The sequence below is a fragment of the Lepus europaeus genome, chromosome 11 (genome assembly GCF_033115175.1).
Source record: "Lepus europaeus isolate LE1 chromosome 11, mLepTim1.pri, whole genome shotgun sequence".
NCBI classification, from domain to species: Eukaryota; Metazoa; Chordata; class Mammalia; order Lagomorpha; family Leporidae; genus Lepus; species Lepus europaeus.
The window spans coordinates 110,896,497-111,182,620 of NC_084837.1; the positions used below are offsets into that span (position 1 = coordinate 110,896,497).

Here is a 286,124-nt window from a genome sequence, read left to right on the forward strand (position 1 = left end):
AGGGGCTCTGCTTGCACACCTCCCCCGGCACTGCACCCCTCCACCACCCCAGGGATCGTCTGTGATCTCTGGAAGTGCACCTGCGACTCTCAGAAAAGGGGCAGAGAACTCATCTGTGTGCAGGATGAAGGTCTGAAAAGAAACCTGGAGCTGGGGACCGTATGGGTGGGACAGCACCTGCTGCACTGGTCTGGCCCAGGGCGGGCGTGGGCCCCTGTGAAGTCAAGAGCAACACCAGACCCAGTGTGCCCGGCACGGCACGAGGGTGTCCTGCAGAGGCATGGATGGGGCATGGAGCCCAGCAGAGCCGGCCTGGGAGGGAGAGGGAGGAGGGAGAGGAGGAGTGCCCGCATACCCGCAGAGGGTGCTGCCCACGTCCCACATCTGAGGGCTGGGGTTCAAGTCCCAGCTCTGCTCTGAGTCCAGCTTTGGAAAACTTGCGTGCGACACCGCAGGCCTGACCTCTTTCTAATACGTGCAGACTTTTCTGACGAGGTCTGTGGCGGTATTCATAAATGTAACTTTTAAAGGTTTTATTTAGTTATTTGAAAGGCAGAACAACACAGAGAGATCGTCTATCTGCTGATTCACTCCCAGATGGCTGCAATGGCCAGGGCTGGGCCGGGTGGAAGCCAGGAGCCAAGAACTCCATCCTGGTCTCCCACATGGGTGGCAAGAGCCCAGATACTTGGGCCATCGTCTGATGCCTTTTCAGGTGCAGGGAGCTGGGTAGGAAGCAGAGCAGTTAGGATTCAAACCAGCACTCAAAAGAACCAGTGTCACAAGCAGTAGCTTAACCCGCTACACCCCGACGCCAGTCCCCACATATTTTTTTTTATTTGACAGATAGAGTTAGACAGTGAGAGAGAGAGACAGCGAGAAAGGTCTTCCTTCCATTGGTTCACCCCCCCAAATGGCTGCTATGCCTGGAGCTGTGCCGATCTGAAGCCAGGAGCCAGGTGCTCCTCCTGGTCTCCCATGTAGGCGCAGGGCCCAAACCCTTGGGCCATCCTCCACTGCCTTCCCAGGCCACAGCAGAGAGCTGGACTGGAAGAGGAGCAACCGGGACTAGAACCCGGCGCCCATATGGGATGCTGGCACCGCAGGCAGAGGATTAGCCAAGTGAGCCACAGCGCCGGCCCCTGCATGTGACTTTTAAGACATGATGTATGATAAACTGTATCAACATTTGAAAGATCTAAGTGCACAGGGGACCCATGTTTTCCAAATGGCCAATGCGTGAGGGTACAGAATCAGGCATGGGTCAAAGATGCATGCAAAACACATGAGAGACCAGTGAACGTTAACATAAGAGAACAAAACTTCGCTGATACTGTTTCCGACTCCACATCACAACTGACCTTTAAGAATTGCCACAGTGAGGCCAGCTTGTGGTGTAGCAGGCAAAGGCACCGCCAGTGACACCCAGTGATATATGGGTGCTGGTTTGAGTCCTGGCTGCTCCACTTCCCATCCAGCTCTCTGCTGTGGCCTGGGAAAGCAGAAGAAGATGGCCCAAGTCCTTGGGCCCCTGCACCCACGTGGGAGACCTGGAAGAAGCTCTTGGCTCCTGGCTTTGGATCAGCACAGCTCTGGCCGTTGCGGTCAACTGGGGAGTGAACCAGCGAATGGAAGATCCCTCTCTCTCTGTCTCTACCTCTCTCTGTGTAACTCTGACTTTCAAATAAATAAATAAATCTTTAAAAAAAAAAAAAAAAAAACCTCGCTCCCTGCCGGCTTGTCCCTCGAGGCCCACGCGCTGTCGGCATGGGAGGGGCGACAGCACTCTTTGACAAGGAGCACCAGAAACAAGTTTTCGGCGAACCTGTCTGCCTAACGAGCAAGCACACCTTTTAAAGGGCAGGCAGAAGGGGCATAGCTAATTCAGGGCAACACTGATTCTATAGGACAGAGTTGATACTGGAGCCGCTAGGCTTCTCCAATCAGCTTGAGGTCACCTAGGCTGTGGTCGATTTCCAGGTGGGCCTGGGCCACACCCAGGAGCAGTTTACGGGATTGGCAGAAGGTGGGGGTTGGGGGGAATGTGCCCGGGGCTCCCCTCCCCGCCAGCAGCATGGTGTGCATGGGTGGGGCAGGCAGACTCCCCACCACATACAGGATCACCCACATCTCCCTTCCCATGTGGCCCATGTGGCCTGTGGCCGAGCTGGCTTCCTTGTTTTCTGGAAAACACAACTAGGCCGCTGAGGACCCACAGGTGGGGGCGCAGTTGGCTCTCGCGAGTCAGCAGATAAGTGCAAGGTGTCTGGGACACCTGTAGCTCTGGATACTTGATACTTATCAGCGTCCCGTGCAGGTGACACAGGAAGCACTTGGCAAGGGGCCGGGGCCGCTCCAGAGGGAAGGTGGGGGTAATTGCAATGAACTCGGCTCCTGCCATTTTTTTTCCTTCTTTCCTAATCACCAGGAAATTAGCTGCTGGCTGGGGAGGAGGGCCTGAGGCCAATGCCCCGGGGAGTCCAGGCTCCATTAAGCTTTGGCAAATTGGATTTCTGGCCGAGAGGCCATGGGGCTGGGCTTGGCACTGAGGCATGAGCTGCCAGACGGTATTAGGCTAAGCAAGGGCCGGCCAGATGGGCCCGGCAGCTAATTCAATCTGGCTTCCCAGAAGCCAGGCTTGGAGGGCCGGGGCTGTGGGCCCAGGGAGCTGGAGCTCTGGCTGGGCGGGCCGGGCCCCGTGCAGCCCGTCCCAGGGTGTCGTGGCCTCTGCTGGCCCCGTGCTCATAGCCCAGTGGCGGACGACCAGAAAGTGCCAGGGCCAAGGCCCAGCCTGGGCATCTGGGGTCTGGGGCTGTGCCTCCCGCCGGACTTGCTCCTGGAGTGAATCTGAGTCAGCCCATCAGCACGAACGCTTGCCTCTCCCACGGCTGTCAGAGTCAATTAGAAAGAATAGAAACAGGGAACGCAGGGTGGGGAGATGGAGAGAAGCAGAAAAAGAGAGGATGAGGCGAGAGTCGGGGGGGGGGGTCAGAGGATGCTCAGAGAACAGTGCCAGAGGCCGGCCCCTGGAGCAAGGCAGAGAGAAAGAAAGGGAAACAGGAGAGGCAGGCCAGACAGACCCCCCCTTGGCAGGTGGGGGCAGGTCCGGAAGAGCTGCAGGTGAGGTTTCGGGCTGGAAGGTGGGTGGCATTCAGCCCCACCTGTGGGGTGCCCAGGTCACCTGTGTGGCCCAAGGCAGCTGGAGGCGAGCCCGAGCCCGAGGCAGTGAGCCGCCCTGCCCTGGCAGGCTGGAATTTCCTGACCTCTTCCTTGGAGGTTGGCAGGGGCGGGGCGTTCCTTAAGACGCTTTTCTGAAAAAATCAAGAGGAGTTCTTCACTTGAGCTTAAAAACCCGGTTCCCGGTAGTTAAAAAAGCCACCCCCTCACTGCTGTGTTTCCTCATTTAAAAAACTGTTATTTTCCTTTTATGTGAAACCCGAGAGAGAGAGAGAGAGAGAGAGAGAGAGAGAGAGAGAGAGAGAGAATCTTCCATCTGCTGGTTCACTCCCCAAATGCCTGCAGCAGCGGGGGCTGGGCCAGGCCAGAGCCAGGCGCCTAGAGCTCCACCCGGGTCTCCCACGTGGGTGCAGGGGTCAGCTTGAAGGTCACCTGGGCTGTGGCCCAAGCCCCTCACCATCCCTGCTGCCCCAGGAACTGGAATCAGAAGCAGAGCAGAAACTCGGTGTCCCAAGCAGCATTGTAACCCCTGCACCCAACACCCACCAGCTGTGTCCGCATTTTCAGGAGCAGGGAGTGTGGGTTTATTTCTCTGTCTCTCCTGGCAGCTTTCTCTATCCCAGGGCACAGAGTTCCAGGTCTAGGGCAGTGCCAGCAGCCCAGGCCACTCTCTACAGGGCCCCAAGCCAGCCCCTTCCTGGGCCTCAGACCACACCCCCAGGTGTGATGGACAAGCCAGGGCAAGAGGCACCTGGTCCCTGGAGTCCTGATGGGCCAGAGCTGCTCCCGACTGGCATCACTCCTCCATCATTTCCTACTGGTCTTTCCTCCTAGAGGTCGCTCACCGTAGGAGTCCCTGGGTCCTGCCCTGCCCTCCCTAAGACCAAGCCCACAAGGCCTGGAGGTGCCGAATTCCTATCAGGGGCCTGGGGCAGGCTCTGCATCCCTCCAACACCCCTCCCCTACCTGGACTGTTTCCAGCCCCACACTGTCCTCCTGCTGTGGCTCCAGGTGTCTCTTACCTGCACCCGGTCAGGCAGGCACATCTTGGCTGCCCTGTAACCCCAGGGGGCGGGGAGCAGGGATGTGGAGGGAGTTCCTGAGCCCCACCTTCCCTGCTGGACATGTCGGACAGGAGAGGGCAGAAGGCCTGGCGGCGTGCTCAGCCCAGACGTGCACATGCTGTCCCCTGGGGAGCTGTAAAAGCCACAACGCCCAGTCCCATCCCAGAGGCACGGCAGCCCTTAATCCCGGGTATAGCCCTGCGGCTGGGACTTTTGAAAGCTCCCAGGAGATCTTAATGTGCATCTGAAGTTAAGAACCAGCGCTGTCTTGGGGCCGGCAGGAGCTCCTGGCTTCAGATAGGTGCAGTTCCCGCTGTTGTGGCCCTCTGGGGGAGTGAACCAGCGGATGGAAGACCACTCTGTCGCTACCCCTCTCTGAAACTCTTTCAAATAAATAAAATTAATCTTTAGGAAAAAAAAAAAAAAAAGAGCCAGGGCTCTCAAGCCATGCCTGCCAGAGCCAGGCAGGGTCCATCTGATACCTCCCGTGACGGGGGCTCAGAGATGGCCCAGCCCCAGGCTGGGGTGACCTGGCTGAACGAGGCAGAGCGGTGCTGGCCAGAGTTCCTGCCTCACCTGCCTGGGCTCCGGTTCTGGGCGCACTGCTCTGCCTCTTACCTCTGTCTGTGCCCACTCTGGCCGCCAGGAGCCCGAGGTTGGGGTCTGCACGCACCTGTTACTCCTTCCTGCCACTCACTCCCCTCAGCTGTCATCCTGAGAGAGTGTTCCCATCTGCAAGGCAAAGAAGATCAGAAGAGAAGTCTATGTGGGTGAGGCCGGTGCTGTGGTGTAGTGGGTAAAGCCGCCACCTACGGTGCCCATATGGGCACCAGTTTGAGTCCTGGCTGGATCGGAAGTGGAGCAATCAGGACAGGAATCGGTGCCCATAGGGATGCTGGTGTTGCAGGTGGTGGCTTTACCTGCTGTGCCACAATGCCGGCCCTGGGATTTAATTATTTATTTGTAAGGCAGAGTTACAGAGAGAAGGAGACACACACACACACAGAGAGAGAGAGAGAGAGAGAGATCTTCCATCTGCTGGTTCACTCCGCAGTGGGCCAGGCTGAAGCCAGGAGCTCAGTCTGGGTCTACCACATGGTAGGGACCCAAGTCACCTGGGCCATCACCTGCTCCTTGCAAGGTGGCCATTAGCAGGCAGCTGCATCTGAATGGAGGGCCAGGGACTCACAGGGGATGAGGGTGACCGGAGCAGGACGACCACTGCACCAGATGCGCTCCCCTTCTGGCCCTTGGGAACCACCTTGTGCTCTTATGTGGGTGATCCTGTGCCTGGCTGGGAGACGCCTGCCCAGCCCATGCAGGAGGTTAGCCTGACTGCTGGCAGGTGGCAGGAGCCCCAGCCACATTCTCCCCCCGCCTTCTATTGAAGATTCTTGTAATTACCAATCAGGTAAACAGCTCCCCGGTGTGGCCCAGGCCCATTAAGACCACCTGGAAAGCTACCGTAGCCTATTGGAGAAGCATAGAGGTGCCAATATCGGCTCCTACTACGCCTCTTCTGCCTGCCCTGTAAAAGCTTATGCTTGATCGTTAATAAACGGACAGGTTCACCAGAACTTGTCTCCGGTGCTTCTTGCCGAAGAACGCCGTCGCCCCGCCATCCCATAATGGGCAGGCCTCGCAGGACGAGCCCACACTCTTGCCATGCCCCAAACCCTCAAGCCACACCCCCAACACCCACCCACCAGAGACTCAGCCCTGGAGCCCCCTCCCATCCCAGCACTGCCAGCTGCCGGGCAGGTGCTCCGTGAGTGCCAGGCACGGGGGAGTGGAGTGAGGGGCCTGAGACAGAAAGGCACCGGCTCCCTCCCCGCCGCCTGGAGTTGGGACCTACGCCGGTGGGAAGTGGCTGTGATTCAGACCGTCACAGAAGCAGCAAGTGTGTGCACACCTGCCTGGGGCTCTTTCCACGCGAGGGGTGAACCCACAGCACGTGGGGGTGTGAGGCTGGAGGGGGCGCCTGGTGGGGAGCAGAGGGGGTGTGGCTGAGAAGCACAGTGGTGAGTACCAGGGGTCTGGGGCTGCAGCCCCCAGCTGCCCCCGGCACTGCTGGTCTCCACCTGAGCCAGCTTTTGAAGCCAGTACCGGCCGAGCGTTCAGCAGTGCCGGCAGAGTGGACCGTCCTGGACGCTCCCTCGGGGCTCGTCCGTGCACCCCCCTCTCATTCCTGGAAGTGTTTGCAGGAGTGACCCCTTCATCAGTTTGTTTCGTGTCTTGCTGGATTCTGGGCTCTCCTTGGTTGGGTTTTCGGCGGGTCTGCAGACTGCGCATGCATCACCCTCGGCGCCCCCAGCACAGGCCTGGCCAGGGCAGGAGAGCGGGAAGGGGCAAACCCCTGACTTGCCCTCACTGCAGGCTTTCTGTGAACGAACCACGAGGGCTTGGTAAAATGTGCTGGGGTAGGCATTGGCTTAGTGGTAAAGCCACAGATGGGGACACCTGAGACACATCAGAGCACCTGGACTTGATCCCTGGCTCCCTGGCCACTGCCTGTGGGGAGTGAACCAGTAGCGAGGAGCTCTCGCTGGCTCTCAGATAAATTCATCTGGGGCTGGTGGTGTGGCGCAGTGGGCTAACCTGCCACCTGCAACACCAGCATCCCATATGAGTGCAATGCCTGCCCCGCTGCTCCACTTCTGATCCAGCTCCCTGCTAATGTGCCTGGGAAAGCAGTGGAAGATGGCCCAAGTGCTTGGGTCCCTGACACACACAGGGGAGACCCGGATGGAGTTCCAGGCTCCTGGTTCCAGCCTGGCTCAGCCCCAGCCTTTGCAGCCATCTGGGGAGTGAACCAGCAGATAGAAGATTCTCTCTCTCTCTCTCTCTCTCTCTCTCTCTCTCTCTCCCTCTCTCTCTCTCAGACTTTCAGGTAAATATATACATCTTTAAAAAAAGAAAAATTTTAAATAAATACAATTGCAATATAATACATGTAAGATATGCCATATAACCATTTTGAAGTGTCTAATTCTGTGACAATAGGTACATAAGCAGAGCTGTGTGAGCAGCACCCATCCAGGTCCAGACCCTTCCTATCACCCCAAAGACACCGTCCCCCTGGGCAGTCACCCTCATGGCCCATGCTCCTCCCCGGCCACTTCTGTCTCTGAGGCTTTGTCTGTGAGTCAAGATGTTGTGATCCTTGTGTTCCACTTCAAATACAACCACGTGAGGGCCCTCAGTCGACATTTTTACTTTCATTTGTTTAAGCACCTCATCCTCCATAACTCAGAAATCCCCTTTGTGTTGTAGGGGAGCCCCCAGCCTGGAAGTTAGGAGACCTGGGTGCTGGCTCCTTCTGTGCCAGGCTCATGAGCCCAGGAGCTTCCTGTTCTGAGACGTGGGAGGGGGGACTCAGCCCACAGCCTCCGCACCCCTCACCCTCCCACGAGGCTGCCAAAGTCCACTGGCCTGGCTAAGTGATGGGGGGTGGGTGCTGGGTGCGAGATGCCAGAGGGAAGGTGGGATTGGAGGGGGCACTGGTGACAACATTCAGACCTGACCCACCTCGCCCACCCTTAGGGCCTGGGCTGGCCCTGTCCACATTCCTGGCTCATCTAAAACCCTACCCCAACTCCGCAGATGGGCAGTGTCCAGCCTGGAGAGGCTGCCTCCCAGCCAGGGCAGGCCTGGGGGATGGGGGCGGGGCGGGGTGACTGCCAAGGGGGGCGCAAGGCTGTCATCAGGGGCTCCCTGGCTCACAGGGAGGGAGCCAACACCACGTTCAGTGCTGTACATGTGGACAGGTTCTTGTGGTCACCCCAGTCCTCCTCTGCAGATGGAGGGTCCCCTGCCTGGGGCTCCCAGCTTCCTGGAGGGGGCACAGTAGCAGGAAGGGAGAAGGTAGAGATGCAGGGTTGGGGCCACTTAGAGAGGCTGGACTGTCTGCTTTGGGAATGATGGAGGATCCTGGCTGGGGGGGGGGGGGCCTCTGGGAAAGTGGGGGCTTCCAGGGGCCAGGAGCAGGAGGGCGGGGCCTGGGAACACTGCACAGTGTGGAGACAGCAAGAGAAGCGAGGATGGGAGATGCGGGCCACGGCTGCAAGGACGAGACCTGTGTGGAGAAACACTCAGAGAGGAGGGCAAACCTCTCCTCCACATCTCCATAAACCGCCGATGGTTTATGCTACGATCAGTGCCTCGGCAGCCGGGCTGAGTCTTTTTTTAAAATGACGTGTTGGCTCGGCTCTACCTGAATTACTCAGACGCGATGTCTTGAGCAGGTTTCTGCGGCGTCCTGTGAGCTGAATACTGGGCTTCCTGGTTTGTGGGCTGCCGCACCCGCTCTGTAAACCTTGTCTGCGGCGGGAGGCACCCCAAGTCCCCTCCTTGGCCCGCAGCTCTGGCTCCCCCAGCCCCGGGCTCTCCTGGGTAGGTGGCCCCATTCAGAGGGTGCCAGAGGCTCTTTCTCCCGCCCCCCCCCCCCTCCTGCATCCTCTCCCAGCCTCCCTGGCACCTGCTGGAAGGTGGGCACCTCGGGCCATGCTGACATCCCAAGACTCCAGCCAGAGCAAGGGCTAGCAGGCCCAGCGGGGGCAAGGTACCCAGTACATAAAGGCCCTCCCTAGAGAAGTTTCCAACAACACTGTGATGACCCTGGGAGCCTGTGTGAGGGAGGGGCGGGTCCATGGACTGGTCAGGCTTCTCCTTCCATGGCCTCTGTCACATCTGTGAGATGGGGCAGTGATGCCCCTCAGGGGGCTGCTGGGAGGTCAGGGAGAATGGGTGGCAAGTGCTGAGCACAAACCCCCAGCACTGGCAGGCGCCCTCCACAGGACCTCGCAGCCCAGTGCAGAACACGGATGCCCACAAGGTCCCACCCTTGACCTTCTCTTTAAAGGCAGAGCTACAGAGGAGAGAGAAATCTTCCATCTGTTGTTTCACTCCCCGAATGGCAACAATGGCTGAGCCAGGCCAAAGCCAGGAGCCAGGAGCTCCATCCAGGTCTCCCACGTGGGTGCAGAGGCCCAAACATGTGGGCCCTCTTCCACTGCTTTCCCTGGCGCATTAGCAGAGAGCTGGATTCAAAGAGGAGTAGCCAGGACACGAGGCGGCGCCCAAATGGGATGCTGGTACAGCAGGTGGCGGCTTCGCCTGGTATGCCACAACGCTGGCCCCAGCATTTGAGGTTTTGGTGTGTTTTTAAGATTTATTTATTTAAAAGGCAAAATAACACAGGAAGAGAGAGATCCAACCATTGGTTCACTCCCCTAATGGCCACTGCAGCCCGGGAGGGGCCAGGTTGAAGCCAGGAACTCCATCTGGGTCTCCCACTTGGGTGGCAGTGGCCCCAGCATTTGGGCCATCTTCCACTGCTTTCCCAGGCGTGTTAGCAGAGCGCTGGCCAGGTGTGCCTCAGGTCTGTGGCCTCAGGGGTTTAGGGTGCAGGGAGACACCCTGTGCTCCATCAGCCTTCCACCCAGGTTGCTGCTAGACACCAAGGTCGCCCTGAAAACGCCAAGTTGTGTCAGGGGCTGGGGTGCTTCCACCTCTTGCCTCCAACCCTGTACCCTACCACATCCTCCTGATCATGGGTGACATCCAGAGCTGTTCCTGGCTGGTGGTGGGGGTGGGGCGTGGCAGGGAGAGGAGAGAAAATGACTTAATATCTCAGAACGTGTTCCCGGCACACTTGGGAACTTCAAAGCTTCCCGGAGCTGTCCACAGCACTGAGACACAGAGAAAGAGCCAGGGTCAGAGTGGGGGGCCTGGGGCGCCTGCCGGAAGGTGCACTTCTCACGGGCCCCCTGTCTAATTACTTGTGTGCCTTAGAGCCAATTAGCTGAGAGCAGTAATGGGATTTCACCGCGGGGCTGCCTGGCCATATGGCACAGAGCCTCCCTGGGTGCAGGGGCGATGGCTTTGGGAAGCTCAGGGGGTGACAGATGGGTTTGGTGACATTCAGGAAATTATGCAGACCTGCCCAGTGCTGCGCCTGGGGCCCTGATTCTCGGTGGGCGCGGAGAGGGCAGGGGCGGGGGAGGCTGTGCACAGATAAATCTGCCAGCTGCCAGCCACCCTGGAGCTCACGAACCCTTTAAATACAACAGGGAACAGATATGGGGAGCACGGACTCTCTGTCCCTGCTTGGGCAAATCCCATCCCATTTCTGAGCTCCTGTCTGTAGAATGGGATACAATGGCCTCTCCTTCCTGGGCGGCGATCGGAGATTGGATCGAGTGATCCACAGCGGCCGGTGCAGCATCAGCGCTGAGAGCTGGCTGGCCGCTGTCTCACGGCCGTGGGAGAGATGAAAGCCACGCAGAAATGGAGACCCCAGCAAAGGGCAGGAGGAGACAGGAAGGGCCCTGCAGGAGGCCACACTGACACAGGAGCCTGGGAAGTGAGGGGTCCCAGGGAGGACGGTGCAGGGAGGCCCGCAGGAGGCACTCAGCTGTGTGCGGGAGCGGAGCCTCAAGGAGTGGGTCTTGGGGGTCCCGTGGATGTGGGATCAGTAGGCAGGGAGTCGGTTTAGGTGAACTGGAAATCTCAGACCCCTGCCCATCAGGCCACCTCCTTAAATGTCGATTTCAAAGGGCCCACCTTCCCAGGATGCACCTAGCACATCCAGGCACCAGGTCCCAGTGCTACACCTTGTGTTCCGTTGTTCCTTTCTCTCAAGGTTCCAGGCGGTTCTTCGGCCCACTCCTGCTGGTGATGGCCGCGAGAGAACATGGGCAGAGTGAGGAGGAAGCCTAAAAGGCCCATCCAGGTGGGAGGAGGGAGGAGGGGAGCAGGTGGGAGAGCCAAGGTCCACGCTGAGTCGATAGCGTCCACAGCTCGGGCTGGAGGGAGGTCCAGGGTGAGCCCCGAGCAGCTGTTAAGGATACTGGGGTGAGGGGCAGCGCTGTGGCGCAGGTGGTTAAGCCGTTGCCCGTGTATCAGCATCCCATATGGTTGTTGTTTCGAGTCCCCACTGCTCCACTTCCAATCCGGCTCCCTGCTGATATGCCTGGGAAAGCAGTGGAAGATGGCCCAAGTGCTTGGGCCCCTGCACTCACATGGGAGACCCTGACGGAGTTCCTGGCTCCTGCTTTCAGCTTGGGCTAGCCCCAGCCATTGACGTCATTCAGGGCGTGAACCAGCAGGTGGAAGGGAGTTGGGGGCTGGAGGGACTGCTACAGAGTTGGGTATGGGGGAGAGGTTTGAGGAGGCAGGGGGCCCCCTGGGTAATTCCCACAGGGTCTGCGGGTCCAGTTCCCAGGCAGGTTTATAGGGTTGCTAGGTTGAAGTCCCCATGCTGTTGAGTGGACATCTGCTCCCTGGCCGGAGAGCCCTAGGCTGGACGCTGTGTGCAGCTGGGCCCAAGACAGGGGCTCTCCCAAAGCTCAAGGAGCCTCGTCTGCCGCACCCCAGGGCAGGTGTCCCTGTCGGGGGCCACCCTGGGACTCTGCGCCTGCGTGGCCGGCCGTACCCCCAGCCTGCCGGGAGCTCGGTGCTCAGGATGGCTCCCCGGGGCTCAGCCCTCACACGTTCTGATTAAATTTTAAAAAGCCCTGCCCTTTGAAACCTCCATTTCCTCCTCATTTCCATTTGGAAAAAATAAATAAAAGCTATTTATAGATAAATTGAATCTTCTTTATTGGGCTCAATGATGAAAAGTGGAATTGAGTTTTCGATTTTCTTGCTGCCTGGCTATCGGGAGCTATGGAGAGACTTCCCTGGGCCACTGTCACTGGCCTATCACGGCCTGGCCTGGGGCAGGGAGGGGTGGGGGGTTTGTTTAGGGTTTTGCTGGCGTGACTGGAAGAAGCCAGAGGAAGGACAGTGTCTATAATTCAGGGGTTCATCGTTGAAAGAGAGTCTAGGAAATTGTCGTTGACTGGCTCTTCCAACCTCACCCGCTCACTTTCTCCTTACGTTCTGTCTTCCTCATGCAATGGTCATCAGTCTCTCAAGCCATCCCTGGACCTCCCCTTGTGTGTCGCATACCGCACCGCCAGGCTTTGGGGACTCAGCTGTGAGGTCAGGATCCCACACAGGTGGGAGGTCAGGATCCCACACAGATGAGCTCGCTCGTTAGGGTAACCTGAGTATGATCTCATCCCTTTGTCCCCTGGGCCTGAGCCCAGCCACCACGATGGCTGTTAACATGGGTGGGTACAGAAGTGTTCTCAGAAGAGTAAAACCCAAGGCTTGTGTTCAGGAATCCAAGAAAAAGAAGTTTCTTCTTTGGGATGCTGTAGAAAGTAGATGTGAGAGCCAGCACCGCCACAGTTCTGTTGTGACCATGAGGCAAGCTGGACCAAAAAGGAAGCAGCTAGACGGTGGACAGCACAGCCTGAGGATGGATGCAAAGGGACAGAGCTTGAGGTCTGATCAAACTGACACCTGGCCAATTGCCAGACTTGGCAGTTTGGCCAACACTCGCACCGACCTACAGCCGGAAGGGTTCAGCCCTTGTTCTGTGCGTGCCGTTTGCCTGACCAAGCTAAGGTAGCCCCCACAACCACTTTCAACATAGAGCTTGGCAGCCTCATTTTGCAGTCCCCAAACACTGCAGCCAGTGGTTAAGCGGCTTCCCGAGGTCCCCCCACCCCACCCCCCCACCCCCACCCCCCCCTGTGAGCAAGCGAGGGGCCTGGAGGCTCGGATGCATCTGTCTCTGAGATGTTTTCGGGAAACAAGGTAACCTGCTCCGTCAGATGGGGGGCGGGGAATGTCCTCAGAGTCTCCCCCTTAAGGGTCCCCCTGCGACTGTGTTCTCCATTTCCGTTTCTGGAACCAGGAAAGGGGGTCTGGTTTTAGCTCTGTGGCCCCTGGAAGACGGGGCCACGGGATGCCACCCCCTAAACCCTTGCAGATAGCTTGGGGCAGGCTTTGGGGAGCCATGGGATTGCAGATTTCAAGAGGCTGGGGGCCTGGTGGCATGGGGGCTGGGGCTAGAAAAATCGCATCGCGACCCTCATGGGACAGCGCCGCACCTTGGCCTGGGCGGGCTTTGCTGCTGGGAGGAGCTCTCTCCTTTCTGTGTACAACACAGGCTGGCGTTTGTGTGGATGAACTCCGATCTGACATCCTGACGGAAGGACTCAACCCCTGCTCTCCAGGGGAAAGTGATGGCAGGTGGGAGGGGGCAGCCTGCGGGACCTGACCTGCAGGTGACCCCAGCAAGCTGCCCCGCCCCTTCCCTGGCTCCGCCTCGGTTATAACCATCGGTCGTGCAGTGGTTGGTGGGTTGCTCTCTCTGTCGTTCGTGCTGGCTGGTTTTGCAGGAGCTGCAGTCAAAGCTAAATCTTGATTTGTGGGACAGGGAGGAGCGTGCCCGGGCTGTGAGCTAAAACACCCATGTGGCCTGGAGCAGGAAGGGCGCCCTTCTCCTGGCACCGGTCCGTGAGTCGCTCAGCAACACGCTGTCCCTTTGCACAGAGCGGTGCCCTGGCACTCCCGCTTCATCCGACCCTCCCTGTGGCCCTGGGAGGGGACAGGCACATTGTTCTGAGACTGTCACAGCCCAGAGAGGTCAAGTCGGCTGCCCTGCTTGCTCTGGGGGCCAGTGGGCCAGTCCTGGCTTGCAGCCTCCAACAGCCAAGAACCCGGTCTTCCACCCCCGTGCAAATCCAGAAAGAAACACAAAGAATTCTCTGAGCTTCGAATTTAACAGCTCGAACCAGCTGTCCCTTCCGCTCCCAGCAGAGCTGAAGGCGCTGTCCCCGGGGAGGTGCCTCTGTCCCCCGGAGTCACTCAGCCATCAGCGACTCCACCTCCCTGGGAGCCTGTGAGCCAGCCAGGGCAGGTGGCAGTGAGTCCCATCCGGGCAGCCTGTGGGCGTTCTGCTCCTTCCTCCCTTTGAAGCCGGTTGAACAGCACTGTGGGATGCTTAGCGGCAAACCCCGGCTGTGAGCGTTCAAACCTTGCCTCTGCCCAAGCCAGCGCAGCGACCTGGGAAACCTGGCTTCCTGAGCAGGAAATCCCCCCGCCCCTCCCCCCAGAGTGATCAGGAAATGAACAAAGGGACCCAAGCTCGGAGCTCTGTGCCAATAGGAGAGACGCTGTTTAAGTAACTGATAAGAATACCAAAGTGAGACCTGGGGGCGTGCTGTGTGCACAGTAGGCACCCAGTGGGTGAGGCTCCTTCTGTGTTCTCAGTGATCCCATCAATCGCAGTGAACACTCACTGGTCACCGCAGGCAATGAGCGGGACACCTGCCACCCCGCCTCACCGGATTCCCACGGCCACTCAAGAGCTAGGGGCGGGTGTGGTCCCCGTCCTGCAGGTGCAGGGGCTGCTGTCTGAGGGCAGAGGCTGGCCGATGGCAGCCCAGGGGCGCAGCCCTGCGGTCGCCGTCTCCCACGTGGGGGTCGTGCACAGCTGCTGTGTGCAGGCGGCCTGCCCGTGGCCTCTGGAGCCTGCAGTGTTTAGTCTTTGCCAGCCCCCCCTGCTCCGGAGGGCTAGCGGAGTTCCCCGAGGTTACCAAAATGAGGGAGTGGTGGAGCCGGGAGCCCAGGGCCGCTCAGCATAACTCCAAAGCCACCTGCTCCGGCTGGAAGGGGCGGAGCTTCGTGTCTGTGGCCGTCACACGATGGATTGTAAATTGTAAAGCATGGTTTTTTATTTAAAAAATATTTATTTATTTATTTGAAAATCAGAATTACACAGAGGGAGAAAGAGAAGCAGAGAGGGAAAGAGGTCTTCCATCCACTGGTTCACTCCCCAAATGGCTACAACTGCCAGAGCTGGGCTGATCCGAAGCCAGGAGCCAGGAGCTTCTTCCAAATCTCCCACATGAATGCAGGGGCCCAAGGAGTTGGGCCATCTTCTACTGCTGGCACTGTAGATGGCAGCTTTACCTGCTACGACACAGCACTGGCCCCAAGCATGTTTTTTTAAAATATATTATACCGGGGCTGGTGCTGTGGTGTAGCAAGTTAAGCTGTTGCCTGTGGCACCAGCATCCCATGTGGGTACCGGTTCAAGTCCTGACTGCTCCACTTCTGATCCAGCTCTTTGCTATGGCCTGGGAAAGCAGTGGAAGATGGCCCAAGCCCTTGGGTCCCTGCACCCATATGGGAGACCTGGAAGAAGTTCCTGGCTCCTGGCTTCAGCTCAGCTCTGGCTGTTGTGGCCATTTGGGGAGTGAACCAATGGATGGAAGACCTCTCTCTCTCTGCCTCTTTGTAACTCTGCCTTTCAAATAAATAAATGAATCTTTTAAAAATACATTATACCATGTATTTTTTATTGTGGTAAAATGTATATAACATCACATTTCCCTTTTAACCACTTTTTAAATTTTTAAACCAAATTCTTAAAAGTGTTCCAAAATCATTCACATTTTATAATTGTCAAATTACACACTTACATGGAAGATACAAGGAAACTTACTAAAACAAAAAATCTCAAATTATTCCAATTCCTACAACAATAAGACATTTGCAAATTAATGCTGTTGCTTGAATATGCCTTACTCTTAACTCTCAAATTCATTTAACTGCTTCACATATAATTTAATACTTAAAAAAAAAGACTATAACTGAATTATTCAATACTTATAGAGCATTGCTTCTCTGGGTAGACATGTTTCCTATGTCTAGTTAACTAATTTCCTATGTTCAATTAACACTAAAAAGAAAAAACTTGATAGTTTTTTAATCACCATTTATGATTGATTCATGAATTAATAATAATTTGGTTAGCAATGTAGATACATAATGACCAAAAAAAGAATAAACTGGTAATTAATGACATATTCCACTTAATTGGATTACATGCTTTCAAATGTGGGATTGAGCAAAAAAAAAAAAAAAATAGGTACACAGTTACCAAGCCTTTGAGGTTTCCTTTTTAGGAGCAGCTCCATGATTGGGGGCTGGTTAGTACAACACAGAGAACAAAAAGGTGCCAAGGTCATGGTCATAGCTCATCTCATGGTCATAGCCAAGGAGATTATTAACGCTTGTGGCACTTGCTTTTCTTTAGCACAAAAACCAAAGCCATTAACTTGACCTGAGGTATGTACACAAAGTACTTTGCATAAGTGAGATATCTGAAGATACTGGAAACCCAGGGTCTGTGGTTTGTAGTTTGACTTCGTGGAACAAGGAGGTAACAACATTCAGCAAGGGAGGGTTTCACTGACACTAGAGCTTTTAGAAGTTCAAAGTGCGTTCCTCTCCCTTCCGATCAGCACAGGCTGCTCAGCGCCCTGAGAGCATTTGCGGTGAGAAAAATGGCAGCCGCAGCTTCCATAGCTCACTTTGGAGGGAATAATGAGAAAGTCAGTTGGAAGTTGAGACTTTGTCTTTGGTTTCAAACAAGTGGTCCGACTTTTTCTTCTTAGAGAAAAAGGTTAAATCGTGTATCATTGATATATCTAAGCCATCACATTTTGCAGCTTTCAGGTAAAGTGTAGCACACTGTGGACACAAAGTCTGTTAAGAAGAGATCAGTGGAAATCATCTCATCTTTTTTTTGTTTGTTTGTTTTTTTCCTTTCTTTTTTTTGACAGGCAGAGTGGACAGTGAGAGAGAGAGACAGAGAAAGGTCTTCCTTTGCTGTTGGTTCACCCTCCAATGGCCGCCGCGGCTGGCGTGCTGCAACCTGCGCACCGCGCTGATCTGATGGCAGGAGCCAGGTGCTTCTCCTGGTCTCCCATGCGGGTGCAGGGCCCAAGCACTTGGGCCATCCTCCACTGCCTTCCCGGGTCACAGCAGAGAGCTGGCCTGGAAGAGGGGCAACCGGGACAGAATCGGCGCCCCGACCGGGACTAGAACCTGGTGTGCCGGTGCCGCAAGGCGGAGGATTAGCCTAGTGAGCCACGGCGCCGGCCCTAATCTTTTTTTTTTTAAGATTTATTTATTTACTTGAAAAGCAGGGTTACAGAGAGAGAAGGAGAGGCAGAGAGAAAGAGAGAGAGAGAGAGAGAGAGAGAGGTCTTCCATTCAATGGTTAACTCCCCAGTTGGCTGCAATGGCTGGAGAGAGAGAGAGAGAGAGGTCTTCCATCCAATGGTCCACTCCCCAGTTGGCTGCAATGGTTGGAGCTGCGCTGATCTGAAGCCAGCAGCCAGGAGCTTCTCCAGGTCTCCCACATGCGTGCAGGGGCCTAAGGACTTGGGCCATCTTCTACTGCTTTCCCAGGCCATAGCAGAGAGCTGGATCGAAAGTGGAACAGCCGGGACTTGGACTGGCGCCCATATGGGATGCCAGCACTGCAGGCGGCTTTACCCGCTACGCCACAGCGTCAGCCCCCGAGGTCATCTGATCTTACGTCGTGACATCATCCATTCAAGTCCTTGCCGGAATCCCTTGCACTGCAGCCTGGGTATGCCGCTGGCAACCATTGATAGGAGTCAGCTTCAAAAACAGAGATTTCTGCTACAGTCATGCATTATTTAACATCTTGTTTATTAGCACAAGATCCTTAGGTCCTCGTGTGCTAGCAGTTTGTAGAGTTCTTCTCCAGTTACAGAAATCCTCTCTCTGTACTGTCCACAACAACTACTACAAACTCTGTTAGCACAGCATCGGCTGAGCCCAGGATCTGCATTAGCAAGCAAGCTGGAGCAGCAGCGGAGGAGCCAGAACTTGGAGCAGGCCCTCCGCCATGGGATGCAGGCGTCCCAAGCGGCATCAGGACAGCTGCCCACAAGGTACCCCCCTCACTTCAGGTCTTCAGCATGAGCAAAGCCAGTCCCCGGGGGGTCAGCCAGGGCGGCAGGCGGCTCTTGGGTGACCTGGATGGGCTCTGTACCTGGGAATTGACTCCACCATGCACTTGTGAACTCTGCCAGGAGCCAGGCACAGGTTCCACCCTGGGCATCCCACAGAGCACCACTGCCACCGTGTGCCATGGCCTGGGGCTTAGGTCCCCCTCCCCCTGGATGCATGTCTTGGAGAATCCTAGAGCCCCAGGTCAAGCCAGCTCAGAGCCCCCACACTTCTGGGTCCCTGAGCCTTTGCCTGTCAGAGTCTCCCCACCCCCCTGCTCCTCGTCCAGCCTGGAACGGCTGGGTCTCCCCTGAGTTGAGCCAAGCCCAGCCCCACGGTGAGTCACAAGTCAGGATCAGCTGGGGGCTGGCCCTGCCGGGCCCGGAATGATACATCCAACCCCTTCTCCTCCCTGGGAGAAGCTGCCGGGCCACTCAGGTGGGGCTGGAGTGGTGCTGGGCCAAGCAGAGGACTCAGACTGTCCCCTGTCCCAGGAAGGACATTAGTGACTCAATGACCATTCCGGTCCCCTGGTGTGCATGGGGTAACTAAGGGCTTGGAGCCTATGGGGACATAGGGTTGGGGCATCCAACCAGCAGGTGCATTGAGGCAGGCAGAAGAGGTTCGGCTTCCTAATGTGTATTCAGAATTTTGCAGTTGGAAAACTTAGGGGGAAAGCCATTTTATTTCCGGCATACTTATAAACATGCTCTACTTTCTACTCACAGCTGTATTTGAGGTTTGAATTCCTTTCCCGGGGAGAAGCGCTGAAACATCTTCCGTCTTAGCCCTCCAAAGGCGGAAGTGCAGCCCGGAGGTCCGGTCCCAGCCAAAACGCTGCTGGAGGCAGACTGCATGGCTTAAACAGCAGAAATTCATTTTCTCCTTGTTCTGAAAATCCAAGCTCGAGACGCCAGTGGCGGGGCTGGCACTGTGGCGCAGTGGGTAGAGCTGCCCCTTGCAGCATCCACACCCCACAATGGAGTGCTTGTTTTAAGCTCTTAGCTGGTCTGCTTCCAACCCAACTCCCTGCTGAGTCTCACCCTGGGAGGCAGCAGATGATGGCCCGAGAACTTGGGTCCCTGCCACCCATGTGAGAGACTGGACTGAGTCCTGGCCCTGTGGCTTCAGCCTGGTCCAACCCTGGCTGTTGTGGGCATTTGGGGATGAACCAGTGAATGGAAAATCTTGCTCTCGCTCTCTCTACCTCTTGCTCTCTCTGTGTGTCTTTGTCTTTCTGTCTGCCTTTTAAATAAATAAGTAAATCTTTTTAAAAAGATTCCCGCTGGGTCAGGGTCTGGTGGGGGCCCTCTCTTCGGGTTACAGTCTGCCACCTCCTCCTGCATGTCACGTGGGCTTTCCTCAGCTCTCCTGTCAGGTTAGGACCCCGCCCTTTACTTAAAAGATTGATTGATTTATTTGAAAGGCAGAGTTACAGAGAGGCAAAGAGAGAGATTGATCTTTCACCCACTAGTTCACTCCCCATATGGTAGCAATGACCAGAGAGCTGTGCCATTCTGAAGCCAGGAGCTTCTTCCAGGTCTCCCACATGGGTGCAGGGGCCCAAGGACTTGGGCCATCTTGCACTGCTTTCCCAGGCCATAGCAGAGAGCTTGATCGGAAGTGGAGCAGCTGGGACTCAAACCGGTGTCCATATGGGATGCCGGCACTGCAGGCAGCGGCTTTTCCCGCTATGCCACAGCACCAGCCCCGCCCCCACCCTTCTGACCTCACTTAACCTTCGTTACCTCCTAAAAGCCCTGACTCCAAGTGCAAGCACATTAGCGGTTAGGGCTCCGAACACGTAAGGGATTTGGGGATTTGCAGTTCAGACTACAGTGTTGGGATGGGGCGGGGCCGGGAAGGGACCATTCAGAGGAGGCGGGAATGCCCAGCTTCAGCCTAGGAAGAGGTGTTCCCATATTGCGGGAGCCAGGGGAGCTGCAGGGGAGTGGTGAGAGCTGGGCTGGGGTCAGGAGGGGGCTCCATCCCCAGGCCAAAGTTGAGACATATCCTGTGGTGTGGAGGGGGCCGTGAGGCAACAGGGGGGGTGATCTGATGACGAGGGCTGTGGGGGTGCATCTGGCATGGGTGATGGGTGCAGGTAAGGACTGGGCACGGCTGGAGGCCGGGACATGTGAGTCAGGAAAGGGGTGCTGTGGCCAGAGTTCCCACACAGGCTGTTCCAAGGGGCCGTGTCCACACTGAGTTCCGTGAGGATCACCACATGGGCAGGGGACGATCTGTAAAACCGGAAACACTCCCTTACCTCGCCGCACTGCTGCCCAGCTGAGCTCGTAGCCAGACCCCTACAAGTGGGAGGGTAGGCCCGCGCCTCCCCAGGGGCTGTGACCCAGACCACGCCCTCCTCCAACTGCAGCCCAAGGGGCTGCCTCTGCCCCACCCAGGGATTAGATCAGCAGCTCCACGCACACACTCCCAGCTCCGGACTCACTGGGAGAATTCACCGAAAATCGCACATCCCCCAGCTGATGGGTAGGGCTGCCCCGAGCGTTCTCTTTACAGACGAAACAGATCCAACAAGGGAAGACGATCGGGCGGAGTCGCAGGGTCACTCCTTGACTTTCCACAAGGGGCCCTGAGCCCTGAGGACATGGAAGCAAGGCGTGGGGGTATGTGTGCGCGTGTGAGCGCACGTGTGCAAGTATGTGTAGCTTAGGTGTGTCTGATGCGTGTGTGTGTGTGTACATGTTCCAGAGGGGGATTACAGACAGAAGATCTCAATGATCTTCTTGAACAGGTAGAAGAAAAAAATCTAGGGCTGGGCTATAGGAGACAGAGTAGGGCTGGCACTGTGGTGCACAGGATAAACCGCGGCTGGTAATGCCAGTATCCCGTGTGAGTGCTGGTTCGAGGCCCAGCTCCCTGCTCATGTGCAGGGAAAAGCAGCAGAGGATGGCCCAGGTTCTTGGGCTGCCGCCACGTGTGTGGGTGACCCAGATGGAGTTTCCAGCTCCTGGCTTCAACCCTGGCCCAGACCCCGGCCATTGCAGCCACTTGGGGGAGTGAACCAGTGGATGGAAAATCTGTGTCTCCTTCTCTCTCTCTAACTCTGCCTTTATTTAAAACACACACACACACACACACAGAAATAGCGTATGGCCTAACAGAGTTCATTAGTTCAGCTGAAAAGAAAAATAGAACTTTGGCAGTGGAAGGAAACTTGAAGACAGTCTCATCTAGCACCTTGACCATTCTTTGTGAGAAAAACCATCGGTCCCTTATGTTGGTGGCAAATGTCACATGACCCAGTGCAACAGAACGAGGGAGAAAAACCAGTTTAACCCTGCTGTGCCTCGAGTGGCATTCTCTCTCAGCCAGGAGTCTGTGACCCCACCCCCAGCTCCCCAGAGTCGAGGGAACACATAATGGGATTTCGATGGCACAGCGCGCCTGTTGCTGAGCCCATGTCCTCTTAGGAAAGAGGAGGAAGGCAAGGCTTGGCCCATTGAGGCCCCGCCTGACACGAGTCACCAGAGAAGATTATTATCATTTAAAGCCAGAGGACCCTACAGTTTGTTCAGGAGTGCCACGTATGGGATCTTCCATTTCGGTTCAGCTGTATTCTTGGAAGCAGAGGTGTAAGATCCGAATGAAGCAGCAGGTGCCCCCGGGTTGATCTAAGAACACCTCAGCTGCATGGAGTCTCTCACCACACAGCGTGCCGTGCCAGGGAGTCTGCGGTCCACACGGCCCCCCAGCCCCGCCCCACCACTTTGGGCAACTTCCTTGGCATGCTTGGGCCTCGGTTTCCCCGTCTTGAAAATGGGATGACAATATCAGTGTCACCTCGGACTGGTTTTGAAGGCTGAATTATAAAGGTGAAGATGTCTGAACAGCGGTAAGTGTCATTTCAGACTCCGGATGGCCACCCCACAGTGGCCAGCGGTGCCACTGGAGAGCTTTCCAGTTCTTGAATTTTCCATCAGCTTGTGTGAGACAGGTACCCACAGAGATGAGCCACAGAAGCAGGTGCCGGCCGGAAACCTGGTTAAGATTGCGTTGTTTGGGTTCTTACGGCTTTTGTCTTCTGAAAACTCCCTAAGTTCCACTAATCTGAAAATTAACCGATATCAACCTAGCCGGACAGGACCCAAGGACCCCACAAGCCATTGACATAGACATAAAAACAGGAGAGGGACCCGGGAACACGCAACACTGCACAGCGTGAAGCAGACAAGCAGACCCCATGAAACCTGCAGCTGCCAGTGCCAACACCATGGCTGAGTCGCACCAGCATCTGTGAAATGGAAGAAGCCAGATGAAGTTCAAGAACAGGCGGGCGGAGGCCTTACCTGCTGCGCCACAGGGCGAGCCCCAAGACTCCTCTTGATACTGTTCACATCCGATTTAAGTTCCAACAACACAGACGATCCAGCCATAAGAGATACATTTTACTAAAAAGGAATACTTTTTTTTTCTGCAAAAGAAAAAACAATGGAAAACTTTGATTCCGATCTTGACCTGTTAAGATTTTATATATTTGCAGCCCCATGTTCCTCTGGCTCATTACGCATATTTGAGGCCACAGGGTCATTGGAGCTTTTCATTTCTCTCCTTATCTATCTTATTCTGGTCAGTCCAAATTTCTGACTTCGATCTTAGATCATGACTGACAGCTGTAGCCATTGCTTGGACATCCATGAATCAATGAAAACGAGTGAGAAAAGTTTGAGCCTTTTTTTTTTTTTTTTGCAAAGGCTGGGTGTTCAGGAAGCTTTTAAGTGAAGAGCATTCAGAAGCAAAGGGGTCAATGGAGTTAGTTTGGAGTTGGATGGAGTAATGGCGTGATCTTGGGAATAAAAGAAATCTCGAGTCATGGGACAGATTTATTTGAAATTCAATAAACTGCTACACGTAAATTCAAAGAGGTGAAGGACCCTAGCTCTCAGGACGAAATTCCAGAAATAAATCCAGTAGAGAGGAGGATGGGAGGCCCTGAGGCGGAGAGAGCCATTGCCACTCCGCTTCCCACATCTGATTCTTGAGGCTTGGGGCTGAGCGCCAGGTCATGTCTTCTAACAGCAGAAGCTGAAACAGACGCTGGAGCACCCCCATTGCAAGGGCAGCTTCAGAGAGCCTGGTGCTCAGGGAAAGAAAATGCTGTGTGTGTAAGGGGCGGGGGGACGTGGGGAGGAAGGTGACCCCAGGGTGGGCGACTGTGCTCCCCCCTGGCAGGTGCAGCTGAGAGTGGTACGGTGCAGTGACCTGTCCCGGCCTCATGAACCACATGGTCACCCTGTCCAAGGGAGGACATTAGCCCGAGGATGCCCGTGCCCTTTGTTAATGGGTGTGGTCTGATTCGCAGCTGTGTTCCCGGTCGGAGGGAGCCGCTGCCCAGCTGAGCGGTTGCAGGCAGCTGGGCAGCTGGGCTCCCGTGTGACTCTGCTGCCACCTGCAGGTTGTCTTGGGGAAGTGCCTCTTCCTCTCCACCAAAGGAACGTGGCCAAAAGTTCTCTGGCTATGTAGGGTGGGCTGAACCAGATAGTGAAGCCCAGGTTATGTAATCATTGTGTCCAGGGGAAATCAACACTGACAAGATCCTGGGGCCGGCGCTGTGGCATAGTGGGTTAAGCCACCGCGTGCAACACCAGTCCTATATGGGCACCGGTTCGAGTCCTGGCTGTTCCAGTTCCAGACCAGCTCCCTGACAATGCACCGGGGAACACAGTGGAAGATGGCCCGAGTCCCTGGGCCCCTGCAGCCACGTGGGAGACCTAGATGAAGCTCCTGGCTCCTGACTTCGGCCTGCCCCTGCCACTGTTGTGACCATTTGGGGACTGAACCATTGGATGGAAGATCTCTCTCTTTGTGTCTCTTCCTCTCTATATATAACTCTGCCTCTCAAATAAACACATACATCTTAAGAAAAAGAAGACAAACTCCTCTCCACTGCCCTGTCCTGCCTGATTTCATAGTGGGGAACTGAGGTCTAATTCAGATACTTCCATGGGTGGGACTGGAGTCTCCCCGGTGCTATGGCTGCCGTCTCCTCCTCCGCCCAGTCTCTGCGTTCACAAATTCATCAGGAAACCAGAGAGCTTAAACCTGCCCAGTGGCATTTCACAGGAGTATCTGCAGCCCCACGAACCGTGGGCGCTCAGTGCATCTATCCAGTGGAGGGTTGGAGGACCCTGACTCGCTCACGGTCCCTCAGCTGGAGTCCACACCGAGGGGCTTTGGACTTCAAAGCTGGTGCTGTTTCAGGGTATCTGGCTTGAGTGGAACTGACAAACAGGAAGAGTATGGAGCCATGTAATGCATTAAGCCGTCTTGCATTAAACACACGTCTGTCTTTCCTTCCCGCCGGAATTAACCCTGCACAACACTGGGGATGGCGCCGGGGAAAAGGCACGGAGCCTGACGGTGAGTGAGGTTTGTCTGGGGCCTGATTCGAATGCTTCTGTGGACAGGGCTGTGATGCCTGGAGCCGGAGTCTTCCGGTGCCGTGGCCCTGTTCTTGTAAACTCTGTCAGGATGCGGGGCCTCGCGGGGCCTGGGTCACCGAGGCAAGATCCCGCTGTGCTGGGCACTTTCTAAATGTTTCTGATAAATGAGCAGGGCCCCCGGTGCCCCCCAGGTCTTTCCAGTTTTTCTGTCTTCATCCTGCTGCCTGCATCCCAGCCACTGAACTGTTTATGGATTCAAGCCAAGATAGTCATTTGCACCTTAGTGAGAATCGGCTTGGATTCCCTTTTTGTTCTTGGGCCTTTTGGTGGAGCTTGGTTAGGAGAGCGAGGGGGGTGCCCGTGCAGGCAGTGCTGTTTCTGTCTCTCTGGCACACAGAGGAGGCTGTGGACCCCCATGGAGACCCCCAAGCATGCCCCCTAGTGTTCCTTTCGCTGTCTGTACTAGTTGCCAAGGCCTAGAGGGCTGGCTGGGCCAGGCTGAAAGGCCTGGAGTGACAGAAACTAGCTTGGCTTATCCCGCGACGGCTGGAGCTGTGCCCATCCAAAGCCAGAAGCCAGTAGCTTCTTCCTGGTCTCCCATGAGAGTGCAGGGACCCAAGCACTTGGGCCATTTTCTACTGCTTTCCCAGGTCATAGCAGAGAGCTGGATCAGAAGTGGAACAACTGGGGCTTGAACCAGCACACATACGGGATGCCGGCACTGCAGGCAGTGGCTTTACCCTCTACACCGCAGTGCTGGCCCCTTGGTTTGGGTTTTAGGACAAGTTTGTGTAAGCGTGGGGCAGCCGGTTCACCTCTGTACCGTCAGTGAGCTCACCTGGGAGAGGCCGGTCAGCACTAGATTAGTGGTTTTCTTTAGTCTTGGATTTTTTTCTCATATTTAATTATCCCTACATTGCATTTAATTATCCCAGCTTTATTAAAGCTTAATTGACTAATAAAATTAGTACCCCAGGATGTACTGATATCCATACAAACTGCATCATGATTAAATCAAGCTGGTCCGCGTGGATCATCTCACATCCTGCTCATTTTTTTGTTTTTGCATACTGCTCATGTTTGATGCTCTCATGCATCTCTGCTCTCCCAACAATTTTAAAGTGTATAGCACGTTATTATTTTATAAGCTTTATGTTGTCTATTTGAAAGGCAGAATGACACAAAGACAGAGAAGGATAGAAGTTGTCCGTCTGCCGGCTCCCCCTTCGTTTGCTTAGCTTTCTTTTTACCTATTTGCCATTTTTAAAAAATATGCTCCAATTGATTTTCGCAGCACCTGGCATCGGTTCCCCGATAATCAGATAATCTGTCAGGCCACCTCCTGCTGGAGTCCTCCCTCCCTCCCCTCCCCTCCCCTCCCCTCCCCTTCTCTCCCCTCCCTCCTCTCCCCTCCTCTCCCCTCCCCTCTGTACTCTGCTCCAAGCTGGACTGGCCACCTGTGCATGGCAGCATCGTGGGGTTTCTCTGCACCAGCACATGAGTGTCCTGCCCACTTTGCCTGGCAGCCCCTGCGACTCAGAGAGGCCTCAGCGTGAAGCCTGCCTTGATGGCCCTGCTGGCACAGAGAGATGAGAGCAGTGTGTTATGTCGGCCCCCCGGCCTGTGTGGCTAGGTGAGTTAGCCCCTACTGACCAGTCCACCCAGGCCTGGCAATTTGAGTTTCCAGATCCCCAGCCAAGAGGTGGACAGTCAACCAGACAGCACCAACCGGGAACATTCCAGTGGGCTTTTCCCATGGGAATGAATGGAGGGGACCTCCATCACTTTTGGGGTGCATTGGCAGGGACCCAGTTATGCCCACAGCTTGACAAGGTGTGCACCAGCAGGAGCTAGGAGTAGGGTCTGGGGCTTTTTTTTTTCAAGATTTATTATTTATTTGAAAGGCAGAGTTACAAAGAAAGAGAGAAGGAGAGAGATATTTCATCCATAGTTTCACTCCCCAAACGGCTGCAACAGCTGGGGCCTGGCCCAAGTTGAAGGCAGGAACTAGGAACTCCATCCAGGTCTCCCATGTAGGTGCAGGGTCCCAAAGACTTGGGCCATCTTCTGTGCCTTCCCAGGTACATTAGCAGGGAGCTGGATGGGAAGTGGAGCAGCTGGGAACCGAACCGGCGCCCATGTGGAACGGTGGCGCTGCAGGCAGGGGCTTAACCCTCTCTACCACAACGCCAGCTCCCATTTGCTGCTTTTTCCAGTGCATTAACAGGGAGCTGGGTTGAAAGAGGAACAGTCGGGACTTGAACCTGCACTCACATGGAATACCAGTGTCACAGGCAGAGGCTTCGCTCACTGCACCACGACGCCGCATCCCGGGGCTGGGTGTTGAATTCAGGTATGCCAATATGACGTGCAGCCTTCATTGCTAGGCTGTGTGCCCACCCCTGCAAACCACTCCTGACCCACCTTCTGGAACTCCCAGCTGGGGCATCTGGTGGGGCCCATGTGGGAAAGGCAGCACGCATGTCCCCGACCAATTGTCGAGCACCTTCCTGCAGTTAAAGCCGACCAGCGTGAGAAGCACTTTCCCAACGGGCAGGGCTAGCTGGCCCGGCTCAGGCTGCCAACTCTGACGGGAGCCTTCGGGCCTGGCCTCCAGCCCACGCTGGTCCCCCTGCCAAGCGGGCCCCCGGCTGGAGACAGGCGCATCTGAAGATTTGCTGAAAACGGTCAGTTTCCTGCACCAAGTACAGCCTGGCTGTTCAATCCAAACAGAACCCGGGAGGAAGCTGCTGCCCCCGCCTTGACTGCTGTGTGGGGCTTTAGTGTGCTGGAAATAGAGCAGACACTGTGCAGACCGACCCTGTAGACAGAGCAAGTACACGTGCCAGGCGCCAGCCAAGGCGGGATGTGTGCACACATGTGCACACACAAGCACACGTGTACACACACACGCACACGGAACAGAAACGCCATAGAAACAAGCTATTTTAATTTTAGCTGCTGTGTAAGTTTTGTGTCTTGTCAAAAATAAGATGAAATTTTCTTTGATGATCTAGTCTTGTTTTTATTTTGAGTTACTTATGAGAAAGAGGGAATGGACAAGCTTTTTTTTTTTTTTAAGATTGGTTAATTTGAAAGGCAGAGTGACAGAGAGAGAGAGAGATCTATCCTCTGGTTCACTCCCCAATAGCCTGGGCTGGGCCAGGTGGAAGCCGAGAAGGCTGGCACTCCAGCTGAGTCTCCCGCGTGGGTTGCAGGGACCCAAGCACTCGGGCCATCTGCTGCTGCTTTCTCAGGCCATTAGCAAGGAGCTGGATGAGAAGGAGAACAGCCGGGACTTGAACCAGCGCTCTGATGTGCAATGCCGGTGTCATAAGTGGTGGCTTCACTTGCTGTGCCACAATGACAGCCTATGGACAAACATTTTTGCAGCGTCTTGTGTATGTGGGTTAAGCTACCACTTGAGACACCCACATCCCATAAGGAGGCGCTGGTTAGAGTCCTGGCTGCCAAGAATTCCATCTGGGTCTCCCACATGGGTGCAGGGGCCCAAGCACTTGGGCCATCCTCCGCTGCTTTCCCACGAACATTAGCATGGAGCTGGATAAGAAGTGGAGCAGTCGGGACTTGAACCAGGTTGGTACCCATATGAGACACTGGCATCGCAGGCAAAGTCTTAACCTGCTATGCCATAATGCTAGCCCCAAAAACCCGATTTTTTATAAGAACAAATATTACCCTGTGATAAAAATGACATTAAGATTCCTGCATACAGAAGGACCATTCCATAAGTTATCTCAGGACAACTGACTGTCCAACTTCATGCCAAAAATGAATTCCAGTTCTTGCAAAGGTTTAGCTGTCCACAAATAAAGCTGAGCATACTAGCAAACTAATAAAGAAAAAAATGAATATGTGTCTATGATCTTCTGGATAATGAAGGACTTTCTACACATGAGTCTGAGTACAGAAACACCAGAGGGAAATTGTTACATTCACGGAAAATTTGTTTTTTCTCAATTTATCTTCTTTCAATTTGTTTTCCTGATGTTTGCAGCCCATGGAAATTTTGATTTCTGTATCATGAGCTGTATCAGTGTGGATAAATTTTCACTATAGAAAAGTACTTACGGGGCCGGTGCTGTGACACAGTGGGTTAACACCCTGACCTGAAGTGCCGGCATCCCATATGGACGCTGGTTCAAGACCTGGCTGCTCCACTTCCAACCCAGCTCTCTACTATAGCCTGGGAAAGCAGTAGAAGATGGCCCAAGGCCTTGGGCTCCTGCACCCATGTGGGAGACTCAGAGGAAGCTCCTGGTTCCTGGCTTCAGATTGGCACAGCTCTGGCCGTTTCAGCCAACTGGGGAGGTGAACCATCGGATGGAAAACCTCTCTCTCTCTCTCTCTCTCTCTCTGCCTCTCCTCTCTCTATGTAGCTCTGACTTGCAAATAAATAAATAAATCTTTAAAAGAAAAGTACTTACCAATAGAATAGGAAAAAGACTAGCACAGAAAGAGAAAGAAAGGCTAAGGAATTGAACTGGCAATTCAGGGAAGCAAGGCAAATGGTCAATCAACATGGAAAACAATGTTCCCTTTCACCAGTAATAAAAAGAAAAGAGGCCAGGCCGGTGTTATGAGGGTGTGGCACGTGACTGAAGTAGCCACAGTGCCGCGTCTCTATAGAGGGCACATTGGCAGCAGGTGCCATCCGGGCAGGTGACTAAGCACCGCCGGTTCTCTGTCACGTGTGCAGGTCGAAATGAAGTCCATCTGGAGTTAGAGCAGAGGCTGCCAGAGGCTGGGGTTAAAGGGAGATTGGGTCACAGGCACCCAGACAGTCGGCTGGAAGTCATAGGTCCTGGTGTCCCACGGCACCGTGGGGCGACTCTGCGTTCACAGGAACGAGTTGGGACGAGTTGTACGCTGGATAAGGACCTGCCAGAGAGGCGCCTGTAGGTTCGAGTTACGTGGATGACCTGCTTGGATTAGTTTATAATGTGCTGAGATATAGGTATATACCAGCATCCCGTAAACATGTACAAATGCTGCATATTAAACACAGAAAGAATATATTCGAACAAATGCCCCAAAATCCACCAGTCACTTCTAGTGATTCACTCTAAGGAACTAAGGTGACAGCACTATCAGGTAAGATGAACCCAGGGCGTATTTGTCACAATGTAGCTGACACTTTAAAGATGGAAGGCAATGAAAGGCGCCAGTGAGGGATGAGTTGGGTGCAGGAAGAGGTCCTGTGCTGTGGGCACTCCAAGCTTGACGCTAGGGAGCCTTGCTGCCTGGTAGCCCTGAGAGCACCCCCACATTTCCTCCATCCCTCAGACTTGTAATACGGTCTGAACTGTAGACCTTGGCTGGAAAGTGAGCCAAACCAAACCATATATCTGATAGAAATAAGTATTTAATGTTAACACTAAATGCAAAGTTTTATTTTCTGAAAGATGTAGGCCAGTGAGCTGGAAGCAATACCTAACAATAGAGCGGTTCTATAAAAATAGCTACTGCATGGTTTGAGAACATCTTATTCTCCGGAGAGGATTAACTATCCCTTCCCCCCAAAAAATAAAAATCCCCTACACATATCCCAATCTCCTCTGCTTACCTAGGGCTTTCCTTGGAAGTATCAAAATAAAAGTTATCCTACGTAACATTGAGTGCTTAAAAATCTGTGTGGGGGTGGTGGCAGGCATTTGGCTTAGTGTTAAGAGCCCCCATTCCAGGGCTTGAGTCTGGGTGCCCACTCCCACTTCTGGCTTCCTGCTAACGCAGACCCTGGGAGGCAGCAGGTGACGGCCTCAGTAATTGGATCCAGGTGCAAGGTCGCCAGCAGCAGTGAGGTCCCCAGGGCGTCAAGTGCTCAGGCGCAAGTTCCTGGGCTTCCATGCCTTTCCCAGGCTTTCCATGCCTTTTCCTGGCTGCGTTGCAAGTGCGGAGCAAGCAAGGGGCCTGTGACGTTTACCCTTGAGTCACCGAGGCCGGGCCTGTGGCAGTCCCTGCTGTGTGTCCAATGGGACGCTTGGGAGCCCTTGTCTCCAAAGTGGCTGTAAGGAGCTGTTTTCTTCTCTGGGAACTTTAGTTCAAGCCTGGGCAGCTCGGCAGAGGTGGTAGGGTCCTCACGTGACCCAGTGCTGCCCTGCCCACGCTACGCCCCTCCCCAGTGCCCCTTTCAGAAGGACAGGGGAGGGAGGGTCTTTCAAAAAGTTCATGGAAAATAGAGTCCAAAGGTAAGCTTATTTCGGTGCAAAAACACTCGGGAAATTCATGCATCTGAGGGGTTTTCAAAAAAGTTCACGCAAAGCGCCTGTGATGGCAAGCTGAGTGTTCTGCAGCACGGAAGATCCAGAGCTGCCACCTGCCTCTCCCCAGCTCTGGAAGAGCGTCCTCATTAAGGCCAGTTTCGGAAGGAGCTGCGTGTTCTCTCATTTGTCCTGGCGCAGGCTGCGGCCAGCTTATCTGCTCCTGCAGTATCATCTCCATTTCGTCCGTCCATTTCTCAGAGAAGTGATGCGTGTGTGTGTGTGTGCACGTGTGTGTGCTTGGTCGGTTTCTGGAAGGAGAATCATCTTGGGCAACGGAGTGGGACCTGCTTCACGTTTGTTCCTGGTCAGTGACCAGGCACCCCGTGGACTGTGTCCACTCCAGGGCTGGTGGCGGTGTGGCGGGCTCCCTAAGGGACATTTTGGGATGATGCCAGAGGCATTTCGTGGGAGAGGAGGAAGCAGGCCTTCTGCCCCGTGCGAGGCTGCACCAGAGGCAGCAGGACAAAGGACAGGACAGAGGGGTTGAGAGAGCCTTCAAGTCCCAGACGGGAGAACAGGCACAGACGGGGCCTGCATCCTGCGGTTGGATTCGGCTCATCAGGACAGCAAAAGGCCGAGGTTCCTGGAAGGACAAGCAGGTCCCCTCTCTGTCAGAGCCCCAGAGGAAGGCACGACTCACGCGGAGTGGAAAGGGGCCTGCATCCTGCGGTTGGATTCGGCTCATCAGGACAGCAAAAGGCCGAGGTTCCTGGAAGGACAAGCAGGTCCCCTCTCTGTCAGAGCCCCAGAGGAAGGCACGACTCACGCGGAGTGGAAAGGGGCCTGCTCTGGAACTCAGGAGACGGGAAGCTAATTTCTGCCTCCCGCGTGACCCTGTGTAGATCACCTCCTTTTCTCTGTCTAGACAAGCAGAGTTGGACCAGAGCAAGACAGACCAAGAAGGGGCTGGTGCTGTGGTTCAGTGGGTTAAGCTGCTGCCTGAGAGGCTGTCGTCCTGTATGAGCACTGGCTTCAGTCCCAGCTGCTCCACTTCTGATCCAGCTCCCTGCTCATGCGCCTGGGGAGGAAGTGGAAGACGGCCCAAGTGCCTGGGCCCCTGCACCCACATGGGAGACCAGGATGGAGTTCCAGGCTTCTGGCTTCGACCTGGCCCAGTGCTGTTGTGGGCATTTGGAGAGTGAACCCACAGATGGAAGATCTCTCTGTCTCTCTATCTCAGTCTCTCCCTCTATCTGTAACTCTGCTTTCAAATAATTTTTTTTAAAGCAATGCCAAGTAGTTTCATCTCATGTGCTCTGATCAAGCAGCCACCAGCAGGGCTGTGTTAGTAAGGATTCTGAGGTGCACGCGACTTAACGGGAAAGTGCCTCAATCAATTAGCAATGTCTGGCACAGGCATGGTTTGGGGACTGGTGGCAAGTGTTTGCCATCTCTCGACAACATGATTTTTTTCTTTTCTTTTTTTTTTTTTGATGTACAATTTTTTAGAAAGCTTTTATTTAATAAATATAAATTTCATAGGTACAGCTTTTGGAATACAGTGCTTCCTCCCCCCATACCCACCCTCCCACCACCCCACTCCATCCCACCTCCTGCTCCCTCTCCCATCCCATTCTTCATTAAGATTCATTTTAATTACTTTTATATACAGAAGACCAACTCTATATTAAGTAAAGATTTCAACAGTTTGCACCCACACAGACACACAAAGCTTAAAGTATTGTTTGAAGACAAGTTTTACTGTTAATTCTCACAGTACAACACATTAAGGACAGAGATCTTACATGGGGAGCAAGTACACAGTGACTCCCGTTGTTGATTTAACAATTGACACTCTTATTTATGTGGACAACATGATTTCTATTGTTACCTTCAGCTTTTTTTTTTCAATTATTTATTTGAAGGTCAGAGTTACACAGAGAGAGAAGGAGAGGCAGAGAGAGAGAGAGAGAGAGAGAGAGAGAGAGAGAGGTCTTCTATCTGCTGGTTTACTCCCCAATTGATTGAAACTGTGGAGCTGCGCCGATCTGAAGCCAGGAACCAGGAGCTTCCTCTGGGTCTCCCATGCTGCTGCAGGGGCCCAAGGACTTGGGCCATCTTCTACTGCTTTCCCAGGCCACAACAGAGAGCTGGATCGGAAGAGAGCAGTGAGGACATGAACCGACGTCCATGCAGCGCCCGGCCCCTGTCTTCAGTTTTGAAGTACACTTTGTGATGCTGTGATATACACACCTGAACGAAGCCGTGTTAAATCAGCTTCCTGTAACAAAATTGAATCAAAATAAGTCAGTCATCACATTTATTATGGATCAGTTTTATTAAAAAATTTGTAAGTGTTGGGTGACTACTTTGCAACCAAATTATCACTTGGGATAATTAGCAAATTAGCATTCTGTTGGATTGTTTTAAAATACAGCTTTCCCTCAGGGGAAAACTTGTCAGGAATCTGGCTGAAATGAGCAGATGGAGGCTTCCCGGTGTGGGGTTTTGTCGGCAAGAATTCCTGGAAGGTTCTTTATCACAGGACTTCGTGGACATGACACAAGGAAGGTGCTCAGAGGATGTTCCCAGTTTTTCTTGCAAATTGACGCACAGCATAGGGACTGGCATCGTGGCACAGTGGGTAAGGCCACTACCTGCCATGCTGGCATCCCATATGAGTGCTGGTTCCTGTCCCGGCTGCTCCACTTCCAAACCAGCTCCCTGCTAATGACCTGGGAAAGCAGCGAAGGATAGCCCAAGTGCTTGGGCCCCTGCACCCACGTGGGAGACCCAGATGGAGCTCCTGGCTCCTGGCTTTGGCCTGGTCCAGCCCTGGCCATTACAGCCAACAGGGGAGTAAACCGGTGAACAGACGATCTCTCTGTGTGTCTCTCTGTCTCTCTGCAACTTTGACTTTCAAACGAATACTTGAAATCAATCTTAAAAAAAAAAAAAAAAAGCAAAGCAAAGCAAAGCAATGTAGCTTCCTGCAGAGAGTTTTGAGATGCAGTGTTGTGCTTCGCCCGGTGCCCGGTGCGGAGAACGGGCTTGTGCTCCGCCCGGTGCAGAGAACGGGCTGCTCTGGTCCCTGGCTCTGGACGCAGTCTCCCCACTGTGCGTGCAGGGGCATCTTAATACATTGTGGGTTTATTCTAAAAACGATTTTCATGGAACTCAGCACTCAAAAGTCAGGACTTGACCAACATTTGGCACCCGTTCGGTGGCCGACTCTCACCGACTCTCACACCTGAGTTCACTCGAGTTCCTTCTTTTCTTCTCTTTCTGATTCTAGGAAAGTACGCATGACATCAAGTTCACAGGTTTTTATTTTTTATTTATTTACTTGAGAGGTAGAGTTACAGACAGTGAGAGGGAGAGACAGAGAGACACATCTTCCGACCCTTGGTTCACTCCCCAGGTGGCCGCAACAGCCAGAGCTGAGCTGATCTGAAGCCAGGAGCCAGGAGCTTCTTCCCGGTCTCCCATGTGGGTGCAGGGGCCCAAGCACTTGGGCCATCTTCTACTGCTTTCCCAGGTCATTAGCAGAGAGCTGGGTTGGAAGAGGAGCAGCTGGGACTAGAACCAGCGCTCATGTGGAATGCCAGCACCCATGCGGGATGCCAGCACCACAGGCAGAAAGAAGATTAACCTACTGCAGCACAGTGCCGGCCCCAAGTTCATGGCTTTTTAAGTGTGCGCTTCAGTTGTCAGTGTGTTCACACTGGTGTGCAACCAACATAAAGAACTCCTTTTCCTCCTGCAAAATCCAGATTCCATCCCCATGAAAACAGTCACTCCCCCTGGCCTGCTACCCCAGTCCCTGGCAGCCAGCTCGCTACTCTCCGTCTACGAACCTGGCCGCTGTAAGCATCTTGTATTGGATTCACACAGTATTTGGCGTCTTCTGACGGGCTTACTTCACTCAGCACAATGTCTTAGCATGGGTGAGAATTTCCTTCCTTTTAAAGGCTGAATAATTGCATATATCATATATATGCATATATCACATTTTTATGCATTCACCTGTTGATAGATACAGGTTTTTTTTTTTTAAATAAAAATTTTTGTTTATTTGAAGGAAGGAAAGGAAGAGGGAGGAGGAATAGGAGAAGAAGATGGGGGAGGGGAGAGATCTTCCATCAATGCTGGTTCACTCCCCCAATGGCTGCAACAGCCAGAGCTGGGCCAGGACAAAACCAGGAGCCAGGAATTCCGTCTCAGCAGGGGGGCAGGTATCTGGGCCGTCCCCCCGCCCGCCCAGGCACATTATCAGCCTTCCGGAGACACAAACAGAGCGAGCTGCCCCTTCACTGCAGAGGAGGAAGACAGCTAAAGACCTCAGCATCTCTCATGTCAGTCCTCCGTGCTCATAAGCACCTGATGGAGCAGCACCCCCCGCTGAAAGCCCCTTCCACGGCCGTCTCTGTGGTGCCCGGCTGTCTGCTGGTGCCTGGTTGTCTGCAGGTTCAAGGTTTCCAGCTCTGCTTCAGGACCGGCGGCAACACCCGCAGTCGCAGGTCAAGGGCAGCTGGGCCTGGCCCGGTGGGCACCAGTGTGAGAATTGGCCTGGCTTTCTGGTGCGTCGATCCACTGCCTGCGATCAAGGAAGCCCGACGGAGGAAAGGGTGGGTGGACAGGGTTCTGACTGAGTGCTCCTGGTCTGAGCATAAGCCCCCCTCCCCAGTCTCAGCAATCCAGGTCTCCCTTTGTAACATAGGCTCAAGCCACACCCCGTCTTCCTGCTGGGTGTCACTCTCTGCTCCTCTGGCACAGACAGCCTGGAGCTGAGGCGGTCTCTCAGGGCCTGCAGCCTGCGGCTTGTGTCCTCTCCGAGAGCCGGCTGGAGGACCAGGGCCCTGCCCTGTCTTTGCTTGATCCTGGACCCTCACCTGGCTGTTTGCTTTCCTTCTCTCAACAGTCACTTCTCACTCTTGCCCAGGTTGGATCACGCACTCCGGCCCCTGAAGCATGCTCCTCCTGATACAAAGAGCTCCAGCTATTTGCCAGCGCTGTGGCGCAGTGGGGTAAAGCCCCAGCCTGCAGCACCGGAATCCCGTATGGCCGCTGGTTCGAGTCCCGGCTGCTCCACTTCTGGTCCAGCTCCCTGTTAATTCACCTGGGAAAGCAGTGGAGGATGGTCCAAGTCTTTGGGCCCCTGCACCTAAGTGAGAGACCCGGAAGAAGCTCCTGGCTCCTGGCTTCGGATCAGAGTGAACCAGTGGATGGAAGGCCTCTATCTCTACCTCTCTCTGTAACTCTTTCAAATAAGTAAAATATTTTTTAAAAGATCACCCCCATAATGAGTCCATTTCAGCACGGGGGATCAGCATGGGGGATGGCTCCATGGCAAAGAGAGGTTGAGACTGCCTGAGCCTCTGAGTTCAAGAGTCCCACTAGGCTGGGGGCTTCGGCTGAAGCAGAAGCGTGGGCATGCGCACACGTGCACATACACACATACGTGCACACATGCACACATACGTGTTCACACACACGTGCTGCTCTGCTGAGGAGGCAATGAGGGGACTTGGCCGCCAAGTATTTTTCTGCCTCGTTAGGCTTCGTGTCAGCTGGGTGATAATCATCGTGGCTGATAGTGGTTGAGAATTTTCCTGAGCCAGGCAGGCAGTGTGCTAAACGTTTGCACCTGGACGACCCCACTTAATGATTTCTGTCTTTCAAATTGAGAAACTGAAGCTTCAAACTGTTGAATATTTCACAGCTAGCAGGTGGCTGAGTCAGGATTTTTTTTTTTTTTTTGGTAAAGATTTATTTGTTTTGTTGAAAGGCAGAGTTACAGAGAGAGGAGAGAAAGGAGAAAGATCTTCCATCTAGGGGTTCATTCCTCAAATGGCCTCAATGGCAGAGGCTGGGCCAGGTCAAAACTGGGAGCCTGGAACTCCATCTTGGGTTCCCATGTGGGTGCAGGGGCCCAAGCACTTGGGCCATCTTCTGCTGCTTTCCCAGGCACATTAGCAAGGAGCTGGATGGGAAGTGCAGCTGCTGGGACCCAAATGGGCACTCATATGGGATGCCGGCACTGCAGGTGATGGCTTAACCTGCTATGCCACAGCGCTGGCCTTACATGTCGTGTTTTGATTGTAGACAGATCTGGTCCCTGAGTACCGACCGGGCAGATGTGCTCAGATCTCTGAATCCCATTCAACACTGCTTGTTCCAGCTTCCAACACTTTCTCCTCTCATCTCTTCCAGCCTGGGGCTGCTACCAGCTCTGGGTTCCTGAGCCGTTCTTTGTGGTTCCCTGGCAACCGCATCTTTATAAATTGTTATTTTGTTCATATACTTCCTCCTAGAATTATCCTGATTTAGGATTGTCATCTGTTTTCTCTGGGGAAGTGTTTTCTTTCTTTCTTTCTTTCTTTCTTTTCTTTTTTTTTTTTTTTTTTTGACAGGCAGAGTGGACAGTGAGAGAGAGAGACAGAGAGAAAGGTCTTCCTTTGCTGTTGGTTCACCCTCCAATGGCTGCCGCGGCCGGCACACTGCGGCCAGCGCACCGCGCTGATCCGATGGCAAGAGCCAGGTGCTTCTCCTGGTCTCCCATGGGGTGCAGGGCCCAAGCACTTGGGCCATCCTCCACTGCCTTCCCAGGCCACAGCAGAGAGCTGGCCTGGAAGAGGGGCAACCGGGACAGAATCCGGCGCCCCGACAGGGACTAGAACCTGGTGTGCCAGCGCCGCTAGGAGGAGGATTAGCCTAGTGAGCCGCGGCGCCGGCCTGGGGAAGTGTGTTCTGATACAACCTCCTAGCGCCACAGCCTGCCCAGCTCTGAGAATACTACGTGGATCGAATCAATGACCAGATATCTTGGTGGAGTAAGACGATGTTTTGCAGGAGGTTCAGAAGAGGAGACGGTGAAACACCAACGGCACAGCATGAACCTGCGCTGCTTCCTCAAGTGCTCACTAGCCCCTGCAGAGCAGGAGTCCTGGTCCAGAGGCACCGTGAACTTGTGCAAGGCCTTCATGCAAATCAGAAAAGGGGTACAGGCTCTGGAAGGAGGCAGCCCCTAGCGCACGTGGCTTGGAGCGTGGCGTGTGGCCTGGCCTTCAGCTTCCTCACACTGGAGCGATACCCAGCTATGCGGCCGGTCTGCCCTGGGAGCTGAGCCGGTCAGCAGGTCGCCCGGTGCTAGACAGGGGCCGGGCTCAGTGCGCTGCGAGGATGCCTACCACACCTTACAGGGTGTGCAAATGCGATCTTTTGTGCACAGAGTGGACTTTTTCACACCTTTCTTCCTTAGCTTCCTGAATGGGAGAGGAGAGTCCTTGCTGGCAGAGTTTGAATAGGTAGTGTTGGAATCCCACGGGGCCACAGCCATCTGGAGACAGATGCTTTCTCTCAGTCCTCCTGGATGTAACTGTGCTACTCCTGGGAACTCGGAGAGGCCTCCAACTGCTGGGTGTGTGGGTGAGAGTGGCCCGGGATTGGATGTGGGTACCACCCACCAACAGGGTGCAGGTCTCTCTCTCTGCAGTGGCTTGGGAGCAGGAAAGGAAGCGCTGAAGGCCACAGGGTGGGGACGGGACTGCCCGTCAGTGCCTTGTGATTCAGCCCTTCCTGTAGCAGAGTGATTTTGTTTAACGCGAATTCCCAGAATGCCTGACACACCCACAGGCCAGCAGGCTGCAACCCATCCTAGAGCACGCTGGGAATAAAGTGAACATTTGTGCAGATGGCACCTACCCTCGGCACTGCCCCTGTGCCCTTCTCCACAGAGGGTGGTCGGGAGAGCTTGGGGCGGTGGGAGACGCCCCAGAGACCTGCCCCAGACTGACCCCACACTTCTCAGGCCCCAGAGGAGACGTTGCCTCCTGCTCCTCTTCCTTCTCCTTCTACTCTTTCTCCTCCTTCTCCCCCCCTTTTTTTAAAATATTTTTTCTTTTTAAAGTTTTATTTATCTATTTGAGAAGCCGACGGAGAAAGGGAGAGACAGCGACAAAGGTCTTCCATCTACTGCTCCCTCCCCAAATGGCTACAACAGCCAGAGCTGGGCCAATCGGTAGCCAGGAGCCAGGGACCTCCTCCAGGTCTCCGAAGCAGGTGCGGGGGCCCCTGCACCTGGGCTATCCTCCACTGCTGTCCCAGGCCACCATCAGGGAGCTGGATCAGAAGTGCAGCAGCCAGGACCTGAAGCGGTGCCCACATGAGACACTGGCGCCTCCGGTGGAGGCTCAACCCACTACGCCACAGCACGGGCCCCTCCTCCACTTCTCATCCAGCTTCCTGCTAACGGGAATCCTAGGAGGCAGCTGATGGCTCAAGTCCTCGGGTTCCTGCCTCCCACATAGGAGACTTGGATGGAGTTGTGGGTTCCTGGCTTCGTCCTGGTCCAGCCCTGGCCATTGCAGCCATTTGGGGAGTGACCAGTAGATGGAAGACCTCTCTCCAACTCTTTCTCTCCCTGTCTCTCTGCCTTTCAAATAGAAAATAAATAAATAAATAGAGTTTTAAATGTATTTATTGAAGGCTGTGACTGTGATAAGTGCTAGCACTGTAGCAGCGAACAAAAGGGACATCGCCCTCACAGAGCTGAAGAAGACGCTGTAAACAAATAATCACACTTGTAAATAATTACATGTGTGATGATGGCGGGAACACTAGGGGCTCATAAAGCAGGCCTTCCCTAGCCCTGGAGGCAGTGATGGTGGCAAGATCCAGGACGGCTTCCCTGAGGAGGTGACCTTTAAGCTGAGACTTGAGGAATGAGTACCAGAGGGGGAACCTGGGCAGCACAAGCCCAGTGGAGAAGGGTGGCTGGGAGGGAGACACCCAGGGATGCCTAGGAGGTAATCTGGCACTCACCGAATGCGGGAAATGACAAGAGGGCCCACATAGGACACCAGGTGGAGTTCCTGGCTCCTGGCTTCGGCCTTGCCCAGCCCCGACCATTGCAGCCATTTGGGGAGTGGACCAATGAGTGGAAGATCTCACTGTCTGTCTCCCATCCCCTAGTCCTGCAATTCTGACTTTCAAATAAATAAATCATTTTTTTAAAAAAAGAAAATAGCCAAGTTTACCCTATTACAAAAAATCATATACACCTAGGAGTACACTGCAGTATTATTTTGAAGATCTGTGCCGGTTATTATGCCATTGTTGCTAGGTTTCAAACCCACCCCGTGCATAATAACCGGCATGCCCCCTCCCCAACTCTCCCTGCCAAACACCAGTCACCTCTGCACCAATTGGAAAAAGTTCAGCTCTTTCCTCTCCTGTCCTTGGTGATGGCATAAAACCTGTTCTCTTGACTTTGATTAATGTTTTGGGTCAGTATTTTAGATTTACTTGTGTGTTTGAAAATCAGAGTTACAGGGGCCGGCACTGTGGTGCAGCGGGTTAACACCCTGGTCTGAGGTGCCAGCATCCCATACAGATGCTGGTTCGAGACCCAGCTGTTCCACTTCCGATCTAGCTCTCTGCTGTGGCCTGGGAGACCAGTACAGGATGGCCCAAGTCCTTGGGCCCCTGCACCCACATGGGAGATTGGGAAGAAGCTCCTGGCTTCTGGCTTCAGATTGGCATAGCTCCGGCCGTTGCGGCCATCTGGGGAGTGAACCATCGGATGGAAGACCTCTCTCTCTCTCTCTCTCTGCCTCTCCTCTCTCTGTGTAACTCTTTCAAATAAATAAATAAATTTTTTAAAAATCAGAGTTATATATATAGAGAGAGGGAGAGACAAAGACAAAGAGGTCTTCCATCTGCTAGTTCACTCCCCAGATGGCTTCAACGGCAAGGGCTGGGACAGGTCTTCCATGTGGGTAGCAGGAGATCAGGCACTTGGGCATCTTCCTCTGATTTCCCAGGCTATTAGCAGGAGGCTGGATTGGAAGTGGAGCAGTTAGGACACAAACTGGTGCCCATATGGGATGCAGGCATCACAGGTGGTGGCTTTACCTGCTACACCATGAGGTTGACCCCTTTAGCTAGTGTTTGGCTTTGTTTTCCTTTGACAGAAACTTCCCCAAATTAGAGATCATTTAAAGTCTGACTGGCAGCTGTGAATCTGGCAAATATCAGTAACAGGGGGTTAGCTGCTCTTTGCTTTTTAAAAATTACTTGCCTTGGGGCTGTTGCATGGCTCAGTGTGTTAAGCCTCTCCTTGTGATGTCGGCATCCCACATGGGCACCGGTTCTAGTCCCAGCCGCTCCACTTCCGATCCAGCTCTCTGCTATGGCCTGGGAAAGCAGTGGAGGATGGCCCAAGTGCTTGGGCCCCTGAACCCGTGTGGGAGACCTGGATGAAGATCCTGGCTTCTAACTTTGGCCTGGCACAGCTCCAGTGGTTGTGGCCATTTGGGGACTGAACTAGTAGATGGAAGATCTCGATATCTCTCCCTCTCTGTAACTCTGCCTTTCAAATAAAAACAATTAATTAATTTAATTAAAAGTCACTTGCCTCTTCAAGGAAGGTCATAAAGAGACATGCTGGAAGACAAGATCCTATAAAGAAATAAAGGAAAAAAAGAAAACTATTCTGAGGAGGAAGGGAGTGCATGGATTAGAGCACAGGCCAGACTGATATAACAGAGACCTTAAAATACAGTGGTGAGGGGCCGGCGCTGTGGCGCAGCAGGTTAAAGCCCTGGCCTGCAGTGCCGGCATCCCACATGGGCACAGGTTTGAGTCCTGGCTGCTCCTCTTCTGATCCAGCTCTCTGCTGTGGCCTGGGAAAGCAGTAGAAGATGACCCAAGTCCTTGGGTCCCTGCATCCACGTGGGAGACCTGGAGGAAGCTCCTGGCTTCAGATCAGCTCAGCTCTGGCTAGTGTGGTTATTTGGGGAGTGAACCCCCAGATGGAAGACCTCTCTCTCTCTCTCTCTGGGTCTACCTCTGTCTGTAACTCTGTCTTTCAAATAAATAACATAAATCTTAAAAAAAAATACAGTGGTGAAACTTGAAAGAAGTTTATTTTTCTCTGACTTAACAGTCAGGAAACAAGAGGGTACTTCAAAATGTTTGTGAAAAATGGAATTAAAAGATAAGTGTATTTTGATGTAAAATAATTTTAAAATCTTTCCATAGTTTTTCAAAATATGCATTTTCATGAACTTTTTTGAAAAACACATTTGTACAGATCGCAAATAAATGTACCTTTGAATTCTATTTTCCAATGAACTTTTAAAAATTATTCAATGGGGAAGAGAGAAAAGAGAGAGAGAGAGAGAGAGAATCTTTCATCTGCTGGTTCATTCCTCAAATGACCATAATAACCAGGTCGGGGCCAGGCCGAAGCCAGCAACCAGGAATTCATCCGGGTCGCCCAGGTGGGTGGCAGGAGCCCGAGTACTCCGGCCATCATTTGACGCTTTCCAACCAAAAAGCTGGGTTGGAAGTGGGGCAGCCAGGACTGGAACTGGCACTCCGATATGGGATGCCAGTGTCACAACTTGTGGTGCCACAAGGCCAGCCACTCCCCAGAGTTCTTGAATTACCTTCACGCACGCAAAGGGTGGCTCTTCATCAGTGTGTGGCCTCCGTCAAGTCCAGGTTGGCGGCTCCGGTCTCTGCTGTCCACCAGGGGAAGCAGCGAGTAGGTGTTGGGAAGGACATGGTAAAGGGCACCTGGCATCCTTTCAAAACCAAGACTTGGGAGTGGGGCTGTTGGGCCACCTTTGCAAGGCAAACTGGAAAAGGTGGTCTCTGGTTAGACGTCCACACGTCCTGTGAAAACTCTTGCTGAAAAGAGAGGCAAGGGATGAAGTTGGGAGAACAGAGAAAACACAGACATCCAGAACTCAGGGTCAAGGATTTAACAGCTAACATTTACCATCCTCTCTCACAGGGTGTGTTTGTGCATGCACCGTGCAAGTTGGCAGGGCCAGAGAGTGAATGTCCCTAGAAGAGGCCCGCGGCCCGCAAAGAGCGGGGAGTGGGTGAACACACTCATCAGCATTCTCCCCTGTGGTTGGGTAACTTGGAGGCCCCTTCCAGAATGTTCCCAGAGTCCTTTAAAGGGACAGAGCTGCCCCTGCCTGCGTGGTGATCTGTTTTCTTTCCCTGCCTCAGTTCCTCACTCCTCCATGAGTGCTTCCAGGATCACTTCCAAAAAGAATTGCTGGCAGTGGGGTCCTTGTCTTAGAGTTTCCTTCTAGGAAAACTCGAGCTGAGACCAGAGATGGGCTTCCTGGAAGTCCAGAGGGAAGCCTACTTAGCACAAAGGCTATATTTAGAAAGCAGAAAAGAGGAGTGGGCAGTTTGGCACTGTGGTTGAGGCACTGCTTGGACACTCACATCCTAAACTGTACAGAGGGCCTGCTTCAAGACCTAGTTCCTTGGAGCCGGCGCCGTGTCTCACTTGGCTAATCCTCCGCCTGCGGCACATGCATCCCATATGGGTGCCGGGTTCTAGTCCCGGCTGCTCCTCTTCCAGTCCAGCTCTCTGCTGTGGCCCGGAAAGGCAGTGGAGGATGGCCCAGGTGCTTGGGCGCCTGCACCCACGTGGGAGACCAGGAGGAGGCACCTGGCTCCCGGCTTCGGATTGGTGCAGCGTGGGCCGTGGCAGCCATTTGGAGGGTGAACCAATGGAAGGAAGACCTTTCTCTCTGTCTCTCTCTCTCTCACTAACTCTATCTGTCGAGAGAGAGAGAGAGAGAGAGAGAGACCTAGGTCCTTGCTTCTGATCCAGCTTCCTGCCAAGGTACACTCCAGGAGGCAGCAGTTGATAGCTCTGGGTCCCTGGGGCCCTGCCACTCGTATGGGAGAAGTGGATTGAGTTCTGGGCTCCTGACTTTAGCCTGGCCTGGCTCCAGTTGTTCAGGTCATGAGGGGCATAAGTTGGTGGATGAAGGATCTCTGTCTGTCTGTCTCTGTCTTTAAATACAGTGAAAAAAAGAACTCGGAAAGCAAATGAACTCCTCGGCTGGGACTAAGTACGTACCCCTCTCCTGCCCTTTCCTACTTCAGCCCCCTAAAGCACAGCCTACAGCCCTATTTTTGCACTGCCTCGTCTTCTGTGCTATTCAGGTCTGTTCTGTCTTCAGGGCTACAAGCTCTGCGACCTTTTATAAACTACCTTGCATGCAGCTGAAACTACACAAGTATTTAAATGATGAAAATAGAGCCCTGCCCCACATACTTCTTGGTGTACTAAGAAACCAGGACTCAGGTAAAGGGTGTGAGTAGCTACGTGCGCCATGGAGAATGACCAGGTGAGCCGGGGACAGCAGGCTGTCCCGTGACCACTCCTCTGGTTTTCCGTCACAAACACAATCTCCTTCCAGGCTTCACGTTCCAGCCGGAGAAGCACGTTTGTAAATGGCAAAAATATCCCTGTCCTGGGGCTGGCATCACAGCACAGTGGGTTAAGCTGCCACGGGCATCCCATATCGGAATGCTCGTACAAGTCCCAGTGGCTCTGTTTCTGATCCAGCGCCCTGCAAATGCACCTAAGAGAGCAGCAGAAGATAGTGCAAGTGCTTGGGCCCCTGCCACTCAAGTAGGAGACCCAGATGGAGTTCTAGGCTTCTGGCTTGGATCTGGCCCACCCCTGATCATTTCAACCATCTAGGGGAGAGAACCAATGGATGGTTCTCTCTCTCTCTCTCTCTCTCTTACTCTGTTTTCAAATAAAATTAAAAATCTTAAAAGAAAGGTCCCTGTCTTGAGTAGTCTTCCCCTTGGCCCATCAGCTAGGAGGGGCCACTTGTTACCACTTAATTTTTCGTATGTGAAAAGAGCTGAATGTAACCAGGGAGTTGAGTATAGATGCAAAGCACATTGGTTTTTGCAATCCTATAGTGCATTGATTGAGGATAGCAAGCCCCAAACACAGAATCAAGTCCATGTTTCCGTAAATTCCTTCTGGAAATAGAACCACCCTGAAGCCTTGGCATGCAGGCAAGGGGAGGACTTGAGCCACACTTTTAGGAGCTCTTGGGGCTGGCACTGTGGTGCAGCAGGTTAAGCCACAGTCTGCAATGCTGGCATCCCACATGGGCACCAGTTCGAGTCCCAGCTGCTCCATTTTGAATCTGGATCCAGCTCTCTGCTATGGCCTGGGAAAGCAACAGAAGACAGCCCAAGTCCTTAGGCCCCTGCACCCATGTAGGAGACCTGGAAGAATTCCTGGTTCCTGGCTTCTGCCTGGCCCAGCCCTGGCCATTGTGGCCATTCTGGGAGTGAATGGATGGATGGAAGACCTCTCTCTCTGTCTCTCCCTCTCTCTCTCTGTAGCTCTGCCTTTCAAATAAATAAAATTTTAAAAAGCCACATGTATACTGGCCCTTTAAAATGTCTTTGCAAAATTCTTCTAACATTTGCCTCCCTCCACCTTAAATATCTATAGATCAATCTAAAATTATGTATTTATGTAAATGATGTATGTTCATGAATATATCAGAACACTTAAGTGTGCAGATAGAAAACCAAGATCTCCTGAAAAGTCCCTGCCGAGATGACCACTGCTAGCATTTCGGTAATGCCCTCCGGACACACAGCTCCTTCAGTGACTGTCTGATTCCACTGTACGCCGGGCCAAACTGTAGGGAACATTCGATGCTAGGACTCCGGCTCTTCTCTTCTCTTTGGCTGCTTTAAAAAGAGCTGAACTATTTTAACCAAATCTCTGGTTTTTGTTTCACACATAAGTCTCTCTATAAGACAAGGACTCCAGGGGTGGGCGTTGTGGTGCAGCGGGGTAAGCCGCTGCTTGAGACACCCCTATCCCCTACCTGGGTGCAGTTCCAGTTCCAGATCTTCTGCTTCCGACCTGGCTTCCCGCGACAGGGGAACACTGGAGGCAGCCTGGTGGTGGGTCAAGTTCTTGGGTCCTCGTGGGAGACCCAGACTGAGTTCCAGGCTCCTGACGTTGGCCTGGCCCAGCCCTGGCTGTTGCAGGCATTTAGGGAGTTGTGGTGGAATGAGAAGGCCATGCCAAGGTGGCGGCTGGCAAGTGAGCCTCAGTTACTCAGGAATGGCTTTGAAACCCACCTGGCAACGGAGCCTGCCTGGCAACAGGCTGTGATTGGATGACTTTGGAAACTGCCTGGCAACAGGCTGTGATTGATTGGGGCATAGACCACCCCTTGACCGGATTGGCTGCCTTGGCTATATAAGCTGTTGTACCAACTGAAATAAATGAGTCTGCGGGCTGCTCGCCTCAAGCCCGGTTTCACCCGCCTCAAGCCCGGTTTCACCCGACTCCCGGGGTCTGTGTGGTGACTCCCCATGCTCCTCCTCTTAGAAACGAATCCACTGCAACATTGTTGAGAAGTTAACTGCAACAGGGAGTGAACCAGTGGGTTGAAGAAATCTCTTTTTTTAAAAAAAAGATTTATTTTTATTTGAAAAACAGAATTACAGAGAAAGGGAGAGACAGAGATCTTCCATCCGCTGGTTCACTCCCTAAATGGCAGCAATAGCCAGAGCTGCGCCAATCCAAAGCCAGGAGCCAGGAGCTTCTTCCAGGTCTCCCACATGGGTGCAGGGGCCCAAGGACTTGGGCCATCTTCTACTGCTGTCCTAGGCCACAGCAGAGAGCTGGATCAGAAGAGGAGCAGCCGGGACTAGAACCAGTGCCCATATGGGATGCCCGTGCCTCAGGCCAGGGCTTTAACCCACTGTGCCACAGCACTGGCCCCAGAAATCTCTTTCTTTCTCCCCATTACTCTGCCTTTCAAATAAATAAACCAATAGATCTTTAAAAAATGACAAGGACTCAAAGAAACAAACAATAGTTATGACAGTATTACTGTTATACCTTAAAAATTGAACAGTAGTTCCATATATCATCGCATGTTTAATGGACAGATTTCCCCAATTGCCTCATAACTATTTGGAATTGTCTGCATGTTTGGTAAATAAACCTTCATGTCCATGCTTAACTAGCGTTGAGGGCTAAATGCTTAGATTTGAAGTTACTGTGTCAAAGGTAATTGATGAGTGAGACCGTCTAGAACAGACCCACATCATTAGCCTTGGACCTTCCAAAAAACATTCTGCTTGTTGTGAGTGTGGAACACAGCGGGAGGAAATGCTCTTATCTGAGGCCTTCCTTTGCTGGTAACAGAGGGGAGAGAATGCTCTCACAGGTTTATTATAGTTGCCCCGAGCTGATCTCCCTCCTGCCCCTGCATCGGCATCATGGTATTGATCAGCCTCTCTGGAGTCGCTCTCGCCCGCTCAGCAGCCCAGCTGGCCTTCCGGAAGGAGCCATGACCTCTACTCAGCAATCAAACAGCTCTTTGTGGACGCTGGCATTGTGGTGCGATGGTTAAGTCAGTGCTTCCAGCCCTGGCATCCCATCTCAGAGCACAGGTTCTTGTCCCGGCTGCTCCACTTCTGATCCAGCTTCCTGCTGAAGCACCTGCGAGAGCAGCAGAGGATGGGCACAAGTGCTTGAGCCCCCGCCCCCGTATTGACAACCAGGATGGAGTTGCTGGATCCTGGCTCTGGCCTGGCCTAGACCTGGATGTTGTGGACCTTTGGGGAGTGAACCAACAGATGGAAGATCTCTCTCTCTCTCTCTCTCTCTCCCTCTCTCTCGGTTGTGCTATGTTTCAAATAAATAAATAAATAAATACACTTAAAAAAAAAAAGATAACCTGTGGAACCACCTAACTTCCTTAGAGGGACATAGGTATTCCAATCCAGCGAGGTTCCCAGCCACCTGCTGAATCAGTGCTGGCTTATTTGTTACTATCTAGTTATCTATAATAGTTACATTCACATTTATAATTCATAGAGAAGCAACAGTGCGGTGGAAATAGTTGAACAGACCTGCGTTCAAATTCTTATAAGTTGCTTGCTGCATAATCTTGAGCAAATTACTCCCTATTAGGAATTCCAGTTATTTGAGGAACTAATGATAGTTTCCTAAGGTTGCTACAAAGATGAAGTAATTGGTTACAAGGTACACGTGTTGTATGAGTGAATATTTGCTAACTAGAATCTTGTGATTTTTTCGAGTTAGAAGAAATTTTAGAATACACCCCCTGTGTTACACAAATGAGAAAATTAAGTGAAGAGAAAATGAAATGTGAAATTTGGGTTTTTGTCACTTATTTAACAAACATTTACTAAGCACTGAGTATATATGTGTCAGGCACTGAAAATATAATAACCAGTGACATATAATTACTGCTCTTTGGGAGTAAGAAGGGATAGATCTAAAAAAAAAAAAAGATTTATTTATTTATTTAAGAGGCAGAGTTACAGACAGAGAGAGGGAGAAGCAGAGAGAAAGGTCTTCCTTCCACCGGTTTACTCCCCAAGAGGCTGCAACAGCTGGAGCTGAGACAATCCGAAGCCAGGAACCAGGAGCCTCTTCTTGGTCTCCCATGAGGGTGCAGGGGTGCAAGCACTCGGGCCATCTTCTGCAGCTCTCCTAGGTAAGCAGAGAGCTGGATGGGAAGAGGAGCAGCTGGGACTCAAGCCAGTGCCCACAAGGGATGCCAGTTCCTCAGCAGAGGCTTAACCTACTACACCACAGTGTCGGCCGTGGTAGACATGTTTTTAAAAGTACTATACTGAGCTATATTTGATATTATAGAACTGTCTAGTGTTGTGCTATCCAATATGGTAGCCACCAACCACACATGGCTACTTAAATTTGAATTAATGAATAAAATTAAAATTCGGTTCCTAAGTTACAGTCATCACTTTGTGAGTGCTCAGTTACCACGTGGTGCTACCGTACCACTACTACTGAGGCAGGTTAGGACTTGTCCATCATTGTAGAGCTTCTACTGGACAGTGTTTCTTGAAACTTCCTCCCTAGAGTAGCATTTCTTTGCACAGTTACCTCGAATTCAGGCCACTTCAAGGGGTTTACACTTTGGTCCGAAAGCCCTTATAACCCAGGCAAGAGAGAAATGATAAAAGTAGCTAATTAAAACTAAAATCAAAGCCGGCGGCCGGCGCCGTGGCTTAACAGGCTAATCCTCCGCCTTGCGGCGCCGGCACCCCGAGTTCTAGTACCGGTCGGGGCACCGGATTCTATCCCGGTTGCCCCTCTTCCAGGCCAGCTCTCTGCTATGGCCCGGGAGTGCAGAGGAGGATGGCCCAAGTGCTTGGGCCCTGCACCCACATGGGAGACCAGGAGAGCACCTGGCTCCTGGCTTCGGATCAGCGAGATGCGCTGACCTCAGCGGCCATTGGAGGGTGAACCAGCGGCAAAAAGGTAGACCTTTCTCTCTGTCTCTCTCTCACTATCCACTCTGCCTGTCAAAAAAAAAAAAAAAAAAAAAAATCAAAGCCGGCGCTGCGGCTCACTAGGCTAATCCTCTGCCTGCGGCGCTGGCATCCCGGGTTCTAGTCCTGGTTAGGGCGCTCAATTCTGTCCCGGTTGCTCCTCTTCCAGTCCAGCTCTCTGCTGTGGCCCAGGAAGGCGGTGGAGGATGGCTCCTGCATGGTAGAGCAGGAGGAAGCACCTGGCTCCTGGCTTTGGATCGGCGCAGTGCACTGGCCGTAGTGGCCATTTGGGAGGTGAACCAATGGAAGGAAGACCTTTCTCTGTCTCTATCACTGTCTAACTCTGCCTGCCTGTCAAAAAAAAAAAAAAAAAAGTAGGAGTTTCAGTATAAACCAGAGTCCAGACCTGTACAAAGTGTGGCTTGGAAAGCCTTCTGGTTGCATGGGCTGCAGTAGAAGGATGCGTTTCAACAGAGGTGGGCTCAGCTCCCTACACCTCCTGGGGAGCCCTGCGGTGGGCTGGGCCTATGTGGCCACAGGCTGACGTGAGCTCACTGAGATTTCACTTCTCCCTTCTCCCTCTGAGAATGCCGTGGGGTTTTCAATTCCAATATATTCACTTGACGCTCGCCTGTTCAGCACTTTTTAATCCCACGGACTGGGCTGTGTGCCACAGACGCAAGGGGGATGGAGACAGGAAGTTTACAACCTAGCAGAGGAGAGGAACCCAAAACCAGGCAGAATGAACGCTGCAACAGGAAGGCACTGGGAAATTCGGGCAAAGGATTGACTAGGGGACCAGGGCAGCTGCACAAAGGAGGCGGCATTTGAGCACAGAGCAGTGTGGGATGCGCTATCAGTGGGAACTCCTCCGTGTTCTCCCAGAGAAGAGGATGTGGCTTCCCCCATTCCTCCCTCTGCTCTGAACCTGCTGTCTTCCCGGAGACTTCCAGACCCCTCTTCTCACGGCCCTTCATACATCTCTAGTTGAGATTCCGTGGGCAGAGGTCTCAGCCAAAAGGCAGCTCCCTGGTCCTCTGGGCTTGGTGCTTTTCTGTCTTGCTGATCTCCCAGTTTGCCTCACTGAAATCAAGTTTATTCAGCACGAAGTCTTTGAACAGCGCTCCTCTGTAACGCATTTTTCTGTGTCTTCCCCAGCTTCCTCCCCTGCCCTCCTCTGTGGAGGGGGAGCTCTTTCCATAGGCGACTCTTTATCCATCTCTCCCTCCTCTTCTAGGACCCAGGGCCATGCAGTAAAGCCTCTCTCTCTCTCTCTCTCTCTTTTTCAAAAAAAAAAATTTTTTTTTAAAAATTTATTTGAAAGGCAGAGTTACAGAGAGGCAGAGACAGAGAGGGAGGTCTTCCACCCACTGGCTCACTCCCCAGATGGCTGCAATGGCCAGAGCTGCTTTCCCAGGCCATAGCAGAGAGCTGGATCGGAAATAGAGCAGCCTGGACTTGAACTGGTGCCCATATGGGATTCCGGTACTACAGGCAGTGGCTTTACCTGCTATTCCACAGCACCTGCCCCAAGTGGAGCCTCTCTTTTATCTTCAGTATTAATTGTCTGTAAATGGCTCTCTCCTTTTTTTTTTTTTTTAAAGATTTATCTATTTATTTGAAAGAGTGACAGAGAGATGGAGAGAGAGAGAGGTCTTCTATTTGCTGGTTCACTCCCCAGATGGCTGCAACAGCCAGGGCTGGGCCAGGCCGAAGCTGGGAGCCAGGAGCCAGGAGCTTCTTCTAGGTTTCTCATGTGGGTGCAGAGGCCCAAGCATTTGGGCCATCCTCCGCTGCCTTCCCAGACATGTTAGCAGGGAGATGGATTGGAAGCGAAGCAGCTGGGACTTGAAGTGGCACCCATATGGGATGCCAGCACTACAAGCCCTGGTTCAATCCACTATGCCACAGCTCTGGCCCCAGTGGCTCTCTCCTTAAGGGCGGATCTGGGATATATAGGGCCTGGGTATGTAAACCTCTTACAAGATCACAGATTCCAAACTGGAAACAAAAATGAATATTTATTGAGAAGAGGCCTGTGTAAGTGCAAAGCTTACTTCACAGTATGTTTATCTCTTTCTCTCCTACAACAAAACCCAACCCACCCCAACAGTTTCCCTGTTTTGCTGTTGCAAAAATACTTGCATCTCTCTCTCTCATCACTCTGTGACTTTTCAAAGAAGTAGCCTACATATTCAGTGGGACGACTCCCACGTCACTGCTGTCACCTGTACCCCCCATTCTACTGCAGTAGTTTTCTCTAAAACAACATTGACCACCTAATCCCTGGAGTTCACGGCCTTTTATTTTGCTTCTGAAATTGCTTGTCCTTTCCATAAACAACTGGACGCATGGGTCATCCTCTAAATTCTTCAAATGATTCCTTCCCACTCATTGGAGGGTCTCCCTCGGGTTGCTTCCATGACTCAGGCTGTCCTCCCTCCCCTGTGACTCAATGATCACACCTCTACTGTAGCTTTCACTGCCACCCCCCGTGACTGACTCACAACCGTATGTCCCTTGCCACCTGAAGTGCTATCGACGTGCCAAATCTGACATCTTTTCCCCATTGCTTCAAAGCCATCGCTCCCTCCTAGCCACTCTAGAAATGTCACAGTGTTACTTTCAATAAAACAAAACTTTCTTTCATTTCACCCCCTCATCATCTCTCTGACTTAGCAATTCTACCTTAGAAATGCCCCCAGAATCAGTGTGGCCCTTTCTATTCCCACCACCACATTCCCAACATCAGTTTTTCTCACTATTGATTTGGATTGACCCAAAGGATCTTCGTGTTTGGAGCTGGAGAGCCTGAGTTGGGTGAAACTTGCTCTATTGAATTAATGGCAGGCCAGAATCTGTTTTTTTTCTGGCTACTCCACCCTTTTAGACCACTGTATTTCATTTTGTACACTAATGCCAGAATGATTTTCTTAAAAGTGATGATTTTCTGATTATATTAAGTGTTAAATTGATCATATAGATAGGATTAAGTGTTAAAGGAATCATATAAATAAGACCAAGTGTCTAGTAATAACAATACATAGAATAAAAAGGAGAGAATGTTTTAACATGGGAAGCAGCCCACACAGCAGACTCACAGAGTGACAATCACTATAAATAGCACTTTGACCTCAGAATCAGCCCTTAAGGCATTCTTGTCTGGCTGAAAAGCTCATGAGAGCGTGGAAAGCCAAGACACTGTTGAAAAAAAAAAAATGTCCTACATGAAGGATCTCGGTGAGTGAGAACCCAGTGGAAAGAAGGGACCATCAAAGAAGGATGTACTCTTCTCTGAAGGGAGGAGAGAACCTCCACTTTGCTTATGGCCCTGTCTAAATACTGATGGAGATTGTGGACCCAAAAGCCTTCCATAGCCTTGGCAGCTCATGTCAAGAGCCTTGGATGATCACTCTTGTCATATATTAGAGTGCTAATTGTTGGGGCCAGCGCTGTGGCACAGTGCTGGCAGTGCTGGCATCCCATATGGGTGCTGGTTCTAGTCCTGGCTGCTCCTCTTCCAATCCAGCTCTCTGCTATGGCTTGGAGAAGCAGTAGAAGATGGCCCAAGTGCTTGGGCCCCTGCACCCACGTGGGAGACCCAGAAGAAGCTCCTGGTTCCTGACTTTAGATTGGCTCAGCTTTGGCCATTGTGGTCATTTGGGGAATGTGCCAGCAGATGGAAGTCCTCTCTCTCTCTCTCTCTCCCTCGCTCTTTCTCTCTACCTTTCTCTGAATTCTTTCAAATAAAAAAAAGTGCTAAATGTTAAATTAACAATAGGAGTCACTGTGCGCTTACTTCCCATGTGGGACCGCTGTCCTCAATGAGTATGAACTATGAGAACTAACTGTAAAACTTGTTCTCAAAGTTTTTATATTTTGTGTGTATGTGTGCAAACTGTTGAAAACTTACTTAGTATAGAGTTGGTCTTCTGTGTATAAAGTTAATTGAAAATGAATCTTGGTGGAGAATGGGACTGGGAATGAGAGGCGGAGGAGGAGGTGGGGTGATAGTGGTGGTGGGAGGGTAGGTATGGTGGGAAGAATCTCTATATTACTAAAGTTGTACTCGTTAAATAAAAGGTTTCTTTAAAAAACGAGTGATGACTTTCACAGGATGAAGCTGTTGTTCCTGGCATTGTATTTCAGGGTTCTGAAATCCGGTCACAAAGATCTTAGCTTGCTCCATCGGCCCCGTGCTATCCTTAGAACCATCTGGGCTCTTGGACACCCTCGTGAACACGGCCACATTTCATGGAAGCAATTTCTGGAATTCACTCTTTCTCCCCTGCGCTGTAATAGTTCAGTGGTTTGGCTCTCTTATCACATATGATCTGATGTTGTCTTTGCGTGTCTGGCGTAGGCACGTTGGTGATTCCCCAGCCTCGGCTCCCTCCCAGATGACTGAAAATCCGATAACTGATTGCATCTATTGGCTTGTGATTGGCTTAGGGGTGGGCATGTGACACATTTCTGGCTAGTGACACACAGAGGAAGTCTGCTGGGAGGACTCTTGGGAGGCTTCCCATGTCTTGGAAGGACACGTCCCTTCTGTCTCTGGATATTGTTATGTCTGAGTACGACCGGCAAAAACAGACAGACATTTTGCTCTCGGCTGACAAGCGAGGGAAAGCATCTGGGCCCCTCATGACAATAGTAAGTCTTAAATCAACCAGTCCTGGAGCCTGCCCGGCCCCACGCTTCCTGTTAGGTGAGGTCACACACTTCCTTCTTGCCCAAGCTACTTAATTCAGTCTTCTGTTACTTGAAGACCAAAGTACCAGGAAACGCTCCCATCTGCTGCTTCATTCCCCAAATGCCTACAACAGCTGGGACTGGACCAGGATGAAGCCAGGAGCCTGAAACTCAGTCCAGGTCTCCCATGTGGGTGACCGGGATCCAACTGCTTGAACCATCAGTGCTGTATCCCAGGGTCTGCATAGTAACAGGAAGCTGGTTCCTGGCATCTGGAGCAGAGGCAGCAGTAACCCAGCGACGCCAACGTGCGAGGTGAATGTCCCAACAGGTGCCTTAACCGCTTGGCCAAATGCCAGCCCCGGCATTTTTGGACACTGAATGTTAAGCTTTTTGAATTCAGGAACTACGTCTATTTATCTTTCTAGCTCTCTCAGGGGTTGGCACACAACACGTGTGAGATTAGTGTTTGTATTATTTCTGAGATTTAACTTGTAAAAGCAATTGCAAAGAGTTAGAAAGCTCTTTCGGATCTCACAGCAACTTGGTGATAACAAAAAAGTTTAGATAAATAACTTTTTAAAGCATTTTATTTCTCAAAGTCATATCAAGTTCTAAAGGAGTCACTTCCCTCTGTCTCAAATCCTTGTCTGTGGCTGCTGTGTCTGTTAGGGTCCCAGGAGCCGGGGGGGACTGGAGGAAAAATGAAGTGGCAGCAGTGCCAATATGGAAGCCAGTTCTTTCTCACTCAGAACCCAGGACTTGAATCTCCTTTTCCCTGTCCCAGTGACCAGCAGTGCTTCCAGCCAGAGCCGTCCGTACACAATGTTACATGCAGAGGCGTTCTCCTGGGAAGATGGGTCACAGGTTTTATCAGCTTCTCAAAGGGACCTGCGACCCTCCGATGGCTAGGAAGCGCTACAACAGGTTATAATGCCTCCGACATAAAAGGTAAAATAGTCCTCGGTCAGTGGACTTCATTGCTTGTAGACCATAGACACGAGGCGTGCCGGGCCTCTGGTTCAAACAATTATGAATTTCAAGATGGTGACAGCAGCACGTTAACCAGGCAGGGAGCCCCGTGTGACTACACAGGCAGCGTGCCCCGAAGCTGCAGTGCCTCTGGTATGTGTTACCCTAACAGCCTGCCCTGCTGCATTTCGGGGCTACCTTGCGTGTGCCAGGGGTTGGGTTAAACGCTGAGGATTCCAGATTAAGGGTGCGCTTCCCAAACGACCTAACGGGTCCCGGGGAGACAACTCTTAACAAGAAGACAGAAGTTATCAAGATAACGACAGGTGCCCAGCAGAAGAGCCGGCACAGGACGTGACGCAGGGGGACTGAGAGGCCACTTCACAGGTCAGGTGGTCAGGGGGGCGCTCCCTGACATCCAAGACCTGTCATGAAAACAGGGGCCTCCATGGGAGGCAGAGAGGGCAAAGGCGGGAAGAGGGAGAGCCGGCGCTCAGCTGGGGCAGGGGCCAAGCCGTCCTGGCCGCACGGACGCCCGGGTCCGGGCAGAGGAGAAGCGGCGGCCGGACAGGGCCGTGGGCCGTGGGGGCGCAGCCCGGCCCGCGCCAGGTGAGCCGGCGGCCGCCGAGGGCCATGCCGAGGAGCCGCCCCCAGAGGCCGGCGCGCGTCCGCGGCGGCGCCGACGTGGCCGGCGGGAGCGGCCGCGCACGTGTCTGGCCCAGGCCTGGGCGCGGGGGCGCGCACGTGGGGTCTCCGGCCTCTCCCCGAGTTCGGGGCCCGGGAGCCGCCTGGCCCCCAGCCTCCCGTCCGCCGGCGCGAGCAGCCGAGCCGATGGGACGGGCGGGGGTGGGGGCTGGGTCGCGGCGGGCGCGCGGGGGCGCGCACCGGCCACGTGCACGCGCGGGGCGGGGAGGGGCGCGAGGGCGGGGTGGGGGGCGCCGTTTTCCAGGCGGTAGCGGGGGCGGCGTCGCCGCTGCCCTTTTAAGCCGCGGGGCCGCCGCCTCCCGCCGGTGGAGCCGGTTACAAAGGCAGCGGCCGCCCGCCCAGGCCGCGGCGGCCCCCTCGCCATTTTCCTGCCGCGCTCCGCCGCGGGGAGAGGCGGAGCCGCGAGAGCACGGCCCGGGCCGGCCCCGCGGGGCGGTCGCGGCCGTGACGGCGGCTCGGGGCCCGGCTCCCCTTCCGCACCCCTCCCGCCGGAGATGAGGGGAAGATGTCCGTGTCAGGGCTGAAGGCCGAGCTGAAGTTCCTGGCGTCCATCTTCGACAAGAACCACGAGCGGTTCCGCATCGTCAGCTGGAAGCTGGACGAGCTGCACTGCCAGTTCCTGGCGCCGCCGCTGCTCACGCTGCACTGCAACATCACGGTGAGGCGGCCGCGCGGCGCCGGGCGCCCCCACGCCGCGCACAAAGGCCGCCGGCTCCCGGGCCCGCGGGGCGCGGCCGAGCGCGCGGCGCTGCTCTGCGGCGCTTGGCCCCGCGCGGCCGCCGTCGCCGGTCGCCATGGCGGCTGCCGTTGGCGGCGGCTCGGCCCCGGCCGCTGGTTGGAGCCCGGACGGGGAAAACGGGAAAGAAGAAGAAAAAAAAAAAAAGGCCGTGAAGTTTGTCCCCGGAGCCTTGCGGGGTCGGGTCTCCGGCTGCCCGGCCTGTGTTTTGAGTTTGTGTGTAGAGAAGGCGGCCGCGGAGGGGCGACAGCGGAGGGCGGCGGCAGGTGGTGGGCCCGGCGGGCCTGGCCGCCAGCCCTGCCCGGGAGGACCGCGGATTGGGTAAACCTGCTCCCCGGGGGGCGTCGGCCGAGCCGGGAGCGCCCGGGCTGGACTCCCCGGGGCGGTGTCGGGTCCCCGGCATGGGCTGGGCGCTCGGAGGCCTCGGCGGGCGGCTTCCAGGGTGGGCTGGTGGGGCTGGCAGTGGCCAGGCGGCGGCTCTAGGGGAGACAGAAGCAGACAGGTACAGCTGGGCGCCTCGGGCTCCCAGCACCGGGCAGGGCAGCCCCCAGCTTGTGGGGAGAAGAGCTCTATACCACGAAGGGGGCAGCCGCTGTGTGTATGGGGGGGGGGGTGTCCGGGAAGGCCCCAGGGGCCGCTCAGGTGCACCTGGGCGAGGAGCGCTCCGGCTGGCCCTGGTGGCTCTGGGCGCGTCCCGGAACTGCCCCCTCCCTGCCCCCCCCCCCCCCCCAAGTAAAAGGACTCCAAAGCTCGGGCAAGTGTGGACAGTGTGTGCCCCCGGTGTAGGCCGTGCAAGGCTAAGTTTTCCGAACAGGGGAAGCCGGAAGTCGTCGTGCGGGTGAAGTGGGTGCTAACCCGGAGAGACTGCTCTGGCCAGGACGGCCGCGGAGCGACTCAGGTCAGCTGGACAAGCAGTGGCTGGCACTAGGAGGGCTGTGCGAGTGTGGGGTGGGGCGGTGCCGCGGTGCCAGGGGTACAGGGACGGGGCGGGGTGCCACAGCAGAGTCCTCCCACCTCGGCCGAGAACCGGGTGGGAGGCTGATGGTCCTGGAAGTCCGCCACAGGCCAAGGCACTGAGCGATGACCCGGATTCGGCAGCGGCAAGGAGTGAATTAGACACTCAGTGGAAGATGCTCTGGGGGGGGGGGGGGGCCGGGGTGGTGGTCCGGCCAGCTGGGAGCTGTCAGCATGGAGGTGCCGGTGAGTTGGGAGGGGGTTGTCATGGTGCGTGCCCAGTGTGTGCTGACCCTTCATCATGGGAGAGCGTCAGGCCCAGGAAACGGTGAAGAGAAGCTCCGAGGGGCCGGCTCCAACAAGGATGCATTTCTGGCCAATCTTAATGTCGTCTGTACCCCACTTCGGATTCTTCTGGAGCAGATTCCAGACATACCACTTCCTGTTCAAGTAATTTCAGTATTTATTTCTAAAAAAAAAAAAAAAAGACTCTTTGAAGATGAGTGACTATTTTGATAAAATCTATGTGGTTTGTTCATGTTAATACTATTTGCTTAGAATGGAAAGAGCAAGGAAAAAATGCGGTTGGATTTTAAATGCCAGGATCTGTCTGTGGGGTTTGTGATTTGTTGTTTTCTAAAAAAATTATTATTCTTAGAAAAAAGAATTTGATGTGTTTAACTTTTGCTCTTCAGGCGGCCTAGATGTTGATTAAGCTCATCTACATGTCAGGCCTTGTCTTCTCCATGCTTACCAAGAAGTGTTCCTGTGCAGTTTTCGTAATGTTTTAGCAGATACTATCACACCAGTAGCTATCTTTTTCCCAGAAGACTTATTTGTTCATTTTTTTGTTTATTTGAAAGGCAAAGTGTCAGAGAGGGACAGAGGAGGAGGGAGGGGGGAGAGAGAGGAGCTGGTGGGGAAGAGAGCTTCCATCCATTGGTTTGCTCCTCAAATGGCTACAACGGCTGAGTGTGGGCCAGACCAAAGCCAGGAGCCAGGTGCTTCATCCAGGCCCTTGCCAGGCACATTAGCAGGAAAGTGGGTTGGAAGCCGAGCAGTGCAGACTGCACTGGCGCCCTGATGTGGGACGTGGGCATCCCAGGTGGCAGCTTAGTCCACAGTGCCTGCCCTAGTGGTTTCTTTCTGCATACACGTACCTGTGTGGGCCTTTTTCTTTCAGGCTTCTGTATGATCTGGTTTTCCCGTTTGAAACATGCCCGTGACACCCACCCCTTACCGTGCCTGGGTCTGTCTGGCCAGGTCTGATCGTCCCTCAGGGCTCTTCTGGGTCCTACTCAGTTCATGCTGATACTTCCCCTCCCTCCCTTTAGGCCTTATGGTTTCTGCTGTGATGATGTTTTTTTATGCTTTTTATGGTAGCAAGGGAGAATATTCATAATTATTATGCTTTATGCTTTTCATTTTCCCACTCAGTAAATATTCGTTTGACTATACAGTCACCATCTTGCTATATTGTTTGAATAAAAGACTACCATGGATATCACATAAATATTTAAAAGGTAACTGAGGGCTTGATAGGAAAACTGGAACTTTACTTCATATGAAAGGCAAAGTCAGGAGTCAAAGCAAAATATAGTAGATATGTATTCCCTAAGCCAAGAGAATTGAGCAGATTTTTCCTGTTCATAAATTTGTTTTGATCTTAAATATGAAAGGAAAGAGTGCTGTTTTCCAACCTCAAGGAGTCTTTTTTTTATTATTATTTTCCGTGAACTCATGCTGTAAGAGATCATGCAAACTTAAGTATTGTTTTTCCGTTTTCAGACACGAACGGACCTCTTTGCAGTCCTCGCTAGCAGGCAGTTGTTGTGATCACACCTAAAATCGGAGGAGCTTGTTCTAATAACTGTGCAACCTGTGGGAGCTAGAATATGGCCTTTTTTAAAGACCTTCTGAAATATTTGACATAATTTGGCAACTCCATTACTTTTTTTATGGATGGAATAGGAAAAAAAAGTTTTCCCAGGAAGTGAATTAGCTGGTAAACAGATGACACTTTGTTCTTTCCATTATTTGTATGGCATATATCGTTACTCTTTTTGCATAAGAGACTGTGAAACATACTACTTTTGGTGGAACTTTTTTTTATTTGACAGGCAGAGTTAGACAATGAGAGAGAGAAAGGTCTTCCTTCCGTTGGTTCACCCCCTAAATGGCCACTACGGCTGGCGCTGCGCCTATCCGAAGCCAGGAGCCAGGTGCTTCTCCTGGTCTCCCATGCGGGTGCAGGGCCCAAGCACTTGGGCCATCACATCCTCCACTGCCCTCCCGGGCCACAGCAGAGAGCTGGACTGGAAGAGGAGCAGCCAGGACTAGAACCCTGCGCCCATATGGGATGCCGGCGCCGCAGGGGGAGATTAACCTATTGCGCCACGGTGCCAGCCCCTGGTGGAATTTTTTGTTATTGTTGAGCTAATTAAATTTCTATTCATCAATGCCAAGAAACCCCTTCTCCCAACGGCAGGCTACTAAATTAGAAAATGTTAGAGCTCTGAGTCTAGAAGGGAGAGAGGCTCAGTCTTTATTTAGTAGTTAGGAATGTTAAGCAGATAATTATTTGTTACTGTGTTTCTCTATAAATAATACATTTGCCCTGCAAGAGAGCGTATATAGGAAAGGTTTTAGGTAGTGATGCTGCTCTCTGCACAGATACAAAGGCGATGGTGTCATTTGTGACTTAGTAACACCTCGTTTTAAAAATGCTTTTATCACAGCCTTTCGTGTGAATTAAGGCAGTGCCGTCAGCATCTTCAATTTTGTTTTTCTTCTTCATACTGATAAAAAGTAGTCCAGCCAGAGTTACACAGGAGAAGTAATGACCACATCTTGACTAAGGCGCCTGAGGCCTTTTCTTTGATTTGCTCTCCTGGGACTGAGTCCTTGCCAATCTGAACTTGTGAAGATGCTCTTGGAAATGTCAGAACTGTCAAGTTAAGCTTCTGAGTGGCATTTTCAGCCTGGGGGAGTCATTGTTCTCATTTATCGGACTGGCTTATATTATCGGGTTAAATTCCTGGGGGCTCTCTCTTCTTCCCCATCCTTATTTTATGTACTTCCTTGAAAAACAGGTGTATGAAGAGGAGACTTAGGTTTCTTATGGATGGCATGTGTCCCTTAGTAACTTGATTTTATTCCCTCCTTGGTTAATCTGCTTAGATTTGGAAAAAGGCAATATTAGGCAAAGGCCAGCTGGCTAAGGGGTGGGGCGTTGAATTGAAATAGCACATGTGAAGCATTACTGGAGACCCGGAGTGATAAAACAGGGTCCCTTTTCCAGGACTGTGTTCTGAGAACTCTCTAAAAGGTGATTCTGAAAGACGGTGCCCACTCAGAACGAAGGAAGCCATCAGTGGGTTTCCCCAGCTCGAGTGGTTAAATCTTCACCATGGTTTTGTCTGCTTCATGTCGCTTAGAGGGATGTTCTGATAGATAGTTGTAGTTGCTACCTGTATTTGAATATTTAAGCTTTTTTTTTTTTTTTTTTTTTTTTAGATTACAGGGGGTATGCATGCATTTCTCTTTTACCAAATATTAGTGTTTTCACTCTGCTTGTGTGGGCTCTGGCTTAACTGTTTAGTTGCTTACTTGTAAAGTGATGAATAGGGAAAAAAGTAAATATACCTATAAATTTTTTTTGTATCTTGTCAGGACACTTAGAATTTTATCAAAGTAGTATATAGTAATTCTGTCAGTTTATTTCATTCCCTACGCCAATATATACATAATAATATATATATATATGTACGTATACATATATACATGTGTATGTATATATACATAATATATATGTATATATTGGAGTATACATATATAAATACATTTTATAATAGCCCTATGAGAAAGTAATGTGTACCGTAACTGGTTTCTAGAAGAATTACAATGGCTGTGTGTGAACCTTCAACACGAAGTAGATGTATCAGTTTTCAAAAAGCATACATTTGGAAAGTAGCAAAAGCTGAGCCAGAATGCAGGCAGTTTCGTTGGCTCGTGCTTGAGATAGAACCACACCTTGATCTCTTGGTAGATTTATGTGAAAAATAGATACAAAAAGTAATTTTTTTTTTTTTAAATTTTTGACAGGCAGAGTGGACAGTGAGAGAGAGAGACAGAGAGAAAGGTCTTCCTTTGCCGTTGGTTCACCCTCCAATGGCTGCTGCGGCTGGTGCACTGCACTGATCCGAAGCCAGGAGCCAGGTGCTTCCTCCTGGTCTCCCATGCAGGTGCAGGGCCCAAGCACTTGGGCCATCCTCCACTGCCTTTCCGGGCCATAGCAGAGAGCTGGCCTGGAAGAGGGGCAACCGGGACAGAATCCAGTGCCCCGACCGGGACTAGAACCCAGTGTGCCGGTGCCGCAAGGCAGAGGATTAGCCTAGTGAGCCACGGCACCGGCCCCAAAAAGTAATTTTCGAACAGACAGACTTGTTAACCAATGACAGACAGTTAGCCTGTTAACCTTGAGATGTGTTGCCCCAGATGAGGACAGTTTTATGATAGTAATGGTAGTGATGATGAACTTGATTGACATTTTTCAGCGCATGGTAACCTTTATGGTAGTAGCACAGACAGCTTCACCCTACAAGGGTTAAAAGCACTATGCAGCTAATGTGGAATGGAGAATAACTAGATACTAGGTAATTATCCTTTATTTGCCTTTAAAGTTTTTGTAGCTGCAGTGAAAAAGACCTGTGTCAGAAGCACGTAGGGACCCTATGTAAGGAAGACTGCCTGAATTTATAATGAGATTTTGGAACACCGTCCATTGCTGCAAAACTGGTATCACAGGTCATTTTAAAGGGGAAGAGTAAGAAAAGCAGCTTTTCAAGATAGATGCAAAACTTAGTTTAACCTTGTAGAAATTACAAAGCTTGAAATATGAGAGACTGAAAATATTAGTACACAGGTTTAAATATTGGCCATCATCTTAGGTGCCTTTCAGTATTACTAAATAAACTTTGAACATGATGTAGTTTATGCCGAAGGTTACGTTTCCAGGGAATGGGTGGTGGTGGTAGGTCAACAAGATGTTTTTTTTTTTTCCCTTTTCAAAGATTTATTATTTATTTGAAAGCCAGAATGACAGGGGACTGGGAGAGCAGGAGGAGAATCATTATCCACTCATTCACTCCACAAATGCTCTCAATAGCTGGTCCTGGGCCAGGCCGGAAACAGGAGCTAGGAATTCCATCTGGGTTCCTCACGTGAGTTTCAGGAATCCTGGTACTTGGGACACCATCTGCTTCATCCAGGGTGCATTTAGTAGCAAGCTGGACTGGCCATCCAGCTCTCTGCTGTGGCCTGGGAAAGCAGTAAAAGATGGCCCAAGTCCTTGGGCCCTGCACCCGTGTGGGAGACCCAGAAGAAGCTCCTGGCTTCGGATCAGTGCAGCCCTGGCCATTGCAGCCATCTAGGGAGCGAATCCGCAAATGGGAGACTTCTCTCTGTCTCTGCCTCTCTGTAACTCTGCCTTTCAAATAAATAAATAAATCTTTTCTAAAAAAAGGATACTTAGAAATCAGATAAGTAAAACTGCCAAAAAACCATCTATACTTTAGTCATACAGAAACATTACTATCGGATTTTTGGTGTGTATTTTTCTGGTCATTTGGTCATCTTTTTTTCTCCTATGCTTATATATACTCCCCCTCCCTTTAAAAAAAAAGTTATGTAATCTGCTTTGTCATTCAGTATTGTAGATCTGGTCATAATGTATTCCTCTGAAGTGTTTCCTGTAATGTGGCTATATCTTTTCTCAGTCACATCTCCTGGTACTGGATATCTAGGTGGTTTTTCTTCTTCTTCTTCTTCTTCTTCTTCTTCTTCTTCTTCTTCTTCTTCTTCTTCTTCTTCTTTTTTTGCCAGGCAGAGTTAGAGAGAGAGAGAGACAGAGTTATAGACAGTGAGAGACAGAGACAAAGGTCTTCCTGCCATTGGTTCACCCCCCAAAGCCAATCAGGAGCCAGGTGCCCCCTCCTGGTCTCCCGTGCGGGTGCAGGGCCCAAGGACTTGGGCCATCCTCCACTGCCCTCCTGGGGCACAACAGGGAGCTGGACTGGAAGAGGAGCAACTGGGACAGAATCCGGCGCCCCGACCGGGACTAGAACCCAGAGTGCTGGTGCCGCAGGTGGAGGATTAGCCTAGTGAGCTGCGGCGCTGGCCTTTTTCTTCTATTTTAAATAATGCTTTGAACATCATTAGATCTAAATCCTTGTGCATATAGGTAATATCCTTTGAAATTAATTTTCCTAGAAATTTTTAAACAAATTGTTTTGTACTGTATAGAAACATTTTGGGTACCAGTTTTTTGTTTTTTTTTTTAATTTATCAGATGGGTAAAAATGTTACCAAGTGTGCAGTGAAATGGGTAATCTCAGCCTTTGAAGAAAACACAGTTGCCCATAACCTTGTAGGAAGCAGTTTGGTGCTGTTTTCGCTGTTTTGGCAGCATGAATGCTGGCCAGAATTGTCCATGTGGCAACAGGTCTCCCAGGGAGTGCTCTAGGCTCAGGGGAGACGCACCTTTTCCTGGCTTAGCCTGCCTGACACTGATCTCTGGGAGGGGGTTGATCTGGTAAGAATCCTTCGGTCAGATTTTGTGTCATGGGAGAGAGGTAGCTAAAGTAGCCCCAGTGGAACCATCTGGGTTAATAGAGAATAGTGTGGCCGGCACCGCGGCTCAATAGGCTAATCCTCTGCCTGCAGTGCCAGCACACCGGGTTCTAGTCCCAGTCGGGGTGCTGGATTCTGTCCTGGTTGCTCCTCTTCCAGTCCAGCTCTCTGCTGTGGCCCGGGAAGGCAGTGGAGGATGGCCCAAGTGCTTGGGCCCTGCACCCGCATGGGAGACCAGGAGAGCACCTGGCTTTGGATCAACGCGGCGCGCCGGCCATAGGGGCCATTGGAGGGTGAACCAACGGCAAAGGAAGACCTTTCTCTCTGTCTCTCTCTCACTATCCATTCTGCCTGTCAAAAAAGAAAAAAAAAAAAAAAAGTGGAGGAAGGTTTCGTCTAAGGAAATAATTGAAGGGAGAAGGGTGGGAAGAGAGGTTTTAGTATTAGGATTCTTTCACACTCTTGTTTCTATAGGTTCTATCTATTGATATGTATCATTGTGAATTAAAGCAACTATTTAGAACATTGATTGACCTCATTGTGTTATAAGTGCTTTATGGAAAAAAATCATTTTTTTAAAGGTTTATTTGAAAGGCAAAGTAACAGAGAAGAGAGGGTAGATAGATTTTCCGTCTGCTAGATCACTCTTCAAATGTCAGCAACAATCTGGGCTGGGTCAGGCCAAAGTCAGGAATCGGGAACAGTCCATGTCTCCTACATGGTTAACAGGGACCTAAGGACTTGAGCCGTCATCTGCTGCCTCCCAGGGTGCACGTTAGCTAGAGTCGGAAGCTGAGCTGGGACTTAAACCTGTGTGTATCCCAAGTGTGATGTGTCAACCACTGTGCTTAACACCTGCCCTAGAAAATCATATTTCCTTTTTTTTTTTTTTTTTTTTTTTTTTGAAGATTTTTTTCCTTGAAAGGTAGCACGATAGAGGAAGAGATGGAGAGAAAGAAAGAGCTCTACCATCTGCTGGTTTACTCCTTTTTTTTTTTTTTTTTAAGATTTATTTTATTTGTTTGAAAGAGTTACAGAGAGAAGTAGAGACAGAGAGAGGTCATCCATCTGCTGGTTCACTCCCCAGATGGCCACAACAGCTGGAGCTGTGCTGATCCGAAGCTAGGAGCCAGGAACTTCCTGGTCTCCCACACAGGTACAGGGGCCCAAGCACTTGGGCCATCTTCTACTGCTTTCCCAGGCCATAGCAGAGAGCTGGATCGAAAGAGCAGCCAGGACTAGAACTGGTGCCTATATGGGATGCTGGCACTTCAGGCCAGGTCTTTAACCCACTGTGCCATAGTGCCAGCCCCTGGTTTACTCCTTCAGTGGCCACAATGACAGGGGTCTGGACAGGTGAAGATGGGAGCGAGGAATTCTATCCAGGTCTCTCTGTAGGTAGCAGGAGTGCAAGTGCTTGAAACATCTGCTGCTGCTTTCCCAGGCACTTTAGCAGGTTACCTGATCAGAAATGGAGCAGCTGAGATTCAAGTCGGCACTCTGATGTGGGATGCTAGTGTCAAAGGCCGTGGCTGAACCTGCTGTGCCGCAATGCTGGCTTCAAAACTCATATTTTCTAATGGAAGAAGTTTCAGACTAGTAGTGCGATCTTATATTTTTTATAAATTTCTGTGTTTGTGTTATCATTTGTATCTGTGTTCAATTTGTTGCATGATAGACTATTTTGGTTGAATAATGTGAACAGATTCCAGCCTAATACAGATGTGTGGCTGCTCCTCTTCTGATCCAGCTCTCTGCTGGACCCTGTACCCACATGGGAGACCCAGAAGAAGCTCCTGGCTCCTAGCTTCAGATCGGCTCAGCTCTGGCCATTGTAGACATTTGGGGAGTCAATCAGTGGATGGAAGACCTCTCTCCCTCCCTCCCTGTCTGTAACTCTACCTCTCAAATATATAAATCTTAAAAAAAAAAAACCAAAAAAACCCAAAAAACAACACTCACACATGAGAAGATAGTATGTTTAATTGGCTTAAACACTTGCTTCAGTGGTTCTCATATAGGGCCCTTAGACCCCTAGGCTGAAACTATTTCTATAAGAATACTGATTTAAGTTGTCTTTTTCAGTGTATGGACGTTTGCACCAGTGATGCAAATACCACAGTGAGTAAAACTGCTGGTATCTCAGCACAAAGAAAAGGCACCGATACCCATCTACAAGTAGTCATGGTGTTGTTTTTTTTTCTTTACCACCAGGCACAAGAGGCATTTAAAAGGAAATAGAAGGAAAAAAATATCAGTTTCGCTTACAAGTGTCCATGATGAAGCAGTAAAAATAGTTTTGTTAAACCTTGATCCTTGACTGTAGTATTTTTTTAATACTGCCAAGTGACAAAGCAGAAGCATTAGTGTGACTGAGTCACAAGGTGAGCTCGTCACTTTACTGGAACACCATTTTCACTTCAAAGGGTGGCTGGCAATGGTTATTCCAACTTGGGTTTCTGGCAGATTTTTTTTCTCAAAAATAAATAAAGTATCATTTCAAGGAAAACAAGACAGTATCCACTCCCAATTAAAATGCAAGGTTGGGGGCAAAACATCAGAATTTTAGAATCATGTCCACCACCATGAGCTTAACAGTGTTCCAAGAGGCTTCTGATGAGCATGAAATTGTGTTCGTGAATGTGCTTTGATGCTACACAATGAAGTGTACTGACAGATAGAAGATCTCAAGGAACCAGTATTGTCCACTGCATAGAAGAGTAAAAGATCCATTCAAAGTTTGACAGAATATTAAGAAATAGTATTCACTACCTACAGAGAGACCTGGATAGAATTCCTCGCTCCCATCTTCACCTGTCCAGGCCCCCGCTATTGTGGCCATTGAAGGAGTAAACCAGGGGCTGGCACTTTGGCACAGTGGGTTAAATTATCTAACATGGCTAGATACCTCATACCTCATATCTGACATGGCTAGATATCTAACATACCTCAAATATGCTTTTTAAAAATCTCATACATGTGGGACTGGCATTCTGGCACAGTTAGGTCTGCAGTGCTAGCACTCCATGTGAACACTGGTTCATGTCCTGGCTGCTGCTCTTCCTATCCAGCTCTCTGCTGTGGCCTGGGGAAGCAGTGGAAGATGCCCCAAGTTCTTGGGGCCCTGAACCCGCGTGGGAGACCCGGAAGAAGCTCCTGACTGCTGGCTTTGAATTGGTGCAGCTCCAGTTGTTGTGGCCACCTGGGGATTGAACCAGCAGATGCTAGAACTCTGTCCCTGTCTCTACCTCCCTCTGTAACTCTGTCGTTTAAATAAATAAATTTTGTTTTTAAATACAAAGCTAAAACAGTAAAAATGGTCTAAATGGTGTGTTCACCAGCTGTGTGGAAGAATTGAAAGAAAATGCAACACCGAATACGTACTTTTAAGGACAGAATTATTTTTTAAAAAATATATGTATTTAAAAGGCAGAGTGATTTTGGGAGAGGGGACAGAGAGACACATTTAGATATTCCTTCTGTTGGTTCATTCTCCAAATAGTAGCAACAGCCAGATCTGGGCCAGGCTGAAGCCAGGAGCTGGGAACTCCGTCTGGGTCTCCCACGTGGGTGACTTGGGCCCAGGTAATTTTGCTATCATTTGCTGCCTTCCCAGGCACATTAGCAGGGAGCTGTATTAGAAGTGGAGCGGCGGGACTCAAATCAGCACTCGGGTATGGATGCCAGTGTGGTGAGCAGTGGCTTAATCTGCTGCATTACAATGCTGGCCCCAGATGAGATTACTTCTGAAGAGGTGCCTTTTAGCCTGTCAAGAGATTGGGACACAGTAAGAAAGGAAAGAGAATATAAACATAAACCATTACTGAACAGGAATATATATTTTTTAAAGATTATTTATTTGAAAGGGTTACACAGAGAAGCAGAGGCAGAGAAAGAGGTCTTCCATCTGCTGTTTCACTCCCCAGTTGGCCGCAGCAGTACCAATCCGGAACCAGGAGCTTCTTCCGGGTCTCCCATGTAGGTGCAGGGGCCCTAGGGCTTGGGCCATCTTCTACTGCTTTCCCAGGTCAGGACAGAGAGCTGAATTGGAAGTGGAGCGATGAGGACTCAAACCGGCGGCCACATGGGATGCTGGCACTGCAGGCGGCGGTTTTACCCACTACGCCACAGCACCCGGCCCTTTGAACAGGAATATTAATACCATTCATAATGTCTGTCTTCAAAACAATTTTTTCCCTTAAAAGGAAATCTGGTAAAACGCTTTGAAAATACTGAGTTTCTATGGCTTCAGCTATATAATATAATTGAAATTATAGTTCTCAAAGCAGTGTCTCTCTAAAACTGTCTGCAAAGTTGTTTTCTTTGACTTGAACCTAGTTGTTCAGCAGCTAAAATCTAGTAAGGGCTTTCCTCCAATTTCTTTCTTTCTTTCTTTCTTTTTTTTTTTTAATATTTTATTCATTTGAAAGAGTTAGAGAGGTAGAGACAGAGTTTTTCCATCTGCTGGTTCACTCTCCAAATGTCTGGCTGAGGTGATCGGGAGCCAGGAGCTTCCTCCAGGTCTCCCATGTGGGTGCATTCGTGGGGAGCTGGATCGGAAGTGGAACAGCCAGGACTCAAATTGGCTCCCATATGGGATGCTGGCACTGCAGGCTGGACTTTTTTAACTCACTGTTAAAAAAGAGGCCACAGCGCTGGCCTCTCCTCTTATTTCTAATAGAAATAAATGAGTTTATTTTAGTTTTAAAAAAAATGTTTTTGAAAGAGTTACAGAGACAGATCTTTCATTTGCTGGTTCACTTCCATCTGCTGGTTCATTTCCCATATGGCCACAATGGCCAGTACTGGGCCAGGCAAAGCCAGGAGCTTCGGGTCTCCCATGTGGGTGGCAGGGCCCCAAACACTTGAGCCATTTTGCATGCACTGCTTTTCCCAGGCCATTAGCAGGGAGCTGGATCAGAACTGGAGCAGCCAGGACGTGGACCGGTGACCATATGGGATGTGCATATTACAGATGGCAGTTTTACTAACTATGATGCCACAATGCTTGTTCCTGAGTTGTGTGCGGGTGTGTTTTTTTTTGTTTTGTTTTGTTTTTTTGTTTTTTTGTTTTTTAAGCATGTTTATTTGGAAGTCAAAGCTATAGAGAGAGGGAGGGAAAGAAAGAAAGATCTTTTGTCTGCTGGTTCACTTCCCAGGTGGCCACAATGGCCAGGGCTGTGTCAGGCTTCATTAATGGGGAGCTAGACTGGAAGTGGAGCAGCTGGGAAATGAACTGGTGCCCATGTGGGATGCTGCAGATGGCAGATTGACCCACAACCTTGGCTCCAATAGTGAGTGTTTAACAGTACAAATGGACAGAGCACATAGTACTCAGTTCTTCACATAATCATGTTAAAAAATACGTATAGTAGTAGCATTAAAAAACCCAAAAATGTATTTGAAAGGCAGAGAGACACAGACATCTTCCATTGCTGGTTGACTCTGAATGCCTGCAACAGCCAGGTCTGGCTCTCCCATGGTGGTGGCAGGGACCCAAGTTCTTGGACATCATCTGCTGTCTTCCACACTGCTTATTATGAAGAAACTGGGATCATAAGCAGAGCTAGGTCTGGAATTCAAGCACTTTGATGTGGGGTGGAGGTGTCCCTAACTGCCACACCAGATGCCCACCCCTTGGTGACAGCATTTCTTGGTAGCATAAAATGTTGGAGTGTTAAGATCTTTGAATTAGCCGTAATTATATTGCTCTATAACATATAAACTTAGTTGCTTAAAACAACAAGCATTATCTCAGTTTCTGTGGGTCAGGAAACAGTGCTTACCTTGGGATTTAAGTGCCTGCCGCAGCTTCCAAGAACACTGACTTCTGGGAGCTGAAGGGCGGCAGAGGCTGAAGGAGGCGGAGACAGCTGAACGCAGCTGTTCTTCCCGCCTTCCACACTGCTGTGTTTAAAAACCAGACTTAGCCTCACTGAAGGAGTCTGTTCCTTGAGAGATGACTGCTCACCCATCCTGAAAACTACGAAGGGATGGAAAATTATCAGGGAAGAAAGCAAAAATGGGAAAATTTTAAGGCCGATTTTTCTAGTGCATTGGGAGAAATCTCAAAGTAACTTCTGTAACTATACTACTCAGCAGGAGTATAGTGAGCATGTTTTGGAAAATAATTTTTAACATTTTTAAGCATTTAAAAACACGTAGTCCTTCATTTTAATTCAGTTAGAGCTCCTCCAGATACAGTTGAGAAATGTAGCTTTATTAAAGGCAAAACTAGGCCGGCGCCCCAGCTTAATAGGCTAATCTTCTGCCTGCGGCGCTGGCACACCGGGTTCTAGTCCCAGTCGGGGCACCAGATTCTGTCCCGGTTGCCCCTCTTCCAGGCCAGCTCTCTGCTGTGGCCCGGGAGGGCAGTGGAGGATGGCCCAAGTGCTTGGGCCCTGCACCTGCATGGGAGACCAGGAGGAAGCACCTGGCTCCTGCCTTCGGATCAACGCAGTGCACCAGCCACAGCGGCCATTGGGGGGTGAACCAACGGCAAAGGAAGACCTTTCTCTCTGTCTCTCTCTCTCACTGTCCACTCTGCCTATCAAAAAAATAAAGGCAAAACTAGCACAGTATAAGTTCAGGATTTTAAAAGTAATTGTTTATGCTTTTTGAGAGATGTGTTATGCTTCTGGATTTTAAAGCCCTTTGAAAATGTGAAGGCTGGAGAATCCAGGCTGTAATTGTTCCTTCTTTGTGAAGGAGGGAAGCCCATCTTCTTGGTGCTTGACAATAATTTATTTCTGCTTTTGATAAAATAACTGTGCAATGTATTCTCCTCTGCTTGTTTTAAATCATACTGCTTATTGGGCAAAGAAATTCTGTTTGTTTTTATACTTAGCAATTACAGGAGGACTTCAAAGAGTTCATGGAAAATGCATATTAGGGAAAAAAATGCATGGGTTTCAAATTTTTTTGCACGAAAATAAATGTCTTTTAATTCCATTTTCCGTGAACTTTTGACGTGGGAGTCATACATACTGGAGGGTATCTAACATGGAATATTAAGTAATAAAACTTAGCAACTTCATGGTTTTAAAAATATCCATGAAAAGAAACTTTTCTCTCTTTACATGGATTTTAGTATATTGCTTTTCTTCCCTCTGATTCATTTTACTTAAATCCATATTCATTTTGCCTTTTAATGGTATGGTTTAATTTGGTATCTGGGTTACTCATTGTGAAAGTGTTTAACATAGGGGTGTCTCTTACAGGAATCTTACCCCTCTTCTTCACCAATATGGTTTGTGGACTCCGATGACCCAAATCTGACCTCAGTTCTGGAGCGTCTTGAAGAGTCTAAGAACAACAATTCGGTGAGAAAATAAACCAACCTACTTTATTGTTTTTTCATGAACATTAGACTCATATAGAACTTAAGGGTTAAGAGATATTGTATAAATGCAGATTATAATGATTATTTGATAATCTTAGAGGGGTTAAAGAGCTGGGATTTTGTTTTTAGTCTTAAGTTCTATTTACTTCCCGATTCTCTCTCTTTTATATGTATATACACACACACACACATATACATATACATATATATATATTTCCCATAGATGTTGTCTTTTTCTTTTTTTAGATTTATTTATTTATTTGAAAGGGAGGGAGGGAGGGGTCTTCCATCTGCTGGTTCACTCCTCAGATGGCTACAACAGTTGGAGCTGAGCCAGTCTGAAGCCAGAAGCTTCATCTAGATCTCCCATGTGGGGGCAGGGGCCCAAGCACTTAGGCAGCTTCTGCTGCTTTCCCAGGCCACAGCAGAGAGCTGGATTGGAAGAGGAGCAGCCGGGATAGAACCGGCGCCCATATGGTTTGCCGGCATCGCAGGCAGCTGTCTTACCTGCCACATCACTGCGTGTTGTCTTAGATTAGGAATTTGGGTTCTCTTTCCCTAAATCCTAACACCAGGCAAGTTTGGTTTTTTTTCTTTTTTTTTTTTTTTGCTATAAGCCACTAACCAAAGTGGGAATTGAATTAGAAACAGACAGACAAAGGTGTGTGTTAGGAGATGATGATAGAATGGCACCAGTGCTAATGTTAGGGAGTTGCTTTTTATGTCAGGGGTCTGTAAGACTGCAGTCAAAGCCAAAGATACTCAGATAGAAAGTTCTATTTTTTTAATATATAGTAGTCTTCCCCTTATCTTCAGGGTTATATGGATGATACCAAACCCCACATATACTGTGGGGATGTCTCACACACATGAGGTAAAGTTTAATTTACAAATTAAGCATAGTAAGAGATTAGCAACAGCTTCTAATAGAATATAACAGTCAATATACTGAAGTAAAGGTTATTTAACACTTAGGGATTATTTCCATAATTTTACATTTAGTGTTTTCAGACTTTCATTGACCGTGAGTAACTGAAGCAGTAAAAACAAAACTGTGGGGTTGGTGTTGCGGCATAGTAGGTAAACTGCACCCTGCAACGCCAGCTTCTGGGATGCCAGTTCGAGTCCCGGCTGCTCTACTTTCAATCTAGCTCCCTACTAATGTGCCTTGGACAACAGTGAAAGATAGCTCAAGTGCTTGGATCCCTTTACCCATGTGGAAGACCTGGAGGAAGCTCCTGGTTCCTGGCTTGGGCCTGGACCAGCCTCAACAATGTGGGGAGTGAATCAGTGGATTGAAGAGTTTTCTCTTTTTCTCCCTTCCTCTCTCTGTAACTCTGCCTTTAAAATAAAAAATAAACTAAATCTCAAAATAAAAAAGGGGGGTGGGGGAGGGCTGGTGCCATGGTGCAATAGGTTAATCCTCTGCCTGCAGCGCTGGCATCCCATATGGGCGCCGGTTCGAGTCCTAGCTGCTCCTCTTCCAGTCCAGCTCTCTGCTGTGGCCCGGGAGTGCAGTGGAGGATGGCCCAGGTGCTTGGGCCCCTGCACCCGCATGGGAGACCAGGAGGAAGCACCTGGCTCCTGGCTTTGGATGGGCGCAGCTCCGGCTTTTGTGGCCATTTGGGGAGTGAACCAACGGAAGGAAACCTTTCTCTGTCTCTCTCTCTCACTGTTTGTAATTCTGCCTGTCAAATAAATAAAAATCTAAAAAAAAAAAGGCAAAACTACAAGTAAAGGGGGGACTACTGTTCAAAGAAATGCAGCGTTCCATTTTTTAAGAAATTTAGGGGCCGGTGCTGTGGTGTAGTAGATAAAGCCACTGCCTGCAGTGCCGGCATCCCATATGGGCGCCGGTTCGAGACCAGGCTGCTCCACTTCCCATTCAGCTCTCTGCTATGGCCTGGGAAAGCAGTAGAAGATGGCCCAAGTCTTTGAGCTCCGGTATCCATGTGGGAGACCCAGAAGAAGCTCCTGGCTTTGGATTGGCGCAGTTCCGACCGTTACAGCCAACTGGGGAGGGAACCAGTGGATAGAAGATCTCTCTCTCTCTCTCTCTACCTCTCCTTTTCCCTCTGTGTAACTCTAACTTTCAGGTAAATAAATAAATCTTAAAAAAAATTTAAAACTCAGCCGGCACCGCGGCTCACTAGGCTAATCCTCTCCGCCTGCGGTGCTGGCACACCAGGTTCTAGTTCCGGTCGGGGCGCCGGATTCTGTCCCAGTTGCCCCTCTTCCAGGCCAGCTCTCTGCTATGGCCCGGGAGGGCAGTGGAGGATGGCCCAAGTGCTTGGGCCCTGCACCCCATGGGAGACCAGGAGAAGCACCTGGCTCCGGGCTTCGGATCAGCGCGGTGTGCCGGCCGCAGCGGCCATTGGAGGGTGAACCAACGGCAAAGGAAGACCTTTCTCTCTGTCTCTCTCTCTCACTGTCCACTCTGCCTGTCAAAAAAAATTTTTTTTAAACTCTTCTTTGAATTTGAAACTCTTTAAGTGTCCATTGTGAGAAAACTAGTAAAATATAGGATAGCAAAAAGAGGTAAATGAAGGTCTCTCATACTTTTTCAAATGAATAAATGAATCTTTAAAAAAAAAAAAAAAGAGTTACAAGAGAGAGAAGGAGAGAGAGAGGTCTTCCATCCACTGGTTTACTTCCCAGTTGGCTGCAACCGCCAGAGCTGGGCTGATCCAAAGCCAGAAGCTTCTTCCAGGTCTACCATGTAGGTGCAGGGGCCCAAGGACTTGGGCCATCTTCTACTGCTTTCCCAGGCCACAGCAGAGAGCTGGGTTGGAAGTGGAGCAACAGGGACTTGAACCGGCACCTGTATGGGATGCCGGTGCTGCAGGTGGTGGCTTTACCAGCTATGCCACAGTGCCAGTCCCTCCCATACTTTCTTTTTTTCTTTTTCTTCTTCTTCTTCTTTTTTTTTTTTTTTGACGGGCAGAGTTAGAGACAGAAAGGTCTTCGTTTTTCCGTTGGTTCACCCCCCAAATGGCTGCCACGGCCGGAGCTATGCTGATCCGAAGCCAGGAGCCAGATGCCTCCTCCTGGTCTCCCATGCAGGTGCAGGGCCCAAGCACTTGGGCCATCCTCCACTGCTTTCCCAGGCCACAGCAGAGAGCTGGACTGGAAGAGGGGCAACCGGGACAGAATCCGGCGCCCCGACTGGGGCTAGAACCCGGGATGCTGGCGCTGCAGGTGGAGGATTAGCCAAGTGAGCCACGGCGCCAGCCCTATACTTTCTTTATTGATATAACTAGTAGTGACATGATGGCTATTTTCTACCAGTGTGTTTGTTTTTTCCCCTTTGATAGTGAAATAGTTGAGTCATATATTCTAAGTAATCTTACAATCTTATAAACATTATCTCGTTATATTTTCTCATGACTTTGTAAAGGCCTTATGGAAAAAGTCAGTTGCGGGTAACATGATTGTTTACCTAAAAAATATCTAAAGGAACCAACAAAAAAAAATTTTGTTAAGATGGCTGGTTGGGGCCAGTGCTGTGGCACAGCAGGTTAATGCCCTGGCCTGAAGTGCCGGCATCCCATAAGGGCTCCAGTTCTAGTCCTGGCTGCTCCACTTCCCATCCAGCTCTCTGCTATGGCCTGGAAAAGCAGTAGAAAGATGGCCCAAGTCCTTGGGCCCCTGCAACCTGCGTGGGAGACCCGGAAGAAGCTCCTGGCTCCTGGCTCCGGATTGGCACAGTTGTGGTCATCTGGGGAGTGAAGCAGCGGATGGAAGACCTATCTCTCTGTCTCTACCTTTCTCTGTAACTCTTTCATATAAATAAAATAAATCTTAAAAAAAAAAAAAAAGATGGCTGGTTAAAATTTCTATTCTATGAAAATCAATAGCTTTCCCAGATTTCAGCTAAAAAAAAAATAGAAATTACAGTAATAAAATATTTTATTGATAAAACTTTAATAGCAATAAATTTTGGTGTGCAGGATTTATATCAAGGAAATTGCAGAATTTTGTGAGTGGAGAGAAATATGTGGATGCTCTATGCCTGTTTGGCAGACTCCACATTAGGTCAATTATTTGCATATTTTCATATTAACTTTTTTTTTTAAAGATTTATTTATTTATTTGTAAGAGTTTCACAGAGAGAGGAGAGGCAGAGAGAGAGAGAGAGAGAGAGAGAGGAGAGAGGTCTTCCATCTGATGGTTCACTCCTCAGTTGGCTGTAACGGCCGGAGTTGAGCTGATCCGAAGCTGGGAGCGAGGAGCATCTTCCAGGTCTCCCATGTGGATGCAGGGACCCAAGGACTTGGGCCATCTTCTGCTGCTTTCCCAGGCCATAGCAGAGAGCTGGATCGGAAGTGGAGCAGCCTGGACTAGAACCGTTGCCCATATGAGATGCCAGTGTTTCAGGCCAGGGCGTTAACCCACTGCGCCACAATGCTAGCCCCTTCATATTAACTTATACACCTAATGCAGTTTTAGTAGAAATCAACAGATTGATTTTTGGAAGTTGACAAAATGACTCTTGTTTAGAAGAGTGAGTGATAGGGATGGTTGTTTGGCTCTTTGGTTGAGCTATGGCTTGGCTTGGACTGCCTGCATCCTATCACATATTGGAGCATCTGGATTTGAACCCTAGCTCTGCTTCTGTTTCTGGCTCCCTGCTAATGTGTACCCTAGGAGGCAGAAGATGATGGCTGAAGCCAGCAGCTTCTTCTGGGTCTCCCACGCGGGTGCAGGGCCCAAGGACTTGGGCCATCTTCTGTTGCTTTCCCAGGCCACAGTGGAGAACTAGATTGGAAGTGGAGTAGCTGGGATTTGAACTGATGCCCATATGGGACTGCAGCTTTATCTGCTGCGCCTCAGTGCCAGCCCCCCAGAAATGATCTTAAAGTTAAATCTGTGTTTGCCTGATTTTGTAACAAACAAAAAAAAGTAAATATATTTACATGAAAAAAAAATCCCCTCACTTTCTATTCTTTCTTACAGTCTTTTTCAGCTTATTTTTAAAGATTTATTTATTTGGAAAATGGTGAGACAGAGGTCTTCCATCCACTGGTTCACTCCCCAAATGGTCACAGGTCTAGGCCAGGTCTAGGCCAGACTGAAGCCAGGATTCATCCTGGTTTCCCACATGAGTGACAGAGACCCCAGTATGTGGTGCAGCTTCCAGTGCCTTCCTAAGTGCGTTAGCAGGGAGCTGTATCAGAAGCAGAGCAGCTGGGTCTCCAGTCAGTGCTCCAGTGTGGGACGCTGGCATCACAAGCTGAGGTTCACTCCCGACGTGGCGCCCTGCCGTTTCCCTTCAGCTCAGTTTCTGGAGAGAATAAGCGCCTTTCATCACTTAATTCATTCTAACCCGTATTCTGTCTTCATTGCTGGGCTACAATTTACTTCTTAGTTGCCAAATGCAGTGACTCCTTTTTAGTCCCCACATTGGCTCATGGTAGTATTTTGGTATTTATGACTGTTTCCTTGTTAATATTCTTCCGTTCAGCAAATGTTTATTACTTAATGTCGACCCATAATGAATTGGTTGAATAAAAATAGTATAGCTTTACGGTAGAACATTCCATTGTAGTTTGAAAGAATATAGCCAATCCTCTGTAAGAGCATAAAGTTCAACTATAGACTTAGTGAAAAAGGGAGGCGTGGAATATTGTGTGGAATCTGGCCTTTTTATACAGTGTCGTGAAAAATGTCTGTATATATGTTGGTTTATACATTTCTCCTGAGTGGATATAAGAAGCTATTAATAGAACATAGAAAAATATTTTTTCTAGAAACGGATTGGCTCCTATGCCTGACTGTGATTAGTGGTGGGTATGAAAGGCAAGTAAGGCAGGTTTTTGTCCTCTGGGAACTGATAATCTGATGGGAACTTCCATCAGAGCACTGTCTAATTTCTTACTACCCTACCGCAGTCTCCAGAGCTTTTGTTGCTTGATCTAGCTCTTCTCTTCTTGCTCTGTACTTTCCTGCTCTCTTACTTAAGTTATGACCTCTATTCCAGTGATTTCTGGAGTCTGTATTTCACTAGAAGTTATCTCCAGAGTTCCAAACTCAGATATCTGTCCATAGGACATACATGTTCAGGGAATCTCACATGTATGTGCCATGGGTGATCAGAATTGCATCTAAATTACATTCATTTGCCTCCTAGCACTCTACCACTCTACCATGTTGTCCCTCAGAATCTTCTTTGTGATTCTGAGTGGGACAAAATGAAATCATGAAACTAGTCACCCATGTCTGAACCGGAGAACTCCCTAGAATTCTTTTCTAGGTGTAATCCTCCCCCTAAAAACCTGTCTAGTAAGATTCTAATTCCTGTGTGTCTTCTGAATGGTTCTCGGACCTTTCCCTGTGTTCTTACTTTCTCTCCCGTCCGTCACACGTTCTGTGGGGGACGTAGGATCGTAGCTTTGGAGGACGTTTCTCCCTGGTCTTGCCGCCAGGTGTGAGTCCAGCGCACTGCTGCCTGTCCTGCGGCACTCCGCTGCTCCTCCTTGTGCTGAACTCGCAGTGTCCAGTCCGCACTACTTGACCTTCATTCTGTACCCAGCGCGAAGGAGGGCTTACTGGGCAGGTAACAGACCCACAGTGGGACTTCGCCTCCCTTTAAGCATGAGGATTTTTGTTTGATGCCAATCGTTTAGTTTTCCTCACTTCTGCTTGTTCCTTTGTCCACACCGTGGACAGAATTGTTCTGTGCTCTGTTTATCCCATTCTAATCCTCTGTTTTATTTGTCTTTGGTAAAACTGCTGCATTTTCTTCATCTCTTTTCTTGGTCAGAGACCCAAGAACCTGTTCCTGACCAAGTGGAGTAGCTGCCTTATTCACTCCCATTTGATCCTGATAAGTATTTGTCAGTGTTCTTAAACCATGACTGCTAAAATTAGACATTGAAAACAATGGTAAACTACAAAACACATGTTTGTGCACACAGTTCACCTTGCCTACTTGCTTAAATATGTTGAGAATGGAATCTGGAGTTTGAAAATGGACATTTGAAGATAACTTTTTTGCATAGGTAGCTTAAAAGCCTGCTCTGAGCCAAGTGTTTTCATGGAAGCTTTCATTTAATAGTCACCATTCTGAGGAAGTTTCAATTTCTTTGTTTTACACATAGGGAGACTCAAACTTGGAGAGTTCGACACCATGTCTAAGCTCATGTAGCTCACATTTGCCTCTGTACTCTAAGACAGATACGACTATGGCATATACAGTTTTATAATCTCTGTACAACGGCACTGCCCATGTTTATGGCCTTGTTAATGCAGGAGTGTTCTCTTATCTGAGGTTGTAAGTTTCTAGAAAACGCGAAATTGAACAATGTCTAGAACTCTTTTCCTTTGCCTTTTTATTAATGTCATTCTACTGGGTGTCAATTTTAGGGCTTTTTACTTCGGCCATGGTAACTTTATTATTATTTTTTTTGTAGAACTTTCTTACACTAGCAGCCCCTAAGATATTTTAAAGACTGTTATTTTGTCCATAGGCTGCAGTGGAGCAGTTTGAACTTTTTCATTTCCTTCTGGATTGATTACAGTAGTTGTAGCATTGTTCATGTCTTCTAAGGGCTCTTTAACTTAATGCTTATTTACTGAAATGTGTTTTGTAGCTTCGTCAGCAATTGAAGTGGTTGATATGTGAACTCTGCAGATTATATAACCTTCCTAAGCACCTGGATGTTGAGATGCTAGATCAACCACTACCCACGGGTCAGGTAAAGTAAAAATTCTCCAGTGTTCAAGAGCTAACATGAATTGTCTGAAACAAAAGTAAAACTCGGATGGTATTTCCTTATTATTATTATACAGCTGATTTAGAAATTAGTTTCTGTGTTCCTATTGAATTGCTTTGTTTCTTTTGTTTTAGTACTGAAACCTTTTCATTTTTTGGAGCTGATGGCATTTACTATGACAGGCAAACTATTGCCCCAGTCTGCACCTCTGTTTTTGTTGTGAATATTCCTGGTTTCCACGAATGTTCCTTGCTTCTCTGAATACCTCTGCATTGCAGGGGAAGGTGACTGGATAAGCAGTCTTCTCTAGTCCATCTGTGTTTCTCAAGGCCTAACCCAAACGTTACCTCCTCCGAGCAGCAGAAGTTCCCGTTAGCTCACCACCTCCCCTAATGGCTCTCGAGCTCAGGATTTACCTACTTAGGCATTGGTTATTGACTTTTTACCATAGTAAATGAGGATTTCTTTTATGCTACCCACTGACCCACCCACATCTGCTTCCTGAATCCTTCTATCTAGTTACATGTCACATGGATAATCACTGTTGATCATTATGAATAGTTTAGTGTAGAGCCAATTTTACTCTTAGGAAATTGCCTTTCTTGTGCAACTTTTTGTTTTCCAGTAGCCCCGTAGGATAGGAACTGTTTTAGAAGTGGTGCTCTATCCCTCTCTGAGCTCTCTCTCTTTTCTAGACCCTGTGACTCATGGGCACTGGTCTTGACGCTTTATTCTCTGGACTGGCTGTGCACACACACCTTGAAGTTTTTCTTGCTTGCTCTCTGAGTAGATACATTGTTTCTAGAATCTCATGTCATCTTTCTTGGCTTACCTTTTCTTATTTTACCTGAGTACATTATCAAGTAAAACCCTAAGAAACCACTAAAGAGTGGTACATTTTCTGAGCTTGTGATAAAAATGCTGGTCCGGAATGTGGGTTCTGGAACCAGAATGCCTTGGCTTTGAATCTCGTTTTCGTGACTTGTTGGCCATGTGTGCTCTTGGACCAGTTATAATCACTTAGCATCATTTTGCAAATGAGAAATGGAGGAAATAATAGTAGTACCTACTAGTTTTGGGAGCTGTGAAGATATAAAAGAGTTGGTTCATGCAGCTCATTTTAGAATAGCGCCTGGCACATAATAAAGCTAACTTCTGTTGTATTCTACTCTCACACTTGATTGATAATTTGGTTTACTATGTGATTCTAGGTTGCAGATAGTTCTGCCTTGGAATTCAAGGGCTGTGTTGTGTTCTGGTCAGTGTGCTGTGGAAACCCAATGCCACTCTGTATCTTACTCATTTCTGCGTGACTTTCTCTCTGAAACGCTGGAGTTTCTTCTCCTTGGTGTTCTGAAATATCACAATGACTAATTTTGTTGTGGGTCTTTTTTCATTCATGGTGCTGGGTGCTCAGTATGAGTAGGACTTTTTAAATTTGGAATCTGAAATCTTATGGGTTTTGTTTTAAAAATTTCCTCCCTTCTGTTTTACTCATTTTGAAATGCCTACTGCTTGGATTTCAGACCTCTTGGCTTGAGCCTTTATCTTTTGAGCTATTTCTATATTCTCTTCTTTTAATTTGAAATTCTAAAATATTTTTGTGATCTTTCAACTTCTGAAATTTTATTTGAAAAGTCGTGAGTTTGTTTTATTTATTACTGCTTACCCAGTTACCCTAAAAGTTACCAGGAAACAGCAGATTTCTCCTGTTTCAGTATTGTATGCTCTGACTAGACTTGTCTGGACAGTTCTGCTGGTATCCTTTGGGGACTGTGCAGTCACCGGTGTTATCTGGACATGAGAAAGCACTGGAATGTCACTCCCATGTCCTTCTGCCTAATGGCATCTCCTCCTCGGGGCCTCTTCGCGTGGCTCTCTCTTCAGGACAGTCAGGACTCCAGTTTTGGTTTCCAAGAGATGAAAATGGGAGCTGCCAGGCTTTTTGAGACTTAGACCTGGAGGAAGCAGTGTGTCATTTCTATGACCTCTGTCAGTGAAAGCGGCCAAGATTTCCTGTGGGATGGGATCATGCAAGGGCACAAAAACCAAGTGGTGTGGCTTGTTGGGGGCCATCCAAAAGCGAGCCGTTAGTTCTAGAAACTCTATCAGTTCTTATTTATAACATTGTGTTTTTGTTTTATAGATATAGCCTGTTCATGAGGCCTTTAGTGTTATTTTGGTGCTTTTTAGTCTTTTGACATCTCAATATTGTATATTGTATTTAATAAATTTTTTTAGGTTATCTTGGTCTTTTTTTAAAATTTTTTTTGAGTTTTTTTTTTTTTTTTCCACAACAACAAAAATACTAAAAGGAATAAACTAGTAAGTTGTTCCTTAACAGTCTAGACAAGGGCTGATCCTGTCATTGTCTCTCATAGTGTCCATTTCACTTAGCAACAACAACAATTTTTTTTTAAATTTTTAAAGACTCCCCCTCCCCCCGCAGTTCTGTATGTGGCATAGTGGGTTAAACCGCTGCTTGCTAGGTTGGCATCCCAATCGGAATGCGCATTTGAGTCCTCGCTGCTTTTAAGTACTATGCTAAATGCTCACCTCTTGAATTTGTTTCAACAAACGTAGGGGTGTACATTTTGAATGTGTTTGGCTTTATTGCACAAGTTTTAAAATTTAGTATATTTTCTGGAAAGCTTTTTTTTTTTTTAAGTAATTTTATTCCATCTGTTATTCTGCATACCCATACTTTTCAGACTTTTAACTATGGAATGTAATTTAAAATATGTAAAACATGGCCTTGGCTCAATAGGCTAATCCTTCGCCTGGGGCGCCAGCACACCGGGTTCTAGTCCCAGTCGGGGCGCTGGATTCTGTCCCGGTTGCCCCTCTTCCAGGCCAGCTCTCTGCTGTGGCCAGGGAGTGCAGAGGAGGATGGCCCAGGTTCTTGGGCCCTGCACCCCATGGGAGACCAGGAGAAGCACCTGGCTCCTGGCTTCGGATCAGCGTGGTGCGCGGCGGCCATTGGAGGGTGAACCAACAGCAAAGGAAGACCTTTCTCTCTGTCTCTCTCTCTCTCACTGTCTACTCTGCCTGTCAAAAAAAAAAAAAAATATGTAAAACATAAGCTTAGGGAACCGTAATTAAACCTGGGGATCACCACTGAGCTGCCGCCCAGGTGGAGGGCTAGAACATTCTAGCACTGTGGAGACTGTCTGTGGTCTCCTTCAGTCCGGTCCACTCGTGCATGCAAGTCCTTTCCTCTCCCCCGCTTCATCAATCATGTGTGTCCTTAAGCAATGTCATTTGTTGTTGGCCTGTTTAGGGTTTCATATTAAGAGCGTTCTTTCATATCTTTATTTTGGTTAATATTGTGTGTGTGTGTGAAACTGGTTGATATTGTATGTATCTAGTTTTTTTTGTTTTTTGTTTTTTGTTTTTTGTTTTTTTTTTTTTTTTTACAGGTAGATTTATAGACAGTGAGAGAGAGAGACAGAGAGAAAGGTCTTCCTTCTGTTGGTTTATTCCCCAAATAGTTGCCATGGCCGGCGCTGCGCCAGGAGCCAGGTTCTTCTTCCTGGTCTCCCATGTGGGTGCAGGGGCCCAAGCACTTGGGCCATCCTCTACCGCTTTCCCAGGCCACAGCAGAGAGCTGGACTGGAAGAGGAGCAACCGGGACTAGAACCCAGTGCCCATATGGGATGCTGGCGCTGCAGGCGGAGGATTAACCAAGTGAGCCACGGCACTGGCCTCTAGTTTTTTAATTGCATTTATTCCATTATTTGAATATGCTGTAACATTTGACTCTTAGTGGTATTTGGTTGTGACTAGTTTTTGTCTATAAGGAAGAGAGCTGCTATGATCTCTTGTTATTTCATAGTCCCTTTCTACGCATTTCTCTGGGGCACGTACTTGGGAGATGAGTTACTGGACTATGAGCCCAGTTTCTTCTTAGCCCAAGAGTTGTCTGGGGAAAATATCCTTCCTTTCTTTTTTTTTTTTTCTTTTTTTGACAGGCAGAGTGGATAGTGAGAGAGAGAGAGACAGAGAGAAAGGTCTTCCTTTGCCGTTAGTTCACCCCCCAAAGGCCTCCACGGCCGGCGCGCTGCGCTGATCCGAAGCTAGGAGCCAGGTGCTTCTCCTGGTCTCCCATGGGGTGCTGGGCCCAAGGACTTGGGCCATCCTCCACTGCACTCCCTGGCCACAGCAGAGAGCTGGCCTGGAAGAGGGGCGACCGGGACAGAATCCAGCGCCCCGACCGGGACTAGAACCTGGTGTGCCGGCGCCACTAGGTGGAGGGTTAGCCTATTGAGCCACGGCGCCGGCCTGAAAATATCCTTTCTAAAACATTTTATGCTGACTTTAGAACTTTATCGTTAGAGGATATGGCCTGTGGCCTCTCTGTTGTGTTATCAGCAACTGCTTAGACCGAACCATTGATGTGATTGTTGTCTTTGCTCACTGCTGTTTCTTCCGTGTGCCACACACCCCTCTTAAGAATACCCGTCAATGGTATCTTGTGTTGTTTTCTAGGAAGGATTTGTTGGATTTGGAGAGTGTTCTTTGAATACTTGGCTGTCTGTCTTTATCATTCATTAAATAATCTATATTGGCGTAGAGCAAGCACTGGTGAACACACACACACACACACACACGGCACCTGTCTTGATGGAGCTAGATGGAGAAAAAGTTTATAACAGAGTCTCCTCCCCGTTGTTTACACTTTATCTTCTGGTATCTGTTGTTCAAGATTGTTTGATTCTTGTATTTTATTTTTTCATTCTGGAAGTTGTATGCTTTCCTCTTTAACTGTGAGTATGGGTTTTACTTTCCAGTATTCTTTTGGGGCATTCAGATCCCTTTAATGCTCTGAAGTCTGGTGTGCACCTTTGGCCTGGTGGTCAGTGGTGTGTTCTGTGGGAGTACCTGGGTTTGAGTCCTGGCTGTGTACTTTTGGCTCCATTTTCATGCTAATGTGCACCCTGGGAGGCAGTGTGTGATTGTTCATGGAGTCTAGTCTCTGCCACCCATCCTGGGGACTTGGCTTGAGTTCTGGGCTCCTGGTGTTGTGGGCTTTTGGGGAGTGAACTAGCAGATGCAAGATAGCTGGGGTGTCTTACTCTTTCTGCCTCTTAAAATAATTAAAATCTTTAGCTTGGCAACATTTGCTTCTGTTACCCGTTTGATTTCTTTTCCTGAATGCTCTGGGTAAATATACCTATGTGTCTGTCTTCTGTGTCCTTTAACTGTTTTTTTTTTTTTTAATGTTTTTTAAAGATTTATTTATTTATTTGAAAGGCAGAGTTACAGAGAGGCAGAGGCAGAGAGAGCGAGCTTCCATCAGCTGGTTCACTCCCCAAATGGCCGCAGTGAAGCCAGGAGCTTCTTCTGGGTCTCCCACACAGGTACAAAGGCCCAAGCATTTGGGCCGTCTTTACTGCTTTCCCAGGCCATAGCAGAGAGCTGGATCACAAGTGGAGCAGCCAGGACTTGAACTGGCACCCATGTGGGATGCCAGCACGGCAGGTGGCAGCTTTACCCACTGGCACTTAACTGTTCTTACTTCCATCTCTTTCATTCAAAATTCCCCATCTCCTTTCTGTCCACATTCTAAGGTAATGGCACATTTGGTCCTCTGAATTATAGACACTTGTCAAGTCCATTGTGCTCTCCAGCCCTTCGACTTGACTGTTCCCTGCCTCCCTCTCCCTCGAATCTTATTTTTAATTTCCTGGAACGGTCTTGTACTTTGCATAGTAATCTTTTTCTGTAGTATTTTCTCAGTTACTGCTAAAGATCCTGTTGAATTATTTTATTCTCTTTGTTTCCTTTGGTAATAATGCTTCCCATCACTTGTTCTGCTTATTTGACTTGAGGACTTTCTTTTAGGTTATTAGTTTTCTTCAACTGTCTGGTGATAACTTGGTTTTCTACTCACTTACGGATGAGGATGAACCACTGATGAGTGTCACCTGTTGATGTGATTGTCCTCAAATTGTCACTCTTTTTTTTTTTTTTGACAGGCAGAGTGGATAGTGAGAGAGAGACAGAAAGGTCTTTGCCGTTGGTTCACCCTCCAATGGCCGCCGCAGCCGGCGCACCACGCTGATCTGAAGGCAGGAGCCAAGTGCTTCTCCTGGTCTCCCATGGGGTGCAGGGCCCAAGGACTTGGGCCATCCTCCACTGCACTCCCTGGCCACAGCAGAGAGCTGGCCTGGAAGAGGGGCAACCGGGACAGAATCTGGCGCCCTGACCGGGACTAGAACCCAGTGTGCTGGCGCCGCAAGGTGGAGGATTAGCCTATTGAGCCACGACGCCAGCCAAATGGTCACACTTAACCACTGTGGCCTCTACTCCAAGTTTCCCCACCTTTGTTCTTCCTGTGGCTTAAGGATGAGGAGGTGCTGGCAAATGGGCTTTCAGACTTCTGAGTGAGAGGGAAGTGGTGGGAGATCTGCTACGTTACTGAGTTACATTAAAACCATCTGTCTTGTCTTTGTGATTCTGGCACCCGTTGTAAGAGGTCATCAGGAGAGGCTTGTTATATAGCGTTGTGATTCTGACCAACTGCAGTGGACAAGCATAACAAAGCATTTGTGATTCCTTTGGGAAAAAAAATCTCACTTCTTTTTTTTCTTTTAAACATGCATTTATTTATTTGAAAGGCAGAGTTACAGAGAGAGAGAGAGAGAGATAGAGAGGTCTTTCATCCGCTGGTTCACTCCCCAGGTGACCACAACGGCTGGAGCTGTGTCAATCTGAAGCCAGGAGCTTCCTCCGGGTCTCCCATGTGGGTGCAGGGGCCCAAGGACTTGGGCCATCTTCTGCTTTCCCAGGCCATAGCAGAGAGCTGGATCGGAAGTGGAGCAGCTGGGACCCGAACTGGCGCCCAAATAGGATGCCGGCATTGCAGGTGGCGGCTTTACCTGTGCTGCCCCACTAAGTTTCTCAGGGATCGCCTCTGTTATCTGGGTTGGGGGTGGCTTTGTTGAGGCCAGCGGTCTGACTGCACGGCTTTACTGTGTCCGCTAGCCTGTCCCCGTGGTTTTAATTTGCTGATGGTGTTTGTTTTTCTGGTGCCGCAATGAACTTACTCATCTTTAAAATTCTTTGGTCATTTCTGTTTGGTTTTGGAAGGAAGACCAGGCCACATCTTGAAATGAGCTTTGTCTTAGGATTTCACAACTCTGATTGGCTTTTATCCTTTGGTGGTGAGGGGTGGGCTCAGCTTTCTTGTTTGTAAAATGAATGACAGGGGCTAGGTTGATGGTCACAGGCATGGCTGCATGTCAGAATCACCTCAGATAGCTTTTTGAAAATAGATTCTCTGGGGTATGCTTTGAAATTAGCATTTCAAAAGTGCCTGTTAGTCACGGATGCTCTGAAACGCATGTCTGGGACTTTCAGGCTAGGTATGTTCTTTAGATACCAAAAATAGTTTGGTTTGGAATATGCAGTTTAGGGACATGAAGATGGGGTGAATCACGACATTTTGGGAGCTGCTGCTTCCTTCCTTTTCTCACTTTCCAGGAGACAAATAATAGATGTCTCAAGAAACACAGATTTAAAACCAATACGTCTATTCCACAAGGAGTTCTCCAGCTCGCTAGTCCAGCAGAGCTGCCTCTGAGATATGCAGCCTTTATTTCCTTAGAGTTACGCTGCATCAGATTATCTGAGAACAGAGGCTGAGACCTTTCTTGCTCTGATTTGAGCTCTGGACTGGGTCCTAACAAGACTCCCTTGTGATTAAAGATGCCTGTGTGTGCCGTGTCCGTGAGCACTTGGCCACAGTTGGACATCCCATCAGATTCACTTGTGAGTGGGTGCTAAATTGTGTCCTGTAGAGACATATTCTGTGTTAATGTTTTTAGAAAGGAAACTGGTTGTCTTGTGAAGTGGTGATCGTTTGATAACTTTTTCAGTTTTGTGATGTGTCTTCTTTAGTAACATACCAGACCTTTTTGAATGCAAGGCAGTTGAATTTATATGACGATTCAGGCTTTTTGAAGTTAAAAAGGTAGATACTTTAAGGAGTAATAGTTTGGGATATTTGTTTTAAATGAAATAAGCCATTGACCTTAAACACACAGCCATTTTATTATACATTACCCTTATTTTAAATCAGGTTATAAAATTTTCAGTTTTGCCTTTTATTTGACTGACTTTGTTTATTCCTAAGACATCTTAAATTGAGTATGTCATGTACACATGTATGTGTAGATCATGGACACATATGCATATCATACATATATAACAGACACAAATATTACATATGTAAATGCATAATCACATGTAAATATGCTTGCATTATTATAGACTGAATTTATAAAGATTTTTTTTAACTGGACTTGAAAAATTGATGTTTCAGTTTTTTTTTTTTTTTTTTTTTGACAGGCAGAGTAGACAGTGAGAGAGAGAGACAGAGAGAAAGGTCTTCCTTTTGCCGTTGGTTCACCCTCCAATGGCTGCCACGGTAGCGCGCTGCGGCCGGCGCACCGCGCTGATCTGAAGGTAGGAGCCAGGTACTTATCCTGGTCTCCCATGGGGTGCAGGGCCCAAGAACTTGGGCCATCCTCCACTGCCCTCCCTGGCCACAGCAGAGAGCTGGCCTGGAAGAGGGGCAACCGGGACAGGATCGGTGCCCCGACCGGGACTAGAACCCGGTGTGCCGGCGCCGCAAGGTGGAGGATTAGTCTAGTGAGCCGCGGCGCCGGCCGAAAGGTCTTCCTTTTTGCCGTTGGTTCACCCTCCAATGGCCGCTGCGGCCGGCTCGTTGCGCTGATCCGAAGCCAGGAACCAGGTGCTTCTCCTGGTCTCCCATGCGGGTGCAGGGCCCAAGGACTTGGGCCATCCTCCACTGCACTCCCGGGCCATAGCAGAGAGCTGGCCTGGAAGAGGGGCAACCGGGATAGAATCCGGTGCCCCAACCGGGACTAGAACCCAGTGTGCCAGCGCCGCAAGGCGGAGGATTAGCCTGTTAAGCCAGGGCGCCGGCCTAATGTTTCAGTTTTAATAAGCTCACTGTTAGTGGACGTATAGCGGCCAGGTATTGTCCTCAAATCCGCTTCACTAGTCTTCTCATGTACTCAGTGTGTGCCTATTGTTTCTGTGTAGACCAGGAAAATCCTTTTTGTATTTCAGAATGGGACAACAGAGGAAGTCACTTCAGAAGAGGAGGAAGAGGAAGAGATGGCCGAAGTAGGTATTTTATGTAAGAATAAGATTTTATAAATACCTTCATTTTTTAACATTTTAGTAACTCTCTAACCTCTCATAAAATAGCATTAATGAAAAACACCTTGTGTTTGGAGTGGAATATAACTGCTGAACTGTGACGTCAGTGCTGTGCCTTTGAGCGAATTACTTTATCTGAATTCCATGAATTTGATTTTCTGGAAAATTAGAGTAGAACTAACATTTAGGACTGAAATTATGTTTACATTTAATAGTAATCAGATTTTAATCTGTACTTTGTAGTTGCTCCTCCCCACAATAACCAAGTTTAAAAAGTTCTGTGCTTGAATTAAAGAATTTGAGAACATTTCAGTTACTACGTTACTCCTCACTAGAAGCAATCAAATGGTCTTTTATTGAAAAATTATCTAAGAACTTTGTTTAAGGTCATTTTTTTGTACTGTTTAAAAGGATAGCTGAGACAGGTAATTCAATCAGAACAGAGATTTATTTTCTCATGGATTTGGAAGCTGGAAAGTCTAAGATAAGGTATCAACCTTTGGCGTCTGGTGAGGGCCTTTTGCGGCCTGGTGTGGCAGGAGGCAGGAGGGCAAGTGTGGGGGAACAAGCTTGATACATCTATGGGGAGCTTTCCTCATAAAGGGTTTAACCCCACCGGTGAGGACGAGCCCTGCTGAACCTCATCACCTTTTAGAGACCCCCACCTGCTGGTAATACTACGGTAACCGAACCTGATTTGGAGGGGATGCATTGGAATCCTAGCAAATTTGATGCAGCAAATTCCAGTGAACGAGGCATGTTAGTCATTGATAGACTTTTAGAGGTTTTCAGGCCCAGATGCCTTGCTAACTTCTAACTTTGAAGATCTCTGTCTTTAACTACCAGACAGAAGTTTATGTGAATTCCATGGCTTTGATTTCTTTTTGAGATTTTTTTTTTTTTCCTGTTTTAAAATTAGTTTGGGGCCAGCATTATAGTGTAGTGGGTTAAGCTGCCACCTGTGATGCCAGCATCCCATATGAATACCAGCAGTACTGACTGCTCCACTTCCAATCCAGCTCCCTGTTGTTGGACACCTGAAGGCAGTGGAGGATGGCCCATGTCCTTGGGCCCCTGCTACCCACCTGGGGACGGGGATGGAGTTGCAGGCTCCTGTCTTTGGCCTGGCCTAGCCCTAGCTGTTGGGGCCATGTGAAGAGTGAACCATTGGTTGTAAGGTCTCTTTCTCCCTCTCCTATCTCTCCCTCTTTTTTTTTTTTTTTTTGACAGGCAGAGTGGATAGTGAGAGAGAGAGAGAGAAAGGTCTTCCTTTTTTTGCCGTTGGTTCACCCTCCAATGCCCGCTGCAGCCGGCGCATCTCGCTGATCCGAAGCCAGGTGCTTCTCCTGGTCTCCCATGCGGGTGCAGGGCCCAAGGACTTGGGCCATCCTCCACTGCCTTCCCGGGCCACGGCGCCAGCCATGTCTCTCCCTCTTGATCTGTACCTCTGTCCTTCAAATAAGTAAATCTTCAAAAAAAAAAAAAAAGTAAAATGAAGTTAGTTCAGGCTTTGACCTTATGCTCTTGATTTAGATATTTTTTTAAAATCTAAAATAAACTTTCAGAATGCCTTAGAACTAATGAAGGGGGCCGGCGCCATGGCTCAACAGGCTAATCCTCCACCTTGCGGTGCCGGCACACCGGGTTCTAGTCCCGGTCGGGGCGCCGGATACTGTCCCGGTTGCCCCTCTTCCAGGCCAGCTCTCTGCTGTGGCCAGGGAGTGCAGTGGAGGATGGCCCAAGTCCTTGGACCCTGCACCCCATGGGAGACCAGGACAAGCACCTGGCTCCTGGCTTTGGATCAGCGCGGTGCGCTGGCCGCAGTGCACCGGCCGCGGCGGCCATTGGAGGGTGAACCAACGGCAAAGGAAGACCTTTCTCTCTGTCTCTCTCTCTCACTGTCCACTCTGCCTGTCAAAAAAAAAAAGAACTAACAAAGGAATTGTAGGCTTGTGTTATTTATTTATTTTTTTTGTGAGTGGGAATAAAACGATTCTTAAAATTCTAGAAAAAGAAGTTAGAATGACTTTTTTGGGGGCAGATCACTTGTTTTAATATTTTTGTGTAGTTTATCTTAGGTAGAGTACACTGCATAAAAATATGAAATCCTTGGCCGGCGCCGTGGCTCAACAGGCTAATCCTCCGCCTTGCGGCGCCGGCACACCAGGTTCTAGTCCCAGTCGGGGCACCGATCCTGTCCCGGTTGCCCCTCTTCCAGGCCAGCTCTCTGCTGTGGCCAGGGAGTGCAGTGGAGGATGGCCCAAGTGCTTGGGCCCTGCACCCCATGGGAGACCAGGACAAGCACCTGGCTCCTGCCATCGGAACAGTGCGGTGCACCGGCCGCAGCGCGCTACCGCGGCGGCCATTGGAGGGTGAACCAACGGCAAAAGGAAGACCTTTCTCTCTGTCTCTCTCTCACTGTCTACTCTGCCTGTCAAAAAAAAAAAAAAAAGAAAGAAATCCTTTGCATGGGTCTAGTATACAGTGAGGTAGACATTCACTCAGAGGTGATGAACTTTGCTTTTTCCTTCACGAGATGACAAATAAAGGATGCTGACTTTTAAGGAAATCTAAAGTGACCGAGGGCTGGACTTCGGAGTTGTCAGATTTTAGGAGACCTGAGAAGAAGATGTTCTGAGCCACTACCCTAATGTGGGAAAAGCCCCGGGAAGCCGCGGGTGGCCTGTGTTTGGGTGCATTGGGTGCTGCCGTTTTGGGAGAGAAGGGGCGATGTGTCAGGAGCCGTGGAAAGCAAGATAGGCCACGAGAAAGATGGCTTACGTGGTGAGTGTACGCAGAACAGGTTTCTGTTGGATGTACTGCTGACAGGAAGGCTTTAAACAAGGAAAAATGTGCTGAGAACAGGGGTTTGGAAAGATGATGGTGAGTTCTTTTTAGGGTGTGCTGATTAGTATTGAGATGAGGTTTTGTGGATGGGAATGTGATCGAGTAAGGGTGTACAAGGACAAGACACAGACTAAGGGAATTTGAGAATTCTGAAGGAAACAAGTGTGGGTGGGCACCAGGAGAAGAGAGCCCATGTGTGATACGTGAGTCTGAGAGTGGAACGTCCTCGTGGTGGAAGAGATGCATTCCAAGCAAGAGGCTGATTGAGTCTGGATAGAAGGTGGTCAGTAATCTGGTCTGGTCTAGAAATCCCAGAATTAGTCAGCTTGGCGAAAATGGAGAGAATAAGTATAAACTACTCCTTTAGCGATTTTGGCAATTGAAATAGAAGTAGGATATTGGGAAAACTGAGGATTAAAAAATTCTGCAGAGACTGTATGTAGGAGAAAGCAGATGACGTGGGCAAGGAGGGAACATACTGATGTGGAAATTAAGATGTTGATCTAAGGATATTATTCAGATTCTTTTTAGAACTTTTCTGATTATAAAATTCAGTAGGTGCTTCCTACAGAAAACTTGGAAAATAGGAGAAGGCAATACATGTCTCTAGAAATAGCAACATTTACATTCCAGTATAAGTCCTTGTCTTTGTTTTCTGGTGCTTGTTTTGGCATAATTTACATTTTACTCTGTATTTTGTTTTTCATTTTAATGCAGAAGTAATAATTATGCTACATTGGCATTTTAATGCCCTCTTAAGTATTACATGAATGAGTTTAAAGTCTTGCTATTTTGCATATGTAGATTTTATATTTGTTTTTTGTGCTAGCTATAAGTGAAAGTGGCATTGTTGTACCTAAATTTGTGTATGCATTTTAGGCTACTTTTTTTTTTTTTTTAAAGATTTTATTTATTTATTTGAAAGGTAGAGTTACAGACAGTGAGAGGGAGAGACAGAGAGAAAAGTCTTCCTTTCATTGGTTCACTCCCCAAATGGCCGCAACAGCTGGAGTTGAGCTGATCTGAAGCCAGGAGCCTGGAGCTTCTTCCAGGTCTCCCATGCGGGTGCAGGGCCCAAGCACCTGGGCCATCCTCCACTGCTCTCCTGGGCCACAGCAGAGAGCTGGACTGGAAGAGGAGCAACCAGGACTACAACCAGTGCCCATATGCGATGCTGGTGCCGCGGCGGAGGATTAATTTATTGTCCCAGGGTGCCGGCCCCTAGGCTACTTTCTTACAATAGAATTCTAGAAGATCCAGTTCCTGGAATAGCATGTGAGTAGTTAAGGTTCTTTTTACTTTCTGCAGAATTGTTTCAAAAGTTTCTCTAATGAGGACATTTAAAAGATGGAGATTTGGTAATAGTGGTGACATGGTAAAGCTATAGAATATGCTTTACTGAGAGTCTAGTTTTTAAACAGAATACAAGGTATAAAAAGAGGGAACTTTGTGAACTGAATGGGGGACTGTCTCCCTGCCCCACTGAGTATATATTCTCTGCCTTTCCTCACCCCTGCTTAGCTGAGGATAATTTAATTATTCTGCTGAAGGAAAATAGTTTGAACAGGCTAATATTTTCTTCTCTTTGTAGGATATAGAAGACTTAGATCACTATGAGATGAAGGAAGAAGAGCCTATTAATGGCAGAAAGTCAGAGGATGAAGGAATTGAAAAGGAAAACTTGGCCATATTAGAGAAGATTAGGAAGAGTCAAAGGCAAGACCATTTAAATGTGAGTGTGAGTGCCCAGGACCTGGACTCTGTCTCCTGTGAAGTCCTTAGGATTTGGCCAGCATTGCACTCTAATGTTCCAGTCTAACCACTTCCCAAGGGTCTCATCTGCAAACACCATAGCTAGATTAAGTTGCTGTCATCTCAGTGCCATGAACGTAAGACACTGGGGATCATGAGTTTGCAGGGACAAATCATAAACAACAGCCTACAGCCAGGAAACTAAGCCACACCTATATCTTGATTATTTTTTTAAAAGGTGGCACTTTCTGTGTGCTACCGATTTGAACACTTTGACACTAAATGCTACATACTTCGTACTTCATATGCTTTCTCAATCCTCATAGCCAATGTGTAGAATTATATTCATATTTTAAAGATGTGAAAACCAGGGTTTAAACCAGTTTAAAGTCACATTGTAGGAAGTAGTGTCCTAATAAACTTGATCTTCTTTTTCCATTCAAAGTGTGGTGCAACCTTTAAATCTTTTGATTTTACATGATATTTAAAAGGTAAGGTATTGGCACTTTTTTCATCTTTGGAGAAGTTCCAACACTGGAAAGGGTGAAGCTTGTTGCATGCAGAAAAACGTAATTTCTCAGTTTCTTAATATGTAAGCAGGACCTTCACATCTTCACTGTAACTTTTTTTTTTTTTTTTTTTGACAGGCAGAGTGGACAGTGAGAGAGAGAGACAGAGAGAAAGGTCTTCCTTTGCCGTTGGTTCACCCTCCAATGGCCGCCGCGGCCGGTGCGCCACGGCCGGTGAACCACACTGATCCGAAGCCAGGAGCCAGGTGCTTGTCCTGGTCTCCCATGGGGTGCAGGGCCCAAGCACTTGGGCCATCCTCCACTGCCCTCCTGGGCCACAGCAGAGAGCTGGCCTGGAAGAGGGGCAACCAGGACAGAATCTGGCACCCCGACCGGGACTAGAACCCGCTGTGCTGTCGCCACAGGTGGAGGATTAGCCTGTTGAGCCACGGCGCAGGCCACTGTAACATTTTTGCTTATAGTCTGATTAACGAAACTCTTAGTAATAATGTGTCATGGTGAGGGTCTTAAAGTATTTTCAAACACTGATGAAATTTAGATTCAGAATTCCACACCATTGGAGGGTCTGTGCTGCTCTGGACATGTTAACTAGACTTTTTTTTCTCATGATAAACATCAAATGAGCCAGACTTGAAATTTCATAATCCTTCATTTAATCCAACTTCAGTGGTATGAACATTTTTATAATCTCGTTGTAAACTTTTTTAAAAATTTAAGTTACACAAGTTTCATGTATTTCACATATATATATATATAGAACATTTAGGAACATAGTGATACTTCCCACCCACCCTTTTTCTTCTTCCCTCTCCTATTCCCACTCTTAGTTTTCATTGTAAACTTTTATAACAGAAATAGACCATGCCAGTTAAACAGTAAGTTTTGTGTTTCAGGGTGCGGTGTCTGGGTCAGTGCAAGCTTCAGACAGACTCATGAAAGAGCTCAGGGACATTTACAGATCACAGAGTTACAAGACAGGTAAGACCCTCTGCTTCTCTGCTGTTGCCGTTGTTCTTTTCTTCTACTTCTTCTTCTTCTTTTTTTTTTTTTTCTTAAGACTGACTTATTTACTTGAGAGGCAGAGTTAGAGAGAGAGAGAGAGGGAGAGACAGAAAGGTCTTCCGTATGCTGGCTCACTCCCCAAATGGCCACAACAGCCAGAGCTGGGCCTATCTGAGACCAGGAGCTTCTTCCGAGTCTCCCATGTGGATGCAAGGGCCCAAGTACTTGGGCCATCCTCCATTGCTTTCCCAGGCCATAGCAGGGAGCTAGATTGTTAGTAGAGCAGCCAGGACTCAAACTGGCGCCCATATGGGATGCTGGCACTGTAGCCGGATGCTTGACCCACAGTGCCACAGCGTGGGTCCCTGCTGTTGTTGTTTTCTATTTTCAGATAATTGGCATTTCTTAGAATTTAACTGGTGAGAAATGGAAATATTCATTAACTTTATGTAAGGGACATAAAACTCCAATTTATTCAAGTTCCAGAAAGATGTAGGAGGTAAAAGATGAGTTTACTTATTTTTTTTTAATTAAAACAATTGTGTTTATAGATACATAATTTTTTAAAAAGATTTATTTATCTATTTGAAAGTCTGAGTTGCACAGAAAGAGAGGGAGAGATGGAAAGATCTTCCATCTGCTGGTTCACTCCCCAGATGGCCACGACTGAGCCAGGCCAAAGCCAAGAGCTTCATCTCGGTCTCCCATGCGGGTACTAGGGTTGAAACACCTGGACCATGTTCTGCTGCCTTTCCCAGGCCGTTAGCAGGGATCTGGATTGGAAGTGGAACAACTGGAACACGAACTGGCACCAGTATGGGATGCTGGCATCCCAGGAGGTGGCTTTACCTGCTGTGCCACAATGCCATCCCTGATATATCATAATTTTGTCTTCTTTCTGTTAGAATTCTTAGGCGATTTTTTTAAAAAAAGACTTTTTTAAAGGCAGAATGACAGTGAGACAGAATGAGAGATCTTCCATCTGCTGGTTCACTTTCCAAATGGCTATGACAGCTGGGACTGGGGCCTGGCTGAAGTCAGGGACTAGGAACTCCATCCTGATCTCTTACATGGGTGGCAGGGGCCCCGATACTTTTTTGGTGCCTTCTTAGGCACATTGGTAGGAAGCTGGATTGGAGATGGAGTAGCTAGGGCTTGAGCCAACACTCTGATAAGAGGATGCCGGCATCATGAATGGCAGCTGAAGCCTGCTGCGCTACAATACCAGCCCCTCTTAAGTGATTTTTGATCTTTTGTCAAAAAGCGTAAGTTTTATATCTTTGTAGAGTAAATAAGATTAATATATTTTGGGGCCGGTGCCATGGCACACTGGGTTAATCCTCCGCCTGCGGTGCCAGCATCCCGTATGGGCGCCGGTTCTAGTCACGGCTGCTCCTCTTCCAGTCAAGCTCTCTGCTGTAGCCCGGGAGGGCAGTGGAGGATAGCCCAAGTGCTTTGGCCCCTGCACCCGCATGGGAGGCCAGGAAGAAGCATCTGGCTCCTGGCTTTAGATTGGCGTAGCTCCGGCCGTAGTAGCCATTTAGGGGGTGATCCAACAGAAGGAAGACCTTTCTCTCTGTCTCTCTCTCACTGTAACTCTACCTGTCAAATAAATAAAATCTTTAAAAAAAATAAAAAAAGATGAATATATTTTATTACATAAACAAAGGACTATTGCCAAGTTAAACTTTAGATTTTTTTTTTTTTTTTTTTTGACAGGCAGAGTGGACAGTGAGAGAGAGACAGAGAGAAAGGTCTTCCTTTTGCTGTTGGTTCACCCTCCAATGGCCGCCGCGGTAGCGCGCTGCGGCCAGCGCACCGCGCTGATCCGATGGCAGGAGCCAGGTGCTTCTCCTGGTCTCCCATGGGGTGCAGGGCCCAAGCACTTGGGCCATCCTCCTCTGCACTCCCTGGCCACAGCAGAGAGCTGGCCTGGAAGAGGGGCAACCGGGACAGGATCGGTGCCCCGACCGGGACTAGAACCCGGTGTGCCGGCGCCGCAAGGCGGAGGATTAGCCTAGTGAGCTGCGGCGCCGGCAGCCAAGTGAAACTTTAGACTATTTTCTTCCCCTTCCAACCTCCTTTTTTGGAAACATTATCCTAAACTTTTATTGTTGTAATAGTTACAGTAATTCCATTTCATAGGTTTATAGGTATTCTTTCTTCCAAGTAAGACCTTTGGATATTGTGGAATCTCTACCTAGAAGTAAATTCTGTGATATTAGTAAGAGATTCTAACAGTATTAAGGCAAAGAATTGTTTGAAAGGCAGAGTTACAGTAGGAAAGAGGGAGAAACAGACAAAGAGGACTTCTATCTGCTGATTCACTCCCCAAATGGTCACAATGGCCAGGACTGGGCCAGGCCAAAGCCAGGAGCCTGTAACTCCATCTGGGTCTCCCATGTGAATGGCAGGGTCAAGTACTTAGGGCATCTTCTGTTGGTGCATTAACAGGGAGCTGGCATGGAAGTAGAGCAGCTGGGACTTGAACTGGCACTCATGGATTGCTGGCCTCTCAGGTAGTGGCTTAACCTGCTACTCCACAACACTGTCCCAAAGAACCAACTTTTAATTTGGAAAGACAGTGGTGGGGCTGGCATTGTGGTGCAGTGGGTTAAGTTGCTGCTTATGGTGCCTGTATCCCATGTCGAAATGCCAGTTGGAGTCCCAGCTACGTTGATACAGCTTCTAGCTAATGAATCCTTGGGTCCCTGTCAACCCACGTGGGAGACTTGGATGGAGTTCCTGGTTCCTGGCTTCCGGGCCCAGCACTAGCTGTTGCAAGCATTTGGGGGGTGTACCAGTGGATGGAAGATCTCACACACACACACACACACACACACTCTCTCTCTCTCTGCCTCCCTCCCTCCCTCCCTCCCTCCCTCCCTCCCTTCCCTCCTTCTCTTTCTGTCGCTCTGCCTTTTAAAAAGATATAGTTAGCATAATGATCCATTCTAGAATTCTCAGAATGATCAAATCAAAATCAATTAGAATGTGCTTTTAAAAAAAAATCCCTTGCTTTATAGATAAGATAAAGCAAACTTCTGTTTTAAATTATGAGAGGTTTGTGTCCTAATAGTTTTTCTTGTGAGAAGTCTAAAGTTTATTTGTAGAAACCTGTTTAAAGCACAGTTAAATATTTGAATGCCAGTTTTATCTTTAAATGTTAAGTAACCACTTCTTTGTTTCTGTTTTTGTGATAACAAGTTACTCAGATATTGGGTGGAATTGGTTAAATTACAATATAGCTATAAAATAAATTACTACAATTATTGTAAAAGTTGATAATAGTTTTATGTATACTAACTTGGGGGAAAAATACCCCCAGAAAGTTGAAGAAAGATAGGGCTGGTGTAGTGGGGTACTGGGTTGAGCCACTGCTTGTGACGCTGGCATCCCATACCGGAGTGCACGTTTGACTTCTAGCCGCTCTGCTTCCAGTTGAGCTTCCTGCTGATCTGCGTAGAAGTGCTTGGGTCGCTGCTCCCAATGGGGGAGATCCAGATGGAATTCCTGGCCCAGTCCTCGCTTTGGACCCATTTGGGGAGCAACTCAGCAGTTATAAAATTTCTTAGCCCCTGCTTTTGCCTTTCAAATAAATAAACAAAAGATGATAAAAATATATGTGGAATTCCCTTTTTATAGAGATGAATATATGTGCCAAGAAGAAATAGCTTAAGTATGTATGATTTTACATAATACATTTTTTTCTCTCAATGTTAAGCAGTTTCTCAGTTTATTAATGAATCAATGGCCTAATTATCTGTTAAATTCTCAGCTGCAGTCGATAAAATACTTACAATATAGTGTATTTGTTCCATGGCTTAATAGCAAGATTTCTAGCTTTCGTTGGCTGTTTAATGTATACATTTATACCAGAATAATAGTTATGTGATTGAAAGAAGAATAACGAACGTGCCCCCTCTCTCTGCAGGGATTTATTCAGTGGAACTGATAAATGACAGTTTATATGACTGGCACGTTAAACTGCAGAAGTAAGTGTCTTGTTTTATGCTAATCCACTCTGCTGTGGTGGTTGTCACAGTGGAGTTTGGTCCCTTCTTATTTGATGGCTTTGTACTATGGCATTTACTTAGAACTTCAGAACTTGTTTCCATGGAACTTGTTCTTAAATTATTAAAATCAACTGTTTCTGAGGCTTAATACACGAAGTGTGAAATACAGAGAGGACCAGCTGTGGGAAAAAGTATTGGTGAGACAATGGAAACTTAGAAACAAGGGTGACTATAATGACTTGATGAGACTGACAGTGATACCATTAATTTTGAAATAAAGGATTTGAGTGGGACCTGTAAATACAGAAGAACAATTGTAGGCAAATTTAGATTTTGTTAGTGATTTGACTTTTTGTGGTCTCTGCTTGAACTTCTTGGCTAATATAATTTTTTAGGACATGCTAAAATTTGAGTTATTGAGAAAATTATGTACATGTGACTGTTTTCCTTTAGAATGGCTTTGAATCCCTTTATTAGAATGGATCCAGATTACTGTGAACTCTTTTTGGGTATTTATTCCCAAAGTGCTGGAGGCCTTCATGACCTATTTTCCTGGAGCTATAGAAAAACTTGAGCCTTTTTCTGGAACTACCCTAGGGGCTCTGTGTTAGTTATTGGACAGGTTCGTTCTTGAGTTTAGTAACATTCTTTTAACTTTTTCTTTGAACTGTTTTTTGTTGTAATTCTTAGGGTTGACCCTGATAGTCCTTTGCACAGTGATCTTCAGATCTTAAAAGAAAAAGAAGGCATAGAATATATTTTGCTTAACTTCTCTTTTAAGGTAAGAAAATAGTAACGGGACTGCAGATGCCTCTGATGTAAGTACATTTGTTACAGGTGCTTTAGAGAACAATGTGGCAGTGTTTGGTAAAGAGGAGTTACTTAGACTTTATGGACATAGGCGTATACTCTGCACAAGGTGAATACTTGGGCACACCAGGGGACAGATGCAGAGTATTGAGAGTAGCATGGTTTATAATAGCTTAACACAAAATAATCCAAATGTCCGTTCCAATAAAATGTACAGTTGTGTTCATAAAATGTAATATTCATATAGCTGTGTGCAACAAGATGAATGCATCTTTTTTTTTGACAGAGTTAGACAGTGAGAGAGAGACAGAAAGGTCTTCCCTCTGTTGGTTCACCCCCCAAATGGCCACTATGGCCAGAGCTGCACTGATCCGGAGCCAGCCGCTTCCTCCTGGTCTCCCATGTGGGTGCAGGGCCCAAGGACCTAGGCCATCCTCCACTGCACTCCCAGGCCACAACAGAGAGCTGGCCTGGAAGAGGGGCAACCGGGACAGAACCGGCACCCCAACCGGGACTAGAACCCGGGGTGCCGGCGCCGCAGGTGGAGGATTAGCCTAGTGAGCTGCGGTGCCGGCCATGATGAATGCATCTTAAACAGTGTTGAGAACAGAAATTGTTTTGTAAGATGCCATTTATATAGAGGTCTGAAATAGGCAAAACTAATATTGTTATGGCCGGCGCCACGGCTCAATAGGCTAATCCTCCACCCTTGTGGCGCTGGTACACCGGGTTCTAGTCCTGGTCAGAGCACTGGATTCTGTCCTGGTTGCCCCTCTTCCAGGCCAGCTCTCTGCTGTGGCCCAGGAGTGCAGTGGAGGATGGCCCAAGTCCTTGGGCCCTGCACCCACATGGGAGACCAGGAGAAGCACCTGGCTCCTGCCTTGGGATCAGCGCGGTGCGCTGGCCGCAGCGCGCCGACCGCAGTGGCCATTGGAGGGTGAACCAATGGCAAAGGAAGACCTTTCTCTCTGTCTCTCTCTCTCACTGTCCACTCTGCCTGTCAAAAAAACACAAACAAACAAACAAATATTGTTAGAGTGTATATTCTCAGTGGAGGCAGCATCACCCACAGTGGGGTGAAAGTTGGTTCTTGGACTGAAAAAATCTTAGATATTATAATGATCTGCAGCCCTCTAAGGGGTTCCAGAGGCAGGTGTTGGGCAGTTAAAATTCTGCTTATGGGGCCGGCACTGTGGTGTAATGGATAAAGCTGCCACCTGCCGCGCTGACATCCCATATGGGCACTGGTTCAAGTTCCGGCTGCTCCACTTCCGATCCAGCTCTCTGTTATGGCCTGGGAAAGCAGTGGAAGATGCCTCAAGTCCTTGGGCCCCTGCACTTGCATGGGAGACCCGGAGGAAGCTTCTGGCTCCTGGCTTTGGATCAGCACAGCTCCTGCCTTTGCGGCCAATTGGAGAGTTAACCAGTGGATGGAAGACATCTCTCTCTCTCTGCCTCTTTTTCTCTGTGTAACTTTGACTTTCAAATAAATAAATAAATCTTAAAAAAAAAAAAAAATGCTGCTTTAGGACACTTGTATCCCATATCAGAGTGCCTGGTCTGAAACCTGGCTGTTCCATTTTCCTACAAATGTGCACCCAGGGAAGACACCAGATTATGGTCAAGTATTTGGGTTCCTCCCACCCACATGGAAGACCAGGGTTGAGTTCTAGGCTTTTGGCTTCATCCTGGACCAGCCCTGGATACTGTGGGCATTTGGGGAGTTGAGCCAGTAAATGAAGATCTCTCTCTGTCTCTCTGCATTTCAAATAAGAAAATTATAATAAATCTTAAAAAATAGACTGCAGAACATAGTGTATCTGCGGTGTGAAGATTGCATGGGGAGATAGAAGGTGGTGGAATTAAGAAATTTCCTTTCTACCTCTGCTTTTTTGTAAATCTGCCTTTCAAATGCATAAATTTAAAAGAAAAAAAGAAAAGAATTTCTACAGAGGCTTTTTGGGCAGGGGCAGAAATGAGAAGAAAGCTGAGAAACCTGGATTTATGAATTCATCTTAGGCAATAGAAGACATTATTGCCATAGGGTAGGAAAAAAGAGTCCATCTGGGTGGGCGTTGGAAACTGAAAGAGATCCCTGGGGGTCTTTCTGGCTACTGGCTGTAGTCTGATTCTTGTCCAGAATTGGTTACCTGCTTTGCAGTAACTTCTACCTCTTAATTTTATGTACTTTTCTGGTTTTTATATTTAATAAAGTTTCTTCTAAAATGTTAAAAAATAAAGATTAAAAATCAGTGGAGGCTGGTGCTGTGGTATAATGGGTAAAGCTGCTGCCTGCAGAGCCAGCATCCCATATGGGCACCCGTTAGAGGCCTATGCTTCTGATCCAGCTCTCTGCTGTGGCCTGGGAAAGCAGAAGAGGCCCAAGTCCTTGGGCCCCTGCACCACCGTGGGAGACCTGGAAGAAGCTCCTGACTCCTGGCGTTGGATTAGTTCAGCTCTGGCTGTTGTGGCCATCTGGGAAGTGGACCAGGGAATAGAAGACCACACCTTTCTCCCTCTCCCTCTGCCTGTGCCTGTGCCTCTGACTCTCTGTAACTCTGCCTTTCAAATAAATTTTTAAAAAAATCAATGTAATCTGGATAAAATTTTGATTTTGATTTAATACAGAATCTGTATAAAATATAATGGTTTAAAATCTTTAAAATATTGAATGTTTTGTTAAAAAAAAAACTAGAAAATGTTCCTAAGGGGTTAGATTTTAATTATATGGAGCTTCTTTTGACATGTTCCTTTACATTGAGAAGAAAAATGTATGCAATCATTATCTTGCAGATTTTCTTTTTCCATTTGAACTAAGTAGACTTTGTTGCTTTGAACTAAGTAGACTTTGTTGCGTTCACTGCTGTGGAGGGCTTGAGGATATGAAGACATCTGAAGTCTGATTTCAGGGTGGTGGATGGCACAGTGGTTAAGGTGCCACTTGGGACACCTGCATTGCATTTGAGTGCCTGATTCAAGCCCGGCTCTGCTGCTGACCCGGCTGCCTTCCTGCCTACGCCCTTGGAAGGCAGCAGATGATGGCTCAAGTACTTGGGTCCCTGCCACTCATGTCGAAGACCTGGACAGAGTTCTGGACTCCTGGCTTGGCCTGGCTGAATCTTGGCTATTGCCTGGATTAGTGTTTCTGGACCATGGCTCCCAACAGTAGAAGGAAAGACCTTTTCTAGGGTTGGAGTATTTCTTAAGAGGCCTGGAGGAAATAGGATTGTCCTGAGCTAACTGACCCTGACCTTAAGCTGAATAGCCAAGATGTCAGCATTGGGATTCACAAATTATGGAGGACAGCAGGTGTGGCTCAGGTTCTACAGGATGGAGCAAGAACAGTGTATGTGGCCGCAGTGTCCACAGTGACAACTGGAAGGTCGTGAAGAACAACGGAACTGAGGTGTAGTGCAGGCTGGGAAGGGGCAAAAGGAACGGGCGTGGCAGCTTGGTAAATCTGCTGTGCTGTGCTGTGCTGTGCTCTGAAGTTGTTTTTGGACTATTCAGGCCCCATCTGAGTTACTGAGTGGAATTTTGAGGTGGTGCTTTAAGATAGGTTAATTTAGACAAATTGTTTTTTGCAGTGCTGGGGAACATCTGGCCTGTGGGCCGTAAAAGGCCCACAGATCATTTGGTCTGGCCCTGCCAAGGCAACCAAGTCCAGGCTTGAAATTCAGTGAGTCTCCAGCAGGCTAATTGTTAAGTTGATGATTTTGCATGGTCCCATGAATGATGTTATAAAGCATGCAAATCCCCTATCCTGGTTTAGAGAATAGTAACCAGGATTAGGAAGATATTCCATTCTGTGTCCTAAGGTTCAACTGAATTTGGAGAAGAGAACGTAGGGGATGAAGATCACTGTTGTCAGTCATGTGGGGCTGTATGTCGAATCATTAGTTTGAATTGTTTTTAAAGAAAGCAAGGACTAAAAATGGAATAAGCCAAATCATAAAGAGGCAGTTTTCAGCTCAGTATAAGAAAGCGATTTGTAACTATGTAGAACCATCCGATGATGTAGTCTTTCAAAAACAGAACATTCTTCATTGAGAATGGCTTAGAAGACCCACATGTTACATTGGGAATCAGATAACTTTGTGAGATCCTTGTATGAGAGTCTCAGTTTCTGAGTTAACAAACTAACTGATATAACTCTAACTTTGATGTCAGCAGTCATTTTCAACCTTACTATTTTATTTCTGTAAAACCCTCATGACTGAGGGTGATCAGTGGATGGACTTTAACAAGTAGACTCCCAGAATTTCACGCAGCGGAAGAACTGTTCTTAAAATGAACTACGTAAAATGAAGGGAGTTTGCACGTGATCAGTTAAGAGGTTTCGTAGTGACTCCTTGGAGATGACATGTTTAAAGACCCAAGTAATAGATTCTGTGAGGTTGAACTTCACCAAGGTTTGCATCTGTGCTTTTCATTAGGTCTGTTAAATTTTGGATCAAATGTTGAGTTACTTATGCAAACATAGATTGTAACTGTCATTAAATTGGTGTCTTGTGTTGCTGGATTTCTTCTTCTTCTTTTTTTTTTTTTTTTCTTTTGACAGGCAGAGTTAGACAGTGAGAGAGACAGAGAAAGGTCTTCCTTCCATTGGTTCACCCTGCAAACGGCTGCTGTGGCCGGCGCACTGCGCCAATCCAAAGCCAGGAGCCAGGTGCTTCCTCCTGGTCTCCCATGCTGGTGCAGGGCCCAAGCACTTGGGCCATCCTCCACTGCCTTCCTGGGCCACAGCAGAGAGCTGGACTGTAAGAGGAGCAACCGGGACAGAATCCGGTGCCCCCAACCGGGACTAGAACCCGGGGTGCTGGTGCCGCAGGCAGAGGATTAGCCTAGTGAGCCGTGGCGGATTTCTTACTTTTCTAATGTGTAGTAGAAATCTAAGATCATCTATTTTTGCCATCAAAAGTATGCTTTATCTTCTTTGATATGATTAGGTTTTCATGATTTTTTTATGTTCCTCAGAATGTTATTGAGGGCAGGTAGAGAGGGAGATAAAGTAAGTTACTGAAATTATACTGCTTATTCTCCCTTTAAAACTGTATTTTTGGCCGGCGCCGTGGCTTAACAGGCTAATCCTCCGCCTTGCGGTGCCGGCACACCGGGTTCTAGTCCCGGTTGGGGCTCCGGGTTCTATCCCAGTTGCCCCTCTTCCAGGCCAGCTCTCTGCTATGGCCCGGGAAGGCAGTGGAGGATGGCCCGAGTCCTTGGGCTCTGCACCCGCATGGGAGACCAGGAGAAGTACCTGGCTCCTGGCTTCGGATCAGCGAGATGCGCTGGCTGCAGCGGCCATTGGAGGGTGAACCAACGGCGAAAAGGAAGACCTTTGTCTCTCTCTGTCTCTCTCTCACTATCCATTCTGCCTGTAAAAAAAAAAAAAAAACAAAAAAAAAACAAAAAAAAAACAAAAAACAACTATTTTTGTTTACTTGGAAATGGATTAAACAAATTTTGTTTAGATCTCTTACTCTCAGCTTTTTTTTTTTTTTAAACATTTTTGTGTGTGTGTGGTTTTAAACAGTAATTTATGGGGGCAAGCACTGTGGCATGGTAGGCTAAGCTTCTGCCTGTGACACTGGTATCCTACATGGGTGCCGGTTTATGTCCTGGCTATTCCTCTTTCAATCTAGCTACCTGCTAATGCACCTGGGAAAGCAGCAGAGAATAGCCCAAATGGCTTAGGAGTGGGCCAGCCCCAGCCATTGCAGCCATTTGAGGAGTGAACCAGCAGATGGAAGATCTCTCTCTCCTCCTCTCTCTTTCTGTAGCTCTGCCTCTCAAATAAATAAATAAATAAATAAATAAATAATTTTTAAAAAATGATTTATTTCAGCAGCTTCTTGCTGGGTCTCCCACAGGGGTGCAGGGGCCCAAGGACTTGAGCCATCCTTCGCTGCTTTCCCAGGTGCATTAGCAGGGAGCTGGATCGAAAGAGGAACAGCCAGGACATAAACTGGCACCCACATGGGATACCAGCACCACAGGTGGCAGCTTTAACTGCTGTGCCACAGTGTCGGCCTCAAATGTACCATCTTTTAAAAAAAAAAAAAATGTAAGAGACAGAGAGAGCACATGTGCACGAGCTAGCAAGCTCTAGTTCTCTCCACAAATGCCTGTAATGGCTGGGGCTGGGTCAGGCCAGAACTGGGAGCCAGGAACTCAGCGTGGGTTTGCCATGGAGGTGGCGGGGATCCAGCTACTTGAATGCTCACTTGCTGCCTCCCAGGGTGCACCCGCGCAGGAAGCTGGAATTGAGAGCAGAGCTCTGGGACTGCAGCTCAGGCACTGACTGGGGACGCTAGTGTCCCAGCTGGCGTCTCGACCACCAGAGCCAACCCAGCCCCAATTTGATCCTCTTGTGGGTGACTTCTGCTTGTCTTTGCTACGTGTTCCTTTTTCTTTTGGGTTAATGCTTTCCATTCCTGCGGTTTCCCACCTCTGTTATCTTGGTAGCTAAGTGTTCTCCCAGTCTTTCTACAGTTACAGTACATGTTCTTGCTTAACATGAATTTATCTTGTGTCTTATTTTCCTCATTTTCTACCTTTTTGTTTTTTCTAGCTTCATTCTGGATATTTCTTACCTTTTTTCCAGTTTATTAAGCTTTCTTTTAGGTTCGCATAGTGGTTAAACCCATCCATTAAAATTCATTTCAGTATTGTGTTTGTTTCTAAATCTCAGAACTTCCATATGGTTCATTTTTATAATTTTAAGTTAGATGTTCAGTCTTGTCCTTTCTTTCCTTATACTTAGAACTATTTTGAAGTGTCTGCTGACTCGATCGCGTGTGTGCCTGTCGTTTGCCCTCCTTCTGAGCGTGTCCGCTATAGGCCTCCTGTGGCTGGCTGATGTAGTGGTGGAACTTCTGCATGAAGTTCAAGCCTTGGATGGATTCTTCCCCACAGAGGCCCAGGGCTGCCTCTGCCAGTCAGGAGTTGTGGTTTGAAGCTGCACTTCATTCTCGGGGGGCAGATTTCAGCGTGTCCTTCGGGTCCCAACTTGCAGGGTGTAGACTGGTCAGTGCCTCCCCTGGGTGGCCGCTGAGCTCCAGTTGTTAATCTCTACCTGTGTCTGTGAGTTCAGCCCCTCTTGATAATCTCTTACCTTTCTCTTTGGGAAGACAAGCTAAGGGAAAGTAGGACTCTGCTCTCTGGGGTGCCCTCTTTTTTTTGTTTCCCTTCTCCTCCTTTTAGCCCTACAGTTCTTACATTGTCCATCTTTTCTAGAAGTGGGCCAGAAGATAGATGGAGATTGCCTAGTCTGTCATTGGAATGGTTCCTTTGGAGAGCTCTGTTGAAAGTGGAACCTGTACATGTATTTCATCAGTTTACCAAGACATTATTCTATATGGGCTTCTTATGACTTTATTTATACTTTCTTTGGCTTTACATTTTATTTTTGATACTAATTTTGTCATCCATCATCAATAATATGTACATGCATTATAGACTATAAAATCTTATAAATAGCACAGCGTTAAGGATGTTCTTAGACTAATAAACTTGCCTATTTGCTTTCTAGGACAACTTTCCGTTTGATCCTCCGTTTGTCCGAGTGGTGTTACCCGTTCTCTCAGGAGGGTAAGTTGACGTGGTTTTTTTTTTGGATAATGTGTCTCAGGATCATTTGGAGGTCTGGTTAAATCCTAGGAGGCCTAGGACATGAGGTTGTGCCCCGGGGTTCTGATCCAGTAGATCTGGGCTGGAGCATCTTCCCTTCTGGGGAGTTCCCACATGAAGGCACTGCTGCTGCCCTGGAGCCTATATTCAGAACTGTTGTGTAAACCATTATGTTGTTGATAGGTGGAGTTTATAATGCCTTCTTATAAGTATTTCACCATGAAAAGCCAAGTATTTTTCAGACATAAATTGCCATTAGAGGTTTGAGCGAGTCCCACATACCTGTGATGCTGATTCACTTCTAGGATAATCACAGGAGCTGTGATGGCCTGTGGCGCATCTGTTCACCAGTAGTAAGTACAGTTCAGGAGAATCAAATGACAATTGCCATGCAGTTTTTATTTTAAAGATTTATTTATTTTATTTGAAATTCAGAGTTACACAGAGAAGGAGAGGCAGAGAGAGGGAGAGAGAGGGGTCCTCCATCTGGTGGTTCACTCCCCAAATGACTGCAATGGCCAAAGCTGCACCAATTTGAAGCCAGGAGCCAGGAGCTTCTTCTGGGTCTCCCACGTGGGTGCAGGGGCCCAAGGACTCGGGCCATCTTCTACTGCTTTCCCAGGCCACAGCAGAGAGCTGGATCTGAAGTGGAGCAGCTGGGTCTCATACTGGCGCCCATACGGGATGCTGGCACTGTAGGTGGGGGCTTTACCTGCTACACCACAGCACCATTCCCTGCCATGCAATTTTTGTTAAAGCCTGAATTGCTGCTTTTTGGTTAAAAGTATTAATGCAGGGTGGGGGAAAAAAATCAAAATTTGTACCTAAGCTAGTTACAAAATGTTTCTTAGAGCCCTACGGTGTAGGAGTGGCTAAACCAATTTGAGAATTTTGAACACTTAACAAAGCCCACTTTGTGAGGTACTCCATATTGTGGTGATTAAAATCTAAAAATATTGGTTGAGATAGTAATATTTATGTTAAAATTAATGGGAAATGTGCTAAAATAAAGATTTGGGAGCTTTCTATGGAAGCGTCCTATTCCTATGCTTGTTGCAATTAGTTATCTTTTTGCCTTCATTCTTATGTGTGCTTTTTGGGATCAAACCCTGTTAAGAATTGTGTCTGTGTGTAGTCAGAATTTGTCACCAGTTGTGGTGTTGACTTAGTACATAGGTGATTGAGCATGATGTGTGCCTGCAAATTCAGTGGAAGAAATGGCTTTAAAAGTTGTAGTGTGGAACATAGATGTCCTGAGTCCACTCTGAGATCTGCCGCGACACAGAGTAACAGTGCCTGAGAGTTCACATACCTGCAGTCTGATTGTTTGCCAGATCTGCCAGAATGTCCTACGAGCACCAGGATGGTGTTCCGCAAAGATGACAGGGTTTTGAGAAATTGGGCTCATAATATTGTCTACCAGAGAGCCTCCTGGGGCCTTAATGTGTCCTCCCTAGAATGTTGGCCATCTTTCCCCACATTCATCTTAGTAAATGCTTTGTTTTTACTCTCTGGGAAGTGCTGCTGTCTTAGCAATCTAGAGGTTGGAGGTGGCGCCCATGTGTTTGTGGACAGAGCAAGAAAAGCAGAAGCAGTCCCTGAGTAGCTGGACCTCAAGGGTCTACAGGTCTCTGTGGCGGAAGCTGCTGCAAGCTGCTTACAAGCATCCGGTTAGGATGAGTGGAGGTCACAGTGCTTTATGGAACTGTGTAGTCTGTGTAGTTCTGTTTGCTCCCTCTTAAAGTTTCCCTAGACTGTTTTGGATCATGCAGTGAAAATGCCATAAAAAGTACTGTCCGGTCTTAAAGTCTCATGATCGGTTTTGGAGGTTGAATGTTAGGTAACTGGACCAAATATTTACATACACAAAATAAACCTAGGACTGAAAAATGGTAAATGTTTAACTTTTGTGGGTATTGCTCACAACACCAGCTTTTTTCTAGCCACCAACCTTAATGTTAATGTATACCTTTCTTTATGAAATGTTTACTGATTGGACTTAACTAAACTATTGTGCTTTAGTTTTATGTGCTTCTTCATAAAATTGTTTAATCAGCAGTATAATAACATGGAAGACTTTCTTAAATCCTACTCGAGAAAAAAATGATAAAGAAAAAGATTTGGAAAAATTCAGCATAAATACATAAAAGTTTTTTTATCAGAGTACTTTCAAATATTATAAAATTGTATGGGTTTTAAATATTTTATTGTGAGAAATTGCAGGTTTTAAGTTTATAATATTAAGTACCTTGCCACCTACTAGTGGGAATCAATACATGAAGTTACTGTTAATGTCATTTAGATTTCTAAAACCCATGACATGGTTTATCTTCATTGGGTTTATTTTCCTTTTGGCCACACTGGGGTTATTGTCCCTAATGCTCAGCTTTGACTTATCCAAAAAAACTTCTGACTCCTAATGAAGTGTCTTCATTATGCCCAAAGCCAGTTATATAAAAGATTGAAAATATTAAGTGCTCCGTCACTGTCAGTTGTGAGGTATGGGCAGGAAGGTAAAGGAGCAGCGAGTGGCTCTGACTCTGGAGGGCAGCACGAAGTAGGTGAGGTCTCAAGTCTCAGAATGTGCGTGGGAGTTGGTCAGCTGGTGGAGGCTGAAAGAAGGTTATCCACATAGGTGAAAGGCTGTGTAATCACTTATTTAGGGAAGAATGTGATGTGCTAGAGTATGCCAGACCGATCTGAGCTGTAATACAAGGGGTGGGGATAGGATTATACAGAACAGCGTAGGAAATAGCGCTGCCACCATTTCTTGTACCGCAGCTTGGTGACAGGGCCTGTGATTTTTTTTTTTTCTGGTAAGCAGATCATTACCTGTGGACACTGAATTCATCCTTTATAAAAAGCTGAATCAGAAACATGAATAGCAGTGAGGAAAATGTTTGAGGAAGATAAATCTGATGATAGAAGAGATTAGAAGCTATAGTCACAAAGCCTGGAAGGATGGGATACAAGTGGAGGGGCTAAGCTGCTTAGAGCCAAGTGCTGAGAACTTCAGTTAGTGATGGAAGTGCCAGGGGCATGGGACCTGGGAGCTTCAATGACTTGGTCCTCAGGGGAATTGTCGGCTACTTTGGGAAGAAATGAAAGTACTGATGAAACAGAGCTTGCAATCTTGGAATCGGGGTGAAGTTGGGTATTTTGTGATTCCAGATAGATGATGGATCAGTTTTTTTTTTTTTTTTCTTTTTAAGATTTACTTACTTATTTGAAAGAATGAGGGAGTTGGGGGAAAGAATGAGATGTTCATCTGCTCCAAATGTGTGCAGCACCCAGGGCTGGGCCAGGTTGAAGCCAAGAGCCTGGAACTCCATCCTGGTCTCCGGTCTGGGTGGCAGGAGCCCAAGGACTTGGGCCACCTTCCACTGCTTTCCCAGGCCATAGCAGAGAGCTGGATTGGAAGTGGAACAGCCAGGACTCCAACCGGCGCCCGTGTGGGATGCCAGCACTGTGTGCGGCAGCTTTACCCACTACGCCACAGCGCCGGCCCCTGTACAGCTATTTCTACTGCATGATTTCAGAAAATGTCCCCCTGTCATAGCCATTCACAGCTGCTCCCAAACCCTTCTCTGCCCTGCCACTTACTCTGGCATCCACTTATCTGCTTTCTGTCTACATTTGCCTATCCTGGGTATTTTGTATAAATAGAATGGTACAAAATGTGATCTTTTGTAACTGGTTTCTTTTCAATAATTCAAATGGGTGAAGAGTCTGAGCTTAGGGTACTGTTTGTTATGCACCTGAATTTTTTAAATTGAAAGTGTTACTGTGACTACTTATGTGACCTGTCACCCTTAGATGACCTTTATAGACTGTCATTTGTGACAGTTCTTTGTATTGTTTTTGAACTGTTTTGACTATTCAGCAGGAGTTCTTTGAGGCAGAGAATAGTAAGTTTGCTACACAGTGATAAAATGAGTGTAATTCAGTACAGAAATAGAACTGACCACTTCATTTAGGTGCAAGTGCTGCTCAGTGTATATATATTTTTTTCTAAGAAAATATTTATTTATTTATTTGAAAGAGTTACAGAGAGGCAGAGGCAGAGACAGAGAGGTCTTTCATCCGCTGGTTCACTCTCCAGATGGCAACAATGGCTGGAGCTAGGCCGATCCAAAGCCAGGAACTAGAAGCTTCTTCCTGTTCTCCCATGTGGGTGCAGGGGCCCAAGGACTTGGGCCATCTTCTACTGCTTTCCCAGGCCACAGCAGAGAGCTGGATCAGAAGTGGAGCAGCTGGGACTCAAACCGGCGCCCATATGGGATACCAGCACTGCAGGCGGTGGCTTTACCTGCTGTGGCACAATGCCGGCCTCTCAGAGTATATATGAAGGAAAGGATCCCTTACCTCACTCTGTGTAGGTTACTAGAACTACTTCTGTCTTGTGTTTAGATATCCAACATACGTTTTTGTGGCTGTTATGTGTATATACAAGCATATTTTGATTTGACCTGCAAATGGTGAAACTTAACTTTCTTCCTGCCTGAGGAGTCCCTCGTCCCTCCCCCTGCCCTCCCTGCAGTGAGAATTCTCAGTGGAAGGGTAGGGGTTGGTCACTGGTGTGCCTTGCATTCGCCCCTCCCTAAAGCAAATCTCTTCTTCCCTCCTCCCCTCCCTCCCTCCCTTCCCTTCAGATTTATTTGTTTATTTGAAAGTCAATATTAGAGAGAGAGCAAACTTCCATCCCATGGCTCATTCCCTAGATAGCTACAATGGCTAGGACTGGGCCAGGCTGGAGCCAAGAGCCAGGAGCTTCATCCAGGTCTCCACTTGGGAGGCAGGGGCTGCCTTCCACTGCTTTCCTAGAGGCTTTAGCAGGGAACTGGATCAGAAATGGAGCAATTGGGACTTGAACCAGAGCTCATATGGAATGCTGGCGTCACAGGCAGCAAGCAGCTTAATCCACCACGCCACAATGTTGGCCCCAAGCTTCTAATGGGAAGATCAAATGTGGTAATAAGTAGTTGACAGATGATTAGACTTTGAGCAGAATCTAAATGAGAGCAAGGGTCTTTTGTCAGTCACCAGTAGTCAATATATACAGGACACTCTTGTAGCCCAGGGGGGAGATTCAGAGAATTGAAGTTAAATTTCTTTGTTTTAGGCATGGAGGCAAATATACAGAGTTTTTGGTTATTAATTCTTGTGACTCTCCACCTGTTTAATTTTTGGAGTGTTTTTCTTTCCCTCCCATTACACTTCCACTTTGAAAAGAGCAGTTGGAGAGACATTTGCCTGAGTTCCCCAGGGTGGGGGAGCTGAAGAGCGCTTCTTTCTCACATCTCATTGTTAGTTTACTGTAACAATGATTAATGTTAATAGTGTGCAGTAGACATTTTTAGATACTTTGTTTCTTTACAAAGTGAGGCTTGGTCAACACGAGGATGCATCTGGTTAGCAAGAAAGGAAGATTGCCAGGCCAGAGTAGCCTTGGTCAACTATGGTGGAGAAAGAGCATCATTTGGAAGGAGGGCAGTGGCGGAATCCCAGGCAGGGCAGGGCGCCGGCCAAGCTCAGGCAGAGTGCAGAGCGGATTGCGTGGCCCCAGCAGTGCTCTGAGCCTCGGTGCTTTCAGGGTTACCGCGGTGTATCTTCTAACATCATCAGCCCTCTGATTTCTCTTTGTAAGCATGATGTCAGTGTGTTTTGAAATTTAAAATACCTTTAATGGAGGAGTGAAATTCTTTTGTTTGAGAAAGGACAAAAAGGTTGAGGAATCTTGATCCGAACAGTGATTTCCCAAAGGGACACCTGGGAAATCCTCAGAAGCTGCCTTGGTTCAGAGAACAGTCCTTGAGCTGTCTCGGAGAGGGCCCTGTGGCCTTCTGTTCTCACAGGAGAGCGGACACGAACAATTGAAGCCATACAGGATCACGCAGGTGTTCTTTATTGTGCATAGGCTAGGGGTGGTGCTGTTGTCAGGAAAACCTCCTGGCTGTGTGATGTGGTGGAGAAAGTCTCAGATGCGTGGAACACTTTGCTAACTAAGGAGACTGATTCTTTGGCTCTTGTTCTCTGGAATATTTGGGGCTAAGTAGTTTCTGACATTTTAAAACTCTGAAAGTATTGTTACTAAGAAGTTTTTTTAAACTGACTATAGAACATGATCATTAGAATTTAAAAATTACCCATAGATTTAACATCCCTAACAGCTGTTTTCATTTTTGCATATTACATCTAACCTTGTATGCATACTTTTCTTAGTAATGTTACTTTCAAAGTATATTGAGATGGAATGCTGAGATCCGGAGAGTTTTGTGTGATTCCTTTTTTCTTTTTAAGGTATGTGTTGGGTGGAGGAGCATTGTGTATGGAACTTCTCACAAAACAGGTGAACTTCTTATTTTTTTTCTTTCAATTTTATTTATTTATTTGAGAGACAGACACAGCCAAACAGAGCTCCTGTTCACTGGTTAACTCTCCAAATGCCTGCAGCAGCCAGGGTTGAGACTAAAGGTTGGGAGCCAGGAAACTCAATCCAGGTCTCCCAGGTAGATGGCAGGGACCCAACCACTTGAGCCATCACCTGCTGCCTTCTAGGGTCTGCACTGATAGGAAGCTGGCATTGGGAGCTGGGGCCAAGTATTAAGCTGTGTGCTCTGATGCGGGCATGCAGGCATCTGAACAGCTAGGCTTATGCCTGCCTCTGTTTTCTTATGGTACTCCACAGTCCATCTCACTAGGGTGTTTTCATTATGCAAATAAGATTTTAAGTAGCAAAGTTCTTATGCAGTCTTTTTTAGTAGCACTTTTAGTAAAGAAAAACTATTTAAGGTAAACCAGTAAAATGACATTGTGCTTGGAGCTGGATCCATATTAGTATAGGCATTGAGTGATATTTTTTAACGTTGTAATTTGCTCATGTTAAGTGCCTGGAATGTAGGCTTGCTTTGGTTTATTGTGAGATTCTGGGAGTGGTTCAACTTTACTTTTTTCCTTGATTACAGATTTCTTAACACTAATTTTCTGTTGTTGAATTGTTATATGCTATTTGGGCATCGGGGATATACGTGTGTTTTAGAGACATGTTTTCTTCTTCCTGTAGGGCTGGAGCAGTGCCTACTCGATAGAATCGGTCATCATGCAAATAAATGCCACCTTAGTCAAAGGCAAAGCCAGAGTGCAGTTTGGAGCAAATAAGGTACTTTTATTAAGATTTCACATAAGCTGTAAGTTAGGTTTCATGTTACCTTAGGGGGCTTCTTCCTGTCATGACGCACATCTTTTTGAGACAGTTTATTCCATTTTCATTTGTTGTCTTGTTAACAAAAGTGATCTATAGAAAACATGGAAGTGTAAGAAAATTAAAGATAACTGAATGATCAGTTAATTATTTAGTATTTGTTCTTTTTAGTCCTTGTTATATTTATGGTAAACATATCAAGTTTTAAATTTATTATTGGCATGTATATTGTAATAAGAAAATTTATATGTACTTGGAGGTTTCCCAAGAGTGAGACCATGTTATGATAGTTATTCCTAATTACCTTTTATGTGCTAGGCTGTAGTCTAAACCTTTTTTCTTGTTAACTCTTGGTCCTTCTGATAACCTCAAATGCAGATATTCTCTGTCTTTGTTCAGTAGGACACTGAAACGTGGAGGTCAGATATTTTGTCTTAAGGTCATGGGTGACAGAGCAAGGACCGGTGCCAGGCAGTCTAGCCTTGGTTCTGTTCTTAACCCCTTGAATTCTATAGTTTATTAATTTCCTATATTAAAAAATGTAGTATGTAGTTATCAATAAATACTTAAGTGGGCTAAGGTAATATTCTGGAGTTATTACATTTTGGAAAAATGTTTATGTTCATCTTGACTTATTGCTTTTTAAAATTTGAATGTTCCTAAAGTTCTTTGTGAATTTCGCATTACGTGTCTATTCGAGTAGTATTAACTCTTAAGTATTTATCACCATATGCACCCCAAATCATGAGTCCACTTAGAAGTTTAATTCACAATGTAGGGGAAAAAATTGAAGAAGTTGTTTTAAAAGTCTTTTATTTGGGATGGTACTCCTTTTTTGTTTTTAGCTGTTTTGTACAACTGGAATAAAATACCATTTGGCATAAAATCCAGAAGTTAATTATTGTACACTAGTGAGTTGCTTAACAACATTAGCTAGCATTTCTTTTTCTTTGTTTCTCTTTCATTCTTTCAAGATTTTTATTATTTATTTGAAAAGCAGAGTTGGAGAGAGAGAGAGAAAGGGGGGTGGGTCTTCCACTGCAGGTTCATCCCACAAATAGCTGCAAAGGCCCCAGACTAGGCTAGACCTGGCTGAAGCCAGGAGCTTCCTCCAGGTCTCTTAGTGGGTATGGAGGCCCAAGCACTTGAGCCAACTTGTGCTGCCTTTCCAGCCATACTAGCAGGGAGCTGAATCGGAAGTGGAGCAGCTGGAACCTGAACCGGCAGTATGGGATGCCAGCATTGCAGGCAGCAGCTTAACCTGCTATTCCACAATGCTGGCCCTGTAGCTAGCATTTTGTAACATATGTATTTCAGTATGTTAGTGCTTTAATGGTTTAAGTGTGGCACATATAATGTGTGCTAGAATATGGAATTTTTATTTTTTATATTTTTTTAAAGATTTATTTATTTGAAAGAGAGAGGAGAGGCAAAGAGAGAGAGGTCTTCCATCCGTTGGTTCACTCCTCAGTTGGCCGCACTGGCCAGAGGTGCATGGATCTGAAGCCAGGAGCCAGGAGCTTCCTCCAGGTCTTCCCATGCGGGTGCAGGGGCCCAAGCACTTGGGCCATCTGCTGCTGCTTTCCCAGGCCATAGCAGAGAGCTGGATCAGAAGTGGAGCAGCTGGGACCCAAACTGGTGCCCATATGGGATGTCGGCGCTGCAGGTGGCAGCTTTAGCCGCTAGGCCACAGCGGTTAGGCCGCAGCGTCGGCCCCCTTACTTTTTAGTGACAGAATTTACTTCCTATGGAAAGTTTCTGATTAAGATACAGAAAGCTAAAAATTTGTAATTTGTCAAAAGACTGTACACATGCTAGTGCACTTCAAATCTTAGATACTTCTTACTGGCATCTGTTTATTTCTGGAATTTGATGTTAAATTTTCATCATATTTAAAAAATTTTAGCATGTTTTTCTTCTCAAAAGAAAATGTAAAGTGTTTAGACTAGTGACCTTTTTAAGTAGTTGAACATTTTAACAAAAATTCACTGGAAACTTTTGGACATTTTATGTGTCTTCTTGATTGAAAATTATTATTAATACTTGAGTATCTTTTGTATGCCACAGTTCTCTTGGAAACAATCAGTGTCAATACAATTTCTTTATAACTTTATATTTTTCTGTGTAGTTTCCTTGGCAAGTAAAAATAACCATTTTACTTAAAATGCGCAGTCAAGCTACAAACACAATATTTGCATGTTAAGGACAGCCTTCCACAATCGTAGCAACAGGCATAGTTCTAATCTCATTGATATGGGAGCATCGTACCCTGTACCTCCAATAAGGTGACCACAGTGAGTTTGGAGCTATAATGAGAGTGTGTGCAGCCTGTCTGTCCTTGACAGAAATGTCAGTATGTGTGTTTAGAATGTGGTTTTTTTTTTTTTTTTGAGTATTGTTATGATGAAACTTCAGTCTTCTCTTTATAAAGAAATATTTGTCTGTCAAGAAAGTGGAAACTTTGTAGTAAGAGTTTCACCTTCCTGTATTCTAAACTCAGCAGAGAATAGTCTAAATGTTAACTTTAAAAATACCATCAAGAAAGTAACAGGCTAGATGGTGTTTAAAATGTGCTACTGTGGCCGGCACCACGGCTCACTAGGCTAATCCTCCGTCTGTGGTGTCGGCACCCCGGGTTCTAGTCCCGGTTAGGGCGCCGGGTTCTGTCCCAGTTGCCCCTCTTCCAGTCTAGCTCTCGGCTGTGGCCCGGGAAGGCAGTGGAGGATGGCCCAAGTGCTTGGGCCCTGTACCCTCATGGGAGACCAGGAGAAGCACCTGGCTCCTGGCTTCTGATCAGCGTGGTGCACCGGCCGCAGCGTGCCGCCAGAGCAGCCATTGGGGGGTGAACCAATGGCAAAGGAAGACCTTTCTCTCTCTCTCTCTCTCTCACTGTCTACTCTGCCTGTCAAAAAAAAAAAAAAGTGCTACTGTTTGTATGTGAGTGTTGTGTGAGTGTTAGAGGGAGACAGGCATTACTAGATACGCATGTAGAAGCACAGAATGTTCTGAGAAATATAAGAACGTGCCGATAGCTGTTGTTTGTGCTAAGCGCTTTTTAAAAATATTGGTGAGGGGCTGCCTTACGATGAGAGGGACACTTTACTCTAAATTGTTTAATGCTTTTGAATTTCTTTTTGCCATATAAGTATTAGTTTAAAAATACCTTAAATATTTAAAAAATACTATGAGCTATTGGTTTATAATAAATGAATGAATTTACCTCCTTGAAACTCTTTATACACTGATAGAAATATGTGTAAGTTTGGAAAACAAAACATTTTCCACCAGTAGACCTGCTGGAGATAGGGATCTAATTGATGGAGTAGGGGATGTTACAGTTCTATGTAAGCAGGAGTCACTGAATTGGAGTGGTAAGTATAGTCTCTGTGTTGAAAGAGTTGTGGATTGGCGCCTCCTCACTCGGGCACCATAAATGTTAGGAAAGAGGCGCAGAACAGAGAGGAGGCAGTGTACGAATTTACAGCCAGACCGAATTCATTCAGAGAAAATATATCCGTAGTGTGGGTGACCAACTGCCCCACTAGGGGCTGGGCCTTTTTATATTTTAGGAGGGCTAGGGGTGGGGGTACGGGGCAGCAGGCTGAGGGGAATTCCTGGAACTGGGGGGGCCTTGGGAACCTGGAAAAGAATGCAGGGTGGGGGATGAAGGCCACAGGGTGGGAGAGCCAACTGAGATTTGAGGGCAAGGAGTACATTCCAGTGTTTGTCTCTCCTTGGGCAATGAGCGAGAATGGCTGAGGCTTATGTCTTTGTTCCATCACTCACCATTAGCTCCCCTAGGCTGAGCCAGCAGTAGCGGAGAGCAAGCCCCAGGGCAGGATGTGGGCTGGGCTGGTCTAGAACCTGAGCCCTAGGCCACAGTAGTGAGAGTCTTCCAAAGATGCTTCCATTCACAGAGCTTGAGGAGGGGAGTGCTAGAGCACGTGGTCCTGGGGGCAGTTCCGCATCTCCTCCTGCCTGGAAGGGCACCTCCCTTTCCTGCTGCTCCCATTCACAGGAGAGAGGGGCCTTCCCCCCCCCCCCCCCCAAGTCAAGGAGGGGCCAGCTGCTACTTAGATGACCTAACCAGTCCAGTGTTTGGAGAACTTTACATAATGCGGAGATGTGATCCCATGTTGGTTACGCCCACAGCTGTCCTCACAGTAAGACACAGACACTCTGTGGAGGAAAGCAGCACTGATCTGAGCCCATGGGATTGTTGCGTCCACTCGGCAGCTAAAATGGAATATGACAAAGACCAGTGACCGTCACTCATGAATTTTATTGAAAATGAGAAGCAAATGCGAGGCAAGGCAACTGATCGGGACCGATGTTCCTTACCAGACTGCGGCCCCAACAGCAGGTTACACAGCTTTTTATAGTATTCTGTCCACTAGGGCTCACAATTTTGAACCGGGCCCTTGGTATGCAGTGAACAATAAAAAGAAAACCAGAATCTGACTATAAGATAACAGTTAACAACAACGAACCCAATAACAGATCCAAGCTAAGGTTGTAAGGTAACAGTGAAGGACACATGTCTGTCAGACTAGTTCTGGGAATTTGGGCCCCATAGTTTCACAAGATAAACGCTTAGCCATTAGCAAGCAAAGCTAATATGTACAGAAGCAAGAGATCTGCAATTAGCTTTTAGCCACACTCACTCCATTTTGATTCTGATTCTACAAGATTCCCAAAGATTAAAATCAAGCAAATATGCATTTATAGTCAAAAGTCAGAACACAGAAGTAGGCAAGCCTACACAGATGAGAATTGGCAGAAATAGTAATAGGTATATGTATTCCAGAGACGACAGATTGTAGAATGATCAGATACAGAACAGAAATTTCACTTGTTAGAATTGTGAGAAAATAAGTGTATGTGAAATTTTAATGTAAACAAAAAAGGAATCAAAAATTGAGCAAGTAGTGGACCAATAGGAATGAGGAGGAAGCTCTGAAAAAATGAAATAAAACAGCGATAATTGTCAAAATGAGAAACTCAATAAATGGATTCACACCAGAAGAATTAATTGGTGAGACGGTATCTCCAAAGAGCTAAGGCAGCATGCTGCAGAGAAGCACGGAGATATGTGATACGGCCAGAGACAAGACAGAGATCAGAGTGAGGCATGTATTATGGCTTAGTGGAATCGTGGGAGATGTTAAAATTATATTGAAAGTAGAGAAATGCAAGCTAGAAAGTAAGGAGATAGAAGCATGTCCATATGAGTCAATCGCAACAAATACAGAAAGACTAAGTTAGCAGTTGGGCGGAGTTAACAAAACAAAATCCATCTATTAGAGTGTATTTAAAGCATGTAGGTACAAGAAGATTTAAGTTTTTTTTTTTTTTTTTAACAAAGAAGAGTGATAATATGTCAGCATACAGCAAGCAAAAACAAGTGATGTAGCTTAGTATCAAACAAAGTATGATTTTAGAACAAAAGGGCTTAGTGATTACTTTATGAAGAAGTCTCAGTTAACTATGAGGAATTAGCGATTTTTGTACTTTATCTATCTGTCAGAGGGGAGAAGCTGGTTAAACACAAGGAGACGTTGACAACTCCACTACTGGAGTTGGAGACTTTGGTGAGTCCTGCGTATGCTAAGTTAACAGAATATCAAAGTGCACATCTGAATAACTGGTTAATAGGCTTGGTCTGTGGACAGGTTGCCCTTCTCAAGTATATGTGGACTGTGGAAGAGTATTTCATATACTAATCCACAAAGCAAGTCAGAAGACTTAAAACCAGTTGGTGCTATATAAGCCATACTTGCATGATTTGCAATGTAATTATGGTTAGAAGATAGTGATGAAGAGATAATTTCCCAATTCATGTAGATTTTTGTTAAACATACTTCTAAATAATGGTTAAGGAATCGAATGAAAATTTATAAACACTTAGTATTTTTATTATGGTTTGATTCTAAAAGTCTCACTTCCCTCTTCTCTGTAACATTTATGAAGCTAAAGCTGTTGGGTGAAGCAAACCTACATTTTGAAAAGCAAAAAAAGGACAGATGTCATTCTCTAGTCTTACTTACATAAAACGATGTTAGTAACCATCAGAAAACAAGTGTTCCCTCGTAGAATTTTAAAACTCAACAACTCTTGGGCCACATAGGACTTGGAAGGTAAAAGTGCAGAATATGTAGAGAATAGTAATAATGTAATCTCTACATTTCAGGAAACAAAGAACTCAGAGGCTTGTCCATTGCCTTAGAATCCTTCTGTCCTTTAGAAAGGGTAATCAAAATTGGAGAAGAGCAGAATGGAAAAATTGAATTAGACAGTATAAGCAGAAACCCCCGTAAATCAGAAAGACAGGGCTACGCCCGTTTTCGAAAGCCCTCTGCGGCAGCAGTCCTTTTAGACTGTTGACAGCTGAGCAGGGGAGGCTGAGGCCTTGGTTCTGCCCTGTCTCAGAGGGCGGCTCCTGGGGCTTCCTGGGTGGGGAAGTGACTGTCAGGGTCACTTGGGAGTTGCAGTGTATGTGGTTTGTTCTGTTTGTATGTTTTTGTCCTCCTCTTTGTGACAACCTCTTTTTCGTGAACTTTGAGAAGACATTACTATGTATTTTGAGTGTCATATAACGGGATTTTACTGCTTTAGAGAACTCTTAGAAACTGGAAGACTACTTGTAGAAAAATAGGAAGAGGACATAAAAAATCTATTTAAGAATAGAAATAAGTGGATTGCGAACCTTTGGAGACATTGGGCCTCCCTGCGTAATGGAAATATAAATCAAGCTACACTTAGTCCATTCTTCACCTGTTACTGTAGGATAAGATCACCTCTCTGTGATGAAGCTGTGTTGGCGAGGCTGAATGCAGGCGCTCCCACGTGACGGGTGGGAACGCACACTTACGCAGTCCGGAGAGGGCGGCTTGGCAATGTCCTGACGTACAAAGCCACGCCTGTCTTCCGACTCTGCACCTCGGCTCCAGGACGTTTTTACCAGCACTTCTCACATGCAGTACAAAGATGCCAAAAACCACCCTGAATGCCTATCAGTAAGGGACTGAGTAGGGTATCTCACTGCTTAGAGAGAAAGGCAGAGCTTGCTGCGTGCTGACACAGGACAAGCTCCGTAAAATGTGCACTGAGAAAAGGGAGAGGCAGCCCCGAGGTACAGGAAATGAGAAGAAGCATCTACAGTTTGCTACCTGTGGGGGAAGGAGAGTGGGGAGAATGGACGCGAACGAGTGCATAAGCTTAAGCAGGGATGTGAAAGAGACTGGTAGTAATGGTTACTTTGGGTGGAGGAAGGAGGTGGGATAGGATGGAGGACAGCTGGGGGGCTGGAAGACAGACAGGAAGGGGAATTGTCACCTAGAATGTGTTTATGCATTTTTAAATTCTTGTGGATCATTAAAAAAATTTAAGACATAACCTGATAGGTACATACCACTGTGGACAGTGTGCGTGACATTTTATTTGGAAGCTATGTTGTAGGTCAGTTATACTTATGGTGACAAAATGAATGCTAAATTTGGCTCCTATTTTTACCCAGAGTGGACTTTTAGTAATGACTTGGTGCTGATTAAGGGCATTTTTTAGATTTCTGACTCAAAATATCATTGATACATGTAGTCCCTGAAGCTTATGTTTTCAGCTGAAAGTCATATTTGTAGTTGTTTGCTTTGGGATGGCAGTTAGGAGGACAGTCTGCTGTCCTGTGTCTTGAGCCGTCACTAAAACCATAAAACTGTGTCTCTGCTTGTAAAATGAACAGTGGAGCTTCCATTAGATTTTTACTAGAATATGGTTTTGGTTTTGTTATTCTTATAAAATTATAGAGAATAATGAAATTGGGAAATGAGAATATGAAGTAAAAAGTGTTTTTGAAATGGAGATAACATTCTGTGTCCTGTGTTCTTTTAAGCACAGCAATGATGTAGTAGTAAACTTACTGTAATAATTTTCTTCTACAGTTTTGACCCAAATTGTGTAATTTTTTTCTTTTCAGAATCAGTATAATCTAGCAAGAGCCCAACAATCCTATAATTCCATTGTACAGATACATGAGAAAAATGGTATGTTTCTTATTAAACATTATAACCAGCATTCAAAATGTTTACAAAAAATGCTGTTTTTGATAATGTCTGGGTATATGTAAGCTTAGCTGTGGTGAAGAGTGGTCTTGATATAATTTTTCAAAATTTACAAATAAAATTGTATTTATCATATACAGCATGTTTTAAAGTATATATGTATATATGTGTGTGTGTATACACACACACACATTGTAGAATGACCATCTAGCCTATCAACACATGTATCACCTCACAGATTTTTGTGGTGAGCACACTTTGTCTACTGTCCTGTCATTTTCCCAGAAGGTGTTGTGAGTCACATTCACCGTGTCCTGAGATGGTACCATGAACTGAGAGGAGTCCTAGTGTGGCTGTGCCCCTGCAGTCTTTAGCACAGTCCTGCTGTGATGGCTTCCACACTGGCCAAGTGACACCACTGCACTGACAGCAGTCCGTGTTCTGGTTACCCTACGTGCTGGATTTGGTTTGGGAGATAGTTATTTTCAGTGAGGTTTACTTTATTTTTTTTTGCCAGGCAGAGTTAGACAGTGAGAGAGAGAGAGAAAGATCTTCCTTCCATTGGTTCACTCCCCAAATGGTCGCTAAGGCCAGCGTGCTGTGCCGATCCAAAGCCAAGAGCCGTGTGCTTCTCCTGGTCTCCCATGCAGGTGCAGGCACCCAAGGACTTGGGCCATCCTCCACTGCACTCCAGGGCCACAGCAGAGAGCTGGCCTGGAAGAGGGGCAACCGGGACAGAATCTAGCGCCCCAACCGGGACTAGAACCCAGAGTGCCGGCGCTGCAGGAGGAGGATTATCCTAGTGAGCTGCGGCCAAGGTTTACTTTCAAATACAGAACTGAAATGGAATAAAACTTAACGTGGTTTAATGTACTATACTGTAATCTTTTAGCTAGGAATGTCTTTTGTCAAGTACTCAAGTAAAATTTATGCATAGAAAATTACATTATGAAAAGAACATACTGAGTGCTGTTTTTAATCCAGGTGTAAAAACAGGTTTATAAACACTGCAGTAGAGACTGTAGCTAACCTTCATAGTGCCAGTTCTCCTTTTTGGTTTAAGAAGTAAAGTATTTTAGGCCGGTGTTGTGGCTCACTAGGCTAATCCTCCGCCTGTGGCTCCGGCACCCCGGGTTCTAGTCCTGGTTGTTCTTCTTCCAGTCCAGCTCTCTGCCGTGGCCCGGGAAGGCAGTGGAGGATGGCCCAAGTGCTTGGGCCCTGCACCCGCGTGGGAGACCAGGAGGAAGCATCTGGCTCCTGGCTTCAGATCAGCGCAGCGGGCCGGCCGTAGCGGCCATTTGGGGAGTGAACCAACGGAAGGAAAACCTTTCTCTCTGTCTCTTTCACTGTCCTAACTCTGCCTGTCCAAAAAAAAAAAAAAAAGGTATTTTAACGTTGTGTTTTCATTCTGTTTCAGGCTGGTACACCCCTCCAAAGGAAGATGGCTAAATATGTTGACTGTCAACATGTGTGGACCAATGTTGCTTTAAAGAAAATCTTTCCAACATGCAGACACAGCTTTGAGTGCCCCATAACAGCAGTACTGAAGACGTTAGCTAATAGATATTTTAGTGGATAATCTGTCAACTGACATCCAGTATAAGTTACAGCCTTCTCATTTTGCTCATTTTAGATATCCTGGACTGAGCAGAGGGGCCTTTCCTGTATTTCTCCTGATAAATACACATACTGGCCACTCCTTATCTCTTTTTCTTAAAGTGAAATCTTTTAGGCATACAGGGCAGCACCAGGTTACTGAACAGTTGTGACTTTATGGTAACTTTCCTATTTTGAGCCCATGGGTTATGAGAATTTGCAATATGTTGTTATATTTAGAGCCAATAAAAGTTTAATCAATGTTCAGTATTGGTTTAGAAAATTTTAGGTCCTCTAAACCAGATACCTTTGTCAAGTCTAAAACCATTTTATGATACTGCCAAGATGACAAGCGATCTAATTAAATTGTCAAAAAAATTTTTAATGGCTATGTGATATGAACTGTTGTCTGAAGGTCTACTCTTATTTCCGTGGTGATGGACCTTTTAGGCAAAGAACGCGAGGCTATGCCAGCTAAGGCTGTAGGTGTCCTGCCACTGGGGCAGCAGCAGGCCTGCTGGGCTGTCTGCTTCCTGTTGGTTTCGTATTTCTTATGAAGACAGCCACAGTACAGAGCTGGAAGCTATTTAAAATACTCTCACTTTACATTTCCATTTTATTAACGGGATGTTGCAATCATTTGTAAACTGATAAAAAACAATTGGCGTGGAGACATGAGCAAAAGCTAGAGTTAAGTACAAAAAGATACCTAATTTGGATTTTGCTGTAAGTCATAATGATGGTCTTCACATCAAAAACTAACAAGAATTCTGCATAGATTAATTCTTTATAAGACCCAACTCAAATCCGTGTACCTCCCATTGTATTGACTTACCCAAATCAGTCATGTTTGGTTGGAAATATTTTCTTATGCACCCAAGTTTGATTTAAAAGTAAATTCTAGTGACTAAGCACTTTTAAAAAGAAACCCAAAAGCACATTTTCCGCATGAACCGGTTACAAAGTTCAAGTGTTGATTAGTGTTCGCTGAAGATTCGGGTTGTGACTTTGTGAACGTGCCCGGGAGACCTGGCGTTGTCTTCTCACTGCGGGGTCCAGGACGGATCAGAGTCCTGGCCTTCGGGCCCACTCGTTTACTCAGAGAAAGGCTGGGCTGCCGGTTGCTCAGATCACAAGTGACGAGGCAGAGTTCTTTAAAGCATTAACGTTCCTTAGACCTAAGGCTGAATCTTGAATACATTATTGAATTCTTTAATATCCGGATGGCTAGCAGGTGGACGGCTGCACATTTGGCATGCTTTGTGTTTTGGATTTTTATTTTTCATTGCAGATTTATTTGGCAATGTACAGTAAATCTTGTAAACTTGCATCAAGTTTATGAATAAAGAACCATTTAAGAATCGCGAGTCGTTTTCTCTGCTGAGCGCGCTCCAGCGGCGACTTCCGCGGCCCGGCCGCGCTGGGCCCGCCGCCAAGCCCTGAGCCCCAGCCGCCGCCCGAGGCCGCCCACACCCTCGGTCGAGTGTCTCAAAACTGTCCGTTCAGAACCGGCACTGGCGCTGCCAAGAGTACCCAGCGCCACCGCCTCCCGCTGCCAGAAGGCGGAGTACACGCGCCGCGGCGGCGGCCCCCGGATCCCGGCCACGACCGCCCGCGCCTGCGCCGGAAGTCCGGACGCCGCCGTCGCACGGCGCCTGCGCGCCAGCCGCGCCTGCGCAGCAGCCCCGCCTCCCCGCTCGGCCGGAAGTGGCGCGCGCGCGTGCTCAGTGCGCGCTGACCCGGCGATCGCGCGTCGGGCGTCGCGGGCGCCTCGGAGCCTCCGTGAGGCATGGAGCCGGTGGGCGGCGGCGGCGGCGGCGGGTGTCGCCGCGGCTCCCCCTCCGCGGACCCACGGAGCACCCTCGTGTTGAGTAACCTGGCGGAGGTGGTGGAGCGTGTGTTCACCTTCCTGCCCGCCAAGGCGCTGCTGCGGGTGGCCGGGTGAGGAGCGAGGCGGCGGGGGGCTGACCCGGGACGAGGCGTGGCGGGGTGGGCCGAGACCCTCAGGACCCCGGGCGTCCGCGGCCCCGCGCGAGGTGGGTGCCCCCGGGGTGGGGGTCGCCTCGCGCCCGGTGCGAACGAAGCTTTGTGCGTCTGGCCCCCAGCGTGTGCCGCCTGTGGAGGGAGTGCGTGCGCCGAGTGCTGCGGACCCACCGCGGCGTGACCTGGATCTCGGCGGGCCCGGCCGAGGCCGGCCACCCGGAGGGGCACTGCCTGGTGCGCGCCTTGGCCCAGGAGCTCGAGGCAAGTAAGGCGGGCTGCCCGGGGGTCGTGGGACGGGGGCCGGGGTCGCGGCCGGCGCTCGCAGGGGCCCAGGTGCACGCGTGTCCCGCCCTAAGCCAGGGGCCGGGGTGAGGCCCGTCCCTCCCCGGGTTCCTGGGAGCAGCCGGCGTCGCACCCTAGAGAGCCGGCAGCCCCACTCCCAAACGGCTCGGTACGCCTCTGCGTCTCTGGGCCCCGGCTTCGAGCGCGGGGGCGACGCCTGGGGAGGCCGGGGCGCGGGCGGGCTCCCTCTCCAGGGTCTGTCGGGTTTCCCAGCGCCGCTGCTCGCGCCAAGGGCTCAGCCGGGGGTCCCGGGTTGGTGAGCTTCACCTGCCCTGTCGGTCCCAGCCGCGCCTGGGGCGGAGTCCCTTCGGGGGCGTGTCCGCCAGGGGGGCCGCGGGAGGGGGCCGCGCCTCCCACGCGGCGCGCGGTCTCGCGGGTGCCATTGCTGGTGACGTAGCCAAGACCTCTTGCACCGTTCTTCGTGTTTACAGAGAGCCCCGTGCAGCTCGGCTACGGCTTCATTCATTCACGGCTTTACCTCTGTGCGCGCCCACGCGCTCTCTTCGTGGGTAGCGTCTGTTGCCGTCCGTGCTTGCGTGGCCGGCCGGGGTTTTGAGCGCTGCTTGCTTTTCCGGCGCGGTGTGTGCTGAACCTGCCTTGGGGTTGCCTGCTCCCGCCCTGGAGTCCGCCGCTTCCCCAGGAAGCCCTGGTCCCCTCAGGGGAGAGGGCTGTGGAGAAGCCACGGTCCGGACTCGGTGTCCCGTGGCTGTGAACGGAGTGAGGGAGCAAGTGTGTGTGTAGGCAGCCCTCGCTCCGCTCCGGATCCAAGCGGGGTTCAGTTCTGGGCATCCTGCCCTGAGGCTGCGGAAACCCAGCCGCCGGGGCCCTGGTGTGAATCGGTGTGGCCAGTGCGTCCGTCCGCCGTCTCTAGGTGACTGGTACCACGTGACTCGGTGAACAGGTGCTGTTCTGTGTTGTTAAGGGAATAGTGCCAGGTACATGTTCAGGGAGACACGACTTTGTAGTAGTATTTTGAATATTTTCCTGCTGACGTTGGTTGAACCTGTGGACACATAACTTGCAGAAGAGAATGGCCGGCTGGACATGCACGTGTGTGTGTGTGTGTGTGACATAATGGAGGGCTGGCTAGATACACTCGTGTGTGTGTGTGAGAGAGAGATGGAGGGCCGGCTAGACACACTCGTGTCTGTCTGTGTGTGTGTGTGTGTGTGAGAGAGAGAGAGAGAGATACGGAGGGCTGGCTAGACGTGTGCGTGTGTGTGAGAGAGAGTGAGCATGTACCACTCAGGGTCGGGGACTCATGCGTTCACAGGCACAGAGGAGTCAAGTCCAGCACAGGATCCCGGTTTTCTGTCTGCTCACCGTTGGCCTTCCCTTCGGACAGTGGGCATCGTGGCTCTTGTCATTCCTGACATTTCAGATAACGGATCAGTGCCCTGCACATAACCAGGCTGCTGTTGCCCCTTCCTCGTAACCTGTTTTCTGCTTCCTGTGTTTGGGCCCTGAGACTCAGACCCTAGGGAGCTGGCCCGTACCCAGGCAGGTTTGCAGAAAATGTTCTTCTCTGGTACCTTGGCCCAGATCCTGGTGTTTCTGAGTTTTTCACTGGAGAAATTCAAAATGCAAACACTTTTCCACGGAAATGTTCTTTGGAGCATCATTTATTTAAGAGAAATTAAGAGAAACCTGAAGTCATTAAATGATAAATGTAGGACACATTAATGTCAAAATGTTGATGTGAAGAAGGCAGATTATGAAATGATATTTAGTATGATCTGAGTTGTTTAAAACAAAGAAACGTAAAAGCAACCAACCCAGCTGTTACCAAATGTTTTCTTTGGGGCTAAAATTCTGTGGTGCTTTTAAATACTTGTACAGATTTGGTGTGGTGGTGGTAGTTTGGATTTTTGCCACAGCAGGCATCATTTTAGTGTAGCTTGAGCGGTGTGCGCCGTGTAGTGGTTTCCGCCAGACTTCGCTGGGCGGCACAGTCTGATGTTCTTGGGCCTCAGGCTCCTGTCTCCGTGAGGGTTCGGTAAGGAAAACAAGGTGATGGGAGGCACCTCACCTGTAGAGGGTGTTAAATACTCCTCTGACGTCCTACCACAAAGTCTTTTACTACCTTGTACTTTGAGATAAGCTCCGGTGAGACAGCATCGTGGAAGCCCTGTCCAGCTCACGCGTGCTGTTGGCGTCGTGTTTTCCAGATTGTCTAGGGGCATGCTACTTAGAGCCACTGAGTAAGCTGCAGTAGTAGGAATGTTTAAAAAGCTAGTACAAGTCTTACAGAGCAGCTTGCTGTTTGTGACTCTGATCATGGAGTGAGGTCCTAGCTGCCCTCCACTGCGCCTTGGAGACACGGTGCTGAGGGCTGGCATTGTCACTGCTGCTGGGGAAACAGGAGGAGAATGCGATTGCCTGCAGCTGGTGTCAGCAAAGAGCCCCAGGAAGGCCTGGGACTGCTAATCTCTGGAAGAGCAGGCCTCGGAGCCCTCATGGCTTTGCGAGGCTCCGCGTGGGTCACGGCCTCGGAAATTCTCTCCTCTGCTCAGTGCGCAGGACCACGGCCTCAGGGGTCGAAGGGCCGGCACCCAGGCCAGGGCTCGCCTCTGGTCAGCCCCAGTCGCGGGCGAGTGGTCCCGGTGCTGCCAGCACGGCTTCAGTTTGCAGACTGTGTGTGAGAACTCGATGAGCTGTAAGTGTTGGGAGCTGGTTACGCCTGCCTGGGGAGTGAGGGGCTGCTCAGGTGAGGGTCTCACGGTAGGTTGTGTGGACTAGGTGGCCTGGGAGCTGCCTCCCAAGGAAAGTGACAGGGACCAGGCACAGGGTGTATGTGGCTGATGGCCAGCTCAGGCCTCTGGAGGAGACCCTCTGGGCAGGTGAGACACGAGAGCAGCGTGATGCGGCCTGGGAGTCAGGTCCGTCCCAGGGACGCCTGTTGAAAGAAAGCAATGGCGTCTCTTGCTGTAATGGAAAGCTTTTGTCCTGAGAGCTTGGGTTATCACCACGAAAAAGAACTTCTGGAGGGCTCGGGTGATTTGACTTGAAGCTATAACTAGTACCCAGTAAGTGAGCCGTGCATGCAGGAGCATGGAGGAGGTGTGGGCGGGGCCCGCAGCAACCCGGGTCAGGAGCTGGGAGTGTTCAGAGGGAGCGCGCAGGCACGCCGGGGCTCGTGGTGTCCAATCCTGGTCGTTTGCTTTGCAGAATGTCCGGGTCTTACCACAGACGGTTCTCTACATGGCCGACTCAGAAACTTTCATTCGTCTTGAAGAGTGTCGTGGCCATAAGAGAGGTAAGTATTCAGGAAGAACTTTGTTCTCTTCCCTTTCCCCGTTGCCTTGTGTATCTTCTGTGTCTTCTGTGTGGGGTTGCTTTCTGGGGCTCTGGGGCTGAGCTGGGTAGTACGCTTACATACACAAGGGGGCTCCAGAAAGTTCATGGAAAAAATGGGATTAAAACGCACGCTGGGGCAGGTGTTCAGCCCAGTGGTGAAGTCACTTGCATGCCATAGAAAGTGCCTGGGCTCTCGGCACTCCTGACCCCAGCTTCCCTGAGCAGCAGTGGTGATGGCTTTAGTAACTGAGTGCCTGTTAGCCACGTGAGAATTCTGAATTGAGTCCCTGGCTCCTGGCTCGGCCTTAGAGCTTCTGGCAGTTGTAGGTATTTGGGAGGCGAACCAGCGGAAGAGTGCTAACTCCCTCTGTCTCAAATTAAATATATACAAATAGAAAACTACAATTGACATTCAAGTATATGTTTTGCCTGAGACGCATTTTCCATGACCTTTTGAAGACCTCGAGTTTCTGAAGCTTTTTTCCCTTCCGACTGATTTCTTTTTTTTTTTTTTTTTTTGGACAGAGTGGACAGTGAGAGACAGAGACAGAGAGAAAGGTCTTCCTTTTTGCTGTTGGTTCACCCTCCAATGGCTGCTGCGGCCGGCGCATCTCGCTGATCTGAAGCCAGGAGCCAGGTGCTTCTCCTGGTCTCCCATGTGGGTGTAGAGCCCAAGGACCTGGGCCATCCTCCACTGCACTCCCAGGCCACAGCAGAGAGCTGGACTGGAAGAGGAGCAGAATCCGGCGCCCCAACCGGGACTAGAACCTGGGGTGCCGGCGCCACAGGCGGAGGATTAGCCTATTGAGCCGCGGCGCCAGCCCCTTCAAACTGATTTCTAAACCTTGTAGAACAATTGAAACCTTTAGAAGTGTGTTTTTCACTCCATGAGATTTTAATCCTCTGGGCACTTCTTTTTAGCATTTAAGGAGCATATATGACTTTACCTGCTTTTATTGTGTTGGGTCATGGGGTCCATTTACCAGCATTCTCTACACATCTTGTGCACTTGGGTAAAAAGCAGATTAAGTCTCCAAATGTGCACTCTGAGGCCCCAGGTTGGACACTGCTGGTGGCTCATGGGCTGACGGCGCGTAACCAGCAGAACATGAAGACACAGCAGCAAGTCGGGAATTCAGCTGCTGTGGCCAGATCAGTGTCATCAGGGCAAAGCAGAAAGCGAGCAAAGGAAAGAGGCTCGGCTCGAGAATTTAAAATGTAAAGCAGGGATCAAGGTGGGGGATTCATTTGTTTTAACCTAAGCTTTTGGACTTTCTTAGAAAGCGTGCCGGTATCAGATGACTTCGGGGTTTCCGGTATTTACCTCTGTCTGTCTGTCTAGACCCTGAATGGATGCATGGTTACCAGTTTTGCTTCTGTATTACAGCAAGGAAGAGAACGAGTATGGAAACCGCACTTGCCCTGGAGAAGCTGTTCCCCAAGCAGTGCCAGGTCCTTGGGATCGTGACCCCAGGAATCATCGGTGAGAGCTTAAGTCACTTGCGTTTTCTGTCCTGCATTGCTGTGGGCTTCTACACAGAATTGAACTTTTTATAGTTCGCCAACACTTTTGTATTCCTGGTCATTCAGGATACAGTGAGATTAGTCCTGTTTGCTGTCACATTATGTTTGGCTTAACGTTAAGTTATTGTGGTTGGTGTTTTAAATCTGTAGGCTACTTGTATCGGCCAAATATAATGCACGTCTTTGCTTCAGCTGCTCACGATAGGGGAGGGACCTCATTCGGTCCCTCTTCAGTCCTAGACAGGATTCGTGGGCATCTGTGGAGTTCTCAGGCCAGTGAGGGTGAGGTGGATTTAGGAGCTAACAGGGTCTAACTCGGAAGCTTCTGTTTCTCCGCTTGGCTCCCACCGTCTGAAGTTTGCCCACGTGTGGCTGTTGCTGTTTGGTCGTTGCCACTTTCCGTAGTTGACAGGACAGAGTCTGCGAAGCAGTGGTGGTGCAGCGCTGAGGTGCCTGGGGTGGGAGTCCCAGCTGCACTGTGCATGCCCAGAAGGCTCGGGCAAGTTCCCTGACTTCCTGGGGCTTCCGTTCCTTGTCACAGAAGTGGGACCTACTTAGAATAGAGATGCCATGGGGCCAGGGTTGTGACACAGCAGGTTAAGCTGCAGCCTGTGACGCTGGCATCCCATAGCCATATTGGAGCACCAGTTCAAGTCCTGGCTGCTCTGCTTCTGATCCAGCTCCCTGTTAACACATCTGAGAAGGCAGCCAAGGATGGCCCGAGCACTTGGTCCCCTGCTGCCCACGTGGGAGACCTGGACGGAGTTACAGATGCCTGGCCCAGCCCTGGCTGTCACAGCCATTGGGTGAGTGAACCAGTAGATGGAAGATCTCTTTCTTTCTCCCTATCTTTCTGTCACTCTGCCTTTCAAGTAAGTAAGATTAAAAAAAAAAAAAAAATTGAGAGCAGAGATACAGTGTTCTTTGTGCCAGCTCTCTAGTGCTCAGGGTCCCATGTGGATGTTTTAATCTTCACTGACTTGCAGCGTCTTGCACAGTGAGGCACAGGGATTCCAGGTGTTTGCGGTGAGTGAGGGTCAGCACGTGGGTGGCAGGGTCCTTCCACTGCCCTAGTTTGTTTATTCTACCATGTGCTGCGTTTCCCACTGGGCTAGAAAATGGTAGCACTGCCCACGCTTTTCTTTTGGATTCTGACTTGCCCTGCCTGAGTCACCTAGTCATGACCGCTGGTCGCTAATGTGCTCACGTGGACCCACCCTTGTACCCACTGTGACTTCCCCACAGTATGGCCCAGTTTCTCCTTTGTGCCATTCTTCTGGCATCAGAGCTGGGTGATGGCCTTCTGCCCCCGGCGACCCCAGTGTGGGGTCGTGAGTGTCTGCCTGAGCCTGCCTGTGCCCTTGGCTGCAGGCCGAGGTAGCTCTGACTTTGCACCCCTCAGTCAGTTCTCAGGATCTCCGTGTGGGAGGAAGCACTGTTCCAACTCCGGAGTTAGGCCTTGGCCTCTCTGCCTGGCTCCCCCCACCGCCCTTCTTGTTTCCGGTTCTCCGTCTTCCTTAGGCCACAGTATGGTAGTTTATTTTAGAAAACAGGTTGGAAAGTGTCATACTCAGGAAAAGCTGGTCATTTTTGTAGGTGTGTGTTGAGGTGGATTTGTTCTGAGAGGAGGAACGTGGTGGGGGCAAGAGGCGCGGAGTCACCACACAGATCCTGGGAGTCGGGTGAAAGCAGGCCAGAGGGGAGCAGCCCGCTGACTCGTTTATTTCAGTTGCTACAGCTGCTTATATAGCCGAGGCAGCCAATCTGGTTAAGGGGCAGTCTATGCCCTAACCAATCACAGCCTGTTGCCTTGATTTTGGCAGACTTAAGTGAAATGCACAATCTTTTTTTTTTTTTCTTTTTTCTTTTTTAAGATTTGTTTACTAGAAAAGCAGAGTGAGATAGAGATCTTCTGTCTACTAGTTCACTCCACGAATGGCCACGGTGGCTAGGCCTGGGCCAGGCTGAAGCCAGGAGCCTGGAACTCCATTTGGGTCTCCTGTGTGGGTAGCACAATTTCCTGAGTTGTATTCTGTGACTTAAATACATGGTGATTTGCTTTCCACTCTCTTTTTGATGGACATTTGTGTCATTTCCAGTTGCTGGCTGGGATGAAGGGGGCTGTTGGAAGGATTTTTTTTGTGTGTATGTCTTTTTGTGGAGATGGATTAATCCTTAGGCAGTTACCAAGAAGTGGAATTGCTGGCCTTGAGTTTGGTGCATAGTTTATTTTAAAAGAAACCGCCAAGCAGTACTCCACGTGTGTGCCCTTTTGTATTCAAGTAATGATGTGTGAGGGCTCCTGGGCTCTGCGCCCCCACTGGCACTTAGCCCCCTGGAGTGAAGAGGCTTCCTGGGGGTGACTTGCGTTGAATGCCTCATCAGGTGTTTATTGGTTATTTGCGTAGCTCTTTGTGAAGTATTCCAAGTCTTTTTCTGATTGCTTTATTCAGTTGTTTATCTCTTGTTTTTAAAATGATTGATTTATTTATTTGAAAGAGTTACACACAGAGAGAGAGAGAGAGAGGGAGGGAGGGAGGGAGGGAGGGAGAGGTCTTCCATCCTTTGGTTCACTCCCCAATTGGCTGCAACGGCCAGAACTGCACCTATCTGAAGCCAGGAGCCAGGAGCTTCTTCCAGGTTTCCCACGCGGGTGCAGGAGCCCAAGGACTTGGGCCATCTTCCACTGCTTTCCCAGGCCACAGCAGAGAGCCGATCGGAGATGGAGCAACTAGGACTAGAACCAGCGCCCATATGGGATGCCAGCACTCTCCAGGCCAGGGCGTTAGCCCGCTGCGCCACAGCACCGGCCCCTGTTTATTATTGAGTTGTTCTGTAGTAGCTTTTTTATATTCTGATATGTCTTAAACAGTAGTAGGTGTTGTAAATATTGTCTGCCAGTGGGGCTGGCATTGTGGCTCAGTGGGTTAAGCTACCAGTTCTAGTCCTGGCTGCTCTGCTTCTAATCCAGCTTCCTGCTAATGTGCTTGGGAAGGCAATGGATGATGGCTTAAGTGCTTGGGCCTCTGACACCCATGTGGGAGACCCAGGTGGTGGCAAGATCCTGGCTTTGGCCTGGCCTACTCCTGGCTGTTGGGGCCCTCAGGAGTGAATGGACAGATGGAAGATATCTCTCTCTCTCTCTCACTCTCTCTCACTTTCTCTTTCTCCCTTTCTGTCACTCTGCCTTTCAAATAAATAAGATAAATCTTAAAAAAAAATATTTTTTTCTCCCAATCTGTGGCTTTTCATTTTCTTTTTAAGATTTATTTATTTTTTATTTATTTGAAAGAGTTACAGAGAGAGGTAGAGAAAGAGAGGTCTTCAATCTGCTGGTTCACTCCCCAGATGGCCACAATGGCTGGAGCTGTGCTGATCCAAAGCCAGGAGTCAGGAGCATCTTCCGGGGCTCCCACATGGGTTCAGGGGCCCAAGGACTTGGGCCATCTTCTGCTGCTTTCCCAGGCCACAGCAGAGAGTTGGATCGAAAGAAGAGCAGCCAGGACTAGAACTGGTGCCTATATGGGATGCTGGCACTTCAGGCCAGGTCTTTAACCCACTGTGCCATAGTGCCAGCCCTTTCATTTTCTTAGGAGTCTTTTGATGAGCAGAAAACTTTTATTTTAGTGAAATTCAGTTTTTTTGTTTGATGGCTATTTTTTAAAGATTTATTTATTTGACAGGCAGAGTGACACAGTGACAGAGAGAGAGAGAGACAGAGACAGAGAGAGAGAGAGATACATTGCTCTTCACCTGCTGGTTCACTCCCCAAATGGCCACAACAGCCAGGGCTATTGAACCTAAGAGCCCGTAACTCTGCTAGGTCTTGCACGTGGGTGCAGGGGCCCAAGCACTTGGGCCATCTTCTGCTGCTTTCCCAGGTGCATTAGCAGGGAGCTGGGAAGTGGAGCCGCCAGACTGAAGCCAGGGCTCTACTGTGGGATGCTGGCACCGCAGGCTGAGGCTTACCCGCTGGCCCCATGTCATTGTCCTTGTTGGTGCGGGATCTTTGTGCACTGTGTGCCACGGAGGCTTCCTGCCGTTGACTCCTGGAAGCTGTGGGTTCTGACTTTCACAGGTAGCTCTGTGTGTGTCTGTAAGGTGGAGGTTTCAGGTTGCGTTGTCTCCACGTTTAGTCAGTTATTCCATCGGCGTTAGTTGAGGGCTTTCCTCATTTAGCTGCCTTGCACCGTTCTCAGTGGGTGGCTGTGTGTGACCTCTGTTTTGGGTCGTACTGTGTCCCTTGGGTCACTCTGTAGGTACCAGTGTCCCTGGGTCAGCCCCACTTCCACTCAGATCACAGGCCCGTCCCATTGGTCTCACAGAGGCCTGGGGTGTTAATTCTGATTGTCATGGGCCTGCTGTGACATTTTAAAAGTTGCTCTTATGTTTTGATACTTTTTGTGAGAGAAAGTAACCTTATAATAAACTCTGAAATTATTTTTGTGTTTTTTATTCAACTATATTGTGTGGAGTTTGAGTTGCATCTAAAGTTTTGTCTTCAAATGTTAATTTTCGTTTTGCCCTAGATTTAGTTTCTAAAAGGTTTAATAATTTTTCAAAAGAGTTTCTTTTTTTACACTAGTAATCATCATTTATTGTTGGGCAAACAATCCACAGTAAGCAGAAAGAACAGCTGAAGCGCAGCGTTGCCCTCTCAGTTGCTGAGCAGTGTGCCGCACAGCCAGGAGGGGATGTCCCGCCGCCTCCGTGCTGCTCTGTGGGGCTGCTGCAGCCAGAGGACAGCGCGGTGTGGGCAGCGAAACGCCTTTGCTTCCAGCGTGGAGTGTGCACGTGCGAGTGGTGCTGGTTTGCTCACAGCATGGGGTGTGCATGCCGCGAGCGGTGCTGGTCCTGAGCCCCGCAGAGCCCCTGCCTCACGGAGCCTGCCTGTTCCTGAGCACGGCTGGCGCTCCTGTCTTGATAAGGACATTGCTGGCCTGCTGGGTTAGGACCCACCCTTGTGACCTAGCTTTTTAGGCTGTGTCACTCTGTACGGTCCCAGGTCCCATGGCGGGGTAAGGGCTTCAGCATAGGAACGGGGGAGGAGGGTCACGGTCCCGCCGGGACCATTGACTCCTGGCAGCCACAGCATCTTCCCAACGCACTTCCATGGCACTTGGCGCACATCTGTTGTCCTGCTTCACAACTGTATTTTGAAAGGCCGGCAGATGGAGCTTCCATTGGCTGGTTCACTCCAAATGTCCGCAATGCCAAAGCAGCTCCAGGCCGGAGCCAGGGAACCTGGAATTCAGTCTGAGTCTCCCACATGGGTGACAGAGACCCAAGTGCTCTGTCACTGCTGCCTCCCAGGGTGTGCACCGGCAGGAAGCTGGAAGAGGCAGACAAACCAGGCGCTCCCGTGTGGGGTCACAGCCACCTCGCCTTCGTTCCTGCTGCCTGCGTTCTGCTGCCTTTTATTTTTTTTATTTTTTTAAAAGAGATTTATTTATTTGAAAAGCAGGGTTACACAGAGAGAGGAGAGGCAGAGAGACAGAGAGAGAGAGAGGTCTTCCATCCGCTGGTTCACTCCCCATTTGGCCTCAACAGCTGGAGCTGCACTGATGCAAAGCCAGCAGCCAGGAGCTTCTTACAGGTCTCCCACGTGGGTGCAGGGACCCAAGGACTTGGGTCACCTTCCACTGCTATCCCAGGCCATAGCAGAGAGCTGGATCAGAAGTGGAGCAGCCGGGACTAGAACTGGCACCCACATGGGATGCTGGTGCTTCAGGCCAGGGTGTTAATCTGCTGTGCCACAGCACTAGCCCCAGTTGTGTAGTTTTTAATCTGAACACCAGTGTAGGATATTGAAGTTTTTTCCTTTTATTTTCTGTTAGGAATTTTGTGATGAAAGTACTCGTTTGTGTGGGGCTGGTGCCATGGCTCACTTGGTTAATCCTCCGCCTGCAGCGCCAGCATCCCATATGGGTGCCGGGTTCGAGTCCCAGTTGCTCCTCTTCCGGTCCAGCTCTCTGCTGTGGCCCGGGAGGGCAGTGGGGGATGGTCCAAGTGCTTGGGCCCTGCACCCACATGGGAGACCCGGTCCTGGCTCCTGGCTTCAGATCGGCGCAGTGCACCGGCCATAGCGGCCATTTGGGGGGTGAACCAATGGAAGGAAGACCTTTCTCTCTGTCTCTCGCTATCTGTAACTCTACCTGTCAATTAAATTAGGAAAAAAAAAAGTACTAGTGTGTGGACTGGCGTGTGACACATTCCATATTGGAGTGCCAGGTCGTGCTACTCTGCTTTAGATCTGGCTTCCTGCTGATGTGTTGGGAAGACAGCAGAAGATGGCCTAAGTATCGGCGCTCTTCCCACCACGGGGAGACCCGGATAAAGCTCTGGGTTCCTCACTTTGGCCTGGTTCAGCTCGGGCTGCTGTGGCCATCTGGGGAATGAACTAGTAGATGGAAGATCTCTTCAGCCCTCCTTCTTCCTCTATCACCCTGCCTTTCAAATCCATAAAATAAATCTTGACAAAATGTACTCATTTGTACATGTTTTAATTTTCACACATTTTTAGAGTAAAGTTTTAAAAGTGGAATTGCTGTGAAAGTGCATTTGCTGCTCCTCCAACTTTTTACTTTAAGACCGTGAACCTGTGGGAGAGAGTAACAGGGTAATGCAGTCCACACTGTGTGCCCTTGGTCTGACTTGGCTGGGGGAAGGACATTGACTGCCTTCGTTTTCTCCTAGAACCACTTGAACCTGCCGTGGAGCCTACAGCGGGGCAGGGCGGGAACGCTGCTGGGCGAGTGGTGGCCGCCGCGGGTCCCTGGGACCGATCATTTGCACTGTTTCCTGTTCACAGAACTGTTAACTTCTTTCCTAGTGACTCCCATGGGATCGGGGAGCAATCGGCCTCTGGAAATAGAAATTGGAGAATCTGGTTTTGCTCTGTTGTTCCCTCAGATTGAAGGAATAAAAATACAGCCCTTTCACTTTATGAAGGATCCGAAGAACCCAACACTGGAGAGACATCAGCTCACTGAAGCAGGTGAGTCGCTCTGATCAGGAACAGCTCATTTTGTTGATCAATCTGTTCTGCCCTCACATCTGGCTGACCAGTGGATGTGGGCGTGAGGGCCTAAGGGCGAGCAGGTGTCGCTGGCGACCCCTTCAGAGGCTGCTCCATGACCTTGTACGTGTCCTGGTGTGGGGACAGTTACCAAGGCACTGCACTGTGTGCCGGCCGCAGGCTGCACACTGTTCTTTTACGTTTTTATTTGTTTGAGAAGCAGAGGAAGACAGAGCTCTTCTGTCTGCTGGCTCACTCCCCAAGTGCCCACAGTGACTGGGCCTGGACCTGGGCCAGGTTGGAGCTGGCAGTTGGAAGCTCCGTGTGGGTCTCCCCTGTGGGCAGCAGGAACCCAGTCACTCAAGCCATTGCTGCTGCCTGCTGGGGCCTGGAGTCAGGAGGAGAGCTGGGTCTCAGGCCAGGTGCTGTGTGTGGGCTGAGTGTCACAGTGCTCTCTGAAACCTGGGTGCCCAACGCCTGCCTGTCTCAGTTACTCTGCTGTAGTGCACAGCGCTGCCAGGTGCGCCTCCTTCCGGAACATCACTGGTGTCGGCTCCATAGGAGCAGGTCCTCTGCGGGTGCGACTGTTGGAGTCGGGTGCTGGCCTTCTGGGGAGATCAGGGCTGCCTTCACTGATGGGCTCGGGCGACCGTGCCTGGAGAGTGGTGGGTCTGACGCTCAGAAGTGGAGGCAGGGCACGGTGGCTGAGAGCTCCTGGCACAGAGCCGGGCTGTCTGTGTGGAAGGGTCGAAGCCGTTGGAGGCCTTGGAGGAAGCCCGCCGGCGGCCTGGCGCCAATTCCGGGGAGATTCCCGTGGCCCATGTAGTACAAGGAGGGAGAGGGGTTGGTGTTGGCGGGGCATGGCTGCTTGGTAGGTTCGCCATTCTGCTAGGTACAGGTCTTAGGACGGAGCTGGTTAGCAGCACACTGTGTCCGGGACACTCCTGGAGGGTATGAAAGATGTGTGATCCTGTGGCCGCCCGGGGGCCAGGGAGCATGGCCTGGGTGTTGCAGCAGGGGAAGGAGGCTGAGGCTTCACAGAGCAGTGGGCTTTGGAGCCCTGAGGCTGCAGAGCCCCCGAGGGGCCTGTGTGAGGAGCGGCAGACACAGCCGCTCTGCCCGAGGTGTGGCGGGCTGTCGGCATGTGGCATGGGGGCAGCGAGGCTGGGCCGGAGTGCCTAGACTTTGCCTCATGGATGGTGGGTGAGAGGGGACTCCAAGCACGCGGTCCATGGCCTGGGTCTGCCAGAAGTGGGCAGACCAGGCAGGAAAATGCACGTGGCCTGCAGTCGGCCTGGCAGGCCACGAGAAACGATGGAAGTGGAGGAGATGGGGCCCAGGGGCGTGGATGTGTGCGGACAGCAGGAGTGGGGCCCTGGGACATGAGAGGCAGCTGGGAAAACCGGCCCAGTAGGGACCTCCTGTGCCTTCTCATGACGTGTTTTTGCTGCAGATTGCCTGGCCAAACCGCGGTGTCGTTTTTGTCCCGAGAGGTGATGTGGTGCCCCCTGGGCAGTGCTCCCCACTCTGCCTCAAGGTGGTCCTGAATCCTGCTTTTCACCCCTCCCGAGTTCTGCCAGTGCCCGAGATTCACTGAGGGACAAAGTTCCAGAGTCACTTTGCAAAGTCATGGGGACTGTCCAGGGGCAGGGAGAGAGTGAGGGGTGTGGAACCTAGAGGACCGACTCACTCAGCTTTCCAGGTTTCCCAGAACTGGCACAGGCCTGACAGGAACGATGTTAAAGGAAGGGCGTTGGTGACACAGGGCGGGGACAGGTCAGCCGCGGGGCTTCACGGTAGCGGGGAGACGAGGCCATGTGGAGTGTGTGGCCGCAGGGGCCGGGAGATGAAAGGCAGAGGGAGGGGTTCCAGGGGGAAGCAGCTTCCTGCAGGTGCACACTGGACTGGTGACGGGCCTCCAGTTGCCTGAGGTTACCTTCTGCAACGAGCTGACGGTGAAAGTCTGGGGTTTCTAGGAGTTTGTTTAAAATTCTGGAATCAGTTTATTCGTAAACTCTGAGGGCTGCTGACCTAGCACATTGGGCCCTGGATGTGCTTTACCCGTGACCTGGAGGGACCCTGGTGTCTTTGCGGGAAGATTGGCTCTGTCCTGGTGTGGAGTACATTGGTGTAGTTCTCAGGCCTCTCATTGTGAGTGCAGAAAGACTGTAGGTTGTTCCTTTGTTTACCTGCTGGGCAGACAGCCTTGGCCAAGGTGGGAGGGAGTGAATCTGGTTTCCAGGGGGGTGTGTGTGTGGTAAATGAGAACATGCAGATTAGGGACGTGCAGGTGAGCAGACAGGGACAGAGACTTAGAAGTCTAGGTTTCTAAGCCCAACCCCCAAGAGGAGGTGGGGCTTTCACCACTGCTGTCCTGGGCTGGGCTCCTCCTCTCTGGCCCCTCTGGCCTCCTGCACCTGTGAAAATCAGATCTGCAAGAGGAAAGCAGATCCTGTCAGAGTGTGCTGGGCCAGTCTGTCTGTAGCCCACTCCAGGTCTGGGGTGACTGTCCCCGAGTCAGGTGGTTCCAAAGCAGCGATTCCTGTGCAGAGACCCTGAACTGACTGGAGGGTTCCCAGGACAGGTTGCCGCACACTGCGTTTGCTTGAGTGCGCCTGTTTTGGGGGGTACCTTCACCTTAGGCCTGTCAAGGTGGAAGTCATGTGGCTGAGTTAAATGCAGGCAGGTGTTTGGTTAGGTGTTTTTGTGTTTCTCCCATCCTGAAACTGTGTTGGTAATGCAGGCCGAGTTCAAAATGGTGGTCTGTGGACAAGGTGGACAAAGTGCCCACCATCGGGGGCGAGCGTGTGGGCAGGGGACAGTCCATGAATGCGACCTTATTCTGCAGTCTTGGGAGACGCTGCCGCCCCCTAGTGGCAGCACCTTCTTGGCGGGGGTGCAGGAAGCCTGCATTTAGGGGTGTCACCGTTACCTGAGGCTGCTGGCACGGAGTTCTGCACACTGTTGGTTCACACGTTGGCAGTTGGGGCAGGGGAAGTTCCACACACTGCTGGTTCACACGTTGGCAGTTGGGGGGAGGGTGCTGTGGTGCTGCAGGATAAGTTGCTGTCAGTGGAGTCCCACCTCCTGGCTAATGTGCACCCTTGGAGGCAGCAGCCGCTGGCTCAAGTACTTGGGCCCTTGCCACACCCATGGGAGATGTGCATTGAGTTCAAGGCTGCTAGCTTCAGCCTAGCCCAGCCCTGGCTTCTGCAAGCTTGGGGAAGTGAACCAGTAGATGAGAGATTGCTGTCACACTGCCTTTGAAATTAAAAACAAATGAAAGCAACCAGATATTTATTCTGTCACAGTTTGGGAGGCCACAGGTCCAAAACCAGGTAGTGCCGCCCTCCCCCTGAAGGCTCTGGGGAGACTCTGTGGGCTTTTCTTGCTCCCATAGCTGTGTCACTCCAGGTTCTGCTGTGGCGCCCACAGTGTCTCTTGCTGCCTGGGTGTCTCCTGTGTTTGTCTCTCACTCCAGAGAAAGTTGTCACTGGATTTAGGCCTACCTGGGTAACTCACACCAGCTCAGCCCGAGATTCCAGTTAAATCTGCAAAGATGCTTTTCCAGAATCAGGTCACATTCTTAGGTTCCGGTACTGGTGTGGTTGTATCTTGTGGGGCCTCTCTGTAAAGCAGTCTGCCCTTCTGTTGTGGGCAGCCAGCACACACACACCTGGTCCACCACGGGCAGCTGCCATGTGCACAGCCACTCCCTCCTCTGGGTGACTGTTGACTGTATATTACATATAGATTTATAATATTATATATCATATCCAAATTGAAAACCTGACAGCTTCAGCGCTAAGTTACACTTAACTAGGTCTGCAAGCATTAATAGTAACAGTTCACTCTGTGGGTTGTATAGAAGAGTTCCTGTCTCAAGACTGTCTTTAACTGTGGGTTCATTTCTCTGCAGGTCTCTTGGATAACCCGGAACTCCGAGTGGTCCTTGTCTTTGGCTACAATTGCTGTAAGGTGGGGGCCAGTGCTTACCTGCAGCGAGTAGTCAGCACCTTCAGTGACATGAACATCATCCTGGCTGGAGGCCAGGTGGACCACCTGGCATCGCTGACTGCTGAAAAGTAGGTCTGATAGCTTGTGATTCCACGTGTAGATGCTTTTATTACTGTGGATTTTAAAGTTTTGAATTTTCACTTTTATGGGGGCGGAAATATCAGTTTATTTTACCAAATGCTTGCAACAGCCAGGGCTGAGCCAGCCTGAAGCCAGGAACTCAATTTGGGTCTCTGATGTGGGAGGCAGGGTCCCAGTTACTTGAGGTGCCTCCCCGGTCCACGTTAGCCAAGCTGGGACTTGAACCCAGGCATCACCAGTGCATAACTGCTGTGCCAAACACCCACCCCTACTTTGTGTTTTATAAAAACCTGCATAAGCAAGCAAGCAGTAGACACAGGCTGAGGGCTCTGTTCAGCACTGGTGTGCTCCCAGGTGAAGGTGGGTTTATGGGTGTTGTCCTTTGAGAACTTCATGGCTGGACTCAGAGCTCTCCTTAGATTCTCAGTGTTGCCTGCTGGTATTTCCAGGGACAGCGCTAGTCTTGTGTGTGACCTCTGTCACTTCTCTTGTTGGAGCCTCAGAGCTTTAGACGTGCCCTGGTGGCACCTGCAGGTGTCCTTGTGGTCACAGCAGCACCCTGTGGGATCACTGTATTGGAGATTTCTGCATTTTTAAGCTCAAAAATTTTCGATCTTTGATTTTTGTTACTAAGATGTTTGCTTTCAAAGATAAGCAGTTTTTTTTCTATTGTGGAAGCTGTTACTTCTTTATGTTAAAATAACATTTATTTGAAAGGTTGCTGGATGGCCCATCTGCTTGGGGGCATTTGGGAAATGTATGAAATCCACACACATAAGAGGCCTTCGAAAAGTTCATGGAAATGTTTATTACGAAAACAATGTGCATGGATTTCCAAAGTTTTTTGCACCAAAATAGGACTCTTGCCTATCACAGAGGACTTGAGACACAGCCTGGCTCTCCCTAAGCTGGTGCTCGGCATTTCTGACTCTTCATTTCTTGCTAATGATTTGTGCCTGTTTTCTAGATTCACATGTTGGTGAACAAGGTAGAAATGTAAAGTGCTTTATTGTTTCTCCTCCACTATAGTGTGTATATATATATATATATATATATATATATATTTTTTACAAATAATCTTTAAAAAGATTTTATCCTTTCAAAAGTATTTATTTGGAAACCAAAGAGGGAGAGATCTTCATCCTCTGGTTTACTCCTCAGGTGGCTGGGCCAGGCCCAAGCCAGGAACTTCTTTTCCCTGGCCATTAGCAGGGAGCAGTCAGGACTCAACATCAGATTAAGCCAGAGCTGGTGCTGTGGTTATAGCAGGTTGGGCTTCCACCTGTGGCGCTGGCATCCCACATGGGCACCAGTTCAAGTTCTGGCTGCTCCTGGCTGTTGCAGGCGGCAGCCCCATGAACTGCATCTCTAATAAACCTCTTTCGGAATCTGACGGCTGACGTGGTGGGGTGGGGGAGATACTAGTGTTGTAGATAATACCTAAATGCTTCATTAGGATTTCTCTAAGTTCCTTGTTATCCACTGGGATTGGTCCCAGGACCCTTGGCCAGTTCTCAACTCCTCCAGGCTCAGGGCACTCGTGTAGTGGTTGTGTGCATTTTAAATCCTGGCCCAATGCCTTACTGTCCATAATACAAGGTAACGCTGTACGTCCTGTCTAGGGAACGATGGCAATAAAGGGCTGTGCATGGTCAGCACGTTGTCCAGCCTCACCCGACATGGAACCTGTGGGCATGGGTGCCGACTGCACTGTGGCCCAGCACGGGCTTCAGAGAGCTTTGTGGGTTTCTTACTGTGCCGCGCGCCTCCCCCTGCCCCGGGCTGTGGCGGGAGTTCTCTTGTACTTGAACACTGCTGCTCCATTCCACAGGAGCCCACTGGGAGTCGACGCGGCTGGCGTGGTGGGACTGTCTCTCAGCGGGGCCCGCATCCAGAGTGCCACTGTGCTCCTCAGCGAGGACGTCACCGATGAGAAGGCGGCCGAGGCTGCCATGCAGCGCCTCAAGGCAGCCAGCATTCCCCAGCACAACACGGTGGGCTTCATGTTTGCCTGCGTGGGCCGCGGCTTTCAGCACTACGGGGCCAAGGGCAACGTGGAGGCTGACGCGTTCAGAAAGCTCTTTCCTGGCATTCCCTTGTTTGGCTTCTTTGGAAACGGGGAGATCGGCTGTGACCGCATCGTCACGGGGAACTTCATCCTGCGCAAGTGCACCGAGGTGAAGGGCGAGGACCTGTTCCACAGCTACACCACTGTGATGGCGCTCGTCCACCTGGGCTCGCCCAAGTGATGCTCCACTGTGGGGTCCTGCCGTTTCCAGAGCCTGCTCTGTAGCTCGGAGTTGTAGCTGCGACTGAGGGCATCAGACCACACGGGGCAGCTTCTGATCCCGCAGGGGAAGGGGTCGGGGCGCCAGCAGCACTGGGACATGTTTGCATGAGGCACAGGTGAGGAGGGCCGTCCCGCCCAGCTCAGGTAGCTGCCGTGTGACGGGGCTTGGAAGACTAGAAGGGGACTGGGCAGTGTGTTAGAGATTTAGAACATTCCACCACTACCTCTATTGTGAGATGGTCTTTTGGCAGAATCATGGAGACATTTTTTTCTCCCTTAAAGGAGAAAAATAGATGAGTGGCTTGCTTGAGAGCGCTTCCTCTGTTTTTCAGTTCTACCAATTATTTCAGAAGCTGCAGTTATATTACTGATTTTTTACTTAATGATAATAATTAAAGAGCTATTTTTGTTTGGGGCTCTATAGTTGCTCAGATGAACTGCCAAGACTAATCAGTATTTTATTATAAGACAGAGATTGCAAGAGAAAATATTTTTTTTATGAATTCTTTGTAGAGAATTGGCCAGCCAGGACCACATCATCTCACTTGGGTCTGACACCAATAAAGCATACCTTGGAACCTCCTCAGGTAGTCCTGTGCACCTCCTTGCCTTTGGTGGGTCAAGTAAACTCATCTTCTGCAGTAAAAGCCTACAGTCGTGGGTGTTGGTCACTCCTCACTGTCCTATTCCCAGTAGAATGATCACAAGTTTGATTTCTTTAAAAAAAAAAAAAAAAAAGATTTATTTGAAAGATCTAAAGATAGGTCTTCCATCTGCTAGTTCATTCCCCAAATGGTCCCAGTGACCAAGGCTGGGTCAGGCTGAAGCCAGGAGCTTCCTCTGGGTCTCCCATGTGGGTGCGGGGGCCGGACCGCTGGAGGATGAGATGTCGGTGCTGCAGGCTGTGGCTTAACCCACTGCCCCACAGCACCAGCAGCCAGTTTGCCTCAGTTTCTGTTCTCTGCCTTTTACACAGTAGTGGGCCCTCCCAGAACACAGCACATTTCCTGGGCTCCCTGGGGGTGGGGCTGGGTCCTGGCCGGAGGAAAGTGAGGGAGGGGATGGGTGGCCTGCTTTTTGCCCCTTTCTGCATCCTGTCATTTGGAGTGTGGACCTGGTAGTGAGCCACCTCAGGCCATGCAGAGCAGTCCCTGTCCCCGAAGGAGGAGGGCCCCGGAAGGATCCCAGGCCTGTGCGGCTTCTCTGGACTGTGTTAGAGGACAGGAGTTGTCATCTGTCTTGTCATGCTGCTCTTTGGACTCTAGGTCTCGCCTGCAGGGTAGCCTCCTGCTGGCGTATTGTCTGTAGCACAGTGTGTGCAGCACTGTTGCTGTGGTCCAGGGAAACCCTGCAAGGTAGGTCAAGTCAGAGTTCACTGCTGTTAGTCTCGATTTTCTGTTTCAGTCACTTTCCTCCCAATTTTTACCACACATATATATGTGTGTGTATGTGTGTTTAAAAGCTTAGCGTTCCTTTATTTTATGATTATTCCAAATATCAATTCTGAGGAAAATCCAAAACAAAGTTTGTGTGCAGAACGTTCGCCTGTGGTTGTATTCATCATTGGGCAATGGCATGGCATGCATTGTCCAGTAGCTAGCACCCCAAAATCAAACATAAGGCAAAGGTTTTGAAAACTGTTCTTGTCCCTGATATGAACCAGAGTTGGCTGAGCAGCGGAGAAAAAGTGATTTTTAAAGCTGAAAATGTAAACAAATACTTCTGGGAACAGCGTATGAAACGTTCTGTTGCTGCTCACAGACTTTGACGCTGCTGGGGTCCACTTTACAGCCATGCTGAGCAGCTGGCCATTTGGCTACAGACTCGAGTGCTGGCTTGGAGGGCCCAGTGAAGCAGCCACTGCACACATTTGGGAAACTGAGAAAAGGATCATGTGGACAGCTGAGGGGAGTGGTGGCTTATTCAACCCAGACAGCACAGGTTTCCTCCATACACTGTCAAAGCATAATGACTCCTGGGCCCACAGCTGCCTTTGTAAAAGGCAGCATCAAGGAGACAACTCTGTTTTCAGTCCCTTTGACCCAAGCATGAAAGCTTTTGCTGGCAACAAAAATCTAAGGAAAAGGAAACAGTAGAGCACTTCAAAGAGCTCTTGGAAAATGCACTTAGAAGTAGATTATTCTGGTGTAAAAAAACTGCTTGTCTAGTTTTCTCATAGCTTGCATTTTCCATGAATCCTTTGAAGAGAAGACCCCATAACACTCTGCAGAGCAATGGGGCGATGGTGGGAGGTCTCATAGGTTGGTTCCTGAAACAGTTTTCTCAGTTTTCCTGTATCATCTCAGTGTAGGAGCCCAGAGTACAAAGACTGGATGCTGGCACATGCTGCACAGAGAGCAAAATGAACATGCCAAGGATTGTGATGGGAATAAGCTTTTGGAAACTTGAGAATGTTCTGTGCAATCTGCAGATATTTTCAAGACAAAATAAATGTACTTTTGTCATTTTATACCCACACGGCTTGGCCCATTAGCACTGCCATAAATTCAGATGTAATGGAAACAGACAATTCCCAATCCTTGTGATGGGAAATCATAAGATTTTAGATGACAGATTTGATTTTCAGTTAGGATTTTCATTAAGGCAATTCATTCTAACAACACTGTGTCAGTGATAACATCCTTGTTAATGAACAAGATTAGTGGCCATACCATGTGAGTAGCATGTTACCAGGCAGTTATCTTACGATCAGAAGGGGACAACAGGCCAGGCACCTGCAAGGCAGTTCACTTGGGTGAAGACAACAGAGACCTGGCATCAGCAGAGAGCACAGTGGCACCAGGAGTCGATGAAGCACTTTCCCTGCAGGTATCCTCAGTGACTGTCCTCACCTCGCAGCCAACATGGGGGCAGCACGGCTAATTCAGGAGGAGCTGAAAGAAAAGATTCATTCATGGTATTTTAAATGTCAATGGCCAGGCTGAGAATTTCAAGGCCGCTGTTTTGGCATTTCCAGTTCTGACTGAGCAAACTCGGTCCCTATCTCCATCCTTTGTAAGCAGAGCTGCAGGTCAGGAGTCGGGCAGAGATGGCCCGAGTGACATCAGCAAGATGGTGGACTGGACAAAGGAAGCTTCAGGCTCGCCTTCACCAGAGACACGGGACACAGGGAGCAGCAGCCTTTGGAGGTGGCTCCAATGGTTAGAATGCGGGAACAACAGGTTTGGCCACCCAGAGAAGACAGAGTTGAGAACAGACATCACAGCACAAGGACCGCCTGGGTGCTGCACCTTCTCTCTAGTGCAGTCTTACTGTTGAAGCTGCAGGAAGCTGAGGAGACCTTATTTTGCACAGTGTGCAGCCTGTGTTTTCTGATTTCTTGTGGGTACCTACAGGAAGTGTGGGCTGCTTGTGAAAGCTACGTGGATCCACAGTTACCTGGGGTAAGACATCACAGGTGAAGTTATAAATTAGACCAACCAAAGCCCAAAGGAGCAGCTACGGTGAGACTCTGGAAAGCCAGGACATCGAAAAGCAGCCATATACTCGTACATGGGGGACTCAGAATGCTGTATGCTTGCTCAGGGAAGACAGTTGCTCAGAAAAGAGCTTAGATCCTCAGCTTTCACCCTGGTTGGGTTCCTAAGCTCAAAGAAGTCACTGGCCTGGCACAGAGCCAATCTACAAACACTGGGACAGTGCCTGGCATGCTGGATGAGAATTTCTGTCACTCCAGGGGCCAGCATTGTGGCATAGCAGGTTAAGCTACCGCCTGTGATGCCAGCACCCCACATGGGCACTGGTTCGAGTCCTGGATTCTTTACTTCCAATCCAGCTCCCCACTAATGTGCCTGGGTCTGCCACCCAGGTGGGAGGCTTGAACTGGCCTAGCTCGGCCCTGACCATTGTGACTGGTGAGTGAACCAGCAGTTGGAAGATCTCTTACTGTCTCTCCCTCTTAACACCTCCTTTCAAATTAAATAAATAGGCCTTAAATTTTTTTTTTTCAGTTGAACATGAGATACAAGGAATAGTACAAAACTCTTAGGATATAGTTAACTTCTGTAATAAAAGGAAAATGTATAAATCTGTTGAAATTAAACATTACATGCTTACACAAGGAAGGAATGAGAAGGGAAATTAAAAGACTGGTGTGTACCAAAAACATTGCTGAGGCAAAATTTAGCTATAAATGTTCACATTAAAAAACAGATCAACACTGCAACTTACAGAATGAAAAGATGAATAAACCAAGCCCAAAAGCTAGCAGAAGGAAGGAAATAATAAAGATTACAACATATAGAGAACAGAAAAACAGTAAAGGAAAGCAAATTGGTTAAGATGATGAAAAATCCTATATCCAGAGAGACTTAAGAAAAGGTTTAAATTAGTAAGAGATGAAAATGGTAACAATGCTACTGCTACAAAAATGAAGTATAGACAACAGTATGAAAAATTGCACTCTGATGGACTGGACAGCCTGTATGGAATGCATTCCCCACCAAGGCTGACCCACACAGAAACAGCTCTGAGTAGATCTGCAGGCACAAAGGTAGCTACTGGACCTGTAATCAGAAATCGCCACAAAGAAAAGCCCTGGACCTGAGGGCTTCAGTAATGAAGTGTACCAGGTAAAGAAGAAACACCAGTTCTCAAACTTTCTAAAAAACTGGAAGACAAAGGACACTGCCCGGTTCATTCTGTGTCCAGCATTACCCCAATACCAGAGCCAGGCATGGAAATGCCAGCACAACCCCAGCTGCAGGGAACTGCTTTCTGTTTTCAGTTACCTGTGATCTGAAAGTATTAAATGGAAACATCCCAGAAATGGTGTTGGAATGACTGCATGCTGTTCTGGGTAGTGGGGTGAAATCTTGTGGTGCCCTCTCAGGAGGTATCACCCCTTTCCAGCATTTCTGGGCTGCATCTACCACGTGTACCCCACCTACGTGCTGGCCACTGGCCTGCTAGCTGCTCCAGTGTCACAGTGCTTCTGTACAGAGAACCTTCGTTAGCAATGACCCTGGGCGCAGGAGGTGTGACCTGGGGCCTTTTACCACAGTGTGGGCACCACTGTTGTAAATCCCCCAACGGGCTTGTAAACTTCAGAGTGTGACTCCATGGTTTCAGGCATCCATTAGGAGGCTTGGAATAGAACTCCTGTAGATGAGATGGGAGCGGTTATGCGAAATTCCTCAATAAAATACTAGCAAAGGGAACCCACAGCATACAGGGAGTGCACACACATCCACGTGGGACTGATGCAAGGGTGAACCCTGAACCTGAAAGCCTGTTGGTACACACACCTCTTTAACGGAGTAAACCTCACAGTCACCTCACTGAAGCGAAACCTGTGACAAAACTCAGTGCCCTTTTGTGATTGAAAACACTCAATGAACTAGGAGTGGAAGAAACTACAATATAAAAGCCAAAAACCAGAGTCACACGGCCAGCACTTATCCTCAGCGGCGACACAGGGATTCCCCCAAGATCAGGAGCAAGAGGTAGATGCCCACTTTTCAGCACTGCACATAGCATTGGGAGTTGCAGCTATCCAAGCTGGAGAAGGTGAAATGGTCTTACATGTAGAAAGTTTGGGAAATTAAAAACACGCATGCGTGCACACCACACACTGTTAGGGCTGATAAATGCATTCAGTGAGATACAAAGTCAACACAGACATTAGCTGTGTTTCTACACACTAGTGAATGAGCAATCTGAAAAGGAAATCATGAGAATTCCATTTGCAGAATAAAAAGTGAAAACACTTAGGAATTTACTTAACCATGAGGTGAGAAGCTTGTACAATGAACACCACAAGACAGTTCTGAAAGAAAACAAACAGATGTCCCATGTTCATGGCTTGGAAAACAATATTGTTAAGATGTCAGTATTACCCAAAGCAATCAATCAACATAATCCCTATAAAAACCTCAGTGTTTTTGCCCCCCAGAAGTAGGTATCCCCAGAATCCAGAATCTCTATGGAACTGCAGGGAATTCCCAGGTAGCAAAATCAATCTTGAACAAGCAAGTACTTATTACCACACAGCAGGAAGCAGGCGTTAAAAATTCTGACACCAATGAGATGCCTCAGAAAGGGTGTGGAAGAAGTGGAATTGATAACTTTTTTTTCCTGCTGTGCATTTCCCATAACTTAGTGAAGACTCCACTTACAGCCCAAGAATAAACTGTGTCAGGCAGTCTGATGACTTGGACAAACCCGTCCAGAGTGTTCAGTGAGGACACCTGGGCAGCCACGTGCTGAAGAGTGAAGGTGGAGCTTGACCTGCCACCACACCCAAGATGAACTCAAAAGGCATCAAAGACCCACATGTAAGTGCTGAAACTATAAAGCTCTTAGGGAACAAGGGGAAACTTCCTGGATTTCTTGGAGTTGACCCCAAATTCACAGGTAACAACAAAAAATAGATATACTGGACTTCTGTAGCATTTTAAAATTTTGTGCTTGCAAGGATACTATCAACAGGGTAAAAAGGCAGTCCCCAGAATGGGAGGAAATAGTTGGAATGTGTGTATTTGGTAAAGATTTAATGTCCAGGGGCTTGCGCCTTGGCACAGTGGGTTAAAACCCTGGCCTGCAGTGCTGGCATCCTATATGAGCGCTGGTTTGAGTCCTAGCTGCTCCTCTTCCAACCCAGCACCCTGCTATGGCCTGGGAAAGCAGAAGATGGCCCCAGTCCTTGGGCCCCTGCACCCGCGTGGGAGATCCAGTGGTCCTGTGGAAGGGTACACATGCAAATCAAGGCCTGTCGCTGCTGGCAGCAGCATGCTAGCTCGCTGGGGAAAAGCACGCCATGCCACTGTGGCTTCCACACAGTACCCGTGTCATCCCCAGTTACAGGTACAACAGAGCAACAGGCGCTACAGATGCTCACCTTGCTGCCAGCAGCCCAGGTTTGTGGTGTGACAACCTCTGTGGAGTTTCCTTTAGGGAAGGAAGGAGTGTGTGTTCGGTCTCATTACCTTATGGTGCTTCCTTTTCTGCTCTGTGAAATAAAAGTAATGGTTTGGCTCACTGACATTTACTTAGTGTTCTCCATGACCTATGGAAAATGAGGAATTGAGATGTTTTCTCCTTCTCAGTGTTTCTCATGTGCATACTACTTGTTTCACATATATGTACCCAACCTTCTGTCTGTGGGATGAGAAGTGAGATGAGCCAGTTTCTCGCCCCTTCCCCGAGTGCTCACTGAGGGTTCACTCAGTGTAACCTGCCCACCCCACCTTCCCTCACTGCTACCTGATGTCCCTGAGATTCTGAAACAAGGTAGGGGAGGCTGAAGTAGGGCTAGGGTGCTGAGCCACACTAACAGCAACTGTAGGTGGTAACAAGCCACAAGAAAATCTTAAAGAAATGCAAGGATTGAGAAAGCCTATGGCTAAGTGGAGCATTCACTGTAGCAACAGAAGCTGCTGCTGTAGCCAGCACGGGCTGTCAGCTGTATCTGTAGACTCAACATGTAGTGAGGAAACATGGATCTCAGAGCCATACTCACCAGGTTCATGTCCTCGCTCTGCAACCTTGCAGATGTACAGTCTCCATCTCAACCCTGCTAGGCTGCTGCTCCGTGTAGAGAAAACATGGCACCTGCCTCACACAGCCCCTAAGACGTAGATGGGCTGAAGTATGTAAAGCACAGCGCCTGGGCATGTGATGGGGTTATGTCATTTGGAGAATGATATTGGAGAGTGAGGCATTGGGGGGCATTTGTGGATTGTGGGTGATGTATAACAATGTGAATGTCCGCTAGGACTTGAGGCTGTAGATTCCCTTAATGAGCAAGGTGAGAAGGTTGGGGAGGTTTGCATTGCAGGGCCCACAAGGAAGCGATGTGACAAACCCTTCAAGGCCGCTGAGCGAGGTCTGTGGTAGCAGCAGGATGCTCTTGGTGGTCCTAGTAAGTTTTATGACAGAACGAACTTAATGTGATAGACATGAGTGGACAGTGTGCAGGCCCCTCTCTAATCAGTCCTTATGTGAGCCTCCAACTTGATTTTCACCACACAGATGGTGTCACCTGTGGGAAAAGGCATTGCCTTTGCTTTCCTTCTGTTACTGCTTTGGGTTACTGAGGTTGTCTGACATACAAAGACATCTGCTTGGCTGAGCGGAACCCAGTACTCACCTTAGCCACTTTTTAGCCATTCTTCCCTAAGTTAAAAAACAGCAATTTCATACTTAAGTTTGAAAACACTTTGTCAAGTTTTGGTCAGCAGCTCTCAGTTTGGTTCACCTACAATGAGATGTACTGGAGGCTTTCAAGAGGCTTGTGGAGAAATGGCATCAAAGGATGTGCATTGCAAATGCCCTAAACAGCACTCTGGCCTCAGAATCAGCCCTTAAGGCATTCAGATCTGGCTAAAAAGCCCATGAGAGTTTCACAGGCATGGAAAGCCAAGACACTGTAGCAAAACAAACAAACAAACAAACAAAAAATGACCTAAATGAAAGATCTCAGTGAGATCCCAGCGAAAAGAATGGCCATCCAAGAAGGAGGTACCTTTCTCTGAAGGGAGGAGAGAACTTCCACTCTGACTATGGCCTTGTCTAAATAAGATCGGAGTTGGCGAACTCAAGAGGCTTCCACAGCCTTGGCAGCTCATGACAAGAGCCTCAGGTGATTGCTGACGCCATAAATAAGAGTGTCAATTGTTAAATCAACAATGAGAGTCACTGTGTACCTGCTCCCCATGTAGGATCTCTGTCCTTAATGTGTTGTACTATGCAAATTAATGGTAAAACTATTCAAACAGTACTCTATACTTTGTGTGTCTGTGTGGGTGCAATCTGTTGAAATCTTTTAGTATATACCAGGTTGATCTTCTGTATATAAAGATAATTGAAAATGAATCTTGATGAAGAATGGGATGGGAGAGGGAGTGGGAGATGGGATGGTTGCGGGTGGGAGGGAGGTTATGGGAGGAAAAGCCACTAAAATCCAAAAGTTGTCTTTTGGAAATTTATATTAAATAAAAATTGAAAAAAATTATGACATTCAAAAACATTTTTTTAAAAAAGGATGTGCATTCCCACAGACTTTGTGAGGTACTCAGGACAGAGTGTATCATCGCAGCCCCATTCCAGCACACACGTCAGGGGCGGTAAGTACATCCGCACAGTCCCTACCGTTACCACCATCTCCAGGCCTGGGTCTGCATCCCAAACCGAAACTCTGCTCCTGAACCAGGAAGTCCTCATTCCTCTCTGCAGCCCCTTTGTGTGTCTGCATTTGACTGCTCTGGGTCCCTCACACACGTGCAGTCACACTGACTCTTGTGTCTGGCTTATTTCACTTAACATAATCTCTTCAGGGTTCGTCCGTTTTGTAGCAAGCGTCAGAATTTCATTCCTTCTTATGGCCAGGTAAATTCCATTCTAAGTATATAGTACTTTTTTTTTTTTAATCCATTGATGGACACGGTTGCTTCCACCCTTCTGTGATCGTAAACAGTGCTATGAGTGTGAGCATGCAAATATATGTTCAAGTCTCTGCTTTCATTTTTAAAAACGTTTATTTGAAAGGCAGAGTTATAGTAATCCTATGCTTAATTTTTCTGAGATCTTGCCATATTGATTTTTAAAAATTATTTATTTGAAATAATTAGAGCAAGCAAGCAACTAAGCAATCACAAGCTTTCACTGGTTGATCTACTCCCGATGGCTACAACAGCTGGGACTGGGCCAGACTGAAGCCAGGAGCTTCCTTCAGGTCACCCATGTGGATAGCAGGGGCCCAAGCACTTGTACCATCTTCTGCTTTTCCCAGGCCATGGGCAGAGAGATGGATCAGAAGTGGAGCAGCTGGAACTCGAACCAATGCCCCTATGGGATGCCGGTGTTGCAGGCTGTGCCTTTACTCACTATGCCACAATGCCGGCCCTGCCTTATTGCTTTCTTAAAGCAGCTGCATTAGTTTATATTTCCACCAGCAAAGCATAAGCATCCCAAATTCTCTGTGTCCTCCCTGTTTTTTGTTTTTGTTTTTGTTTTTTTAATATAGCCACCATCTAAAGGGATGAAGTGGTACCTCACTGTTGTTTTCATTTGCACTTCCCTTTTGAGTAGTGTGGGTATCCAGCTGTCCCAGCATCTTCTGTTGAAAAGACTCCTTTTCCCGCTAAATTGCCCTGGCACCTTTGTCCAAAATCAATTATGGGTCTATTTCAAGACTCATTTTTATCTTGAGGCCAGTATCTCACTGGGTTGATTACTGCAGTTTTATACTACGCTGAGAAAGCAGACAGCTTTGTTCTTTTTCAAAATTTTTGCCATTCTGGGTCCTTTGTATTTCTGTAGGAATTTTAGACTCACCCTGTCAGCCTCTACACCACCACCTGCTGGGATTTCACTGGGGTGGCATCAGGTCTACAGGTCAATTTGAAGAAAACTGACATCTTAACAATACTGGATCTTCCAAAGCCTTGAACACAGTATATCTCTGTTATGAAGGCCTTCATTTAATTTCTCTCAACATTGTTTTGTTTTATAGTTTTTACTGCATAGGTTTTCCCCATTTCTCTTCAGCTATATCCCTATGTACTTAATAGTTCAAGATGCTATTGTAAATGATATTGTTCTTAAAATTTCCACATCAGTTGTTACTTCTATATAAGAATACAATTGACTTTTTCATATAGGTCCTCTATCCATCAACTCCGAAAAGATGTAAATACATCCAAATTGAATTATTACAGGAGTATTCAAGTTCCCTGTTTCTGTGAGAGATTTGGGAGTTTTATTTTTCAAAGAATTTGCCTATTTCATCTAGGTTGTTCAAACATTGCACTATTATCCTTATAATATTTGTAGTATTGGTAGGAATTCCATCTTATTCTTTACACATTTTTTATTTTCATTTTATTTGAAAGGCAGAGAAAGAGACAGAAACAGAAAGTGATTTCCATCTGCTGGTTCATTCCCCAAACACCCTCAACAGGTAGGGCTGCCAGGCCAAAGCTAGGAGCCTAGATCTCAAGCCAGGTCTCCCACCTGGGTGCCAGGAACCCAAGCCCTTGGGCCATTTTCCAACGTGCACTAGAAGAAGCTGGATCAGAAGCTGAGATGCTGGGGTCACAAGCAGTGTCTTAACTCGCTGCGCCACACTACACTCTGCCCAACCCGCCTTGGCTTCCTTTTTTGACTCCTGGGTTCTTTAGAAGTGTGCTACTTTATTTCCAAATATTTGAGGATTTCCCAGAGATGTTTCTATTATTGTTTCTTATTTCCATTGTAGTCAGAGAGGCTTTTCTGTATGACTTGAGTCTTCTTACATTTCCTGGGGTCATGTCTACCAGAATGTAGTTTATCCTGATAAATCTCCATGTGCACCTGAGAAGAGTACATCCTGTTGGCTGGAGTGCTATACTAGTTAGGTCAAGTTGGTGGATAGTGTTAAAATTTAGTGTATCTTCATTGATTTTCTCTGCCTCTTTTACCAGCTGTTCAGATAGTCACTGCTGCCTCTGATGGTCATTGGGATCTGCTCATTTCTTCTTGCAGTTCTTCCAGGGTTGCTTTATGCGGCTCAAAGCTCTGTTACTTAGGTGCATTTGTGTCAGTCAAAACTCTCCAGAGCAGAACCAGTAGGATGCATTCATATACAAAGAGAGATTTATTTAATGGAATGGACTCTTGTGGTCCAAAGCTTCAGGGATCCCAAATCTGATGGAGGAGGCTGGAGGGAGCCTCAGGAGAGCTGCAGGTCAGGTCCATGAGCAGCCTGGGGGACCAGGGGCACAGGTGCTGTGCAGGAAGTGAGACAGCGCTCTGTGGGAGATTCTTCTTGCTTGGGGAAGGTCAGCCTTTGGTTTTATTCATTTCCTTCAGGGAATGGGGCTCCCTGCACTGTGGAGAGGGGTCTGCCTTTCTCCTAATCCACCCATTTAAATTTCAGTTTCATCCAGGAGCACTCACAGCACCATCCGTGTTTGACCAAACATCTGGAAACACAAAATAACATCACAGTGCACGAACGTTTACTACTGTTATGGCTTCTGATAAGCCAGTCCCACTGTGGCACAACAGCCTTTGCCCTTTAATAACACTCTGAGCCAGGACATTGCTTTTGTCTGCTGTCAGCCAGCTGCCAGACTTTCTTGACATCAGTATGCATGTGTATCATCATTCATCTTCTTACTTTTAACCTATTTGTGTCTTTATGTTAAAGTATAACTCCTAGAGGTGGCATATATTGCTTCCTTTTTAAAGATTTATTTGAAAGGCTGAATTATGGGGCAGGGGGTTGGGGGCTGGAGAGAACAATCCTCCATCTGGTTCACTCCCCCAAATGGCTGCAATAGCCAGAGTTGGGCCAGGCTGAATCCAGGAGCCTGGAGCTCCATCTGGGTCCCCCACAAAGGTGGCAGGGCTGAGGCACTTGGACCGACTTCCACTGCTTTCCCGGGTGCACTGAGCAGGGAGCTGGATCAAAAGTGGAGCAGCCAGGACACAAACCAGGGCCTATGTGGGATGCCAGTGTCACAGGCTGTGGCTTAACCCACTATGCCACAGTTCTGGCTCCATAGCAGGTATTTTTATCCAGTTTTACAATCTATTCCTTTTAACTGGAGACTGTAGACCACGGAGGCTGTGTCTGGATTCTCAGCATCTGTCTCTGACTTACCTTTTCCTTTCAAGTGACAGCCACGGCTCATCTCCATCCCTCCCCTCCCAACTTTGGCATCTGTTAGATGTTCTGCTTTCACACATGTGGTAAGCCACACACTACACTGTTATATTTAAATTAAAAACGTATATTTACCTGTGTGGTTCCTTTTCCGACGTTTTTATTCCCTTACGTAAATCCGTATTTCCATCTGGAATCGTCGTCATCTTGTTCAAAGGAATTCTTTCGCATTTATTTAGTGCAGTTCTGGTGATGATAAAGTCGTTTAACTTTACATTTTTATGCCTAAAAAATGCCTATTTTGCCCATTTTTTTCTAGTTACTGAGTTATTTTTGTAGCTTAGTTGTGATGATAAGTCACACACCATACAATTCACCCATTTAAAGTATACAGTTCAATGGCTTTTAGTATATTCAGAGTTGTGCAATCAACTTTAGAATATTTTAATTCCCAAAAAGAAATCCCCCCTGCCCCAGCCTCCCTGCAGCCACCATGTCTCCAGACGGCCCAGACTGGGCATTTTGTACGAAGGGAGCCGGGGAACTTGTGTTGTTGGTGACTGGCTCCTAGCACTTCCCCACGCTGCTTTCCAGGCCTGTCCCTGTCCTGCTTGGCGTCTGTCTCCTGCTGACTCACGCCCCACAGCAGCACCACAGCACTTGTGTTCTCATGGACAGCATGCTGGCTGTCAGACACAATGCTGCCGGGACCATGCATGGACACGCGGCTGCGTGGACAGTTTTCAGTTCTCCTGGGTACATTCTCAGGAGTGGCACTTGCGGGATTGTATAGAAATTCTGTGCATCACCTCTGTGGAACTGCCGGACTGTTCTCCAAGGGTCTGCACCATCCCAGCTGCCACCCTGTGGGTTCTGACTTCTCTACCACTGGCCACTGTGCTGTCCTCACACCCACGTGTGCAGGAAGTGATGCCTCACTGTGGTTTGATCTTCACTTTCCTGATGGAATCCTTCCATATGCTTGTTGGTTACTGGCACATCTTTGGAAAACTGTCTCTTCAGATCTCTTACCTATTTTAAAACTGGGTTATTTGGGGCGAGTCTGGCCTAGCAGTTAAGATTCAGATAAAGAGCCGGCGCCGCGGCTCACTAGGCTAATCCTCCGCCTTGCGGCGCCGGCACACCGGGTTCTAGTCCCGGTCGGGGCACCGATCCTGTCCCGGTTGCCCCTCTTCCAGGCCAGCTCTCTGCTGTGGCCCGGGAGTGCAGTGGAGGATGGCCCAAGTACTTGGGCCCTGCACCCCATGGGAGACCAGGATTAGCACCTGGCTCCTGCCATCGGATCAGCGCGGTGCGCCGGCCGCAGCGCGCCTACCGCGGCGGCCATTGGAGGGTGAACCAACGGCAAAAGGAAGACCTTTCTGTCTGTCTCTCTCTCACTGTCCACTCTGCCTGTCAAAAAAAAAAAAAAAAGATTCAGATAAAGATACCCACATCCCACATTAGAGGACCTGGGTTCGATACTCAGCTCCAACAGCTTACTCTGGCTTCCTGCTGGTACAGCTCCTGGGAGTAGCAGTGATGGCTCAAGTGACTGGATCCCTGCCACCCTCCTGGCTGCCAGCTTTGGCTGTGTGGAGATTTGGGGAATGAACCAGTGCATGGACAATCTCTCTGTCTCTCCTCTAGAATAAAAGCTTTAGAGTCTCTATATTTGTCTTTTTAGCACTGAACTGTAAGTTTTCTGCATACATTTTTTATTCAAGTCCTTTATCATAGTGTATAATTTGAACATTTTTTCTCCCATTCTATGTTTTTTCTTTTCATTTTCTTGAAGATATCCTTTGAAACACAAAAGTATTTTTAAAATGTTGATGAATTCAGTTGATCTATTTCCCCCTCTTTGGTTGCCTGTTCTTTTAGAATCAAGAATCCTTTGCCTAATGCAAAGTCATGAAGATTTTACCTATTATGTTTTTTTATTTATTTTTATTATTATTTTTTATATTTTTGACAGGCAGAGTGGACAGTGAGAGAGAGAGAGAGAAAGGTCTTCCTTTTGCCATTGGTTCACCCTCCAATGGCCGCCGCGGTAGGCGCGCTGCAGCCGGCGCACCGCGCTGATCCGATAGCAGGAGCCAAGTGCTTCTCCTGGTCTCCCATGGGGTGCAGGGCCCAAGCACTTGGGCCATCCTCCACTGCACTCCCTGGCCACAGCAGAGAGCTGGCCTGGAAGAGGTGCAATCGGGACAGGATTGGTGCCCCGACCAAGACTAGAACCCAGTGTGCCAGCGCCTCAAGGCGGAGGATTAGCCTAGTGAGCCGCGGCACCGGCGCAGTACCTATTATGTTTTCTATTAAGACCTAAATGGCTTTAGCTATTACATTTAGGTCTTTCATCCATTTTGAGTGAATTTTTATATATTGTAGGGGGTAGGGGTTTAAATACATTCTTTTGCAAATATCTATCCAGTTTTTCTAGAACTATTTGTTGAAAAAGTCTGCCATTTTCCCACTGGATTGTCTTGGCACTAAAAACAATCTGTAAATGTGAGAGCTTCCTTTCAAACTCTCAGTTCTGTTCCACTGATCTGTGTCTTTATGCCAGGACTACACCACCTTGATTTCTACAGGTTCACGGAAGTTTAGAAATCAGGAAATGTGAGTTCTCAACTTTGTTCTTCTTTTTCAAGACTGATTTGCCTATTTTGCTTTGTTTTTGAGAGATATTTTTTCTTAGGTAGAGAATTCACACTAATTTTTAGAATACATGATGGGTGCCACTGTGCTCCATGGGCGTGTACTGTTCAAGAAGAGGCAGCTCCGTGGGCATGTACTGTGGGAGGAGGAGGCCGCTCTGTGGGCGTGTACTGTGCGAGAGGAGGCTGCTCCGTGGGTGTGTACACCTCATCAACACTGAGGTTTCCAGCCGTGGTGGAAACAGCCACTTTGGCCCCTCCAATCATTTCAGGAAATTCCTTCCTTCATCTCGAGTATTTTCTTCCTGTATGTGTGCTGCTTTCTGGAATGTAAGGTCTCAGAGACTCTCTTTTCCCAAACTCTGATCAGGGAGCTACAGCCTCCTTAAAACCTTTCTGAGCTCAGCTCCACCTTCTCAGCTCTGCCAAGCTCAGCCCGAGTCCTCCTGCCTGTCACCCACCCCTGAGGGCCACTGTCTGGAAATGCCATCAAGGCAGAGATCCGAGGCGCTCCCTGCTCACCTCGTCTCTTTCCCATGTCACAGTCCTTTGTTGCCTGATGTCACCGGCTTGAAAACTTATTTTGTCCATTTTAAAAGTGTGTAAAGAAGTAAATCTAGTCCCTCGTGTTCCGTCTTGGTCAGCAGCATCTGATAGTAAATCACCCATTTACCATCTCCAGACGCTCCCGAGAAATCAGTTCCTCAGCTGTGTAGCACATCCTAGCTAGCAACATACTGAGATGACGTTGCTTCTTTTTGAGAAAAAAGTACGAGGGCTGCCATACTGCAGTTAAGAAACGTATCCCATGTGAATAGAGATGCTTAGCACACACACCATAGACAGATTCTCAGATCAAAGGCAGAAACCTCAGTACTTTATGACCAACGTGTCATCTGGGATTCACTCACCCCGGTGGGCACTGGCACTGCTGGTCTCCACCAGGCTGACGTCATACTGGACTGCACTGGCTCTCTGAAGGTGCCCCTTCCTGAAGAGAAGAGAACACACGGATGAGAACGGGAACTGGGAGCACCTGTCCGGAGGGTGGGTCTCCACTGCACACACCCATGGAGAAAAGGCCATCCACAAGCCACGAGGAGGGCCTCGCCACAAGTCCACTGTTCTGGTCTCCACCACTGTGAGAAAGATGCTCCCTGGCTCCCGCCCATCTGGTATTTCTGAGGGCAGCTTCAGCAGGCCCACACCCTTGCTCAAGGTTCAGGCATCGGTGAGCTCAGTCTAAGAGTCGGTGAATGGTGTTTTTCTGTCCTCTTTGTTTTTGTGATTGGTTTTACTGAAACTTACCAGTAAAGCTTCTGGACCTGGGGCTTTTGTGAGATTTTCTGTTTAATTTACTGGTCATAGAACATTCTGGATTAAGTAGCTCTTCTTGGGTCAATTTAGGAAAGTTGTATTTATTTTTTAGAAATTTTTGCACTTAACCCAAGTTTTCTTTTTTAAAAATATTTTTATTTATTTATTTGAAAGAGTTATACAGAGGAGAGGAGAGGGGAGGGGAGGGGCAGAGAGAGCGAGAGATCGAGAGAGCAGTCTTCCATCTGATTTGGCTGCAATGGCTGGAGCTGTGCCGATCCGAAGCCAGGAGCCAGGAGCCAGGAGCTTCTTCCAGATCTCCCACAAGGGTGCAGGGGCCCAAGGACTTGGGCCATCTTCCACTGCTTTCCCAGACCATAGCAGAGAGCTGGATGGGAAATGGAGTAGCCGGGACTCGAACCGGCGCCCATATGGGATGCTGGCGCTTCAGGCCAGGGCCTTAACCCAAGTTTTCAAATTTGGCATACAGCTGCAAAAAATATTCTTTTACTATTTTAATGTATGTAGCAGCACTTGAGCTATAGACCCTTTTTTTCATTCCAAATGTTGTTCATTTGTGCCTTTTTTTCTCACTTTTTAAGTCACTGTCAGAGATTCTTCAGTCTTTCAAAAGCCCCAAGCTTGAGCTTTGTTGCTCCCGTCTGTTACATGTACTGTGAGAGCATGTCATTAACTTGCGCTCTTTCTTACTGACTTCTGTTTTTCCGGAACTTACTTTGCTGGCTTTCTTATTTTCTAATGGGTTATCTGATCTGTAAACCTCCCTCACTGGCATCTCACGGCTTGGTCACATAGTGTTGCCATTACAGTGCAGGTAAAAAAAAAATTCTAACTTGCATTATGAGTTCTTCTTTGAGCCACAAATGATACAGAAATATGTTTTTTAAATTTCACATATGAGGAAGGTGGTCTTTTATCTTTTTTTTGTCACAGTTTTGCAGTGTGATCGTGAGGACACAGATTATCCTCTGTGTGTGGTAGGTATCATACTTTTGAAATGTGTTGAAAACCTTATGGTCTAGTACAGAATAATTTTCAAAGTTATTAGTCTATGTGAGCTTTTTTTTTTTTCTTTTTGACAGGCAGAGGGGACAGTGAGAGGGAGAGACAGAAAGAAAGGTCTTCCTTTTGCCATTGGTTCACCCTCCAATGGCCGCCACGCTGCGGCCGGCACACCGTGCTGATCTGAAGGCAGGAGCAAGGCGCTTCTCCTGGTCTCCCATGGGGTGCAGGGCCCAAGCACTTGGGCCATCCTCCACTGCACTCCCAGGCCACAGCAGAGAGCTGGCCTGGAAGAGGGGCAACCAGGACAGATTAGAATCCGGCGCCCTGACTGGGACTAGAACCCGGTGTGCTGGCGCTGTAGGCGGAGGATTAGTCTATTGAGCTGTGGTGTCGGCCAGTCTATGTGAGCTTCTAAAGAACTAACTCTTGGGTACTGTGCGGTTGAATAAGTATAGTAGATTAAGGTTGTTAGTTATGTATTATTAAAATTTATATTGTTTTACTGCTTTGCATTTTGTTATAGATTTCTGAGAGTTACACATTAAAATTTAACTATTTTGGTTGCTTTGTCCATTTCTCCTTTAAATTTCAAAGTCTTATTTATATATGTTGAGATTCTGCTAATGGTATAGACTGAATGTCTGTGTGGCCCCTCCCTGGTTCACACAGGACTTGGGGGAGGTCGTTGGGTCATGAGGGAGGCACTGTCATGAACGGGATTATAATACAATGACCTCTCCCCACCATGTAAGGGCTCAATGAGAAGACGGCCTCCTAAAAAGTCTAACTCCTATTTATACTATTACACTCTTTGTCTTTTATCTGAAATCCTTGTACAATTACATTTCATATAATTATTGATGTTATCTAGATATAATTCAGTCATCTTTTTTCTTTTTTTTTTTTTGCTTTTTAACCATATGACTGTTTTTTTCCTATACTTTTGTTCTTAAGATACCTGGACAATTATTCACTTGGGTTTTCTACCTTCATAAGTGTTTCCTTAGGCACTTTAGTATTCACTGTAACACAGAAGGTCAAAATTAACCTATGTCTTTATCCTCTCTCCAAACGGTGGCTTCAGCACACTTTAATTACAGGGCTTGCAACATTTGCTATTGCTGTCATGGGTTTTAATTCTTTTTTAAAAACAGGACAATACTGTTAAAATTTATACTATTGAAAAAAAATTTTTTTGCATATTAGCAGCTTTCTGTCCTTTCTTGCACGCCCACGTGCCACACGTATCATCACTTTTCTGCCTGAAACGCTTCGTCCAGTTGGGTTCACTAAGGATTAACTTTCAAATTTTCCTGGCCGACGATTAGTCTCCTCTCCCCTGATTCCTGAGTGATGTTCTGTTACAGAAGTTTGGGGGTGATAGTTACTTCCTCTCAGCACACTGAAAACACCCTTGCTGTGTCTTCCAGTTTTGTTTCTTTCCTCCTGAGAAGTTGGCACAGTTTAACTGTGCTGTCTTTGTAGGTACGTGGCCTCTCTCCCACGTGTACAATTTTCTCTTCGCGATGGATGTTCTGCAGTTTTACTAGGTCTTTGCCAGACGCCAGTCTACTTATCCTGCTTGAGACTTGCTGGGCTTCCAGAAACTGGGCTTCTTTCATCAGCTCTGAAAAGGTCCCGGCCATTACACTTCAGATCCTGCCCTGCTCTTCCCTCTTTTCTTCTGCAACGTCCAGTTGAACGTACGTTAGATACACTTCCTCTGCCCCGTGTTTCCTGATGTCTCTTCACCACTTCCCATTTCTTTTTCTCCTGGCATTGCCTTTGAGGTAATTTCTTCTTGCCTATTTTCCAACTCTATTGGAACTCTATTCTATTATTGTGTCTAAACTGCTGTTTAAAAACACATACTAAATTCTGAAAAACCTTGTCAGACTAGGACATATGTTGAATTTTTCCCAATGTATTCTTTGTTGTCGGTGCTTTGTTTCAGTCTTTATCAATCTATTTCCAAAACTCTCATTTATTGATACAGATTAAACATATTATTTTGCCGCATATACTTGATTATTCCAATAAAGACTTGAATGTCTGAGTCAATCAGCCATTGCTGCTACTTCTAATCAATGGTGCCTCTTCTGTGTTTGGAGATCTTTTCATAGCACGACGTACTTTTCCAGGAACTGACTTCCGTTTGTCTCCATCACCCACCTGGGGACAGTACCAGCCTGCACCATTTCACTCTCTTTTTCTCCCTTAAATGGACAGTGCAGAGTCAGGATACAAACCCATATAATGTTTGTGAGTGAAAATTTCTTTTCCTCTTCATTCAAAACCATTCCTTGTTTTTATACCCCTTTCTTTCCATTATACCTATACTTTCTGCTCAACAGTATGGGCTGGCCTGTGTGAGGCCACTTCTGAGTAGCAACCTTTCTGAATTCTGATCCAAGCCTGCAGAGCAGCTCTGGCTGCAGGGCGTCTCTCAGAAGCTCGGCTGCCTGATGGCTCTGAACAATGGTGACACAGGATGCCCAGGCCCTCACAGACTCGGGGGAGCGCAGGGTGCCCAGGCCCTCACAGACTTGGGGGAGCAGTGGTGGCGCAGGGTGCCCAGGTGCTCACAGACTCAGGGGAGCGCAGGATGCTCAGGCCCTCACAGACTCAGGGGACTGGCAAAGGAAGAGCTATGTGAAAGCTCTACGGCTTCTGAAGACACACAGGTCACTCTCAGCAGCTCCCGGTGAAATACTGTACTTGCCCACGCAGCTGTGGCCGCCTTCTGAGGTGTGCAATTCTGGCTCTTGACTTGTGGGCCTATGGCTGGAGAGCATTCCCTGACGCCTCTTGTAATTGAGCGGGACCCTACACTGGTTCTGGCTGATGAATCTGTCAGAAGCGATGTGTGTGGCTGCTGGGGAAGATCACTTCAGTTCAAGTGTGAGCCCCTCCAGAGTGCTCTTTTCCCTCCGGGAAGCCGGCCAACAGCACCACTGCAGCAGCCCGAGTCCTCGAGTGACTGTGATTAGCACAGCCCCATCTGCTCACCCACGATAATTACATGCTGCGGTGAGAAATAATCCACTCACTGTGAGGACTGCATCCTGGTCTGTTTTCTGTTGCTATAATTGAATAACACAGACTGGGTGATTTGTGAGAATAGAAGTTTCTTTAGCTCCCAGTTCTGGAGGCTGGGAAGTCCAAGCGCTTGGCACTGGTGCCTTCTCAGCATCTGGTGAGGGTCTTCCTGCTAGAATGTGACACGGTGGAGGGCAACACGTAGCAAGATGGAATAAGCGAGCCAGAGGAGATTTGCTTTATAACAAAGCTGCCCGCGTGATCACCTGTTAACCCACACAGGGGCACAGCCCTCCTGACCCAAAGCCCCACGTCTTAGATGCCATTAACATAGGGCTCTGGGGACCACGTCTGTTACATGACAGCTGCAGCCAGACCTGACCAATACAAGGAGTTAACTCATCACCCAATCGACAGCAGATGAGAACTCTATTCCCACGCGGACACTATGATGGTTAGTAAGGGAATTAGCCAGTTGGTCTTCCCCTTAGCATATCAGACTGAGTTTAGGGGAATAGAAAAGATCATTATTCAGTTTTTCAAACATTTTATACATTTAAAGTCAAGTGTAAGCCCAATTCCAAAGATGAGTGTTTTGGTTATCAACTTCTACATAAAATATTGCCCCAAACTTAGTGAATTAAAAAAAATTCTCACGATTCTGTGGGTTGATAGCTGAACATTTTTTAGCTTGAGGTTTCTAAGTGGTTATGGCCAACTGGCAGGTAAGTCAAGAGTCAACTATATGTTCAAATGAGCTGAGTATCTGGAATGGTTCACTCAGGTGACTGGCAGTTGATGCTGGCTGCTGGTTGAGTTCAGCTGGAACTGGTCCTGCATGCTGTTTAGGCTTCTTACATGGTGGCTGATTCCCAAGGTAGCAAGAGGTGGAAACTGCCAGGCCATTAAAGCAGTCATGGTACAAGTCCAGAGTCAAGGAGTTAGATCAGGATTCCCGACAGCAGGGACAAGGTCCCATGGCAGAAGAATATGTGAGAATGAGAGCTATCAGCTGGACACTTTGAGAAGCATGAGCTGATACAATGGTTTATTTAGATATTTGTATCTGAAGTAGTCAGGTGCTAAAATTATGAGAGATAAAACCTGCTGGGTTGCTCAAATGATATGTTTTGGGATAAAATACTAGCATCCCATATTTAGAAAAAAGCACCCTCCCTCTAAATTCTAATTGCTTTATTCTATAAAGAAATCAGAATACTATTTTCTCATGTTACCTTTCTTCGAACATAAACTCCTTAAGCCCACTTTTATGATTACCCCTGTGCTCCATATTCACAAATGTCTATGATAGCATCAAAATAGTAATATGAGAGCTAAGATACCTGGTAATTTCTAAACAATCAGTTTCACATCAACAAAGCTTCAAAAAATTTAAGATCATTGCTCCATGGAAGTAATTTTTCCTTTTGTCTCTTGTTTGTTTCCCCACATTGATTGCCGACTTATTTGTCTCTCTGCAAACTGATTTAAATCTCTGTGGAGTTGGAGAACAAATCTGTCTTGTTCACCATTGTATTCTTTATGCTTAGCACAAAGTCTAACACATAGTAGGCATTAAATAGAATTGACCCTAGATATTAACCTTAAACTTACATTTATAGTATTGTATATAATCTTCCTTATTTTACATTCAAAATTTACTTTCAGGAGACCTAGTGCAAAATATTAGGCATGGGCCTACCTCATAGAGAAGTCAAGGTAAACAAAGAATGACAGTAGCAAAGAACAAAGTGAGACTATCCATTGAGACTATCCTTTCAAAAATGACATATTAATAATGAAACCATATTAGAGAGATCTCTAAACATAAAATGGCATCTGGAAAGGTATCCATAACTAGAGAGCATATTAATATTTAGTAGAATAGCTACTTGATGCATTCTGTCTTTCCTTTTCAAAAGCTTATTTCTATTTTGCTTACCTGCACAGGTAGTAGAGGGCTCCAACGATAAGTGTTAAAAGAACAGCCAATGCCACAAAAGCTGCAAACAGGTTACTTTTAGTTTGGATGCTGGAGCTTGGGAGAAAAACCTCTTCACAACGAGCTCCTGTATAATTTTCAATGCACCTAGAATAAAAATGTTAAAGAATTGCATTCTCTGTTCCTTAGCTAATTTGGAAAACAAAAGGTTGCTGTCCAATATGAAGAAAAAGGAGATTAACTTTCAGATTGTGAGCATGGAGCACACAGGCTTTCCTATAATGCTCACAGAGGTAAGGTTACAAGAAAACCAAGTAGCTGATGTAGCCTTGTCTTTGTTACCTTCTTTTTCCAGTTTCCTAACTGCTTAGAGACTCCAGAGGAATTACAGGGTATTCAGTCCTCTTACCTTCTCGATTTTCATTGATGTAACTGTCCATACTGGACTCAAATCCATCTCAAATTTACTTTGTTATAGCTAATACAGATGAGAACATAAACATATTTTCCCTTAAAATCGCTATCTGGTCATGCTAACCTCACTTAGTAAATGATTGCTCCCTGACCCACTGTGCAACAGCGCCTCATTGAACATATGCCCAATTTGTGTAGGTACCACCACTTCCTTCCGTTCTTAAGTGGTCTTCACGTCTGTTCCTGAGCATCTGCCATACTGCTTCCATACTGTCAGTTAGTAATGTGTCTTAACAGCTGGGAGTTCTGTTCCCTACCTTACTTACTACTTTCCTCTTAGAGAACACTTTTTTACATTCTCATTTGCCAAATACATATTTTTTTTTTTTGACAGGCAGAGTGGACAGTGAAAGAGAGAGACAGAGAGAAGGGTCTTCCTTTGCCGTTGGTTCACCCCCCAATGGCCGCCACAGCCAGCGCGCTGTGGCCGGTGCACCATGCTGATCCGAAGGCAGGAACCAGGTGCTTCTCCTGGTCTCCCATGGGGTGCAGGGCCCAAGCACTTGGGTCATCCTCCACTGCACTCCCGGGCCATAGCAGAGAGCTGGCCTGGAAGAGGGGCAACCGGGACAGAATCCGGTGCCCCGACCGGGACTAGAACCCGGTGTGCCGGCGCCACAAGGCGGAGGATTAGCCTGTTGAGCCACGGCGCCGGCCCAAATACATATTTTAAAGTCAGTTTGTTCTAGATCTCAAACCATGGGATAAAGAACTACAATCTTTGACATCAATCCTTTCTTTTTCCACTGTTAATGTGTTCAAAGGATTATAATAGCACAGTGATTGACAGAAATGAATGAGAGTGACACTGGCACCAGAATGGCTTTACAGCTGTGGTTTCATTTAAAATGAAGAATATTTAAATATAAACTATGTCTGTTTGTACAGCAACCCATGAAGCTGTGGGGTAAACTATACTTGGCAGTAACTCTGCATATGAAGTGTGGTTTAAGCTAGTCCTTACCAAAACAGAAAAGTTGATTCTACATTAATCGGTGTTCTCACCTCTTCCCAGCTTAGGTGGGTTTTCCAAGATTTCATCTGCATTTCTCCCGCCTCAGGTCTAGAAGTTACCTGTGAACCAATTACTATCTCTGACAACGAATGCAGATGACCGGTAAATACAAGGCAAGAACACCGAGACACTGCGCAGAGCGTCAGTTACAGACGAATGAGCATGAGAAAGAGTCTTGTCAAGTGCACGCTCTCTCCAGGGTGAGACAGTGCTGCTGCTGGCAATGGCCTCGACCTAGAGGGGGCCACTCAGCAACGCAGCCTTTGAGATTGTCTCAAACTGCTGGAAAGCATACAAACTGAAATGCAAGGAAATATATTGTGGGGAAATCACCTAAAGTCTAATTACCAATTTTTTTCCCATAGTTTAAGTCAGTTAAACAAGCATAAGGAGAAAAAAAATTGAATGAAAAGAACTGGTTTCTTTCTCCTCTATCTCCAGTTGCCAGAGGGGGATGACTACCCACGTCCCCACAGTCAACACAGAGACTGCTGTCACCCCCACACAAGGCCACAGAGGGCACTTGCTGCACAGCCAAAACACAAGTTGTCAGTGTTTAATTTTCACAAGTATCTCAAGGGGCTGGCACTGTGGCACAGCAGGTTAAACCAGCATCCTATACGAGTGCTGGTTCGAGTCCCAGCTATTCTACTTCATCCAGCATTCCTGCTAATGCTTCTTGGAAAGCAACGGATAATGGGTGCTTGGGCCCCGGAACCCACGTCGGAGACCCTTATGGAGTTCCAGGTTCCTGGCTTCAGCCTTTCTGAGCCCTGGCCCTTGCAGTCATGTGGGGAGCAAAACAGCGAATGGAAATTTCTAGCTCTGCCTTTCAAATAAATAATTAAAAAAATATATTTACTTTATTTGAAAGTCAAAATTAAGGAGAGAGGGAGAAACAGAGAGAGACAGAGATGTTTCATCTGCTGGTTCATTCTCCAGATGGTCTCAATGGCCTGGGCTAGGCCAGGCCAAAGCCGGGAGCTTCATCTGGATCTCCCACGTGGGTGGCAAGGGCCCAGGCACTTGGCCATCTTCTGTTGCTTTTCCCAGGCCATTAGCAGGGAGCTGGACTGGAATTGGAGCGGCCAGGTCACAAACCTGCACCCATAAGGGATGCTGGCATCACAGGCGATGGCTTTACCTGCTATGCCACAATCCAGTGCTGGCCTGACAATGTAAATTCTTCAGGAAGATTTCTTTTTAAAAAGCTATAAACTCATGACTTGGGAGTTCTTAAGGCTGTTCAAGTTTAGGCAAGATTGAATTTCAACAAAAAATGACAAACTAGCTGATGTAGCTGGTCATAAATATGTTTACTGAGTGATAAACACTGTGAGCTGCCCAGAGTCCAGGGAGCGGTGTCCCTAAAAGCTCAGTGGTCTGGTGAGGATTTAAGCCAAAGGCAAAGGCCTGCGGAGGAGACGCACAGCACTGAGGTGTTCCTCTGTCTTCCTGGCCAGGATAAAGCTCTCGTGGGATGGTAAAAACCCAACGGTAACTTTAAGCCAAGTCAAGGAAAAAAAATGTCTGAATCTAAATGTTCAGATATTTATCATACAACAAGAAAATACAGACTACCAATAATCGCGTACAAGGACTCTACTTGTAAAACTCTAGCTTTAGTTATGAAATGACTCAAACAGTAAATTTCAGGCCAACGTGACTGCTCCTGTAGGGTAAGCAGGGGTCAGTCAGTGGGCGTGCAGAGGTGTCTGGCAGTGCTAGTGGAAGCTAAGCACAAAGGTCAAGTATTGCACCAGCACTGACGCAGAACCACGCAGCTCTCGGTCTTTACGTAAATGACTCTTGCTAAACAAGGCCTGGACCTCGCTTCTGCACAGGCTGATGAGAAGTCATTGTGCCACCTAACGAGGTGATTACCAAGCACCAAGGGATTACGCATATTTTCCTGGAACTGAAGATTAATGCTGGAATAGATAAAATTGCTCAACTAGGTGAGAAAGTCCAGAATTCAGAATCCAAGTGATACACGTTGGGTTTTGGCTGAACGACGCCAACAGCCTGACTCAAAAGCTATGTGTAGTACATAGGACAACAAACAAATGAGTTAGGGTCTACAGAATTCAAGGTAAATTGTCACAAATCTAGAGCTCTTTAGCATGAATAAACAACCAAGTTTTAAATCATGTATACACAGAGTGCCATTCAGCTTCAAGAATGAACCAGCTGGTGTTTTGAACCTATTCTTGAGCTTGTTGGCTGTGTGATCTTGGGCAAGTAACAAACTCTGTCAAACTCTGTAAAATCGAAAGAACACCACCCCCTTAAACAAATCATGGCACTACTGTCAGAATCCCATTGGATGGGGGTAAGAGTGCTCTGAACACAGAAACACCTACACAAGTGCAGTAAACAGATTCCATACAAGTGGTCCCTTTACAAAGGACCCCCACACGGGAGACCTGGATGGAGTTCCAGGCTCCTGGCTATGGTCTGCCCAACTCCAGCTGTTGTGGGCAGTTGGGGAGTGAACCAGCAGAGAGAAGATCTCTGTCTGTCTCTTTCTCCCTCCATCTCTGTCTCTCTGCTTTTCAAGTAAAATAAAAAAAAAAAAACTTTAAAATGATCAGAGAATAAACCCAAAACTGCTCTGCAAATAAAACTATTATTTAAAAAATTAAGAAAAAATAAAACCATTCATATTTTTCATAGTCTATCATATGATTCTTGGTGTAAAATACACACACAATTATATATACAAAATATTTATATATAAAACTGATATTTTCAGTAAATACAAAATTATATTTAAATATTAGAACTACTACATTGGTGGGCCTTCCAATTGTTTCACTGTTCGTGTTCTGGTAAAACTTCCAGGTTCCTCAAGACCATGACCCAGGGGCAGGCTCATGCAGTTAAACCACAGAGGGAAATGGACAGTGTGCACGCTGGCATCTTACCTTCCCAGGCTTCAGGTCTCAACAACCTTCTAATGCAGGGAAAATCTCATGCCCCAGCTTGAAATAAGACAAAGAGAAGCCAGCATCAGTTCACTTCCTGACAAAAGAAGTTAAGTATTAGAGCTGGGCAAGTCACAGTTGTTGCTCTGCATGGTATTTCCAGGTAGAAAACGAAATCCTAGTGAAGAGACCATGGAGTATTGTCACCGCCTTCCAAAGAAGACAGTAGATGATAAAGACAGTAACCAAGAAAGAAAACCAAAATTCAGAAGCAAATGCATAACCTGATATGATGTCAGCATGCAACAAGAAGAAGAAAGTGAAGGAAATTTGAAGGAGGGTGCACACTGCCTTTCATACGCCCTGGCTTCCTAGGACAGCTGTGAGCTACCCGGACTTAGTTCTGCCGGGTTTTTCCATTCTGGGACAAGTGACACAGATCAGTAAGGCAAACTCAGGTAGGAGAGAGAGCTGCTAACCACATGCCCCTGGGTACGACACACACAGTGATCTGGCAAAATGTGAGGGCTCCAGATTGATCCTCTTTCAAGTGGTGAGGTCGGGACGACGGACTGGGTGTTTCTGCTGAGGACGCCAATGAGGAATCTGTATCAGAAGTCAGGTCAGTGAAACAAAAAGTGTTAACAAAATGCACAGCTAAGGGAGCACTTGTTTTCTATTATAAGCTCCGAGGCTGTTATTTCCATTCCGTGATCTTCCGTTCTGAAGATCCATCTAATTCCCAAGCCTAACACGGTACAGTGTCCAAAGTCAGAGAGGACCGTGTCCTAGTTAATACCATGGGGCATCTTGAACTTTTTTCTTTGAACAACAAACTTCTATGAAATTTAAAGGTGAGAAAGAAATCTTATCTAAAAAGAGTGCCAAGAATCAGACTTTTTTAACCAACTAAACTTAAGAAAACCTTAAGATGTTCTGTGATTGAACAACAGCTAGTGCAGTGAAGTCCAGCAACTTCTGAGAGACAAAAATAGAGTCCACAGGTAGATGCGACGCCAACCACAGAGCACAGGGAATGCTGGCTTTCTCCCACTCACCAATTACAAGGAGCCCTCAGCCTTAATCATTCATTCATGAGCGTTCATGCTCCTGACCTGCTTCATCAAGCCACTTTCAGCCTGTATCACCTGACACACAACAGTTTCCACCTGGACAACAGAGGGACTGCTCCTGAGGGAAAGGGACAGAGTTGGGTCGCAGCCAAGGCTGTGGTGACCCTGGCTGGTCTGAGCTCCTTGTTGTGTGGGCAGGTTCTGCCTGGGAAGGACCCTGTGGGAGGGTCCAACTCATCCAGGGCTTGCTAAGTCACTCTGGACAACTATTCCAACACGCAGGCAGAGCACTGCCAAGCTGAACTTCCTGCTGTTGCAACATCCTGCCTCCACACTGCGAGGTGATGCCCAGGATGGGGCGAGATGCAGGGAGGAAGGGAGGCAGCAGGTAAAGGCCTCCCCCAGCTGGCAGCACAGGAGAGATGAAGACAGGCCCCTCCCCGACCCCTGCTCCGGGAACCTAATAACTTCCAGTTGAAACGTTGAAAGATTGGCGGCTGGCTGACCTTGTATCTAAGTTGGCCAGGGAGCCAAGGCCTGGAAAGGGCTGAGGCCTGGATTGTTGTCCAGTGAAAGACTTTGAGGCAGATAACGAGAGATCACCAGCTGTCCTGTGAAATGCACCTTTTCTGGGTGGTCTGACTCTGGGTGCAGGGGCCTGCTCTTTTCATTGTCTTTGAACTATTTTACAACTCTGTGAACTGTAGAAAACTTAGGGTTATGTACATGAATTTTGTCAAAATATAACAATAGATTGCCCTACAGATATTGCCAGTTTCATACAAATTTATAGCTTCATTTCAACATTATTATTATCTACTTATTTATAAGGATATTTCAAAAGATTTGCAGAAAATTTAAATTATCTTTGAATTCCATTTTCTATGTGCTGGTGAGTTCCTGAGTCATTGTGGCACCTACTGTTTCCTTCATTACTTTATCCCTTGCTCATTAACTAACCAGCTAAGCAGATCTTTGACATCTGCTCATCTTGTATTTGCATGAAAATTATGATTTTCCCCTTTATAAACATTTACTTTTTCTACAGTTTTGAAGATGTCAAGTGGATTCATCCATCAGGGCTAGGTAAAATTGGGCAGCTTAAACCCAGGCCTGATTTCTTGCTCCCAGAGAGGCATCACACGCAGCTTAGAACTTAAATCTAAGGGCACTCTGCTTTGCTGGCTTTTTTTCTCCTCTCTGCTAATTTGCTGTTTCGTTGTTGTGATTGGTTCACTTATGACTGATGAGCTATTTCCCATAAGAGCAATGATGAGGATTTGGCTTTATAGTCTGACCACCTAGTGACCTCTGAGAGGATGACAGAAATCTGTTCTCTGCTGGGCCAGAGATGGTAGAGAAGCTGGTTTGTTAGATGTAAAAAAAAAAAAAAAAGTTTCTATATTTGATTTAAAATTTTGTTTGTTCAAGTTGCTTAAAAATGTTATGCCCACTGGGAAGGAAAACACCTCTGTGACACTGGATCAGTGAGACAGTTTCTATGCCAAACCTGTGCATTTGAAGCTATGAGTTCTCCATTTCTGAGATTTGAAAAGCCTTGCCTCTCACCACATGAGAGTGAGAAGACTTCTTGTTTAAAGAAGATATATTAATAAATTATGATGTGAATATGAAGTTTCTCAAAGGGGCTCTGGTCTGACAAATGGAGATAAATAAGCTATTATATAAATTAAATGGTCCTAAAGTTCCAATAACTAAACTTCTAATGCTTTAAATATGCTCAACTTAAAATTCTTCTCACCAAGGCAAGAAACATTTTAAGAATCCAAGTTCACTTTAATAAGAGTAAGACTTTGGTAAACAGGAGTAGCTTAATAATTTTGGTTTAATAAATGTAGGGTTTTTTTTTTTATATTTTTCTCTCATTTATATTAAGTATGACCCTAACATATATTTGTTTCCATTTGGATTTGTTTTTCCTAAACTCACATAGATTTACTGATCAAATAAGCTAATATTATTCTTACATCTTGATAAAAATTATGAAAAGCATAAAACTGTTCAACAAAATTAAATCATTCTGACAAACATTTTATTTCAATCATAATTATTTTCTAGTTTTTATACTATAAAGCATAAAAAAACAGGTTAATTCCATGGTAACTTAATATGTTGGAATGATACCAAATTGAATATCCTTAGATATTTAATTATTAGATTTTATATTTAGATATAATCAGACATTAAAATAAATCTTAAGACAGAATACTGGGCTGGCGCCGTGGCTTAACAGGCTAATACTCCACCTTGCGGCGCCGGCACACCAGGTTCTAGTCCCGGTTGGGGTGCCGGATTCTATCCCGGTGGCCCCTCTTCCAGGCCAGCTCTCTGCTATGGCCCGGGAAGGCAGTGGAGGATGGCCCAAGTGCTTGGGCCCTGTACCCGCATGGGAAACCAGGAGAAGTACCTGGCTCCTGGCTTCGGATCAGCATGATGCGCCGGCCGCAGTGGCCATTGGAGGGTGAACCAACGGCAAAAAGGAAGACCTTTCTCTCTCTCTCTCTCTCTCTCTCTCTCTCTCTCTCTCTATCCACTCTGGCTGTCAAAAATAAAATAAAATAAAAAAATAAAAAAAAGTCAGAATACTGATACATTAATCACTATAATTTTTATGTTTATACTTTAGCTTCTTATGTAAGTTCATTGTTTTGGATATAATGAAAATAACTGCTTTTGCCACTTTAAGAAGTTATATAAATGATCTGCATGGCAATCAAAGTTGTAATGTATGTGTTCGTGACTTCTGCATACAGCCACTAACCTGCTTGTGTACACTACATCTCACAATTTCCACCTCTCTCCAGTTTTCTCTGTGAACTGTAAGTTAGCTGCTTGGTTGAAAGTTATCATTAATAGGGCTGACACTCTGGTGTGGTAGGTAAATCCACCGCCTGCAGTGCCGGTATCCCATATGGGTGCCGGTTCGAGACCTAGCTGCTCCACTTCCTATCCAGCTCTCTGCTTTTCTACTGAAAGCAGCAGAAGATGGCCCAAGTCCTTGGGCCTCTGCACCCATGTGGGAGACCTGGAGGAAGTGCTTGGTTCCTGGCTTCCGATCAGCGCAGCTTGGCTGTTGCAACCATCTGGGGAGTGAACCAGCAAATTAAAGATCTCTCTCTGCCTCTGCCTCTGCCTCTCTGTAACTCTGCCTTTCAAATACATACATATTTTTTAAAAAAAGAAAGTTATAATTGATGAATGACAGGATACTAAGAACAATTGTGACAGAGCAATACAAATGCATATTATTTTTCAAGGAAAAAGCAGTATTGTTTGAAAGCAGCAATTCTAAGCCTCTTTGGCTCCCTAACCAAAGGACTCAAGGACTCACTGAGGCCCCCAGAGAGTTTTTGTTTATATGGGTTAGAATTATTGGTGTTCAGGACTTTTGTTGCGGTAAGGGTTAAGCTGCCGCCTGCAAGGCTAGCATCCCATATGGGTGCCAGTTTGTCCCAGTTGCTCCACTTCTGATCCAGCTCCCTGCTAGTGTGCACAGGAGGGCAGTGGAAGACAGTCCAAGTGCTTGGGCCCCTGCACCCACATGGGAGACCTGGAGGAAGCTCCTGGCTCCTGACTTGGGTCTAGCTGAGCCTCAGCTGTTGTGGCCATTTGGGGAGTTAACCAGAAGATGGAAGGTATCTCTCTGACTCTGCTTTCAAGTAAATAAATCTTAAAACAAAATAAGTAAACAAAAAAACTCAAAAAACTACTGGTGCTCACTGTACTGGAAACTAAAGCATTATTAATCACACTCCTTAGTTCAAGACCATTTAGTTGGCTTTCTCTTTTGTATTTAGTTAGGGGTTCCCTTAGTTTCCCCACTACTCCTTCCCTCCCCACCACAGGAAACCACACTCAGTGTGTTTGGGTACAGTCAGTTGCAGTATCCATGGGCTCTGCATCCATGGTTTCAACCAACTGTGGACTGAAAATATTCAGAAAAAAAGTGTGTCTTTATTGAATATGTACAGTTTTTTTTTTTTTTAACAAACATGATTACCTGAACAATACAGTATACGCTACTTATGTAGCACTGCTACTGTGTTCAGTACTGTAAGTAATCGAGAGATGACTCCCCACCCCCACTGGTACCCTCTGTTCAGGCTCGGCCGCCACAAGTGAGAGAGTTAAAGGACACCTTTTCCTTGTATCTGTGGGGAAAACCTCAGCAGCATACAGCAAATGCTTTAGGCCTGTCAAAAAGTGCCGAGAAACATAATTCTGAAATAGTTATTCACCTGAAAATAAGAATGATGAACACATAGAAAGTTATAAATAACATCTCAGTGTTATTATAAACACGGCTTTGACCTGGTAGGCACTCCTGGGAAAGAACCGGGGATAACTGCAGGAAAGGTATGTTCATTCCAGAATGGGAGAGGCACAGGGGAGGAAAGCCCTGCTGTGTAAATGCCACCCCTATGTCCTTCAGTGTCTGAGTCTGTAAGGGCCTGCCTTCTCGGTCTGATGAACGTCCTCAGGGACAGCAGGTACTGGTGACCTCCTGCGCATCTACCGAGAACCAGTGACTGAGGGCCTCACCAGGGTATTTTTCAGTGCATTATTATATCCTGGATTATGTATGGAAAAGAAAAACTGAAATAGAAACAAAAGCCCACGAAGGTTCTTCACAATGTTACTTCCCATGCTGTTTTAAATGCTGCTGGCATGAGGAAACAGGTACCTGGGAGTACCTAAGGATACTGTCTTACCCACGCCCAGCTGCCTGCTGCCTTTCCAGGGACGTCAGCCAGAAGCTGAACAGGAAGGAGGGAGCTAGGTCATTTTTTTTTTTTAATTTTGCCTCCCCAAATTGAATCTTGAATATACAAAAAATAAAATTAAAAAAACAGGATTTCTTTGTACCTAGAAAGAACTCCCAGGAAAATAAAACACAATTTTAGAAATCTTTTCCTTATACAGGGATGGCAAGAATAATTAGAATACTAACACTGAACAATAAAGAAGTCCATTATATATTTTCAATCTCAGGGCAAATGCAGATCAAAATTATTAGGAACTACTTATGAAATGTATTCCAGTAGAGATTTTTACACTTAACCATATTGATATTATTGGCTACAGAAATAAATGAACAGTCACTAAGTACCTGTCTTTGACACAGCTTTGTTTTAATCAGAAGGCTCTGCTCCAGGCTAAAGCCAGGGTTTCTGCTCTTGACCACAAAGATGGGTCCCAGAGCCTCATGGGAAGGGAGCGTTTGCACAACTTCCACAGAAGACTGGGGGGCTGCGTCAGGATTTCCAGACTCTTTATGGTTCAGAAGCAGACAGACTCAGGAGAGCAGACTGGCAGCCCAAGGTCCCGAGGAATTCATCGCCTGATTGAACTGATCAGGGAAAACGTATTGTGGATATCTGTTTAGAATACTGCTAGTATTTTAATCATCTGCTTTTTCTGATATTAAAAAACCTTTCCTGTTCTTCTAAAACTGTCTTTCACTGGAATTTAGCAAACACTGCTTTTGTATACTGAAACAACGTATTTTGAAATTTCTGATTTTCATTGAATAGCTGCGAGCCCTAAATTGAGAAACTCTAAGTCTCCTTTTTTTAACAATACAGTTCTTTGCTTATGTCTAGTAAGACACTGCTCTCCTTTTCATTAAGACAAAATGGGAGAATCATTTGGGTAAGCAAGGCCTTGCCTAGACTGTCATAGTTGAGAGAATGGCTTTCACTGAATTGGGTAAGACAGACTGGTTTGACAGAACCAAGGCTGATGTTTCTGACGGATCTAGTGCGTGCAAGGGCATGTGGTGAACTGGCCTGGGACCAGGCTGACAGGCCTCAGGTTCACAGAGGGGTGAGGCAGTAACCTGCTGGAGGGCCAACGACCAGTAAGCATTGGCCATTTCTAGACCAGAGGAACTCAGCCAAATCTATCGGTACTGTGGGTGAAGTCTCGAGGAGTTAGTTTGGTAGGTTTGGTTTCCTAGCCTTAGAATAACAAATCATCGAGGCTTTTAAAATTCCACTTCACTCATTAAGAAAATGTTCAGGCAGAAGGTAATTTTGTAACCTTCATGGATATTCAATACCAAATAGCTGAAATTTGCAGAAGCAAACTTATGTATTTAAATATCACTCCTATGTATTTAACCTATGTATTTAAATATCACTCCTCCTATAGTTTCCTACGGCTGTACCAGCAGTTTTACAGTAATGGATAGCCTTGGAGCCTGTTATAATTACAAGCGAAGATACTGTCATAAATTAATTCTGAAAGACTTTGAAATGGGCAAAAAATGTGTTTAAAAACATCACTGGGGTCCTGTCCAGTGCACCCTTAAGGATGATTTTATACGGGAAAGCATCTTTCCTTATCTTTGAGCTATATTATAACTCTGTGAATTGTATGAAAACCTACAGTAATCAAAATGCTTCTTTCCCATAGAAATACAAGGAAGTTTTATCTGGTGGAATTATACTGACAAATAGGTAGTGAGTTGTGTATCTATTTGTAAAATCTTTTCAGCATTCCTGTCTATATTTCTGTCTGTTGCCTGAATTATCCTTTGAATTGGTGGGTAACATTTTACTGGTTCCCTCACTAATTAAGGAGCTACATAAAATCTTTTACAGGTTAATTTATATTTGAAAGAGATTATGATTTTATCTTTTTTTAAAAAATTATCTAATGCCTACGAGATGACCCCGAGCTCCAGAGCCTGGGAAGATTCTTACTTCGCAGGTAGGCTGCCAGAGTGCAGGGGAACGGCAACTACTCCACCGTGCTGGGAATATTTGGGTACCCTGTCGGTTGCCAGGGTGCCTTATACCACCTCACCACCGACTTTCAGACAATAACCTGCAGACATGTTTTCAGGAATACACTATGCATGAAAAATGAAGGTCAGACAAAAGTCATGATAAAACTGTTACCCTGCATCAGGTATTTTTATCAGTAAAGACTCATACTTTTTTGGGGCCGGTGCTGTGGCACAGAGGACAAAGCCACCGCCTGCAGTGCCAGCATCCCGTATGAGCACCAGTTCAAGTCTTGGCTGCTCCTCTTCCGATCCAGCTCTCTGCTATGGCCTGGGAAAGCAGTAGAAGATGACCCAAGTCCTAGGGCCCCTGCACTCACAAGGGAAGACCTGGAGGAAGCTCCTGGCTCCTGGATTTGGATCGGCATAGCTCCGGACAATGCGGCCAACTGGGGAGCTAGCCAGCAGATGGAAGACCTCTCTCTCTATGCCTCTCCTTCTCTCTCTGTGTAACTCTGACTTTCAAATAAATAAATCTTTTTAAAAAATGATTCATACTTTTGAGTTTCTTCCATCTACCATGCTACTTTTAATGACCAAAAATATAAAATTAAAAATGCAGTTTTCTTTCAGAACAATATTCCATAGGTCGATTTCTGCAATTGTATACTACATTGTGACAACAGAAAAATCACAAGAATTTTAAAATAGGATATCAAGTAATAAAGCAATTGAAATTACCTTTATCTTACAAAGAACTAAATATATGTTAGTAAAGATCCAGACTTAACGGTAGCTTTGATGAAGTATAGATGAAGTACTTCCTACTCACTCGACAGAGCCACAGATTCTGCTCCTCTCTCAATTCTCTGTTACAAAGTTAAAATCTCAGTATCTCTGGGAAAAGTAAGATGTTCAGCTACATGACATTAAACCCCAGTGTGAACGGAGATTTTCAGAAAGGATGCATAGTGTAACAAAAAGCAAAAGAGGCAAAAATAAATTTCTGCTTCTTCACAGCCGGTCCCTGGTAACAACCACCTTTTTTCTTAGGCAGTCATCAGAGTATGTGTTCCTGAGATAAGAAATGATAAATATCTGAGGTGACGGATATGCCAGTTGCCCTGATCTGACCATTACATGTTGTATATATGTACTGAAATGTTGCACTGTACCCCACAAATATGTACAGTTACTATGTTGTCAATTAAAGATAAAAATAATTCTTTAACAGGTACCAACAACTTTTAAAGAAACTTGTTTTACTTACAAAGACAAAACAAAACAAAAACAAAGTGAGTCCTCCTCCCCTTATGAGCATGTGTTCTCAAGGCTTGGGTACACAAAGGAAGGCAAACATGTGCAGCAGGAAGGGCCAATGGCCTGAATAAGGTACCCACACTTGGAGTCTCGCACCTACCTGGTAAGGACCTCAGGATGATCCCTGACATATCAGTGTACTCAACAGTGACAAAATAAACTTGAATATGAGCTGCTTGCTGCTTTCCTAATTTTATGAATAAATGAATAAAAGATATAAAACAAATTTTGGCATGGTTGGCGCTGTGGCGCAGCGGGTTAACACCCTGGCCTGAAGCGCTGGCATCCCATATGGGCGCTGGTTTGAGACCCAGCTGCTCCACTTCTGATCCAGCTCTCTGCTGTGGCCTGGGAAAGCAGTACAAGATGGTCCAAGTCCTTGGGCTCCTGCACCCACGTGGAAGAAGCTCCTGGCTCCAGATCAGCACAGCTCCGGCCGTTGCGGCCAACTGGAGAGTGAAGACCTCTCTCTACCTCTCCTCTGTGTAAATAAATAAATCTTAAAAAAAAATTTTTTTTGGCACATTAAACAAATGGTTTATACGTTTCTGAAATTTGTGAAAGTGGAATAAATTATGTATGTGCATATGTCTAATTTGCTATACAGTAATAACGTACATAGAAATCTATGAGGACATATAGGAAATACTCAGCTTTCTGAAATTCTTTTAAAAAGTTGTAGTCACACAGGAGTAATGGTGTGGTACAGCAGGTTAAGCTGCTGCTCGGAAGGCCTGTGTCTCGTATCAGAATCAGGAGTGGTGGAAGTGTACTGGAAAATACTGGATTCATTAAGAAACAGATGAAATCTTTTCTTGGGGAGTTTATTTTTCACTGACATTAATCTGGTATAATCAACTGCAGCAAGTCAGCAGAGAGCATGAGGAAGGCTGCACTCGATCTGCATGTCAGGCACAACCTAGCAAACTGCCATGCAAAAGGACAGTGTATTTCAGGGCTTTCTCTGGCATTCTTCTAGCTTACTCTTCAGTTTTCTGTTGCCACGTGACACCCAGAGGCCCTCTTCAAAGGCACACAGGACATTCTAGTGCAAGAGATTCCGCTCAGGTCTCACGTTCTAGATCACTCCTCCACTGGAGACTTCACTCAGCTCCAGTAAATTGATTTCTACTGCTCCGTCATACTTATAACATTCCAAGGATCATTTGCATGTAAGAGAGAACTTTGGGCCAGCACCGTGGTGCAGTAGGTTAAAGCCCTGGCCTGCAGCACAGGCATTCCATATGGGCACCGGTTCGAGTCCTGGCTGCTCCACTTCTGATCCAGCTCCCTGCTAATGCACCTTGGAAAGCAGTGGAAGCTGGCCCAAGTCCTTGGGCCCCTGCACCCACATTGGAGACCGGGAAGATGCTCCTGGCTTTGGATTGGTTCAGCTCTGGCCATTGTGGCCATTTGGGGAACAAACCAGTTGATAGAAGACCTCTTGCTCTCTCAGTCTGTCTTTGCCTCTCTCTGTAACTTTGTCTTTCAAATAAATAAACTAAATCTGAGAGAGTGAGAGACAGCGTGCGCCTCACAAGTTGACAGAAAATAATCAAGTTACAGGAAACAAGCTTACACTTGAGTAATGATGACAGGCTACAGCACGCACCCGAGAGGGTACTAGCCTCTAAGAGGCTGACTCAACACAACTCAGGCACTTGTGACATCGTCTGCTCCTCCTAGGATGCATGAGCAGGAAGCTGGATTGGATGAAGAGGAGCCTCGAGCTTTGACTGCAGCTTCCTTCAGGATTCTCTCCCGTCAATTTCCATGGGCAGCATAAACAGACACTTGGGTAGCCTTCTTTTCAGTTTCACTCTATGTTTATCTGATTAGGGTCTGTCCTCAGATCCCATAAAAATGGGAAACTCACCCAGTGATACTCCCTTTTTCCAAGTGCCAATTCCCTCTTTGATTCTGCCTACTCTTAGTCACTCTCCAGTAACTTCAGATCCTATTATAAGTCTTTGTAGGATTTACAATTTCACATGTAAATGAGAGCTATGATGTGAACTACACTAGATTTACATGAACCAAGTGGTTTCTATCAGAACTTACACTGATGATGCCCAAGCATTAAAGGACCTTACAGGATTTGAAATCTATAAGCCTTATTTAAGACTGAAGTAGGAGACTGTTGGATTGGCCACAAGATACATATTCCTGAAAATCCAGGCCTAGAAGAAGGCCACTCAAAGAAAAGCCAGTCACACACTGTAGTACCATGTCTAGATTGTGTATTAAGTGTAAGTGGGAAACAGATTGATATACGGTACTTAGAACTGAATGAAACAAGATTATTTAATGAAAACTGACTCACAAGGTCGGTGAATCAGAGCTGAGCAAAGTTCCTCTAATTAATGGAGACTGGGGGCCCTCTGCCATGTGTTTGCCCTGTGTGCACGCTGGTATTGAGTCACCTCTCAGGTTTATTCCCTAAATAAACCCGTTCTGGCTGTGAGTTCATGTCTTGCCTCTTTGTCCTGCTCTTTCCTTACAGACTTTACCAAGGAGCCTTTCTGCACATCCTCCACCCACCTTATCAGGGTCCACGAGGCCTTCTGCACCTCTCCCAGCAAGCAGCTTAGGAAGGGACTGTGGCCCCTGCCAAATGGAATGAAGACTGGGTTCAAACCCCCACCCTCTGTCCGCCAGGGTTATACCTCCACTTCCCTTCTGTCCTAAGATAAAGTGTTTTCTACATAAAAAAAATTAAGGGATACTAAATACTTTTTTACAAAAAGATTAGTCCATTTATTTGAAAGGCAGTCACAGAGGTAGAGGGATAGACGAAGAAACAGATTTCTATTTGCTGATTTACTCTTCAAAAGGCTGCAAGCCAGGAGCCTGGAGCTCCATCCAGGTTTCCCAAGTAGGTTGCAGAGGCACAAGCACTCAGGCCATCCTCTGCTGCTCTCCCAGGTGCATTAGCAGGGAGCTGGACTAGAAGTGGAGCAGCTGGGACTTGAACCAGTACTCATATGGGAAGCTAGTATAACAGGTGGTAGCCTAACCCACTGTGCTACAACACCGGCCCCAGCTGAGTATTTATTAATACATATAAAGAAAGACTCTAAGAATTTATTGAGCAGCAAGGGAAACACAGGGAGAGAAAGGCACTTAGGGAAGTAGCAGCAATGCCCACCTAAGCACTGTCAGGTAGAGAGGGAGTTGTAGCTGGAGGACTTCAATTATTATAGTCTTAGGTAAGATTACTTGCCTCACAGAAATTAATGCATCAATTTAGTTACACATAGATGTATATTGAAATTATGTATTTTATTATGTTCTCTGTACTCACTAAATAATGTTATACTCAGAAACTTGACTTTCCATGCATATCAAGTCTACAGAGAAAAAAGAGTGCCTGGCACACACTAATGTAGTCTACGGAGGTTATAGCTTTTATAAATTAATAAACTGGAATATTTGTTTTAGATATTAGTCTCAGGAAGCCTAGTCAATGCACATCAGCTGAGATTTGTGAGCCCCTCACAATGAGCTTAATTACATTCCTAACCTCCTCAGCTGAGGGGAGAACTCAGCTTGTGCTAACACTACAATCAGCATTCCAGGAGGCCTTTTATCCCTCACATAGGCTAATTCACTGAGTAGTTACAAATGTTTTCTTTTAACTGTAAGAGGTTAAACTCAATTCATCATATTATTAAACTAACTGGCTTCATTTTCATAGATCAGGTGTGCTTGAGCACATAAGACGCTGTGGAACAGACAGATCCCACTGCAGAAGAGCAGCTGTTGAAAGGTCAAGGAGCCAGATGATAGTTGCTTTTTGTTTTTGTTTTTTTTTTTTTTTTGACAGGCAGAGTGGACATTGAGAGAGAGAGACAGAGAGAAAGGTCTTCCTTTTTCCGTTGCTTCACCCCTCAAGTGGCCGCTATGGCCAGTTCGTTGCAGCTGGTGCGCTGCACTGATCCGAAGCCAGGAGCCAGGTGCTTCTCCTGGTCTCCCATGGGGTGCAGGGCCCAAGCACTTGGGCCATCCTCCACTGCACTCCCGGGCCACAGAAGAGAGCTGGCCTGGAAGGGGGGCAACCGGGACAGAATCCGGCACCCCGACCAGAACTAGAACCGGGTGTGCCGGTGCTGCAGGTGGAGGATTAGCCTATTGAGCCACGGCGCCGGCCCAGATGATAGTTTTTGATATAACATCTCCCTTAGATGTGGCAAAGAGGAGATGCATTCACAAAATATTTGTAATATTTTATTTTTATAGTGATTAGAAACTTGTGTATATCATTTATCTATATAAGCATAGTGCTAGTTCCCAACATTACAGTATTTCTACATCTGCATGTAGTCTTGGTGGGAACTGGATAAAATGGTTCTACCAGAATTTAAACCCTAGATCAAACCTTGAATATTTTCTGTGAAATTTCTCATAGAAATTACATCATAAAGATCCATAAATACTAGTATTACACAGTTCTATTTGATGGTCAGGATTACCTCTATATTTAGAATTTTCATTAACACATATTGGCTTTGTAAAAAGGATGAGGCAGGTGTAAAACAGAAGAAATTATTTTAAAGGTATTTTAAGGCTTTTTCCATGAACTTCCCCCGTTTGATCTTTTTCTCAATTTAACACTCTATTATAATAAAAAAAAGTATTTGAGTTTTCAGGAGACCTGAATTGTTATAACCTCAGTAGGAGGAGAATACACAGACCAAATAAGGACAAAAAACAGCTCAGTAACATCTCTGCGCAAAATCCCAGTAAATTTTTATGAGATAATCCGTCTCCTAATTTTCCCTAATGTGAGAAAATTTTGATATTTTAGTACTAATTCAACTCAATGAATATTCTCAATTCTACTAGGTTGCAAGATATTCTTCACAGACTTTCTTTTTTCTCTCCATCTTGTTTGCTCAATATTAAATATTCTTCCATTTTTTAGTGGTAGGAGCTCCAAATTCTTTTCCATTCTGCTTTCTCTTCTGAGTAATTTACTTGCTAAACATTTTTTGAGAACTTATTAAGTTCCATGACCTGTGCTAAACAGAGGAGATCCGAGATAAATAAGGGGCTTAGATTTTCATAAATCATTAAGTTCAGTGGAGAGACAAAAGATGAACTATGTGTGGTACAGTGTGAGCACACAACAGTCAACAGGAGACTATCTACAGACTAGTACAAAGTTCAGCCCTGCTCACAGGACAGTGGGACGCCCCCTGCCCCTCAGGCAGCACTTCTCCATCTCGGCTCTGCTACTTGAAGAGCATGACTTGCAGGGCCACTGAGGCAGGAAAAGTGATTAAGATATGCTTTTTCAGGTCTAGAGTTGACGTAGCCTGCATCACTTTTACCCATATCCATCATCCAGAAAGCAATCACATAGACCCAATCTAACTCCAACAGAGGCTGGGACAAGAAGAGGACCACACAGAGAATCACTGGACCCAAACAGCCTCTGCTGTGTGGCACAGGGGATAGACAGCTTGAGTTGGATTTCAAACCACTCTACTTACTGTTTCTAATGAGAAACCCAAGAGAGTTAACAACAAATGATTACAAACAATGAAAGAACCCAACAAATGAGTAGAGGCATTCATTCACTTCACAGATGACTGGGTGCTTATTCTATGCCTGTTTAGATTTATGGAAAATATCAGGAAACAAAGTAAATATTTCTCCCCCTATGGAACTTAAACTCTAGCTTGGGGAGACAGAAAGTAACAACACATGTGTAAATTATATCTCAATAGATGGTAAGAGATTTGGAGAAACAAGTGTGATTTTAGAGAAGAGTGGATTTGACTTCAGGAGTGGTCCACAGGTCTCACTGAGACTGATGGTAAGGAACTGAAGGATGGGAGGGGTTTAGCCAGGAGGGCATCTTGGGAGACAGCACTCAGCTCAGAAGGAAAAGCCAGGGAACAGCAAGGAAAATGGTATAGCTAAATCCTGAGCAATGGGATGGCAGTAGGACAGGAGATCCAGTTCCCTGCTAATGGCCTGGGAGAAGCAGTAGAAGACGGCCCAAGTGTTTGGGACCCTGCCACAGACATGGGAGAATCAGCAGATGGAAGTGCCCCTCTGCACCACCCCGAACCCTGTAATACTTACTTACAAATAAATAAGTTAAAAAAAAAAACCTGACAAATTTGACTATAGTAAAATCAGAAAAACTATTGAATAGAAAAACAAACACCACTGGTTAGGTAAAAAGAAAAATAATAAACTATAGAGAGCGGCAAGATGGCAGAATAGGAAGGGAGCACACTGATAGTCCGGGAAGAGACAGTTTAATAAAAGTGGAGATACTGTAGGTTCAAGGAAGAGTAGGGGAAGAAACAGCAGAGGAAACTCTTCCGGAACTAGTGATTCACAGTGGACCTGCGTAGAGAGCATGGGAGCCCAAGTTCGGGACACCAGTGGCAGAATCAACACACCAGCGCTGGAACACGAGGTGAGCCGAACCTCAATAGCCTGAGACACCAGCGGGCAAGCAGAAAGAGGAGACTAGAGGGAACGAGGCTTGAAACTCCGTGGGGAAAAGTTCACCAGACTAACTAGAAGAGAGAGAGATAGAGAGAAAAAAAAAGTGACTGATATGGACACGAGTTTCTCTCTCTCCACTCACCTCTCAAAGGCGAGCAAGACAAAGAGCAGATGCCATTTTGGACATACGTCATAAGCAGGGCGACCTCAGGTCTGCACTGGCCCTGAGCCTAGCAGAAAAACCTGACTCTGGGCGGTGTGAAATAACAGGAGATTAGGATCTAACTTGGCAACCCAGTGGGAGACTGCAGAAGAATTGGAGCCCACACTGAGGACAGCAGAGATTCCCTGTGTGGTCCTTGGGAAAGAGCTTCCAATCTCTGGCTCCTGTGGGTATATCATTCACCTAACTACCTCCAATTACGTTCAGCTGTGTGGAATTACTTCCCTTTTGAATAATAATAAAAAAAAGAATGAAAGAGAGATTTACCACGCCTAACCTGGAAGTGTCACCTTTGGCACACCCTCAACCCTGAGGAACCAAACAGAGCTCTCAGGCCACACCCATCTCAAGCCTCTAAGTCTCCATCAAAAGCAGACAGTCCACTTAACACAGCCATAGTATAACAAGAAAAAACCACCACAGTGAAGAAACCAAATATCTCCAACATGCCAAACAACAAATGCAAAAACCGAGGTAACAAGAACAAGGAAGACACCATGATGCCCCCAAATGAACAAGACACCCCAAGCCAAGATTATGAAGATGATGAGATCGAAGAAATGCAAGAAGCAGATCTCAAAAAATTGATAAGAACATTAAGAAGTTCTCAAAAACAAATTCTTGAACTACAGAAATCCTTAATAGACAAGATAGAAAATCTCTCTCATGAAAATGAAATATTAAGGAGGAATCAAAATGAAATGAAACAACTAGTAGAACAAGAAACTGTGATAGTGATGAGAAATCATAATGAAATGAAGAATTCAATAGATCAAATGACAAACACATTAGAGAGCCTTAAAAACAGAGTGGGTGAAGCAGAAGAGAGAATGTCGGACTTAGAAGACAGAGAACAGGAAAGGAAACAGGCAAACCAAAGAAAAGAAGAGGAAATTAGAAATCTAAAAAATATTGTCAGGAATCTACAGGATACTATTAAAAAACCCAACATTCGGGTTCTAGGAGTTCCTGAAGGCATGGAGAGGGAGAAAGGATTAGAAGGCCTTTTTAGTGAGATACTAGCAGAAAATTTCCCAGGTTTGGAGAAGGACAGAGACATCTTAGTACAGGAAACTTATAGAACCCCTAATAAACATGACCAAAAGAGATCCTCACCACGACATGTTGTAATCAAACTCACTACAGTGAAACATAAAGAAAAGATTCTAAAATGTGCAATAGAGAAAAGTCAGATTACTCTCAGAGGATCTCCAATTAGACTCACAGCAGACTTGTCATCAGAAACCCTACAAGCTAGAAGGGAATGGCGAGACATAGCCCAGGTACTAAGAGAGAAAAACTGCCAGCCCAGAATATTATATCCTGCAAAGCTCTCATTTGTGAATGAAGGTGAAATAAAGACGTTTCATAGCAAACAGAAATTGAAAGAATTTGTTGCTACTCGTCCAGCCCTGCAAAAGATGCTTAAAGATGTGTTACACACAGAAACACAGAAACATGGTCATCAATATGAAAGAAGGTAAAGGAAGGAAACCTCACAGCAAAAGATCACAGGAAGCTCAATTTCTCTTTGACATAGAATTAAAATCTGATTCTCTGTTAAAGCAATGTGTTAAAGTAATCTATTATGTTCTCTTGATGTCTGTTAAATTCTAATTGTTCAAAAACAGCTGAATTTTTATTAAGAGCTATGGGTTATTTAAATATGTGCTTATTTTCATAGATTTGAATAATCACCTTGTAACAATGATCAAATTTGGTCTATGTTATGTCATGATTTTAAGGAATCTTATTTCAACCAGATATTTTGGATTTTGAGCCTTCTTGGCATTCTTGACAGGCATTCAAAAAATCAAAGTTTCAAACAATCTGGTCTCTAAAATTTCCAGTAAACCTTGGACTTTGGTTTTTCCAGTTTGGGCCCAACTGAAAAAATCGAAGGACCTATGTCTCTCATCTTTTAGAGACATCAACTAATCAGGCTATTTGGATTATATTAGAAGTACTGTCAAGATGTGACGTGGTACTAAATTTTAAGTTTCTATAATGGAAAATGCTATTAATACAAATGTTTGAGAATTAAAAAGTCTAATGATCTTGTGTTACTAGACATGATAGTTATCTTAATGAGAAAGCCCCAGAGGCCTAAAGGGTTAAATACTTGTAAAATCCTACAGGTGCTTTCAAAAATACTGTGAAGTAAGCAAGTGCCTCTTGTTGGTTGATGAGTTTATAATTTTAAACATGGCAACTTAAAGTCTTTTGTCATCCACAGTTATATATGATTTGCTGCCCATAAAACTAAAGCATTGTTGGTTCTGGGTTTAGCTGTCCCCCTATAGGTTCCTATGGACTTTTTCCAGCCACTTCTATTGTATTCAGTACTTTGGGATGGCTCTGTAAACAGATGAAGCCAATAATGTATTAACAGTACCAACTGAGAGAAAGTATGGTTAACTGAGGTTACTAAAAACAAAAAGCAATTCAAATCAATTGGCAATCTACAAAAAGAGTTAAAGATTTTAAAAGCTATTATTAAAATTGCTATATTGGTCTATTATGTTATATATGTGTACATATTGTATGTCCACATGGGAAAATTTTATTAAGAGTTTTATTTTAATTGGCTTATAGATAAGATTGTCCATAAAATTAAGCTGCTAAAATTAATCAAAGATACATTTTAATTCGTGTGACCTGAATCTCTGCATCATATGTTTTATACTTGTTGGTAGAAAGAAACTAAAAACATTTTATATGGGTGTGCTTAAGTTTACTGGTTAAACAAACTACACCATGTTAGATATTTAAGAGGTGTTTTCAAATACATGATTCTTAAAATTTATAGAAGGCATTGGACCTTCTGGTAAATGTTTTCTTAAGTTGTTATCTAATGGTTGAAACGGTTTGCTAAGTATTCATGTAATATTGCTATTGTCAGCAAGCGATCTAGGACTTGCTCCCTCATTTCTCTATTCTAAGCCCAACTTGTTCTTTCATTTCTCTATTCTCTTCAAGGTAGGAAACTAATTCTATTATGAAGGAATCTGTAGGACGCACAATTCAATCTTTAGACCTTATAAAAGAGATGGCTAACATTTTTCTGTAATAGCATAGCCAAAATAAGAGCTTAAATAATAATCTCATAGCTAGATTTACTTCGCCATCAGCGAAGTAAACAGTAAGTAGAAAAAACCTCCCTTTCAGACCAAAGGGAAAGAAAGTTTTTAAGTGAGAATATAATTTTCCTCATGGGCATTGCCTACCTTAGAAAAACTACTACAGAACATGCCTGTAGACTTGTAGTTCAGGCCCCCGAAGATTAGAGATGGGACACGGGCACTCCCTTGACTTGCATCCTCTGGTCTGCTTTAACAAAAATCAGGAGGAAAAGAAAGCTAGGCATCAGAAGCAATGGGTGGCAGGCCTATTAATGGCTGATCTGTACAGTGATCTGCCCTCAAGGAGACCCTACAGGCCAGTCTACTGCAGTGGCTTTCAATGTGGTAAGCCTGGGCTTCAGCAGAAGTCAGCTTGTGAAGAGCCCTGGCAGCGCTGCCAAGAGTTGGATCACTGGAAATGGACCTGCCCTGGAGTCGAAGGATGCCCAGGTCAGAGCCACAGATCTTATTGGCTCTAAGCTGAAAAGCCCTTCACTCAGCCCAACTTCCAAAGTGACCACTGCAGCTGAGGGGATGGTCAAGTAGGGTCAGCAACATTGAAGGCAGAACTATAAATTTCTTGTTAGAGATGCCACCTGCCTTTACCTGGCCAGCTCTCCTCCCAGGCCAGCTAAGTAATGAAAGTTAACAGAGTGCCTTCCACTAGGAGGTTCACACCTCCCTTAGGATGTACCCCATGTGAAGAGATAGATAGGTCTGGGCCTCTTAACTTACAAGGCCTAAAGCCCAACAGATTATTATCAAGCCCCTTCTGTCAGGTTCTATTTGCCTCTCAATCAGAAAACTTAATTGTAGCTTAGACAGCACCTTTCTTAGCTCCTCTAATAATGACTCTGTCCTCTGTTCTAGACCCTGTCTAGCGCACTTGGGCCTCATTCCTTCGTAATCATAACCTCTACTCTACCACCAATGGCTCTACTCCCAGCCTGTGTGTACTGATGGTCCTCTTCCCCACTTAATGCTGGTTAATGCCACTCTTAGGATCATTGGTTACTATCCTCACACTGTCTTTTATGACCTTGTCTAAATATGATCAGAGTCGGTGAACTTGGTAGGCTTCCATAGCCTTGGCAATTCATGACGAGAGCCTAGGGCGGTTACTGGCGCCATAAACTAGAGTGTCAATTTGTTGGGTCAACAACAGGAGTCACTGTGCACTTGCTCCTCATTTGGGATCTCTGTCCTTAATGTGCTGTACATTTTGATTTAATACTATAACTAGTACTCAAACAGTATGTTTCACTTTGTGTTTCTATGTGGGTGCAAACCGTTGAAATCTTTACTTAATATATACGAAATTGATCTTCTGTATATAACGAGAATTGAAAATGAATCTTGATGTGAATGGAAGGGGAGAGGGAGCGGGAGAGGGGAGGGTTGCGGGTGGGAGGGAAGTTATGGGAGGGGGAAGCCGTTGTAATCCATAAGCTGTACATTGGAAATTTATATTCATTAAATAAAAGTTAAAAAAAAGAAAAATAATAAACTATAAATAATTATATGCAATTAATTTCACAAAGACTAATATTTCCAACACAAGTTATAGAAATAAAAAAGGATTAAGAATCCAATTACTTATAACAGGAATATATGGAAACAAATACATTATCAAAAATCTTAATTAGTACTTAAATAAAATACACTCAACTTTACTCATAATTAGGAAAATAAAACTAAAAGAACAGTAAAGGGCCGGTGCTGTGGTGTAGCAGGTAAAGCCACTGCCTGCAGTGTCGGCATCCCATATGGGTGCTGGCTCATGTCCCGGCCACTCCACTTTCAATCCAGCTCTCTGCTATGGCCTGAGAAAGCAGTAGAAGATGGCCCAAGTCCTTGGGCCCCTGCACCCACATGGGAGACCCGGAAGAAGCTCCTGGCTCCAGGCTTCAGATTGGTGCAGCCCCAGCTATTGTGGCCATTTAGGGAGTGAACCAGTGGATGTAGAACTTCTCTGTCTCTGCCTCTCTGTAACTCTTTCAAATCAATAAATAAATCGTTAAAAAAAAAATAAAGAACAGTAAGATAGTATGTTTCATCTATCACACTGACAAAACTCTAGAACTCTTGACAATTCTGCTGCAAAGGTATGGAGAAACAGGCACCCAAATACCAGTACATTACTGATGGATGGTCAAAATGATGTTCTACTCCCAATGCAGAGCAATCTGGTGAAGATTTTGAAATTACAAAGGTACCTACCTCTAACCCAGCTGTCCCCCTTTCAGAATTTTACAGGTAAATAATTGCATACACATGGAGATTTATATATGAGGTTATTTATACAAAAAACTGTGTGCAGCAATATCCATCAGTGGAGACCTGGTTAAAACTACAGTACATTCACATCAATGGAATATCTTTCAGTTAAAAATGAACTCAGAAGCCATATATTGAGAAAATATCCAGGATATATTGTTGAAGAACAAAAGCACAGAATGACAGCCTACTGACGTGGTTTATCTGGGCAAACACCATGCAGTGTGCCTGTTGAAGCAACAGTGGCTCTGGGGACATTATCTCATGAAATCACCATCACAAATGCAGTCTCTCACCTGACAAACGTCACTGCTGGCACATGACTGTATGGGATCTAAATTTCTGTAGCCACAGTAAGAAAAAAAAAGTCAAAAGAAACAGGTGAAATTATTTTTGGTGATATATTTAGTTCATTATATCCATAATATTATCATTTCAACATATAATCAACAACAAAAGTTATTAGTGAGGTAGTTTGTTGTTTTTTCGTACTAGCTCTATAGAATCGGAGGATTATTTTATGTTCATTGCACATCTCCAAGTTCCTCAGTGCTGCCAGCTCATTGTAAGCACTCCATAGCCACAGCTGGATACCACACTGTGTATACCACACCACAAGTGTAGAATGCTTGCCCTTTCAAATATTTACTGAATGACTATTATATGGGAGACACTACTCTAGTAAGGAGGGGATGATAAAAACACAGTTCTAGTTCCTTGAATTTGCAAACAGTAGCTATCAAGGGTATACATGAGCCTAGTGCTTTCCTATAGTACACAGGAGGGAAAAACATCAAAGGAGAGTGAGAGAAATATATAGCAAAATGCTTTTTAAATCTCAATTTTGATCTTTGAATGATATGAACATATTATCTATTTTCAAATTTTAATTTTTTAAGAGGAAATCCAAACGGCCAACACTCATGAAAAAATGTTCATGATCACTAGCCATCAGGGAAATGCAAATCAAAACCACAATGAGGTTTCACTTCACCCCGGTCAGAATGGCTTATATACAGAAATCAACTAACAACAGATGCTGGAGAGGATGTGGGGGGAAAAGGCACACTAATCCACTGTTGGTGGGAATGCAAACTGGTAAAGCCACTATGGAAGACAGTTTGGAGATTCCTTAGAAACCTGAATGTAGCCCTACCACACGACATAGCCATCCCATTCCTCAGAATTTACCCAAAGGAAATTAAATTGGCAAATAAATGAGCTGTATGCACCTCAATGTTTATTGCAGCTCAATTCACAATAGCTAAGACCTGGAATCAACCTAAATGCCCATCAACAGAAGACTGGATAAAGAAATTATGGGATATGTACTCTACAGAATGCTACACAGCAGCCCAAAAAATGAAATCCAGTCATTTGCAACAAAATCAAAGAATCTGGAAAACATCATGCTGAGTGAAGTAAGCCAGTCCCAAAAGGACAATTATCATATGTTCTCCCTGATCTGTGACAACTAACCGAGCACCAAAAAGGAAACCTGTAGAAGTGAAACTGACACTATGAGAAGCAATGACTTGATCAGCCCTTGTCCTGACTGTCGAGGAACAGCTTACTATTTTATTATCTTCAGTATTTTCTTTTTCTACTTAATACCATTGGTTGAACTCTTTAATTAACACACAATGATTCTTTGTTTTTGTTTTTGTTTTTTTTTTTAAATACTTAATTTTTTTTTAAAAAGTACCACATAAGGCTGGCGCCGTGGCTTAACAGGCTAATCCTCCACCTTGTGGTGCCGGCACACCAGGTTCTAGTCCCGGTTAGGATGCTGCATTTTATCCCGGTTGCCCTTCTTCCAGGCCAGCTCTCTGCTATGGCCTGGGAAGGCAGTGGAGGATGGCCTAAATCCTTGGGCCCTGCACCCGCATGGGAGACCAGGAGAAGCACCTGGCTCCTGGCTTCGGATCAGCGAGATGCGCCGTCCGCAGCGGCCATTGGAGGGTGAACCAATGGCAAAAAAAGGAAGACCTTTCTCTCTGTCTCTCTCTCACTATCCACTCTGTTAAAACAAAAAAAGTACCACATAAGATGTAATAGGTTGCAGCAAATCATAGCTCCTATTGCAAAAATTAAAAAAAAAAAATCATAGCTTAAAAGATGTCAGAAGTATGTGGAGATGAGATGGACCAAAATCCTAGAGAGGAAAGGACTCGGTGAATTCAGGTCAACAGCTGTATCCTCCCCCAGGGGCATTTACAGAGTCTGGGCTTAGGACTAGGCTTGCCTCAGGCAAAGAGCCTCTAGGATGACAGAGATTCCCCAGAGTTTTTGCTGGCAATAACACAGCCAGGAGCAATTGAGAAATTCCCAAATGCACAGCCAGTTCTCTTCTGTGGACACACACTGCGGGCTGGAGCAGCAACAGTTGGCTGGGGTGTCCAGAAACACAGAGTTGATTTCTCAAAGCCCTGCAGAATTTAGAGGACAGTTACGGTAGAGGGAGGGCCTAGAGTAAACACACGACAGTTATCCTCATCCCAGCCAGACTTTTACCAGATTTCAAATCTGTATGGAATAAGAAGCTGCAAATCTCAGTTCAGAAGCTCCAAAAGACCTAACCATCAGAACGGAGATGATGGAGACTTAACAGCCACATTGTGAAAAGTCGTGCCAGGGCAGAAAGGAGAGAAAATTCTCCCATAGGAAAAAAAGAACAAAGACCAGATAACACAAACAGAAAACAAGAGGACACAGTTAAACCCAGCTATTTCAAAAATTATGTAAATGCAAGTGAACTAATCACTGAAATTATTTGACAGCACAACAACAGTAAAAGGGGGGCCATTAAATGGATTTAAATTGTTAACAAAATTTTTGGTTTGTTCAGGAAGAGCAAAAGCAACCAGAGCAGAGTGAAAGCTCAATGAATGCCAAATGAAATGAACTCAAGGGACCCACACTAAGACACATTATAACCAAAATTTTGACAGAGAGAGAATAATGAAAGTAGCAAGAAAGAAGTGCCTCATCACATGAGGTTAATACTTCTACAGTTTCATGGTACAACTCTTTGGGGACAGAGGTCCTGTGTGGGAAGTTAGTGTACGGTGACTTTTGTTGTTTATTTAACAATTACCACTCTTACATGTGACATCAGTAATCACCCAAGGTTCTTAACATGAGCTGCCTAGGCTATGGAAGCCTTTTGGATCCACTAGCTCAACAAGGCCATAGGCAAAGTGGAAGTTCTCTCCTCCCTTCAGAGAAAAGTACATCATTCTTTGGTGGCCACTTCTTTCCACTAGGGTCTTACCCACAGAGGTCCTTTAGGTAGGACATCTTTTGCCGGAGTGTCCAGCCAGATCAGAGTGACTTAAAGGATGATTCTGAGGTCAGAGTGCTACTTCAAGCGATTGTTGTTCTATGAGTCTACTATATGGACTGCTTTCCATGTTGGAGCCTTCACTCATTTTTAAATCTATTATTGTTTTCACACGCTTAGTCCTATTTATATGATCATTTGGTCCCATCTATATGGTCATTTTGCCACTTAATTCTATCTATTTTGTCTTTATAACACTTAAGCTACTATTTTTATCTGCCAGCTTAAGGGATTCTGGGGTCCTACGGCAATTTGTTTAGCTGTATCCTTAGAAGTGAATCTGGTGGCCAGCACTGTGGCACAGCAAGTTAATACCCTGGCCTGAAGTGCCAGAATTCCATATGGGTGCCAGTTCTAGTACTGGCTGCTCCTTTTCCGATCCAACTCTCTGCTGTGGCCTGGGATAGCAGTGGAAGATGGCCCAAGTCCTTGGGCCCCTGCCCCCACATGGGAGACCTAGAAGAAGCTCCTGGCTCCTGGCTTCGCATCGATGCAGCTCCAGTCATTGTGGCCAATTGGGAAGCGAACCATCAGATGGAAGACCTCTTTCTCTGCCTCTCCTCTCTCTGTGTGTAATCCTGACTTCCAAATAAATAAATAAATCTTTAAAAAAAGAGAAGTGAATCTATAGTAAAGTTTGTAGGACTATACTGTTTTTCAGTTATGCACTTCATGTATTTCATTATTATAGCTTTAGGATCTAGGTAATTCTTCCCACCACGCCCACCCTCAAACCACCCTTCCTCTTCCCTTTGCTATTCTCAGGCTTATACTTTACTAAGATCTATTTTCAATTAAGTTTATACATATATGATTAATTCTATGTTTAGTATAGAGTTCAAAGATTTGCATGAAAGAGAAAAAGGAAAATATTATAAAGGAAAAGGTAAATAAAAATATAGAATAAAAAGCTGTTCCTCGACAGTCAAGAAAAGGGCTGTTCAAAATCTTTCCTTCTCATAGTGTCAATTTCATTTCTACATGTTGTCTTTTAAAAGCTTTATTAGTTAACTCCAGTCAGGGGGAACATAAAGAATTTGTCCCTTTGAGATTGGCTTATTTCACTAAGTATATTGTTTTCCAGATTCATCCATTTTGTTGTAAATGACTGGACTTCATTTTTTAACTGCTGTGTAGTATTCCATTGTGTACATAATTTCTTTATCCAGTCTTCAGTTGATGGTCATTTGGGTTGATTCCATGTCTTTGCTATTGTGAATTGAACTGTGATAAACATGGAGGTACAGATAGCTCAATCATATGCTGATTTCATTTCCCTTGAGTGGATTCCCAGGACCACTCCTGGGATGGCTGGGTCATATGGCAGGTTTACATTCAGATTTCTGAGGTTTCTCCACACTGTCTTCCATAGTGGCTTTACCAGTTTACATTCTCACCAACAGTGGATTATGGTACCTTTTCCCCTACATCCTTGCCAGCATTTGTTATTTGTTGATATCTGTATGAAAGCCATCCTAACTGGGATGAGGCGAAATCTCATTGTGGTTTTGATCTGCATTTCTCAGATAGCTAGTGATCCTGAGCCTTTTTTAATGTGTCTATTGGCCATTTGGATTTCCTCTTTTGAGAAATGTCTGTTTAATTCCCTTGCCCATTTATTAACTGGGTTGTTTGTTTTGTTGTTGTTGAGTTCCTTGATCTCTTTATATACTTTGGTTATTAATCCTTTATCAGTTGTATAGTTTGCAAATATTTTCTCTCATTCTGTAGTTGTCTCTTCACTTTGCTGATTGTTTCTTTTGCAGTACAGTAGCTTCTCAATTATGTAATCCCATTTGTCTATTTTGGCTTTGACTTCCTGTACCTCTTGAGTCTTTTTAAGGAACTTTGTCTATGCCAATGTCTTATAGGGTTTCCCCAATGTTCTCTAAGTTTGATGGTGTCAGATCATAGATTTAGGTCTTTAGGCCACTTTGAGTGGATTTTGGTGAAAGGTGTCATGTAAAGATCTTGCTTCTTGCTTCTGCGTGTGGAGATCCAGTTTTCCCAGCACCATTTGTTTAAGAGAGTGTCCTTGCTCCAGGGGTTGATTTTAGCTCCTTTGTTGAAGATTAGTTGGTTGTAGATATTTAGATTGATTCTGGCGGTTTCTATTCTGTTCCATTGGTCTATCCATCTGTTTTTGTACCAGTACCAGGCTGTTTTGATTACAACTGCCCTGTAGTATGTCTTGAAATTATTGTGATGCCTCTGGCTTTTTTTTGTTGTTGTTGTATAAGATTGCTTTAGCTATTTGGAGTCTCCTGTGTTTCCATATGAATTTCTGCATCACTTTTTCTGTATCTGAGAAGAATATCTTTGGTATTTTGATTAGTATCACGTTGAATCTATAAATTGCTTTCTGTAGTATTGACATTCTAATAATATTGATTCTTCCATCCCATGAACAGGAAGATTTTTCCATTTATTTGTGTCTTCTATTTCTTTAATGTTTTGTAACTCTCATCATAGAGGTCTTTGACATCCTTGGTTAAATTTATTCCAAGGTATTTGATTTTTTTGGTAGTTATTGTGAATGAATGGTATTGATCTTAAAAGCTCTTTCTCAGCTGTGGCATTGTCTGCATATACAAAGGCTGTTGATTTTTTGTGTGTTGATTTTATATCCTGCTACATTTCCAAACTAAGAGTTCCAATAGTCTCTTAGTGGAGTCTTTTGGATCCCCTATGTATATGATCATGGCATCTGCAAATAGGGATAGTTTGACTTCCTCCTTCCCAGTGTGTATCCCTTTGATTTCTTTTTCTTGTTTATTGTCTCTGGCTAAAACTTTCAGGACTACATTGAACAGCAATGGTGAGATTGGGCATCCTTCTCTGGTTCTGGATCACAGTGGGAATGCTTCCAACTTTTCCCCACTCCATATGATGCTGGCTGTGGGTTTGTCATAAATTGCCTTGATTATGCTGAAGAATGTTTCTTCTATAATCAATTTTCTTTAGAGTTTTTATCAGGAAAGGGGTTTTTGTCAAATGCTTTCTCTGCATCTATTGAGATAATCATATGGTTTTTTGTTTTCAGTTGGTTAATGTGATGTATCACACATTGATTTGCAAATGTTGAACCATCTTTGCATTCCAGGAATAAATCCCACTTGGTCTGGGTGGATGATCTTTCTGATATGTTGTTGGATTCGATTGGCTAGTATCTTGTTGAGGATTTTTATGTCTATGTTCACCAGAGAGATTGTTCTGTAGTTCTTCCTCTGTTCTGTTTTTTTAGGGTTTAGGAATTAAGGTGATGCTGGCTTCACAGAATTTGGGAGGACTCCCTCCCTTTCAATTGTTTTGAATAACTTGAGAAGAATGGGAGTTAGTTCTTTTTATTTATTTATTTATTTATTTTTTGACAGGCAGAGTGGACAGTGAGAGACAGAGAGAAAGGTCTTCCTTTGCCGTTGGTTCACCCTCCAATGGCCGCCGCGGTAGCGCACTGTGGCCGGCGCACTGCGCTGATCCGATGGCAGGAGCCAGGTGCTTCTTCTGGTCTCCCATGGGGTGCAGGGCCCAAGCACTTGGGCCATCCTCCAATGCACTCCCTGGCCACAGCAGAGAGCTGGCCTGGAAGAGGGGCAACCGGGACAGGATCGGTGCCCCGACCGGGACTAGAACTCGGTGTGCCGGCGCCGCAAGGCGGAGGATTAGCCTAGTGAGCCACGGCGCAGGCAGTTAGTTCTTCTTTAAATGTTTGGTAGAATTCAGTGGTGAAGCCATCCAGTCCTGGACTTTTCTTTGTTGGGAGGGTCTTTATCAATTATTTGAGTTCTGTCTTAGTTATTTGTCTGTTTAGGTTTTCTATGTCTTCATGGTTCAATTTAGGTAGGTTGTATGTATCAAGGAATCTATCCATTTCTTGTAGGTTTCTTGTTTTGTTGGTGTATAGCTCTTTGTATTAATTTCTGATGATTATTTTTATTTCTGTGGTGTCCACTGTTACATTTCCTTTTTCATCTCTGATTTTATTAATTTGGGTCTTCTCTCTCCTTTTTTTGGTTAGTTGTGCCAATGGTGTGTCAATTTTTTTTTTTTGAAGAATCATCTCTTAGTTTTGCTGATCTTTTGTACTGTTATTTTGTTTCAATTTTGTGTATTTCTTCTCTAATTTTAATTATTTCTTTTCTCCTACTAGTTTGGGTTTGGTTTGCTGTCGTTTTTCTAGGTCCTTGAAATGCATTGGTAGCTCTTTAATTGGTCCCGTTCCAATTTCTTGAAGTAGTCTCCAATTGCTAAAAGCTTTCCTCTTAACACTGCTTTTGCTATATCCCATAAGTTTTTTTTTTAAAGATTTATTTATTTATTTGAAAGGCAGAGTTACAAAGAGGCAAAGGCAGAGGCAGAGAGAGGGAGGTCTTCCATCTGCTAGTTCAGTCTCCTGATGGCTGCAACAGCCTGTCCTGGGCTGACCCGAAGCCAGGAGCCTGAAGCTTCTTCTAGGTTTCCGATGTGAGTTCAGGGGCCCAAGAACTTGGGCATCTTCTACTGCTTTCCCAGGCCATAGCAGAGAGCTGAATCAGCAGCAGAGCAGCCAGGACTTGTTCTGGTGCCCAAATGGGATGCCAGCACTGCAGGCAGTGGCTTTACCTGCTATACCACAGTGCTGGCCCTTCCCATAAGTTTTTGGTATATTGTAGTGTCATCTTCATTTGTTTCCAGAATTTTTTTTTTGACAGGCAGAGTGGACAGTGAGAGAGAGAGACAGAGAGAAAGGTCTTCCTTTTGCCATTGGTTCACCCTCCAATGGCCGTCACGGCCAGCATGCTGCAGCCGGCGCACCACGCTGATCCGAAGACAGGAGCCAGGTGCTTCTCCTGGTCTCCCATGGGGTGCAGGGCCCAAGCACTTGGGCCATCCTCCACTGCATTCCCTGGCCACAGCAGAGAGCTGGCCTGGAAGAGGTGCAACCAGGACAGAACCCGGTGTGCCAGCGCTGCAAGGCAGAGGATTAGCCTAGTGAGCCGCGGCGCCGTCTGTTTCCAGAAATTTTTTTACTTCTCTTTTGATTTCTTCAATGACCCACTTTTTGTTCAGGAGCCTGTTGTTCAGTCTCTATGTGTTTGCGTATGACTGGGGATTCCTGAGTTGTTGATTACCAACTTCATTCCATTGTGGTCAGAGAATATATATAGCATGATTTCAATTTTTTTGAATTTATTGAGACTTGCTTTATGGTTTAGCATGTAGTCAATCCTAGAGAAGGTTCCAGGCACTGGTGAGAAGTATGCGTATTCTGTGGCTGTAGGGTGGAAATCTCTGTAGATATCTGTTAGGTCCTTTTGGTCTATAGTGTCGATTAAATCTGTTGTTTCCTTGCTGATTTTCTGTTTGGTTGTTCTGTCCATTGCTGAAAGTGGGTATTGAAGTCCCCCATTACTATTGTATTTGAGTCTGTATCTCCCTTTAAATGCCTTAGCATTTATTTTAAACAGACAGGTGCCCTGTAATTAGGTGCATATACATTTATGTTAGTTACATCTTCCTATTGAATTGATCCCTTAATCATTGCATAGTGCCCTTCTTTGTCTCTTTTAACAGTTTTTGTGTTAGAGTCTATTTTGTCTGAATTAGGATGGCTACACCAATTCTTTTTTGGTTTCTGTTAGCATGGATTATCTTTTTCCCTCCTTTCACTTTCAGTCTGCATGCATCTTTGTTGGTAAGATATGTTTCTTGTCAGCAGCAAATAGATGAATTTTCTTTTTTAATCCACTCAACCAGCCTGTATCTCTTAATTGGAGAGTTGAGACCATTTACATTCAGGGTGACTATTGTTAAGTACTGACTTTGTCCTGCCATATTTATGTTATTAGTCCTAATTTTTTGCTTTGGGTTTCCTTTGTACTTTTATTGGGCCATTTTCTGTTTACTTTCTTTCATAGTAATGTTCCTGTTTCTGTGTTTTTGTGTGTAGCACAACCTTCAGCATCTTTTATAGGGCTGGGCAGGCAGTTACAAATTGTTTCAATTTTTGTTTGTTGTGGAAGATCTTTACTTCTCCTTTATTCATAAATGAGAGCTTTGCAGGGTATGGTATTCTGGGTTGACAGTTCTTTTCTCTTAGGACTTGAAATATTATCTCATCATTCTCTACTTGTCTGTAGGGTATCTGATGAGAAATCAGTCTAACTGGCGTTCCTCTGAATGTGATTTACTGTTTCTCTTGTGCACATTTTAAGATATTTCTTTATGTTTTACTGTGGAGAGTTTTACTACAATGTGTTGTGGTGAAGATCTTTTCTGGTCATGTCTATTGGGAGTTCTGTGTACTTCCTGTACTTGGATGTCCCTTTCTTTCTCCAGACTGAGGAAGTTTTCTATTAGTATTTCACTAAGAAGGTGTTCTAATCCTTTCTTTCCACACCTTCCTGAACTCCTAGGACCTGTATTTTGGGTCATTTGATAGTATCTTGTAGATCTCCAACAGTGTTTTTTAGTTTTCTAATTTCCTCTTCTTTCTTTTGGTCTGACTGTAAAATTCCAAGAAATTTGTCTTTTAGTTCTGTTATTCTTTCTTCTGTCTCACCTATTCTGTTGTTAAAGCTTTATACTGCATTTTTAATTTGATCTATTGAATTCTTTACTTTTAGTATCTCATTCTGAATTCTCTTATTATCTCAATTTCTTAGGAAAACTTTCCATTTAGATCATGAATTTGCTTCTGATTGCTTCTAAGTAATCTGATGATTAATTTCCTAATTCCATTTCTGGCATATCCTCAATCTCTTCATCTTCACCTTCTATTATTGAAATGTTGTAGTGTTCCTTTGGGGGGCTCATAGTGTCTTCCTTATTTTTATTTAGGGTTTTTCCTTTTTTTGGCATTTGTGTATTTTTTTTTTTTTGGTCTGGTTGCTTTTCTCTTTGTGTCTTTGTGATTTAGTGGGACATCTATACTTTCAGTGAGTACCAAGAGTTGTGTGCTGGGTGTGGCCTGCATGCTCTGTTCAGTATCCAAGGAAAGGCTCTGCTCTGGATCTCTCCTCTGGTTATCTGACTGGAGGAGGCTGTTCACCTCTGTTGGTGTGACCTGCCCTTTTCCTCACAGTTGCGGGATGCCCTGGTGTTAGTCTGTTCAGGACTAGATCATCCTGCTTCATGAACTACACCTCTAATCTGGAGACTTTCGCGTGGTGACAGTTCTCTTTGTTATGAGCTACTATGGGTCTGTGCATTGCAAGAGGGGCGCGGAGCCCCACCTACTGGAGCCTGGCCCTCTTCTCAGTGGTGGTGGAGGCAGGCATGAGCTTCCAATGGTCAGGACTTCTCCTTGTTGTACAGCTTGTGTGGTGAGGAAGAAATTCTTCTGAAATGTTGTGGTCCTAGTTCCTGGGTAGGTGGTGTGGTGAGGTGACCCCTGCTATTGATGGGTATCCGCACAGGAGGCAAGGGTGGCAGTCCCCTGCTTGTGTCCAAAAATGTAAACAAGCAATGGGGCAAAATGGCTTCTCCCAGCTGGCTGCAAGTCTGAGTTGGGGGAGAAGAGAGGGAGGTGAGCAGCGGGTGCCCAACCTCTCTGTTCCTCTATATTTTCTTTTTTCCACATGGAAATTCAAAAGCAGTTTGCCAAGCTCTCTCTCCTGCTGCTTTCTGCAGCTCCACTGACCCACAAAGTCGTGTCTCACTTGGTCCACTGGGGATAGCTGCCGACCTCCCCAGTCTCAGCCTCTGTGATTTCCCTTTCTTATTTGCTCTTTTGGTATGGACTTGCCTGGTCTCTGTTGTTCTCCTGGGTTTCCCGCTGTGAGTTTCCCATGGCTTTATCTCTGGCGTCTATCTTCTCTCCTTTTTAACTATCAATTTTGCCCTGCATGACTCGGATCGTCTTGTCACTATACTGCTATCTTGGAACTCCGCCCCCTCCCCCTGAATTATTCTGTTACTTAAGTTAGGTTGATATCAATTCAAATTAAGGTGTTGTAACATTGAAAGGTTAAATGTAATCTTCATGGTACCATAAAGAATAGTTATAAAATACAAAGATATATGAAAGGAATTTTTTTTTTTTTTGACAGGCAGAGTGGACAGCGAGAGAGAGAGTCAGAGAGAAAGGTCTTCCTTTTGCCGTTGGTTCACCCTCCAATGGCCGCCGCGGTTGGCGCGCTGCGGCCGGCGCACCGCGCTGATCCGATGGCAGGAGCCAGGGGCTTCTCCTGGTCTCCCATGGGGTGCAGGGCCCAAGCACTTGGGCCATCCTCCACTGCATTCCCTGGCCACAGCAGAGAGCTGGCCTGGAAGAGGGGCAACCGGGACAGGATCGGTGCCCCAACCGGGACTAGAACCCGGTGTGCCGGCGCCGCAAGGCGGAGGATTAGCCTATTGAGCCGCGGCGCCGGCCAACATTTATATACTTTTGAAAAAGATTTACTTACTTATTTGAAAGAGTTACAGAGAGAAGAGAGACAGAAGGAGAGATCTTCCATTTGCTTGTTCCCTCCACAAATGGCCACAACAGCTGTGGCTGGGCTAGGTCAAAGTCAGGAGCCAGGAGCTTCATCTGGGTCTCTCATGTACGTGCAGGAGCCCAAGCTCTTGGGTAATCTGCCACCACCACCGGCCCATCGAGGTGCATTAGCAGGGAGCTGGATCGTAAGTAGAGCAGTCAGGACTCGAACCAGCGCTGCAGGCAGAGGCTTAACCTGCTATGCAGCAGTGCCAGCTCCAATATTTACATACTTAATAATAGACCATAAACATAGATGAAGCAAAAAAGAGCTGAAGACAGAAAAAGATAGTTCTACAACAATACTTGGGGACTTTAACACCCCACTCTCAATAAAAAATAGAACAATTAGAAAAAGTATAAGCAAGGAAATATTGGACCTAAACAACACAATAAGCCCACTAGATCAAACAGACATGCACAAAACACTCTACCCAACAATAGTATACATATTCACAAGTATACATGGAACATGTTCTAGGGTGAACTAGAAAGCATACAAATAAAATCTCAGTAAAATTAAAAATATATAAGGAATATTCTCTGAACACAAAGGAATTAAGCTAGAAATCATTTTTAAAAAGTAAAATTAAAAAATTCACAAATTTGTGGATATAAACACATTCTTAACTGATGGATCAAAGAAGAAATCACAAAGGAAATTTAAAAACACATAGAGATGAATGAAAACAATAATATAACACCCAAATTTATGGGATGCAGTAAAAACAGCACTAAAGTAGAAAATTATAGCTATAAATGCTTACATTAAAAATAAGAAATATGTCAAATCAATAAAAGAACAAGCTAAACTCAAAACCAGCTGAAGGAAGGAAGCAATAAAGGTTACAGAAGAGATTAATGAAACAGGGAACAGGAAAAAATCAATGAAAGCAACTATAGGGACTACATTTGCTAGATACATGAAGGAGAAAGAAAACATGTTACTAAAATCAGAAATGAAAATGGATCGCTACTGGTTCTTCAGAAATAAAAGTATTGTCAGAGAGTATGGTGAGTGATTACATATAAACAAATTGGAAAATCCAGAAGAAATAAATAACCTAGAAACATAAAATCCCAAACAACTCAGAGAAATAGAAAAAATATGAATAGACCTACAACTAGTAAGGAGATTGAACCATTAATTAAAAAAACTACCAACAAAGAAAAACCATGGAAATGATTGTTTCCCTAGTGAATTATATCAAAATTATATCAAACACTTCATCAAACTTCCCCAAAACTGAAGAGTAAACATGCCCTAACTCACTGTATGAGGCCAGCATAGTCCTGATATCAAAGTCAAAGATATCATGAGAATATAAAACTATAGACCAATGTATCTCATGGACATTGATGTAAAATTCCTCAACAAAATATCAGTAAAGTAAAATCAGCAGCATATTAACAGATCATATAGCATAATCAAGTAGAATTGATTCCTGGAATGCAAATATGATTCAACATAAAAACTCATCAATTTATTACACCATGCTAACAGAATGAAGAGTAGAAAAACACCTAATTATCTCAAATAATAGAGATAAAGAATTTGACAAAATTCAAAACATGCATGAAACACTAAACAAGAAATACTACAGAAACTAAGAACAGGAGGAAACTACCTCAACTTAATAATAGTCATACATGAAAATCCCATATGAACATCATACTCAATGATGGAAGGATTTAGAATGAAAGCTTTTACTGTAAGATCTGGAACAAGACCAAGGATGCCTAATTTTACCACTTCTAATTCAACATTCTTTTTTTTAAAGACTTATTATTTGTTTGAGAGGAAGAGTTGCAAAGAGAAGGGGAGAGGGAGAGAAGGAGAGAGAGAGAGAGAGAGGGAGGAAGGGAGGGAGAGGGAGAGAAGGAGAGAGAGGGAGAGAAGGAGAGAGAGGGAGAGAAGGAGAGAGAGAGGGAGTGAGAGAGGGAGAGAGAGGGAGAAGGAGGAGAAAGAGGTCTTCCATCCTCTGGTTCAATTGCCCAAATGGGCGCATGGCCAGAGCTGGGCCAATCTGAAGCCAGGAGCTTCTTCTGGGTCTCCCACATGGGTGCAGGGGCCCAAGGACTTGGGCCATCTTCCACTGCTTTCCCAGGCCATAGCAGAGAGCTGGATCAGAAGTGGAGCAGCAGGGACTCGAACTGGCACCCATCATGGGATACCAGTGCCATAGGCGGAGTCTTAACCTACTAAGCCACAGTGCTGGCCCCTAATCCAACATTCTAGCTACAGCATTTAGTCAAGAAAAAGAAATAAAAGGTATCCAAGTCAAAAAGTAAGAACTAAAATTATCTCTGCTCACAAATGACATGATCTTGCATAAAGAAAACCCTAAGATTCCACAAAAAGACTGTTAGAGTGAATAAAAGAATTCATCAAAGTAGCAGAACACAAAGTCAACACAAAGTTTAATTGCCTGTCTATCCACTAACAATGAACAACCTAAAAAGGAAACTATGAGAACAATTCCATTTATAATAGCATCAAGAAGAATAAAATACACAGGAATTGACTTAGCCAAAGAAGTGAAAGACTTGTACAATGAAAAGTATAAAACACTTGTAAAAGAAATTAAATAAAGATGCTATAAAATGAATTAAAACATGTTCTATGCCCATGGATTAGAAAACTTAATATTCATACAGTTAAAATGTTAATCCTACCCAAGATTATTTACAAATTCATTGTTATCCTTATGAAACTCACAATTACTTTTCATAGTTACTTTCTCTCTAGAAATAGAAAACTCCATTCTAAAATTCATATGGATTTGCAAAGAATCCCAAATAACTGAAACAACTTTGACAGAACAAAGATAGAAGAACTCACACTTTCTGATTTCAAAATTACTGAAAAAGCAACAGTGTGATACTGGTGTAAAAATGCAGACCAATGGAATAGATTACAGAGCCCAGGAATAAATCCTCATGAAGATGGTCAAATGATTTTGATGAGATGCCAAGACCACACTATGGGGATAGGACAATCTTCAAATTGGCGCTGCACAATCTGGATGGCCACATATAAAAGAATAGAGCTGGACTCTTCCCTGACACCATACACAAAATTAACTCAAAATGTACCCAAAGACCTAAATGTCAGAACTAACACCATGAAAATATAAAGCAAAGACTCCATGACATCAGATCTGGAAATGATTTCTTGTCTGACACAAAAGGCAGGTGCAAGAAGAGAAAAATTAGACAAACTGAACTATTATAAAATATTTAAATTTTATGCACAACACTATCCACAAAGTTACATGGCAATCTATGGAATGAGAGAAAATATTTGCAAGTCATGTATCTGATAAGGGATTAATACTCAGAAAACAAAGAGGGAACTCCTAAAAGCCAACAGTAAAACAAACCCAAATTTAAAATGTGCAAAGCTGTTAATTTCTTTCTTTTTTTTTTTTTTTTTAATTTTTGACAGGCAGAGTGGACAGTGAGAGAGAGAGACAGAGAGAAAGGTCTTCCTTTGCCGTTGGTTCACCCTCCAATGGCCGCCGCGGTAGGCGCGCTACGGCCGGCGCACCGCACTGATCCGATGGCAGGAGCCAGGGGCTTCTCCTGGTCTCCCATGGGGTGCAGGGCCCAAGCACTTGGGCCATCCTCCACTGCATTCCCTGGCCACAGCAGAGAGCTGGCCTGGAAGAGGAGCAACCGGGACAGGATCGGTGCCCCTACCGGGACTAGAACCCGGTGTGCCGGCGCCGCAAGGCGGAGGATTAGCCTAGTGAGCCACGGCGCCGGCCAAAGCTGTTAGATTTCTACTAAAGATCCATAAATGGCCAATAAGCACATGTAAAAGATGATCAACATCACTGATCATTAGTGAAAGGATACTTTAAACCACAATGGTATACTGCCTTTTACCCATTAGGATCCTATAATAAAAATACAAATAAACAAACAAACAAAAATCCAGAAAATAGTGCTTGTGAGGTTTAGGAGACTATGAATCCCTTGTAAACTGTTGGTGGAAATGTAAACTGGTGGTTGTTCTGTGGAAAAACATTATGGCAATTTCTTAAAAAACTACACATGGAGGTGGGCTTTGGGCACAGCAGTTAAATTGCTGCTTAGGGAGCCAAGGCTGTGGCACAGTGGGTTTAACTGCTGTCTGCGATGCGTACATCCCACATGGGCACTGGTTCAAGTCCAGCTGCTCTGCTTCTGATCCAGCTCTCCGCTATGGCCTGGGAAGGCAGTAGAAGATGGCCCAAGTCCTTGGGCCCCTACACCCGTGTGGGAGACCCGGATGAAATTTCTGGCTCCTGGCTTTGGCCTGGTCCAGCCCTGACCATTGCAGCTGTTTGGGAAGTTAACTAGTGGATGAAAGGTCCCCCTCTCTCTGTAACTCTGCCTTTCAAATAAAATTAAAAAAAAAAAAATACAAAAGCTACTGATCAGGATACCACATCCCACATCAGAGTGCCTGGCTATGAGTTCTGATTCTCATCTAATTTGTTTCCTGCTAATGCACACTCTGGGAGGCAGTGGTAATGGCCCAAGTCCTTGGACCCTTGCCACCCACATGGGAGACCTGGATGAGTTCCTGGCTCCTGGCTTCAGCTTGGCCAAACACTGGTTGTTGTGGACATTCATATTTTTTTTTTTTAAGATTTATTTGAAAGAGTTAGAGAGAGAGGTAGACACAGAGAGGTCTTCCATCTGCTGGTTCACTCCCCAGATGGCCGCAACAGCCAGAGCTGTACCAATCCAAAGCCAGGAGCCAGGAGCTTCTTCCTGGTCTCCCACGTGGGTGCAGGGGCCCAAGGACTTGGGCCATCTTCTACTGCTTTCCCAGGCCATGGTAGAGAGCTGGATAGGAAGAGGAGCAGCCGGGACTAGAACTGGTGCCCATATGAGATGCCAGCGCTTTAGGTCAGGGCTTTAACCTGCTGCTCCACAGTGTCAGCCCCTGTTGCAGACATTTGGAGAGAGAATCAGCAGTAGATGGAAGACCTCTATCTCTCTTTCCCTCTCCTTCTGTGTGCGTGCGTGTGTGTGTGTGTATGCATATGCCTTTCAAGCAAATAAAAATGAACAAATTTTCAAACATTAAATATGGAATTACTACATGATCCTACTTCTGGTTATATGTCTAAAAGAATTGAAAACAAGATCTCTAAGAGGCACCTGTGTTGCCTCACATCTGTGTTCACCAGTAGCATTAGTCATAGCTGACGCAATCATGGGACAGCAGATGGCTATGTACCTGAGCTTCCCGTTTTGAGCTGAGTATTACTTTACTCAGCTCACCAAAAAACTGAGTGAACACAATGGCAATCCACTGTCAATCAAGAGACCAAGTCCATGCAAGTCTAGAAGGTACAAGTTAGTCACAAGAGTGTCTAATTCAGACTCTCACTCAATTCACGACTATAGCTTTCTGGGAAATTCCTCATGACTGGCTGACTAGGGAAGAAAATGTTCAAGCCTTTGTAAATCAGTATGTTCAATATGCTGGTGCCACATGAAAGTGGACTATTAGACCTACAAGCCCATTTTCTGAATGTTTTATTCCCATCCAAACAATTTTGAGCTCTCTACCTATGGAGTTCAGAAATCTATTCCCCAAACAGAGAATAATTCTATCAGGAAATGCTACTTAATTGAAAGAGAAGACTCTCCCTTGGTCATTTTGGATTCTTCATGCCACTGAACCAAAGGGAAGAAGAGGGAGTTACAGGAAACTGGGTTATTGTTACATAAATATCAGAAAAAAAAAGAAGCCTGCATCTGGGACTTAAGGAATTCTCTGAGGTACCTCAATACTGTGAATATCTACTAACAGTACAGGTTAATGGAAAATTACAGAAATCAAAAAGAGGCAGGAATTATTAAAGTCTGAGACCCCATCAGGAAAGAAGGCTTGGGTCATTCTATTCTGTAATAAACATGCTGAAGTTATGGCCAACCAGAAGGGAAAAACAGAATGAACAACGCAAGTAGGTAGAAAGACATCATCTATGGTCTCATGACAAAATAATTACAAAAAGGACTTAATACATACTTTCTCTGTTTGTTACGTGCATGTGTTAGCTTGGATAATCACCATTTTCTTCTCCCCTTTGCCATTACTGGAAGTTAACCTTAGTAATTAATCTTTATATAATTGTATATTCAGTTACATTATGAATAGATTTGGGGAGTAATACTGTTTATGAAAACATTGACTGTTGGAAATTGTTGCCTCTTCAGCTAAGGAAAGTGTGAATTTCGTGCTGTAAAAAAGTTGAAATGTGTAGAAAGTACACACAGAAACTGAGGAACCAAAGGGGAGGACTGTGCTAGAGATCAATTTATTGCCTCCCACCTCTAAATCTGCCCTTCTTTGTGCTAGCATCAGGAAACTGGGACTTGAACTCATACCATTTCTTATTTACCAGTCTGCACAGCTTTAGGTCTTGGCAGTAAAGGGCACTAGAGGGACACTGCAAGAGGGGGCAGGGCTCCTCCTTCTGGCTCCTGTGGTGCAGTGGCCAGCTGGAAGCTCTCAGTGATAGAATCAGTGACATACATACAAGTTTATTGGGGCTGGCACTGTAGTGTAGTATGCTAAGCCTCCACCTGTGGCACCAGCCTTCCATAGGGGCACCTGTTCTAGTCCCGGCTGCTCCTCTTCCAATCCAGCTCTGTGCTATGGCCTGGGAAAGCAGTAGAAGATGGCTCAAGTCCTTGGGCCCCTGCACCCACGTGGGAGACCCAGAAGCAGCTCCTGGCCCCTGGCTTCAGATAGGTGCAATTCTGGCTGTTATGGGAGTAAAGCAGCGGATGGAAGACCTCTCTCTCTTTCTGCCTCTTCTTCTGTGTGTAATTCTGACTTTCAAATAAATTAATAAATCTTTAAAAAAAAAAATAGAACGTCCTGAATCTGTGAAAGGACACCAGTAGAAAAACTGCAACCAGTGCAGACATAATGATGAAATATGGAGCTCTGTTTCTTTAAAGTCAGAAACAAGGCAGGAAGGAACCCTCTCACCGTGTCTATTACACACATGTCCTATGAAGCCTAGCCAAGGCAATGCAATTCAGCAAGAAGTAAGAAATAGAGAGTAGATAAAAGAAACCTAACTTCCAATCTGAAGATGACATGACTGCCAGTAACTGCATGGCATCACTAAGAAGTGAACTGAGCAAGACCACTGCTGCAAATGAGATCAACCTAATTTTCTTTCTTTTATTAATTAAAAAAGAATTGTATCTACTTCTTTTTAAGGCCAAGGTTTTAAAAACAACTATTTTCATTTTATTTGAAAGACAGAGGGAGACAGGAGCAGAGAGAGAAAGACGCTCCATCGGCTGTTTTCTGTCCCAAATGCCCATATCAGCAGGGGCTGAGCCAGTCCCAAACCAGGAGCCTGGAACTCAATTAGGGTCTCTCACGTGAGAGGCCAGGACCCAAGTACCTGAGTCGTTACCTGCTACCTCCCATACACATTGGCAGGAAGCTGGAATTCGAAGCACAGCTGGGACTCTTAAACACAGCCATTCCAATAGGGAAGCACATCTCCCAAGTGGTATCTCAGCTGCTGAGTCAAACACCTGCCCCCAAAATCATTGTTTTGTCTATTTACTGGTAGTTAGCATTTGGAAAATGACCTTTGAAATGCCATTTAAAAATATCATCTAAAAACATTAAAACACCCATTTTTAGGGGCTGGCATTGTGGCACAGTGGGTTAAGTCACTGCCTATGACACCAGCACCCTATATCAGAATGCCAGTTCAAGTCCCAGCTACTCCTCTTCCAATGCAGCTCCCTACTAATGTGCCCCTATTCAGTCTTAAAAAGAAATTCTGATACATACTACAATCCTGATGGACCTTGAAGGCATGCTAAGTAATGAGATATAGGTATTATATAGTAAATGTTTATTTACTATATTTATTAAATATAGTCTATCTTTCCCACAGAAGACAAAAGAAAAAAGCATCATAAATAGAAATCATAAAACAAGACAGTGAAAACTAACTCTAAAAAAATCAGTCATGACCACAGTAAATTCAATTTGCTTTAAGGATGTTAAAAGAAAAACAGACTGAATTTTATTAAAAGCCCAATTTTGTTTAAATGTATACTTAATGAAAACTTGAAAGAAAAAAAACTACACTAGTCAAATACTCAACAGATGCAAGGTGGTTAAGCAACATTAACATCTGATAAATAGATATGAAGGCAAAAAGCATCAGGGGCAAAGATCTCCATGTGATGATAAATGGGAAACTTCACCAGAAGACACAATCATTCGAAAGTTATATAAGCTTAATAACATTGCTTCAAAATACTTAAGTAAAAATTCACAGAAATTGTAAGATTTTAATGATCCAAAATAATAGCAAGAACATTTGACAAAGCTCTTTGGTTTCTGATAAATCAGACAAAAAATAGTAAGGATATAAAGGATTTGGACAGCACACTATAGCAAGCTCGATCTAATTTTTGGACAGATATAAACTGTTGCATTCATCAACTAAAAAAAAAATCCACTTTCTTCTCTGGAACACCTAGGTCATTTAAAACACTGTCCATCAACCAGGCCTCAAAGCAAATCTCAATGAACATGAAAGAACTGATATTACATAGTCTCCAAATGCAAACTATTAGCTGGAAAAAAAAAAAAGAATCAATGAGCTAGAAATTAGGTAAGAAAAAACTGAGCTCAAAGACAGCACAATGAAGGGAAAAAATATGAGAGGAAAAAGGACCAAAATAATGTGGCTAGAATAAATATGTAAAACCAAGGTAGGAAAAATCCGGCCCATGGACCATATAAAGCCCACAAAACCATTCAGTCTGGCTCTGCTAAGGCAACCACAGGCATGACTCAAAAGTTAATAAACCTATAGCAGACTGATTTTTTAAAAAAAGACTGACTTATTTGAGAGGGAGAGGGAGAGGGGGGGGAGAGGAGGAGAGAGACGTAGAGAGAGGGGGAGGGAGGGGGGAGGGGGGAGAGGGGAAGAGGGGAAGAGGGGGAGAGAGGGAGAGAGGGGGAAAGGAGGGGGGAGGGGGGAGAGAGAGAGAGAGATCTTCCATCTGCTAGTTCACTCTCTAAATCAGCGGCTTTACCTGCTATGCCACAGTGCTGGCTCCAAGTGGACTGCCTTTTTTTTTTTTTTTCCCGAAGATTGATTGATTTATTTGAAAGGCAGGGTTACAGAGAGGAAGAGAGAGAGAATCTTCTATCTGCCAGTTCACTCCCCAAATGGTTACAACAGCTGAGCCAACCTGGAGCCCAGAGCTAGGAGAGCCTCTTCTGGGTCTTCCACTGCTTTCCCAGGCCACAGGAGAGAGCTGGATCAGAAACAGAGCAGCTGGGACTAGAACTGGAGCCCACATGGGATGCTGGCACTGCAGATGGTGGCTTTACTCCGCTATGCCATAGTGTCGGCCCTGCAGACTGATTTTTTTTTTTTTTTTTGACAGGCAGAGTTAGTGTGAGAGAGACAGAGAGAAAGGTCTTCCTTCCGTTGGTTCACCCTCAAAATGGCCGCTACAGCCGGTGCGCAGCACCAATCCAAAGCCAGGAGCCAGGTGCCCAAGCACTTGGGCCATCCTCTACTGCCCTCCCAGGCCACAGCAGAGAGCTGGACTGGAAGAGGAGCAACCAGGACAGAATCTGGTGCCCCAACCGGGACTAGAACCTGGTGTGCCGGTGCCACAGGCAGAGAATTAGCCAAGTGAGCCTCGGCGCCAGCCTTTGACTGATTTTTAAAGTGATAATTTTGTATGGCCTATGAATTATGTTATAAATACCCCAATGGCCTGTGGCAGAAAAAAAGGTTCTCCATCCCTGAAAACCATACTTAAAAAGAGGGTCTTCAAAAAGTTCACAGGAAATACGTATTACGAAAAACTATATGTGGATTTCAAACATTTGTTGCAACAGAATACATCTACTTTTTAATTCCATTTTCCATGAACTTCTTGAAGTACCCTCATACTTCACACAATTTCCATTATAGTATATCTAACTGTTGTATTAATTCACTCATTTCACTAGAGAAAAATATACTGGCCACTGATTTACAGATGAGATTATTCCTAAAAGTTCACTATTCAGTGAATTATTTATTGTTTACCACAGTCAAGGCAGTATCCTAGGTGGTGGTATGTACTGAGTGGGGAATATTTATAGTCCAATAACAGCACTGAGTATATAAATAACACAAAATACAAAGTAATAAAATTCACGTATTTCTGTGGAAGTTCAGAGGCAGGAGAGATCAATTCTAATTCACCATGGGGTGAGGGAGTCAGGAAGAGGTAGCCTGGAAATATAAGCAGGATTTGGAGAGGTAAGAAGAAAGGGCAGGAGCACAGCTACAAAGTCAAGGCAGGCAGCATACCGTACAGTAAACCTAACATCAACAGAGAATGACTCTGGTTAGAACACAGACAAGGAGGAAGACGAGGCCAAAGGGGCAGCCTGGAGCCAACTCAGCTCAATGGAGGAAAGACCCTCTTCACTGGGGTGAGCCACCTCCGAGACCAAGACAGAAAATGCTAGTATCTTTTAATTATCACACCTATTTCTTCTGATAGTCACTTCAGTTTCATTTCATGGAAGCCAAGTGCCATGTGGCTCAGGATGGATTCAGAATGAACACACTGCGGGGCTGGGGAACCCTGGAGTCGTATTTAAAGGCCATTTCTTTCTTCCTCCTAGATGTATCACATAATTTCTTGTTTTCTTCTTATTATTCTTTATATATATATATCTTTATATATATATATATCTTATTATATATATATATATATCTTTTATATATATATATATATATATATATATATATATATATATATATATATATATATATATATAAAAGATCTTCCCTGCCTCCTTTCGGAGGTTTTTGTGAGGATGAAATGTTAAAATGTAAATAAGTAACAGGGCTAGCAATGAAAGCATGAGGGGCCATGGAAGTGTCTGTGATGTGTAGTGGGAGTGGCTTCACACATACCCACCAAGGCAGGTGGTGGTGGCCAGTCCTTGCTAGTCTGCCCCTGCCTCCTCTTCCCTTCAGGCAGAAGCTCTTCAATAAGTTCATGGAAAATGTGCATTACCAAAAAATGATGCATGGATTTCAAATGTTTTTGTACCAAAATAAACTTATCTGTTAATTCCATTTCTCATGGACTTCTTGAAGTATCCTTGTATATTTACTGCAGAGGACAAACTCCTAGGCACCATTCCCCATATGAAAATCCTTAAAACCTACTGGAGATAATTATTACTTTTCTGCCTCCTCTCACCCAGACTAAATCCCAGTGTCTTTGAATTTTTCCTACAAATTTTATTTTTCTATCCTTTTATTTAGCAAGATCTTAAATCTAGATTCTACACTTCTCATGATTCACATCCATGTTACAAATTCTTGGGATCTTTGGTTGTTACAGCTCCATGGTCTGTGAGACTCACTTGAATTTTGTTGGTAACTTGCATACTAAACAAGTTTTAGTAGATGTCCTTAAATCCCGTTCAGTCAAACTCACAGAAAGCCAACCATACAAGCACTATTTTGAAGTCTTACTGATCACTGGCTGTGTCTCTGCTCCCAGAGTGAAATCACATATTTTTAAATGACAGTGGCTAAAATGCCCTTTATTTTTCTTTGCCATCAACACTATAAAAACTTAACTCTTCACTTTCTCTTTTTGTTAATTCAAGTGTAAGTTTTGGTACCAACTCAGTTATCATGTATTTAAGTGTTCTAAATTCAAAGTATCTCATGTTGGGCTTTTTACATTAGTGAATTCTCCAGCTGTTTTGACTTTAACACCAAATAAACACAGACAGTCTTCTCTAAATTGCTAAAAATCAGAGAGTTCACAAAAATGGGTTATTAGAGACTAAAAACTACCACTACAAACTTTCAAAATAAATGAATTTTTACTCACTACTTTCTTTTGTTTGAAAGTTATAATTTTGTCCTACATAAATATAAAGGCTATTCCTCATGTTTCTTCATCTTATAAACTTTTTAACTTTTTATCACTTCTCAAAGAATAGAATTACCACCCCCGCCCCCCCCGCCAGTCCATTTCACTCACCTACAGAAAGGGCTGGGAATAGTAGGTATCACGTAACAAATGCCCCCATTCAGGCAGAATGACCTGTGACTGGAACCACAGGGCTCTTCGTGATCTAAAACACATATGAAACAGAGAAAGGCAAATTGAAGCTTTTCTAATATGATAAGAAATAGGAATGAGTATCTTTGAATGAAGTCACAATTTAAAAAATTAAAATGAATTTTTTTCTCAAAATTAAACACTTCATCTTATTCTTTATTTGATAGGCATGGGCATATATCCCTTTGAGAGAAAAACTAATCTCTCCTAAGGATATGACCACTAATTATAATGCATTTAGAAGCTATGTAACAGAAATGGCATCTCTTTATCAGATTAAAAAGATGATCAGATCTTAGTATAAACCCAGGGTCTTGCTGAATACAGAGATTCTGTAGTATCTGAACTTCCCTGTGCTGAGTGTTTTTCAATCCTTATTTTTCCTATTAGGTCTCAAGTACATGAAAATTTAAAATTGTGGTGGGAAAAAAGATAATTATGTTTTGATTACCAAAATTATTTTTGTCATACATAATAATACTTCATGTTTTTTAAGGTAATAGCTAGCAACTGTGTATGGTTATCTTCTTTAGAACTCTACCTATAAAATACATGAAATCTGTTCTCACATTAATAAGTATAAAAGAAAATAAAAGAAAAATCCTGAAAAAAAAAAAAAAAGACTGAAAACCTAAGTGAGTACTTGCTACACAGCCAACACTTTGAGCACATTAAGAAACCAGCTTCCCTCTCACATCCTCGTCTTTGAGCTGTCCCCTGTCTCTTTCCTTGCCCACCCCCCTCTCCCTGGGTAACTCCCCTTCTTTCCTGTCCTATCCTCACCCTCCACATTAAAAAAAATGCCTTTCCTTCCTGCTTTCCTTCCACTCATGGTCACCAAAAATGTTGTACAGAAAAAAATTTAGGAATAACGATAGTCAAATTCGTTGAGTCAATGTACTACTATGGTACAAGAGAAAATTGAATATTTTGTCTTTCAGCCTTAAAATCGGAATGCTATTGCTTTACAATTGCACATTGTTAGTTTCTGATTGTTTCTGTCTAGGAAGTGACTTGAGTCATGGAATATGAAGAAGAAAATGGCATTACTCACATTTGGCATCCAATTTGGCATTTAAAAAAACAATACACTAATGAAGAAAATTTTTCTTAGCATTTTTGCCACTAAGATTATCAACACCTATTGAAGTATAATTGTTACAAGTAGATGTCTCTGAAATCAGAACTTAAAGTTTAAAACTTTCTTTTTAGAATTGAAAAAAACCTGTTTTAGCATCACATTATAACTATATAAATATAAATAGGATAACAGCATTACAAAGAATTTAAGAGGTGAAAAAAGAAAGTAAACCAACCAGAACTAATTCTTTGGGATTTTTATACACACACACACACACAATGCCATGCTTCTTTATAACCAAACAACTCTTAGTAAGATTATACAGTTTTTCAGGAATAATTTGGCTATCAAAATCCCAGTTAATATTATATTACATAAGAATCGCAGGAGGCATCACTGATGGCTTTCTACTGAGGGCGCAACGCAGCTCTGTCACAGAGAAATTAATGTGCTTGTTTGCAGCAGATTCAGTCAATGTAGCTCAACACCTGGCATTGTATCAATAAGGAAAACTCATCTAGCCTGAACTACTATCTCTGAACCTATTTCCATTCTTACTCCAATTTCATTTATGTATTATTTGTGAGTTGATATCATAGAGTAAGCTAGAGTTGATCAGTTTGTGAAAATGAATAAAATGTAAGTCTAAAATAAAATATTATGATATAAAGAAATCTTTCAAAAATATTTCATATTTTTGGAGTGGTTTTAGGTAGGGAACAATATAGCTTTGTGTTAATATACTATTTTATGTTTTACTGCTATGTGATACACACTAATAAACGTATAAACTTATAAGAAATTACCTGTTGGCATCTTACGCTTTAAATAGTTTCATCCTTGGTCAAAAGATTAAGGTTGGAAAACAGCACCTAAAATGGTTTAAAATTAATAATTTATGAAAAATTATCATCCTTTGAGAACATTACAAAATGTCAAATATTCTAATAGTTAAACTCTTTCAGCTAAAAATAACAGACATATATTAGTGACAAAATTGTTTAGTTTGGGCATATTTTTGGTCCTTGTTACATATTAATAAAGAAACAGATAAAACTAAAAGACCAATATTAAACAGTATAAATGCACTAAATATAGTGTAACTTAATCTTAAATCTTTCTCTGCAGAAAAGTCTAAGAAGCCTTGCTTTTCATAAAAATTTTTAATGGAATAATGAGCTACATGACATATGTATGAAAGACAGGCAGCAAATGAAACTGAAGGACCTTAATTGACTCCTTGCTTTTCCATAAAGCCTATTTATAATCTGACTTTTAACCAGAACAGGTAACTTCTAGTTTTTCAATTCACTGAAAATAACCAAACATACTATAGAAAAATCTCCACCAGCATTTAAAATATTGGCATTTCTATACATACAAACTTTAAAAGTTTGATAAAAACACTTTTAAGTTTACTACAGATTGCACATTGCATTTTGGCAACCGACCCCTGCCTTTCTTTTTAAAAAATGTCTGGCTCTGGCAAAGCACAGGAGCTTCTGAGACACACTTATGTGTGAAGTTATCTGCTGTAACAGAAACAAAGGAGCTTAAAAATGCATGTGGAGAGAGGAATCGTTTATACTTACATTATGATTACACACTCTCAAATCCATTTTACAGAAAGCAACTCAACTCCTAAGTTAAGCACAAAGATCTGTAACAGGAATCTCAACGCACAACTTCCTACTAACACAGGAGTAATATCGAGGTCTTCTCCCAAAGCCAGAGAGAGAGAGAGACAGACAGACAGAGACAGACAGAGACAGAGACAGACAGAGAGAAGCACTAAACCTATTTTACTTGAAATAATCACTGGTTCATTTTGCCTGTTTCCCAAACAAATAAGGCTTACCTCAATAAAAAACTTACATTCACAGACACAAAAATTTTGTTGTTACATATGTAGTGTTGAAAAAGTTTTGGAGCACTGCAGAGTACAGCAGCTGTGACTTGCATTTTACGACGTGTCAAGAATCTGATTTCTATGGTTGCAGTGGGGGTGAGGTGGGGGCAGGGCAAGGTGTGCAGAGGTCACGCTCCAGTGAGGGCACCACCCCTTCTGCATAGGCGTTCAGAGTTGCAAATGAAGCAAAATTTTACTTAGAAAAGGAGCCATACTAAGCTAGACTCCCAAACCAATGTCCAAGTTTTAAAGTTATGAAATAAGCCACATTCTTTAGACTCCTCACTCATCTGTGCATGTCTGAATAATTCAAGAGTGTTGTGTAGGTTTTCAGAGAAAAGGAATTTTAATGAGGAGCTAATAGATAAGGATTCCACAGAGGTTTGCTTTTGTAAAAAATGAATTTCTTTAAAAGCCACATAAAATTTATATGAATAATTACTTGAGAACTTATAAAACTGAAAAAAGCTAATAATAGCTACAACAGAACATGTAACACCATATGCAACTTGAGTAAAAACCCTGAACTTGGCTAATCCTGATGACAATATAACTACCTGAAAACCATGGCAAAGCTATTACACTATGCATTAAGGAAAGTGAAGTTTTAAACATTGTAAATAACTTTAAAATAGACTAAAACTATAATTTTGTTTAAGCACAGGGTTCTTTACCATGTACTTGTTTAAGTATTCTAAGTGTTCAGGTGCTTTTCTTTTCTAAAACCACAATTCAGATATCACTGCTTAATGTAAATGCCAAAGCCAGTAACATTTCATTCTTTTAAGAAAATATTAAATTCATACAATCACATACTCTAACAAGAATTCTCTTCAATGTTAACATATTATCACTCACATTTAAAGGCATTTTTATATAGCTGTAGTCATTTATATATGCACACAAAGACATACAAGCAAATAAATCACTCAGCTTACAGTACCTAATTCTAAAATGATGTTTTCATGAAAAGTCAGTATACTTCATTACTTTATTTGAACTATAGAACTACAATTGTACATGGGAGATAGTCTGTGACATTATCCACTACATTCAAGATGCATTTTTTAGGAGACCTTTATGATGGTTTTGTATTTTTCGCACAATGCAAACAGTCTTTGGGATTATGCGATTCTGAAGTGGAAAATCTAAAGACTTTTCAGGCCATCAATTCACTCTAAATTAAAGACTTGGTCTTTAAGAACAATTTATTTCCCTATCCACCTATCAACAAACACATACTAAGTAAGCCACAACCCTTAAACAAATGATAGTCTCTTGTTGGACTGTGGAATGACAGACACATAAATAATTATAAAAATGCTTTCACTGACTCACAAGCTGTATTTTTTCTTACATAAATTAGAATTTCATGTGCTTCAACCTAATATTCCCATATATTAACACACATTAAAACAAGGCTTAACTATTAAAGAAAACCAGGGAAAGACTCCGAGAATATTATCTGTGCTTAACTGTAAAAAAAATGAGAAAGAGTTTGTAAACAGAGACAGATAAATATTCCAGAGAGAGCTAACAGCCTATCAAAGGCACAGAAGAAACAAGCTCCAGTGTCATCAGAAGATACGGGAAGGGTGTGTGTGCGCAGGTGTGTGTGGGTTTGTAAGAGGGTGGGACGGTGGGGGGAAAGAGTGGCAGGAACATACAGTGTCAACAAGCTGTGTCTGGACTGTAGCCTTTCTCTGACAGGCAATGAGACACCTCAGAAGGGGCGTTAGCAAAGGCGGGACATGGTCACATCCGCATTTTAATGTACTCAATCTAGGAGACAGATCAGAACCTGTAGAGGAAACAGCGTTAGGTACAGCAGTTTAGAAGCTATTTTAATAATCAGGAACAGGGAAGAATTAAAGCAACAGGAATTTGGATAAAGGGAGGGGGTTAATTACAGGTACAGGTAAGAGGTGAACCCATAGAATACATGAGCATGGTAAGAAATAAAAATCAAGCATAGTTTTCAATGATTGCTGAAATTCTACAAGGAAATGCTATTTAATATGCTATTATGGAAATGCATATTAAGACCATAATGAGATACCACCTGACACCTACTAGAATGGCTACAATCAAAATGATAGACACTAAGTTTTAGAAATGGTAAGAGAAACAGAAATCATCATACATTGCTGGTAAGATTATAAAATGGTATAACCACTGTGGAAAGTAGTTTGATAGTTTTTTAAAAATCTAAACACAGGGGCTGGTGCTGTGGCATAGCAGATAAAGCCGCCATCTGCAGTGCCAGCATCCGATATGGGTGCCAGTTCAAGTCCTGGCTGCTCCACTTCCAATCCAGTTCCCTGATAATGTGCCTGGAAAAGCAGCAGAAGATGGCCGAAGTCCTTGGGCTCCTGCACATACATGGGAAGTCCAGAAGAAGCTCCTGGCTCCTGGCTTCAGAGAGGCCCACTTCTGGCCGTTGTGGTCATTTGGGAAGTGAATCAGCAGATGGTGACTCTTTGCCTCTTTCTCTCTCTCTCCTTCTGTCTCTCTCTCTCTCTCTCTTGCTCTCACTCTCTCTCTGCCTCTGTTTCTTTGTAACTCTGTGTTTCAAATAAATACATCTTTAAAGAAAAACCTAAAACAGATTCACCATATCATTTATTCAAGAGTAATGGAAGCATAGATCTACTCCAAGAATTACATGCAAATGTTTAGAACCACTATTCATAGTGGCCCCAAAGTAGAAGCAATCCAAATGTTCATCAACTGATAAGTGGATTTTTTTAAGGGATTTTTTTTTTATTTGACAGAGTTACAGACAGAGAGAGACAGAGAGAAAGGTCTTCCTTCTGTTGGTTCACCCCTCAAATGGCCGCTAGGGCCAGCACTGTGCCCATCCGAAGCCAGGAGCCAGGTGCTTCTTCCTGGTCTCCCATGCGGGAGCAGAGGCCCAAGCACCTGGGCCATCCTCCACTGCCTTCCCAGGCCACAGCAGAGAGCTGGACTGGAAGAAGAGCAACCAGGACTAGAAGCTGGCGCCTATATGGGATGCTGGCACCGCAGGCAGAGGATTAAGTGGATTTTTAAAAATGCAGTATAGTCATACAGAATACCACAAAAAGTCCTCAAAAATTTCAGGGAAACACATTCTATGAGAAAACCATGGATAGATTTCAAAATTTTCTGCAATAAATAAATCTTTTAATTTCATTTCTATGGACTTTCAGAAGTACTCTCACATTTAGCAATAAAAAAATGAAGCATTGGGGCCGGCACTGTGGTGTAGTGGGAAAAGCTGCCGCCTGCAGTGCCGGCATCCCATATGGGTGCCGATTTGAGTCCCAGCTGCTCCACTTCCGATCCAGCTCTCTGATATGGCCTGGGAAAGCAGCAGTAGATGGCCCAAATCCTTGGGCCCCTGCACCCATGTGGGAGACCCAGAAGAAGCTCCTGGCTCCAGATCAGCGCAGCTCTGACCATTGCGGCCAATTAGGGAGTGAACCAGCGGATGGAAGACCTCTCTCTCTCTCCCTCTGCCTCTCCTCCTCTCTCTATGTAACTCTGACTCTCAAATAAAGTATGTAATTCTTTAAATAAAAAAAAAAATGGCCAGCGCCGCGGCTCACTAGGCTAATCCTCCACCTTGCGGCGCCGGCACGCCGGGTTCTAGTCCCGGTCGGGGCACCGATCCTGTCCCGGTTGGCCCTCTTCCAGGCCAGCTCTCTGCTGTGGCCAGGGAGTGCAGTGGAGGATGGCCCAAGTGCTTAGGCCCTGCACCCGCATGGGAGACCAGGCGAAGCACCTGGCTCCTGCCATCAGATCAGCGCGGTGCGCTGGCCGCAGCGTGCCTACCGCGGCGGCCATTGGAGGGTGAACCAATGGCGAAAGGAAGACCTTTCTCTCTCTCTCTCACTGTCCACTCTGCCTGTCAAAAATTAAATAAATAAATAAATAAATAAAATGAAGCATTAGTGTTTACTATAGCAGGGATGAACTTTAAAAATCTACTAAAAGACTACTCACAAAAGACCACATATGATTCTATTCATTTGAAACATACAGAAAATGCTGATCTACAAAAGTAGAGAGTAGATTAACAGTTACCTAGGACTGGGGCTGGAAATGGAAAATGGCTGCAAATGAGCATGAGGGGTCTTTCTAGAGGATTCCAAAATTAGACAGTGGAAAAGGCTGCGCACCTCTGTTTAGTTACTAACAGTCGCTGAATTAAAGTTTAAATAGGTGAATTTCTTGGTATGTAATTATTTTAATGAAATTAATGAAGAATAAAGGGATACAGACATAGATTTCAGGAGTGAGATGAAGCTTTCCGTTTCGGACATGTTCAATTCTAAGTGCTACTAGGACATGCAGGAGAGCTGTGAAAATCCAGTTCCTGCTTCAAGACAACAAGGTTAGAGGAGAGGTTTAGGGCTCAGAAGCTCACGGTGGCTGCTGAAGCCACTTATGTAACCAGTTACATGAGCTGGTTCAGAGTGTGTACACGCTGCGCAAGACAGACGCCACAGGCTGACTTCTGGAAAACACCAACACTGAAGCACGGGGTGGAGGAGGAGGAGCCTGGTAAGAAATGGTAGAGAAACGGACGGGGAAGAGCAAAGAGTCACAGCCCCTTCTCAGAAGGAAGCTCCTAACAGTTTTTGTTTTCTGCTATTTACCTCCAAATTCTCTCTCAATTTCTGTATTTAATGCTCTAGACATCTAAGTAAGCCCCGGCTATGAAGAGCAAGGTTTTAGAGCCCTCATACCACCCTCTACCCCTTTAACTTTTCTTCGTTTTAATGTTTAATGAGTTATACTATCTTTATTTCTTCTTTGGTTCCATTTGTAATTCTAAAAACTATGAGTTGTCCCTTGGTATCTATGTGGGATTGGTTCAAGGCTCTCCCCTCCCCCTGCCATATCAAAATCCATAGATGCACAAGTGCTTACTCATGTAAAATGGTCCATCTGAATATAATCAATTCACATCCTTCCCGATCATCTCTAGACTACTTAAAATACCTAATACAACATAAATGCTATGGGAATAGCTGCTCTAGTGTATTGTTTAGAGAATAATTTTAAGAAAAAAGTATGTAAGTGTTCAGCACAGATGCAATTTTTAAAAAATATTTATTTATTTGAAAGGAAGAGCTACAGACAGAGAGAAGGAGAATGAATCTTCCATCTGCTGGCTTACTACCCAAATGGCCTCAACCGCTGGGGCTGGGCCAGGCTGAAGCCAGGAGCTTCTTCTGGGTCTTCCACATGGATGGCAGGGACCCAAAAACTTGGGCCATCTTCAGCCACATTTCCCAAGCCACTAGCAGGGAGCTGGATTGGAAGTGGGGCAGCCGGGTTGCGAACTGGTGCCCATATGGGATGCCAGTACTGCAGGTGGCAGCTTAAGCTTGTAGGCCAGAGCACTGACTCCAGTTGCATTTTTTAAGTGTATTTTTTTATTTGAAAGGGAGAGAGAGGATGAGAGGATAAGAAAGAGAGATAGAGACAGAGACAGATATAGATAGATAGATAGAGAGAGAGATAAGAGAAAGAGAGAGGGAGAGAAGGGTTAAGGGGAGGGAGGAGAGAGGGAAAGGGGGAGAGGGGGAGAAAATGAGAGTATGAAAGGAGAATGAGAGAGAATGTCTTCAGACTCAGGGCTGGGACAGGACAAAGCCAGGAGCCCACAACACCTTCCTGATCTTCCACATGGGTGGCACAGACCCAGGTACTTGAGCCATCATCTGCTGCCTTCCAGGGTGCCTGTTAGCAGGAAGTGGAATCAGAAGTAGAGGTAGGACTCAATGCCAGGCATTCTGACATGGGCTGTAGACATAGTGGCTTAAACCATGTGTCACAATAGCCTCCTCTTACTGAGTATTTTTGACCCACAGTTGGTCACACACAGTTGGACCCACAGCATGTGGAACTGTGGATACAGAGGGCCAACAATACCTCTAGGTCTTAAAGAACCTGGGTCAGGTCTCAGCTTTCTCTTTCTCATGCAGAATAATAACTGCACCACTGTCCTCCCACCTTTTTCTCCCCTTTCCTTCTTTGCTAGCTATACCTTCACTCTCAACATCATGAACATTTCAACATTCACATTCTGTTCAATAACCCTTCACTATGTAAATACTACTCAGGGCAGATTCACACAGCACGCAAGGGTAACATTTCCTCTCTTGTAGCAGTGTCAGGATACCTAGCCACTTCTAAGATACTATTCCCAACAGCAAGAGAAAATATTGTCTTTTCTTAAACTCTGAAACTGACTCTTAATTTGCACCTTGTCTGTACCGTGTTTCTCTTTCAGTTTTGAGTTTTCCTATGCTGCCTGAGGGGGAGATGTTAAAGAATAAAGGGGTTTACCATGACACTGCAGGCACTCAGTTTCTTAATCCTACCATTCATTGCATGGAGGCCTCTTGTTTTCTGAGACATCCCTTTCCACGGCTCTCTCCTACCTCCTGCTCAACCCTGGACTGAGTGCCCTCTAGAACTGCTACTCAACTCAGCTGTCATTCTAAAGACTCCCCTCAGTGACCTTCTGGGTCGACTCATCTCCTAGATCCGGTACCTTCTGCTTCATTTTTCACTCTCTCATTTTGTGGGAATATATCATCAACTACCTTCCCAAAACAGAATGTAATCAAAACTCTGTGTTCTTGCATGACTAAAGACATTCTTCTTTTTTTACTTTAGAATATTATTATTTGGTTGGTGATATTAATTTATGTGGAAAATAATTTCCTCTCAATTTGGACATTATTTTTGTTTCTGGATCCAGAAGTACAGATGAGAAGTCTGATATCAGTCTAATCATTAAGACTTCGTGGGTCACCTGCCCCTCCTCATGAAGTATTTAGGTCTTCTATTTTCACTTAGAGAGCTAAAATTGCATGAGAACAACACCTAGTCTCATCCTCAAAAACATTTTCTTAAATAGTGCTGGCCAGTTCTTTGAACACTTTCTATCTGAAGACCCATGTTCCCTGCCCTTGGGAAATTAACCTCTTGTTTACTTGGGTCATTTGTTTCCTTCATTACAAAACTCATAGTATTTGGATGCTGGCCACTCGAGATATTTCCTTTTTGCATCTACATTTAGTCATAATTTCCTTTTCTTAAAAAAACAATGTTTTGGGAGTCCATTTCCACTTTCTTTTCATCCTTGCCACTGAATTTTTTTAAACAGAAGTGGTCATATCTTTAACCTATAAAAAGCTCTTTATTCTCTATTATTCATCTTTCACAGATGTTCTTGTTTTAAGGGATGCGACAGCATCTCAAACCTCTCACAATGTACGTGTTAGAAAATATCTCTAGGGCGGAGCCAAGATGGCGGATAGTGAGGACGTGTGCCTTAGTTTGGGAAAATAAACTTTCATAAAAGTGGAATTACTGTAGCCTCAGGAAAAGACTCAAGAAAAAAAACTGCAGAGGAAACGCTTCCAGATCTTGTGGATGAGACACAGAGGACTTACAGGGAACCCACCGCGTGGAAAACCAACCGAGACGAGCCGAGCGGCAGCGGCGGGAGAGGAGCCAGAGCCACAGAATCTCGCCAGCGTGGGAACGGAGGACGGTAAGACAAAGACCTGAGAAGTCCGAGACATTGGGGGGAGGGGGAACAGAGGCCTCTCCCTTCACTCACCAAGCAAAACAAAGAGCACCGCGATTTTACATATGTAAAGCTCAGCCAAACTCAGTATCTTTAGCGAAACTGGAGAACACATTGAGGGCTGCATAAACTCTGTGTATGGTCCCAGGGGTAGATCAAACGAATACTCACAGAGGCTAGATTTCAACTACCCTCAACTCCACTCCCAACTGAGTCAAAAGAAAAAAAAAAAAAAAAGAGAGAGAGAGAGAGAGAGTGTGTCCCAGCAAGGAGCAAGTAATCTGGGAGAGTCGCTCTTTACACAGCCTTAAACCTCAAGAAACAAGCATAGCTCTCTGGCCACACCCATCACAGCCCCTAAGGCTCCAACAAAACAGACAGCTCACTTAGAGGCATAGTATAACGAGAGAAAAAACAAAAACAAAAACAAAAACACCACAAATTATCTCTAACATGCCAAGCAAGAAACATAGAAGCGGAGGTACCAAGAACAAGGAAGGCACTATGACGCCCCCAAGTGAACAAGACACGCCAATGCAAGATTATGAAGATGAAGAGATAGAGCAAATGCAAGAAGCAGATTTCAAAAAATTCATAAGAACATTAAGAAGTTCTCAAAAACAAATTCTTGAACTACAGAAATCCTTAATGGACAAGATAGAAAATCTCTCCCATGAAAATGAAATATTAAGGAGGAATCAAAATGAAATGAAAAAATTAGTGGAACAGGAAACTGCGATACTGGCAAAAAACCTCAATGAAATGAAGAACTCAATAGATCAAATGGCAAACACATTAGAGAGCCTTAAAAACAGAATGGATGAAGCAGAAGAGAGAATATCGGAATTAGAAGACAGAGAACAGGAAAGGAAACAGTCAAATCAAAGAAAAGAAGAAGAAATCAGAAATCTAAAAAATACTGTCAGGAATCTACAGGATACTATTAAAAAACCCAACATTCGGGTTCTAGGAGTTCCTGAAGGCATGGAAAGGGAGAAAGGATTAGAAGGCCTTTTTAGTGAGATACTAGCAGAAAATTTCCCAGGTTTGGAGAAGGACAGAGACATCCTAGTACAGGAAGCTCAGAGAACCCCTAATAAACATGATCAAAAGAGATCCTCACCACGACACGTCGTAATCAAACTCACCACAGTGAAACACAAAGAAAAGACCCTAAAATGTGCAAGAGAGAAACGCCAGATTACTCTCAGAGGATCTCCAATTAGACTTACAGCTGACTTCTCATCAGAAACCCTACAAGCCAGGAGAGAATGGCGAGATATAGCCCAGGTACTAAGAGAGAAAAACTGCCAGCCCAGAATATTATATCCTGCAAAGCTCTCATTTGTGAATGAAGGTGAAATTAAGACCTTTCACAGCAAACAGAAATTGAAAGAATTTGTCGCCACTCCTCCAGCCCTGCAAACAATGCTTAAAGATGTGTTACATACAGAAACACAGAAACACGGCCACCAATATGAAAGAAGGTAAAGGAAGGAAACCTCAGAGCAAAAGATCACAGGAATCTCAAACCAGATATTAGAAAATATCTTTGGCAAATGGCAGGGCAAAGTTACTCCTTCTCAATAGTCACATTGAATGTTAATGGCTTGAACTGTCCAGTTAAAAGACACCGATTGGCCGATTGGGTTAAGGAACAAAACCCATCCTTTTGCTGCTTACAAGAAACCCATCTATCCAACAATGATCCATACAAGCTGAGAGTGAAAGGCTGGAAAAAGATATACCACGCCAACAGAAATGAAAAGAGAGCGGGCGTAGCCATCTTAATATCGGACAACATAAACTTTACCACAAAAACTGTTAGGAGAGACAAAGAGGGGCACTATTTAATGATTAAGGGATCCATTCAACAGGAAGATATAACGATTATCAACGTATATGCACCTAATTACAGGGCACCAGCTTATTTAAAAGACTTGTTAAGGGACTTAAAGGGAGACTTAGACCCCAATACAATAGTACTGGGGGACTTCAATACTCCACTCTCAGAGATAGACAGATCAACAGGACAGAAGATCAACAAGGAGACAGTAGATTTAAATGACACTATAGCCCAAATGGATCTAACAGACATCTACAGAACATTTCATCCTACATCTAAGGACTTTACATTCTTCTCAGCAGTACATAGAACCCTCTCTAGGATTGACCACATACTAGGCCATAAAGCAAGTCTCAGCAAATTCAAAAGAATTAGAATCATACCATGCAGCTTCTCAGACCACAAAGGAATGAAATTGGAAATTGGCAACTCAGGAATCCCTAGAGCACGTGCAAACACATGGAGATTGAACAACATGCTCCTGAATGAACAATGGGTCATAGAAGAAATTAAAAGAGAAATCAAAAATTTTCTGGAAGTAAATGAGGATAACAGCACAACATACCAAAACCTATGGGATACAACAAAAGCAGTGTTAAGAGGAAAGTTTATATCAATAGGTGCCTACATCAAGAAATTGGAAAGGCACCAAATAGATGAGCTTTCAAGCCATCTCAAGGATCTAGAAAATCTGCAGCAAACCAAACCCAAACCCAGTAGGAGAAGAGAAATAATTAAAATCAGAGAAGAAATCAACAGGATTGAATCCAAAAAAACATTACAAAAAATCAGCCAAACGAGGAGCTGGTTTTTTGAAAAAATAAACAAAATTGACACCCCATTGGCCCAACTAACTAAAAAAAGAAGAGAAAAGACCCAAATCAATAGGATCAGAGATGAAATGGGAAACGTAACAACAGACGCCACAGAAATAAAAAGAATCATCAGAGATTACTACAAGGACTTGTATGCCAGCAAACAGGGAAATCTATCAGAAATGGACAGATTCTTGGACACATACAACCTACCTAAATTGAGCCAGGAAGACATAGAAAACCTAAACAGACCAATAACTGACACAGAAATTGAAACAGTAATAAAGGCCCTCCCAACAAAGAAAAGCCCAGGGCCAGATGGATTCACTGCTGAGTTCTACCAGACATTTAGAGAAGAACTAACTCCAATTCTTCTCAAACTATTCAGAGCAATCGAAAAAGAGGGAATCCTCCCAAATTCTTTCTATGAAGCCACCATCACCTTAATTCCTAAGCCAGAAAAGAGACGCAACATTGAAAGAGAATTACAGACCAATATCCCTGATGAACATAGATGCAAAAATTCTCAATAAAATTCTGGCCAATAGAATGCAACAACACATCAGAAAGATCATCCACCCAGACCAAGTGGGATTCATCCCCGGTATGCAGGGATGGTTCAACATTCGCAAAACAATCAACGTAATACACTACATTAACAGACTGCAGAAGAAAAACCATATGATTCTCTCAATAGATGCAGAGAAAGCATTTGATAAAATACAACACCCTTTCATGATGAAAACTCTAAGCAAACTGGGTATGGAAGGAACATTGCTTAATACAATCAAAGCAATATATGAAAAACCCACGGCCAACATCCTATTGAATGGGGAAAAGTTGGAAGCATTTCCACTGAAATCTGGTACCAGACAGGGATGCCCTCTCTCACCACTGCTATTCAATATAGTTCTGGAAGTTTTGGCCAGAGCTATTAGGCAAGAAAAAGAAATTAAAGGGATACAAATCGGGAAGGACGAACTCAAACTATCCCTCTTTGCAGATGATATGATTCTTTATTTAGGGGACCCAAAGAACTCTACTAAGAGACTGCTGGAACTCATCGAAGAGTTTGGCAAAGTAGCAGGATATAAAATCAATCCACAAAAATCAACAGCCTTTGTATACACAGGCAATGCCACGGCTGAGGAAGAACTTCTAAGATCAATCCCATTCACAATAGCTACAAAAACAATCAAATACCTTGGAATAAACTTAACCAAAGACGTTAAAGATCTCTACGATGAAAACTACAAAACCTTAAAGAAAGAAATAGAAGAGGATACCAAAAAATGGAGAAATCTTCCATGCTCATGGATTGGAAGAATCAATATCATCAAAATGTCTATCCTCCCAAAAGCAATTTATACATTCAATGCAATACCCATCAAGATCCCGAAGAGCTTCTTCTCAGATCTAGAAAAAATGATGCTGAAATTCATATGGAGACACAGAAGACCTCGAATAGCCAAAGCAATCCTGTACAACAAAAACAAAGCCGGAGGCATCACAATACCTGATTTTAGGACATACTACAGGGCAGTTGTTATCAAAACAGCATGGTACTGGTACAGAAACAGATGGATAGACCAATGGAACAGAATAGAAACACCAGAAATCAATCCAAACATCTACAGCCAACTTATATTTGACCAAAGATCCAAATCTAATCCCTGGAATAAGGACAGTCTATTCAATAAATGGTGCTGGAAAAATTGGATTTCCACATGCAGAAGCTTGAAGCAAGACCCATACCTATCACCTTACACAAAAATTCACTCAACATGGATTAAAGACTTAAATCTACGACCCAAAACCATCAAATTATTAGAGAGCATTGGAGAAACCCTGCAAGATATAGGCACAGGCAAAGACTTCCTGGAAAATACTCCAACAGCACAGGCAGTCAAAACCAAAATTAACATTTGGGATTGCATCAAATTGAGAAGTTTCTGTACTTCGAAAGAAACAGTCAGGAAAGTGAAGAGGCAACCAACAGAATGGGAAAAAATATTCGCAAACTATACTACAGATAAAGGATTGATAACCAGAATCTACAAAGAAATCAAGAAAATCCACAACAACAAAACAAACAACCCACTGAAGAGATGGGCCAAGGAACTCAATAGACATTTTTCGAAAGAGGAAATCCAAATGGCCAACAGACACATGAAAAAATGTTCAAGATCACTAGCAATCAGAGAAATGCAAATCAAAACCACAATGAGGTTCCATCTCACCCCGGTGAGAATAGCTCACATTCAGAAATCTACCAACAACAGATGCTGGAGAGGATGTGGGGAAAAAGGGACACTAACCCACTGTTGGTGGGAATGCAAACTGGTTAAGCCACTATGGAAGTCTGTCTGGAGATTCCTCAGAAACCTGAACATAACCCTACCATACAACCCAGCCATCCCACTCCTTGGAATTTACCCAAAGGAATTTAATTTGGCAAATAAAAAAGCCATCTGCACCTTTATGTTTATTGCAGCTCAATTCACAATAGCTAAGACCTGGAACCAACCCAAATGCCCATCAACAGTAGACTGGATAAAGAAATTGTGGGACATGTACTCCATAGAATACTATACAGCAGTAAGAAACAATGAAACCCAGTCATTTGCAACAAGATGGAGCAATCTGGAAAACATCATGCTGAGTGAATTGAGCCAGTCCCAAAGAGAGAAATATCATTTGTTTTCCCTGATCGGTGACAACTGAGCGCCAAAGAGAAAACCTGTTAAGTGAAATGGACACTATAAGCAACAATGAACTGATCAGCTCCTGTCCTGACTTTAGATGTACAATGTAATACTCTATCCTTTTTAGTATTTGTTGTTGTTCTAGTACTATTGGTTGAACTCAGTAATTAACACACAATTATTCTCAGGTGTTTAAATTTTAACTGAAAAGTGATCCCTGTTAAATCTAAGAGTGGAAAAAGAGAGGGAGGAGATGAACAATTAGGAACATGCTCAATCGGACTGGCCGCAAATGGTGGAGTTAGAAATGTGCAGGGGATTCCAACACAATTCCATCAAGATGGCATGTACCAATGCCATCGCACTAGTCCAAGTGATCAATTTCAGCTCACAATTGATAGCTCTGATAGGTCTAAGAGTCAAAGAGATCACACAAACAAGACAAGTATCTGCTAATACTAACTGATAGAATCAAAAAGGGAGAGAAAGATCCAACATGGGAAGTGGGATACACAGCAGACTCATAGGATGGCAGATGTCCTAGACAGCACTCCGGCCTCAGAATCAGCCCTCAAGGCATTCAGATCTGGCTGAAGAGCCCATGAGAGTATAGCAGGCATGGAAAGCCAAGATATCATGAAAAAAAAAAAAAAAGACCTAAATGAATGATCTCTGTGAGTGAGATCCCAGTGGAAAGAACGGGGCCTTCAAAGAAGGAGGTACCCTTCTCCGAAGGGAGGAGAGAACCTCCACTTTGACTATGACCCTATCGGAATAAGATCAAAGTCAGCAAACTCTAAAGGCTTCCATAGCCCTGGCAACTCATGACTAGAGCCCAGGGAGATTACTGACGCCATGAACAGGAGTGTCAAATTGTTAAGTCAGCAACAGGAGTCACTGTGTACTTACACCCCATGCGGGATCTGTCCCTAATGTGTCGTCTAAAGCCAAGTGATGCTATGACTGGTACTGAAACAGTATTTTTATACTTTGCATTTCTGTGTGGGCGCAGACTGATGAGGTCTTTGCTAATTATATACTGAAGTGATCTTCTGTATATAAAGAGAATTGGAAATGAAAAAAAAAAACAACCTGGTGTTAAAATGGCATAGAAAATTAATTATTTTGAAAAAAAAATTATGTAGAATCTCTGTCTTTAATGTGCTGTACATTGCTATTTAATGCTATAATTAGTAATCCAATGGTAGTTTTTTCACTTGATGTTGCTATATGGGCAAAATGTTGAAATCTTTACCTAGTATATACTAAACTGATCTTCTGTACACAAAGAGAATTGAAAATGAATCTTTACATGAATGGAAGGGGAGAGGGAGCGGGAGGGGGGAGGGTTGCGGGCGGGAGGGAAGTTATGGGAGGGGGGAAGCCATTGTAACCCATAAGCTATACTTTGGAAATTTATATTCATTAAATAAAAGTTTAATAAAAAAAAAAAAGAAAATATCTCTAGGTTCTGTTTGCTTCTCTGAATCCTTCCAGGATCCAGTTTTCTGTTTCCTTGATCTTCTCTGATATGTTGCCTTTCCTGAAATATATAAGCCTTTCTTGTCTGCTCATAGTTCTTGGCTGTTTATTCTCAGATGATTATTCCAGGTAAGAAGTGGGGATTCTCCTGATGTTGTGTAAGATCTGTTTCCCAACAGACCTCACACTCCAAGTGGGAAGCGGGGTTGGGAACTCTGTGTGCCTGGCTAGAATGCTGGATTGGCAGGTTTGCTTTCAGGAAGAGTTGGAAGGGGCCAGGCAGTAGACTGCGGGGCTGTCAGATGACAGAACAAGGACCTTCTCTGCAGCAGGTGTAAGCCGATTACAGACCACAGGCCACACTGTTCTTATATGACCCTTGAGCTAAGAATATTTTTTATGATTTTAAAAGACTGTAAACAAAAAATACAGAGGAATGTGTCCCAGAAACTGCTACAGTATGAACGTCTGTGATCTCTCATGTTGAAACTGAATCCCCAATGTAAAAGTATTAAGAGGCATACCTTTCAGAGGGGATTAAGTTACCAGGGTTCTTCCCTTTCAATAAGATTAAAGCCCTTGTAAGAGGCTTAATCATGCTGTTTTAATTACTATAGCATTATTGTATGTTTGAAATCATGTATTGGCACAGCAGGTTCATAGAATGGCAGATGTCCTAAACAGCACTCTGGCCTCAGAATCAGCCCTTAAGGCCTTTGGATCTGGCTGAAGAGCCCATGAGAGTATTTTAGGCATGGAAAGCCAAGACACTGTGGCAAAAAAACAAAACAAAACAAAAAAACACCTATATGAAAGCTCTCTGCAAGTGAGATCCCAGTGGAAAGAACAGGTCATCAAAGAAGGAGGTACCTAAGGGAGGAGAGAACTTCCACTTTGACTATGACCTTGTCTAAATAAGATCAGAGTCGGCAAACTCAAAAGGCTTCCATAGCCTTGGCAACTCATGGCAAGAGCCTCGGTTGATTACTGATGCCATAAACAAGAGTGTCAATTTGTTAAGTCAACAACAGGAGTCACTGTGCACTTATTCCTCATGTAGGATCTCTGTCCTAAATGTGTTGTACATTGTGATTTAATGCTATAACTAGTACTCAAACAGTATTTTACACTTGTGTTTCTGTGTGGGTGCAAACTGTTAAAATCTTTACTGAATATATGCTAAATTGATCTTCCATATATAAAGATAATTGAAAATGAATCTTGATGTGAATGGAAGGGGAGAGGGAGCGGGAGTGGGAGATGGGAGGGTTGCGGGTGGGAGGGAAGTTATGGCGGGGGGTGGGGAAGCCACTGTAATCCATAAGCTATACTTTGGAAATTTATATTCAATAAATAAAAGTTAGAAAAGAAAAGAAAAAAAAAGAAATCATGTATTGGGAAGCCTCCAGTTGTTTTTTTGTTTTGTTTTGTTTTTTGCTCAGGATCACTTTGGCTATTCTAGGTCTTCTATGATTCCATATGAATTTTAGAATTGTTTTTCCTAATTTCAGAAAGAATGTCTTTAGTATTTTGATAGGAACTGCAGTGAATCTGTAGATTGCTCTAGGTTGTATAGATAATTTTTAAAAAGATTTATTGGAAAGGCAGAGTTACAGAGAGAGAGAGAGGGAGGGAGGGAGAGATATTCTGTCTGCTGATTCATTCCCCAAATGGCTGCAAGGGCCAGAGCTGGGCTGATCCGAAGCCACATGCTTCCTCTGGGTCTTCCACATGGGTGCAGGGGCCCAAGTACCTGGGTCATCCTCTGCTGCATTAGCAAGGAGATGGATTGGAAATGGAGCAATGGGGACTTAAACCAGTGCCCATAAAGGATGCCAGTGCTGCAGCATCCCATATTAGAGTGCCAGTTCAAGACTCGGCTGCTCCAGTTCCAATCCTACTCCCTACTAATGCACCAGAAGGGAGTGTAAGATGGCCCTAGTACTTGGATCCATACCACCCACATGGGAGACCCACACAGAGTTCCTGGCTCCCCATTTCAGCTTGGCCTATCTCCAGCCACTGTGGCCTTTGGGGAGTGAATCAGCAGATGGAAGATTTCTTTCTCTCTGTATATCCATCTCTTTGTGGCATTCTGCTTTTCAAATAAACATAAATCTTTTTTAAAAAATGGAGATAGGACCTGAATAGACATTTTTCAAAAGAATAAAAATGGCCAACAAATGTAAAAAAAAAAAAAAAAAAGCTCAATATCACTAGCCACCAGGGAAATGCAAATCAAAACCACAATGAGATATCACTTCACCCCCATGAGAATGGCCCTTATCCAAAAGACAGAGAAAGGCAAATGCAAATAATTGCAGACACTGTAAAAGCAGTATGGAAACTTCTTTAAAAACTAGAAATAGACTTGACGGACAGTCCAACAACACCACTACCAGGTAAATACCTACAAGACATGAACTCATTCTATCAGAGGTAGCTACTCCATTATGTTTATAGCAGCACTGTTCACAGTAGCCAAAATATGGAATCAACCAAGGTGTCCATTATCAGATGAATGGTGAGAGAAAATATCTGTCTCTTTCACACGTGCACGCATGCACACACACACACACACATGAATAGTACTCAGCTATAAAAAAGAATGAAATTCTATCACTTACAACAAAATGGTTGGAACTGGAGGTCATCAAGTTGAGTGAAATAAGCCAGACACAGAAACACAAGCCACTGCATGTTCTCCCTCATATGTGGGAGCTAAAATAGAAAGGAACAAAGAAAGGGAGGGAGGGAGGGAAAAAAGGAGGGAGGGGCGAAAAGAAAGAGAAGCCAGGAAGGAGAGGAGAGGACAGGAGAGCTTCAGTATATCAGTTTTGCTGCAAATACAAAGTTTTGTCAAACTGTTTAAAATACTTGTCAAACAAATTAATAGCAATTATAAATTGGTATAGTTTTAATGATTGTGATTATTCTATTTTTTTTTAAATAGTTTATTTACTTGAGTGGTAGAGTTACAGACATTGAGAGGGAGAGACAGAGAGAGAGGTCTTCCATATACTGGTTCATTCCTCAAATGGCCACAACAGCCACAAATGCACCAATCCGAAGCCAGGAGCCAGATGTTTCTTCCTGATCTCCCATACAGGTGCAGGGGCCCAAGGACTTGGGCCATCTTCTACTGCTTTCCCAAGCCACAGCAGAGAGCTGGATTGGAAGAGGAGCAGCTGGGACTCGAACCGGTGCCCATATGGGATGCCTGCACTGCAGGCAGAAGAGTAACCTACTGCGCCACAGCGCTGGCCCAATTATTTTAAAATCTACTGGGAAAGCAGAAGATGGCCCAAATGTTTGGTCCCCTGTACCTACGTAGGAGGCCCGGAGGAGGCGCCTGGCTTCAGATCGGCCCAGCTCTGGCCATTGCGGCCATTTGAAGAGTGAACCAGTAAATGGAAGACCTCTCTCTCTGCCTCTCCTTCTCACTGTCTATAACTCTACCTCTCAAATAAACAAAATCTTTTTAAAAATCATTATATATCACTCAACATAAAAGGTGAAAACTTTAAGACTCATAAGAAACTATATGTTCTTCAAAAAAAAAAACCCAAAAAGACCAAAATTAAGATTATGGACTATGAGGCTGGCGCCAAGGTTCAATAGGCTAATCCTCCACCTTGTGGCACCGGCACACGGGGTTCTAATCCCGGTTGGGGCACCAGATTCTGTCCCGGTTGCCCCTCTTCCAGTCCAGCTCTCTGCTGTGGCCCGGGAGTGCAGAGGAGGATGGTCCAAGTGCTTGGGCCCTGCACCGCATGGGAGACCAGGAGAAGAACCTGGCTCCTGGCTTCGGATCAGCGCGGTACACCGGCCACAGCGCGCCGGCTGCAGCAGCCACTGGAGGGTGAACCAACAGAAAAGGAAGACCTTTCTTTCTGTGTCTCTCTCTCTCTCTGTCCACTCTGCCTGTCAAAAAAAATAAAAATAAATAAATAATAAAAAAAGATTATGGACTATGAATAATAGAAACCAAAGTGTGATTTAAATATGAGGCAAGGGGGCCAGCGCCATGGCTCACTAGGTTAATCCTCCGCCTGCTGCGCCAGCATCCCATATGGGCACCAGGTTCTAGTCCTGGTTGCTCCTCTTCCAGTCCAGCTCTCTTCTGTGGCCCGGGAAGGCAGTGGAGGATGGCCCAAGCGCTTGGGCCCCTGCACCTGCATGGGAGACCAGGAAGGAGCACCTGACTCCTGGCTTCGGATAGGCGCAGCGCTGGCAGTGGCGGCCATTTAGGGAGTGAGCTAATAGAAGGAAGACCTTTCTCTCTGTCTCTGTCTATAACTCTACCTGTCAAATAAAAAAATAAAGTGAGGCAAAATAATTTCAAGGAAGAAATAAGTGGAATAATAAGAGTTAACTTTACACTGATCACAGACATACTTTATAGTGAAAGTATCACAAACCATTATGTACCAAGTAACATTAAAATTAGAATAGAATTAAATGAAATAAATTTAATAAAACTGTAATAAATGCAATAGAGTATGTAAACCAAATGATTATATTTGAAAGGAGGTATTATAGTAATGGAGATTTATCAATACCTCTCAACTTTCTACAGTTTTAGTGCATATAAAATAAACAAGGCTAGAGAAGATAACAAAAAACTAAAATATGGGGCCAGTGTTGTAGCTCAGCAACTTAAGCTACCACCTGAGATGCCAGCATCCCATATGGCTGTCAGTTCAAATCCCAACTACTCCACTTCTGATCTAGCTCCCTGCTAATGTACCTGGGAACACAGCAGATGGTGGCCCAAGTCCCTGGGCCCCTGCTACCCATGTGAGAGACCTGACTGGAATTCCTGGTTCCTGGCTTCAGTTTGGCCCAGCCCTGGCTGTTGCCATTTGAGGAGTCTCCCACATGGGTGCAGGGGCCCAAGGACATGGGCCATCTTGCACTGTTTTCCCAGGCCACGGCAGAGAGCTGGATTGGAAGTGGAGCAGCTGGGACTCGAACCAGTGCCCATATGGGATGCCAGCGCTGCAGGCTGGGGCTTTAACCTACTGCGCCACAGCACCGGCCCCAAGAGTTAGTTTTTGCAGAAATCCTTGTCAAAGACCAGAAAGAATTCACTATCTTTTGCTAGGCCCTAAATAATTGATTTTTTCTTATAAAAAAAATCTTGAGTAATAAATTCAGAAATCTAAGTGACGGAAATCAGTCAAAATACTTTTTGCTACAAGATTCTCTTTTTTTCTACTCAGATTCATACATTGTTATAATTAGATATTACTTTCTATAGTTTCCAAGCTTTCTACCAGTGAGGTTTCACTGCAAATGTCTGAGCAACTGGGACTCCTCCTCTCTGCCAGTCAGCACTGAGAGGAACAGGGGTGGGGTAACGTGGGGAAGGTTCCTCCACCATCACACTCTGCACTTTAGCTAAAGACTTAACCAGAAGGGCAGTGATGTGCACTCCTTTTTTTTTTTTATAGTAATCAGTTATGCTATGTAATTATACATTTTCTTATTTTTGGTACTAAGGAAGAGATAACCCTATTCTCTGAAAGAAATAATACAAAGTAGCAAGTGATTAACACTTCAGACTTCAACAAATCTGGGGCAGGCATTTCTGGCCTAGTAGTTAAGATGCCGCCCAGGACATTTGCATCACATACCCAAGTACCTGGGTTTAAGTCCTGGCTCAACTCCCAATTCCATCTTCTTCTTGATCAAAACCATGGAAAGGGGCAGGTATTGGCTCAAATAATCCGGGCCCTGCACCCATGTGGGAGTTTGGACTGGGTTCCTAGCTCCTGGCCTTAGGTCTTATCTACCTCAGCAGTTGCTGGCATGTGGGGAGTAAACCAGTAGATGAGAGCTAGTTTTCTCTGTGTCTCTCATAAGTAAATACTTTTTATTGAAAAATAATTTGACAGGCAGAGTTAGAAACAGAAGATCTCTCTCTCTTAGACACACACACACACACACAGACTGAGAGAAAGAGAGAGAGAGAGAGAGAATATCTTCCCTCCTTCCCTCCACTGCCTCACTCCCCAAATGGCGGCAACAACCAGGGCGAGACCAAACTGAAGCCAGGAACCAGTAATTCCATCCTGGTCTCCCACATGGGTGCAGCGGCCCCAGGACTTGGGCCATCTTCCACTGCTTTCCCAGGAGCATTAGCAGGGAGCTGGATCAGAGGTGGAGCAGCTGGGACTCACAGCGCTTATATGGGATGTCACTGCTGCAGGTGGTAGTTCAACCCACTGTGCAACAACATCAGCTCCAATATGTTTATGCTTCCCTTTCCTTCCACTGCTGTCACTTATATAAATTGGCGTTTGGAATAAGACAACCAAGGCTTTGCAGTCCTATACTCTAAAAATCCAGTTTATGAAACCCATTCCTTCCTAGATGCATAACTATCATAGAGTAAATGGTCGAGAAGTCTCAAATTCTTTAATCAGATTTTTAAAGGGTCTCCAGACTTAGGTAGGTATTTATCACGCCTATTTCACAAGTGAAGAATTTATGGATTACAGCAAATTATGGCCTATGGACCAAACCCAGTCTTCCACCGGATTCTGTATGGCCTTTGAGCTAAGAATGCCTTTTATATTTTTAAATGGTTGGAAGGAAAATGAAGACTCTTTTATGATATGAAAAACAAAATTGTATCATTTTTTGGCTGGCACTGTGGCCCACTTGGTTAATCCTCCGCCTTCCGCGCCGGCACCCTGATTTCTAGTCCCAGTTGGGGTGCCGGGTACTAGTCCTGGTTGCTCCTCTTCCACTCCAGCTCTCTTCTGTGGCCCGAGAGGGCAGTGGAGGATGGCCCAAGTGCTTGGGCCCCTGCACCCACATGGGAGACCAGGAGGAAGCACCTGGCTCCTGGCTTTGGATTGGCACAGCGCCAGCCGTGGCGGCCATTTGGGGGGTGAACCAACGGAAAAAGGAAGACCTTTCTCTCTCTCTCTAACTCTGCCTGTCATAAAATAAAATAAACAAACAAAAAAATTATATCATTATATCATTTTGCATAAATAATGTTTTACTGAAACACAGTCATATTCATTTACTTATCACTTAACGCCTGCGTTCATCCTACAATACAGAGTTAAATAGTAGTATCAGAAGCTAGCCCACAAAGTCTGAGAGAGTCAATATTTGGCCCTCTACAGAAATCTGCCCACCTCAGCCTAGGAAACTGAGCAATTTGCTCATGCGCACAGAGTAAGAAGAGTCTAGAATAAAAGCACGACCATGACACTCTAATTCCAACACTTTGCCTTCACTTATCTTGCCCAGCATTTACGAAACATGAGTTCAGCTGATCACATATCTCAACAAATTATCAATTCAGATTACTTATGCTTGCAGATGTAAGCCAATGTGAAATAAAGGCACAAGAATTTCCAAACAATTAGATTAAATAAAGTGAGAATAAACAAAAATTTGATCAATCTAGAAAGGTAGAAAAAGGCAAAAAGAAAAACATAGTCAATTTAAAAAGCATTAAATAAATCAGCAATATTAACTCCGCAAAAATTAATAATCAAAATAAATGTAAGGAGCCGGCACTGCGGCTCACTTGGCTAATCTTCCGCCTGTGGCGCCGGCACCCCAGGTTCTAGTCCTGGTTGGGGCACCAAATTCTGTCCCGGTTACTCCTCTTCCAGTCCAGCTCTCTGCTGTGGCCCGGGAGTGCAGTGGAGGATGGCCCAGGTGCTTGGGCCCTGCACCCACATGGGAGACCAGGAGGAAGCACCTGGCTCCTGGCTTTGGATCGGCACAGCACGCTGGCCATAGCAGCCATTTGGGGGTGAACCAACAGAAAAAGGAAGATTTTTCTCTCTGTCTCTTTCTCTCTCACTGTCCAACTCTGCCTGTCAAAAAAAATACATAAATAAATGCAAGGGCATTAAATTTTCAGATTGACAAGTTTTTAAATTGAATAACATAAAATAGATATGTTAGATATGTCTAAAAAACTGACAAAGGTAAACAAGATAAAAGAATAGGAAAGGACACCTCAGCCAAATGCTAACCTAGCACATAGAGCAGTACCATGTGAAGCATGACAAAAAGAAGTGGCTTATACTGATACCAGATAAAAGCCACCAAAAGAAAATAGTCAGACGTCTAATGACACTGTTTTGAAATAGGCATGTAAATAAAACTAGATAAAAATATATCAGTAAATCCACAGTTACACTGTAGGTTATTAATATATCTTCCTCTGAAATTAACAGAAAAGGCAGAACCAGAAAAAGAACACAATTAGCAAGCTTGATCCAACAAATATTCTACATCTTTATGCTCAAATAGGATGTGCATATATTTTTTCATGCAGACAGAAGTCTACAAAATACACAAAAAATGAAGCTACAGCTAAAAGACCACGTTAGTCCTATGACCGGTGACTGCAATAAAACCATGGTCTCTCTCATATTGTCACTGTTTGCCCCTGGGCTATTTTGCAGAACACAGATAAAAACCATGGAGCAACTGCACATTTGGTCTTCAAATATTTCAGGCAGGAAATCTTCATGAAAGACAAATGTGAAGGTTGGTGCTGTGGCACAGTGGATAAAGTCAACACCTATGGTGCCGGAATCCCACATGGGCGCTGGTTCAAGTCCCAGCTGCTCCATTTCTGATTCAGCTCCCTGCTAATGCCCTGGGAAAGCAGCAGCAGATGACCCAAGTGTGTGGGCCCCTGAACTCATGTGGGAGACCTGAACAAAGCTCCTGGTTCCTGGCTTCAGACTAGTACAGCTCCCACTGTTGTGGCCATTTGGGGAGTGAACCAGTGGATGGCAAATTTCTGTCTCTGCCTCTCTCTCCCTTGTAACTCAAATAAATAATCTTTATTTTTTAAGTCAAATGTGAGCAACAGAAGGTTTTTTTAAGAAAAGATTTATTTATTTGAAAGGCAGAGTCAGAGAGAGAGAGAGAAGGAGGGGCAGAGAGAGAGAAGTCTTCCATCCACTGGTTCACTCCCCAATTGGCCACAATGGCCAGAGCTGCGCCAATCCGAAGCCAGAAGCCAGGAGCCTTTCCTGGGTCTCCCACACAGGTGCAAGGGCCCAAGCACTTGGGCCATCTTCTACTGCTTTCCCAGGCCATAGCAGGGAGCTAAATTGGAAGTGGAGCAGCTGGGACTTGAAGCGGCACCTATATGGGATGCTGGCCCTGCAGGCAGCCGCTTTACCCACTATGCCACAGAACCAGCCCTAACAGAAAGTGTTATGCACTAAAAATTATTAATTTCATAAGAAGCACCTTTTGTATTTTTATGCATTATGATGCCACTGTTAATTTCATACTGAAAAAAAACCCAGTATCTTAATAGAATGGTGGAATCTCAGAATCTAATCACCTAAGGCTTTTACTCTCATGCCAGATTTGATAATAGAAAACAAAAGCAGTACTTTTTAGAAAAGTGAGTACAAACTATCCATATAAACATATTCTGTCAAGTTGATAAAGAATAAAGATGACTTGCATGATATTTTTAAAAATAGAAAAAATGCAATCATTTTTACAAAAAGTAATTTTCTGTGAAGGGCAACACAACCACATTTTCATTAGTTTTGCAGTAACAAATAAGAACAGGTTTTATTAAACATATAAGTTAAAGTGATGGATGAAATTCCCTAACACTTTCTTTTTTTCTCCCAAAGAAACTTTTGTTTGAGGAGTACAAATTTCATAAGTAAAACTTTGGGAATACAGTGATTCTTTCCACCATACCTGCCCTCCCATCACTACTCTGACCCCACCTCCTCCTCCAGCTCCCAATCCCAGTCCCATTCTCCATTAAGATTCATTTTCAATTAACTTTAGACACAGAAGACCAACTCTAAACTAAGAAAAGATTTCAACAATTTGCACACACACACTCACACACAAAACTGAGAACAAGTTTTATAGTTAATTCTCATAATACAACTCATTGAGGACAGGTTTGCATGGGAAGTAAGTGCACAGTGACTCCTATTGTTAATTTAACAATTAACACTCTTATGTATGACATCGTGATCACCTGGGGCTCTTTACTTGAGCTGCCTAGGCTGTGCATGCCTTTTGAATCCACAATCTCCATTAATGTTTAGACAAGGTCATAAGCAAAGTGGAAGTTCTCTCCTCCCTTCAGAGAAAAGCACATCTTTCTTTGCTGGCCACTTTTTTCCACTTGAGTCTCACTCACAGAGATCCATCATGTAAGATATTTTTGCCAGTGTCTCGGCTTTCTATACCCGAAATGCTCTCACAGGCTTTTCAGCCAGATCAGGAAGCCTTAAGGGCTGATTCTGAGGTCAGAGTGTTATTGAAAGCAATTGTCATTCTATGAGTCTGCTGTGTGGATTGTTCCCATGTTGGAAATCCTCTCCTTTTTAATTCTATTATTATTGCCAGATATTTGATCTTATTTATATGATCCCTTTTACCCTTAATCACATCTATATGATCACTGTAACACTTATTAGGATTACTTTAACACTTAGGATGGCATTTTTCAGTTCTAGTCCCAGTTGCTCCTCTTCCAGTCCAGCTCTCTGCTGTGGCCTGGGAGGGCAGTGGAGGATGGCCCAAGTGCTTGGGCCCCTGCACCCACATGGGAGACAAGGAGGAAGCACCTGGCTCCTGGCTTCGGATCAGCACAGCTCTGGCCATTGTGGCCACTTGGGGAGTGAACCAATAGAAGGAAGACCTTTCTTTCTGTCTCTCCCTCTCACACTGTCTATAACTCTGCCTGTCAAATAAATATTTTTTTAAAAAGATGGCATTTTTTACCACCCAGCTTAATGAGATTTGGGGTCCCATGGCAAGTGTTTAAGCTGTACCCTTAGAAGCAAGTCCGTAGGAATGTATGCAGAACTATATAACTTTATAGTTGCCAACTTCCTCCTCCCTCTTTTACTGCCACTCTTATTTTTTTTTAAGATTTATTTACTTGAAAGTCAGAATTACACAGAAATGAGGTAGCAGTAGCTGCAGCAGCAGAGAGAGAAAGAGAGAGGTCTTCCATCTGCTGGTTCATGCCCCAGATGGCTGCAACGGCTGGAGCTGTTGCAATCTGAAACCAGTCTGAAGCCAGGAGCTTCTTTTGGGTCTCCCACATGGGTGCAGGGGCCCAAGGACTTGGGCCATCTTCTACTGCTTTCCCGGCTATAGCAGAGAGCTGCATCAGAAGTGGAGCAGCCAGGACCTGAACAAATGCCCATATGGGATGCCAGCACTGCAGGCGGTGGCTTTACCCACTATGTCACAGCGCCGCCCCCCACCCCCATGTTTTACTGAGATCAATTTCAACTGACATTGTACACATACGATTAGCTATTTGTTAAGTAAAGAGCTGAACACATATTATGAAGAAGAAAAAAACTATTCCTTGATAGTTGAGACAAGAGCTGTTAAAGTCATTGCTTCTCAAAGTGTCAATTTCACTTTTACAGAATTTCTTTCAGGTGCTCTATTAGTTATCACAGATCAGGGAGAATATATGATATTTGTTCCTGTGGGACTGGCTTATTTCACTAAGTTTGATGTTTTCCAGATTCATCCATTTTGTTGCAAATGACCAGATTTCATTTTTTTCACCACTGTGTAATATTCCATAGTGTGTATATCCCATAGTTTCTTTACCTAGTCTTCAGTTAATGGGCACTTAGGTTGATTCCATGTCCTCACTATTGTGAATTAAGCTGCAATAAACATGGGGTGCAGGTAACTCTTTTATTTGCTGATTTCATTTTCCTTGAGTAAATTCACAGGAGTTGGATGGCTGGGTCATATGGTAGGTCTATAGTCAGATTTCTGAGGTATCTCCATATTGTGTTCCCTAGTGGTTTTTTCAGATTACATTCCCACTAACAGTGGATTAGGGTACCCCTTTCCTCACATCCTCACCAGCATTTGTTGTTTGTTGACTTCTGAATGAAAGCTATTCTAACTGGGATGAGGCAAAACCTCTTTGTGGTTTTGATTTGCATTTCCCTAACGGCTAGTGTTCCCGAACATTTTTTCATTGTGTCTGTTGGCCATTTGAATTTCCTCTTTTGAAAAATGTCTATTTAAGTCCTTTGCCCATCTCTTTAACTGGGTTGTTTGTTGTGTTGTTGTGGAGTTTCTTGATCTCTTTATATATTCTGGTTATTAATTCTTTATCAGTTGCACAGTTTACAAACAATTTCTCCCATTCTGTCAGTTGCCATTCACTTTCCTGAGTGTTTCTTTTGTAGTACAGAAGCTTCTCAATTTGATGTAATCCCATTTGTTAATTTTGGCTTTGATTGCCTGTGCCTCTGGGGTCTTTTCCAAGAAATCTTTGCCTGTGCCAATACCTTGCAGGGTTTCCCCAATGTTCTCTAATAATGTGATGGTATCGGGTCGTAGATTTAGGTCTTTAATCCACGTTGAGTGGATTTTTGTGTAAGGTGTAAAGCAGGGGTCTTGCTTCATACTTCTGCATGTGGACATCCAGTTTTCTCAGCACCATTTGCTAAAGAGACTGTCCTTGTTCCAGCGATTGGCTTTAGCTTCTTGGTCAAATATAAATTGCTTTTAGATGCTTGATTTCTGGCATTTCTATTCTGTTCCATTGGTCTATCCATCTGTTTGTTTGTTTTGTTTTGTTTTGTTTTTTTAACCAGTAACAGGCAGTTTTGATTATGACTGCCTTGTAGTATGTCTTGAAATCTGGTGTTGTGATGCCTCTGGCTTTTTCTTGTATAAGATTGCTCAAGCTATTCAAGGTTTCCTGTGTTTCCATATGCATTTTAGTACCATTTTTTCTAGATACGAGAATATCTCTGGTATTTTGACTGGTACTGCATTGAAGTTGTTTTAGAAGGAATGGACATTTTGCTGATATGGATTCTTCCAATTCACGAACATGGAAGATTTTCCCATTTATTTGTGTCTTCTTCTATTTCCTTCTTTAATATTTTATAATTCTATCAGAGGTCTGACATCCTTGGTTAAATTTATTCCAAGGTATTTGATTTTTTTTGTAACTACTGTGAATGGGATTGATCTTAGAAGTTCTTTCTCAGCCTTGGCATTGTCTATGTATCTAAAGCTGCTGAATTTTATGTACTGATTTTATATCCTGCTACTTTTCCAAACTCTTCTATGAGTTCCAATATTCTCCTAGTGGAGTCTTTTGAATCCCCTGTATGTAGAATCATGTCATCTGCAAATAGGGATAGTCTGACTTCTTCCATCCCAATTTGTATCCCTTTGATTTCTTTTTCTTGCCTAATGGCTCTAGCTAAAACTTCCAGAACTACAATGAATAGCAATGGTAAGAGTGGGCATCCCTGTCTGGTACTGGAACTCAGTGGGCATGCCTCCAACTTTTCCCCATGCAATCTGATGCTGGCCGTAGGTTTGTCATCAATTGCCTTGATTATGTTGAGGAATGTTCCTTCTATACCGAATTTGCTTAGTGTTTTCATCATGAAAGGGTGTTGTATTTTATCAAATGCTTTCTCTGCATCTATTGAGATAATCATATGGGTTTTTTTTTCCAGCAGTTTGTTAATGTATGTATCACATTGATTGATTTATGAATGTTGAATCATCCCTGCATACCAAGGATAAATCCCACTTGGTCTGGGTGAATGATCTTTCTGATGTTATTGGATTTGATTGGCTAGAATTTTGTTGAGGATTTTTGCATCTATGTTCATTAGGAAATTGGTCTGTAAGTCTCTTTCTCTGTTGCATCTTTTTCGGGATTAGGGATTAAGGTGATGCTGGTTTCATACAAAGAATTTGGGAGGATTCCCTCACTTTCAATTTGAATAACCTGAGAAGAATGGGAGTTGTTCTTTAAATGTCTGGTAGAATTCAGCAGTGAAGCCATCCGATCCTGGGCTTTTCTTTTTTGGGAGGGTCTTTATTTTTGACTCAGTTTATATCTTGGGAATGGGTCTGTTTAGGTTTTCCTCATGGCTCAGTTTAGGTAGGTTGTATGTATCCAGGAATCTATCCATTTCTTGTAGGTTTCCCAGTTTGTTAACATATAGGTCTTTGTAGTAGTTTTTGATAATCCTTTTTATTTCTGTGGTGTCTGTTGTTACATTTCCTTTTTCATCTCTAATTTTATTGATTTGGGTATTCTCTCTCCTTTTTTTGGTTAGTTGGGCCAAGGGTGTGTCAACTGTATTTTTTCAAATAACCAACTCTTCCTTTTGCTGACATTTTCTATTTTTTTGTAACAATTTTGTTGATTTCTTCTTTAATTTTATTTCTTTTCTCCTACTTGTTTTGGGTTTGGTTTGCTTTTGTTTTTCTAGATCCTTGAGACGCACTGATAGCTCATTTATTTGGTGCCTTTCTAATTTCTTGATGTAGGCACCAATTTCTATAAGCTTTCCTCTTAACACTGCTTTTGCTGTGTCCCATAGGTTTTGATATGTTGTGCTGTCATCTTAATTTGTTTCCAGAAATTTTGATTCTTCTTTTGATTTCTTCTATGACCGACTGTTTTTTAGGAGTATGTTGTTCAGTCTCCATGTGTTTGCATATGTTCTAGAGATGCTTGAGTTGCTGATTTACAGCTTCATTCCATTTTGTTCCAAGAAGATGCACAGTATGATTTTGATTTTTTTGAATTTGCTTATATTTGCTTTATGGCCTAGCATGTAGTCAATCCTAGAGAAGGTTCCAGGCACTGGCAAGAAGAATGTATATTCTGCAACTGTAGGATGAAAAGTTCTGTAGATATCTGTTAGGTCCTTTTGGTCTATAGTGTCAATTACCTATTTCCTTGCTGATTTTCTATTTGGTTGTTCTGTCCATTGCTGAAAGTGGGTATTGAAGTCCCCCATTACTATTGTATTTGAGTCTGTATCTCCCTTTAAATGCCTTAGCATTTATTTTAAACAGACAGGTGCCCTGTAATTAGGTGCATATACATTTATGTTAGTTACATCTTCCTATTGAATTGATCCCTTAATCATTGCATAGTGCCCTTCTTTGTCTCTTAACAGTTTTTGTGCTAGAGTCTATTTTGTCTGATATTAGGATGGCTACACCAATTCTTTTTTGGTTTTTGCTAGCATGAAACATCTTTTTCCATCCTTTCACTTTCAGTCTGGATGCATCTTTATTGGTGAGATTTGTTTCTCGTAGGCAGCAAATAGATGAGTTTTGTTTTTGAATGCATTCAGCCAGTCTGTCTTTTAACTGGAGAGTTGAGGCCACTTACCAAGGTGACTATTGATAAGCAACAACTTTGGCCTGCCATTTTCCCAAAGTTATTCCCATTTTTTTTTTACTTTGGATTTCCTTTGAACTTTTACTGAGAGATTTTCTTCCATTACCTTCTTTCATAGTGATGACCACGTTTCTGTTTTTCTGTGCACAGCAAATCCTTAAGCATCTTCTGCAGGGCTGGATGGGTGCTGACAAATTTTTTCAATTTCTGTTATGGAAGATCTTTATTTCACCTTCATTCATAAATGAGAACTTCGCAGGGTATAGTACTCTGGGTTGACAGTTCTTTTCTCTTAAGACTTGGAATATATCTCACCATTCTCTCCTAGCCTGTAGGGTTTTTGATGAGAAGTCTATTGTGAGTCTAATTGGAGATTCTCTGAAAGTAATCTGGCATTTCTATCATGCACATTTTAGAATCTTTATGTTTTACCGTGGAGAGTTTGATTACAATGTGTCATGGTGAAGATCTTTTCTGGTCATGTCTATTAGGAATTCTATGTGCTTCCCATACTTTGATGTCCCTTTCTTTCTCAAAATTGGGGAAATTTTCTATTGTTATTTCACTAAAAAGGCCTCTAATCCTATCTCTCCACACCTTCAGGAACTCCTAGAACCCGTATATTGGGCCATTTGATAGTATCCTATAGGTTCGCAATAGTGGTTCTTTAGTTTTCTAATTTTTTTTTCTTGTGTTTGGTCTGTGTAATTTCCTGTGCCTTATCCTCTACAGGTATTCTTCTGCTTCACTGATGGTGTTGTTAAGGTTTTCCACTGCATTTTTATTTGTTCTATTGAATTCTTCATTTCCAAGATTTCATTTTGATTCCTCCTTAAGATCTCAATTTCGTGAAAGAATTTTTCTTTCATGTCATGTATGGATTGCATTAGTTCATGCATTTGCTTCAGATTACTTCTAAGTAATCCTATAATCAATTTTTGAATTCCATTTTTGGCATTTCTTCAATCCCATCTTCACAATCTAGTATTGAAGTGTTGTGTTCTTTTGGGGGCATCATGTTGTTGTCCTTTTTCTTTTTTGTTTTTATAGATTTATTTGTTCATTTGAAAGGTGGAGTTTATAGAGGAGCAGAGGCAGAGAGAGACAGAAAAAAAGTCTTCCATCCACTGGTTCACTCCCCAAATGGCAGCAATATCCAGATCTGGGCTGATCTGAAGCCAAGAGCCAAGAGCTTCCTCCAGGTCTCCCATGTGGGTGCAGGGGCCCAAGGACTTGGGCCATCTTTTACTGTTTTCCCAGGCCATAGCAGAGAGTTGGATCAGAAGAGGGGCAGCCAGGACTCGAACCAGTGCTCATGTGGGATGCCAGCACTGCAGACGGCAGCTTTACCTGTTACTCTATACAGCGCTGGCCCCCTTCCTTATTCTTGTTTCTTGAATTGGTGCATCTGTTATTCAGCATACTTGTTGGTTTATTTTTTCCACTGTGGTGGCATTTTTTATTTTTTTATTTTATTTTTTTTTTAACTTTTATTTAATGAATATAAATTTCCAGTGTACAGCTCATGGATTACAATGGCTTCCCCCTCCCAAAACCTCCCTCCCACCCACAACCCTCCCCTCTCCCACTCCCTCTCCCCCTCCATTCACATCAAGATTCATTTTCAATTCTCTTTATATACAGAAGATCAATTCAGTATAAAGATTTCAACAGTTTGCACCCACATAGAAACACAAAGTGAAACATACTGTTTGAGTACTAGTTATAGCATTAAATCAAAATGTAAAGCACATTAAGGACAGAGATCCCACATGAGGAGCAAGTGCACAGTGGCTCTTGTTGTTGACCCAACAAATTGACATTCTAGTTCATGGCGCCAGTAACCACCCTAGGCTGTCGTCATGAGTTGCCAAGGCTATGGAAGCCTTCCAAGTTTGCCGACTCTGATCATATTTAGACAAGGTCATAAAAGACAGAGTGAGGATAGTAACCAATGATCCTAAGAGTGGCATTTACCAGGTTTGAACAATTATACAGCATTAAGTGGGGAAGAGGACCATCAGTACACACAGGTTGGGAGTAGAGCCATTGGTGGTAGAGTAGAGGTTATGATTACAAAGGAATGAGGCCCAAGTGCACTAGACAGGGCCTAGAACAAAGGACAGAGTCATTATTAGAGGAGCTAAGAAAGGTGCTGTCTAAGCTACAATTAAGTTTTCTGATTGAGAGGCAAATAGAACCTGATAGAAGGGGCTTGATAACAATCTGTTGGGCTTTAGGCCTTGTGAGTTAAGAGGCCAAGACCTATCTATCTCTTCATTTTTCTAGTTTTCTAATTCTTCACCCTAAAGTTTGGTCTCAAAAGTACATACAGTTTTGCAATGTACCTAAAACTTCTCTCAAAAATAGTCTTTTTTTTTTGTTTTATTTTTAAGAATAAAGCTATTGAAGAGCAGGCTAGAACTGAAACAAGGGAGTTATCCCTTTTAAGTCATTCTCTTATCTTTCTCCAAGGCACATTTAATCTCCAGCTTACAAGAGAGGCAAAAATACCTGCAACTTTAAAGAGCAACTTCTCAAATTCTTTCTTGAGGGCCCTAATTATACCCATAAAGCCCTCAAGAACAAAGCATCTAAAGAGAGTGAATAGCTTCCAGAGTCTACATTCAGTCCACATTTAGAAGCAGTAGCCTTGTATCATAAAACAATCCACAAACCCAAAAGCAGTACTCTAAATTCAGTACTATTACCAAGCAGATATTTATAATTTGCTGGCTGAACTGGATTAAATCTGACAACTGAAAAATTTTATTCTTACTATTCAAAATAAAGAATATTGGGTTTTTCCTACCATATAACCCAGCCATCCCACTCCTTGGAATTTACCCAAAGGAAATTAAATTGGCAAACAAAAAAGCTGTCTGCACCTTAATGTTTATTGCTGCTCAATTCACAATAGCTAAGACCTGGCATCAACCTAATGACCATCAACAGTAGACTGGATAAAGAAATTATGGGACATGTACTATATAGAATACTATACAGCAGTAAAAAAAGAAATCTGGTCATTTGCAACAAAATGGAAGAATCTGGAAAACATCATGCTGAGTGAAATAAGCCAGTCCCAAAGGGACAAATATCATATGTTCTCCCTGATTGGTGACAACTAATAGAGCACCAAAAATGAAACCTATTGAAGTGAAATGGACACTATGAGAAACAATGACTTTATCAGCCTCTGTCTTGACTGTTGATGGACAACTTAATACTTTATCCCTTTTAGTATTTTTTTGGTTCTACTTAATAATATTTGTTGAACACTTTAACACACAATTATTCTTAGGTGTTTAAAGTTAACTGAAAAGTGATCCCTGTTAAATATAAGAGAATAAGAGAGGGAGGAGATGTACAGTATGGCACATGCTCAATCGGACTTGCCCCAAATGGTAGAGTTAGAAATATGCCAGGGGATTCCAATTCAATCCCACCAAGGTGGCATGTACCAATGCCATCTCACTAGTCAAAGGGATCAGTTTCAGTTCAAAATTGATCATAATGATAGGATTAAGAGTTAAAGGGATCACATAAACAAGACTAGTGTCTGCTAATACTAACTGATAGAATAAAAAAGGGAGAGAACGATCCAACATGGGAAGCAGGATACACAGCAGACTCATAGAATGGCAGATGTCCTAAACAGCATTCTGGCCTCAGAATCAGCCCTTAAGGCCTTTGGATCTGGCTAAAAAGCCCATGAGAGTATTTCAGGCACGGAAAGCCAAGACTTGTGGCAAAACAAAACAAAACAAAACAAACAAAAACCACACACACACACAAAAATTAAAAATAAAAGATCTCTGTGAGATCCTAGCAGAAAGAACAGGCCATCAAAGAAGGAGGTACCTTTCTCTGAAGGGAGGAGAGAACTTCCACTTTGGCTATGAGCTTGCCTAAATAAGATCGGAGTTGGCGAACTGAAAAGGCTTCCATAGCCTTGGCAGCTCATGACAAGTGCCTTGGGTGATTACTGACGCCATAAATAAGAGCGCCTATTGTTAAATCAACAACAGGAGTCACTGTGCACTTAATCCCCGTGTAGGATCTCTGCCCTTAATGTGTTGTACTATGTGAATTAACGCTATAACTAGTACTCAAACAGTATTTTGTACTGTGTGTTTCTGTGTGGGTGCAAACTGTTGAAATCTTTACATAGTATATACTAAATTGATCTTCTGTATATAAAGATAATTGAAAATGAATCTTGATGTGAATGGGATGGGAGAGGGAGCGGGAGATGGGATGGTTGCAGGAGGGAGGGAGGTTATGGGAGGGGGAAAGCCACTGTAATCTAAAAGCTGTACTTCGGAAATTTATATTTATTAAATAAAAGTTAAAAAAAGAATACTGGGTTTTTAAAATTTATTTTTATTTTATTTTATTTGAAAGGCAGAGAAACAAGGAGGGGAGAGGTCTTCCATTCACTGACTGATTCCCCAAATGTCTACAGCAGCCAGGGTTGGGCCAGGCTGAAGCCAGGAGCTGAAAACTCCATCCAGGTCTCCGTGTGGTGGCAGGGACCCAAGTCCTTGAGCCATCATTGCCACCTTCCAGAGTGCATATCAGCAGGAGCAGAGCAGAGATCTGAACCCAGGTTCTCTGCAATATGGAATGCAGGGGTCCCAGGCAATGTATTAACCACTGTGCCCAACGCCTAACCAAAGAATATTAATATTCAGTATCATAGGTATGAGACAAGCAGAGATGCCAAAATAATGCAAATAACTGATCCAAATTCATCCTTGTTCTTAAGAGGAAATTAAGTGAAGCATCCTTGTTGAGTCCAGATCATCTTGTTGTTCCAAGGTTCAATCCTGTTTCTATGTGTTCTCTCCCTTGAAGAATGTCTCCATCCCCAAGATTTCCATCATTCCTCTATGGAGAAGATTCATACTTTCTATTTATAGCCGTAATCATTCTCACAAGCACCACTTTTGAAAAGGCCTACTGTTATATTAAGTTCAAAACGTAATACAAAATAACAACTACTTATGGAATCTCTACTTCATGTCAGACAATGAAAGATACACATTAAGAATTTAAGATACTTCTTATTCCTAAAGAACATAGTCTAGTGGGTGAGGAACATGAAAAGCTCAAAAACAGCAATGCAGAGGGGCTGGCGCTGTGGCATGGTAGGTTAAACCTCTACCTACAGCACCGGCATCCACAGGGGCATTGGTTCCAGATCTAGTGGCTCCACTTCTGATTCTGTTCCCTGCTAACATGCCTGGGAAAGCAGTGTGAGGGGGCCCAAGCATCCACGCTGGAGACCCGGAAGAAGCTCCTGGCTTTGGATTGGGCCAACTCTTGCTATTACAGCCATTATGGGGGAGTGAACTAGCGTATGAATGACCTCTCTGTCTCTCCCTCTCCCCGTCTGTAACTCTGCCTCTCAAATAAATAAATCTTTAAAAAAGTAACAATGTAGAGTCACACAGAGTAGTTTTGATATACCATCCAGAAATGAATTGCACAAATTGTTACAGTATGTTGTTCTAATAGTATTGAGAAGTTTCTGATCCCCTATCAGTTTACACTAATAAAAATAAAATCTCCAAAAATCTTTGTAATCTTGTAGAAAGCATAGATTTCTTAGAACACAAATAGCATGAACTGAGGCAGGCATGTGGTATAGCAGTTAAGATGCCACTTGGGAAGTCTGCATCAAGCATCAGAGTGCCTGGGTTGGAGTCCCAGCCACCCTCCCGATTCCAGCTTCTTGTTAATGCACATGCTGGGAGGCAGCAGTGATGGCTCAAGTGCTGGGTCCCTGCCGCCCATGTGGGAGACCCAGATTGAGTGCTGGTCCCCAGCTTTGGCCTAGGTCTGGCTGCTGTAGGGATGTCAGGAGTGAACTAACAGATGACACAATCTGTCTCTCTCCCTCTCTTTCTCTCCCTTCTCTTTCCCCCCACCTCTCTCTTCCTCTTTCTCTCCACTCCAGCCTGCCTCTATCCCTTCGGACTCTGCTTTTCAAGGAAAAAAAAAATCGAGAAAGAAAAAGGCATAAACTCTCAGACTAGCAAAAATTGAGAGAATTAATTACCACTAGACTGGCATTATCAGAAAGACTTCAGGGACTCCTACATCAAAGCAAAAAAGATAACTACCATCAATCACAAAAATATGTTAAAGTATAAACCTTCCTGGTAGAGAAACAGAATGGAATAAAACCTTATTACTACAGAAATCCACTAAAGCACAAAGATAAGCAGTGAGAGAGGAAGAAAGGAACAGAAGATATACAAAGCCAGAAAATAATTTTAAAAATGACAGGAGTAAGTTTTGATAAATAATAACCTTGAATGTAAACTGATTAAATTCCACTGTGAAAGGATATACACTGGCTACTTACTAAAACAAAACAAAACAAAAAAAAACAACTAAGGGAGACCCAGGGCTGATGTGGTGCACCAGGTTAGGCCACCACTCCACACAGAATCCGAGCTCGAGTCCCAGCTCCTCCGGTCTGATCCAGCTTCCTGCTAACGCAAAGGAAGGCAGCAGAAGATGGCCCAAGTACTTGTGGGAGATCCAGATGGAATTCCTGGCTTCAGGCTTCAGCCTGGCTTGGACCCGGCACTTGCAGCCATTTGGGAAGTGGATCAGCAGATGGATAATCTTGCTCTTTTTATTGCTCTGCCCTCAAATACATACATGCCTACATATACCTTTTTTTTCTTATATTATTTAAAGGAGGGAGACTCAACTTTATATTACAAACAAGAAACACGTTTCACAGATAAGGACATACATGGGTTAAAAGTAAAGGGATAGAGAAAGATATTCCACACAAGTGAAAACCAAAAGTGAGGAGTAGGCATCACTGTATCAGATAAAATTGACTTTAAGTTAAACAATTGTTTAAAAAAAAAAAACACAAAGAAGGGCATTATATAATGATAAAGGGATCAATTCAGTAAAAGAATGTAATTATCGTAAATAGACACCCAACACTGGAGCACCCAAGTTAAGAATGGATGTTGGGGGTTGATACCAGCAAGAGGGCTGACAAGAACCTCCTAGCGCTTCCCAGATGCCCCCACCAAAACCCAAAACAATGAACAAACAACCACTGCAACCAAAATCAAGGAAAGCATAGAGAACAGCAAAGAAGCTGCAGAAATCGACAGAGCACAGAAACACAGTGCTCACACAAGAAGGGGAGCAAACACCTGGCCTCCCCCACCTCTGGTCCCAGTCAAGATCAGCTCCAAACCAGCCAAGATTTCTCCCTGCAAAGCAAAGAGGAGCCAATGGGCCCCAGCACCCCATCACCACTGTGGATACCTGTAGTGCTCACAGGTTTGAGCCCAGCTGAGGGAACACCTTGAGGTTCACACACAGAGCTACCTCTGCAGAAGGAGCTAACTCTGGCCTTAACACACTCCTCGCACTCCCCCAAGGCCTATACTGCTGTAGCAGTATGTCACCTTGGAACTGGAGCCAAAGCTAAAGTGTGTTCTGCTGCAGGTACAAGTAGCCACTGGATCCCTCCACCCCTAAGGTTTGACCATCACTGCACCATTCCCACAGGGGAGCAGGGCAACCCCAAGCAGAACAGCTGCTCTGCTCTGCTCCCCAGGAGCAAGCGACCACTGAGTGACCGCATTCCCCACCCCAGATGCCAGTGTGTTCTCCCCTTAGAGCCAGGCTGAAGTAGTGCCCTGCCCTGGAGGACCCAGAACTTCAAATCCCAGAGCAGTTGTTCCCCCAGCCCCAGAGAAAAAGCAGGACACTACCACTGAGGAACCTCAGCCCTCCTGCACATTGGAGGCAGCCCCCCAGTCCCTAGAGACTTCACACACAGTATACATCGGAGCAGGCAGCACCCCACTCCTAGGGGCTCTGAGCCTCCGGCACACAGGAGTACACGCATCTCTCAGTACTACCGCTGGTGCAGCTCCCATCACCAGGCCCTGATGACCCACGCAGCTGCACTTCCTGGGGATGAGCAGATATGGTGCTCTGTGTCCCAGGGAAGCAGACCCTAAGCTGAGCAGTATCACCGCACGCTGCCTCATCAGAACAGGACGAGACTCTTCAGGTCCAGCTGCAGAGGCACCTGCCTCTCTGGAGCGTGGAGTCACCACTGCCCTGTTCCCCAGTCTCCAGGCCTGAGTCACAGCAGCACCATGCTATTCCTGGGTCCTTGTTGCTGCTGCACTCGGCTTCACAGAGCCTGGGCTATATTGCTGTGTCCCCAACTGCAGCTGTGCCCTATATGCTGGGTCCTGAGCTCCTTCTTTCCCCAGAACTATGTCAATGCCATAGCTATATTCCAAACCCCTTGGCATGGGCGACTGGGGTAGTGTAGCTCAGAGCAAGAGATCCTGGCTTCATGGGAGGACTGCATTCACTCACGCCTGGGGGAATGAACCTGCGTGCCTCAAGCTGCAGGTGCTGTAATAGCTTTCTTTTTTTCTTTTTTTTTTTTAAGATTTATTTATTTGAGAGATGTAGTTAGAGACAGAGACAGAGAGAAAAGTTTTCCACCTACTGGTTCACTCTCCAAATAGCCAAAATGGCCAGAGCTGAACTGATTTGAAGCCAGGAGCCAGGAGCTTCTTCTGGGTCTCCCATGTGGGTGCAGGGGCCCAAGGACTTGGGCCATCTTCTACTGCTTTCCCAGGCCACGGCAGAGAGCTAGATCAGAAGAGGAGCAGCTGAATTTGAACTGGCACCCACATGGGATGCTGGCACCGCACGTGGTGGCTTTACTGCTATACCACAGCACCGGCCCCACTTTAACAGTTTTGCAAAAAGTCTAAGCCCTTGAACTCTGTTCCATTCTGAGCACCTGTGCCCTATATCCCAGTGCCACCATGGCTGCTCAGGAGCCACATCACACCCAACACCAAGAATCCCTATTATGAAGAAGACAAAAACAGAAGGATCCCTAAGCCCGTTGCCCTAATACCCAGTCGCTGCCACAAACTTCTACTGCCTAGACCCCTGGGGCATTTGCAGTCATCACTAGAAGCTGCATGGATGTGAGACCACCGAGCCCTCATGAAACCAGAGCCAGGACACCCTGCCTAACCAGTACCCTCAGGCCCATCACAAGCCCAAGTCTTCTCCAGAAAAACCACTTAACTAAGACTAGAAGAGACAACTGCAACATCAGATGTGCAGACATATATGCAGGGACACACCCACAAACAAAAACATACGGAACACACAATACCACACTTTTTTCTGGAACACAGTAATTCTCCAGTAATTATCCCCCCAAAGAAATGGAAATTTACAAACTGCCTTAAAAAAGTACTCAAAATAATTATTTTAAACTCAATAAAATATGAGAATACAAGACAGTTCAATGAAATCAGGAAAACAAATTCATGAGAAATTCAACCGGGAGATATTTTATAAAAGATATTAAAAATTCTTGGAACTAAAAGAATTTAGTCAATGAAGTAAAAATATAATAGAGCATTAGCAGCATCTAGAGCAAACAGATGAATCACTGAACCTGAACACAGGCTTCTTCAAACAACTCAGACGGAAAAAAAAAAAATAAAAAATAAAAATGAGTAAAGACAGCCTGTGGGACTGTTGGAACACCATTAAGCAAACAATTGTTTTCATTATGGGAGCTCAAGATGGAGAAACAGAAAAAAGGAACAAAAAGGGCTTTAACATTTTTTTGAACTGATTTGAAAGGCAGAGACAGAGGACAGAGAGACAGACAAGGAGCTATCTCCTAGTCACTGGTTCACTCCCCAAATGCCTGCAACAGAGAGGGTGAAGCTAAGCTGAAGCCAGGAGCCAGGATTTCAATCCAGTTCTCCCACGGGGGTGGCAGGGTTCCAGCTGGGTGAGTCATCACTCGCTGTCCCCCAGCATGAGCACTAGCAGGGAGCTGGAGTGCGGTGAGGGCAGGATTTGAATCCATGTGCTCCAACACCGGGCACAGGCATCCCACCTGCCAGCTTGACCTGTTGTGCCAAACACCTGCTCCACAAAGTTTATTTATTCATAGAATTGCTGAAAACTTCCCAAGACGTGGGAGAGAAACGGACATCCAGATGCACAAAGCTCAAATTGACCCAGCTCAAAGACATTCTCTCCAAGGTGCAAACTTTCAAAAGTCAAAGAGAGAATTCTTTCTGAAAGCAGAAAAATTTAAAAAGCATCAGGTCACATAGAAGAGCAACTCCCATTGAACTACCAGTGAATTTCCCATGAGAAACCTTGTCAGGAGTCAATGAACTGATACAAGAGCATTCAAAGTGCTGAAAGAGGAAAAACAGGGGCTGGTGCTGTGGCATAGCAGGTAAAGCCGCTGTCTGAAGTGCCAGCATCCCATATGGGCACCGGTTTGAGTTCCAGTTGCTCCACTTCTGATCCAGCTCTCTGCTATGGCCTGGGAAAGCAGTAGAAGATGGCCCAAGTCCTTGGGCTCCTGCACCCGTGTGGGAGACCCAGAAGAAGCTCCTGGCTCCTGGCTCCGGCTCCGCACAGTTCCAGCCATTGCGGCCAACTGGGGAGTGAACCAGCAAGATGGAAGACCTCTCTTCCTCTGCCTCTCCTCTCTCTGTGTAACTCTGACTTTCAAATAAATAAATAAATCTTAAAAAAAAAAAAACAAAAACAAAAACCTGCCACCCAAGAATACTATGCCCAGCAAAGCTGTCCTTCAGAAATCAAAGAAATGCGAAAGCTGAAGGAAACCATTACAACTGTTTTACGAGACGTGTTTCACAGGAGTTTTTCAAGCAGACACAGAAGGACATTACCACCACGGACACATAGGAAAGTACAGAATTTGCTGGTAGAGATAACACATAGTCAAACCCAGAACACTTTAATACAGTAATGGTGTTGTATAAACCCTCCATCTCTCCAGTATGAAGGCTAAAAGTCAACATGGTCAGAGTTAACTAAAACTGTAATGAGCTGTTAAAAATATACAACATAGGCCGGCGCTGTGGCTCAACAGGTTAGTCCTCAGCCTTGCGGCGCCGGCACACTGGGTTCTAGTCCCGGTCGGGGCACCGGATTCTGTCCCGGTTGCCCCTCTTCCAGGCCAGCTCTCTGCTGTGGCCAGGGAGTGCAGTGGAGGATGGCCCAAGTGCTTGGGCCCTGCACCCCATGGGAGACCAGGAGAAGCACCTGGCTCCTGCCATCGGATCAGCACGATGCACTGGCCGCAGCGTGCCAGCCGCAGCGGCCATTGGAGGGTGAACCAACGGCAAAGGAAGACCTTTCTCTCTGTCTCTCTCTCACTGTCCACTCTGCCTTTCAAAAAAAAAAAAAAAATACACAACATAAGGTTGGCGCCACAGCTCACTAGGCTAATCTTCCACCTGCAGTGCCAGCACTCCGGGTTCTAGTCCTGATTGGGGCAGCGACTGGGTAGTGGGGCAACAGGTTTAGGGATCCTTCTGAAGACCTTTCTCTCTGCCTCTCTAACTCTGTCAAAAAAAAATAATAAAAATAAAATACACAACATAAAATGAAGACAAAAATTGGGCGAAGTCTAGAATCTTTGTATATGTTAAGTTGTTACAAGTTTAAAATATAGGTCATAAGATGTTTTATGTAAGCCTCATGTTATCTACAAAACCAGTAACTACAATGGACATGCCAACAATAAAGCAAAAGGAATCAAAGTTAACACTACTGAAAATTATCAAGTCATGAAGATAAATAGCAAGACAGAAAGAACAGAAATAACTACAAAACAACCAGAAAACAAATAAAATGGCAGCAGCAACTCCTTACCTGTCAGCAACAACCCTGAATATAAATAATTAAATTATTCAATCAGAAGACGGAGAGAGCCTGAATGGACTGTAAACCAGAAACTGATGTAACTATATGCTGCCTACAGGAACCCCACTGAAGCTTTAGGAATACACATACGCTGAGAGTGAAAGGATAGCTAAAGCTATTGCATGCAAATGGTAACCAAAAGAGAGCAGGGTGGCTACACTTATATATGATAAAACAGACTTCAAGCCAAAATCTGTCACAAAACACAATGAGGATCATTATTTATCAGATAGGAGTGAGGGGCCAGTGCTGTGGCTTAGCAGGTGAAGCTGCCGCCTGCAGTGCCAGCATTCCATATAGTGCCAGTTCAAGTCCTGGCAGCTCCACTTCCAATCCAGCTCTCTGCTATGGCCTGGGAAAGCAGTGGAAGATGGCCCAACTCCTTGGGCCCCTGCACCTGTGTGGGAGACCCGGAAGAAGTTCCTGGCTCCTGGCTTCAGATTGGCACAGCTCTAGCAGTCGCAGCCAATTGGGGAGTGAACCAGCTGATGGAAGACCTCTCTCTCTCTGTCTCTCCTCTAACACTGACTTTCAAATAAATAAATCTTTTTAAAAAAAAGAACAAAAGAAAAACAGTATCAAATTACACCTCAGTGAAATAGAAAAAGAACTAAACCCAAAATTAATAGATGGAAATAACAAGTATCAGAACAGAAACAAATCAATTACAAGAATAGAGAAACCACAGAATGCATCAATAAAATGAAGAGTCGGTATTTTGAAAAAACAAAATCAACAGAGCCTTTCCTAATCTAACAGAGGAAAAAAGGAGAAGACTCAAAACAATAAAACCAAGAATGAAAGTTAGGAAAGTAAAACAGACACCCCAGGAATAAAAAGGATTGTACCAGACTATTATGAACAATTATATGCCCACAAATCATATAAACTAAGGGAAATGGATAAATTTCTAGGAAAAAAAAGCCCTACCAATGTTGAATCCAGGGGAAACAGAAAGCCTTAACAGAACAATGACAAATGGAGATTGAAAAAGTGATCAAAAAGCTCCCAATGAAGAAAATCCCAAGACCAGATGGTCTCACAGCTGACCTGTCCCAAGAAGAATTAATACCAACACTACTTAAATTCCTCTGAAAACTACAGCCTGAGGGAATACTTGCAAACACATTTCATGAAGCCAGGATCACTCTGATACCTAATGCAGACAAAGACATCCCAAGAAAAGAAAACTAGAAACCAATTTCTCTGATACATGTTGAAGCAGAAATCCTCCATAAAATATTAGCAAACAGCATCCAACGACACATTAAAAAGATCATATATCGGAACCCAGCGGGATTGATCCCTGGCATGCAAGGCTGGTCTAACATTTACAAAGATCAACTTGATTCACCACTTTAAAACAACAAAATGATATGGTCATCTCAACTGATGCAGGGGAAAACAACAACAACAACAACAACAACCACCCAGCATTTGGCAAAGCCCAACATCAGTTCTGGATAAAGATTCCAAAGAGTTTAGGTACAGGAAGAAAATTCCTGAATCTAATAAAGCCATTTATGAAAACTCACAGATGACACAGATTAAAGAAAATTTAAAGCTTTGGCCAGTGCCATGGCTCGCTAGGCTAATCTTCCGCCTGCAGCACCGGTACTCCAGGTTCTAGTCCCAGTTGGGGCGCCGGATTCTGTTCCGGTTGCTCCTCTTCCAATCCAGCTCTCTGCTGTGGCCCCTGCACTCGCATGGGAGATCAGGAGGAAGCACCTGGCTCCTGGCTTCGGATCGGCGCAGTGCGCCAGCCATAGCGGCCATTTGGGGGGTGAACCAATGGAAGGAAGACCTTTCTCGCTGTCTCTCTCTCACTGTCTAACTGCCTGTCAAACAAAATGAAAAAAGAAAAAGAAAATTCAAAGCTTTTATAACGAGACCTGGTACACAGCAGAGATGCCCACTCTCACCACTTTCACACAAGATGTACTAGCAAGAGCAGTAACACAATAAAGGGCATCCAAGTCAGAAAGGAAGAAGTACAATTTTTTTCTATTTGTACCTGACATGATCCTTCATGTAAAAATCCCCCCAGGGGCCAGTGCTGTGCCATAGCAAGTAAAGCCACCACCTGCAGTGCCAACATCCCATATGGGCACTGGTTCAAGTCCCACCTGCTCTACTTCTGATCTAGCTCCCTGCTATGCCTGGGAAAGCTGTGGAAAGCTGTGGAAGATGGTCCCTGCATCCATGTGGGAAACCTAGAAGCTCCTGGCTCCTGGCTTCAGATTGGTGCAGCTACGTCTGTCACGGCCATCTGGGGAGTTAACCAGAAGATGAAAGACCTCTCTCTCTCTCTCTCTCTGCCTCTAACTCTGCCTTTCAAATAAATAAATAAATCTTTTTAAAAAAAATCCCCCCAAAATTCCACATAAGTCCTGTTAGAATTAATAAATAAATTCAATAAAGTTGCAGGCTACAAAAATCCACATAGAAAAAGATCAGTAACATTTTTAAACACAAACAATAAAAAAAAAGAAATCAAGAAAACAAAATTCCTGGCTCCTGGCTTTGGCAAGTCCAAGACCTGGTTTTTGTGACCATTTGGGTAGTGAACCAGCAAACTGAAGAGCTTGTTCTGTGTGACTCTTTCTCTGTCACTCTGCCTTTCAAATATATAAATAAAATCTTTTATTTAAAAACATTTATGCACTTTTTGTTGTTGCTTATTTACATATTTGAAAGGCAGAGTGACAGAGAGGCAGAGGCAGAGAGAAGTCCTCCATCTGCTGGTTAACTCCCCAAACAGCCTCAATGTCTGCGGCTGCACCGATCTGAAGCTAGGAGCCAGGAGCCTTTCCCAGGTCTCCCACATGAGTGCAGGGCCCCAAAGACCTGGGCCATCCTCCACTGCCTTTCCAGGCCACAGCAGAGAGCTGGATTGAAAGTGGAGCAGTTGGGACTCAAACCGGCGGACTCACCCACTATGCCCCTATATAATTCTTTATTTAAAAATATTAAAAACCTATAATAATCAAAATATTTTAATATAAAAATAGACACACAGAGCAGTGGGGAGAATAAAGAGTGGAGAAAAACATGCAAACATGTATGATCAATTAGTTTTTGAGAAAGGCCTAACTCTCAATGCATGGTACTGGGAAAACTGCATTTCCACATGCAAAAGAGTGAAATCGTACCTGTATCTTATACTATACACAAAAGCCAACTCAAAATGGGTAACAGACCTAAATATAAGACCAAAAACCTGTATAACATAGGGGAAAAGCTGGACATCGGACTTGACCATGATTTTTTGGATATCATATCCTGAGCTCAGGCAACAAAAGCAAAAAGAAATAAATACACTATATCCAGTGAAAAATCTGCACAGAAGATCAACAAAATGAAATGGCAACCCATGGACTTGGAAAAACAATCTACAAATCATACATCTGGTAAGGGGTTAACATCCGAAATTTACACAGAATTTATACAACTCACCATTGGAAAAAGAAATAATCCAAGTAAAACAGCAAAAGACCTGAAGTCATTTCCCAAAAAAATAAAAATTGATAATAAGTATATGACAAGGTGCCCAACATCATTAATAACCAATGAGATGCAAAGCTAAACCACTATGAGGCAGCACTTCCCACTCATTAAGAAGGCTATCTCAGAAAAAATTCAAAGATAACAAATGTTGATGAGGGTGTAGAGAAAAGGGAACTCTTGCACTATTGGTGAGAAGCAGTTATTATGGAAAACAGTATTGATGGTTCTACAAATTAAAAGTAGATCACATGACCCAGCAATCCCTCCTCTGGACATAAACCCAAAGGAAACCACCTCATAAAGGGATCTGCATTCTCCTGTTTGCTGTAGCACTATTCACAACAGGCAGGACACAGAAGGAACCTAAGTATCCATCAATGGACGCACGAACAGCTACACCCCCACAATGGAGAATTATTCATCCTTTATAAAGAATGAGATCTTGTCATTGGCCACACATGGATGATCCTGGAGGACAATGCATTAAGTGAAACAAATAAGACATGTAAAAAAAGTTACAGGATCTCATATGTGGAATCTGTTAAAAATATATATCAAATATACAGAGATTGAGGGGAAAAAAACAGTGATACCTGGGGTGGAAGTGGAAGGTATGAAATGACAAAGATGGATGTCAGAGGATACAAAGCAGCAGATTTGTAGGAGGAACAAGTCTAGTGACCTAATGTATTATGTGAGATTTAAAAAAACCTGTACTATATATAGTACACATGCTAACTGAAAACATTTTAGCTGCTCTTACCCATATTTCCTGTTTTTGTGGCAACTATGTGGGGTAATGAATATGTTAGTTTGCTTCACTATAATAACCACTTTACTATCTGTATGTATCACAAAATATTACATTATATGTGTGTGTATATATATATATATATATATATATATAAAAGACTTATTTATTTGAAAGGCAGAGTTATAGACAGAGAGAGGGAGAGACAGAGAGAGAGGTCTTCCATTTACTCCACAAATGGCCTCAACAGGCAGAGCTAGGCTGATCTGATACCAGGAGCTTCTTCCAGATCTCCCTCATGAGTGAAGAGGCTCAAGCACTTGGGCCATCTTCCACAGCTTTCCCAGGCATGTTAGCAGGGAGCTGGATTGAAAATGGAGCAGCCAGGACTCAAACCGTTGCCCCATGGGATGTTAGCGCTGCAGGCAGAGGCTTAACCTACTATTCCACAGCTCCAGCTCTTACACTGTATATTTTAATACAATATATTTTAAAATTTTTAAACATAATATATGTTGTACTTTACAGAGTAATTCATAGCAGAATAGAATAATGTGTAAGTCTAAACTAGCAGATGAGAAAAACTGGCTTTTTTTTTTTTTTTTTTTTTAACTTGAGAGGCAGAGAAACAAAGTCAGGAACAAACCATGGTCTCATCTATGGTTGGCTCCTCAAGTGCCTGCCCTGACTAAGGGCTGCACCAGGCTCAAGCTACCAGCAGGGACTTAACCCAGGACTCCCACACGGGTGCCAGGGGTCCGCACACTGGGCCATCACTTGCTGCCTCCCAGTCTGCATTAGCAGGAAGCTGGAACTGAGATCAAGAATCAGAATTTGAACCCAGGCACTCCAATATGGCATTACAGATGTCTTAACCAGTGTCTTAACCACGAGACCAAGCACTTGCCCCTGAATAATTTTTTAAAAATAATTCCAAAAGGAGAGAAAATAAATATCAGATAAGATGATAATGTGCAAACAGCTAATACAATGGTATATTCAAATTCAATCTCTATTAAAATGGGTATTATTTGCATTTTTATCAGTACAGAAGAAATAAATCTACCAAAAAAAAAAAAAGTAAAAGCTGGAAGGATACAGAATTGAAGTACCTGATAAATGAACTAGACCTGATGAACACATACAAAATAACACTCCAAACACTAAATATACATTTTCAAAAGTACACAGAACATTTATAAAAACATACCATTACTGAAAGGTAAATCTCAGAAAACATCTACGTATTGAAATCATACAGTTATCTAACCACAAGAAACCACAAGAAAAATAAACTATAAAAAAGGGGTCAATGGAGAGGTTTAAAAAGTATTAGAAAACTTTAACTCAATTATGAATATTATATATGAAAATACATGGATTGGACTACAGCAGCCTTCAGAAGGAAATTTATAGCCTTCAATATATATACTCAGGGGTGAGGGTGTGGGAAGGCTTACCAATGGGCTCAACATGCAGCTCAAAAACCAAAAAAAAATACCCAAAGAGTGTAAAGAAGGAAATAAAGAGTAAAAAATAGAAAACATACAATTGTGAGCACAAAGCCAAAAATCTATTCTTGGAGAAGTCTAAAAAAAATGACAAGTATTTGTTGACTCTAATCAAGAAGAAAATTAGAGATGGCAGAAATAACTGATGTCTTAAGAAAAAGAGGGGGCCTTTCAAATAAATAAATAAATCTTTAAAAAAACAAAGAGGAAACATTACAGATCTTGCAGTTATAACAATGAAACTATTATAAACAACTGTGTGAGAATTTAGGTAAACCTGAACAATTTCTATAAAAATAAGTTATGAAACACTGACACAAGAAAAACAATCTGAATAGTTCTGTGATCTTTAAAGAAATGAAAACAAGTTAACAAAAGATCTCCCCAGAATGAAAATTCCAGGTAGAGCAAGTTATGCCAAACACTCAAGTAAGAAATAATTCCAGTGTGTGTTAAACCTTCCAGAAAATAGGAAATGAAGGGGGAGGAACTTCCAACTTTTATGAGGCCAATATAATGTTGATATCACATCTGACAAGGACTATATTAACCTTATCTTCTATTTGCTCCTCTTCCACTGCTTTTACATCCTGGGGCCTTGCTGACCCCCTAGATAAATAATAACCAAGTGAGGGGAACACATCTTGCAACTGCAAACCAACAAATCCAGGCCCCAAACCCCCAACCACCTGCTCTACTGTGCTCTCACTCTCTGGTCACTATCCCCTGTCCTGATGACCCCAGGGCCAGGTACCAGACAACCAGGGCAACCCCTCTGCTCCAGGGCCCACTGGCCTTACTCAGCTGACCCTGCTTTGTCCTTTCATTCCCACAAAAGGAACTCCACAAAGGGGAGACACAAGATGGCTGAACAGGGTAAAGCTGCACTGACTCCAGCCACATAAAAACAAAGGAAAGGCCACACTCCCAGGGGACTGACTCTGAAATTCTGAGAGGAGGACCCACAGAACAGAGACTTCATGGAGCAGTGAAGACAAAGAACAGACACAGCATGGGTGGCCAGTGACTCCTTCATTTACACAGCCAGAGCCCGACTGGGCAGCACCATTTTCCCAGGCAAGGAGAAAGGAGGCCAGTGGCGCTGACTGAGGGAGAACTCCAGTCCTCGCTGGCTTTCAGTCTGGCCTAGGGAACTGGTGGGGCTAAGCAACTGCTTTCCTCTGGGAAGGGAGACCATCCTGCTTCTCTCCCCTCCCCCAACAAAGCACCAGTTTCCACTTGCTGAGGTAGAGCTGCAGCCATGTCTGTCCTGAATTGGGGAACAGCGGGCAGCTCATGCTGGGAACAGGGCAGGTTGGGAGTGCAGAGAGCAGATCCCTGGACCCTGTGACTGTGAGAGTTCTGGGTACAGGCCATGGAGCTGAGACGCAAAGGGCTTGTGTCGGGTTCCTGCACGAGGTCTGACTCCTCCACGCTGGGGACAGACTGTGCAGAGGCCTCAGGGAAGTGGGGCAGTATTCCGTACGATGCGTATGCCTGTGCGGGTGGGGGGCCCAAGCACCAGGAGCTCATTCTAAGCCATCAGTCAGCTGGTTCACCATGGCACAGGGAAGGGTGGGGATTGTGAACACAGCAGTCAGCTCCAAATCCGCCCCCTTCCTGACAGCAGCCAGAAGTGCTACAGCACCCCCAGCCTGGGTGTCACTCTGGACTCTTGCTCCACTCACAAACAGTGGCCAGAACTCCCTGGCCCCACCCAGCATACACCCCTGGAACTCAAGCACCAGTCTCAAGACACTCCACTGACCCAGAGAGGAATATTTCCAAGAATGAAGCCTTCAATTAATTAAAAAAAAAAAAAAAAGCCCACAGAGGAAAAAACAAGTGATCCCCCAGATGCATAAAAACCAACATAGGAACACGAGAAACATGAACAAGGTAATTCTCCAAAAGGACAAATAACACATTAATATCGGACTGTGAAGAAGGGGAAATTGATGAAATGCCTGAAAAGGAATTCAAAAGAATTCAAAAGATGTACACAGACGGAAGGCCAAACGATGGAAAAGATATTCCATGCAAATGGAAATGGAAAATAAAGAGGAGCAGCTATTCCCATATTAGACAAAATAGCCTTAGAGACAAAGAAGGTCATTATGTAACGATTAAGGGATCAATTCAAGACTGTGAAAGAGTTACCTGGCACTCCCATGTTTATAGCAGCTCAACTCACAATAGCTAGGATGCCCATCAACTGACAACTAGAAAAGAAAATGTGGTATACATCCATGATGGACTACTACTCAGCCATAAAAAAGAATGCAATCCTGACACCTGCACCAAAGTGGATGCGACTGGAGATTTGATGCTTATCTATGAAATAAGCCAGACCCCAAAAGAAAATTACATTTTCTCTTATTTGTGATATTTAACATATATAATATTATACTATAGTTTTAATGTGATTAAAATTTACTATATGAGTTAAAATGACATCTTTTCATTTGATTATTGTTTATAGCCCTCCCCTATATTCCTGCTGAATTATGATCTTTTTGGTTTTTTACGATTTTATTTATTTGAAAGGCAGAGTTACAGAGAGGCAGAGGCAGAGAGAAAGAGAGAGAAAGAAAGAGAGAAAGAGAGTCTTCCATCTGCTGGTTCACTCCCCAGATGGCCGCAACGGCTGGAGCTGCACCAATCCGAACCAGAGCCAGGAGCCAGGAGCTTCCTCCAGGTCTCCCACACGGATGCAGGGGCCCAAGGACTTAGGCCATCTTCCAGGCCACAGTAGAGAGCTGGATGGGAAGTAGAACAGCAGGGACTCAAATTGGCGCCCATATGAGATACCCCAGCACTGCAGGCGGTGGCTTAACCTGCTATTCCTCAGCACTGGCCCTTTGTTTTTAAAAGATGTATCTATTTATCTGAAAGGCAGAGTCAAAGAGAGAGAAGAGAGGCGAGAGAGACAGAGAGAGCACTTCCATCCACTGGCTCAGTCCCCAAATGGCTGCAACGACCGGGGCCAGGCCAGATGAAAGCCAGGAGCCTCCTCTGGGTCTCCCACATGGGTTCAGGGGTTCAAGCACCCGAGCTATCCCCTGCTGCCCTCCCAGGTGCAATATCAGGGAGCTGAATCAGAAATGGAGCAGCCAGGACTAGAACTGGCATCCATATGGGATGCTGGCGCCACAGGCTTTGGCTTTAACACACTGTGCCACAGCACCAGCCCTGAATTATGGTCTTTTTCACTTTTTAAACTATTGAGCTCCTTATTTAGTGGAACATTAAGCCTTTGACTACAATTTAAATTAAAAATGTTATTTTAGAGCCAATGCTGTGGCACAGCAGGTTAAAGCCCCGGCCTGAAGTGTCAGCATCCCATATGGGCGCCGGTCTAGTCCCCGCTGCTCCACTTCTGATCCAGCTCTCTGCTGTGGCATGGGAAAACAGAAGATGGCCCTGCACACATGTGGGAAACCTGGGAGAAGCTCCTGGCTCCTCACTTCGGATGGGCTCAGTTCCAGCTGTTGCAGCCATTTGGGGAATGAACCAGTGGATGGAAGACCTCTCTGTCTCTACCTCTCTAACTCTTTTAAATAAATAAAAATAATTTTTTAAAAAATGTTATTTCAAAAATTAAGAAAGAAAAGAAAGAAGGAGGAAGTAAGGGAGGGAAATATCATTATATTCTTAGAATTGTATCTATGAACTACATTGAATCCGTTCTCTTTGTATTAACATCTCTTTGTATTAACATTAACTAATGAGAATTGTTGTAGTAATTATCAGGCATTGGCTGGGACCCTGAGAATCTAATGTAGTGATAAATTCTTAAAAAAAAAAAAAAAAATCAGGCGCCAGTGCTGTGGTGTTGCGTCTGGCAGTGGAGCAGTGCTGGCACCCCATATGAGTATCGGTTCGAGTCCTGGCTGTTCCACTTCTGATCATGTTCCCGGCTAATGTGCTTAGGAAAGCAGCAGAGGATGACCCAAATGCTTGGGCCCCTGCACCCATGTAGGAGACCTGGATAAAGCTCCTGGCTCCAGCCCTGGCTGCTGTGGTCATCTGGGGAGTGAACCAGTGGGTGGAAGGTCTGTCTGTCTGTCTCTCTCTCTCTCTGCTTTTCAAATAAAATAAATCTTTAAAGCAACAAATACAACAAAAGCTCTTGCCAGTGTTTTCCCCGCCTGCCTCTGGCTCCTGAACAGTAACTGGTGCTTCCCTGTATGGCTCTGCACGGTGAGCCACAAGCCTCCTCTCGGGATCTGTGAAGATGGTGCACTTCTTCCTCAACATAGACTTTTCTGTGTCTTCTGTATGCCTTAGCACACTTGATTAAAACCAACCCTGGGAATCCTCACTACGAGAAAGAAAATTATTAGGATAATCTCACCATGAATATACAGGAAAAAAATCATTAAAAAAAAGCAAATTGAATCTGTCAACAAATAAATAATATTTTTTTTTTGACAGGCAGAGTGGACAGTGAGAGAGAGAAAGGTCTTCCTTTACCGTTGGTTCACCCTCCAATTGCCATTGCAGCCAGCGCACCACGCTGATCCGAAGCCAGGGGCCAGGTGCTTCTCCTGGTCTCCCATGCAGGTGCAGGGCCCAAGCACTTGGGCCGTCCTCCACTGCACTCCTGGGCCACAGCAGAGAGCTGGATTGGAAGAGGGGTAACCAGGACAGAATCCAGCGCCCCAACCAGGACTAGAACCCGGGGTGCCGGTGCCACAGGTGGAGGATTAGCCTAGTGAGCCGTGGTGCCGGCCAACAAATAAATAATATTTACAAAAAGAATATTACTCTCGACTAGATGGATACATAGAAGGAATACAAGGCTTCACAAAAGAAAAATATTAGTATAATTGACTATTTTGATGGATTAAAAAAGTACATGATCTTAATAGATGCCAAAAATTCACTGAAATTCAACAACTTTTCATGACCAAAAAAATTAAACTAGGAATAAAATGGAAATATTTTAACTTGATAAGGAGAATATCCCTTTTAAGAAGCACCTACTGGGGCTGGCGCTGTGGCACAGCGGATTAAAGCCCTGGCCTGAAGCGTCGGCATCCCATATGGGCACTGGTTCTGGTTCCTGAGATAGCAGTAGAAGATGGCCCAAGTCCTTGGGCCCTGCACTCACGTGGGAGACCTGGAGTAAGCTACTGGCTCCTGGTTTCAGATCGGCGCAGCTCCAGCCGTTGCAGCCATCTGGGCAGTGAACCAGCGGATAGAAGACCTCTCTCTCTATCTCTACCTCTCTCTGTAACTCTTTCAAATAAATAAAATAAAATCTTAAAAAAAAAGCACCTACTATGAACACCTATTTAAAAATGTTACATTGACAGCCTTCTGAGTTTGGATACAAGGAAAGAGTTTTTACTTTGACTTCTCTATTCAGCACATACTGGGGGGTCATGGGTACAAAGTAAGGCATGAAAATTATTGTAATCTTTTATACATAGAATAATTACATAATCTACAGATAAAACTGAGGGGTTAGCTAACTTTCAGGACATAGTGATCAACATAAAAATCGATTGCATTCTATGTGCCAGTGCTACGCTTTGAATACAACTTGGCTCCAACACTCACGCAGGAGCCCCAAAGTTTTACATCAGTGGAATTAAGGAGGTGGAAACTTAATCCAATTATAGTGCTGAAAGCTGGGACCTCTGGGCAATTTATTTTAAGATTTAAAGACTGGGTTATTATTTATTATTTAAGATTTTAGACTAGGTTACGCTGTCAGGGGGAGTCCCTATGACTAAATCCTGGCAGCTTCATGAGAGCCAAAAAGAGATGTAGACAGACACACACACTCAGGGCCACCTTGGAACTCTGCCAGCATCAGAGTCTCAATCAATGGGGCTGCCTGATTGTGAATCATGAGCCTCCAGAACCACTAGCCAAAATAAAGAATATCTCTTTGCTTTATAAAATTAAGCTGCTTCAGGTATCTTATTAAAGTAACAAAAAGCTAACCAATATAGCCAGTAACAAAAGAAAACAAATTTGAACAATTATTGGAGGTCATCTTCACAACTTTGGAGTTTGGGAAACTCAGAACCACCATAAAGCACTACCATAAAGAAAAACTTTTGTTCATTAAAAGATACTATAAAAAGGCAAAGTACAAATTGGGAGAGCTGCAACACACATAACTGATAATAACATCAAAAACACAAAGTTCCTTGGAATAAATCTAACAAAATATGTACAAGAGCTTCAGTAGAATTAGAAAGTGAATGCAGGGGCTGGCCTTGTGCTGCAGCAGGTTAAGCAGCCACTTGCAAAACTGGCATCCTATATTGGAGCTCTGGTTCAAGTTCCACTGGCTCCACTTCTGATCCAGCTCCCTGCTGATGCACCTGGGAAAGCAGGAGGAGGATAGCCCAAGTATTTGGGTCTCAGCCGCGCACATGGGAGACCCGGATAGAGTTCCTGACTCTTGGCTTTGGCTTGGCACAGCCCTGGCCATTGCAGACGTTTGGGAAGTGAATCAGCAGATACAAGATTTCTTTCTCTTCTCTCTCCCCTTCTCTGTCACCCTGCCTTTAAAATAAACTTAAAATAAATCTTAAAAACAAATAAGTGTAAAATTATGAAGTAAAAGATTTAACTAGACAAATGGAAGAATATATCACATTTATGAATTTGAAGATTAAACATAAGAGATTCAACGCAAGGAAAACAAAAATACCAGCAGGTTATTTTTATGGAACTGACATAAGGAAATAAAAGGACTAACAATAGCCAAACCTTTTTTTCTTTTGACAGGCAGAGTTAGAGAGAGACAGAGAGAAAGGTCTTCCTTTTCCGTTGGTTCACCCCCCAAATGGCCGCTACGGCCGGCACGCTGTGGCCAGTGTGCTGCGCTGATCCGAAGCCAGGAGCCAGGTGCTTCCTCCTGCTCTCCCATGTGGGTGCAGGGCCCAAGCACTTGGGCCATCCTCCACTGCAATCCTGGGCCACAGCAGAGAGCTGGACTGGAAGAGGGGCAACCGGGACAGAATCCGGTGCCCCAACCGGGACTAGAACCTGGGGTGCCAGCGCCGCAGGTGGAGGATTAGCCTGTTGAGCCACGGTGCCGGCCAAACCATTCTTAAATAATGACCAAAAAGGGAAGTCTGTCTGATTGAATGAGAAGTAAAGCAATAATATTTGGGTATGAAATTGGCACAGGGTTAAGTAGGACAATCAAATACAACAAAGAACAGAAACTGGTGCGTACAACAATAGCAGTGAAAAGTTATGGGAAAAGACAGTTTTCCAACAGTGCTTGGAAGCCAGACTCAGCAAAATGTTCAATTGCTTGGGCCGGTGTTGTGGTGCAAAGGGTAAAGTTGGTGCCTGTGATGCCGGCATCCCATATGGGCGCCAGCTGGTGTCCTGGCTCCTCCACTTCAAATGCAGCTCCCTACTAATGGCCTGGGAAAAACACTGGAAGATGGCCCAAGTGTTTGGACCCCTGCCACCCACTTGGGAGACCAGGCTGAAGCTCTTGGCTCCTGGCTTTGACCTGGCACTGCACTGGCTGCCATGGCCACTTGGGGAGGGATCCAGCATATGGGAGGTCTCTGTCCCTCTAATTCTGACTTCCAAAATAAACAAATCTTCAAAAAGAAAAGGGGCTGGTGCTGTGGCACAGTGGGTTAATGCCCTGGCCTGAATCACTGGCATCCCACATGGGCGCTGGTTCGAGACCTGGCTGCTCCACTTTCAATCCAGCTCCCTGCTATGGCCTGGGAAAGCAGTAGAGGATGGCCCAAGTCCTTGGGCCCCTGCACCCTCGTAGGAGATCTGGAGAAGCTCCTGGCTCCTGGCTTCACATCAGGCCAGCTCCGGCCGTTGCAGCCATCTGGGGAGTGAACCATCGGATAGAAGACCTCTCTCTCTCTCTCTCTGCCTCTCCTCTCTCTGTGTAACTCTGACTTTCAAATAAATAAATAAATCTTTTTAAAAAATAAATTTTAAGAATAAAAATAAAAACATTCAGTTGCTACCTTCAAGGACATTGGGTAGCAGATGTTAGCATTCCGAACCCTGAACCATCTTTTTGACAACTCCTTCTGGAAATCAGTGCCAGTGTTTGACAATAGTTTCAATTGTAGCAACAACAGCAGTTCCCCACTGGTTATTTGGCTTTGGGGTTGTTATTTAACTTTTTATTTCGAACTAATTTTAGACTTACCAAAAAGTTGCAAAAATAGAACAAAGAGTATCTTTATATCCCTCAACATGTTTCCTATTATGCTAACAACACACACTACCATTATATAAAGATCTAGAATAGGAAATTAACATTGGTACACTATTATTAACTGAAATACAGACTTCACTTGAGCAACATCAAGTTTCCCGCTAATGTTCTTTTTCTATTCCAGGATCCCACGTTGCATTTAGCTGTTATTTTCCCTTAGTTCTCCAGTCAGCATTGTTGTGGAAGTCCTTCCTTGAGGGGAAGCCTACATCATACTGCTTCATTTCTTCTAAAGTGTTTGTTCTTCCTATTTAAAACAGATTAGTCTTTGTTCTCCACCAATGAAGGCTATCTAATACAGAAAAGAAATCCAGAAGCTATAAATGAAAATTTTTAGGTGAAACATGTATGTGCATACTTTTAACAACTTTTACATGGCAAAAGATTATCATAAACAAGGTCAGTGGCAGTATCAGTATTCAGCCTTAGCCCTCACCTCTTACACAAAGATGAACTGAAGGTGGAGAAAAGACCTAACGTGAAAACTGAAACTACAAAGCCCCTGAAAGAATACATTAGAAGATGTCCTCACAACTTTGGATAAGGCATTCTTTGGCCACAAACATCATCAACCATTAAAGAAAAAAAAAATGTTAACAATCAAAATGTTAAAATTCTCCTCAGACACAAGCTGGGGGTGGGTAGCTGACACAGCAGTTAACATGCTCCTTAGGATGCCAGAATCCCATATCAGAGTGCCTGGGTTCAAGTCCTGGCTCCTCTGCTTCAGATGCAGCTTCCCACTCACGTTCACCTTGGGAGGCTCCCAATTATAGCTCAAGTTCTTGAGTCCATGCTACCCACATAGAAGACCCAGATGCAGTTCCAAGTTCCTGGGTTCATCTGGCCTGGCCCAGCCCAGCCCCTGGGGGTATCTGAGGAGTGAACTAGCAGATGAAAGCATATTCTCTCTCTCTCACAAATGAATAAAGTTTTGTTCAAGACTGTTCAGAACCACCTTGTGGGGTCAGCGCTGTGGCGCAGCAGGTTAAAGCCCTGGCCTGGTTCTAGTCCCGGCTGCTCCTATTCCGATCCAGCTCTCTGCTATGGCCTGGGATAGAAGTGCAAGATGGCCCAAGTCCTTGGGCCCCTGCACCAACGGGGGAGACCCAGAAGCAGCTTGTGGCTCCTGGCTTCAGATGGGCGCAGCTCCAGACATTGCGACCATCTGGGGAGTGAACCAGCAGATGGAAGGTTTCTCTCTGACTCTACCTATCTCTGTAACTCTGTCTTGCAAATAAATAAAATAAATCTTAAAAAAAAATAACCACCTTGTAAGATCCATGCTCACTCCCTCCCCTGCCACAGCTCAAATAAATAAATAAGTCTTATCTGAGAATGCTCACAACAGCTTTGTAACAGCCAGACTGGAAACAGTCCAGCAGTGCATCTCTAGGAGTGAGGCTAAATACCAGGAGTAAGAATATTTAGTCTGGGGGCGGAGCCAAGATGGCGGATAGTGAGGACGTGCACCTTAGCTTGGGAAAATAAAATTTCATAAAAGTGGAATTACTGTAGCCTCAGGAAAAGACTCAAGGAAAAAACTGCAGAGGAAACGCTTCCGGATCTAGTGGAAGTGAAACAGAGGACTTACAGGGAGCCCACCGCGTGGAAAACCAACCGAGACGAGCCGAGCGGCGGGAGAGGAGCCAGAGCCACAGAATCTCGCCAGCGCGGGAACCCGAGGAGGGTAAGACAAAGACCTCAGAAACCCAAGACATTGGGGGGGGGGGGGGGGACAGAGGCCTCTCCCTTCACTCACCAAGCAAAACAAAGAGCACCGCGATTTTACATATGTAAAGCGCAGCCAAACTCAGTAACTTTAGCGAAACTTGAGAACACATTGAGGGCTGCATAAACTTTTTGTGTGGTCCCAGGGGTAGATCAAACAAATACTCACAGAGGCCAGATTTCAACTACCCTCAACTCCACTCCCAACTGAGTCAAAAAAAAAAAAAAAAAAAAAGAGAGAGAGAGCGAGCCAGCAAGGAGCAAGTGAGTGAGCAATCTGGGAGAGTCATCTTTACACAGCCTTAAACCTGAAAAATCAAGCATAGCTCTCTGGCCACACCCATCACAGCCCCTAAGGATTCAACAAAGCAGACAGCTCACTTAGAGGCATAGTATAACGAGAAAAAAAACACCACAGCAAAAAAAAAAAAAAAAAACCATAAATTATCTCCAACATGCCAAACAACAAATATAGAAGCTGAGGTAACAAGAGCAAGGAAGACACTATGACGCCCCCAAGTGAACAAGACACGCCAATGCAAGATTATGAAGATGAAGAGATAGAGGAAATGCAAGAAGCAGATCTCAAAAAAATGATAAGAACATTAAGAAGTTCTCAAAAACAAATTCTTGAACTACAGAAATCCTTCATGGACAAGATAGAAAATCTCTCCCGTGAAAATGAAATATTAAGGAGGAATCAAAATGAAATGAAACAACTAGTAGAACAGGAAACTGAGATAATAACCAAAAACCACAAAAAATGAAGAACTAAATAGATCAAATGGCAAACACATTAGAGAGCCTTAAAAACAGAATGGGTGAAGCAGAAGAGAGAATATCGGAATTAGAAGACAGAGAACAGGAAAGGAAACAGTCAAACCAAAGAAAAGAAGAAGAAATCAGAAATCTAAAAAATACTGTCAGGAATCTACAGGATACTATTAAAAAACCCAACATTCGGGTTCTAGGAGTTCCTGAAGGCATGGAAAGGGAGAAAGGATTAGAAGGCCTTTTTAGTGAGATACTAGCAGAAAATTTCCCAGGTTTGGAGAAGGACAGAGACATCCTAGTACAGGAAGCTCAGAGAACCCCTAATAAACATGATCAAAAGAGATCCTCACCACGACACGTCGTAATCAAACTCACCACAGTGAAACACAAAGAAAAGACCCTAAAATGTGCAAGAGAGAAACGCCAGATTACTCTCAGAGGATCTCCAATTAGACTTACAGCTGACTTCTCATCAGAAACCCTACAAGCCAGGAGAGAATGGCGAGATATAGCCCAGGTACTAAGAGAGAAAAACTGCCAGCCCAGAATATTATATCCTGCAAAGCTCTCATTTGTGAATGAAGGTGAAATTAAGACCTTTCACAGCAAACAGAAATTGAAAGAATTTGTCGCCACTCCTCCAGCCCTGCAAACAATGCTTAAAGATGTGTTACATACAGAAACACAGAAACACGGCCACCAATATGAAAGAAGGTAAAGGAAGGAAACCTCAGAGCAAAAGATCACAGGAATCTCAAACCAGATATTAGAAAATATCTTTGGCAAATGGCAGGGCAAAGTTACTCCTTCTCAATAGTCACATTGAATGTTAATGGCTTGAACTGTCCAGTTAAAAGACACCGATTGGCTGATTGGGTTAAGGAACAAAACCCATCTTTTTGCTGCTTACAAGAAACCCATCTTTCCAACAATGATCCATACAGACTGAAAGTGAAAGGCTGGAAAAAGATATACCATGCCAACAGAAATGAAAAAAGAGCGGGCGTAGCCATCTTAATATCGGACAACATAAACTTTACCACAAAAACTGTTAGGAGAGACAAAGAGGGGCACTATTTAATGATTAAGGGATCCATTCACCAGGAAGATATAACAATTATCAATGTATATGCACCTAATCACAGGGCACCAGCTCATTTAAAAGACTTGTTAAGGGACTTAAAGGGAGACTTAGACCCCAATACAATAGTACTGGGGGACTTCAATACTCCACTCTCAGAGATAGACAGATCAACAGGACAGAAGATCAACAAGGAGACAGTAGATTTAAATGACACTATAGCCCAAATGGATCTAACAGACATCTACAGAACATTTCATCCTACATCTAAGGACTTTACATTCTTCTCAGCAGTATATGGAACCTTCTCTAGGATTGACCACATACTAGGCCATAAAGCAAGTCTCAGCAAATTCAAAAGAATTAGAATCATACCATGCAGCTTCTCAGACCACAAAGGAATGAAATTGGAAATTAGCAACTCGGGAATCCCCAGAGCACGTGCAAACACATGGAGATTGAACAACATGCTCCTGAATGAACAATGGGTCATAGAAGAAATTAAAAGAGAAATCAAAAATTTTCTGGAAGTAAATGAGGATAACAGCACAACATACCAAAACCTATGGGATACAACAAAAGCAGTGTTAAGAGGAAAATTTATATCAATAGGTGCCTACATCAAGAAATTGGAGAGGCACCAAATAGATGAGCTTTCAAGTCATCTCAAGGATCTAGAAAATCTGCAGCAAACCAAACCCAAACCCAGTAGAAGAAGGGAAATAATTAAAATCAAAGAAGAAATCAACAGGATTGAATCCAAAAAAACATTACAAAAAAGCAGCCAAACGAGGAGCTGGTTTTTTGAAAAAATAAACAAAATTGACACCCCATTGGCCCAACTAACTAAAAAAAGAAGAGAAAAGACCCAAATCAATAGGATCAGAGATGAAAAAGGAAACATAACAACAGACACCACAGAAATAAAAAGAATCATCAGAGATTACTACAAGGACTTGTATGCCAGCAAACAGGGAAATCTATCAGAAATGGACAGATTCTTGGACACATACAACCTACCTAAATTGAGCCAGGAAGACATAGAAAACCTAAACAGACCCATAACTGACACAGAAATTAAAACAGTAATAAAGGCCCTCCCAACAAAGAAAAGCCCAGGACCAGATGGATTCACTGCTGAGTTCTACCAGACATTTAGAGAAGAACTAACTCTAATTCTTCTCAAACTATTCAGAACAATTTAAAAAGAGGGAATCCTCCCAAATTCTTTCTATGAAGCCAGCATCACCTTAATTCCTAAGCCGGAAAAAGATGCAGCATTGAAAGAGAATTACAGACCAATATCCCTGATGAACATAGATGCAAAAATACTCAATAAAATTCTGGCCAATAGAATGCAACAACACATCAGAAAGATCATCCACCCAGACCAAGTGGGATTTATCCCTGGTATGCAAGGATGGTTCAACGTCCGCAAAACAATCAACGTAATACACTACATTAACAGGCTGCAGAAGAAAAACCATATGATTCTCTCAATAGATGCAGAGAAAGCATTTGATAAAATACAACACCCTTTCATGATGAAAACTCTAAGCAAACTGGGTATGGAAGGAACATTCCTCAATACAATCAAAGCAATATATGAAAAACCCACGGCCAACATCCTATTGAATGGGGAAAAGTTGGAAGCATTTCCGCTGAGATCTGGTACCAGACAGGGATGCCCTCTCTCACCACTGCTATTCAATATAGTTCTGGAAGTTTTAGCCAGAGCTATTAGGCAAGAAAAAGAAATTAAAGGGATACAAATCGGGAAGGAAGAAATCAAACTATCCCTCTTTGCAGATGATATGATTCTTTATTTAGGGGACCCAAAGAACTCTACTAAGAGACTACTGAAACTCATAGAAGAGTTTGGCAAAGTAGCAGGATATAAAATCAATCCACAAAAATCAACAGCCTTTGTATACACAGGCAATGCCACGGCTGAGGAAGAACTTCTAAGATCAATCCCATTCACAATAGCTACAAAAACAATCAAATACCTTGGAATAAACCTAACCAAGGACGTTAAAGATCTCTACGATGAAAACTACAAAACCTTAAAGAAAGAAATAGAAGAGGATACCAAAAAATGGAGAAATCTTCCATGCTCATGGATTGGAAGAATCAATATCATCAAAATGTCTATTCTCCCAAAAGCAATTTATACATTCAATGCAATACCAATCAAGATACCAAAGACATTCTTCTCAGATCTGGAAAAAATAATGCTGAAATTCATATGGAGACACAGAAGACCTCGAATAGCCAAAGCAATCTTGTACAACAAAAACAAAGCCGGAGGCATCACAATCCCAGATTTCAGGGCATACTACAGGGCAGTTGTTATCAAAACAGCATGGTACTGGTACAGAAACAGATGGATAGACCAATGGAACAGAATAGAAACACCAGAAATCAATCCAAACATCTACAGCCAACTTATATTTGATCAAAAATCCAAAACTAATCCCTGGAATAAGGACAGCCTATTCAATAAATGGTGCTGGGAAAATTGGATTTCCACATGCAGAAGCTTGAAGCAAGACCCATACCTTTCACCTTACACAAAAATTCACTCAACGTGGATTAAAGACTTAAATCTATGACCCGAAACCATCAAATTATTAGAGAGCATTGGAGAAACCCTGCAAGATATAGGTACAGGCAAAGACTTCTTGGAAAAGACCCCAGGAGCACAGGCAGTCAAAACCAAAATTAACATTTGGGATTGCATCAAATTGAGAAGTTTCTGTACTTCAAAAGAAACAGTCAGGAAAGTGAAGAGGCAACCAACAGAATGGGAAAAAATATTTGCAAACTATACTACAGATAAAGGGTTGATAACCAGAATCTACAAAGAAATCAAGAAAATCCACAACAACAGAACAAACAACCCACTGAAGAGATGGGCCAAGGAACTCAATAGACATTTTTCAAAAGAGGAAATCCAAATGGCCAACAGACACATGAAAAAATGTTCAAGATCACTAGCAATCAGAGAAATGCAAATCAAAACCACAGTGAGGTTTCACCTCACCCCTGTGAGAATGGCTCACATCCAGAAATCTACCAACAATAGATGCTGGAGAGGATGTGGGGAAAAAGGGACACTAACCCACTGTTGGTGGGAATGCAAACTGGTTAAGCCACTATGGAAGTCAGTCTGGAGATTCCTCAGAAACCTGAACATAACCCTACCATACAACCCAGCCATCCCACTCCTTGGAATTTACCCAAAGGAAATTAATTTGGCTAATAAAAAAGCCATCTGCACATTAATGTTTATTGCAGCTCAATTCACAATAGCTAAGACCTGGAACCAACCCAAATGCCCATCAACAGTAGACTGGATAAAGAAATTATGGGACATGTACTCCATAGAATACTATACAGCAGTAAGGAACAATGAAACCCAGTCATTTGCAACAAGATGGAAGGATCTGGAAAGCATCATGCTGAGTGAATTAAGCCAGTCCCAAAGAGACAAATATCATTTGTTTTCCCTGATCGGCGACAACGGAACATCAAAGGGGAAACCTGTTGAAGTGAAATGGACACTATAAGAAACAATGACCTGATCAACTTTTGTCCTGACTCTAGATGTACAATGTAATACTTTATCCTTTTTAGTATTTTTTGTTGTTGTTGTTGTTCATGTACTAGCAGTTGAACTCTGTAATTAACACACAATTATTCTTAGGTGTTTAAATTTTAACTGAAAAGTGATCCCTGTTAAATTTAAGAGTGGAAAAAGAGAGGGAAGAGATGCACAATTTGGGACATGCACAATCAGTCTTGCCCCAAATGATGGAGTTAGAAATGTGCCAGGGGATTCCAATACAATCCCATCAAAGTGGCATGTACCAATGCCATCTCACTAGTCCAAGTGATCAATTTCAGTTCACATTCGATGGCCTGGATAGGTCTAAGAAACAAAGGGATCACACAAACAAGACAAGTGTCTGCTAATACTAACTGATAGAATCAAAAAGGGAGAGAAAGATCCAACATGGGAAGTGGGATACACAGCAGACTCATAGAATGGCAGATGTCCTAAACAACACTCTGGCCTCAGAATCAGCCCTTAAGGCATTCAGACCTGGCTGAAGAGCCCATGAGAGTATTGTAGGCATGGAAAGCCAAGATACCATGGAAAAGAAAAAAAGAAGAAGACCTAAATGAAAGATCTCTGTTAGTGAGATCCCAGTGGAAAGAACGGGGCCATCAAAGAAGGAGGTACCTTTCTCTGAAGGGAGGAGAGAACTTCCACTTTGACTGTGACCCTATCGGAATAAGATCAAAGTCAGCGAACCCTAAAGGCTTCCATAGCCCTGGCAACTCATGACTAGAGCCTAGGGAGATTACTGACGCCATGAACAGGAGTGTCAAATTGTTAAGTCAGCAACAGGAGTCACTGTGTACTTACATCCCATGTGGGATCTGTCCTTAATGTGTTGTCTAATGTGCAGTGATGCTATAACTAGTACTGAAACAGTATTTTTACACTTTGTGTTTCTGCGTGGGTACAAACTGATGAGATCTTTACTAATTATATACTGAATCGATCTTCTGTATATAAAGATAATTGGAAATAAAAAAAAAAACCTGGTGTTAAATTGGAAACGGCATAGAAAATTAATTAATTTTTTAAAAATATTATGTAGGATCTCTGCCTTTAATGTGCTGTACACTCTTATTTAATGCTATAACTAGTATTCCAACAGTATTTTTTTTTCACTTTGTGTTGCTATATGGGGGCAAACTGTTGAAATCGTTACCTAATATATACTAAACTGATCTCTTGTATATAAAGAGAATTGAAAATGAATCATGATGTGATTGGAAGGGGAGAGGGAGCAGGAAAGGGGAGGGTTGTGGGTGGGAGGGAAGTTTTGGGAGGGGGAAGCCATTGTAACCCATAAGCTGTACTTTGGAAATTTATATTCATCAAAGAAAAGTTTAATTAAAGAAAAAAAAAAAGGAAAAAAAAAAAACAGACTGTCGGCAACCTCTCTGCCGCCAATAAAGCAACCTGTCTCTGTTGAAAAAAAAAAAAAGAATATTTAGTCTGTGATATAGTCATTCCATGGAATACTATTCAGCAATTTTATAATTCCATGTAAGTACTAACATGGGTGAATATTAAAAACATAATGCTAAACTAAAGTCATACACAAAAGAGCACAAACTCAGTAACTCAACTTATATGATAGTCCAAAAACAGGCAAACTCAATAATTGGTGAAGTTGAATAGTGGTTGCCTCTGGGAGCAGAGCATTGACTACAAGTAACTTTCTGGGAACTCATGGTATAGCAATAGTCTGCTCTTTGATGAAGTGGTGGTCACATGTAATATAAAAAAGAAATAATTTCCCTCAAAGTATCTTTGGTTTCTGACCCAGAGCTCCTAACACTTTCTTCAGTAGCCTCCTTTGGTCTTAGTCCTTGGTGAAAGCTTTAGATAGCTTCAGGACAGGGGCTGAACCTACCTTGTGTTGAGAGGGTTGGAACTTTCAGCCCTACCCAGAGGTAGTCCAATCATGAATGGCCTATGATCTAATCAACCATGTGGCTGAACTAATCATGCCTATGTTTGAATCAATCATGCCTATCTAATGGAGCCTCTGGGTTGGTAAGCACCTGGCAGTGCTACAAAGGGCATGGGAGCTCCATGGCCCTTCCCCAACACCTTGTGCTAGGCATCTCTTCTACTTGGCTATTTCTGAGTCCTATCTTTTTATAATAAACTGGTAATCATTAAATCATGTTTCTAAGAGCCACTCTAGCCAGGTATTAAACTCAAAAAGGAGGCATCCCACCCCCCAAACTATAGTCAGTCTGACTAAAGTACAGGAGTCCTGGCTTTTGACTGGCATCTGATTGAAGGCTCTGTGCCAACTCTGGATAGTCAGTGGCACAGTGTAGAACACCTAGCTTGATGTCCATGGAGAACTGATAAACTGGTTGGTATAGAAACTCACACATTTGATCTCAGAAGTATGACTACACATTTGTGGAAACCAATTTAGCTCTATTTTTAAGATGTGTACACTTGAAAGTATTTTCACTATTCTTCAATAAAAATATTGTGGGCATTAAAACTGGGGAACCAAATTCATCAAGAAATTCACACTGCTGAATTAAAAATCCAACACACTGGAGTGAGCATTTAGCCTAGAGGTAAGACACCCACATCCCATATTAGAAAGCCTACGTTCAAATTCCAGCTCTGCTTCCTGGTTCCCAGCTTCTACTAATGCAGAATCTGAGAAAGCAATAGTGATGGTTCAAGTAATTGCTTTCCTGCCACCTACATGGGAGACCTAGATTAAATCCCCAGCTCCTGGTTTCAGCCTCACCCCAACCCCAGACATTTCAGGCATTTGAGGAGTGAACCAGTAGATGGGAATTGTCTGTATCTCTCCTTCTTTCCCTCTCCCTCTCATAACCACAAGTAAATGGATACAATAAAACTCAACATATTGTTAAGTTAATTAACCAGCTAACTATATCTACTCACCATAGTTAAAGGGCAATAACACTCACAAAATGTCACCTCCTCCCACCTCCTCCCTCTCTGTTGAGACCCCTGGTGCTGGACCCACACTTGAGCTCCCCAGGACTCCTTGCAAAACAGCTGGCAAAACAGCTAAGCAGGCAGGGCAGCCTGTGAAACAGATAAGAGGAAAGTTCCCAGGGGCTTCTGGAAAACCCTCTACTTCCCACCAGCAGCTAGCTCTCTTTCCCAAGACTGCCAGTTCCCTCGTAATCCAGATAAAAGCCCAGCCCTACCTGTGCCCTGAGCACAGTCTCTTTGGAGACTGTCACCACCTCTTTGCTCCTATAAAGCAACCGGTCTCTGTTGAGGTCAGTCTCTGTCTCCTTCTTCCATCTCTTTTCTGGGGGCTAGGAAAAGCCAGAACCTGGAGCTATTCCAAACCTAACAATAGTGGTAACAGAGCCCAGAAAGTCTGGCCCCCACCCCAGCCCTTCGCCACTGCGCCCCACTTCTGTAGCTACACAGAACCCAGTGAAACAGTAAGGCCACCTTGACAAAAAGGAACCTAGAGGCAAGTTCTTTAAAACACTGCCCATCATAATTCCTGGACCTTTCTTTTCCAACTTCGCAAGGAGAGTGTTCTAAAATCAAGACTTACTTATTTTAGCATCTGTTATATAAAATTAAAGAAGACATATCTAAGTTATAGACATAAAGTAATTTTACCAGGGTAGAACTTGGTATAGTGTAAGTTTATCTTCAACTCCATTTCAGAATCTAGCAATTAAACAGAGAAATATATTTTCATAAGATCTCTTTAAGAGTTGAAGTACCCACATTTTAAATTATATTATAGACAAGTAAGAATGAAGAAGAGTAAAATGTAAATGTAAAATAGTAAAATGTAAAAAAAAAATAAGTAAAAATGGGATGGAAGCATGAAGAAATTAAGGGTCACATACTTTCACAATGATAAAGCATCACAGTAAGTCATTCCATCAAGGTCTTAAACATCTCTTGTTGGGTCAGACGAAGACATCTTAGAAAATATCACCAAAGAATGAGGGCAGGTGTTGCCTAGCAGTTAAGATGCTAGGCTACCAGCATTGCACATTGGAGTAATGCTCCAGACATTTAGGAAGTGAACCAGAAGACGGGAGCTCTGCATGTCTCTTCCTGAATCTTAAATAAGTACATACATACATATTTAAATGCATTAATCAACAATTTTTTAAAAAAGAGATAAGGATCTTGAGTTTTCTCCTTCAAAGTCTTTACCATACTTACTTATATTTCTCATTGTTTTATGCTACTTTTTGTGGTACAGCATAAAATTACAAAGAAACAAATTAAACTAAAATAGTTAAGGAGTCTGCATTGCCTACATTGTAGCTGAATAAACTGGGTTTTCCTTAACCATCCCAAGTGCTATTTTTACTTCTTTCCTCCTAGTTTCTTTTAAAATAATGATTTAAAACAACTACTACTTTTAATTTTAAAATATTAACATGTGTAAGGTGCTAGAATTTATGAGGAAAAGAGATGAGAGACAGGCAGAAGAGCTCCCATCCATTCTTTCTTCACTTCCGAAATACCTGTAAATGGCTAGGGTTGGGCCAGGCCAAAGCTGGAAGCAGGAACTTACTTAGTTCACGTCTCCACACGGGTAGCACTGACTAGTTACTTGAGCCGGTACCTGCTATTCCCCAGAATCGGCATTAGCAGGAAGCTGGAGCTGGATACTGAACCGAGGTATTCTGAT

General features: G+C 45.5%; 3 protein-coding genes across 16 annotated transcripts; 2 read left to right on the top strand and 1 right to left on the bottom strand.

Moving 5' to 3' along the window:
* The first annotated feature begins 55,492 nt into the window (after window positions 1–55,492).
* UBE2Q2 (ubiquitin conjugating enzyme E2 Q2) lies at window positions 55,493–124,437 on the top strand. Of its 12 annotated transcripts, none has more exons than XM_062206382.1 (13): window positions 55,496–55,726; window positions 70,609–70,710; window positions 78,323–78,427; window positions 87,545–87,601; window positions 92,076–92,216; window positions 93,660–93,744; window positions 97,703–97,763; window positions 98,475–98,565; window positions 106,126–106,184; window positions 112,524–112,572; window positions 113,287–113,382; window positions 121,397–121,463; window positions 122,132–122,241. In XM_062206382.1, exons 1-13 carry the CDS (start codon window positions 55,574–55,576, stop codon window positions 122,224–122,226), a joined length of 1,161 nt encoding a protein of 386 aa, XP_062062366.1. In that variant the 5' UTR covers window positions 55,496–55,573; the 3' UTR covers window positions 122,227–122,241. The 12 variants fall into 12 exon arrangements, 10 of the variants coding, with proteins under 10 accessions (XP_062062371.1, XP_062062366.1, XP_062062368.1 ...); XM_062206384.1 differs by lacking the exon at window positions 122,132–122,241 and adding an exon at window positions 122,899–123,018 and having other exon boundaries at window positions 55,497–55,726; XM_062206378.1 differs by lacking the exon at window positions 55,496–55,726 and adding an exon at window positions 56,772–57,208.
* A 386-nt stretch (window positions 124,438–124,823) lies between these two features.
* Window positions 124,824–144,211, top strand: FBXO22 (F-box protein 22). The gene is made up of 7 exons (XM_062206389.1): window positions 124,824–125,018; window positions 125,183–125,321; window positions 128,571–128,658; window positions 130,087–130,182; window positions 137,056–137,220; window positions 141,161–141,326; window positions 143,171–144,211. Exons 1-7 carry the CDS (start codon window positions 124,867–124,869, stop codon window positions 143,586–143,588), a joined length of 1,224 nt encoding a protein of 407 aa, XP_062062373.1. The 5' UTR covers window positions 124,824–124,866; the 3' UTR covers window positions 143,589–144,211.
* An 8,430-nt stretch (window positions 144,212–152,641) lies between these two features.
* On the bottom strand, window positions 152,642–235,911 carry NRG4 (neuregulin 4). 3 transcript variants are annotated; one of them, XM_062206394.1, is made up of 7 exons: window positions 235,893–235,911; window positions 217,721–217,786; window positions 215,753–215,846; window positions 166,224–166,370; window positions 159,811–159,890; window positions 156,375–156,485; window positions 152,642–155,553 (listed from the first exon to the last, which is right to left on the bottom strand). In XM_062206394.1, the coding sequence occupies exons 2-6, from the start codon at window positions 217,728–217,730 to the stop codon at window positions 156,475–156,477; spliced, it is 342 nt and encodes a 113-aa protein (XP_062062378.1). In that variant the 5' UTR covers window positions 217,731–217,786; window positions 235,893–235,911; the 3' UTR covers window positions 152,642–155,553; window positions 156,375–156,474. The 3 variants fall into 3 exon arrangements, with proteins under 3 accessions (XP_062062378.1, XP_062062377.1, XP_062062375.1); XM_062206393.1 differs by lacking the exon at window positions 235,893–235,911 and adding an exon at window positions 218,790–218,921; XM_062206391.1 differs by lacking the exon at window positions 235,893–235,911 and adding an exon at window positions 218,773–218,921.
* Window positions 235,912–286,124: the final 50,213 nt, after the last annotated feature.

What these genes read in the sequence shown, in the direction of transcription:
- NRG4 (XM_062206394.1), bottom strand. An exon ending in ATTCCCAGCCCTTTCTGTAG is followed by an intron (nt 166,371 to 215,752) that starts GTGAGTGAAATG and finishes TTTTTATTCTAG; the next exon opens with GTGCATTGAAAATTATACAG. An exon ending in GCCCTCTACTACCTGTGCAG is followed by an intron (nt 159,891 to 166,223) that starts GTAAGCAAAATA and finishes TCTTCTCTTCAG; the next exon opens with GAAGGGGCACCTTCAGAGAG.
- UBE2Q2 (XM_062206378.1), top strand. Translation starts at nt 56,993, where the DNA reads ATGGAGGTGCCGGTGAGTTGGGAGGGGGTTGTCATGGTGCGTGCCCAG. An exon ending in ACATACCACTTCCTGTTCAA is followed by an intron (nt 57,209 to 70,608) that starts GTAATTTCAGTA and finishes TGTCTCTTACAG; the next exon opens with GAATCTTACCCCTCTTCTTC. An exon ending in TGCAGTTTGGAGCAAATAAG is followed by an intron (nt 113,383 to 121,396) that starts GTACTTTTATTA and finishes TTTTCTTTTCAG; the next exon opens with AATCAGTATAATCTAGCAAG.
- FBXO22 (XM_062206389.1), top strand. Translation starts at nt 124,867, where the DNA reads ATGGAGCCGGTGGGCGGCGGCGGCGGCGGCGGGTGTCGCCGCGGCTCC. An exon ending in ACATCAGCTCACTGAAGCAG is followed by an intron (nt 137,221 to 141,160) that starts GTGAGTCGCTCT and finishes ATTTCTCTGCAG; the next exon opens with GTCTCTTGGATAACCCGGAA. An exon ending in GCATCGCTGACTGCTGAAAA is followed by an intron (nt 141,327 to 143,170) that starts GTAGGTCTGATA and finishes TCCATTCCACAG; the next exon opens with GAGCCCACTGGGAGTCGACG.